This window comes from Castor canadensis, chromosome 5 (assembly GCF_047511655.1).
Source record: "Castor canadensis chromosome 5, mCasCan1.hap1v2, whole genome shotgun sequence".
Taxonomy (NCBI): Eukaryota; Metazoa; Chordata; class Mammalia; order Rodentia; family Castoridae; genus Castor; species Castor canadensis.
The window spans coordinates 61,378,978-61,667,335 of NC_133390.1; the positions used below are offsets into that span (position 1 = coordinate 61,378,978).

A 288,358-nucleotide genomic window follows, 5' to 3' on the forward strand; every position below is an offset into this window, starting at 1 on the left:
TCTGCCCAATGGACCAAACAATCACTCTTGCCCCAGGACAGTGCCCTGCTATTTGAAATGGTCCTCCATGGGCCATCTTGCCATTATATACAAGGATAGCCTCAGTCAAAGAGCACCCTGGACTCTTCCATGGTTCCCTGGGAGGAACCTCTCCAACTGAATGGAGTGAGCTTACATTCAAGCTGGGACAGTGATTTTCAAGTGGAAAGCTTTGTGACATATGTATAGTGGATCACTGATCATCTCTCTAGTATCTTTTTTAAATAGATTCCACATACTTTGTAGGTCTCTACCATCTCTCTTTTACATGGGGAAAGCTGACCCTGTCTCCAGTTCTGGGTAGGTTCTTTATGATCCAAGCCTGGTGATGTTGTCTCCATTGTCAGTGATTGGCCCAGCACACAGACCTAAGCCAATTAGCCCATGCTATCCTCTTTGTGATAGTTCAGGGCCAGGCTGGGGCATGTATCCTGCCTGGGGCATGGGCCCAGTTAGGTAGAAGGAAAGAACTTTTATTTCAAGGTTAGAAAAGATGCAATCATTTTCTCCTGCTGGACACGTAACACCATGATTCCTTATAGCAGTCATATTATATCACCAAGGAGAACCAAGCTTAGGTTGATTCAAAAGCTGTGATACAGAGGCTGAAATTATTTTCATGTTTGAGCCACAATATTAGCCATTTTGAATCCTACCCAAGCTTGTATATTCATTCCTTATTGTTTAAATCAACTTACTTGGAGTTGTCTTTCACTTGTAGCTGAAAACTGACTTAAAATCCTTCTTAGAGACACCCAGGAAGCTGTTAAGGAATCCTTCTTCTCTATTAAATTAAAGCCCCATACACTCAGGGATTAGCCAGAAACTATTTAGTGTAGGAGAAGTAGATACCTAGTTAAGTAACCCTGATTCCATTCCCACATATTTTATCCTTCTGCCTGGTATTCTCTGAAGTCACCCACCATAACCACCACCATAATTGAACCCAGAGGTATGTTAATTATTTTTCAAGGCCAGACATAGATGCAGTCAAGCTGTAACTTCCAAGAAGATTTTGTTATATGCCAAGGGAGAACAGGAGGAACATAAGCAAAGAATATGCCAACAAAAAAAAATTTGTCTGACTTTCAAAGTATTTAATTGTTCTATAGGCTGGATTTACAAACCTTGTCCTATTTCTTGTCCTTCTATCTGAGCTGTTTACCAAAGGTTGAGCTCCAGCTTCATGTGTGATTCTACTTAAGTTTCTAACTTCCTGCTACTTGGAGGGTACCACCTTAAAATTTGCATCTCTGGGGTTCCATCTTAGGCCTTTGATAAATTCAGTGAAAACTTTCCATTCAACATCTAGTCCAAAGAGCCCATTTCTGCTGTGTTCCTCAAAGTCTGACCAAGAACCTGTACATTAGAATCACTAGAGATTAACACTTAAAATGCAGATTCCTGGGCCCCACTCTAAGGGACTATGAGTAATTTGAAGTGGCAACCAGAAACATGTATTTTAACCTGGTTATTATGATCAAGATAAAATTAAAACAATGTTCTAAAAACTAGCTTCAACTTTTCCAAAACTAAGGTTTCTAATATATCATGATACAGTGAACAAATACACATGTACAATTCCTCACAAATACAATGTAGTGGATATTGTGGACTTTCAAATGGGGCTTGTAGCTTCAATTCTACAAGTCATTTTCCATGTCCTTTTCTTTTCCTTAACTATTCCAAATGTGCTTTTTTTTTTTCCTAGAAGAACAAGTACAAAATGATGGAAGTTTTGTTTCCCTTTTGCTTTCAAAGAACTCTAACGGAAATTCAAATGCATTTCTTTGTAAAATGGGACTTTCACAAGAATAATATGGAAAGAAATCTCTGAAGCTGAACATAGACTTTTGATGAAAATAGTCTCTTTAATAAATTATAAAATTACTAAACATATGTTGGAAGAAGGAAGCTAACATCATAGATTTCAATGATGAATAAAAATAAAAAGGAGTAATTCAAGAAATGACCACTCTGTATACAAAACTCACTCATACCTGGAACAGATAAGAATCTCCTGCCACAAAATATCTCCTCAGCCAACAAACCCTCAACCCTCTGCCTTCTGTCACATACTACATTTCTTTAATTTATTCTGTTTAGGGACCTATAACCTCAAATCACTGTATGAGAGGAGTAGCATACCAATTAACTGCAAATGCTTTACTTGAATGTATCCAACAATTACTTAGAGAGAATGACACTGGTTCAATGATACCCAATGAGTTCAATGACAACAAGTTTCAGTGGGTAGGAAATTGTCTTAAATTGGGTTCTCCCAGAAACAACTGCTGAGACAAAGATTTAAGTGATAAAAATGTACTTGAGATCAGTTCAAAGGAATCATAGATAAGGGAATGGGAAAGTGAAATAGAGAATAAAGAAAATCAAAGTAGATTGTGATAATAAGTAATTATTATCACAATTGGGATTAATAAATCCCAATTATAAGGAAGATATAGGACACTTATTCCGTGAAACAGAGTTCTCAACCAAGGTGTAAGGGACTTGAGTACTGTCCATCAATTCCCTTTCAGCATGGTTTGAAGGGATTTCCAAGGATGTCGTCTTCCCCAAGCAGGTCCTATGTTCCACTTGTGTGTGTTGAGCAGCCTGAGAGTCTCAGACGGGTGAAAGAGACAGCCCCACCACTGCTGGACGGAGAGTGCTGAGTGGAACCAACAGTTCTGCTGCAGCCACCCTTTTATACCACTAAGGTCTGCTTGGGTTGACCAGTTCTGTTGTTAATTATTAAAGAGGTGATGGGTCAGAATTTCAAGACAGAAAATTGAAAGAAAAAAAAAACCAGCAGAAATGTTAATGGGTTAAGATACAGTTTCCATAGCTGCAAATGGTTTCCAAGACATACTTACTTCATCATCTTCCTCCTCCACCACCTGGTTAGCAGTCCAGCTGGTCTAGATTGCTTTCGTGGTATGATAACCTAGGATTTCATGCCTAGGAGCCCGAGCCCCTGATAACCATGTTTTTGTTACATAAAATTGCTTGAATTGCCTGGCCATGACGATCACCATGCACGAAATAAGTACAATGACCTCAGTGAGTTTCCTGAGCTTCAGACATTTTCCCTGCCGACATTGTGCATTAACAATTCTTTCTCTTGTTTCTTTAGGTAACCAGGACCAATTTCTTCTTCTATAGGGGCCTTGCGCTTGCTAGACAGGCATTGTACCACTTGAGCCATGACCGTAGTCCTCCTATAGGGTTACTAACTCATTTCTTTTGCTGTTGCTCTATCACCATTAGAAGTCCAAAATGAGTAGGTGGAAGGGGATCTCAAAGAGAATTCTGGAGAGCCCCGGAGCTCCTAAGAGTACTTGATGATGCTCCTGAGGTAATTTTCAACAACATCTTCAGGAAATCAAAATGTCTTCATATTCCAAAACAACACATCACCATATCACCTTAGATCGGGGACTAAAGCAAATACAAGAATCTACCTGTCTTCTAATATACCTTACAGATTTTCAAAATGTAAAACAATGGCATTCTCTTAATTTTTGTTATTGAAATTATTTTTTCATTAAAAATATGTTATTTACATTAATACATGAGTTTAGTATTGTTTTTCAGCAAATTATCTTTTAAATTTCCCAGCTTTAATTACAAATATAGTAATTAGTGGCATAGAAAAACACACAAAAATAAAATTCGCTAGGATCTACAAAGATTGTAAAAGGGTTCTGATAAGATGAGACCTCTGCTTTAGGTTTAATGGGATGCCCACCATATTCTCTTGAGAGTTGTGACCTTTCCCTGTGAACTAGGGACCTCCAGCCAAGCAAAACCTAAAAATTCTGAGATGGGAAGCCCAAATGTCCTGACAGGGACATTGGGAGTGCTCTTCCCACACTTAATTTCTTTATTCAAGACACAGAACCATAGGTTGAAAGTTTAAAATTCATGCCACCCCAATTCTGCAGGGAACCATTCCCAAAGGGGCATGTTAGCTATAATAAATTATATTATGCAAATATTACAACATGTACAAAAGCAAATAGCATACTATAATGGATCCCTTTCTACCAATCATCCATATGTAATGTTGTCAAAGTTTGTAACATGCTTTATCCCTTTTCTTCTTTCATTTTTTCTTTTTGCTGTTGATATTTTTTAATTAAAAATTTTTTAATTTTATTGAGATACATTTGAAGTATATCTCACACATTAAAAGCATACAATTTAATACATTTTCACATATTGTGCACCTATAAAGACATCATGAAAATCAAGAAAATGAACATTTCTATCACTTCCAAAAGCTTTCTTTATGGTTGTTTGTAATCCCTCCTTCTGCCTCTGTCCCCAGGCAAACACAGATCTGTTTTGTCACTATGAATTACTTTCATTTTCCATAATTTAATATAAACATTTGAGAGAATTAATTGAGAGACCACTAGGCTGAGACAGCTACAGCATCCTGGGTTTCCACATAAGCAAACCAAAACCCAACTAAGTGTAAACAGCAGCATGAAACTTATGCTTAACCAATCAGAAACCAACAACTAACCTCTAATTAGCCTCTGTCAACTGGAATGATTTAAATAGAGATACTGCTTCACCTTAACCAATCAATTTGTATTTTGCATTTGCTTCTACCCTTTTCGGGGAGTACCCAAACCTCTTGCATTCTGGAGCTGCCTAATTCATGACTCATCATCTGCTCAAATAAATTCTGTAATGCAGTCATGTGCCTCAGTTTACCTTTTTACAAGTAAAATCATACCAGATGCACTCTCATTTTGGGGGGAGGGGTCCTTGCATTCTTTCACATAATTTCATAATTCAGCATAATTTCAGCATAATTATATGAGATTTATTCACATTGTTGTATATATCACTAGTTTATTCCTTTTATCACTGAATACTATGTCTTTAAATAGATATATCAGAATTTGTTCTTCTGTTCACTTGTTGATACACATGTGGGTTGTTTCCAAGTTTGGGCTATTAAAAATAAAGCAGCTGTGGTCATTTGTGTAAACATCTTTATAGGAGTATATGTCTTCTTTTTCCTAGGAATGAAATGGCTGGGTCACGTGGGTGTGGTTTTTAAACTTTTTTTATTAGCATGTCTTAGTTGTACAGGGGGGTTTCATGTGGCATTTATAGATGTGCTTAGAATGTATCTTGATTAGATTCATCCCTCTCCATCATTCTCCCTCACCTCCCTTTTCCCCTTCTTAGAACAATTTCAACAGGCTTCATTGTTCTATTTTCATACATGTATACAAAGTGCATGGACCACATTCGTGCTCCTTCTCCTCCGTTTACCTGCCCCTCCCTCTACTGGGACCTACCCCATTCAGGACGTGTTTTACCTTCTTTTCCTTCATTTTTAAAAGTGTGTATTGATTGTTCAAGGGGTTCGCCCTGGTATTTCACACATGTACATATCGTATTTTAATAAAATTAGTCCCCTATGTTAGTTACTCTTTGCTCTCGCCCTGTTCCCGTTATTCAACAGCTTATAGTGCATTGTGTTACATTCTCTTCATACACACATGAAGTGCATTTCAATGTTATTCACTCTCTATCACTCTCTTTCCCTCTTTTACCTCTCCATAGCCTCCCTCAAACAGACCCACTATTACAATTATAATCTTTCTCCCTCCCTCCCTTCATTCCCTGCCTCCCCCCTCCCTCCCTCCTTCTCCACCTCTGCCTCCCATATACGATCATACATTTAATTATGTGTACACTTATCTTTTAGCTCTACCTTCTACACAGAAGGAAAACATGTAACCTTTGTCCTTCTGAGTGCCTTACTTAGCTTAACGTGATGATCTTTTTAAGGAACTACCAAACTTTTTTTTAAAATGGTTGCACCATTTTACATTTTCATCAACCCTTCAGAAGAGTTCCAGTTGCTCCATATCCTCACTGAAACCTAAGATGCTCAGTTATTTTAATCTTAGCCATTCTAATAGAGGTGTGGTGATATTTCATTGTGGTTTTAGTTTGCATGTTCCTGGTGACTAATGACATTAAGAATATTTCCATGTTAATTTACCATTCGTATATCTTCTTATATGAAGTATCTGACTAGATCTTTATCCATTTTTAATTGAGTAGCTTGTCTTCTTATTTTTAAGAGTGTTAATATATTTCAGAACAAGTCCTTTGGCAGATACATGTTGCAAACATTTTATCCAAGATTGTGGTTTGCCTTTTTGCTTTGTATGAACAACAAATGTTTTTAATTTCTATGAAGTCCAATTTTGTCATTTGTTTTCTCTTACAATTTTTGCTCTTTGTAGGTTGTCTAAGAAATCTCTGCCTATGCTAAGGAAACAAAGATTTTCTCTGGTCTTTCTTCTTGATATTTTATAATGTTGGATTTTACATTAGGCTTTTATCCATAATTTTATGTATAAGATAAGGTAAGTTTTTTCCATATTGATATCTGGCATCAACATTTTTTCCTCATTAAATCATCTTGGCACCTTTGTACTAAATCATTGACTATATATGTGTGGGTCTCTTTCTGTTTCAGTGAGAGGTATATAATCTTTTTGCCAATGCCAAAATGCAATGATTCTATAAACTTTATAGTAGATCTTGAAATCAATCAAGGAGAATAAGTCCCCCAATTTGTTTTTCCTTTCTATATAATAGCTTTAGTTATTTTAGGTCTTCTGCACATCCACATATAATTTCAAATCAGCTCTCCAGTTTCTGCAAAAAATAAACTTGCTGGAATTTTATTGGCATCCTTATTGACAAATGTAAGGATATTTGAAATCTTAATGTTACAGAGTCCTCTGACCTCTAATCATGGTATGCTTTTTGACTTATTCAGTTATTCCCAAGTTTCTGTAAATAATATTTTTAAATTTTCAGTGTAAAAGACTTGGATTTTTTTGTTAGGAGCTATTTGTAAGTAGTTTATACTGTTTGCTTACTAATATAAATGGGATTATGTCTTTATTTAATTTTTCAATTACTTGCAAGAGAGCAGAAATCTTGTTCCTGATTTAAAGAATGACATTGATCTTTCACCATTAAGAGTGATGTTCATAGGTTTTTGAAATTGTTTTTATGAGTTGGAGAAAGTTTCCTGTTTCTGGCTTCTTATCATGAAAAAAGGTTGAATTTTTCAAATGCTTTACCTGCATATATTGAGCCATTATGATTCTTCTTTGTTAATATGGTGAATGACATTGATTGATTTTGAATGTCAAACCAAATGTATTCCTGTCATAAAAACTACTTGATCATTGTTTTCTCCTACTTACTTTGTGTTTACTTTGCTCTTGTCTTTCCACATTCTTCAACTGAAAGCTTGTGTCATTGTTTTTAGAGGTTGCATATTTTCCAATGTAAGCATTTATAGTTTTCCTTTGTATTCTTATTTTCGTTCAGGTCAATGCATTTTCTAATTTTCCTTGTGCTTTCATCTTTGATCCATGAAAAGAAATGAGCTATTGTCAAAGAATAAATTATGTATGATTTTGTAGCATGTGTACTTGAAAACAATGTGTATATTATATAATTGCATGAAGTACTTTATGTCACTTAGATCAAATTGGTTTATAGTATTGTTTTAATCTTCCATCTTTATTGATCTTTTTCTTCTTTTTTTTCTTTTTGTCTAGACTTCAGCAATTGCTGATGGATGAGAATTGAAATTTGCTAGTATATGTTGAATTGCCCATTTCTTCTTTTTATTCACTCAATATTATAAGTCTGTTATAGGTGCCTGCACATTTATAATTGTTATATTTACAATGGTACCATATATTATCTAGTATCATTTTGCAAATGAGAAACTTCGACAGAGAAACAAAGTTCCACAGTTGCTAAGGACAGAGCCAGGATTCCAATCCAACAAACAGGGGACATTTGCCTGGATTCCAACCCAGCATGCAAGATAAGTCTTGACTACTTCCGGGGCCTCAATGTATTTGTCATGTGTGCTATATGGTGTTGTACATCCTTCAGAAAATTAAATCTTCTAACAGATTCTTCATAAGCTGGATAGTCAATGAAGCATTGTTCCATTTACATAAATAACTTCCTGGCACCCAGACAGAGATAGGAACAGAGCCCTCTCGTGGACTTAGAATCATGTGCCTGTCTTGGGAGCTCCCATGTCTTCATAAAGCTGACCCATTAAGCTGACAGGGTGGTCTCTGACATAAGCTTTTATGATGAGGTAAAGGGAGTGTCTGAAACATTCTGATCACATCACACAATGGCTGCTTGAGGCAAATATAGCTGTGGAACAGCAATGATGGCTCAGATGGAACCTAGGAAGAAGGTTGAGCCTTCCATGTTAGAGCTCAGTGCTCCAGGTGGCCTCTCTTGGGACTGATATTCTTTCAGCACAAACCATTTTTTTAGCTTACAGTGCTCTTGGTTACGATTTATGTTGATTCAGCTGCAGGCACTCAGCTGGCACAGCTGTTTTGTCATCTGAAGGTGGTTAATTCCTCATATAAATGTAATGATATATAAGCTTTGGCCTGAATCTATTAGAAAGTGAGTGAGCAAGTGTCCTTCACTCCAAATTTACATAGAAGCCACAAAGTCACTGGTAGGAGACTACTGCTAAATCTAAACATTTTATGCTATTAATGCTCTCCTAGCCAGACTTTTAAATTGTGCCACTTGTTTTATTCATTTTCACATGTATCCCTTTCACAAGCTTGCTCTCCTCCATCCTGCCTCAATCATTTTTGAAGTTCTGTGGGATGCAGCTGGAGAGAACCTTTGTCATGTAATATGGACACTGAAGTCCAGAAAGAAGGAGTCACCCAAAATGAAACTGAACCAGAACTTGAAGCAGGAAGTCTCTGTTCAGTGAATTTTCAGGAGAGTGCAGCACCACTGTGGCACACACATTATGGAAATAGCACTGTCAGCTTCATAGGGATGTGCAAAAAAATAAATGCTTTCTCTGGATTTTCTATGAGAAATAGTCTCCTGGGGCTGCCATAGCAAATACCACAAACCTGGTGGTTTGAAGCAACAGAAATTAATTATCTCACTATCCTAAGGTTACAATTCTGAAATCAAAGTGTCAGCAGTATTGATTCTTTCTGGAGGCTCTGAGGGAGAACCAGTTCTGTGCTTCTCTTCTAGCTCCTGGGGTCTGCCAGCAGTCATTGGTATAGACACATTATTCCAAGCCTTTCCTCTGTCACCTCTGTGTGTATCTGTCCTGTATGTGTCTATTGAATTTGGGACCTATCTGGGTAATAGAGGATGATCTCATCTCAAAATCCTTAATTACATCTGCAAAGATCCTTTTTCCAAATAAAGTCACAATTATGAGTTCCAAGGATTAAGACTTGGACATACCTTTTGGGGAAGGGAGGGTCACCATTCATCATGCTGTAAATGCCCTGTGTACTACTCCTTTTGGATTTATATGCATTATCTTGGACTTGCTACATGTTAGAAGTAAGTAAAATACTATAGTTCATTACTAATTTCAGTTCAAAAATGTTAATTAAGTTCCTGTTATGAAACAGGAATTCAGCTAGGAGTCAATGACATTAAAACAGATGAGAGATGTCACTGTCCATCAAACTATGATCTAATAACTGGCTCACAAGCAACTGATGGAAGACACTGGCGAGGTACCAGTGCAGCAGCAGACATTGGGCCATCATCCTGTTGGAGACCTACTTAGTATGTGTGAGTACTTGTAACAAGAAAAATTTCTCCTAAAATCTCACACACAGTTAAAAGAAATATCATCATTTCTTTTGCTTTTAGTGTGAACCCAACATATGGGAGATGACAGTACAGGAAGCTGACAGGGTTAACACATGCCAACACAGACCCTTTGAAAAGATTCCATATGGTATGTAGAAGATCTTTGGCCAGTTTTCATCTCTCTTTGATTTCTGAGGTCAGACTTTGTCAAAGTGAACATAGAGCTGTATCAACTAATCAATATCCTAAACACTTTTCCAAAAGCAATGCAGAGTCAAAAGATGGAAAGATATTGACCTAGAGCAAATAATTACTGCTTCAAATCTTTTTTCCTATAAAGTTAGCTAAGGAGACCTAGAAATATGAACAAGTTTCCCTACCTTCTCTACTACTGAGAGACTAACTACTCCATCTCATCTAATGTTTTCTGTGAATTTGGATTCCATAGTTAATTCACTGAGATAAGTCCCTTAAATGACTTGGATTCACAAGAATCAAGGTCCATGAATGAATTGTGTCAAGCATAAGGGAATACCAAATGCTTTTAAACCCACTCCATGCTCCATTCCACTACCCCACGAGTAGCTTCTATATATTTTTCTTCTTGTTATTCTGAGCTATCAGATTAGTAAACATGTGCAATTTTATGAGCAGATGCTGTTAAGTGCACTTTTTTTGGTAGGGGAAGTGATACTAGGGTTTGCACTCAGGAGTTTGAACTTGCTAGGCAGATGCTCTATGACTTGAGCCACACTCTCTAGTCCTCAATTCATTCTTAGTGTAATGACCTCTAAAAGACAGTGCATGAACAGAAATGAAGAAAGAACAGTATTTTTGCAGCTTCATATTCCACAACTTTGCAAGACACATATAAAACACTTTAATCCCCTATAATTCTAGAACAGTAAAACTTAAAAGCAAGGTTTATACAAAGCACTGTGCCCCACTACCATGTTGCTGGCACAGATTACAGATGAGATCATGGTCCAGGACTTGACTTGGTCTTCCCAATAAGAAGGAGAGAAAAAGGAAAAGAAGGGAGAGAGAGAGAGAGAGAAAACCCTTTTGAATGAATGAATCATGTGAATCATATCTGGCCTGATTCAAGCCCCAACTTGTTACAACATCCAGAGCCAAATCAAGTGTTTCAGGGAATGGAATCAGGACAGAGGTACCCACAAGAAAAGCCTTGATGGAGATTCAGACTTAAAGTTGCATTACCAGATTGGAGAAGAATGCCCTTTTGGTTGATTCTCACTATTGTTGTCATGACCAGAATTCTTTTGGCCCACATCCCTGTTTAATTGGTTGGTTACATTTGATCTCAATGCCACAAGTTCCACTAGTTGATTATACACTTTCAAAATGGCTCCCCATGGGAACTACAGTCTGGCATTATACCAGGTGGAAAGCTATCCATTGTGGTACTGACTTCTACAACAATACATATTTCCCCAAAACAAGTTTCACTTATAATTCTTCTTTGGCATTCTCTCATATTGCAGAAGGCTTCCAAGTTACCACCTGGAGATTTCATTACTTGGGATTGTTTATCCCCAAGGTCATGAGAACATGAGCAACTTTTCCAGACCTGATTACTTTCTCCTTCTAGGGCACCCTCCAGACATCCCCATTATATCTTTGGCTACAGCAATATTTCTTGTGCATATGAGATGGCAGCTTTGATATTTGCTTCATAAAGTTTGGCAACACACATTCCCAAATGCTTAGTATTCCTAGGATACTTTCCAGATGATTTGTGTTCTCAGATTTTGTTATTCAGTCATAATAGGCCTGCTTCTTAGACCTGGCTAAGGATTTTGCATTCCGTTTCTTTCATCTGTGGGGAAATCAGTGAGTTGAGGCCTCAAAAGGTTCTCTTCTTTGCTATCTCCTCATGATACCAAGAATCAGCTCACAAAAGATGGGAATAAGGCTACCACTCCATCTTTCCCTATTACACCTTGAAGGCCAAACTACCATAGGCAGAATAAAACTTTTTTAAAGGCAAGATATAAAATACAACAAATTGAAGGTGTATGGAAGAGTAGGTGAGAGTTACATCTGACAAAATTATCATGCTTATGTATGCCAGTTTCTTAATCTACATTTGCTTTCTCCACTCCCCTCTGACTCCCAGTGTTTTCACTGGGAGTTTGTCTCATGACACAAGTTTTAGAGAATCCAGAGAAGTGTTCTCTTGAATAACCTTTGGATCCAACTAGCATGAGTTCATGATTGCTCAACTCACTTTAAAAGATGACAGTAATGAGAAAAATGGCCCAGAATTGAGGCCGGTTTTAAAAAAAAAAAAAAAAAGCAACATTGTGAAGAAGGTAATTTTTGAGGTCAATTTCCACTTCCCTATTTTTGTTGCTCCCTTTTTGAACTTACTTGGGTTCCTTTGTTATAATACCTTTTTATTACAGAGAAAGTTCCCCTTTGAACATAAGATTTTAAAGATCATTTACTGATCTATTGACCATTTTTTAACCTCAGTAATTAAGAATCCTTCACTCCAGTCATTTTTGTCCACTGGGGAATTTATGTCAATGCACAAACCCACAAAATAAACTAGAAAATTCAGCTGTTATGATGGTTAATTTTAGGTATGAACTTGAGTGGATTAGGAATACCTAGAAAACTGGTAAAGCATTACTTCTGGTGTATCTGTGAGGGTATTTCCAGAGGACACTGATTTGTGACTAAGTAGACTGAGTGGGAAGATCTTCCTTCAGTGTGGGTAGGCATTATTAATCAGCTGGGATCCCACTCAGAACAACAACAAAAAAGCAACTTTCTCTCTCTCTCTCTCTCTCTCTCTCTCCCTCTGCTGAAACTGGGGCACTCTTCTCATGTCCTTGGACCTCAGAACTCTTGGCTATCTGGTCTTTGGTCTCCAGGATTTACATCAGTGACCCTTCTGGGTTCTGAAACTTTTGGATTTGAACTGAGCCAAGCTACTGGAATCCCAGGGTCTCTAGATAACAGATTCTCTCTCTCTCTCTCTCTCTCTCTCTCTCTCTCTCTCTCTCTCTCTCTCACACAGACATCTATCTTTCTATCTACAGTCATTATACATTACTGTGTAACAATATTTCAGTCTATGCAGACTACATATGCAATTGTGGTCCCATAGATTATAATGGAGCTAAACACAATTCCCATTGCCTAATGACTTTGTAGATGTCATAACATTGTAACACAATGTGTAACTCATGAGTTTGTAGTAATACTTGCATGCTGATATAAGCATACCTATGTGCTGCCAGCTATACAGCATATACAAGTATGTATAATACATCATATTTCATAATTATAATAAATGACTATTCATAGTTTATGTATTTGCTATGCTATACTTTTTATTTTAGAGTGTTCACTTTCTGCTTATAAAGAAAGTTTACTCTAGAACACTATGCTGTGTTATGCTGCCAGCAGGCTCATACATCATGTATTCATCAGGTCTCGAAATCACATGAAGAGGTCACCTCAAGAGATTAACCTCTATCATCCAGATTTGTATAAGTACACTCTATGATGTTCACACAGTGATGAAACAGCCTAAGGATATTTTTCTCAAAACATATCTTTATCATTAAATAACACATGAGTATGTATCTGCCTATGTCTATATCCATCCAACTGGTTCTGGCTACATGGAAAATACTCACTAGTGCAGCTGTGTTTTGCCTAATGAGGAGAAGAAAGAAAATGGAATCCTTAAAATAAGAGTAGAGGGCAGGATGCAGTGCTTCGTGCCAGTAATCCCAGCTACATGAGAGGCATAGGTAGGAGGATTGTGGTCTTCGACGGTGTGAGACCCTATCTGAAAAATAACTACAGCAAAAAGAGCTGGTGAGGAACAAGTGGTATAGTGCTTGCTTAGCAAGCACAAGAAGTTGAGATCAATCCCCAGTCCCACCAAAAAGTAAAAAAAAAAAAAAAGAATTCAAGATCATTAGAAAAAAATTGAAAATTTAGAAGAGAGAAAGAAAAAAAAATTCAAAATCACCTGAGACATATTAGGAGGACCCAGGTATCCCTAAAGGGACATGTTTTTCCTCTGGGTGGGTGTTAAGTATTAGATGAAAGTTTACTGAGAAAAATGTTAATTTCATGTTAGATCTTTGTGGTGAGCATCCTTTTAATGTTTTTCCTTTTAAATACTGAAGCTCTTTGGCTTTGGGTGGTTCTACTACTCAATTTACAGCTTTCAGACTCTTTCTTTCCTGTGTCCTCTTGCAGTGACAACTTCTCAGGAGCAGAACTGGGCACCAGTTTAGGCACAGAGGGAAGTCAGACCAGAACTCTTAACTATTGTCTCTCAGGTTCCAAATCTGGTGGATTGTGAACAACATTGCTGCCATTCCTGGTCCATGGAGTGGTAGCAACTGTAACTTCATGCCCACCATTTTTACAGAGACCACGGGAGCAGTCAGTCAGCAGGCAGCCTTGAGCTGTCATCACAACAGCAGTGGCAGCTGCTTTAAACACCTCACCTTGATCAGGGAGTCTGATCCAGAGGTGAAACTTTATCTCAGCCACCAGAACCACTGTAGCTGTCGGGCCTCAGCCTTTGGTCGGGAAACTTTTTCAGTCATGGCCACTCAGCACACACCTGCAATGGCTTTGGGAGACTTCACTGCAGCTGGCTGTAGACATCCTGGAACCGCCCTCAATCTGGTAGGGGAGGAGTTTCTCCTGTGCCCATGATACCTGGCCATGACTAAGCAGAAAGTTCGTGGTTAGCAAAAGGAAGGCTGTGGGCATGTGTGACTGGCTCTAGTGCTCCTGTGCAGGAATCACCTGTAGAACCTGGTCCCAATAAAGACACATCTGAATGGCTTTATTACTTACTGTGGTCTTTTTTTTTCAATTCTATTTCTTTTTTTTAAATAAGTTTTATTAGAATATATTCATTATACAGGGGGGATTCATAGTGACAATTCTGATTAGACTTATATTGTACATTATTTACATTGTCACATCTGTCCCCCTCAACCTCTCCCCTGCCCTACTTAAAGCAATTGCAAGAGGTTTCTTTGTTCTATTTCATATAAATATATGAAGTTCATCTACCATTTACCATCATCTTAATCTACATTCACTTTACCCCCTCCACTAGGAGCCCCCCCCCACACACTGTACCTATTTTACAGTCCTGTTTTTCATTATTAATATTTAAGTTGATGTTCAAAGGGTGTCTCAATGTGTGCCCTCTGTGGGTGGGCTTCACTTTGGTCCACTCAACCTCTTCCATTACCCTCCCTTACCCCTTTACTACCCACCTCCCATTTTTCAACAGCTTTCAATACACATCCTTGTATCCTCTTCCTTCATATCTTATGTTATATGATATCACTGGTGCTCTGTCATTCTCTTTTCCTTTCTCTTTCCCTGAGTTCCATAGAGTAGCCCCTCTGTTACACACATGTTCTTTATCATGGATATTGCTGGATGAGCCAGTGACATGAAAAACAGGCAACTCCTGGGGCTTTCAGCTGCAGGCACCCAACAACAATTACAACTGAAGAGTTGCAGAGAACTGCTGGGATCAGACTGAGGAGAACTGAGACTACAAAGCACTGCCAAAGGCCTGAGAAGGCAAGAGATGGAGGAGAGCTGAGGCTGCAGGAGCAAAGGGCTGTAACAAGCCAAGACTTCAGAAAAGCTGCACATCCTCGCCACTGGAAGAGTTCCTGAAACCTACCACAAGTTACTAGCACTGGCTGCTGAGGAGTATTAATCCTAAGAGGTGAGGGGCCAGGTAACCTTAAGTTCAGAACTATAACACTAGCTGCTGGATGCTGGGTCACTGGCACTAAAAGCCCAAAGCAGCAACACTAAGAGCAGAGAGCCCCAAAGTCCTGAGCTCTGAGTTGCTGAGTCTAAGAGAGCTGCACTTTGCCTATTCACAATTTCCACCTGAATAGAGCAAAAGACCCTCATCCAATTGGTAATGCCCACCTATAATATTTCCAGTAGATTGAGAACCATTTTAAGAGTCAATGATGTTTTGTGATAAGAGCATGACCTTTAGAATAAAAGAAAGCTAGATTCAAATCCAGTTCAAAGTGTGTGACCTCTGGTAAATCCCTTTAATTTGAACAGATGCTTAACAAATGGGAAGATGAACAACAAAGCTAGTCATTTTTACATATCAGAGTCACTAGAGAGATATACTCACCTTTCCTTTTGAGATACCTTACTGGGCTGAGGGTAAATGTTTAACTGGTTTTAATGTTCTTTTTGAGCTTGTTATGAGCTGACCTCCACATTCCTCACTTTTTCATTTGGCACTCCCATTGCAGTCTTTTTGATTAAGACTCTCCTCATTATAGCTCTTGCTTTCCTCCTGAGGAAACCCTCCCTCCTGATCTCTGACCTCTGCCATTCCAGTGGTATCTATTCTTCATCTTGAAAGAGCAGGCAACCCATGAACCTGAGGCCCTAAGTCCTACCTCTTAGTTTTTGAAGTAAACAAAAATTAAAATAAAAAGGGTCACTATGAATCCCACCTATGCTAGGCTTCAATTTCCTACAACATCTTGTTCATGTGGTAAACTCAGAGTTCAAATGTTGAAAGAGCTACTGCCCCTCTCAGTGTGACTTCAACATGCTTCAGAGACACACCCACTGCTTCTACCAGCTTGCCCAGAGATCACTGAGTATGCTGTGAAGGTCTATGTAGAACCTCCTAGTTTATTCAGGCTGTGAGAGACCCTTCCAGAGCTCATAGATAAAATTCAAAATGCTCAAGCAGTGCTATAACCTACTGAAAAGCAAAGCAAAGCAAAACCAAAGTCTACCTTGATTATTAACACATTTCCAGGGATAAGACGAATTAGTGCTTCCAGAAAAGCCATGAGTTATGAAATTAGTTTGGTGAATGCCATTCAGTGTTCTTAAAATAAAAGAGAAAATGCTAAAGTAGAGAATATAATGGTTACTGAACCAGTCCCATTTTGCCTCACACACAGTATGCCAATCACAGAAAGCACAAGTTTAGCAAAAGCAGAAGTGTTTATTCATGAGGTACCAAAAGTGAGAAAGAATCTCAAATCTGTCTCTCATAGGTTATGGTTTAGAAGTAGTTTTAAGTCCAAAGCGTGGGGAAGGGTCACTGGGGCAGGGAAAAGTAAAGTAATCTGTGGTCTGTTCTTACAAAGTCAAACTTCGTGGCTCTTTATAGGACATCTGCTCAGAAAATAGCACCATTCGAGTACTCTGAGGGTGGTGTTTGGGCCATCCAACATCAACAGGCCACCCACTGAATATTTACGCAGGCCACGTGAAGGGCCAAGGGCTTCAACTGGCTTGAGCTACCTCCAAGTTCCTAAAAAGAAACTTAGGTCACCCTTACCATCATAACCCATATGTCAGAGGCATTACCTACAACAAAGCTCATGAAAATGTGTTGCTTTTCAAGAATTCAAGCCCAGCTGGGATAACATGGTGAGTTCAAGACAGAGAAACACAGTCTTTTAAAAAAATGACCTTTAAACTTGGTAGTAAAGCAAGTAACTAAAAGTAAGTAAGGGTTCATTCAGGTTTTTCCCTTGATTTCAGTACAGGTAGATACCGTTTCACAAACTTTTAAAAACTGTGTTTATGTGTATAACTTTGTAAAGCAAAATATTTCTTTCCATGGTCACAGTTAGAAATGTTTAGGAAATTTTGCTATAGTCTGAATGTTTGTGACCCAACAACTCATATGCTGAAACCTAATCCCCAATGTAGTGGTTACAAGGTGGGCCTTTGGGAGGTGATTAGGTCATGAAAACAGATCCCTCATAAATGGAATTTGTATCTTTATAAAAGAGGTCCAAGGGAGCTTGTGAGTCCCTTTTCCCATGTAAGAACACATAGAAAATGCCATCTATGGGAAACAAACCCTCACCAGACACTGAATCTATTGGCACCTTGATCTTGGACTTCCTGGCTTCCAGAACTATAGACAATAAATTTTTGTTATTTAAAAATTACCTAGTCTAATGTTTTATCTGCCAGAGCAGACTAAAATAACCTTTGTAATAGGAACTTGGGCCTAGGGTAAGAACAGAGTGACACTTGAGGTTTGAAGGAGGCAGGGAGGAAAGTGTAGGGTAGCAATGGGAAAGATGGATGCTTGGGTGGATACCAAAGACGTACTGATTTTCTTCACAATTCTGCTAACCATGCAAACACCACCACCACCACCACTATATCACACCTCACACATACATTTGCCTATCTCTAACAAAACTCTCCTAAATCCCAATTGGCATAGACTCTACTCTTGATCTGGAAGAATCTTCTTGGAAAGTAACAGTTCAGAGAGCATCAGATAGCCTCAAGAAGAAGATCGAGAACAATCAGAGACCTCAATTTCTTTGTTGGACTAAGATGTAAATAGTTAACAAAAGTGATCAATTCACCTGTTGATGACATAGCTCTCTATTTTAGAGTGTCTGCTTTGTAATAGTTAGATTAACATGGCTATCATACATACATAGAGCCTCTAGTTTTAAATGAGATGATAAGCAGTTTGGCTAAAATATGAGAAAATTGGGATTCTATGTTCTTAATCACCAACATCACATATATTGCAATAGTCTTCCCCAAATAAGACTCTAGTTAAACCACATCCACTTCACAGTTCTCTCTAAATTGAGCAGGGAACATTTATTTGGTTCCTTTGCACTATGTCTTTATCTCAAGTAGTACCTTAGGAGGCTGCAGCCAGAGAACTGAGCTAAAGCCACAAGAATCATCTAACTCTTTTCATTTGGGTACAGTTCACATTTTCTCATGTCTTGTTGCCAGAGAAATGCACAGAGAGAGTTTGAGAGTGAGGTTGAGGTGGGAAACAACTGAGAAGAAATTCACCCATAAGACAACTGTCAACCCAGACGTAGACTTTGTGAGAATTAACAGCACCCTTTGAGTATCTTCAGTTGCTGGGTCTTCTCAGCCCATCTCCTGGATTCCACCCCTCCTCCTATGGAACTAACAGTAGGCTCAGCCTGTTCTTTGAGCCTCTTTTCTGCTATCTTTTCCTCACCTCAACCTGATGATACTTTCCTACAACGCCTACCCACACTGGGAAGATGTCAAGGTTATTATCTGGAGAGCCTTCCTCAAGAAATCTTGTTTCTTCTATTAACTCCTGAAGATCTTATTCCTGCAACTACTTACTTTTGATCTGCCTTATAGCATATTTAATTGTCAGCATGAAGGGGGCTGCCAAGGTGCCAATATTGTTCTATTTCATGATGTAGGTAGTGATTCCATGGATGTGTTCTCTTTGTGAAAGTCCACTGAGCTGAATCCATAAGATTTGTGGACCTTTCTGTATATATGCTGTATTCCATAAGAAGATTTTAAATTCTTCTGTCTTCTCTACTAGTCTATTCTTTGATGGCTATTGTTTTTATTTGTTCCCCTCTATACACCCTCACAAATGGCATGAAAAAAAAAAAACTGGGCACTTAAAGAACTGTGGAGGGCATTGATTTCAATGTTAGCAAGTCTTGTTGAAGTAGCAAGGTCTGATAATAAAACACCAAAATACACATAGAGACTTGAATCCTGGTCATGGGCCTGTTGTCATAAATGGCTGAATTAATATTAACAAGTTCTTTGACTCATCTTATGCAACTATAAAAAGGACTCCTTTGCACTTTCTCTTTGAAACTCACAAGGATTCTTCCAGGAATCAGGTGAGGTTTCCTAAATGAAAGTGTTTAGAAAATTGTGAAGGCAAATATGAGATGGGTTTTACAAGAAGCCCCTTGCTTACATTCATGTCATTTAGTGTGGGTTGTATTGCAGAAGGCCATGGCTGGAACCTTTGTACCTCTTTGCACAGTGGGAATAGAAAAGCTTCTACATTATGCAGGATCATTTTAAAAGAATTTCCCCTCATTCTCCAGGCTGTCTCCTTACGTAGCTTCAGAAAGCTTTCCTCATATTTTCTCTGAGTCCACCAAGTTTGACTCAAGAGAACACCTCTTCCCCTCCCCAGGGCCATACACTAGACTTGATCACTGCTACCCTTCAGTGTATAGTCATAGCCAGCAGAAAGCAGCAGCAGTGGACCTTTCAGAAGGATGGCGAGCAAGACAGAAGGGAAATTGTTGTGTGTAGAGGCAATAAGGATCTCACAAAGAAGAGCCTGGTCAGAGCCTCCCATGGTTGGACATGTAAAGGAGGAGCTCCCCTTGGACTAAAGCTATTGAACTGCTTGCTCAAAAGTTGACTGGCCAATCAAACTCAATGACAATGGCATTTCTGTCCTAAATAGAAGATGTGGAGCTCCCTCCAGGACTAAAAAGTCAATCTAAGGGCTAGCAGAGGCTGTATCATGTGTGATTCAGGGCACTGACTTTGACTCCAGTTTGAATCTTGGTTCTGTAGTTTTATGGCTATGTGTTCTTGACCTCTTTAAACTTCATGTGTTTTCCAGAAAATGTGCTAGTAGATATCTGATGAGTTTTTCATGAGATTAATGAAAGAATGCATGGACGTACTTAGCATTGTGCCTGACATAAACACTCAATAAATATTAATAAGCCTTATTGCTATTGTTAAAAAAAATTTATGGGATGCTACTATGTTTTGAATTTCTGGACCAAAACTCATATTGAAATGCAATTGCCAGTATGAGGTATTAAGTATACAAGGAAAGGGTGTAGGAGGGTAAATATAATGGAAATATTATGTACTCTTGTATGGAATGGAAAATGAGGCCTGCTGAAACTATTCTAAGCATGGGGGGAAAGAGCATAAAGGAGAATGATGGGGGGGTGAATTTAACTAAGATATAGTGTAAGTACTTTCGTAAATGCCACAATGTACCCCTATTAAAATAATAATATGATAATTAAAAAACAGAAAAATAAAAACCTAAACCCAAGAAAAAAAATTCAATCATAGCTCTATTGAAAAAAAAAAAAAAGAGAGAGAGAGCGATGATACCAGGTAGGATCTTTAAGAGGTGGTTAGGGCTTTTCTCTCACTAATGGATTAAGCCATTCATGAATCAATGGGTTATCTTGAGACTGGGTCTGTTATTAAAGCCAGGTTGGCTCTGTCTCTTATAAATGTACTCCTCTCACCATGTGATGCCATGAGAGCCATCTCAGTATTCTGCAGAGAAACTCCTCACTAGGTATTTCCCCTCAATCTTGGACTTCCCAGCCTCCAGGACAAGGAGCTGACAAAAACTTTATTCTTTACAAACTATCCAATCTGCAGTTTTCAGTTATAGCAACAGAAAACTGAATAAGACAAAGACAAAGACCATGAATTTGTTCTAAGTTCCTGAACTAAGCCCTAACAAACTAACCCCATTGAGTCTCTTGTGCTAAGGTTCTGTATCACCACACCAAAACCTAAGCTGTTTTCCTGCAAAAACAGCTTGTGAGAAGCTGGGAGATGTTTGCCAAATCCCTAAACAGGCCAGTTTTAGCCAGCCTGATAAGGAAGCTCCTTCTGCTTTATAAGGAAAGTTACCCGAAGTAACCTAACATTAACCAGTCCAATACCTGACGAAACCCAATTGTCATGACAGCTAGGCAGAGAGCCTCTCTGTTTCATAGATGGGAGGCTGCTCAATTCATGAATCACTAATGAAACCCCATTAGATTATTAAACTAAATTTTTAAGTTAACTTTCTTTTTTGATGCAGGTAAGTATGAAGGAGGGCTATTAAGTGGATTAAAGTCTGGGCTGCTCATCACTCAAAAGCCAATTGATAGGAAAGTATCAGGTTTATTCAAGGGCTGGCATCTTGGAAGACTTAGAGGTGCTCTCATCATGAAAGCTCCATCTCTGGGTGCTCAACAGCACAAAGGGCAGGAACAGGGGAGGAAAGTTACATGCTGAGTGGGTTTTCATCATCCAGGGTTGTGTTTCCTTCTTCCTTCTCCTTTAGAACTTCACAATGGGGCTCAACCTACTTGGGCTACATTCCATAGCTCATTTTTAGACATAGCGATTACTTTTCTGCAAGTTAACCTCACAGTTTACGTGCTATGTGTTAGTTGATGCACAGGTCTAACAACCAAGGAGGAGCATTACAAAGACCACCAGATGTGAATTCTGTAAATTTAAAGAAAATATTCAGCAGTTAACCTTCTAAACATTTAGGTGGACTTCTCTTTAGAATTTACAAAACAAGGCAGAAGATTCTGGACATATGCTTGCAAAAGGATTAGAAAGAAGAAACAATCTTAGGAAGGGCAAAGGGAGGGAAAGTGAAACTTCCAAGGACATTCCCAAAAAAGCAGCGCTATTACAGTGTACCATGAATATTTGACGTAGAACACAAAGATAGCTCAAGAGTGGGGTGTATGGGTGCCAGAAACGGGATGGAAAATATTGAAACATCACAGAACAAGTCTTTGACTCTGGGTATTGAGTTTGAATGAGAGATTCATGAGGGGATATGACTCAAAGAACAGAATTTATGCTATTTAGAAGAGCATCATAAACATTGGATATGTGAAATAGTTATCAGAATTGTTGACATGAAAGTTCCAGTTAGATTTTTAAGTCTGCAACACTGTGGTATGGTTGATAAAATTTAGTGACATTAAATTGGCTATATCCAGTAGGCAAAGATTTCTTAAACAGGTTAGAAGAATAACTAACTCACAGAGGAAACACTGTGATATATTATGCTTCATTAAATTTAACAACTGCCCATAAAAGGACATGGTCAGGGGAGTGGAAAGGCAAGTCCTAGACTGGTAAAGTATATTCACATCCCCACCATCCAAAAAGGATTCAGATAAAAAGTATTTAAAGAAAAGAAGCATATAAGTAAGCAAAACACAGACCAAACAAATGAAACATTAAAAGAAGAGGTGGGTAGGAGCAAGGGTCAAAAGATTTGAATTTCATGAAAGAAAATATCTAAATTGCCAATAAATATATGAAGAGGTCCCTGTTGTTTATCAAGGAAATGTAAATTAAAACCAATTCTTTCCCTCATAATGAGGGGAGGTGTTGGCAAGTATGCAGGAGCTCTCATACATTATTGTCAGGAATAGTTTAAAGCCCTTAATTGGCTTGATTTATGATTCACACACTGGGCAATACTTTATTCTATAAAATAGAATGATTGCTTCTACAAGCCTAGCAGAGAAGTGTGGTTTTGCATATAGAAAAGCACTGGGGAAAGCAGCAATAGAAAGCAAAAGTAGATTGGTTGTTTCAGAGTTAACTTTCATTTTAGGGGTTAAGCAGCCTTGTCATGCCAGCTAAACTGATTTGTTTGGCAGTTTGGTTTTGGCTTCTCTGCTGATTTCTTGGAGGTCCAGCTAAATTGCTTAGATTTGGTTTAGTGACCTGGAACTGCAGCATGAGTGACTCCATTTTGATTAGGTCTGCTGGGCCTAGTGCAAGAGTTTAGTCCAAACCAACAGGTTCCTATGAATTTTATTTAACAGAAGTATCCACTATAGCTATACATGTGCACACCCTGAAATCCAAAATTTCACTCCATGGTACATGAGAATAGTCATAGAAGTATTGTTCACAAAATCCCCAACTGAAAATAGCCCAAATATTCATTGACAATGGAATGAATTATCCAGTTGTGATAAATTTATAAAAATGGAATGCTCTTCAGCAATGAAAATGAGCAAACTGCTACCAACATAGCAATGAGGATGGGTTTCATAAATATAATGCTGAGTGAAAGAAGCCTGGTACAAAGTCGTGGCGAAAGTAAACTATGGTGATCAAATTGAGATAGTGGTTATCTTCTGGGGAGGGAGAGGACTCTAAGTCATTCTTTTCACTGAGAGGGACACAAGGCAAGGCATCTAGAATGCTTTTCATTCTATTTTCTAATATTATGAAGGTTAGATCAATTTCACTTTTTAAAAACTCATTGATTGGCATGCTTATGAATTTTGTGATTTTCTACATGTCCTATGCATTAATAAAAAATGAAGTTATTTCTAAACTAAGTCAAATTTCCCCTCCCCTCACCCACCCAAAGAGAACTGCATCACTGTGACTTCTGGAATCTGGCATTTGTGTGAGCCTAACTTTGCCAGGTGACTGGGAATTCTGCAGCCTTTCTGGAGCGAGACCCCTCATCCTATCTACAATGTCTGATATGAGCAGAAAGATCAGAGAGACAATGAAGAAGTATAAAGATGCAACCTCATGGGAGACTCAGCAAACTAATGAAACAACTTACACACCATGAGCCCATCACCCACTGCCAAAGGAAGTCACTGCCAGACAGAGGGCTGAAGCAACAGGTGCAGGGGTAGACCTGAAAGAGCCAGCAGAGACTACATCTGGGTTAGCTCTTCCCCTGAGGCAGGTACTGTTGTTAGGAGAAAATTGGGGCATAAAGAGATTAGGAACCAAGTTGGGGTGCGGTGGTACATACCTGTTATCCCAGCTACTTGGAAAGCAGAGGCAGGAGGATCGTGAGTTTAAGGCTACCTTAGAGTTAGTTAGCAAAAACCTGTCTCAGATACAAAATACTGGTAAAAGGGCTGGGAGTATGGCTTAAGTGGTAGAACATTTGCCTAGCAAGCAAGAGTCCTTGGGTTCAATCCCTAGTACCACTGAGAAAGGAAGAGAGAGAGAGAGAGAGAGAGAGAGATCACTTTGGCAGCACATTTACTAAAATTGGAACGATACAGAGAAGATTAGCATGACCCCTGCACAAGGATAACACACAAATTTGTGAAGCATTCCATATTTTTCTCAGCCATAAACAATAATGACATGTGGTTTGAAGATAAATGGATGCAATTGGAGAACTTCATGTTAAGTGAAGTAAGCCAGGATCAGAAACACAAAAGCTGTATGTTTTCTCTCATACATGGAAGATCGATCCAAAGGTAAACATATACACAAAAACAAGCATGATCATATACAAACTCAGATGTAAAACTGTTTGTAACAGTGGAACTACTCTATGGAACTTAGAAAAAGAAGGAAAGGAAAGGAAAATGAAAGAGCATCAGTAATATCGCATAACATGATATTTGAAGGCAGAGGACATAAGGATGTGTATTGAAAGCTGTTGAAAAATGGGAGGGTGGGAAGTAAAGGGGTAAGGGAGAGTGATGGAAGGGCAACCCATGTGAAATGGACCAAAGTAAAGTGTGCCCACAGTGGGCACACATTGAGAAACCTCTTTGAAATCAACTTAAATATTAATAATGAAAAACAAGACTGTAAAATAGATACAGTGTGTGAGGGGAGGTGCTAGTGGGAAGAGGGAGGGTGAGTGAAGGAGATTAAAGTGAGGGTATATGGTTGCCAAACTTCATATACTTATATGAAACAGAACTAAGAAACCTTTTGCAATTGCTTTAAGTGGAGTGGGGAGGGGCTGAGGGGGAGAGATGATGGGGGCAATGCAAATAATGTACAATGTAAGTCTAGTTGGAATTGTCACTATGAATCCCCCCCATATAATGAATGTATTCTAATAAAATTTGTTATAAAAAAATCATATGAAAGAGAGAGAGCAAGAGAGAGAGAGATCAGGTGCCTATGTGTGGGTCACATGGTGTGAAGAGGCAAGATTTGAAGCCAGGATTTGAACTCTTGGCCACCTAGCTCCAGAGCTTGGGAACTTGGTGTGTACATAGGCAACCTCTTGAAGCATGAATGTGAAATGTAAGGCAGGACTGTCCAGTAGATGTAATGTGAGCCATTTACATTATTTTGAAATTTTTAGTAGTCACACACTTAAGAAAAAATAAGAATGTGGTAAAACTAGTTTTACTATTATCATATATTTTATTTAACCTGATATCCAAAATATTATCATTTTATGTGTAATTAACATAAAAATGAAATCATTGATGAGATAGTTCACTTTTTTTTAGTACTGAGTCTTCAAAATTTCATGGATATTTTCTACTTGACAGTCTCTATTTGGACCAGCCACATTTCCAGTGCACATGTGGACATCACAGGTCTAGAGAGTTGGAAAGGAGAAGAGGAAGACAATGCAGTGAGGAATGGCCTGTGCAAAAGCTCAGGACAGAAGTGCTCTGAGCATTAGGGGATTCTTTCATGAACTGCCTGAGTCAGTCTGCCCTACTAGCAGCTTCCATGAAAATGCCTCCCCCTCACTCCCACCACCCCACTTGCCTCTAGTGGCAGAAAGTCAGAGCTGAGAGTGCACATCCAAATGAGGCTCTCCCATTATCCCATGACCACAGAGGCTTTCAGACCCACCGTAAGTATGAGGAAGAACCTGCTTTTAAACACACCCCTGGAAGTCTTACAGCCCAAGACCTAGTCTGGCAAGAGGACCCTTCATCTCCACCCAGCCTCCCTTACCTCCAAACCCTGTCCCTCCTCTCCCTGCCAGGCACTGCCTTCTCAGGCTCATTCTTCACTGTCCTCCCTTCCCTAACCTACCTCTACCCTCTTCCTCATTCCTGATTTCATACCTTGGCTGCTACTCTGCTTTCTTACCATCTGGCTTTGCCTCTCCAGACCTCCTCCACTAAATTCTTTAGAACCCTGATACAGTTCTTTACATGATCCATGGAAGGCCTGGCTCTAAACTGCCAGCACCACTTAGGCCACACCATTCAACATTGTCCCATTAGTTTCACAGCCAACTTGTCCCCCAACCAGAGCTATATCTTTTACCAATACAGTGTCAGATGTATGTTAGGCAACTTAAAAGTAAGTGCTATAAGAGTAAAGCCTTGAAACAGAGTTCTTGTGACAACAGGACTCTTAATAGAGGACAACTGAGGTAACTACATTTTTTTTTCCTTTTTTTTTAATTTTTTTTTTCATTTTTCTTTTATTATTCATATGTGCATACAAGGCTTTGTTCATTTCTCCCCCCCTGCCCCCACCCCTCCCTTACCACCCACTCCGCCCCCTCCCTCTCCCCCCCCTCAATACCCAGCAGAAACTATTTTGCCCTTATTTCTAATTTTGTTGTAGAGAAAGTATAAGCAATAATAGGAAGGAACAAGGGTTTTTGCTGATAGCTATACAGGGCATTGACTCACATTGATTTCCTGTGCGTGGGTGTTACCTTCTAGGTTAATTCTTTTTGATCTAACCTTTTCTCTAGTACCTGTTCCCCTTTTCCTATTGGCCTCAGTTGCTTTAAGGTATCTGCTTTAGAGGTAACTACATTTTATAGTTACTGTGCTTTGGCCAAATAATGTCCTATTGAATCATTTCTTAAAGTCTGTCTAATCACAGCACTAACTACAAATTCTTCATTTGCACAAGAAACATTGATATGCAGTCATGTGAGCTATGTCCACATCTAAGTCATTTAGAAGTGCTGGCATTCATATTTCTAGATGTGCAGGCAGGAACAAACTGAGAGATGCTCATTTATAGATAAGCAGGTCATAAAAATGTGGGCAAGCTGTAAACAATATCAAGTGTTAGGGTCAGCGGCCACCAAAGATACAAGACATGTAAATAAATAATGTTCTCCAAAGTTTGCAGTAATACCCTATTCCCATATAACCCTCAGAAATCTTATCAGCCAATCTTCGTCAAACACTACTAGGGCAATGCCTCTGTTTCTGGGAAAAAGGTGGCTTCAGATGAAACAAGAAGTTGCTGGGACCATTACCGTGGTATGCTGTAAACCACAGGTCTGAATCTCTGATCTACTGATAATTTGCAGGTTGTTTCCTCTCTGAACTGCTTCTCTTCTCATCTGTGAAATGGGAGTAAATAAACTTACAACATAAGGCAGAGTTCAACGCCAGGTAGATTGCAAACATATTGTGGGGCTCTGTGCTCCCCAAATGGAGCCCCGGGGAAGAGAACGAGAATGAGTGTGCCTCAAAACGTGGGATGGAGTTTTGGATCTAATTTTATGAAGGGAATTATGTGGGGAGTATGAACTTCAGGAAAAGAGAGAATTAAGCACATCTTTAACTCATGGCACAAATCACCTTCTTATTTTATATATGTCTCTATCCTGGTTCCTATTTGCTACCTCCCCCGGGTCACTAATATGTACTTGGGTGTGTGCATATAGTAAGTAATACATTTAAATTTTTATGATGTTGTATTATAACCCTGTATATCTTAAATCCATATGAATATATTTAAAATGTATATATGTATATATACATGTGTATATCATATCACATATATATACATAATGGACTATGGAACTACATAAGGACTATGGAACTCATGACTTAATTCTCTTTTTCTTGCTTCTTTTTCCCACAGTCCTATGCTTTTAAGTCTTGTTCGTGTGCTTGATGTACCCTATGCCTGTGACAGTGACACAGGCAGACCATGAAGCATAATGGTTGGGAGTGCATCCTCAGGAACCAGCATAGCCCCTTTAAAAGCTGTGTGAACTTGGCCCATTTACTCAACTCCCTCAATCCTTAGTTTTATTTCTAAAACAGTGATAGTAAAATAGTCTACTTCATGAAATACTGAGAGCATGTAAAGTTCTTAACATAAATGAGAATCTAGCAAGTGTCATCCAACATTAGTATCGCCATTGTCACCATCACTGCTATTCCCACATCTACTGCCACAGCGAATATCCTCATACACATTCCTTTATGGACCTGTGCCTGGGTTTCTCTGGGTGTATACTCTAGAAAGGGATGGCTGGGTCATATGGTGTAGGCACACTGAAGTTCACCATGTATTGCCAACTTTCTCTCCAGAATGACTACCCTAATTGACACATTCCCACCATCAGTTCCTGAGGGTTCTGGGAAAAGTTGTCTCAGCCAATGAAGCACAGATTTTAGCAAGTCTTCCCTCCAGTTCCACTGACATCATCCATCTCAGTGATTCCTGTCCAATTTGGGTAGAGAAACAGCTCTATGACATGTGGCCAAGTTAGCAGCCTGTGCTGTTCTGGACCCCAGAGCCCTAAGCCTTGTGAGGGTCATCAAATAGAGGATCTGAATCATCCTGGGTTGGGAAAGGGGACACAAAGTCCTCCCCTGGGTTTCTGCCCAGCACACTGTAGGAGGCCATAAACCTTTTACATCCACCTCACCCCTAAGAATACCTTCTTCTGGCAGCCACTGTCCTTGATGAGTAATGTCAGCCCAGGACAAAAGACAGAGATCCACTGAAGCAAAGATGGGCCTGGAGCTCCTTTAGGTCAGGGCCTAAAGGAGCTGGAGGCTGCTAACATGACCTGATAAACTTCCCCTTGTCCAAAATTCTCCTGTTGTCAAAGATCACTCCATGGTCTAGAGCATACCAGAAATGCCATAATTTAATTCAGTCTTTGAGTTAAGCCTGCATTTTCTCTAGAAGACTGTGCAGTATCTACACACTAGGGGAGGACTCTAGGCTCAACACCTGTTAGTCCTAGAGGGTAGAAGTAGCTGAGCAGAGCCCCTGAGGGACTTGGGCACTTGACAAATGTTTGGTAGGTGAAGCATAATGAATGCTTTCTGGGATTGGAAGATATGTGTCTCAGGCTTTCTGGGGAGAATGAGTATAGCTCCAGGGGAGATTCTGGGGCTCACTCATGGGGGTCATTTACATCCAACCTGTCACCCTCATTACCATAAGATGTTAAATGTAATAGCTGCCCAGTAATCCCAGATCTATTCCTGGAACTTAATAACTTTCAAAATATTTGTTTTTATGAGATACGAGTAAAATTCCATTCCCTCTATATCTCCCTCACAAGAGTTCATTGAACTTTAAAAGAAGAACCCAAGTAAGTCTTCCATTGCTTCACCCGCTGGTGAGCTGATTCTTACATAGACTGCAGGCTCCTACTTGTGCTGAAGCTGTTAGAAAGTGAAATTGACCATTGGACGAATGAAAGTGTGTAGCCCCCAAGGATGTGAGGAGCACAGATAAAGCCCTCATTTGGTAATGAGCAGAACAATCATGTGACTTGATTTGGCTTGAGGCTTTCATACTCTGGTTTGAGCAATACCTATTATGCATTCAAAAATTGGGATCTAAGAAAAGGTATTGGAAAAATTGGCATGGTAATGGATCACTAATTTTTAAATATTGCTCTGGCTTCTTTTTACTTTTTTTCTATTTTTATTTTGAGACAGGGTCTTGCTCAGCTACTTAGGCTGGCCTTGAACTCATAACTATCCTCCATCCTCAGCATCCTAAGTAGCTAGAATTATAGGCATATGACACCACTTACTACTTCTTATTCTAAGTAATTTTTAGGTGGACCAAGCTGATGACATTTAGTAGGTTCCCAGTAAATAGTTGACAGGTAAGCAGACAGTGAAGAACAGATTTCTTACTCTGTTCCTAGATCTCACAGCAGTGGAGAACAACCTCATGTTACCACATAATCAATTTCTTGATGCTATAAGACATATATTAGTTAAAATAAGAGGCATGCTGAAATGTTACATAAAAATCCAAGCTGGAGGCTGGCGATGCCCCAGCTGAAGAACTAGTCTGAGGCATACACAATGGAATACAAGGAGCTTAAGGCCAGGTCAACAGCTGCTTCAAGGGAAAGAAGCAAAGTCCCTGGAGATCAGTGTTAGGAAGTGGGTCAGCCTGAGGAACAGTGATGCTTACAACAAACCCTTAGGGGCAAGGACTGATACTGCAAAGCCAAGGATGAATTGGGCAGGGAGCATCGGGCGGAAGAGCTGGATTGAAATGTAATACTGGGAGTTGGGTTTGGGGGGAGGATCAGATATGCAAGGACAGAAGAGACCATAATGAGTAAAATAACAAGGTATAAAAGAAGCTGAGGGTTGAGGCCTGAATCTAGAGGTCAGAGAGGGCTGTTCTATTACAATTTTTCTTTGTCCATGCTTTCTCCCTTTCTAGCCTATTACATCCAATCTTGCACATACAGAGAGCAGGGATCAAGCTCTACCCCATGGCAGGTAGGGGAGGGTGTCTTCTGAGTTTTCATCTTTCCACTTTGGTGCCAAATTTATATCAATGAGTGTTTCCATCTCTTTTTTCTGGAATCAGGCCTTGCTGAATCCCAGCCTCTGTGGACCTCCAAAGTAAGACCTATTTAACCCCCATGCAAAGATTTTCTCTGCTCCAAAAGAAACAGTCACAAGAACAGAAATTTAAGTAAATACTACCCAGGCATCTGGGACCTGGTCCTACCCACTGTAGCCTATCCCTGACTTTAGCCCTCAATTCTGAACCTCAATTCTAAAAACTTTTATGGAGCCCTTACAAAGATGCAGTTACGAACCAGACACATCTCCTAGCCTTTCAGCCTAGTGAGAGATAGAGTCCAGTTAGCATGAAGTCTCAGTAAAATATGATAAATACTGAGCTAGGGAAATGGAAGCAGCTAGGTGGATAGCTAACCCGAAATGGGGGAGGGAGGGTGTGACAGGAAAGACTTCTAGAGGAAGTGAGAGCTAAATCCTGATGCAAGGGACAAGTGGAAGTGAACCAGAGAAGAGGTCTGTGGGTGTGCGTGGGCAATGATGTTGGAGGAAGTTCAATGGCACAGAAATGAAAGAAAGTAGGACAAGCTTAAGGATCTGAGCATAACATGGCTGAAACCACAGAGGCTACCCCACTTACAGCTCCGTGAGCTTAAACAGGCTACCAGACTTCTTTAAGACACATTCTCTCATTTACAAAATGAAGGAAACATAGAGATATATGACAGAACACAATGATAGAACCTAGCTGGGTGTCTGACTTGTGGTAGATGCTCAGTATAGCTTTCTTAAATAAGCAGAACTTAGCAGCAGACATGAACATATAGTACAAAAGGGAACAATTTTAAAGAGTAACTGCATTTGTTAGGTTCAAAGGTACCTAGTAATTATTAGCATTCTTCAGACTCAACCATGATTATCTGACTCTGTTCCCCATAGTTGCAGGTGGTGACCTCATTTTTTAAATTTTTTTGTGGGTACAGACTGTGGCTGCTTCTATTAGGCAGGGCTACAGTAGGCTCATAGCTCATCTATCCTACTCAATTGCTTAGCAGAATTCATTTCCAAAGCCCATTAACCAAGGTTCACCCCGACACTGAAGAGCATAGTTCTAGCAGCCTGATCCCCCTCACATCTATTGACTGATACTCTGCTGCATTGACAGATACCCTTAGTTCTTTCTCTGACCCCTGTCCCTTTCCCTGTCCCATGCCTGGTTGTCCTGAGCCTACTGAGCACTGGCTGTACCCTTAGTGAATCCAGCTACTTAGGTGTAGAGTCCAGGGCACCACCTAAAGTTCCCTTTACCTCAGATCAGTGCCATAAGCACTGCACAGCATGGCTAATTATCACTGTCCTCATTAATTTAAAAGTACTATATCTGCTAAAAGGAATTTTCATCTCTGTGGAATTAGGTGCCACTCTAATGCACCTCACAATAGAAAGTAATCCATGCTATGATAACTTTACTTCCCTCCCCTGGACCCTGATAATCTCTAAATCTCCTTCAATAAGGTGCTGCTCATACTTTGGTACCAACCTTGTCCTTGGATAGCAAAGTGGTGGTGAGGAGTGTGACTTATTATAAACACTAACTAAATATCTAATCAATCATCTCAATGATTCTGTTTTTACCTTGGTATTCCAGGATTAAATTATTGAAGAAAAGTTAATAAAAAGAGAAGTGAACTGATAAGTGGGCCTAAACTTTGAACGGTGCCAAGAAATCACTTAAACGCCTCCATGGCATTCTGTACCCTCCGATGTTCCATCACTTGCTTGCCTGTCTCAGGGGCCGGGTCCACCATGCTGAATAAAGGAAACAGCTGTCACTCTTGGACATCTTCCTCACAAGAAGCCTGCACTATCTCTTGACACTGCTGCCTTAGTCTCTGTATTCACAGAATATCAGCAGGTCTTTCCCCTCCAGCAGACCTCTGACCTGATGCTAATCCAATCTCCTTAGGTTTCAGGAAACAGGTAAGCCCATCTCAGGAGAAGCTGTTTACTCTGGTTCTCAAGCCCTCCTCATTCTTTCAGTCATTTAAGATCGGTGTCTTTTATACCTCTTGTTTTTATACATGTGCATGCAGGGATATAGAACTTTAGATGCATATCATATACAATGCTTTTTTTTCTGAGACAGAATGTTGCTGAGTATCCCAGGCTGGACTCAAACTTGCAATCCTCCTGCCTCAACTTCCTAAGTGCTGGAATTGAAGATGTGGGTCACCATGCCCTATGTATACAATGCTTTTGATTGAACTTTTAAAATGTTCTTGCTCCCAGGGTCTGAACCACAAAAGTTAATAGGACTTTTATCTGTTCTCCAAAAATGTAATCCATGCTACTTCCCTTAGAAGTCTTCATTGTCTACCTAAGAACCATTTGTCACCTGACTCCATCCCTTGTATATGATGTCCTGCCACCTAGCCATCCAGCCTACCTAGAGCATTTACTACTTGTCTCATTGAGACTCACAGTGACCCTGGATCCTTGAGTGTATGAACTTAGTTGTAGACTAATTATCCTACTTCAGACTCAAGAATTTATCGGTGCTATCTTTCTAATGACTCCCCCTTGGCCTTGTCTTGGAATTCAAACACACAGCATTTGCTCCATCTTTGACCAACCTGATCCACTATTCTTCCCACTCCCATCAGCCTAAAGCCACAGTGATGATAACTAAGCCAGCTTCTCTTTTAAGTTGTGGGACATGGAACCTGGCACCCTGATTCAGTAGTAGTGATGATGATTCCACTGGCTCTTGAGTCTCAGAGGATGATGTCCCTATATAAGACCTTCTCCTAAATTCAGAGTCTCCAGCACAGATGCCTATAGAGAAGACCAGACTTTGATTCAGAAAGTCCTAGACTATCAGGTCCAACAGGTAGAAATTTATTTGTCTTATTCACTGATGTTTCCCAATACCTAGGCTAGGGCTCAAAACTCATACCAGAATGCATGAATTATAAGAATATATAAAAGAATTGCAAGTTTGGAAAATAAACACTAAAGGGATTCTTATGTTTTAAAAAGAGAAAATTTTAAGAGGAATTTAACGAAGTTTTAATTCTAAAAACTGAAGGACTTAGCTATAGAATATAAGAGATAGCATTAGATAGTGTTAATAGCACAGAACTTGATTCAGACTGCCCAGGTTCAAATCATAGCTTTAATGCTTACCACACAGTCAATGTAAGCAAGTTATACAGCCTCTCTTAGCTTGGTTTTCTCATTTGCAAAATGGGGCTAATAACACCACTTGCCTTACAGAGCGCTGTGGAAATTATATGGAAGGGGGGGAATACCATTCTGGTTAGAAAGTCAGTCACTATCACTGTTCGCCCTTGTCAGTAATAACATTATCTTGTCAGTGGTGGCATTATCTCACACTATCGTGACAGTTTCCTAGAAGCATGTGTGGAAATACATCCACTGATCATCTAAGCTTGGATGGAAAAAAAGAGTCATGTCTGCCCTAGACTAGACTCTAAATTTATCAAAAGTAAGAACTGTGTCTATTCACTCTGCACCTTGAAAAAAATCTGTCAATAAGCCTTTGTTCAAGTATTTGAGTAATGTCTCTACTCTGCCTATAATTCCACATAATGAATTGTTGCAATGATAGTGCTGTGATCCCATAGTAAATATTAGTCCTAGGTGGTGGTAGTATGTTAAGAATACAAAGCTCCAACAAAAACGTCCATACATTCCAAGAAAGATTAAAGCTATAGCAGAATTTCCCCCATAGTACCACACGTGGGCACTTTGCTGATTTATGTCCTCTTTTTTCCTTTCTCCAGAAGTCTTTTCTTTTTTTCTATCCCATCTGAGTTGTAAAAAAACCTCTTTGAGGATATTGCGGTCTTGTAGCAATAACTCATCTATATTTCACAATTAAATGCTATAAAAGGCAATACTCACAAGCTTGCCAATGAATTTCCCAGCTGCCTTCGCTATTATCTATGGAAATGGCAACATCTCTTTCTTTTGTTAGCATACAGCTGATGGAAGTCTCCAAGAACAGCTTGATTTAAAAAAAAAAGTTATCCAGTATCAAATTAAGTAAACAGAACTGAATTATCTAGATTTTTACCTCTAAACGTGAGTCCCAGATTACTTCAATGTGTTTCTGTGATTTACTAGGGTCACAGAAAGAATATTCCTCATAAGAAGTCCTAAGAAAGGGAGAGAGAATTTTAGAAATGAGGTGTTCTGTAACAGAGGACAAAGTAAATTGTAGTAATGTGTGGCTTTGGATTTTAGTTAGGATTTCTCTTAATCTCAGAAAAGAACTAATACCCACAAGCTTAGGCTACTCTGCTTAAAATTTCACAGATTATGCTGGTTACTTATTCAGGATAAAGCATGTAGGGTGGATCTGAGGACCTAGCTCTGGATGTGCGGTAGCTACTGAGCAGGACAATGTTAGGATGGAAGATGATGGCTGGTCCAGTTGAGTTGAAAGTTGAGATGGATAGATATTCAGACAAAAAGTCAGCAACACTTAGTCCTTGTGTTAGGACAATTGTCTTTACATAGCACCACCTTCTTGGGGAAAAAAACATAAAATACTAAGAAGACCAAATTTTTTAATTTAAAGACATGCTTAAGCATAAAGTTAGTGTGAAGACAGTGGTTGCAAATTCTTCAGTTATATATCTATTTCACACAAGTTATCTATGTTTAAAACTATTTCAGAAATGTTTAGTAAAGGATATGCTGATAGAAATTAACCAATCTTTAAAATTGCTGATATAAGCAGATTCTTAAAATTTTTTTCAAATGATTTAGCAGTTTAATATGCTCTCTTTGACAGTCTGGAACAAAGTAAGTACACAGATTCTGGCTTTAAAGAACAAAGAATTATTTTTCTTTGAATGACAGAGCAACTGAATCAAACAGAATCTTATGGCTTTGATCCAGAGGAAGTGAGATGGCCTCAAACTATGAAAAAGTCCACCCTGACTTTTTCTAGAAGAAATAGACCCATGTAGGTGAGTCAGATGAGGCATCAGTGTCAAAGGACCCTATCGTCTTTTCGGTAGACTCTAATCCCCTTCACTTTGCTCTGTTTGTTTTTTACATGGCGCTTACCTCCTTCTAACAGACAATATTTACTTTTTATTGTCTGTCTCTCTTTACTAGAATGTAAGCAAAAGGGAAGGGACTTTTTCCACTTTTGTTTGTGCATTTATATCAACTTGCTAGCACAGCTCTCGGTAATCGTAAATTGAATTAAATGAATATCCATTTCCAGACATATCTTGAAAATGAAATCAGTTTTTTCAGGTAAATGGTGGTATGAACAATTGATGTGGTCCTTCCCTCTTTCTTCTATATGGAACATTGGCATAAGTGCTGGAGCTGCTCTGGCCATCAGGTGTCTGAGGGAATGGCCAGGAGAATTTCAGGTTCTTTCAGCATTACATCAAACGTTGATATAGTTTGGATCTTCATTTCCTTCAGAGGCTTGATTCCCAGCGCATGAAACAGTGATAGAACCTTTAGGAGATGGAGCCTAGTGGAAGGAAGTTAGGCCACGTGGGGGCATGCCCTCAAAAGGAGATTGTGGGATACCAGTCTCTTCCTCTCTCTTTTTGCTTCCTAGCTGCCATGAGGTGAGCAGCTTCCTCGGCCATACTCTCCCTCCAGAATGTGCTGCCTCACCACAGGCCCCAAAGCTATGGCCAACTGACCGTGGACTGAACCTATAAAAAATGTAAGCCAAAATAAACGCTTCTTTTTTTAAGTTGATTATTTCAGGAATCTCTTATGAGAACAGTAAGCTAACAGAGACACTCAATCAATACCAACAAGTGTCTACTCCAGGATCTCTTATAAAACAGGAAAAAGAAATCCTCTTGTTTAATCTAATGCTCTAGTCATTTATCAGTCCATTCCCAGATTGGTGTTCCATTTGCTTACGAATGGTATTTCTAAACTCTGTGGCCAAGTGACTATAGTCATCAGAAGCACCAGTGGGACTTGGAGCATACAAGGAAAAGAGAAGCTGAAGAGTATCTCCCCTTTTTCCTCTCTTCCAGGCAGTAGCTCCAGTATTATCTTTGTCATCTCCGTGGTTGCTGATAATGGCTCAGGTCCTCTTTACTGGTCCCAGTTCTCATCCAGCAGCCTGTTTATAGATCTTACAGATGTAGGTGGCTCTGTCTCCTGAGCTCTGGTAAACACCATCTCCTTCCCTTGTCCCTTGAGTACTGTGGATGATAATGGCTTCCTGCTGTTACTAAGCTCTAAATTGCTAATCTATAAGAAGCCTTATGTGCCTTCTCAGCTCTACCAGCCCGTTGGTAGCTAGTGCCCTGTACTAAATTATTTCTATTGGAATACCTAGCATAAACTGGGTTTTGCTGACTGGATCCTAACTGATGTGGCATCTTAGTTGAGTTTTCCATAATTTGTACAAATTGCTTTCCAAATTTATTCAAACTTTAAAAAATAATTAAAGCTTCTTCATCTTGTTGATTGTTAGATTTGCTACCTTCTTTTTTAATACAATATAAAACTTTGCAAATTAGAGTCAAAATTACAGGACTAATCAAAGTCTGTCCATCTTCCTATACTGGGTAGGAGTAGTAGAACAATAATGATTCCGTCTTGGATTGCCGATTGTTTCTTTTTTTTTTTTTGGCATTTATAATAGTCTCTTAAGAGTTTATTATAAACCTGTTTCATAGGCCACAGAAAATAAAAGGACTATATATAGCCTTTTGATAAATGCTATTTGCTTCTTGAACATGATGTTGAGTCAGGCCAAATTCAAACCTATAACAAGTCATGAGAGTCCATCTTATGTCCAATAATACAGGTTGAACTGGAAAATACATTATTACTTCTTCCTTTATCGCCATGCCAACTACATGCATCTGATGCTCATAGGAGTAGGTGTAAGACAAAAATATCTAATTGCTCAGAATTAAAGGTATGTCCAATCAATTTTGAAGTGTTGATGAAAGGGCCTAACATCTTTTTGCTGGTACCCTTCTGAATATGTGCATGTCCATGTTATGTGAAATTTCTTTGTGGACTTTTCCAAGTCTCAAATCTAATCATGGTTAAGCCAACAAAGGGATTACAGTTTTACCAAGAGTTTATTTTGCAAGACTGCTACCTAGTTCTGCCAGATACAGTATCCTGTTTTCTTTCCACTATGCTGAGCCCAAAGATCCCATTAAATAAAGTTGAACTCTTCAGTTATGTAGAAACATAAACAATTTGCTCAGTGTATTTTGGAAAAAATAACATTGTCATATTAAATATTAAATAATGCCATATATTAATATATTTAATATATCAATTAATTAATATATTTAATATATCAATATAATTGATTAATATATTTAAACATATTAAATATATTAATCAATTATATTGATATATTAATATTAAAATATATTTAATATATATTAATATACTTAATATTAAATTATTAAGTAATTTAAAATTCTGAATACGATAGAAGAAATTCTAAAATTTCTTCATTGGAAGAAAAGGCACTATATGTTCAAACACACACACACACACACACACACACTAGCAGCCATGGAGTTTACTTGATAATCCATGATGCCTGAGGGGTTTTTCAGTGGATAACCTAATAGGAAATTCTCTTCCCCTTTGTAGCATGAAGGAAATCCAGCAGAAAGCTTTGCAGAATTAAATCTAAATAATTCTCCTGATACAGTGAGTTCAGCCTAAGCTAAATATGCCATTTTGTGGGTTTGTTAATAGGTGGCTGTAGAAAGATGTTATAGATAGGGTAGCACATACAATGTAGATTTCCATAGTCTAAAGAGTCGATATTGCTTCATCTTCAATAGGCCAAACTAGTGAAATAGAAAGTCCATACCCAGATACACTTACATCCAATCACCCACTTCAGTCAAAATGAAATTATCCCTATTTCAGTATAGAAAGAAATCTATGGTATACTTTCATACTTCTATGCATGATTTCTACTAGAAACTCAAGCTATATCTCTTAGCTGCAATTTTTGTGGTGCAGTGAGTAATACCTGGGTAGGAAATGGTGATAATGGAAGAGGGTTGTAGAATGGAGTCATCTGAAAGGACATTCATTAATAACCCCATGCCACACTGCATTTTTGTTTGCTCACATGATGGCTACTCAAGGAGCATGACTGAATCTTTCCACATTACTGAAGAGATTACATTTTCCAAAATGGATGCAGTAATATTTCGTAATCTTCTATGTGACCTTGTCCCTTCCCTATCAAGTACCGCATTTAATCCCCTTGGTTTAAATGTAGGTTGAGTATTTGACTGTCTCCACTAGCAGAATATGACAAAAGTGATGCTGAGTGACTTCTAAGACTGGGTAAGGAGGAGATCCAAGATGGTGACTAGGGTGCAGAAGCAGTCAGCATGAGCTGGGTGACTCCAAAACCTTGCTGAGATGCTAGAGACACAATTGGTGGAAATAAAGCACCAACAAGAATCAAAACTTCTGCACCTTGAACCCCTAGCCTGTGGAAAACCTCTCCACACCATGTTACACTGAGAAAACAGGTGGGCCACCCCCGCCACTGCTGCCACCACCACCACTGGGTCCAAACCTGCCTGTGAGACATTTGGCAGACCAAACAGGTGAGTGCCAAGCATCATGCAGAATTCCCCCAGCCACCCCCAGGATAAACCAGCACAGCCACTGAGCAGACTGACCACCACCCCCCAAAAAAAAACTGAACAATAAATAGTGAACTGTAATCTAGCACACAGTGGAAGGGGCAGGACTGCCAAAAGTGCTGGAGAAAGGGGGAGGGGCAAGGAACTAATTCAGCAGAACTATCAGTAAACAAATGCTGGAAAGGCAGGAAGGTCGACAGCAGGCCAGTGATAAGCCACTCCCTGAAGCAGGGCAGGTAGTGGGCCACAAAGTTCATCTCTTGAGCCAGTGAGCAACAGCCAAAGTCAAACTGCCCCTTAAAATTGAAAAACAAACAGCACACCATCATAACACACTGACAGTGGGGTGGGGTGGGGGGGTGGCTGACAGATCACTGACCCTGCCCCAGAGAAAGGGGGCAGGGCAAAGAAACAAGCCCCCAGTAAACAAACACTGCAAAAAGCCACCTCCAAAGCAGGACAGCTAGTGGACTAAAGAGCTGATCTCCTGAACCTGAGGACAGCATGCAAACTTAAACAGCCACAACTCACTGAGGGAGGAGCTGACCAAGCAGCTGCAGCTGAAAGACAGAAGAACAAAACACTACTCACAAGCCAATCACCTGGTGAGTCTACGACAGAGCTTCTGCTCAAATACCAACACCAGGACTGGATGCTGGAGGAGTAACTCCAGAACTTAAACTAAGACTGAAATTCTGTTGTTCCTGAACCCAGAGGTTTTTGTTTGGTTGGTTGGTTGGTTTTTGTTTGTTTGTTTGTTCATTTCTCCCCATTGATTTCTTTGGGGTTTTTGTTGTTGTTGTTAGTTTTGTTATTACAGGTTTTTATTTTTACTTTTACTCCTATTATCTTTTTTTTTCTCTTTCTACACTATCAACTTTGCCATCATCATCCTCTCATCCCTACTCTCACCCCCTTCACTCTCCCTCCTTCTCCTGTTCTAAAAGCCATTGCTCCCCTCTGCAACAACTCGTTCTGCCCCTTCTCACCCACTCTCTTCCCCCAGCCCTCACCTTTCAATCCCATTCTCCCCCAGTCTGTCACCAGGCTATCTTTCCCTCCTTCACACTCATCACCCACTGACCAACCTACTATACCAACTTTACACAACCCCAAACTCCTGCAATCCTTAACGCAAACAGCCTCTTATACAACAACAGAAATATACCCAAACAAACACAAGGACCACAAAAACAGCAGCCTCCACACTTCTTTCCCTACTCACCCACCTCACTTCCCATCTCCCCCTTTAGCACCACCCTATCCAACTCCCCAAATTTCTATAGCTAGCATTACAAACATTAACCCCCCCACCTCCCACTGCTTATAGATATTACCACAAAAGGATTTTATATATAACACATAAACTACTGGTAGGTTATTAAACCTTTGAATTAGTTAATACTAAATTATACCCAGACCACAGACAGAAATAGCACACCACCTTAGTTAAAAACCCAAGAGAGCCACAAAACAAAAATTAAATCAAGGGAAAGAAAACAGTGACTGAAACCACCAACTAGCCTATCAAGAACATAGTTGCACAATACCAAGTGTAGCAATGGGAAGAAGAAAAAGGGATGGAAACCATTCTCACCCCAAAAATAATTTAATACAGATTCAGAGGGAAATGAAAAAAAAACAGATACCTAGTTCCAGACTCCAACAAAACAAAAATAAGTGACACTAAAGAACCCAACAATGTCCACAAGAACATCCTCAGAGAAGAAATCCTGCATTAAATCCCTGAGAATTTCATGGAGATGATACTAGACATGGTTAACCAAAACATGTAAGAGGCACTCAGGAAATTTCAAGACACCAAAAATAGAGAATATGAGAAGACACAGAAACAAATAAATGAACTCATAAGAGCCCTAAATAAACACCAAAGTGAAACAGAGAACACTATAAATAGACAAATTAAAGATGAAAATAGATAATATTAAAGAGGAAGTGACCTATGATATGGAAAACCTCAGAAAAAAGAATGAAACAGAAACATAAAACACAGTGGAAGGCCACTCCAGCAAACTAGAACAAGTAGAAGACAGACTCTCAGAACTTGAAGACAAAATGGAAATTAAAGGAAAAACTGAAGAACTGTTAGTCAAACAACTCAAGATCTGTGAAAGGAATATGCAAGAACTCACCAACTCCATCAAAAGACCAAACCCAAGAATCATGGGCATTGAAGAAGGAGAAGAGGTCCAAGCAAAAGGGATTCATAATACATTCAATAAAATAATAACAGAAAAATTCCCAAATCTAGAGAATGTTATGCCCATTCAGGTATAGGAAACCTCCAGGACACCAAACAAACTTCACCAAAATAGAACTTCCTTACAACATATTATCATTAAAACAACAAGCACAGAGAATAGAGAAAGAATATTGAAGGCTGTAAGAGAGAAAAAATAAACATAAAGATAAACCCATCAAAGGAACTAGAGAAAAGGTGAGATCAAAAAGAATTAACCTAGAAGGTAACACACACGCACAGGAAATTAATGTGAGTCAATGCCCTGTATAGCTATCCTTATCTCAACCAGCAAAAACCCTTGTTCCTTCCTATTATTGCTTATACTCTCTCTACAACAAAATTGGAAATAAGGACAAAATAGTATCTGCTGGGTATTGAGGGGGTGGGGGGGAGAGGGAGGGGGCAGAGTGGGTGGTAAGGGAGGGGGTGGGGGCGCAGGGAGAAATGAACCAAGCCTTGTATTCACATATGAATAATAAGATAAAATTTTAAAAAACCCATCAAAATCATAGCAGATTTCTCAACAGAAACCTTAACACACTCAACCCTCCCATCAAAAGACACTGTTTGGCAAACTGGATTAAAATGGAAGATCCAACAATATGTTGTTTACAGGAGACCCATCTCATTGACAGAAACAAACACTGGCTTTGGCTGAAAGGCTGGGAGAAGATTTATCAAGCCAATGGCCCCTGAAAATAGGCAGGAGTAGCAACACTTATCTCAGACAAAATAGACTTCAAAATTACATTGATCAAATGAGATAAAGGAGGACATTCCATACTAACAAAAGGGGAAATACACTAAAAGGAAATAACAATTATCAACCTATATTCACTCAAAGTCAATGCACCCAATTTCATCAAACACACTCTGAAGGACTTAAAAGCATATATAGAATCCAACACAGTGGTAGTGGGAGACTTTAATACCCCCTATCACCAATAGATAGGTCATCCAAACAAAAAATCAATAAAGAAATCCTAGAACTAAATCACACCATACATCAAATGCATCTAGACAATCTCTACAGAATATTTCATCCAACATCTGCACAATATACATTCTTCTCAGCATCCCATGGAACTTTCTCCAAAATTGATCATATCTTAGGTCACAAAGCAAGCCTCAGCAAATATAAAAAAATAGAAATAATCCCATGCATTCTATCTGATCACAATGCATTAAAACTAGAACTAAACAACAAAAACAACAGCAGAAAATATGCAAACAATTGGAAGCTGAACAACACTTTCCTCAATGATCAGTGGGTCATCAATGAAATAAAAGAAATTAAAAGGTTCCTGGAAGTTATGAAAATGAAAACATGACCTACCAGAACCTATGAGACATAGCAAAGGCAGTCCTAAGAGGAAAGTTTATAGCCATGACTGCATATATTAAAAGGAAAAAGATCTCAAATAAATGACTTAATGCTACATCTCAAACTCCTAGAAAAACAAGAACAAGCAAAACCCAAAACAAGCAGAAGGAGAGAAATAATAAAAATAATGCCCAAAATTAATGAAATAGAGACAAAAAAGAAAAAGAAAAAAACCCATACAAAGAATCAATGAAACAAAAAGCTGGTTCTTTGAAAAAAATAAACAAGAATGACAGAACCCTGGCAAATATGACTAAAATGAGGACAGAAAAAAACCCAAATTAGTAAAATCAGAAATACAAAAGGGGAGATAACAATAAATACCATAGAAATCCAGGGAATCATCAGAGACTACTTTGACAACCTATATTCCAATAAATTTAAAAATCTTGAAGAAGTGGACAAATTTGTAGATACTTATGACCATTCAAAATTGGACCAAGAGGATATTAACCACCTAAATAGATCTATAACACAAAATGAAATTGAAGCAGCAATACAGAGTCTCCCAAAAAAGAAAAGTCCAGGACATGATGGATTCTCTGCTGACTTCTGTCAGACCTTTAAAGAAGAAATAATACCAACACTTTCTTAAACTTTTCCCAAAATAGAAAGGGAAGGAATGCTGCTTAACACATTTTATGAAGCCAGTATTACACTCATCCCCAAACCAGACAAATACATATCCAAAAAGGAGAACTATAGGCCAGTCTCTTTAATGAACATCAATGAAAAAAATCCTCAGTGAAATAATGGCAAACTAAATCCAACAACATATCAGACAGATCATTCACCACCACCAAGGCAGCTTCATCCGGGAATGCAGAGGTGGTTCAATATATGCAAATCTATACATGTAATACAGCACATTAATAGAAGCAAAGACAAACCACTTGACAAGGGCACTAAAAACATACGATGGAGAAAAGACAATCTTAACAAATGTTGCTGGGAAAAGTGGTTATCTGCCTGCAGAAAACTGAAACTAGGTCCATGTTTATCACCCTGTACTAGTATCAACTCAAAATGGATCAAGGACCTTAATATCAGACCCAAAACTCTGAAGCTAGTACAGAAAAGAGCAAGGAATACTCTGGAAGCAATAGATGTAGGCAAGGACTTCCTCAATAGAACCCCAGCAGCTCAGCAACCAAGAGAAAAGATGGACAAATGGAACTACATGAAATTAAAAGGCTTCTGCACAATAAAAGAAATGGTCTCTAAACTGAAGAGACCACCCACAGAGTGGGAGAAAATATTTGCTAGCTATACATAAGACAAAGGACTGATAACCAGAATATACAGGGAACTCAAAAAACTAAATTCCCCAAAAATCAATGAACCAATAAAGAAATAAGCAACTGAACTAATAGAACTTTTTCAAAAAAGAAATTCAAATGGCCAAAAAACACATGAAAAAATGTTCATCATCTCTAGCCATAAAGTAAAGCAAATCAAAACCACACTAAGATTCCACCTTACCCCTGTTAGAATAGCTATCATAAAAAACACCACCAACAACAAATGTTGGCAAGGATGTGGGGAGAAAGAACCCTCACACACTCCTGGTGGGAATGCAAGGTAGTACAACCACTCTGGAAAGCAATATGGGGGCTTCTTAAAAAACTAAACATAGATCTGCCATATGATCCAGCAATCCCACTCCTAGGGATATACCCAAAGGAATGCGGCACAGGTTACTCCAGAGGCAACTGCACATCCATGTTTATTGCAGCACTATTCACAATAGCCAAGTTATGGAAACAACCAAGATGCCCCACTACTGACGAATGAATTAAGAAAATGTGGTAGTTATACACAATGTAATTTTACTTAGCCATGAAGAAGAATGGAATCTTATCATTTGCAAGCAAATAGATGGAACTGGAGAACATCATCTTAAGTGAAGTTAGCCAGACTCAGAAAGCCAAAAAATCATATGTTCTGTCTCATATGTGGACTTTAGATCTAAAACAAATGCAGTAATACAATTGGACTTGGGTCACATGCTAAGGGGAGAACACATACAGGAGGAATAGGGAAAGGTAGGAAACCCAAAACTTGAAAGTGTTTGATGTGCCCAGTGCAGAGGAGCTAAGACAGTAACCTTAAAATGACAGAGGTCACTTTGGGAAGGTGACCGGGAAGCAGTGAAGAGGTCTGGTTCCTCTCTGTGAACCAATTTGGGTTGTAATACACATGTGCACAGAAGCAATGCTAGGTGGGAGAAATGGCCCAGACAATGTATGTACATGTGAATACATGAATAAAGAAAAAAATAAGATTGGGTCATAAAAGGCAATGTGATTTTTCCTTTTTCACTAGGAAATTTTGAACTCAGAGTTCCATGTAAGAAATCCAAACACTCTGAACTCACCATGCCAGGCTGTTAGGAAGCCAAACTACATGGAAAGGCCAGACAAAGATATCGTATGCAACAACACACTATCACTCCCAGAAAATAGTGAATACCAATCACCAGTCCTGGAAGAACATCTTTTTATTTATTTATTTATTTTTGTGGTGCTACAGGGGTCTTGTGCTTGCTATGCAAGGGCTCTACGACTTAAGCTATGCCCTAGTCCTTTTGCTTTTAGTTTATTTTTCAGATAGGGTCTTGCACTTTTGGTCAAGCAGGCCTCAGACTATCATTCTTCTACCTTCACCTTCCAAATATCTGGGACTATAGATGCACTCCCATGCCCATCTTGTTTTTGAGATAGAATCTTACTAACTTTTTGCCAGGCTGGCTTTGAACTGTGATGGTCCTATCTCCACATCCAGAGTAGCTAGGATTACAGGTATGGATCACCCTCAACTAGTCTGGTCTAGCCTTCAGACAACAGAAGCCCCTCGTGACATCTGACTTCAGAGAACTCAGGATTCTCAGATCGGGGCCATTTAGCTGAGCTCTTCCTAAATTCTTGACTCACAAATCATGAATGAAATAAAATGATTGGGTTTTTTTTGTTGTTGTTTTGGTTTTTGGTTTTTTGCTTTACTGGGGCCTACACCTTGAGCCACTCCACCAGCCCTTTTGTGAAGGGTTTTTTCAAGATAGAGTCTTGTGAACTATTTGCCCAGACTGGCTTCAAACTGTGATCCTCCTGATCTCTACCTCCTGAGTAGCTAGGATTCAGGCATGAGCCACCAGCACCCAGCATGGTTGTTTTAAGCCACTAAATTTTAGTGTTAATTTGTTATACAGAAATATTAGCCAGACTAATTATTTCAGAACTATCTTTACTTTTTATTGGTCACTGACAGACACATTTTGGGGCAAACTCCTATATTAATGCACATTCAAAATTTCCTTGTTTTTGCTAAAACTTTTTGGAGAAAACTGAATATGCCCAGAGACATTCCTGTCCACCATTTTAACTCTTAACCTTGTGCTCCATGACCTTGAACTGAGCATGTACCAAAATGTGTCTGCAATCTTTCCTTCTTGAAGTATGACCTTAAGCTGAGCATAGTCAGGATGTGCCTGCCCCTAAATTGCTTTCTTTTATAAATAGTACAGGCTTTTTACTTTTGTACATAGGAATATGTATATGATTTCCCAAAATGACACCCATGCTTCCTTTGTTCAGGGATGGCATTGCTTTGGAAATAACTCCCATGCTCTCCTTACTTCCTGCAGGTCATACGTCTTTCTCCATTCTTGTGTTTCTTGGCCATGCTTCTTTTTTCCTTTGACCCTGTTACATATGGTTATACTACTATTCAGGCTGTTTCAAAATCTAAGAAAATCAGAAATATCTATTCACCGAAGAGAAAGGCAATCTCTGAGATAGTTGACTCCTGAACGTTCTAGCATCCTGGAATTCCTGAATTTACTCACAGTCAATGTCCCTGACAAGCAGCCTCATTGCTATCTAACCAGGCAGAGAAAATTACATTGTCTAGCACTCTTCTAAGGGAGCTTGTTCGACATATTTTTGAAAATGCAGTTTAATCAACTCCATGGTGAGAACAAAATGAAAATAGGGTAGAATGAGGAAATTTAAGTCCATTTTCAAGTGGTAATAAATAGTTGCTAAACTTCCTTTTAAGGACAGTTCTATTCTCTGTGTAGATCTTTTTGCTTTTTGAGCACCTAAAGATTTCAAATTTAGAAGAAGCACTGAATTACTCTGCAAAATAGAGGAAACTGGACCATACTTGGAAAAGTAAAAAGAACACCTCATTCTGAGTAGCCAAAATGAGAACTTTGGGGAACAGAGATATTTAACAATGTTTTGAAAGAGTTTGCTATGGAGTACATAGATAGGAACAACATTATCCCCAAAACCCCACCAGAGTTTCAGTAAATAATATGTTGCTCAATAATTCTCTTTTTGCTAGTAGTTTAGGGAAATACAGAGATGTTGAGGTTAACAAGGGGAACAAAGAGATAGCATTCAGAGATTGTCAGAAATCTAGAATTCCACACACTGATAAAGATGCAGCAAAGTCATACTATTTTTTTTATTAAAAAGAAAGGAAACTGCAAAGAAGTAGCAATTTAGCTTAAGTTATCAATTAATCCTGGAAGGCCGATTTTAAAGAAGAGTTCTAATCACATTGTCCTCTGAAGGTTGAGAGAGAGGACAGGTGCACACAGTGGAATGCCTAAGCACTGGTTATTACTTTTCTCCAGATGCTAATGGTAGTGTAGCTTTGAAGAAGAAACTTGTGGAGAAAAATGGGCAGAATGTGACACAGCAGAGTCCCATGAATACGACCCAATGCTTCTAAACCAGCTCTACTAGTGAGCCTTCATCTCTTGCTCTCTCTTCCAAACCTTTCATATTTTTTTCTCATATCTGTCTCATTCCCAAAGAATAGGTTTTAATGTGATTCTATCAACAAAAAACATGTACTAGATTATTTATTAATAATAGCCAATTATTGTTGATAATAAGTGAATATATTTTTGTATCTTAGGAGCATTTGCATTTTTTAACCAATATGAACTTTGTCCCATGAACCTGGTTGTGAGAAAAGTATCCTATTTCTTTGCTTTCTTCAAATTAAATCTAAATTTAAGCCTGAAGAGAGCCATAGAGCACTGTGAAAGGTTTTTTTCTAAACTTTTCGTACCTTCCTGAAAGCAAAATCTTCCAAAGAAATCCAATGGTCATAAATTCCCTCCCTGTAAGTTTAATAACCAGGGCAGATTGTTTCCCATTGTCACCAGAGAAAGGAAATGAATAAAGAGGATCCCCATAAGAGAGAAGGGGAAAAAAGACTTGACTCAGTTTCCCAGTTTTTATTCAGATCACAGTATCTTGAAATCCACAAAGAAAAACATTTGGAGGAGTTTCAAAAAAAACTCTACTAGAAGTCTAGTAGAATTTATTTAGCAACACATCATAAAGTGGTGAGAGACAAGAAATGGAAAGGGAAAGACCTTCTTCCTGACATGCAGGATGCAGAAGCAAAGAGGTCCAAAATGGCAATCTTTTTTCTAGGTGTATTTATACCTTCTGAGCTGGAGATTCCACCTTGAACCCTTACCTAGACAGGTGGTCATATCACCTAACTTTTGCTAAATTCCCAAGCATGGAGATAATGGATGAAGATAGGTCTATTATTTCCGAAGACATGGGGACTAGGAGGAGCCTTTGGTGGGCTTGTTACCCAAAACATGGAGACAATGGGTGTAACATTTAGGGCACTCCTTTCTAGCCAAAGAATTACTTTCTATTCTTAGACTAAATTCTTTATCTAGGAAGATTGCAGTTCACTTAGTATCTAAAGAAAGGGAAGCTGATGGGAAGAATGGTTGATGCTCTTAGTCATTTTCAGCTTTATTTCCTAGTTGCTTTAATTCCTGAATATGGCTAAACTTTTTATGTACATCTATCCTTTTTAATTTCCCAGTCACCTTATCTATCTATCTTGCCTCACTATTGCCAGAGAGAAGTTGGCACCCAGAACATGAAAAAAAAATCTCCAAAACAGACATTGCCACAACTCACATTATCTCCCATCTGTTCTCGTAAGGGCCCACTTACCTTTCTCAGAAGTTGTTTGTTTCCGTAAGTGGCCAGTGTGCTCTCTCTCTCTCTCTCCTCCCTCCAATGTGAAATATGAGCTCCAAATTCTAATCCCTTCCCGAGTCATATTTTTCTGTGAATTCCTGCATTTAAATAAAAATGTGTCATGTCACTTGCAATTTTTTTCTTTTTTTTTTTTTCCCTCTCACCCATGTCTCCCCACTCACAATACAGGTCAGGCACAGGGCCTGGGCTGAGGTATATATGGGATAGGTTTACTTTACCTCCTCTTTCTATGCAGTCAGTATAAAAACACAGCCAGTGGTAAGCACCCTGAGGTAACTTGCAAATATTTTTGTCAGTTTAATTTGCAGACTCCAAGTACTAAACTTAATAGGGTAAAGGAAACGTTTCCTGCCCAATAAGTCTCTTCCCTCCTGAGGTTGTAGAACAATTCAATCTCAGCCATTACTGGCACTGATGCAAAACACAGCTCTTGCTCCAAAGGGAATAAGAAATCATTTCTCTGAGCCATATGTGAGTGATCGTGGCCCATGGACACAGATTCAGGTCACTCTGAATAACATGCTCAAGTGTAGAGGAGGTCACATAAAGCTTTAGAGTCACAAAATAAAAGAAAGTCATAAATCAGTGCTAACCAGTGCATTGGTGGGGACATCAGGTAGGTGAGCTATAGCAAAGTGAGAGAATCTTTTCTCCAAGTTTCAGAGGTTCTTACAGCATTCTTATCTTTAGGGTTGGTGGAGACTAGAAGATTGCTAAGCTTACCCATACATTCCAAGAGTTTTACCTAACGGTCATGAGAATGTTAGTTAGGTCAGATTCAGAAGTTGAAAGTAAATGGCCTTTAAAAGCCATAAGAGAGCCAAAGATAATTTTGGCTCTCAACCTGCAACATTCCATATCTCTGCAATCATGATGTTCTATTCAACCAACACCAAATTGTCTATAGAATCTCAAAGGTAGACATGGCTTCTTCAGAGACCTTCAGCTCCACACTGATAGGGAGGAGACTTCTCTTCCCTATCAGCCTGATGTGTTTCCTGCAAAAAAAGGAAAAGTCACTGGCGTGAGTCCACTCTGATGCTGAGACACTTACTGTCCAGGTAGCATTGCTACCCACGTTCCCACGGATTCCCCTGCTGTGGGGCAGAGAAGTGTTTGCTAAAGCAGGAGCCCTGTGTGTCTAGACTCCTGAGACACAGCTTTCTAAAGCCCAAGCCCCTCCAGGGTCTTTCCACAGTGTAGAAAGCACACCTTGCTGCACTTCATGCTGTTCTTCATTCTTTCCAGTCTTGAGGGCCACCCTTCTCAAAGGACACTTGTTTCTCTCCTATCTCCCCAATGTAATCCTCCCAAGGACGTCAGTCCTTGGAGACATAAAAGCCAGAAGAGTCATCAATTATATTAATTTTCGCTCCTGAGCCTACAACACAAGGCAAAGGAGGGGCTTAGGGGGCAAGCCACCTTCTTGGGATAGAGAGGAAGACACACTGCCCACAGAAAGCACATTATAACATCCCAACAAAACACCCAGCCTGATATTTAACAAGATTCTGCAGGTGTAGCAATGATTGCTAAAAGTAGTGACATCTTAAGCAAAGGAATTGTCCTATTAACCTGGCTCCTCTGGCCCCCTCAGGTAAAATGGCCCCTCTATAGAAAGCTTATGCCAGGTTTGAAGCACCATGCACCTGAGACAATTTGGGTTTGCACATGTTCTTCTTAAAGACACATTCCTCATCACATTCTTAATACTTGGGAGATTTTCATTTCCTTTCAGTAGAGAATTCAAAACTGGGATTCTCACCTTGAAGATAACTGCCCCCTTCCCCCTGCCTTCCACAAACACACACTGGAACCTTGGAATCTCTGAACGTAGTACTTTGCTTCTTCCTAAAGTTGGATTTGCCCATTTTCCCCCTTCACTGAGTTTGATTTTTCTGCCCAGGCCCCCTGTCCATTCAGTAAGAGAAGAGACTTTCCTGCCAAGACACAGTCTCAAATGGTCTCTGAGAAGTAAATATTTAGGGGAACATTTTCCTGCCCCACCCCACACCTTCCAGAAGAATGTCAGCAATAATTCTGGGTTGTAGCCAAGCCGAAAGTAAGCCCTGTCCCACCTGGCTCCTGCTGGAAGCAGCAGCTTTTGAAAATAGCAAAAATAGCTTTTGCTGTCAGGAAGAAGCAACAGGATTCTGGCACCAGGCAGTCTCACACTTCCCTCAAGTCACTTGTTTACCAATGTCTGTCCCAGAGAAGGGAACATGAGGTCAAGGAGGCATTGCTGCTTCCCTCTTGACTGGGCCCAGGTGGCCTGTGAGATGACCTTCTGAGCCAGGCACTTTCATCTGCTGGCTTGGTCCCTGTAAAACCTAAACTCTGACATGCATGGTATCAGAGTGATTCTTCTGAAACACCTCATTGCCTTGCCTGCTGATAATGGAAAATTTAGGAGTCTGAAAGGATAGAGGTTTCCATATCCCAAGTAAGAGAGATTCTAAAAAAGCACAACTCATATTTTTCATAGGGCACTTTTTGAATTTCTCTTTGGTCTAGTCAACAGCAGCTTAAGTCCTTACTCTCTAGTTCTCTCTAGTTACTTTTTTTTTTTCCATTTTTCTTTTATTATTCATATGTACATACAAGGCTTGGTTCATTTCTCCCCCCTGCTCTAGTTACTTATTTTTTTAAAAGCAGGTTCTATTTATAGACTAGGTAAACCGGGGTTTGGAAGGATTAAGTAACTATTTCAGGTCACACGAATGGTAAATTGTCCTAGACTATAGTCCAGGATTACAAGCTAAAATTTCTGGTTTCTTTTTTCATTTGTAGGCCTTTCAGATGTATATTTCACCAAACCAGCTTTAGGTTTATATGTTAGTTAAGATAGACATGTAAAGAACACTGAAACTTCCTACCAATAAAAAGGTTTGAGATTCTGTTAGGAAAAATAGACATGTATCTATACAATTCTAAGAAAACTGGTCTGGGAAATACTAATAGATCACAGTTGGCAAGGGAAATCTAAGCTAGTCTCTATTATTTTATGGAGTTGTTTTCTGTTTATGGTCTGTTAGCTCAATTTAAGCATTAGGTTTGGTGAGTGTGGAGGTGTGTGCAGAGGTGTCCATGGAGTAGACAAATAAGCTTTAATATAGAGCTGGGCAAAGCCAAAGAATAAGCACATTGTATACAACAGAACAACTAGCGTGTTCTGTAGCTTTGAAAAACACTGTGGCCAAACAAAATGTTCTGCCAGGGGCAACATGGGCTAGCTCTCTATCATCTCAGTAGGAACGGGTTACATTTTCAGATTCTATTGGCCCTCTAGGTGCAGCCTAATCCAGTATGCTCTTGTGTAACTGAGTTAGCCAAGAAGACCAACAATTCCATCTGGAAGCTAAGAAAAGAGGAACTAATTTTCAGCTCCTTTCACAGAACTGTATTTTTTTTTCCAGAGAAATCCTTAGTCCTCAAGAAGAGCCTCTAAAGAAAAAGAAAAAGGCATGTTTTCCTTGAGAAGTTATAGCATTTTTAAAATGTACCAAAATACCTTTCAGAAGAACTGAAAGGAAGAAGAATTTATTTTAGCTTAGGTTTCAGAGGGTTCAGTCCATGTTTGTTTGACCCCATATACTAGGGAAGAACATTATGATGGCAGGTGTGGTGGAGGAGATTCTTCATCTCACAACACACAAGAAGCAGAGAGAAAGAAAGAGAGAGAGAGAGAGAGAGAGAGAGAGAGAGAGAGAGAAACAGGAAGGGGCCAGGAACAAGATACTGTGAAGGACCCACCCCTGGTTACTCTCTTCCTCCAGCTAAGACCCACCTCCTAAAATTTCCAGAACCTTCTAAAATAGCATCATCAGCTGGAGAGGAAGCATTCAATATGTAAGACACAACACACAATGTGAGGGACAGTTCATATTCAGACCATAATAATGAAGATTTCATTGGGATCATGTAACTACAATTACCTGAATGCAAAGGTGCCATACAGATGTGATCTCATTTAAACTGCAAGGAAGGATTATCAAAAAGGCAGCATTTGTCACATTTTCAGATGCAAAAACGTGGGCTTAGAAATTTCAAATAATTTTTTTCTATAAGTACCTGTGGAAAGTGATGGAGCTTCTTGACCATATAGCCTTAACCCCTATGCTATACTGCCTAAGGGTATAGCATAAATTAGGATACATTATCTACATGGCATGGTGATTGTACTAGATGATCTAAACTGTGAGCAGTCATTCGTGCAAATTAGAGAACAACTTTATCTTGATGTTTTGAAAGAAACTCTACTTCATAAGCACAGTCAGGATTTTTCTAGTTTTCAGCTGAATAATAAAATGTAGCTCAGTGATAGGGTACTTGCCTAGCATGTGTGGCTTGGGTTCAGTCCCCAGCATGCACAAAGAAACAATAATAAATTTAATTCTCTTTCATATCTTGGAACAAGAAAAAAAATTCACATGAATTATATCCAAATCATTCACATGTGAAAAATCCTGAGTTGATCACATAAGAAATTATTTTGCCCTAAAGGAAAATTCCATGAAAGTTCAAATAGATCTAAAGTAGAGATCTCTATGGAAACTTTACTACAAGTACCAATGACAATGATAGTTTTAAATCATAGTCACAGTCTTCATAGAAAGTTCATTCTTGAAAAGTAAAATTTGTAGCACCAAAATTTATAAAATTGCAATTAGTTTTGTTTACCTGACTTTACCAATTCTAAGACCAAGAAACAAGACAAATCACACAGTTATTTGTAATGTATACACAGACAAAAAATTGTGCCCATACTACATAAAGGTATTTATGTAGAATAGATACTATAAATCAGCAGGAAAATAAACTGTGATCCAGTAGGAATATAGACATAAATATGAAGAGGCAATGACAGTATAAGAAAAACAAATGACTTAGGAACATACAAATAGCCACTCAGCCACCAATAATCAATGCTATACATTTTAAAATCATAAGCTACTTACTCACCCATGTTTATTGCAGCACTATTCACAATAGTCAAGTTATGGAAACAGACAAGATGCCCCACTACTGATGAATGGATTAAGAAAATGTGGTATTTATACACAATGGAATTCTACTCAGCCACGAAGAAGAATGAAATCTTATCATTTGCAAGTAAATGGATGGAACTGGAGAACATCATCCTGAGCGAGGTTAACCAGGTTCAGAAGACCAATAATCGTATGTTCTCTCTCATATGTGGACTTTAGATCATGGACTTTGGTCACATGATAAAGCGAGAGTACACAAGGGAGGTATGAAGATAGGTAAGAAACCCAAAAAACATGATAGTATTTGATGTCCTGAATGCAAAGGAACTAATGCAGAAACTTTAAAGCAACAGAGGCCAATAGGAGAAGGAGATCAGAAACTAGAGAAAAGGTTAGTTCGAGAAGAATCAACTTAGAATGGAACACATATGTACATGGAAGCAATGTGAGGAATCTCCCTGTATAGCTATCCTTATCTTAACTAGCAAAAACTCTTTGTCCTTTTTATTATTGTTTATACTCTCTCTTCAACAAAATTAGAGATAAGGGCAGAACAGATTCTGCCTGAAAGCGAGGGGTTGGGGGAGGAGAGGGAGCGGGTGGGGTGGGGAGAAAGGGAGAGGGCAGGGGGTAGGGAGGAGAAATGACCCAAACATTGTATGCACATATGAATAAATGAAAAATAAAATAAAATCATGAACTATTCCTTTAATCCTTCAGAGCAACAAAAGGTAAAAAGTCTAAGAATACCAAGTGCTAAAGGGGATATGGAAAAATAAAACTATCAATGTGTAAGTTGACGGAGCCAGAAAGGAGAACTAGGACTTAGGTGAATGTGGTCGTATTTACTAAAATTGAACTGTTTTCCTAACAAGTTGAGGATCATCCTCAAGAAAAACTTTGACATGTACATAATAAGACATATGGAAGATTAGTAGCACTATTCATCATGTAAAATGAGGCAAACATCCATCCATTGTAGAATGTCTAGACAAATTGTGGTCTATTCCAAAGATGGGGTGTCATTTAGCAGTGAAAATAGAGGAGCTACCACCACATACATTAACCTGGATGAATGTTGTGGAAGTTAATGGAAGGAGAAGCAAAACCCAGGAATTTAATACATAAATATTAGTCCATTTATATAAAACTTAAAACTATACAAAATTAAATAAAGATACAAACATATGTGAAGCTGTAGAGAATTTTCAAACAATGACAACTTTAGGTTCAGGACAAAGGTTATCTCTGGAAGAAAGAAAGGAAATGAAATCAGAGTGGGTCACACAGAGGGTTTAACTGGGTTTGCCAAATCCTGTTTCTCAACCTGCAATGTGGATGAGATATTTCTCTTCTACTTTGTACAACTTCTGGGTTTTTTTTATTTTCATAATTTTTTGCATGTACCCCCATAAGGCAATACCTACTCCCTTGAAATGGGCGAAGCAAAGGCTTACTTGACACCTTTGGAATGGATTGTATTCCTTTGACCATGGTCAGGGCTGAGCTCCTAAGAATTTACATCTCAGATAAAACAGTGGAGACACCTGTTAGAGGAAAGAGAAACTGTCCCAAATTTATAACCTCACTCAGAAGCCCACTGGTGTGGCTTCCACATTCTACCCTCAGCCTTGGAGCCAGTATGAAAAGCAGCACTAATTTTCAAAGATGGCAGTAGATTCAAGTTTGAATTTTATCTTGGTCACATTTTATCCTCAGTTTCTTCATTTATACAATGAAACTAATAGACAAGCCTTCCTCACTATTAGTTACTTCATTCATAGTACCTGCCATGTAGTCAGCACTCTTAAATAACATAGTCAGGATTTGTGCAAATCACCAGTCTAGGAAAGTCTGTTCTGACCCTCTTTTTTTGCCCTTTCTTCCTCCCAAATGTCTGCCATTTTCATATTTGCCCTGTAATTAAATATTTTTACTCAAATTATTTTCCTAAACTTATAATAATATACAACTTAATTCTATGCTTAATTTTCTAATTATTTCTGTATTTAGAAAAAAGAAAAGAAATAAAAGTGGTCTATTTAATCAAGCTTCTTTCTTCCTTAAAAGCACTAGTGGAGGTTATGAGACTATTACCTCAGAATGCTCAGACATTATTAAAACAAATTACTCTGGGTCAGTATAAGGGCCGCCCTCACACTCATTTCAACAGAGAATGCTGGGAGGCCCCCTGGGAAGGACTGAAAGAATGGATCTTTTGTTGGCTCACATATGACGTTGTTTAGAAATGACTTCTTTTGCTAATATGACCAGATGGCTCCAAACCATATATAAAAACACTCTGAGCTACACTGATTTCCTTGACAAGTGTCCTATAAAGGGTACTTAAGCAAGATTTCCAAGGTGTGTGTCTATCTGCAAATAAACTGTTTAAGGTTTGCTTTGTCTGCTTTTCCTTGGGATTGTGAAAATTCCAATGTTAGAAGGAAAAGCACTTGGCTGAACTGGAAGTTGTAGGTTCGAATTTTTATTCCATCACTTCCTGGTGAGGTGGATCAAGTAAACTGCTTCATTTTTTCATCTATAACTCAGGGATCATAATAACTCACAAAGTTCTGGTAAGACTTTTTAAAAATATTATGAAAGAGTCTGGAATGGAGCCATGTGCTTGGTAAGCATTCAACAGATGTTAGGTGAAATGTTAGCTGACTCAGTAGCTAACATTTTGAAGACATGTGTGTCTTCAATTTTCAGATCCTAGTTTCAAGATGGTAGGATCATAATAGAATGCAAAAAATGTTAGCTGTGCCGTCAAACAAAAAAACCTAACTTGTACTTGCTAGGAAATTTGGACAAATTTCTCAAATTTTCTGAATATTATTTTCTTAGAGTGCAAAATGGGGCATAATAATATCTTCCCTCTCTATTGTTAGAATTGCTGAGGGTACAAAAGTTGTCACTGCATGTCACCAACATTCACATTCTACATTCCTTCCATTTCTAAAAGTAACAACCATTTTTAAGCATTGCTTGTGTTTTCCCAAATTATTAACTTCTGATAGAAAGGGTAGACTTTTAAAAATCCAACAGAAGAATTAGAGCCAGGTTCTGGAATTCTACAACCTACTCTTTGCAAAGGCAAACAGCAACTCTAGCAGGACACTGGGAAGAGCAATGGTTAAGATAATGATCCATATCTGGAGAAACCCCACCGCCTTCTCTGACCTTATGCTTTTAAGATGGAATAACTCCATAATAATTTAAATCCCAGAGCTACCTTCACTCAGAGTCTGTGTAATACTTTTTGAATATTTGAGAAATCAAATTTCATAGCCAATTGGCTGCATTGTTGGGTAAATCAAAGAATAAGGATCACACAGCCTGAGTTTATTAAGGGTGCAGACACAGTAAATTGGGTGGTATTCTAGGATGTGGAGTACATTACATAACATTGCCTGAAAGAAAGTAACTCAAGTTAGATTTTAACTTTATTGAATAGAAAATTTTCAAGCCAATTTATCTTATCCTTCTTAACTAGAAAAAAAATATCATTCCTGTTCAAAACACTTTAAAGGCTACAGATAAAGTTTATGTCCTTTTCATCATCTCTACCCTTCTTGAAGGTGACTACTATTCTTAGTTTGTTGTGTATATTTGCAGAATGTTTTTCTCTGCATTTTCTTTAATACGTGTACATGTAGAAATACACAGCTTTGTTAGTTGTGTTTGTGCATAAATAATTCAGATGATTCTATAACTAGCTTTTACTGTACAGTGTTCATTAGAGATAGCTCCTTAACAGTTCACAGATATCCACCTCTTTCATTTTAATTGTTTCATGGTACTCCATAGTATGAATGTATTATCTTTTGTTAACTACTTCTGCATTAGTCAGTTTTCTATTGCTGAGACAAAATACCTAAGGAAATCAACTTAAAATGAGAAATAGTTTATTTTGGCTTATGTTTACAGAAGTTTCAATCCATGTCACTTGCCACCATTGCTTTGGGCCTGTGTTGCCATAATCCATCATAGTAGCAGGAACATGAAGTGGAAGAACTCAGTTCATGCAAGCTGGGAAGCAAAGAGGGAGAGAAGGAAAGACTGGAGTCCCAGCATCTCCTTCAAGAGCCCACCCCAATGACCTCACTTCCTTCCATTATGGCCCCACCTTCTAAATGTTCCATCACCTTCCAGTAGCACCACAAACCAGTGACCAAGCTTTTAGCAGGTAGGTTTTAGGAAAACTTTTGAGATCCAAACCATAACAACTTCCCTATTGACTTACAAGGGAGTTATTTAAAATTTTTTCTCTTACAAATATGGCTGCAATTAATATACGTGTCCATCTTTCTTAGGCATATAAAAAAACAATTTCTGATCATAGAATAAATACATTTAAGGCAACAACTCTGTCAAATTATCTTTTAAGATGCCTATTCCAGTGTGTACTCTCAACAGCAGTGTCTCGTGTTTCCCCTACACTTTCACTAGCACTCTCTTATCAAACATTTCAGTTTTTGCATTGAACAAAATCTCATTGCTCTTCTATTTCCTTTGCTTAGTAGTAATATTTAGTGCCTCTTGACTAGTGTATTGCTTATTTGTATTTTTCTTTAATAACAGACTTGTTAATATATACATAAGTCCTTTCTAGACTTCACTCTTTTAATGTTTGCATTTTTCTATACAGGTGCTATATTTATTTAAACTAGCTTTTTAATATGTTTTAATAGCTTGAGAGGGGGATTTTCTTCCATTTGCTTAGAGCTTTTTACTTACAAATTGTAATATTGTAAATATTTTGCAATTGATTGCAATACCGTAAGTTATTGTAAGGAAATATCTAATCTCACATCATTCTTGTGATCAAATGGCAGATACTACTCTCCATTTCTTAGAGATGAGGAAATAAAACCACAAAATGTACAAAGTCAGACCAAAAATTCATTATCTTTCATTCAGATTTTTCTTCTAAACCAATGTTCTATAATTATATCCATGCATGTTAGAAATCTATAAAAATTATCTGATTTAAACTCCTGATATTAAAAATGAGCAAACTAAGGTATGGAAAAGCTTAGTACCTAAAAACCTAGTTTTAGAACACAGGTCTTCAGGTTTAGTTAGCGTTTTTTCCCTTAAACTGTGTAGGTTTTTCATAAGTATCTTAAACAAATTCTAGTGGTTTTCTTCCATCAATCTCCTGAAAAAGGAAAAATGTAGAACCATTGTCAACCATTTTCAAAACTTCAATTTTTTTATTCATAAAATAAAGGGAAATAAATTGTAAAATTTGAGACTGGACACATGAAACTCTGGAGTCCTTTACATTTTATACTGATGCTATGAGAAAGATAAAGGGAATAAAAACATCCTGGGTTGCAATAATATATTCTGTTTATTTGCTGCCCTCCTTCTGGGCATCTCAAGTATACTATAGATGATATTATTGTTTAGATCTAAACACTTCTCTAAAGGCCCAGTACTGAATGCTTGGTCCCAAGTCTGGGGTGTTATTGAGAGGTGGGTCTTAAAGAAAGGAAGTTAGATCATTGGGACCATGCCCTTGAAAGAGATATGGGGTCCTCCTCCTACTACTACTGTTACTCCTACTCCTTCTCTCTCCATCTCTCCTCTCTCTCTCTCTCTCTCTCTCTCTGCTTACCATAGGTGTATAGTCTTCCTCCACATGCTTTGGCCACCATGATGTACTGTGGTTCCACAGGCCCAAAGCAACAAGGTCAAGAAACCATGGAAACTCTGAAACTATAAGCCAAAATAAACCATTGCTAAGCTTATCTTCTCAGGTATTTTGTCACAGCAAGAGAAAACTGACTAACACCAGTGGTGTGATGTCTATAAGCATGGATTGGTGAACACATTTGGAGTGAGCAGTCATAACTACCACGAAGCCTCCTTGGGAACAGAAGGCATCCTCCTTTGATTAAAGTCTTTCACATCCTGGCTTTCCACACTCAGAGCTAGGAAATGTGAACCCTGGATTTCACTAGGCATCATGTTTCACCTGCTAGTATTTTTCTCTGCCTGCCAAGAGTGGTTTACCAACACAAACTTCAGAAGAGTTATAGCTAGTCCTGGAAAGACAGAGTTAGAAGGTTTGTCTTACCTGCTGGATTTTCTGCCAAAAGTGGAAAAAAAAAAAAAAAAACCCAATACTGAAAATTCTAATAAAGTTTGAGCCGATGGTATGAGATCTTCTGCAGCATGAGTTACATACCAGGAAAAATCCACTGCAGGGTCATCAGCCACATAGCCTAACTGAATAATTCCTGATTATTCCTGGGTCCCCAGTTTGGCCACCTCACAGCCTACATGCATTCATTTGTAGTCCTTAGGAAAATTCTTTAAGTTTTTTGTTTTCATTTTCGATTTCAGTTTATTAAAAATAATAGGTCAGAAAACATATCTTGAATAGCCTGAGATCTAAAGCATGTGTGTGCAATAAGACCACAGAGGTAGAACTACAAAACCTACAGCCAATTTTATTTTTAGCAGACTTTAGATGTCTGTGCAACACATTTATTTGAAAAGTAGTTGTTGTTCATCCAATGTGCCATGTTGTCAAGAAACATACCAAAGAAGAAGGCCAAGCTCTTGCCCTTCGAAAGCATGTAATCGCCCCTTCTTCAGTCTAAGAGAGTGCCAGTTTGAAGAACCAGAGGTTCAAAAGAGGTAATGAGAGTAAAGTCAGGTTGAGGGGAGCACACTTACCCCTTCAGTCTGTCTCAGGCCCAATAAGTAATCCCCACCAATTTCCTTTGGGCTCTGTTTTAGAGTACTGTAGAATAGCTACATGAACCTCTCAAGTATATGTGGTGACCCTGGTCTAATTTCTGAAAACATTCCTTTGATTCCTATGAGACTTCAGTTCTCTTATGTACACACTTTCTTGGCCCTGTAAGAAACTTAGATATAAAAGCTGTCTCTCAGGCTAGTTTCTTCCACTCAAATATCCCTCCTTAAACTTCACATCTTTATTCACTGATTTTTCAGGCACTTCCCTGATCCTTCTGGAGATTTCTGGTCCCAGAACAATTTCACTTAATCTTCCACTTCCCAACTTTCTAGAGGAAGATTTAAGAAATAGTAGTATTGTGGGAAAACTCTGAGTTAGGATCCTAACTCTACCATTTAAAGATTGAAGCTTCAAAGTTCTTGATTACAAAATGGATTTAAAAAAAAGATGACCACCACTGCTACTTACTTCAGCAGACTGATGAACTGATTTAGGTTTATGAAACAGGTATCTGTATAAATATTGGCTCCTGTCTCTTTTTGCTAATTAAGCCTTAATTAAATTCCTCCTTTAAGTGGTAGACCATCCCATTCAGGCCTGTGGTCAACTTTTCTTACTTAAAAAAAAAAAAAGTTTCCTTGACTGTAAACTCTGAATGTCTCCCTACACCAGTTTTCTCTGTTCTATAAGAACTGCTATCATTTGCCCCAACCAGCTTTTTCTCTGGATGTAACTTACCATTATAAGGGTGATTGTAAAGTCTATACCTTAGTACCAGTTTTTCAAGGAGTCCCCAACATGCAATCTGTTGATTATCCACCTCTTTATCAAGGTGGGTGGACAGGGATCTCTGATGGCAGTGTGGTGTAATTATTGCCACCATGGCCTACTTCAGGCTACCAATGGTTTAATAGTCAGGTCACAACTTATCTGAATACTTAATAATACATCTCCCAAACTAGCAAGAGCAGGATACAGTTGCACTAAATGCTCCTTGTCTTTGTTCAAAGAGGTCTTCTTGTACTCTAGCTACAGTGAAATTTCACAGTACCTTCTACTGTGTTGTGCTTCCTGCATTAAGGACACCTATAATTTATAGCCTCTTTAGATTGTTGAAATGATTGGCATATCCTTGGCTGTATAAATTCCCTGGCCCTTGATAGATTAGAGAATAAGTCCACTCACTTGTTCCAATGAATCCATTCTCTCTGTTTCCCAAGAAGTTTATTATTGGAAAATATTATCTTTCTTCCCATCTTAATGCAATGTTACTCGTTTAAACCCAAGAGACATATACTATACACTGTTTGTGTCCTCCCAAGATTTATATGCTGAAGTCCTAACCCTAACATGATGGTGTTAGAAGGTTGGGCCTTTGTAGTTGATTAGGTCATGAAGGCAGAGCGTGTTATAAAAGAGAGTCCTGAGAGCTCCTTTACCCCCACAACTGTAAGAAATGAACTCCTGTTGTTTATACTATATAGTCTCTGGTATTCTGCTGCAGCAGTCCAAACAGACTAAAGCAGATATATATATATACAAATAATTTCACTTAAGGCCCACGAAGGAGAAATTTGTCCACATTCTCATTTCATAACTAATCTCATGAGAGCAAGAGAATTAAAAGTGAGTCAAACTCATGAGAATTAGACAAGAAATAGAGGCTACAACTTGTCTGAAAGCATGAAAAACAATTGTCTTTATCTTTTATTATCTGTGCCCCAAAACAGTAAGACTGCTTATAATTCTAGGCACAAAGAATCTAATATTTTTTTAAAAAATTAAAAACTACCCAGTCGGCCAAATAATGCTATAAGAAAAGCAAATCTCCTTACTTTTCTAATTTTTCATTTGATTATGAAAACTTTGGAAGAATAACAGGAAGTATCTTTCAATGAAGAAATTCTAAACTGGCTACAATTTAAAAAAATCTTGACTCTATTTGATACAATTTGAATTTGTGGATTTGTTTAGTCATTCTAACTTAATAGATTCAGCAAGGCTTTTGGCCTTCAAATCAAGTAATTATAATAACCTCATTGCAAATATGCGTCTATATGTCTCAGAGCATATGAGTAGTGTATCTATTTGACTTTTCACTCTGCTTATGAAATTGACTAGATAATTCCCAAGATTCCGTTTGGCTTATATCCTGGTGTTGATGCCCTAGTGTCATCCTTTCCTATACTAACTAGGAATAAACTGTATAACCAACAGAGTACTTGTGCAGAAGTGTCAAAAAAGACATTGCAGCTTCTGCTTTGCTTGCTCTTGGATCATTAACAGCTTCCACATCACAAGAACACAGATAGCCTGCAAAGAGGTCTACGTGGCAAGAAACAGAAGCTGCCTGCCAACACTAGGCATTGACTAAGCATGTGAGTAAGCTATCTTTGAAGAGGCACATACCAAGCATCAGCTGACTATCCCAACTGACATCTTGTCCTCATGACAGATATCAGAACCATGTAGCTAAACTCTCCCTGAATTCTTGACTCACTGAAATTTTGTGAAATCAAAAACGCTTATTTTTGTTTCAAACTGCTAAGTTAGGGAGTGATTCATTATGCTGTAATAGAAACATTAACGTTCTCAGGTAAGAGTTTAAAAACTAAGGCTTTGAAAGCCAGTGTTTATAAAGCTCTCAGGGTGAGGAAGTGCAAATTGGGTTTTTGAGGCTTCTTGGCCTTTGAATTCCACTCTTGTAAATGAACCAAGCCTTGTATGCTCATATGAATAATAAAAGAAAAAGGAAAAAAAAAATAAACTCTACCTCCTTGGTTCCAGTGAAAGGTAGAGAATTTTCTCCCTTTATAGAAAGAAAATGCAAGACACTTATTTGCCACTTTCTCTGGCCACTGGATTTGAACAACTGCTGAAGACAAAACTCATTAGATGATCTCACCTATATCTGGTCTTAGATCCACAGCAAATATGCAGAGAATGAGATGTGGGGAGGTCCAGTCGGTGCCCTCCCTCACTAGATTCCTTTGTTCTGCCCATTTCCCAGTACTGGTTTTCCAGACACAGAGATTCTATGACCCACCAATATTTCTTTCTCTTTATTTCTTTAGTGATACTGGGGATTGAACACAGGTCCTTGCTCTTGCTAAGCAAGTGCTCTACCACTTGAGCAGCACCCCAAATCATTTTGCTCTTAGTTTTTATTATTATTATTATTTTCTTTCATAAAAGATCTCATGCTTTTGTCCAGGCCAGTCTCAGACCATGATCCTTCTCCCTCTACCTCCCAAGTGGCGGGGACCCTTCTTAAATTGCAATGAGAAGGCACTGAGAAGCCCAGTCATGTTATGGAAAGATATAGGTTCAAGAACACAGTCTTTAAGATAACCCTCTATAGATATGCATCAGTGCACCAGAAGCTTGGAATTCTCAAATACTAGTGATTCATAAAGGAAATGTTCTTCAGTGCAAGTTCTTCTCCTTTGGTAGCTTCATACTTAATTGTCTATTAATTTAATAACAATAATTTAAAACCTTTCATGAAGCAATGCGAGGAATCTCCCTGTATAGCTATCCTCACCTTAACTAGCAAAAACCCCTGGTCCTCCTTATTAATGTTTATACTCTCTCTTCAACAAAATTAGAGATAAGGGCAAAACAGTTTCTGCCTGGAAGCAAGGTGGGGGGAGAAGGAGGGGACTGGAGGAAGGGGGGAGAAATGACCCAAACATTGTATGCACATATGAATAAAGATATATATTTTTAAAAATAAATAAAAATCTTTCATGAACTTCAAGAAACAGAAGACATCAAGAGAAGAATAAATAAAACTAATTTTAAAGCTATCCTAGTTAAGGTTAAAACACTAAGAACATGAAATCTAATTTCCACATAGTATAACATGCTAGGAATTGAAACCAGCTATAAAAATATGAGATAGTCATAAATATCAGGTTTTTATACTGTTTTCCCAAATAATTAAGAAGACATATCCATGATAGAATTGGGCTTAATGTTTCATCTTTCTCTTCATATGTCTTTAATTAATTCTTGGGTTATAAACCCTCATAAACTCTGGCATTTTTAGGCTGCTAAACAAATCTGTAGGCAGGCCAGAAAAATGACCTAGATGAAGGAAAAACAACAAAAGTTCAGAACTGCCGCTTCCTGTAGATCACATTTGGATCTGACCTTAGTAGCCTATCTGCTCCAAACACAGCCCCTCTCAATGGCTTTAACAAATCCTATAACTCTTGCCTACTTTCTGCCAAAAAAAGTACATTAGGTTGTTTTATTTTTTTATTTTGGAGGAGAGTGTATTTTTAAATACCTGAAATGCAGGAATACATTCTTGGTTCAAAATTCAAGTATTATAGACCCAAACTCTCTTCATCACCACCCACTGTCATGCTTACAGCCTTCCAAATGTTTTTTACGTGTCCATATTGAATCATACAGGTGCAGGTGGAAAGCTCAGTTCCTACTCTGGTTTGCCAGAAAAATTATTAATATTTAGAGTACTTGTTCTAGCACCACAAAAAAATTATTTGCAGTCCATCAGCCCATTCCCTCCTCTTTTCCACTATGTATATCTCAGTTTGCTGGTAGTTAGGAACGTATCTGGAGGGTTCTCTGTGTTGTCTGTGCTATGGGCATTTAAGGAACTTTTGACCAACCCTTCAGAACTAGAGCTACCTTTGATAGACAGTTGGAAGAGTAGGAATCAGTCTTTCTTCTGTAGTGCCTATGAAAGCCAGAGAATTCTCCTGGTTCCAGCCAAATTCTTTTCTGTCAAAACTTCCTCTGGGGCCTTTTGCTTTCTGGGCTCTGCCTAGGAGAGGAAGGTTGTGCTGCAATCTGTACTCTCCCACTTACCCCATATGCCCTACTCCTCTCAGTTAAGACAGTTTAGTTTTGTTGTTTAAAGAGAGGTAATAAGATAGAGGACAAGACTCAGAAGTCTCTTTGTTCTCCCAAGAACGGCTAAGCTTTTAAAGACTAGACCAGAGTTAAGAAAAGAAATATAGGTGACATTTCTACCTCCTGTCCACTTATATCTTTCCACTGAGATAATGGCCAAGCTAGAAATAGAAGGGATTGAGAAGACAGTGGAATTAGGAGAATGATATTGCAAAAAAAAAAAAATCCTTTTGTGTTTTATATGAATTTTTTCATCCTGTACGTATTACTCTCTTTCTTTTTCTTATTGCCTTGAAGCACTTTCCATGTTGTTATATACAGTTTCATGTTATTCATCCAGTAATTTGTTTAGCCTCTGTTGTGTGCCAGGTAATATGTACCAGGGCCTGTACAAATGTCTGTATAAATGACACTAGAAAAAACAGCCTAAGTCTCTTTTCTCATCAGTTTTACATTTTAGAGATGGTGAGAGATAATTGCCAAGTAAGCTATGCATAACCAACATTATGACTCAAAGGGATAGTTGCTATGAAGAAAAAGAAAGTAGGATAAAGGATCACAGGCAGGGATAGTAGTGATACAGTTAGAAAGGATCTTCCTGCTAAGGCAACCTCATTCCTTTATCTGCTGCATAACATTTCATCCCAAGAAAGGATAGTGAGGTTCGTTTCCCATTTTTTGCTATCACAAATCATGTTGCAATAATTACCTCTTCATCATACACATGAACTGTTGTACTTTGAGTAAATAGTGAAAAGCAGAATTGATCTGTGAAATGGCCATCCTTGGCTACTGTCAAAATTATTAATTTTACCAACTTAATGAGTGAAAAAATAGCATCTTGGCTTTTTTGAAAATTGACACTTCCTTGATTACTACTTAGACTGAATGTGATTATTGGCTATTTACATTTTCTATCTTGTAAAATGCCTTTGCCTATGTTTGTGATTTTTTTTTTTTTACTTTAGGAGCTAGTGTATTCAAGGTAATAATACTTAATCTTACATATGTTTCAAATAGTTTCTCCCACCTGTCTTTGATGTATAGAACTTCATTTATTCATGAAGTCATATTTATGCACATATCCCTTTAATGATCATATATTCCTCAGTTATTTTACATTTATTGAGTACTTACTATATATTATGACATTGTGCTAGATGGGAAGAAATAAAGATAAATGACATGTGACATCTGTCATAGCTCTCACAATTAGTATTGGGGACACAGATACAGAAATTTCTGTAAAGTTAAGGGCCTTATAATCCACAAAATACTACTTTTAAAAGTTCTCTGGCCTTACTGAAAATGAGGCACTGAAAGAGGTTTCACAGGTAGAGTAGCAGTTAAGAGAAGACAGGGGTGGAAATGAAGGCCTTGGTCTCCAAACAGCATCAGCCAAGACAGAAAACAGAAAAATAAAGGCATAGAGAGAAATTTCTGGGAAAGTTAAGACGGTGGGTGTGTGGACAGGAGCATAGCAGGTCACCAGATTGAAAAGGTAGAGTGCATCTATCTTAATCTTTTTCTTTTACCCACAAATAAAAACACTTCTTAGTTTTTTGCCAAGCAGTCACTAATGAAAAGCCATGAGAATTTTAAATTTGGAGTGATCAAGTAAATATAAGACAGCCTAGCCCTGACATTTGATAGCTGAAGATGGTCACACAGCTCATTCACTGTGTATGTGTGCGTCACTGGAGCATCTGCTGGTTCCTGCCTAGCACTAGCTCTTCCCCAAGAACAGCTGCAATTTGTTAAGTTTTTTTTAAATTTCCTTTATTCATGTGTGTATACAATAATTGGGTCATTACTCCCCTCTCCCCTCGGCACTCTCCCTTTCTCCCCACCGCCTCCCTCTCGCCCCCACCCCCTTGCTTCCAAGCAGATACTGTTTTGCCCTTATCTCTAATTTTGTTGAAGAGAGAGTATAAACATTAACAAGGAGGACCAGGGGGTTTTGCTAGTTGAGGTAAGGATAGCTATATAGGGAGATTCCTAGTTTTGCTTCCATGTACATATGTGTTACTTTTTAAATTGATTCTTCTCAAACTAACCTTTTCTCTAGTTCCTAGTCGCCTTCTCCTATTAGCCTCTGTTGCTTTAAAGTTTCTACATTAGTTCCTTTGCATTGAAGACATCAAATGCTATCTTTTTTGGGGGGGGAGTTACCTACCTATCCTCATACCTCTCTTGTGTGCACTCGCCTTATCATGTAATCAAAGTCCTATCCCCTTGTTGTGTTTGCCCTTGATCTGAAGTCTGCATATGAGGGAGAACATACGATTTTTGGTCTTCTGGGCCTGGTTAAACTTGCTCAGGATGATGTTCTCCAATTCCATCCATTTGCTTGTGAATGATATGATTTCATTCTTCTTCATGGCTGTGTAAAATTCCATTGTGTATCGATACCACATTTTCTTAATCCATTTGTCAGTAGTGGGCATCTTGGCTGTTTCCATAACTTGGCTATTGTGAATAGTGCTGCAATAAACATGGGTATACAGGTGCCTCTGGAGTAATCTGTGTCCTATTCCTTTGGGTATATCCCCAAGAGTGGTATTGCTGGATCAAATGGCAGGTCTATGTTTAGATTTCTAAGCAGCCTCCAAATTTTTTTCCAGAGTGGTTGTACTAGTTTACATTCCCACCAGCAGTGTAAGAGGGTTCCTTTTTCTCTACATCCTTGCCGACACCTGTTGTTGGTTGTGTTTCTAATGATGGCTATTCTAACAGGGGTGAGATGGAATCTTAGTGTAGTTTTGATTTGCATTTCCTTTATGGCTAGAGATGGTGAGCATTTTTTCATGTGTTTTTTGGCCATTTGAATTTCTTCCTTTGAGAAAGTTCTGTTAGGTTCACTTGCCCATTTCTTTATTGGTTTGTTAATTTGGGGAGAGTTTAGTTTTTTGAGTTCCCTGTATATTTTGGTTATCAGCCCTTTGTCTGATGTGTAGCTGGCAAATATTTTCTCCCACTCAGTGGGTGGTCTCTTCAGTTTAGAGACCATTTCTTTTGTTGAGCAGAAGCTTTTTAGTTTTATAAGGTCCCATTTGTCTATGCTTTCTCTTAGTTGCTGAGCTGCTGGGGTTGCATTGAGGAAGTCCTTGCCTGTACCTTTTACTTCCAAAGTATTTCCTACTCTTTCTTGTATCAACTTTAGAGTTTAGGGTCTGATATTGGGTCTTTGATCCATTTTGAGTTAATACTAGTACAGGGTGATAAACATAGATCTAATTTCAGTTCTTTGCAGGCTGCTAACCAGTTTTCCCAACAGTTTTTGTTGAAAAGTCTGTTTTTTCTCCACTGTATATTTTTAGTGTATATTTTAAGTTGGGTATAGTTGTGTGGATTCATATCTGGGTCCTCTATTCTGTTCCACTGGTCTTCATGTCTGTTTCTGTGCCAGTACCATGCTGTTTTTATTGCTATTGCTTTGTAATAGAGTTTGAAGTTGGGTATTGTGATACCTCCAGCATTGTTATTTTTGCCTTGGCTATTCACGGTCTCTTGTGTTTCCAAATGAATGTAATGGTAGATTTTTCAATCTCTTTGATGAATGTCATTGGGATTTTGACGGGAATTGCATTAAACATGTAGATTGCTTTTGGTAGTATAGCATTTTTACTATGTTGATTCTACCAATCCATGATCATGGGAGATCTCTCCACCTTCTATAGTCTTCCTCAGTCTTTTTCTTCAGGGGTTTATGGTTTTCCTAGTAGAGATCATTCACATCTTTTGTTAAGTTTATTCCTATTTGATTTTTTTTGAAGCTATTGTAAATGGAATTGTTTCCATATATTCTTTCTCATTTTGTTCATTATTAGTGCATAGAAAAGCTAATGATTTTTGTAAGTTGATTTTGTATCCTGCCATCTTACTATAGCTGTTGATGGTGTCTAGGAGTTTCAGGGTAGAGTTTTTTGGGTCCTTAAGGTATAGGATCATATCATCTGCAAATAGGGATATTTTAAGTTTCTTTACCTATTTGTATCCTTTTTATTTCTTCTGCTTGCCTTATTGCTCTGGCTAGGAATTCCAGGATTATGTTGAATAGGAGTGGGGATAGTGGGCATCCTTGTCTCATTCCTGATTTTAGAGGAAATGGTTTCAGTTTTTCCCCATTGAGTGTAATGTTGGCTGTGGGTTTGTCATATAATGTTGAGGTACATTCCTTCTATTCCTAGTTTTTTTAGAGCATTTATCATGAAATGGTATTGGATCTTATCAAAGTCTTTTTCTGCATCTGTTGAGATGATCAAGTGGTTTTTGTCTTTGCTTTTGTTAATGTGCTGTATTACATTTATTGATTTGCGTATATTGAACCACCCCTGCATTCCTGGGATGAAGCCAACTTGGTCATGGTGAATGATCTTTTTGATGTTTTGTTGGATTTGGCTTGCCATTATTTTATTGAGTATTTTTGCATCAATGTACATTAAGGAGATTGGCCTATAGTGCTCCTTTTTGGAGGTGTCTTTGCCTGGTTTTGGGATGAGTGTAATACTGGCTTCATAAAATGTATTAGGCAGTTTTCCTTCCCTTTCTATTTCATGGAACAGTTTAAGGAGCATTGGTAATAGTTCTTCTTTAAATGTCTGATAGAATTCAGCAGAGAATCTATCAGGTCCTGGTCTTTTCTTTTTTGGTAGACTCTTTATTGCTTCTTCAATTTCATTTTGTGTTATAGATCTATTCAGGTGATTAATGTTCTCTTAGTTCAGTTTTGGATGATCATAAGTTAGAAATCTATCCATTTCTTCAAGATTTTCATATTTATTAGAATATAGGTTCTCAAAGTAGTCTCTGATGATTTCCTGGACTTCCATGGTGTTTGTTGTTGTCTCCCTTTTTTCATTCCTGATTTTACTGGTTTGAGTTTTTTCTGTCCTCATTTTAGTCAGGTTTGCCAGGGGCCTGTCAATCTTGTTTATTTTTTCAAAGAACCAACTTTTTGTTTCATTAATTCTTTGTATTTTTTTTTGTTTCTACTTCATTGATTTCAGCTCTTATTTTTATTATTTCTCTCCTTCTGTTTGTGTTGGGATTTGCTTGTTCTTGTTTTTCAAGGAGTTTGAGATGTAGCATTAGATCATTGATTTGAGGTCTTTCTGTCTTTTTAATGTATGCATTCATGGCTATAAACTTTCCTCTCAGGACTGCCTTTGCTCTGTCCCATAGGTTCTGGTAGGTTGTGTTTTCATTTTCATTAATTTCCAGGAACATTTTAATTTCTTCTTTTATTTCATTGCTGACCCATTGGACATTGAGCAATATGTTGTTCAGTTTCTAGCTGCTTGCATGTTTTTTGTTATTATTTTTGTTGTTGAGTTCTAGTTTTAATGCATTATGATTGGATAGAATGCATGGTATTATTTCTATTTTCTTATATTTGCTGAGGCTTGCTTTTTGCCCTAGAATATGATCAATTTTGGAGAAGATTGCATGAGCTGCTGAGAAAAATGTATATTGTGTAGAAGTTGGATGAAATGTTCTGAAGACATCAACTAGGTCAATTTGCCCTATGATATGTTTTAGGTCTAGGATTTCTTTATTGATTTTTTGTTTTGATGACCTATCTATTGGTGATAGGGGGGGTGTTAAAGTCTCCCACAACCACTGTGTTGGTGTTTATACGTTTTTAGGTCCTTCAGGGTATGTTTGATGAAATTGGGTGTGTTGACGTTGGGTGCATATAGGTTGATAATTGTTATTTCCTTTTGATGTATTTCCCCTTTTATTAGTATGGAATGTCCTTCTTTGTCTCATATTATCAGTGTAGGTTTGAAGTCTACTTTGTCCGAGATAAGTATTGCTACTCCTGCCTGTTTTCGGGGACCATTGGCTTGGTAAATCTTCTTCCAGCCTTTCACCCTAAACCTATGCTTACTTTTATTGATGAGATGGGTCTCCTGTAAGCAGCAAATTGTTGGTTCTTCCCTTCTAATCCAGTTTATCAAACGGTGTCTTTTGATGGGGGAATTAAGTCTGTTAACATTGAATGTTAGTATTGATAGGTATGTGGTGATTCCTGTCATTTAGTCTTCCCAGTTGTTTAAGTGTTTGATTGTGTGTAGCTAAATTGATGTTACTCTCTACTCTCTTGCCTTTTCTTCTCCTGTGGTTTGGTACTGCCTGTCCTTTCATGGTTATCTTGGCTTTCACTTTCTGTGTGTGGAATCCCTTGAAGAATCTTTTGTAGAAGTGGTTTTGTGGTCATATATTGTTTTAGTTTCTGCTTATCATGGAAGATTTTTATTGCTCCATCTATTTTGAATGATAGTTTTGCTGGGTAGAGTATCCTAGGGTTGAAGTTACTTTCATTCAATGCTTGGAAGACCTCACCCCATGCTCTTCTTGCTTTTAATGTGTCTGTTGAGAAGTCTGCTGTGATTTTGATGGGTTTACCTTTGTATGTTACTTGTTTTTTTCTCTCTTACAGCCTTCAATATTCTTTCTCTATACTCTGTGCTTGTTGTTTTGATGATAATATGTCATGGTGTAGTTCTATTTTGGTCAAGTCTATTTGGTGTCCTGTAGGCTTCCTATACCTGAATGGGCATAGTTTTCTCTAGATTTGGGAAGTTTTCTGTTAATATTTTGTTAAATATATTACAAATTCTCTTTGTTTGCACCTCTTCTCCTTCTTCAATGACTATGATTCTCAGGCTTTGTCTTTTGATGGAGTTGTTGAATTCTTGCATGTCCCTTTCACAGGTCTTGAGTTGTCTAACTAGTAGTTCTTCAGTTTTCCTTTAATTACCATTTCATCTTCAAGTTCTGAGATTCTGTCTTCTGCTTGTTCTAGTCTGCTGGATTGGCCTTCCATTTTGTTTTGCATTTCTGTTTTGTTCTTTTTTTCTGAGGTTTTCCATATCCTGGATCACTTCCTCTTTAATATTGTCTATTTTTGTCCTGAGATCATTTATCTCACTATTTATGGTGTTCTTTCTTTCACTTTGGTGTTTATATAGTGCTTCTATAGTTTCTTTTATTCGTTCTTGTGCTTTCTCAATTTCTCTATTTTTGTTGTCTTGGTATTTCTTGAGTGTCTCCTGTACATTTTGGTTGACCATATCCTGTATCATCTCTATAAAATTCTCATTGACTTGCAGGATTTCTTCTTTCAGGGTGTTCTTGTGGGCTTCATTGGGTTCTTTGTCATAGTTTATCTTTGTTTCATTGGAGTCTGGATCTGGGCTTCTGTTTTCTTCATTTCCCTCTGGTTCCTGTACTAATTTATTATTGGGGGGGAAATGGTTTCCATCTTTTTTCCAACTTCCTACCATTCCACTTGCTGGTGTTACTGTTATTGTACTGTGTGCAATTTAGTATTGTCTAGCTAGTAATAGTAAAAATGATGATATCTAGAGTGGAAAGGTAAGAAGAGAAAGAAAGCAAAAAAGGTAAAGAAAAAAGAAAGGAGAAGGAAAAACAGATAGCCAAAGAAATGAACAGGGAAAGATAGTGTACTAATCAGCAGTGAGCTGTGGGTCTGCCAAGCAGGTTAGGAGCCAGTGCTTGGTGGCGTGGGAGCCCTCCTGGTTTCTTTGTATACCATGATGTGGGGGAGCTATGTGCAGGCTGGGGGTGTGGAGGTGTCGAAGTTTTGCTTCTTCTTGGTGGTTTTTCTTGTCTGGTGTTTCTCCAGCATCTCAGGAAAATTTTTACTTTAAGGAACACATGCTATCTGCTTCCTCCTTCTAGTTATCATCTTGGAAACTCCCAATTTGTAAGTCTTAAGTCTATTTTGCCATTCTGCAGAGGTAAGAGTTGAATAATTTATACTTCATGACTTCACCATCCTCTTGGAAGGCTGCCAAAGAAAGCATGTTTTGGGTAGAAATGCAGGGGTGAGAGCAAAAATTAAATAAAAAACTTAAAACCCAAGCTCACTATGGCATAAAGTAAGGTTTCATATCCTGATTATTCCCAGGTTCTACCATTCAGTCATCTTCCAGGATGGAAGGGATGTCATGGGTTACTGTGGATAGTGATAGGCCACTTTAGGCTGCATTAGCAAACTCCTTCCTTTGATAGGCAGTTCGTATGCAATGGGATTTGGGTTTTAGTTATAAAAGAATGATAGAAAATGCTACAAAGATCTGACCTCCTTTGCCCTTGCTGACATGGCGGCCTTTCTCTGCACATTTTATGTTGCTGTGGGGAGAATGACAAAAGACAGATGCTTCTTGCTGGAATGCTAGTGTAATCATTCTTTCTAGTCCCAAGACATTTACTACAGCTTTTTGGAGCTGATATCCTGGGCTGCTCCTTGGTTTTTGATGTCTTGTAAAAGATGTTGCAATTTTCCATTACATGGAAAATGGGAATGTCTGAGGTTTTTTTTTTTAAAGGTGCACCTGAGATAGTATCTTTAGGCCAAAAGCTTTAAAATTGGCAGTGCAAAAATTTTTTGGAAAACAAACTGCAAGTTCTGACAATGAGACATGAAATGCTTCACCTGGTCTGGCTCCTAGCCCCCACACAGCCTCATACAGGTCTACAGAAGTGCTCATCTCCACTAAAAGGTTCAACAGTGACACACCAGACTAGCTTCCCCAATAGCATGGCAGTGCCCACAAGGGAGGAAACTCTCTTCCTCTCTATGTTCTGTGGTCCCCATGGACCCCTGGGACTATGCACAGCAGGCAAAATGACCTTGAGAATTATAGAAATCTCACCTCAGACACAGACCACCCTCCTCAGAAGGTCTATTGTGCTCTATGTTCGGAAAAGAAACTGAAAAGCTGTGACACAATCAAGCATTTTAATCACATTAAAGAACAACAGTAAACTAGTCTTTCAAATACAACCTTGTTCCCAAGAGGTTCCATTCTCACAGGCAAATTATAAGAGTGATTTGAAAAGTGATTCATTTTCTCTTTCCCTAAAAGTCATAACATTTAGTTGAACTTCATTATTTCTCTTGCTTTTGTGCATCATGTTACATTTGTTTTACTGAATATGTGCCCCTCTTTCTCTGGTTTAAGTTGCAGATTCTCTTGATTCACCCCATGGCCTCCCTCTGCTGTGCAGAAGGTCATTTCTTCCCTCTCTGGTGATACTGTGGCTCTGAAGAGCTCTCTCAGTGTGCAGGCACTGTAGAGTGGACAGCACCCACTGGAAATGGGAGTCTATATGTAAGACTCAGTACACAGGTGCCTGTGACTGAGTCTTACATATGAGGGAAGTGCTGGGGAAGAACACACTAGAGTTATTTCCCATACACTCATGTGTGTATGAAGGGCATTTGGAAGCAGGTAGCTGAATAACAGGATTTTGTGTTTCTGTAGCATCTTTCACAAGCACATTTATAAACCTATAAAAATTATCTTTGAAGCCTCTCTTTAGCTGGACCAAGAACAAAACCTGTTTTCCTATTTTATAAGCTAAAACCAGAATAAGAAGCATTTCTGCTCTGCTAGCTTTACCCGGCTCAGAAAGTGAGTCCCACCCTTCCAAGATCAGCACCATCCTCTCCCAGCCTTTCTTTGGTTCTCCACTGTGTATAAACCATGTTCTTGGCTCCTCATTTGATCTTAAAATCAGAGTTGGGAGAATCAGTCCAAAGATTTGGACATTTTGTTCAGAGAGTGTTATAAATTCATCAAGATTTACTGGGTCTGCAAAACTTTCTTGGCATTCTTAACAGAATAACTGTCTTCTGTCCCTAGATGACTTCATGAGATGCAAGATTTGTGTGACTAGATGATACAGTTTCCTCATCACCCTGAAAGAGACCCACCCTGACACACTTCTCTGCCTTCATCCACGCTGTCCTTTCTTTTTGGCATGCTTTTCCTCCCTGCCCTATCCACCCCCAGGGTTCTTAGACCTCTTACAGAGCTCCAGTTAACTATCATCAGCTCCAGTTCTGCCTTCTTCGCAGTGTTCAGGAGTCTACTCACTCCTCCCGGAACATGTGTCTGGTGAAAATTGTTGATCTTACCCTCAGCTCTACAAAAGTCCTATCAACATAGGCATCATCTCTACTTCTTTGCCGGAGATAAGATAAAGAACTGTCATGTGGCCTTGGCAATCAGACCAGAGAGCAAGCACAGGAAGGCTTTTGGTTCTCAATAGTAAAATAGGGTCCAAGGAAGATATGGTCAGACTTTTTCCTCTGGAAGTACCATTATTTGGCTGTGTCCTTAGGGCAGCTGCCTTACTCTCAGCAGCAAAGCACACTAGCTGGCTTCTTATAAACACCCATGGCCACTTAATTCTGAGAGTCTGTTCCTCTTTTGTAAAATGAGGAAGTTGACCTAATCTATCTGCAGCTTCCTTCCAGTATTAGAATACCCTATATGCCTCTAAAAGATGATGGAGGAGAGCCTAGGAAGTAGAAAAGGCCAGCTAGTTTTATTTGTACTCTAACCATCTGAAGCCATTTACACTAACAAGCAACTTGCTTTTTAATGATTGGGTGATTTCAACTCTTCAGCTTAAGAAATTAGTGCTAATCTTATCTTAACCATGAAGTCATCCTTACACTCCCCTTTCCCTAAAGTGAAGATATTAATATCCACTCCCACCTCATTTGGTAAACAAAATTTTTCTACTAAAATTAAGTGAAACCAAAGTAGTACAAGTTTAGGAACTGAAAAAGATTTTTTCCTACTTTTACGTTTAACCATTTACCCCCTTCTTTATTTAATTATTGCCAAACCACCCCAAGAAGAGTAAAAGAATGAGTAAATGGTACAATGGGTTATATGGAAAAAAATTTTTTCAAAATACAGGATTACTTTCCCTGACATTAAGTCAATTTTAGCTTGCTTCAATAATTTTAAAAGAATTAAACTGAAGCACCATCTAGTGGCTTTCAATTGTGTTTTGCTAAAAGTTGTTCCAAATTTCCCTGTATTTCAGACCACAACTAAGTTATTGTTTGTGTATATGTGTATACATAGGTGTTAGAAAAGAAACATAATATGGGCTTTTCCATCTTTATGTAGAGACAGGAAAATGGGTATTGGGGAGCAGTAGCTGTAACTTTTTGCTCTTCCAATCTAATATCACCCACAGAAACATGGCAGTGAGAATGGGATGGAGAAATAACACGAATCCACATAAATCTCTCCCACAAATGACGGAGTCCTTTCAGTGAGAAGAGAGTTAATATAATGAAGTCCAATAGGTCTGAGTTCCTGTTTCTCCTACTCATATCCTCCCTAAGATCCCATGACAGTGCCTTCTTTATCTCAATCCTGCAATGCAGACTTGTCCTCATAGATCTTGGGAATGGCTGGCTGACTACTGTCCCTCAGACTCCCAAGGCCTTTCCCACCACAGCCCACAGCATCCCTTCAGCTTGCATATCCCACAGTTCTTCCATAACTGTCATAGAGATCACCCTCATACCTATGGTTCCTACCTTTTGAAGTGTGTCTGTTTCATTACCATTAGGGAAAGAACAAAAAATAGGCCACAACATGCACAAGAGTAAAACACAACCTATTTTTGCAAGATTGACAGTGTTTTTTAGATTGACCAACTGGATATCTACATCAATTGAGATTGGGTTCATCTGTGTGTAAAGTGAAACCAAAAATAGCAGTAGCATGAACAAAATAGTTTATTCTCTTTCACATAAGGTCAATAGGTAAATGATCTAGGACCAAAGGGCAAATCCATGCTTATCAGGTCTAGGATCCTTCCAATCCTTTTCTCCAACTCTGTGAGTGGGTTCCCTCCTCTGTCCTCATGGCTCAAGTTGGCTCTGGACCTTCAGTCATCACACCAGTGTTGCAGTCCAGGAGATAAAAAGGAAAAGCAAAATAGAATCCTTCCTTTCTCTTTAAAGAGCTGTCTCAAAAATAGCACATGAGATTTGTGCTTAATCTCATTTTCCAAAACTAATGGTCATACTCAACTGCAAAAGAAATGCTATGTATATCCCCACAAAAAATAGAACTGGAGTTATGTTATTAAACAATGTATGAATTACCTAATGCCAGACAAAAGCTGTGTGATAGACAGTCACAGAATCTCTGTGGCAGCAATTGCTCATATGTCCAGGATCAGCAGAGAAGGGAGAAAGGCTGATTATCTTGATACTGATTCATCACATATCTAGAGGAAGGCCGACTATTGAATCATGTGGGCTCAACAGAGAGGTGAGGGGCTAGATGAGGTGATTCAGCTGTGCTCTCTGAGGTTCTTATTCTCCATCTTCAGGTATTAGGAAGTAGAAACACACAAGACCTCATGAGACCCACACTCCCATCTGGTACACTGCCATTTCTGCTGCATTTTACTGGGCAAAGATGGCTGAGCAATCTTCTTAGGCTATGAAGCAAAGTTGTTTTGATATGAACTCACTAAGGGAAAGGGCAGAGAAGATAAGTCATCCTTGGCATTCAAAGTGGCAAGCTCCAAGCCTTTGCATGTGTGTACACACTGTGTGCTAAGAGATTGAAGCAGACCTTCCCAACTAGCACATGGATTCTCATAAACTCTATGGTTTGAGAGTGACAGGAGCAGGTAAACTAGACTTCGAACATGAAGGCTGATTGCAAATGGCTGCTTTCGTATCTTCTCTCATCAAGTCTAAATTGGCTTCCAGATTTTCTGATTTGCATTTTCTAGGAAAAAGAAACATAAAATCTATCATTAAGCAGCAATGAACAGAAACCCTCAGAAGCTGAGAAGCCTAGAAGTAAACTATTGAGAAACCAAGCAACTTATTTCTTCCACCAAATCCTCAAGGAAAGCCCTAGGTGTGGTCCTTCATAGGTCAAAACCACAGCCAGTAAGAAGCCCCCGTGTTGTGGGAGCCTTTTCCTGGACTCTGAGTTGTTCACAAAGCCTAATGTTAAAAAAGAGACTAAGGGAGCACATGCAATGGGCCAAAAAACACATCAAGCTTTTCAGAACACATCATGAACTGCAAGTCTTACAATGATGCTTTCTTCCTAATGAATATTAACATTTTAGTCTTCAGTTCCTACCTGCACTTCTTTGTCCTTTTGAAGAAAGCAAATCCCAAAATGATCAGAATGACCACAAAAAGAACGAGTTTCACATACCAAATGAACAGTAAAAATGAAGACCTTAAGGTTCTTGTACCTTTAAATACAAACAAAGGTAAAAAAGTCAGCTTAAAGATTCTTCCATTTAACAAATTACAGTCAGTAGTTTAAAAGAGCACCTTAAACTATTCCTAAAAGCTCACAGATTGTCAAAATAAAAAATCCTTCTAAATTATATTTCATATATTACTAATAAGTCATTATTTCCAGAAAGAGTGTAAGAAACATGTCTGTGTTTTGTAGTTTGTAGGTTTTAATAAATGTTTTCTGGTTGAATGAAAGCTTACTATGCATTGTTAGTACTTCTCAATTTTATAAGAAAAAAGAAAATTTCCCCAGCAAATTTTAGTCTTCTGAAATGCATTATTCTTAATATTTGGGGCATGTTCTGATAATGCTTTTCACACACAGTGATGTGATTTTTGCCACAAATTTGTTTGAAAGTTAAAATCAGATTAATGAGGATCATCATTCTGAAATCTTTTCTTCCATGAAAATGGTAGCCTAAACACAGAGTAAACTCCACCTATGATTTTTGACTCTATTAAATAACATGTTTCATTAAATAATGTTCCGACTAAAATGGAAGAATAACAGACAATCTTCTAGGCAGTATAAGGGAATAAGATGACATGATCACAGTCCTCAGAAAGCTCAAAATCCAACTGGAGAAGTCAGATCCATACAAATGAAAAGACAACTTACAGGAGTGCTAAGTGAGCATTAGAGGAAATAGCACATCTAAGGGATAAGCATGCTTACTCAACTGAAATTGGGGGCCAGGGAGAAGGCGGATTTGAAGTGAGCCTCAGTGGTCCATCGGATTACATAAATTAGGAGAAGAAGGAAAGATTTTTCAAAAGAAAGAAAAACTTAACAGAGGTTTGAAAATTAGTTAACCTAAGTCATGTTAGGAACATAGAGTGGGAAATAGACAGATGAAGTCTGTGATGATCAGATCTTAATTCTGCAGGTGTCTGTGTCAGACCTCAGGGATATCCAATTTAAAAAGTGAGTCCTACTCTCAACAAACTTACACTATACTGGGAGTCAGCAGTATAGGAGTTGAGATACAATTTAAAAAAAAGTAGATTTGGTCTTTTTTCCCTAGTTTCTGGCACACTACTCCTAAAACCTTGGAAATGCCACAGTGGTAAAAGTATCTTTTTGTATGTTAATCAAATGACTGGTGTCTGGGAACTCTAGAGCTTCAGCGTGAGGTTTGTCATCAGAAAGATCAAGTCATGATTAAAGATTGGGTACATTACCTCCACTGACCTCTAGGAGGAAAGAGGGATTGAAGACTAAGCTAATAATCATCAGTGACCAATGATGGAAACAGTCATGACTACATAACTAAATCTCCATTAAAACCCTAAACAGCGAGATTTGAAGAGCTTCTGCATTGGAAGACACATCAAGGAGCTGGGAGACTGGCACTCCCTTGGAGCTTGGACGTTCCATGCCTCTCCCTCCATACCTTGCCATATGCAGTTCTTCCATTTGGCTTAACCTATGTTATATCCTTGATAATAAAACAATACTAGTAAATGAAGTCCCTTCCTGAGTTTTGTGAGCCATTCCAGCAAATTATTAAATCTGATAGGGAATAGAGGAAACCTCATGCATTTATAGCTAGTTGATTACAGTACAGGTGGCAACCAAGGATTTGTTACTAGTGTCTGAAGTAAAGGCAGCCTTGTGAGATTGAGTAGTTAATCTGTGAGGTATATGCTAACCCCAGGTAGTTAGTGTCAGACTTGAGTCAATTGTAGGACATCCAGCTACTCTCAGGAGAGCTTAAGAACTGGTTGTTGTTGGGGGGAAGGAACACACACATTTGACATCAGAAGTGTTGTGAGTGAAAGCAGTGCAGTCATCAATTAAAAGGCTATAGCAGTTCCCTGTCAAAGGCATGCATAAAGCATTATGTGAGCACAGAGGGAAAACAAAACAAATTTCAAGATAAGGAAAAAGTCATCCCAGAGGATCAATGTTGAGCTAAGTCATAAAGCTTCAACAGGAATTGATCAAATCCCATGGAAGAAGTGAGCATGAGGAAGGAAATGCATTGTGGGGATTTGGAAACCGCATGTAAATCTGCAACAGAAAAATAAAAGAGCATAAGACTACTGGAGAGTCCACACAGGCCACACGCATACGATGCAGGCTGGCAAACAGAGAGACAGGATGCTAAGGAGAGCCACAGGTAGAAGTTGCATGAGGCATAAGAGCCATTGGGGCTTTGTAAGTAGAAGAAGGGCAAGTTTTTCATTTTTGAAAGCTCCTTACGTGGGCTGGACATGGTAACTCATGCCTGTAAGCCCAGTTACTCAGAAAGCAGAGATCAGGAGGACCACAGTTTAGGACCAGCCTTGGCAGGTGTGGTGGTACATGCTGTAATACCAGCTATACAGGAGGCACAGGCAGAAGAATTTTTGTCCCTCCTGGACAAAGAGTGCAGCCCTACCTAAAATATAATCTAAACAAAAGTGGGGCTAGAAGCCTGGCTCAAGTGGGAGAGAAGGAAAAAGAAAGGCCCAGGCTTAAAGACTTTTAAGGTCTAATTAATAAAACAGTGACTTATTTTGAATATGAGAAAAAAGAAAGGAGAATATTGTAGGATATTTTAAGTTCTAGCTTAGGAAAAATAAGAAGTTGTAAATTGTAGTACAGAGTTCATGAAAGTATAAAAAAGAGGCGCTCCATTTCAGGAATATGGAGGCTGAGCTGTCCCTGATGCATCTAGGTGAAGCTGTCCAGTTGGAAGGTGATTTCAATCACCAACCAAAGGAAAGCAAAGGAGAGAAATCAAGCAAAACCACAGATATGTAAGAATCAAAAATCAGGCAATAGTTGAAGCCAGGGGTATGGGTCCATGCTTACTCAAGCAACAGAGGTAAAGTGAAAAGAGTGTCAAGGATGTAACCCACAGAAATGCTTTTATTCACAGTATGAATAAGTAAAAGGAAATAAAGGTTACTGAAAGTATGGAAGGAAAACACGAAAATGGGGGCACAGTGGCTCAAACCTGTAATCCTTGCTACTTGGGAGGTAGAGATCAGGAGGATCTTGGTTGGAGGCAAAACTTTATCTTAACCAATAACTGGACTTGGCCTGACTATGGCCCAAAGCATAAATAGGAGGATCACAGCCCAGGCCAGCCCAGGCAAAAATGTGAGACTCTATACCAAAAACAACTAAAAGTAAAAAGGGCTGAGGTCATGGCTCAAGTAGCAGAGCACCTGCCTAGAAGCCCTGAGTTCAAACCCCAGTACTACCAAAAAAAAAAAAGAAAGAAAGAAAGAAAAGAAGAAAGGAGGAGAAACCAATTAACATATTACAAAGAAGCTAATTCATTATTTAAGTTAATAAATAATAAGGTTATTAATTATGGAATACCAATAAATGATGGATATTTAACATGACATTTGTTTTTTAAAAAAATGACAAAGAAGCTACATATGCAAATAAAGAAAGAAAACTCTGTATTTTATTTGGTATCTGGGAGATATTTGGTGTTTTTTTTCCAGCCACTATCTGGGCAGACAGGCACAAAGAGTTCAGGGATAGAAATGAGGTCATATAGGCGGCAATGAGTATGGACTCCTCTTTTCAAAAATCTTGGATACAGGTAGAAGGAAAGCACTAGAGTGAGGAAGTTTCAACGTCAAGTTTTAACATAAGCATGTTTGTATGATCAGGGACATGATTGGGGAATCAAAAATACTTAAATAAAGAGAGGGCATAATTAATGAAGCAAAGCATCTAAAGCGATAGAAGGGAAAAGATTTAAAATATAGGTTGAAAATAGGAGAGAAACACATTGATTGAGAGATTTTAAAATGTAAAGTAGCAGACTTGATGGAAGATTGATTATGGAATGAATATAAAGGATTTGTGTGAAGGCTCCGACTCATACTACACCATGAAGGAATATCAAAAACGTTACGTTAAGTGAAAGAAACCTATTACAAAAAAAGCCATGTATTGCAAAATTCTATTTATTTGAAATATCTAAATATTTCAAATAAATATCTAAATATTCAAATCTATAGAGACAGAAAGTAAATTCCTGGCTGCCTAAAGCTGGAAAAGTTGGGGAGATGATTACTAAAGGGTACAGGCTTCCTTCTGGAGTGATGAATATGTTCTAAAATTGATCACAAGTGAGGCTGCACACCACTGAATGGTACATTTTGACTGAATTGTAAGACATGTAAATTAAACCTTAATAAGACTATTGCAGAAAAAAGAATAAACAAACACGTTATGAGGAATAATATGACACTGTTTTTAATAGTAGTTACGTAGTTATAGTAGCTAATATGTATTAATGTAAGTTATATTAATATAAATTAACAGCTAAGATTTGTTACTGTGAAGAAATATAGTAGCTAACATTTATTGAGTACCAATTACATAGTAGGCAAGTACAATTACATACACATGTGTTGCTACATATACATATATACATAATTTAACTTAATTAACACAATGGCCTATGCATTAGGAACCATTGTCCACATTAATAGATGAAGAAAAACCGAGACAGAGAAATTAAATACTGTTCAAGTTCACACAACAGGTGAGTGAGAAGCCATCTTTATGGTAATGCCAAACCCTTTGCACTAGACTATATCTCACGCTCATCAAAACACTGTGAAGATGTGGACCTTGTATTTCTATCCTTGAGTCATAGTGACAAACATAAAATAAATTTGATGAACATAGCTGAATGAATTGAGGGATTGATTTCAGATGACAAGATGAAGTGGGAAGAAAAACTTGTTTCGTACTCAGGGTAACAAATAAAGTAGTGACCACTACAACAAACAGAAACTCAGGAAGAGTAGATGTCATCTTTGGCTCTGTGCTCAATAAATATCACTAAAACCTTGCAAAAAGTACTGATTTTTATAGCAAAGTCTCAAAGCAACAGTCTTTACATCACTAAGTTATAAAAACATTTTATGTCTGTTTTAAAAAGCATGTAGAAAAGTGCTAGGAAGATATTATTAAATACTGTCAATCCTTTCTATTTGCTGAAGAAGCACAAGTAGCTCTCTAGCACACAATGCGTGTCCTGGATTTAGAGAAATTCTGAAATAAGAACACAACGTTTCTTTCCTGTGTTTAGTTATTTATCTTGTGTGAAATAACAAGTTCAATGCCAATTCACTCTTCTAAAAGAAACAAAATGTTTACCTAGATCAAGATTTACAGGCAGTGTCTTGTTGCCAGTCAAAAGGGAGAATAAGCAGGCCACTGCAGCCCCTATACCCAGTGGCAGTACTCCTGATTGTCACCGTGATGCTGTGTACAACTCATACTCAGTGACACAAGTCCACTCTAGAGACAAAAGGAGCTGTGCAGCTGACTTGTTTGTAATGGCTTTGCACAAAACAGTTCTAATTTATAAGTGACTTTATCTTTCTAATAAAATCGTAAGTGTCTGTTTAAAATTAAACTTTGTCCTTCAACTAAAGCAATGAGGGTTCTCTTCAAATACACTACTAAAATCAATTTACTTCTAATATATGCATCAGCATTAAAAGTAGAATAAGTTGCATTCTAAATTATAGCTATTTCAAAACAAAGTTCTGTAATATTCTTCTAGATATATCTCTGTATTTGGGGAAGAGGAGGAAGATAAAATGGAGGCTGAAGAGAGCATCCTTAAATGAAATTTCCATGTACACTCTTTCCTTTCTTATATAACTTCTCTAAAAGTTCTTACAGAAAGATATGACTTTAAACTATGTGTGTTATGTTGATTAAATAACTTAAATTTTTTTAAATAACAAAAAGTAGCAAAAGAGCAGAGTGAAAAATGTAAATCACAGATGTTATTAAAGACACTTAAGAAATTCCACCAGAACACTGAGTACTAGTGGCTTGCACCTCTAATCCTACCTACTTGTGAGGCTGAAATCAGAGGATTATGGTTTGAGCCAGCCCAGGAAAATAGTTTGTGAGAACTCCATCTCCAAAATAACCAGAGCAAAATGTACTAGAGGTGTGGTTCAAACAGTAGAGCACCTACTTTGCAAGTGAAAAGCCCTGAATTCAAACCCCAGACCTGCAAAAAGAAGGAAAGAAAGAAAGACAAAGACAGAGAAAGGAAGGAAGGAAGAGAAAAAAATTCCACCAAGAAGAGCCTAGAGGAGATATGGAGGTAATTTATTAGTGACTTTATCTTTTTAACAAAATTGTAAGTATCTGTTTACACTATACTTCATCCTAAAATTAAAATTGTGAGTGTTCTTTTTAAAATACATGACTTGAGTTAATTTACTACCAGTATAGGAATGGGCATTAGAAGTAGAATAAACTGTATTTTAAAATATGACTCTTTACAAAAATTTCTATAGTATTTCTCTAGATATAGCTCTGTATTTGGGGGGAAGAAGATAAAATGGAGGTGAATAGAGCATTCTTGAATGAAATTTCTCTGCACACCCTTTTTCCTTTTAACATAACTTCTCCAAAAGAATGGAAAACTCAAACAAAAAAAGCTGGATGTGTTACAAACCAGAAGACAGCTGTAAGGATAGACTCCTGTTGCCAGTCAAATGGGAGACCAAGCAGGTCACAGCAGACGCATTACTATCTGGGCAGTGCCATGTACTCCTGACCGTCACCGTGTCATTGTCTGACCATTCTTTCTCAGTGGTACAATGCCCCTGTGGGGTCCAGGAGATCCGTGCAGCTGGCTTGCCTGCAACTGCCTCACACACCACAGTTCTGTTCTTGCCTCGGGTCAGGGTCACTTCAGGGGGCACTGCAGGGACGAAGGGGAAAATGCTTTAGTCTTCTCATAGAGAGGAGGGACATAGACAGACATTTGCCTCAATCACAGATCTGGTGATATGAACTACTATGGCATAGGACAGTCTTTACCTAACACTTGGAGGTTATATCCAAGACGATAATTCCCATCAGCCGTTACTATGTCACAACTGTAAAGTCCATCATGAGTGACAGCCACAGCATCAATCTGAAGGTGAGGATTCCGGTCAGGTCTGGAGGCCCAGGTTATCCTCCCATTAGTACAGCTGGGTGTGGCGGTCTCCTTTGTGTCTGGCTTGTAGGACAATCTGCAGAGAAGCTTGCCTCTGAGGATTACTTCCCACGCTATCATCACCAGCTTGCTTGTTGGTGGGAGAACAGGGCAACAGAGAATGGCCTTTTCACCAATCTGTACTGACAGCGACTTGTTAACTGGCCACACACAAAAGGAAACAGTAAAAGAAAAATTTAACAAAGAACATGTGTATTAGGTTTACCCATAACAGATTTCATGGAATTGTACTCAAAAATTGCCTTGTTTGTCATTGTATTCAGGAAATACTAAATTTACATAAGAAATTAACATTCACAAAATGTAGATAATGTATTAAACAAATTCCAAATACTAATCAATTTTCTCCTACAGTATTTATTATTAGGGAAACAGCATTTATTATAAAATATGTTAAAATTAAGCCAGAAGTACTGATATCTAGAAACAGACAGATAAGTGCTGGCTGCAGTGGCTCAAATCTATAATCCCATCTATGCAGGAGGCAGAGATGGGAGGATCAGGGTTCAAGTCTGGTTCACAACAGAAAAGGAGAGACCAGATATGAAAAATAAACTAAAGCAAAATGGGCTGAGGCACAATTCAAGTGACCCTGAGCTCAAAACCCAATCAAAAAAAAAAAAAAAAAAGACAAGAAAACAGAATTCTAAATTAACTGGCACAGTTGACGTTCGTAGTATAACCTTTTTATGCATAGTGTTTTATCATACAATTCATTATCCTTAGAAAAAATGTACCCATCTGTATTGGCAGCAAAGTGTTAACTAGACACACATGCACACAAAAGAATGAGAAAAGTTCTTCATAAATGACTTGGTGATTTCAAAATAACCACAGCAGATTATGTGAAGTTATGCTAGAACATTGCTTTGCTGGTGATCATATTCTAGAAATATTAGAATTACATAATAAATTAATATTTAGAAAATATATAATGTATTAAATCAAATGCACATATTAACCAATTTCCTCTTATAGATTACTAATGAATCAACATATATTAGAAAGTATATTGAAATTAAGATAAGAATTTTGGTATCTAGAAACAGACAAGAAAACAGAATTCTAAATCAATTAGAAAGGCAATGTTTAAATCTAATTTTTGGTTGTGGACAATATTAAAATTATTATACATTTCATGCTTCTTAGGAAAGAAAAGAGAATAACTTGTTATATAATGTCCCTCCTTAAGATTTGGTGAAAAAAAAATCAGTAACATCAAAACAAATTGCCTGTCCCTAAGAGTGAAGTTTTAGACAAACATTAATGTGGAAAGTATATGGAACTTTCACTAAAAGTACCTAATATGGTATTAGGTTTAACTAGCTGGAAACTTTAATATTTATTTTTAAATCACAAAGTCAGGGAAATAAGTAAATCTTAAAATAATGCATATTGTTCCCATCCATCAAAATGAAAATAACTCCTAGTAATAAGATATCTTTATGAATATTTATTTCTGATGTGAAATAGTTTGGTGTATTTTTTAAACAATTAAAAACCTCAGTTTTTATTGCCAATATATGATATTATCAAATACCATGTTTAGAAAAGTTTCCCTTCCTTCCTATTTAATCACACATATTAACTCACAGACAGTTCAGATGTGACTTTTGTTCACAGAATTAATTTCTATATTTCCAAATTATCAGGATTAAATATAAAAATTGACTTGTACCCTTGTATTCATCTCCTAAAATAAAAAAATTAAACCCTGTGACCTACAAACATCTTCCATAATAGAATAAAGGTGTCCGTAACTGCTAGGGATTTGCTGGGAGGTAGTTACTCAAGGAAAGCATCTGTTTTAACACACCTGTGACAAAGGTGTCAGTGATGACATCATTTTAACACAAGCAGAGCAAGCTATGGTCGGGCAAACTTTTTATGTGAATGAACTTGTTAAACTCTGCATTTACTATCTCTCCTTTCCTATTTCAGTCTCTTGACTCTTATAAGTACTCAAGCTTTCACATTTCATGTTTAAATAATGATCACAACTAGATGAAGAAAGAGGTGGGGCTTTAACATGACATGAGAGGTAGTTAAACCCATGCTCTTTTCACCACTCCAAGATGACAAAGGTTTAGAGGCAAGCAAGAAGGTAACTTGTCTGGGGAACAACTGGAGGTTGGGTCATTCAGAGTCCCTGATGCCACAGCACTCAGGTCACCAGACTCTTCAACTAGTCGTAAGGCTGCCTGAGCCAGGTCATCAGCTACTGTTCCTAACCAAGGTCAGCTCTCCACCCCTCAGGGCTGGCTACTAGATAAGGAATCATATTACCTTCTGCGAGAGGTGATGAATTGTCCTGTGCCATCTGCCTTTCATCCGCACATGAACTATTTGAATCTAGGAAATATTTAGAAAAGAGAAAATGAAGTCAATTTTGTATACACAGAGTAGAAGCCATTGTTACTCTACAGAGTCTCATATAACATGATAGAAAACAAGTACACTTTAACTGAAACTACCCAAAAATCACTGCATTAAGGTTATGACACAGGCAGGGGAAAAAGTAGCTGTTTTGAAAATTACATTCATAATGTATGAATAATTGCAGATTCATGAGCACCTTCTGTTGTCACCTATTTCATTCATGGTGTCTCTGCTTCCTTTCTCAATCAAGGGAGATTGGTCAGGTGTGGGAATCTTACATGAAATGGTCTAATTAAACTCTTTTTCCAGGTGTTACTCCCTAATTAAAGTTATTTGATCAGATGATTGCACTTTACACATATGTACAAAGCAAAACCTTTTCTCATAAATTTTAGGATTGGGATTGAAAACAATGCTTTCATTTCCCTTCTTCATTTTTTCTTCCTTAGAGAAGAGGGGTAAAAGGGAAAATGACACAGAAATAGAGGGGGAACAGTACACCTCAATTTCAACCTTCTAATTTAAAAGTTCCTGTGACTCTCATATATTCTTTCCCTTATGTTCTGTAAGATATTTTTTTTGTAATCAAAACACTACTGATTAACTTCAAATTTGGCTTTTGAAAAATTTCTGAGGTATAGTTTCTTAAAAACTCAAGGATACAAAGGAAAGGAGGAAGGAATTAGGATTATTTTGTTATAAGGTACTCACGTAGTTCATAAAACAGTACATTGTTTTTTAAAAGATTAATTGTAATCATATGTTGCAAACTACGGCAACCACTAAAAAATGAGTTTGTCTGATATGATAAGAAACCAGGCAAAATGGAAAGAAAAATGTTCAACTAAAACCATGAAATTTAGAAAAGAGTACATGATAAATATAGAAACCAATAACAAGAGCAGCAAATAGAAAATAGTAACAGCTTTGGTATATATTAATCTAAGGACATCAGTAACCAATTTCAATATTGATGGTCTAAACATATGAATAAAAAGATGTGTCTCAGAGGATCAAAAATCAAGATGCAACTGAATGTTTCTATAAGAAACCCATGTTAAATACAAAAACACAATAGTGTAAATGTAAAGGGATGCTAACACTAATTGAAAGAAAATGGAAGTGGCAATATTAATTTTGGACAGAAAAAAGTTCAGAGCAAGGAATGTTATAGGGAAAAAGAAAAAAATCACATAATTATAAATGGGTCACTTCTCCAAGGAGACATAAAAGAAGAACAAATAAAAGAGATACAGATTAAGAAAGTAGAAATAAAACTGCTTTTCTTCACAGATGACATGATCATCTTTGTGTAAAATCTGAAAGAACTGAGCAAACAAAACCCTTCTTGAACTAATAAGCAATTGTAGCAAGTTTGCAGATACATAGTTAATGCACAAAAATCAATTGCTTTTGTATATACCATCAATGAATAATGGAATTTCAAATTTAAAACACAAAACCATTTATACTAGCACCCCTGAAAATGAAATACTTAGGTATAAAATTAATTTAATATGTACAAGATCTATATGAGAAAAACTAAAACTCTGATGAGAGAAAAAAATTAAATAAGTAAAGAAATATTCCACAGAGAGAAAAATTCAATATTGTCAAGATGTCAACATTTCCTGACTTGATCAGGGGTTTTTATCTAATGCTATTTACTCTGCATCCTAAATACTTCAAATAATGGCTTGCACAACTCTCTCACATGTGGCTGGCTCAAATGGGAATAAAAATAACGGTCAACACTATGCTATAGCCTACTAGACTAAAGTTATGAAGACATGGGGCACGCCCTTATGCTGTCGGTGAGAATGTAGAACTATTACAACTTTGACAGGAAGAAATTTAGTGATACAGAGCCAAATCACTGATGCATATTACTTTTGAGTCAAAAATCCTACTTCTAGGAACCTCTCCCAAGGATACACAGGGAATAGAGTGAAAAGAATACATGCACAAGGCTGTTCATTACAACATTATTTATGATTGTAAGATTTGGAAATAACTCAAATACCTATCCATAGGAAATTGATTGACTAAACTATGGTTTATACACAAATTGAACTACAATGAAAGTCTGTAATAAAGAATGAGGAATAGCTCTATAAACTATTATGGAGTGGCTAGGATACATTGCTAACTAAAAGAACCAAGTTAGATAAAAGTGTGCAATAGCATACTATCATTAATCTAAAATATTCTTTTCTTGATTATAATTGCAAAACTGGGAGGATAAAATGGGACAGGACTAGAAATGAGATGTTTCTGAATATTCTTCATTTTGTAGATTTGACTGTGGAACCATGTAACAATTTTGTATAATTATAAGGCATATTTAAGTGAATTTTAAATTATTTATAAGCTCTAAAACTACAAAGCAAAATGAAACAAACCTAATTGTGTGAAAATTGTTTGCATAAATTGTTTGGATGAGCTATTCCAAGAAACTTTAAAAACATAGTTATTTGACTGGATGTCTATAGAAGAATATAATAACTTAATGACAAAATAACTGAAAAAAATTCTTAAACTGTTGTCAATAATCACATTGGTGAGAGTGATTGGTATTGTTATCACAAACTATTCTATATATGCTATGGGATAGATCAAAGGAATTATTCATAGAAATTGAGAGTATAATACTAGTTACCAGACCCTGGGGAGATTAGAGAAGAGGGAGGATCAGAGTTGGTCACTGAGTACAAAGTTATGGTTAGATAAAGTCTGATGCTCTACAGAATCACAGGAGGAGCATAGTTAACAGTAATGCAGTGTACATCTCGAAATATTTGGAAAAAGTATTCTGAATGTGCTCACCATAAAGAAATAATAAAAGTTTACGGTAACATAAGGATATGCTAATTAAGCAAAACATCATATTGTACCTTGTAAATATGTATAAATGTTACATGTCAATCAAAAAATAAAATTGATGAATTAAGAAGAAAACAATTAAAGGATTTATTATTATTATTGATGTCATGCAATTTTTCAATGAGGAAGAAAAAAGTTGAAAAAATAAGCAAGTTCAAGTAAAAACAAAGTGTTAAATTTACATCAAAAGTATCAAATCAGCTCACACTATTTTTTATCTTTCAAAATAATCTGTATGTATTTCCTTTCTGCTGCTAAGTTTTAGGATCATTCATTACAAAGTAATAAATAACCAATATAGTTACCAACCACATTGACCTAATTGATATTTTTGGAACACTAGCCCAGCGTATGTAAAACACATTTTTTAAGTGTATATGATACATTCACTAAGCTTGATCACATTCTGAGCCACAAAGCAAATCTTGAAAAAATTTTAAAAACTGAAATCACACAAGAGATGCTCTCCAACCAAAACAGAATTAAATTGGAAATCAATTATAATGAGAAACCAAATACTTGGAAGTTAAACACATTTCTAAGGAACTCTTTCATCAAAGAAGAAATCTACAAAGAAATTAGAGTGTATTTTGACAGGATGATAATAAAAATACAACATTCCAAATTATAATTTTTAAAAAAAGAAACATCTGAAAGTTACCTTAAACAGTTCAAACAAAAAAGAAAGAATTAAATAATAAATATAAGAATTAAATCAATAAAATACAAAATAAGTAATGTAAAAAATTAGGTAAATTGAATGGTGGGCCTTGGCTGAGGTATAGCTCAGTGGTTCAGCACTAGCCTAGCATGCACAAGGCTGAAGGTTTCATCCCCAGTAACATGGCCCCCTGCCCCCTCACACACAAAAAGCTGGTTCTTTGAAAATATCATAGTGATATAAACCTTAATGAGAATGGTCAAGAAAAAAATAAAACACAAATCTCTAATACTGGGAATTAAAGAAGGACTACTTATATAAGCCTGCATTTCTGCATGGCACCATGCAGCCTTTCTCTTCTCTACAAATAAAACCTTTCCGACTTCTGTAGCTCAAGTCCTCCTCTGTTTTCATTCTCAGAGCAGACCTGAGGACCCTCAACTGCTAAAAATTCCTCCGTGTCATCTATGCATCATCTGGTGACCACGAAAGGACACTTCTTCACCTGAGGTTGGTACAGGTTGTGCCAACCTGGAGGGGACTGCCTAGGAAGTGCCTGTGACTGTTCATCACTCCAATGGAGTCCATCTTCCAGGAGAGCCCCCCACAACAGCTTAGCTAGGGTGGATCTCTTAAGCCGACTTTCCCTGTCTCTGTCTCTCTGTCTCTCTCTCTCTCTCTCTCTCTTCCTAGGAAAGCTTTCTCCCTTGGGAACCTGGAGGAAAAGCTCCAAGCCCTCCACAGCTGTTAAGGCAGGTAACCTGAGAAATCAGGGGCTGGCCAGGGGCTTATACTGGACTGCCGATGCTATGGGGGCAGTGCTAAAACTTCAGTGCACGGAGGCTTTTTTCCTCTCAACTCTCGGTTCCCTTCCTCCTTAAACTCTCTCCCTTGCAGATCTGACCTGCTTATGAGGAGGTACAAAAACAACTGGTGGAAAGGAAAGTTTCTCTTCAAGCTGTAAGGGTGCTCTGGCTGAGGCAACTCCCAAGCGACACCCAATGAAGATGCAATTTCATGACCCACTCTAAGGCCCCAAAGGTGGCTGAGTATTGGACCCCTCCAGCCATGTCTGCACAAACACAATCAGATCTCTACACTTTCTTCCCAGTTCCTGTGGCCCAAGAGTGGAGGTCATCCCTTGCTTCCAGTGCTCCAGTGCTGCCTCTGGCAGGATAGACCTGGACAGCAGTGATGACTAATAATCCCTCATGTGTTGAGCCTGGGAACTCTCTTTGCCCCCAATCCTCAGCTTCTCCTTCCTCTTTCCCAAGTAGATCAGGATGAGTGACCTCCATCTTTGTTCTAAACACCAGTGGGCTTCCTTCTATAGCTGAGTCTGTGAGAGATCCCTACATTCTCCAGACAGACATCAAAAAAGTGCTACTAATTTGGGCTTAACTATTTTTTTCAGGCATCTGGTTGATCTGGTTAAGCAGGTTCCTGTTGTCTGCCCTCAGGGGAGAAAGAGTTTTTATCCCTTACCACATCAGAAAAAAAAAATGTCTTCAGATTCTCCCTCTCTTCTTGTAGAAAATATCTATGTTCTATACATAGGGGGGACAAAAGTCTACCTCACCAGGAGTCCCATGCCTCTGCAGGGGTCTTCCTGCTGGCCACTCAAGCCCTCTTGGTTACTTTAATAGAGTTGTTTTTAAATTTCAAGCCTTCAGCTGAAAGAGGAAACCAGGTACCTCGGTTGCAAGGTAAATAGGCAAAAAATTGATCAGGGTCACTCTGGAAGGGTGGCCTAATGTCTTCCCCTTGACCTTAGCCACAGATGGCAGTGGTGGGAGAACACAGGAGAGAGGGATACCCTCTCCCTCATAGAGGATCTCCTCACCTGAGCATGCCTAAGTAAAAGGAGAAAACCTCTGTTATGGTGATCAATTTTCCCTTGCTTCCTTTTCAGATGGGGAATCAAGCTTCCAGGATCCCAGAAGGATCCCCCTTTGCCTGCTAACTAAAACATTGGAAAGATCTTGATCCAGAAAGTCTTCAACAAAAGCAACTCAAGTTTTATTGCACCCAGGCCTGGCCACAATATCCTCTGGGAGATGGGAAAAATGGCCCAGAAGGAGGGAGCATTAATTATAATACCATTCTTGAATTAGATATGTTCTGTAAAAAGGAAGGAAAGTGGACTGACATCCCACATAGTCAAATTTTCTTTTTCCTAAAAGACCACCCAAAATGGCTGAACAAACACAGGCTAGATACCCAGACCATGGTGACCCTTTACAAAAATCCTCAAGCCCCTTGAGGAACCAGAACCAAAAAACCATCTAAAGCCAAAGGGCCCCCAACAATGTTAAAGGGGGCCTTTCCTGTGACAGAAATCAAATCTCCAGGGGATCCACAGGGGTATATCCCACCCTGAGAAGACTGGGCTCACATTCCTTTTAAAGTAAGTGAACTTAAAGAAATTTTAAAAAGATTTAGGAAATTACACAGAAGACCCAGATCAGTACATCCTGGCACTCAGAGAAGTCAGCCAAAACTTTGAATTGAGCTGGAAGGATGTAATGCTATTGTTATCCCAGATTCCCACTTCCCTGGAGAAACAGCAAGTACTAGATCAGGCAGCTGCAGCTGGGGACAATTATCACTTAGATAAATGTGGCCCTATAGGCCTATCTTAGACTGGGCCCTTAGAGGAGGAGGAAGGGGAGGAGGAAGAAAGACAGAGGCACTGGATACCTAAAAGGGAATCCCAATTCCCAATTCCCACAGAAGATCAGACAGTGCCTAGATATGATCCTAAGTGGGACCCTAAAAATGACAAGGATGAATGGACTCATAACCACTTCATCCACTGCATTCTTGAGGGTCTAAGGAGAGCCAAGATAAAACCCCTTAATTACTCCCAAATCACTGCTGTACAGCAAGGACCCTTAGAAACCCCAGTAGCTTTCCTTCAGAGACTTAAGGATTCTTTACAAAAGCATACCAACATTGTATCAGAGTCACGGGAGTAGGAGATTGTCCTAAAAGATAAATTTCTAACACAGTCAGCCCGATATTTGTAGAAAGCTTCAGAAATTGGTGGCTGAAGGAATCAGAGATCTAGACCAATTGGTCCATGTAGCCACATCCATATACTATAATAGGGACTTAGAAAAAGAAAAAAAGGACCTGGAGAGGAAAAAGAGAAAGGACAAAGGGCAGAAGGCTCTGATCCCAGCACTCAGAAAGGTTCCCCTGGGGCAGAGTCCAAGCTGAGGGTATGTTTTCAATGTGGACAGGCAGGCCATTTTAGGAGGGAGTGCCCCATTTGCCAGGGAAATCACTGGAAGGTGCACTATCCTCAGTTCCCCTGGGAGCTGAGGCCAGAGCCTCTCACTTAATGATGGTCCTGGGGCTTCTGATCCAGGCTCCTGTGACCACCATAAAAGCAGAGGAGCCCTGGCAATACTTACTATTGAAAAGCACAAAGTCAGCCTCTTTATCAGTACTGGAGCCAGCATTCCAGCTATTTCTTTCTCTCCTGGACCCAGGTCCTCCAAGAAAATTACTGTTCAGGGTCTACCAAGCCAGCCCTTAGAGTGTTATTTCACTCAGCCTCTAGCCTGCTCCTGGGGAGATTTCCACCTCTATTGCTCCTTTTTAATTGTCCCAGAAACCCCTACTCCTCTGCTAGGGCAAGACCTTCTATCTAAATTGGGGATACAGCTCCTTTTATCCCCAGGTAAGTACTTTTGATTGCCCCTGATAGAGGAACAAGTAGACCCCATGGTTGAAAAGTTGGACATAATGTAGGACAGGCACGAGCAGCGGTCCCAGTCCTAATTCATCTCAAGGACTCCTCTTGGTTTCCCCATCAAAAATAATGTCCTTTAAGACTGGAAGTTAAGGAGGGGCTATTCCCACAGTCAAAGACTTAAAGAGATAGGGACTGCTAATAGAATGCTCCAGACCACATAATACACTTATTCTCAGTGTCAGGAAGGGACCTAACAAATGGAGGCAAGTCCAAGATCTCCACCTGATCAATGAAGCAGTACTGCCTCTCCACCCTGTAGTTCCAAATCCCTATATGTTTTAGCCAAATACCTCCAAGTACTGCTTACTACTCGTCCTGGACTTAAAGGATGCCTTCTTTTGCATTCCCTTACACCCTGAAACTCAACCTATCTTTGGCTTTGAGGACCCCACACGAAAGTCTGGACAAGTCACCTGGACTGTCCACCCCCAAGGATTCAGAGACAGCCCCCATCTCTTTGGGTTGGCTCTATTCCAAGACTTGGCAGAGTGGCAATATCCACAAGCTACTCTGCTACACTATGTAGATGACCTCCTCCTCTGTGGACTGACTAAGCCTGTCATTTCACAAGCCACTGAATCCTTACTAAACTTCCTAGCAGATAGAAGTTATAAAATCTCAAAAAAAAAAAAGCCCAATTGTGTCAGTCTAGGGTTACATATTTAGGTCTTGTCCTGGAGAAAGAAATGAGGCTCTGGGAGAAGATAGAATCCATTCAAGCCTGATATTTCTTCTACCTAAGATTCTAAAACAATTGAGGGCCTTTCTTGGGTGGCAGGATACTGTAGAATTTGGATCCTGCAGACCTACCCAGACCCTTATATCAGATTCTTAAGGAAGCACAGAAGGATCTCCAGCCCTTTATTGAATAGGATGACAAGTCAGAAAATGCATTCCACCAGTTAAAAAAAAGGCCCTTATGACAGCTCCAGCCCTAGATCTCCCAGTACAAGACAAGCTTCAATTATATGTCTATGAAAAGGGAGGATTGGCCCTGGGAATGGTGACTTAGCTCCAGGGCATCACTCCCCAGCCAGTGGGCTACTTAAGTAAAGAATTAGATCAGGTAGCCACAGGATGGCCAGGATGTCTTCAAGCAGTCGCTACAGTTGGCTAACTCTAGTGCCTAAAACTTAAAAACTTGTCCTAAACTGGTCCCTGATAGCTTATACCCCCCATGACATAGGGGAAATTTTAAACTCAAAAGGGAGGTTACTCTAATAGTTTTAGGGATAACAGCATTGATTGCAGCCTTAGCTGGAATAAGCTATGGGGTGATTGCCAATTATGTAATGGCAAAAGATCTAGCCAAAATAGTAGAGGGCACCTCAGACCAGGTAGGCCTTGCCATTAAGGTCATGCAAAGGTCTTTGTCATCCCTTGCCTGTATGGCCATGGACCACCGCCTAGCCCTAGATTTTCTTTTGGCTAAACAAGGAGGGGTATATACCATCACCAATACTCCCTGTTGCACATATATGAACACTTCAGGCATTGTAGAGAAATGTGCAGACTACATTCTCTAACAGGCTAAAGGGCTCCAGTCCCCGAAACTTAAGCTTCTACACAGGTATGGAACCAAATAAAATCCTGGCTCCCCTCCAGGACATGGTTCCTACCTTTTCTGGAGCCTATAGTTGCCATTATTCTCTTACTTGGACCTTGCATTTTAACCTTACTTGTCAAGTTTGTTTCCTCTTGCCTAGAATCCATCAAACTCCAGAGACCCCTGATGGAGATGAAAAAGACTATTGAAGTCCCCTGGATAACCCATCTGGCCATCCCTGATACTGCAGTTCCCTTTATCTCCCCCTGGCAGCAGGAATCAGTTCCTGAATAGACTTTTCTGTCCCTATCCTTAACAACAGTTAGGGAAATTACTGAGAGGGCAGACTTGAAAGACAGACTGCAAGAGGTCCCAAAAGGTGATAATTGGCCAAGGAGATTCTTCTCCCTGCCAGGAGATGTCTGTTTGCACCTGAGAGACATCTCCACCATTGGGCAATACAAAAAAACCTATAAAAACCAAATTTCCAACCTGACCCACAGAACACCGGTTTCTGTGTACCCCTGCATGCACCCATGCAGACTTTCTCTTCTCTTCTCTACAAATAAAATCTTTCCAACCTCTGCTGCTCAAGTCTACCTCTTCTTTCCTTCTCAGAGTGGACCCAAAGACAGTCAACAGCTGAAAATTTCTGCATGTCATCTGTATCAATGACAAAACAGAATTATTAAAAATTGAATTTGTTAATAAAAATCTTCCCATCAAATTGTCTACAATGACAAATATTTTGTTTTCTTGTGGTGCTAAGGACCAAACCCAGGGCCTTGCATATTTATTCAAGTGCTCCACTACTAAGCTACATTCCTAGCCCTTTACACTACCAAATTTAAGCAAACATTTAAGGAAGAAATAATACTGATTTTATACGCAAACATTTCAGAAACTTAGACAATGAGGTAACATTTCCCAAATAATTTTATAAGTGTAAAATTAGCATCAAACCAGGCAAACACATTACAGATTAAAAAAAAAAAGCACTACTAGCCCTTACAAATATAACACATAAAATTTTCACAAAATTTAGCAAATCAAAACTAGCACCACATAAAAAGAATAATGCAACGTGACTAGATCAAATTTTTCCCAGGAATTCAGATTGATTGAACACCCAGGGATCAATGAAATTTACTATATTAACAGAATATGGGGGAAAACATAATTATTTTAGTAGATTACAAGAGGCATTTGACAAAATTCAATACTCATTCATGAGTTTTAAAAATATCTCCTGGAATAGAAAGAAATGTCCTCAAACTGCCTAGGGGCAGTTATTAAAATTCTATGGGTAATAAATATCATCCTAAATGAAATGTTTCCCTTCCTAAACCAGAGGTAAAGCAAAAATATCTGTTCTTGAAACTTTTTTTTCAATTTTGTAGTTCTGTAATAAAACAAGGAGAAAAAAGGAAAGCTATACATCAGAAACAAAGACACAAAACTCTCCCTACATAAGGATAACAGGATTGACAAGGATCTGCAAAACAACTCCTACAACTAATTGAATTCAGCAAAGTCATAATAAAAAACCACAATACTTTAAAGCAATTGTATTTTCTATAATAGCACAAACAATTATAAATTGAAATTTTACAAAGTGAAAAGACAAATCATAGAAAAGGAGAAAATATTTTAAAATATGTATCTCAAACAAAAGGCCACTGGGTAGAATATGTAAAGAACTGTTACATTCCTATAAAAACCAGTTGAAAAAACTGAACAAATAATTTGACAAATACCTCACCAAAAAAAAAAAGAAAGATTCAGGGTTGGAGATGTGGCTCAAGCAGTAGAGCATAAGCTCAAACCCCTGAGTTCAACCACCAGTACCACCAAAAAAACAACCTAAAAAAAAGGGAACAGATAAATAGAAAGAGGTAAACATGTTCAATTGTAGCAACCATGAAGAAAATGCAGATAAAAGCAGTGAGGTAATTCATATATATGAGTATGGTTAATATTAAGGCGGCTGATAGTAAGTGCTGGCAGGAGAGAGAAGCAATTGGAATACACACATTGCTAGTGGGAATGCAAAACAATGTAACTACACTAGAAAACTTCTGCTAATTGTTTTGCAAAGCTAACTATGTGCCCACCATAGAGCTTGGCAATTCCAATGGTAAGAATTTACCTAAGAGAAAAGAAAACAAAAATCCACATACAACTTGTGCGTGACTGTTCACAGAGAGCTATTTATAAGTATTTATTCACAACACCCCAAAACTGTTAAAAACCCAAGTGTCATTAACATGTACATGGATAAAATGTCCACATGATGGAATATTAATCAGCAGCAAGCAGGAAAACATAACAACATCAGCAAACTTCAAAATCATTCTGGTAAATGAAAAAGCACACGAAAGAATACACTCTAAATACTACACAAAATACTACTTCTAACAAAATGGTATGCAGTCTGGTGACAGAGAATAGGTGGGTGGTTGCCTCTGACGGGGACTGCAGAGACACATGACACAGTCTGGAAATGTTTCCACCTTGTTCGTGGAGATGATTCACAGGAGTACACAATGTCGAAACCCATCAAAGAGTACATTTCACATTGCATGGAGTTAACTATTTATAAGTTATTACTCAACAAAATTGAAAGCGAGTAACTAGAACTAGTGTCAGCAATTTCAGGTTTTAATACACATAACATTAGACCCTGCAAAATAAAGGATAAACATAAACCCTTCGCACTGAAGATAATGTTAAAAAAAAAATTCCATCTAAGTCACAGTCATCAGTAGGAGTGAGTTTTGTGATTTTACTAGCACTGAAACCTCTTAGTAACTTTGAGCACCAGAAGTTTCCTTTCCCAAGTCATCGTTGTCATATGCCTGAGCAAGCAAATACCACCCACGGGATGCACATTGCATCGGTGTGACTGCACAAACCAGACTCCAGAGAGACTCCCTTCAGAGAGAAAAAGGTATCTCAGAAACAGCACATGACTTTTCTGTGATGTTAAACAGTTTTTATCTACTAAAAAATGAGGCACTGTGTGCTCTTCACTCTAAAAAACCTACATGTTATGTGCATTTCTGAAATTTCAGCAACAACCTCTGATTCAGTAACTGCCATTAACCAAGAAGAGCATATATTATGCCATACTTAAATGGTTGTTTGACAGTGTTGTTAATATTTATTTATTATTTCTAGTGTATAGGGATAAGAAACAAAAAAGTTAAGATTTCCTGCCCTTTGATTCACTGGAAACATGGTTAGGAGAGGCCTGGAAAATGAATTTCAAACTTCAAAACTGTTTTCTTTCAAACTTCAATAACTCTTCAAATTTATTTTAACAACTTTATAGCTTAACCTTTATGGATTAAGACTATTCTGTATCTGTGGGAGTAAGGAGGGTGAATGAGGGAGATCAAGGTGAGGGTATATGGCTGATGAACTGCATATACTTATAGAACAAAGAAACCTCTTGCAATTGCTTTAAGTGGAGAGTGAGGATGGCATTGAGAAGGAGAAATGGTGGGGGTGATTTAACCAATGTACAATATAAGCCAATTTGAAACTGTCACAATGAATCCCCCCTGTGCAATGAATAGATCCTAATAAAAAAGACATTTCTAATGAATTCATATTCCACTGTTTTCCACTGACTTCATATACTTATAAGAGGTGATGAATGGCTCTGTGTCATCTGCCTTCCACCCATACATGAACTACTCAAATCTGGGACATATTTAAAGGAGAGAAAATGAAATCAATCTTATATCCTCAATAGTGCAGAAGCCACTGTTTCTCCACAGAGTCCTACACAACATGATAGAAAATCAGTAGATTTTAACTGAAATTACACAGAAATCACTGTCCATGGGGATAGGTCCAGTGTGGATACCTTACATGAGATTAAACTCCTTTCTCATACAGCACTCCCTAATTTTATTTGGTCCATTGATGGGCACTTCAATGTATAGGCTTTTCTAAAGAATCTTAGAATTGGAACTGAGAAGAATTCATTAATCTCCTTTCCTTCCTTAATTTCCTGCCACAAGGGGGAAAACAAGGAAAACAATGAAGTAGAAGCAGAGAGAGAAAATAGAGATGAGCCCTTATCAACTTCAACTTTCTAGTCACATAGTTCCTGAGCTCGCATGCATCACTTCTCTTGGATTCCATAGAATTTCTTATAACCAAAATAGTCCTAATAAACTTCCAATTTTATTTTTTAAAAATTGCTGTATTGTAGTTTTTTCTTAAGGCAATGATATAGAGAGAAGGGGTGAATGTTTTGTCATTATAAGGTACTTGTATTACCCATGAGGCAATATAGCATTACGTGAAAGTGAACGTAGGTTAGTTGTTAATGAATACTGCAAACTCTAGGACAACTGCCAAAAGCGTAAAAGCAGAGGTATAACTGATATTTTAAGAGAAGACAAAATGAAATCACTAAAAAGGCTCAATTAGAACCATGAAAATAGGAATAATGGCAATGAAAATAGTAAATGGTATAGTAGATTTTAACCCAAGTATATCAGTAATGCCTTTGAATATCAGTAGTCTAAATGTACCAATTAAAAGAGAAATTTGTTGTAGTGGATCAAAAAAGCAATACTAGCTGAAGATGTGGCTCAAGTGGTAGAGCACATGACTAACAAACACAAGGTCCTAAATTCAAACTCCAGTACCACAAAAAAGCAAGACTAAACTGTATTGTCTACAAAAAAACTCAATTTAAATATAGTTTCAAACTCAGAGGGGACGGTGAAAGATGTGCTCTGCCAAAAATAATCAAAGGAAGTGTGAATAGCTATATTAATTTTGGACAAAGAAGATTTCAAAGCAAAGAAAGACATCAGAGTTAAAGACGGACATTTTATGAAGATAAATAGTAAATTCTCCAAGAAGGACAGCAAAATCCTTAATAATATGCAGGCACCTAACAACAGAGTGTCAAGACGCATAAAGCAAAACTCTTATAACTATCGGGAGAAATAGATGAATACACTGAGAGTTGGAGACTTCTATATCCCTCTATCTGAAGTGGACAGAACCAACAGGTACAAATTCAGAGAGCATATAGCTAAACATGAGTATCCCATCAACTGGGCATAATTGACATCTCTAGACTAACTCCCATGATAGCAGAATGCATACTCTTTTCAAGGTCATGAAAGTAGACTTCATTCTGAACCACAAAGCACATCTTAACAAATTTGAAGACTGAAAGCCATAGGGTGTCTGCTCCTTTACTACAGTGGAACTAAAATGGAAATCTGTAGTAGACAGGTAGATTGAAAATCCTTAAGGATTTAAGATTCTATCACATATTTCTAAATAACAAATTGATGAACGAAGAACTCTCAAGAGAAATTTTTAAATGTTTTTAACTAAGTAAAAATGAAAACAACTTGTCAAAATTTGTACAATGAAACAAAAGCAGTGTTTAAGAGGGAAATTTTTAGTATTGAATGCTTATATTAGGAAAGAAAAACTATTTAAAAATTGGTCATCAAACTCAACTTTAGGAAATTAGAAAATTATACCCAAAGTAAGAAGAAGATGAGAAACAATAACTAGAGCAGAAATCAATGCAATTGAAAACAGGTAAACAATAACATAAACCCACAAAATGAAAAGCTGGTTCTTTGAAAAGATCAATACATTTGATAGACAATTTGTCAAACTAGTTAAGAAAAAGAAAGGATGCACATTGCTAATATCAAATGAAAGACAGAGGATTAATACGCATTAAAAGAATGATAAGGGAACACTATGAACAACTTGATGCCAACAAATTTGATAAATTAGATGAAATAGACCAAGTCCTTGAAAGACACACAAATTTACACAAGAAGTATATACATTATGAAGAAACTGAATTTTATATTTATTTCCAAAACAAAAAATACAGGCCCAGAAACATTCAGTGATGAATTCTACCAAATATTTACCAATTTTCTATAATCAGTAATTCTAATCTAGCAAATAAAGAATAAACCTGTTGGGCTGGTGGTATAGCTCAGTGCCAAAGTTTGTACTTAGCATAGGCTAGGCCCTTGGTCAAGTCCCAGCATTAAATAAATAAACAAACCTCCTTGCACCTAAATAAGGACAGCCTCCCAGCATATTCTTCCTAGGCTTGCTTCAGTGAGCCTTAACCAATTCCAGCCTTACAGGGGTTGACAGGCTCTTGCCAACAAGAATGGGAGGGACAGTACCCCCAGGCCCTCTTTACTGGTTTGCTCCCAAGATAAATTTCTGCAATCTCTCATTAGAGAAAGGCTTTCTGTGCCTGAAAGGAAAAGGTACTCCTTGTGCCTTCTCTCCTGGCTTGTTTCAATAATAAATCAAGACCAGAAATTTCCCCCTTCTAGGAGGGTGTGAAACTTCTTACTCAAACAGGAGAGCATGTACTTCCTACACCTTCTTCTCTGGATTACTCCAGCAATAATTCCAGATCTGCAGACTCCCTCTGAAAGTAGTTTCTGCACATATTGAGCACCCCAACTTTTGTAGCCTTTGCCTAAGCAACTGGTTCCTAAATCACCTATCTTTGGGAGTTAGTGGAGCTCTACACTCCTGAGTCTTCTCAACCACAGAGAACAAACAGATGATTTTTAAATGTTCAGCAGCTCTCTCCTCAAGTTCAAAGTAAGCAGTCTGATTAACAGTACAGGCTGATCAGATCCTTTCTTTGGTATAGGACAGAATGAGAAGCTCTCAGCTTATCTGTAAGGAATGGAAGAAATGGAACACACATCTACCAGCCCAACATCTCTAGTTACATCTCAAGGTACAAGTTTTATCTTTCCTATCTTAATGCAATAGCATAACTTGAAACTCTCGAATTTGGGAGAGGGGCTCTAAGAACAGATACTGGCAGCTAGATAAATGCAAGGAGATTAGACACACCTGGAATCTTTGGTTGTGCTGATTGGGAAGGAACATCTTCTACACAAGACCAGTCTAACAACACTGGGAGAAGTGGTTTCTTTATATTATGCACAAAACCAACAGAGAGACTCAAGGAAAATGAAGAAAGGAGATATGTTTCAAATAAAAGAACAAGAAAAACATCAAAAAGCTGATCCTGATGAAATATAGATATATTATTTACTTGACAGGAAATTTTGAAAGACAGTCATAAAGATGTTCTCCAAGGTAAGGATAGCAGTACATGAACAAAAAAACTTCAGCAAGGACACAAAAAATATTTTTAAAGTACCAAACAGAGATCACTGAGATGAAGAATATAACTGAACTTAAAAACTCATAAGGGATCTAACATTAAACTACATCTAGCAGAAGAAAAGACTGGCAATCTTGAAGACAAGTTGTTGGATCACCCAATCCAAGGAACAAAAAGGAAAAAGAAAGAGAAAACCTAAGGAACTTATGGAACACCATAAAGCAGAATAATGCACACATTATTTGTGTAACAAAAGAAGAGAGAGAAAATGACAGAGATTATATTGAAAAAAATACTACAAAACTAAACAAAAAAGTCTGGGAATGAAATAGAGATGTCAATGGGCACCTCATAGGAAGAATACAGAGATCCATATCAAGTCCACATTTTAACCAATCATCAAAAGTTAAAAACAAAGAGAAAATATTGAAAGCTTTACGGTAAATGTGAGTTGTTACATACAGGGGACAGTATGAGACTAACAGCAGATTTTTCAATAGAAACCTTGCAGGCTAGAAGACATTGAGATGATTGTATTCAAAATGTTGAAAGAAAAAAATGTGCAACCAAACAATCCTATTCTCCAAAAACGAAGGGAACATTATAATTTTATCAGAAAAAGTCTGAGAGAATTTGTTGCACTAGCTTTGCCTTTCAAGAAATCCTAAAAGGAATCTTATAAGCTGAAGGTAAAGACCACTAAATATGTAAAAATACAAGACTTGCTAGTGAATTTAAAGACACAGTCAGACTCAGAACGCTCACATGGTAATGGTGATATGAAAATCAATTATATTTCTAGCATCAAAGTCAAAAAAGTGAAACCATTCAAAACAACTGTAGACACAGTAATTTTTAAGGGACATAACTATAGAAGATACAAAATGTGTCAACATAACTTGATACTATACTCAGAAATACTGAAGGCTCTACCAGAAAACTATTAAACAGATAAAATCAGTTAAGTTGCAGGCAATCTCAGACAATTAAAAAAATGATTATAAGAATGATCACCAAAATTAAGAGGACATGAATGAATTCCAAGAAATACAAACAAACAGATGAACCAAATAAGGAAGGCAGTACAAGACATGAAAGAGAAATCCAATTTTCCAATAGCCTGGATCAAGTTGAAGACAGAACTACAGGGTATGAAGACAAGGCAGACAAATTAGAACATTGAGATGAAGGTAAAAAATAAGATGGAACATGAAAGATTCATAAACACCATTAAAAGATCAAACCTTTGAATCATGAGCATATAAGAAGGAGAAGAGGTGTAAGCTAAAGGCATCAAAAATATATTCAATGAAATAATAGCAGAATATTTTCCAAATCTTAAGAAAGAATGGTCATTCAGGTACAGGAGGCTTTTAGGACATCAAATGGACAAGACCAGAAAAGAACTTCCCCAAAAGCATATTATAGTTAAATCACTAAGTATGCAGAACAAAGAAAATATTGAAAGAAAGAAAACAGAGAGAAAGAAAGAGAGAAAGAGAGAGAGAGAGAGAGAGAGAGATTAAATCACAAATAAAAGCAAAATCATAAGGATAACAGCATATTTCCCAACAAAATTTCTAAAAATCAGGAAGGCATGGAGTGATGTATTCCAAGGCCTGAATGAAAATAATTGACAACCTAGATTACTATACCTAGTGAAGCTGGGTGAAGGAGAAAATAAAACCTTCCATGATTAAGAAAATTAACTATGCTGGCATTGCATAGTATCCTATACACAGAAGAGGAAGAAAAATGTAACCATGAAAATATGGAAAAAATAAATTTCACCAGACAAGGAGATAAGCAAATGAGGATGAGGAAAACATCAAAGAGTACCCCAAAAATGACAGTAATTGCAACATACCTTTCAATAATAACTCTAACATTAGTGGTCTCAGTGGATTAGATTAAAAAATAAGACCTGACCATTTGTTGCCTACTAGAAATGAACCTCACTGGCAAAGACAAAGACAGGCTTAAAGCGAAAGGACATAAATAAATATACCAAGCAAATTGAGCCAGAAAACAAGCAGGAGTAGCTATATTCATACTGACAAAGCAGATTTCAAACAAAAATTAGAAAAGACAAAAAAAGTCACTTCATAGTGATACAGGGAACAATACATCAAAAAGATTATAACAACTGTAAACATGTATACACTGAATATCAGCACATCCAATTTCATAAAACAAAGATTATTGGTCATAAAAGCACAGAAAGACACAAATACAAATATAGTAGATGATTTTAATATACCACTTCCACCAATAGATAGGACACACACACAAATCAACAATGCAACTTCTGAATTAAACAACACTGTAGATCAAGTGGACTTAACAGATATCTGCAGAATATTCCACCCAACATCTGCAAAATACATACTCCTCTTAGCAGCCTACAGAACTCTCTCCAAAAATAGATCATATTTTAGAACACAATGTAAGTCTTAACAAATATATGAAATTTTAATAATTTCCTGAATTTTATAAGACCATGATAGACTAAAACTAGAAATCAACAGCAAGACAAAGTATACAGAGAGAATGAACAATATGCTTTTCAATTACACAACTTACCTGAAGCTTTGTGAATGGCAAAGGGAGTGCTGAGGAAAGCTTATACCTATGAGTGCCTACATTAAAAAAACCAAGACCTCAAATAAATAACCTGATGATGTGCCTCATGCTCTTAGAAAATCATGAAAAAGCCAAACTCAAAATCAGAAGATGGAAAAAAAATTGTAAAGATTGGGACAGAAATTAATGAAATGGAGAGTAAAAGAACAACACAAAAAATCAATGAAACAGAGTTTGTTTGTGAAACGATAAGCAAGATTGGCAAATCTTTAGCCAAACTTACCAAGAGAAAGAGGGACAAGACCCATTTAATAATTTAGAGATGAAAAAAGGGATATCACAACAAATACCAATAAAATTCAGAGAATGAATAGAGAATATTTTAAAACTTATGTTTTGATAAACTAGAAAATCTAGAAGAAATGGATACATTTCTGGATGCATATGACCTGACTAATTTGAATAATCTTAAGCAGATCTATTATGAGCAAAGACACTAAAGCAGGAATAAAGAGTCTCCCAACAAAGAAAAGCTCAGAACCAGATGGATTTACTGGTGAATTCTATCAGACTTTTAAAGAACACAAATGCTTCTTAAACCATTCCAAAAACAGAAAGGGAAGGAAGGCTACCAAATCCATACTCTGAAGCCAATATTACTCAGATATTAAAACTGGATAAGGACAAAACAAAAAAAGGAAATTTATGGACCAATTTCTTGATGAACATAAATGCAAAATTTCTCAATAAAACACTTGCAAACAAAATTCAACAACATATTTTTTAAAAATAGTATCAAGTTGGTTCCACTCCAGTGAAGCATGGATGCTTCAACTACACAAATCAATAAATCTAATTTGGTATATAAACAAAATAAGAACAAAAAATCACATGATCATCTCAATGATGCAGAATAAAAGCCTTTGAAAAATATTCAACACCCCTTCATGACAAAAACTCTGAAGAAACTAGGAATAGAAGTAACATACCTCAATACAATAAAGTCAATATATGAAATCAATAGTTAGCATTCTACTAAAACTGAAATTATTTCTTCTAAACTCAGGAATGAGACAAGAGCCACCTATTCTCCCCACTCTCATTCAGTATAATGCTTGAATTCTTAGCCAGAGCCATAAGGCAAGAGAAAGAAAAAGGGATTCAAATAAGAAAGGCAGAAGTCAAATATCCCCATTTAATAATGATATGATCCTTTACTTAAAAGACCCTAAAGACTCTGCCAGAAAACTCTTAGACCTTATAAATCCTTTAGCAAATTAGTAGTATATAAAATCAACATACAAAATCAGTAGCTTTTATATACCATGAAACAGACTGAGGAAGAAATCAGGAAAATAATCCCATTCACAATAGCCCTAAAAACAAAAACAAAAACAAAAAGGCATAAACTTAAGAATTAAAAACCTGTACAATGAAAACTATAAAACATTGAAAAAAGAAGTAAAAGAAGTCACTAGAAAATGGAAAGACCTCCTGTATCCATAGATCAGAGAATTAATCTTGTGAAAATGATTATGTTACTGAAAGCAAACTACAGATTCAATGCAATCCCCATCAAAATCTCAATGTTTCTTCAAAGAAATAGAAGAATCAGTTCTAGAATTCATATGGAATCTCAAAAGATCTCAAAGAGCCTAAGCAATTGCAAGATAACAGAGCAACGTTAAAGATACCACAATAACTGACTTAAAATTGTACAACAGAGCCATGGTAACAAAGACAGCTGGTTCTGACACAAAGCAGACACACAGACTGATGGAGTAGACAGAATACTCAGAAATAAACCCACAGAGCTGCAGCCATCTGATTTTTGACAAAGATGCCAAAAACATACCTTGAAAGTTTGAAGACAGCCTCTTCAGCAAATGGTGTTGTGTAAACTAGATATCCACATGTAGAAGACTAAAGCTAAATCCTTATCTCTGACCTTATTAAAAAAATCAATTCAAGGACTGGGGCATTGCTCAAGTGGTAGAATGCCTGTTTAGCAAGCATGAAGCCCTGAGTTCAAACTCCGATACCACCAAAAATCAATTCAAAGTGGATCAAGGATCTTAATGTAACACCTAAAACTTTGAAACTGCTCCAGAAAAACAGGAAAAATACTTGAAGAAGTAGGCATAGAGACTTTCTGAATAGGACTCCAATTGCTGAGGAAATAAGAACAACAAGAATTGACCAATGGGATTCCATCTAATTAAAACACTATACACATGAAAGGAAACAATTACCAGAATGAAGGGCCAACGTAGAGACAGGATAAAATGTTTGCCAACTATTAATGGGAAAAGGAATTAATATCCAGAATATATAACGAGCTCCAAAAACTAAACACTGACAGAGCAAATAATCCAGTTAAGAAATAAGTAAATGAAATGAACACACAGTTCTCAAAAGAAGTACAAATGCCAATGACATACATGAAGAGCTGTTTGATATCCCCAGCCACAAAGGAAATGCAAATCAAAATGACATTGAGAGTCCATCTCACCTCAGTCATAAAAACAATCATCAAGAAAACAAACAACAAATGCTGGCAAGCATTCAGGGAAAAAGAAACCATTGTACGTGGTTGGTGGGAATGTAAAATTAATGCAACCACTTTGGAAATTAGTATGCAGGTTCCTCAAAAAACTAAAAATAGAACTGCCACACGATCCTACCATATCACTCGTGGGCATGTGTCTGAAGGACTGTAAGTCAGCACACAGTAGAGATACCTGCAGGCTTGTGCTTATTGCATCACTGTTCACAATTCTCGAGGTCTCGAATCAGCCTAGGTGCTCATCAACTGATGAATGGATAGACAATGGGCTTTATAAACACAAGGGAGTATTATTCAGCCATAAAGAAGAATGGAACTATCTTTTACAGGAAAATGGATGGAACTTTAGGTCATCACATCAAACAAAATAAGTCCCTCAGAAAACAAATATCACATGTATTCATTTATATGTGGGAAAAAGTCAAAAACATTAATGAAAGGGGGACTATTTGGAAGGGAACTGATATGAAGGAGAAGGGTGAAAAGTGAGGGTGATGGGGTTGAAAATGATTGAAGTATTTTATTTGCATGTATGAAAATAAAACAATGAAACCTATTAAACTTTATTTAAAAAGAAAGAAATAGAAAGAGGGTAGAGAGCATAGGAGGAGTAATAGAGGAGGTGAATTTGATAAAAACACTTTATATTCATGTATGGACATATTGTAAGAAACTGTTTTGTACAGATAATATATGCCTAAAATGAAAAGAAAATGAGAGCTGGGCATAGTGGCTGGTACCTGTAATCCCAGCTACTTGGGAGGTGGAGAGTGAAAAGCTTGTGGTTTAAGGCCAGTCTAGGCAAAAAGTTAGTGAGTCCTCATCTCAACAGACATAACTATAGTAGCACATGTCTCATGTCTGTAATCCCAGCTACAAAGGAGGCTTAGGTAGGAGGATTGTGGTCTAGTCTGGCCTTCTCAAAAACATGAGACCATATCTGAAAAATAACTAAAGCAAAAAAGGCTGAAGGCATGGCTCAAGTGCCAGAGCACTTGCCTAGCAATCATGAGGTCCTAAGTTCAAACCCCAGTACTACAAATGAAAGAAAGAGAAAGAGAAGAAGGTGGGGGAAGAGAGAGAGTGAGAGAGAGAGAGAAGGAAGGAACAAAGGGAGGGAGGGAGAGAGGAAGACAAAAAGGAATGCCTGTACACTATTAATAGAATTGAAATTAGTATGGCTATTTTTTAAATTAGTGTTTATTTCAAAAAACTAAAACTGGAATTACAACATCCAGCAATCTGTTTCTAGGTACATATGCAAAAAAAATTAAAACAGGTTTGTCAAAGAGACATCTGCACTCCTATGTTCATCTCAATGTTATTCCCAATAGCCAAGATATGGAAGCATGAAGAGTCTATCAACAGGTGTGTGGGAAAGAAAATGTGCTCTGTACATACAGAATCCACATAGTCTTTAAAAGGAACAGCATTCTGTCACCCATGAAAACATGGATGGCACTGTAGGACATTATGCTGACTGAAATAAGTTGAGCACAAGACAATACTGCATGACCTCCTGTATGTGGAATATGAAAATGTAGAGCCCAAAGAAACAGAGTAAACATGTTACTAACAGAGTCAGTGGTGGGGTGGGGAATGGAGGGGTGTTGATCAAAGGCTGTAAAGAATTGTTAGACTGGAAGACTCTGTTTTAGTGATCTATCACATTTCACAGGAACCATAGTTAATATTAATGGGTCATATATTTTTAAGCTGCCAAAAGGATAGATTTTTAATGTTCTCAACACAAGAAGTTGGTGAGGTGGTGATATATAATTAGCTTATTTCAAACATACTGTTGTATAAACAAAGGTCAAAACATCACATTGCACCCCATAAATACAGTCATTATTTGTCAATTAAAAATAGATATTACAAAAAGAAAGATTTTGTGCTGAGTGGTCAAAGTAGACAAAGTTTTTTTCAGAAAGGAATTCCTCCATCTGATAAAGATTATCTATAAAAAAACCCACACCTCAAAAAAATTGAATACAGGGCTGGGTATGGTGGTACATTCCATAATCCCAGCTACTCAGGAGGCAGTGAGACCCTACCTGAAAAGTAAACTAACACAAAATGGACTGGATGTAAGTCCAAAGCCCTTAGTTCAAACCCCAGTACCACCAAAAAAAAATTGAAAACATGTACCATGCAAAGGTTTGTACACAAATGTTAAAATGTTCATCTATTAAAAGTTATTCATAATAGTCAAAGTGGAAACAACCCAAATGTCTACTAAAGGATATTTGGACTGATAAACAAATAAATAAAGTATGGTCCATTCACACAATGGAGTACTACTTGGCAATAACAAGGAGTGACATGCTGATTGATACACACTACAGCATGAATGAATCTTGAAAATAGTATGCTAAGAAGCCAATCAAAAAAGATGATAAATTATGTCATTCTCTCTATGTAATTTCCACAAGAGGTAAATCTATGAAACAGTAAGTAGTGGTTTCTTAAGAGATGGACTTGGGGGAGATGAAAGGGGAATTAATCCTTAGCACAAACACTGAAAAAACAACTACTTTAATTAAAGTAGTTGTTTAATTAAAATTGTGCCCTTAAAAATATTAGTTAACTTGAAAGAAGGCAGGAAGAAAGAAATAAAGGAACAACAAACAGAGGAGGCAATCCAATAAACAGTAAAAGGATGGGTATAATTCAATCATATCAAGAACTATTACGAGCTGCTAGGAGCAAACTCCTACGTTAGCACACAAAGTGGCCTTTTGTTTGGATTCAGCTAAAACCTTTTTGGGAAAAAGAAGATGAACTTGCTTAGAAGTATTCCTGTCCACCAGGAATACGACAGAAGTGCAGAATGCCCAGAAGTGTTCCTGTTCACCACTGTAACCTTTGAACATGTGCTCCATGACCTTGAGCTAAACATGCCCAGGAATATATCCATCTTTCTTTCTTTGACTATGACTTTAAACTACTGAGTGTGCTCAGTTGTGTACGTTTTTATTATTATTACTTTGAGACAAGGTCTTGCTATGTAGCCAGGGTAGCCTTGAACTTTCAATCTTCCTGTCTTAACCACCCGAATACAGGGATTTCTGGCATGTGCCACCACAGCTGGGCAGTAACGTATATCATAAGCTGACCGTGCTCAGGAATGTGCCAGCCCCCCAAAGTGCTTTCCTGTATGATTGTGTACAGGCTTGCTGCATAAAATCCCACATTCTTCTGTTCTAAGAGGACGCTGCTTTTGGAATAACTCCAGTGCTGTCCTTACCTGCTCCAAGTAATAAATCTCTCTCCATTCTTTTATCTTCTGGTTGTGCTTATTGGCACTATACTAACCAAGGAGAGAACCCCACTGATAAAGCACTTACCTAGCACAAATGAGGCCCTGGGTTCAATCCCCAGCACTGGAAAAAAATAAAGTGACTATAAGTCTACATTAATAGCACAGACTCTTCAAGAACACTACTAGAGAAAAAGGAGGAAAGTTTTCAATGTTAGGTAGATCAATTCATCAGAAAGACATAATTGTCTTTTATGTATATACTTCATAACGTACCATCAAAAACCTGAAGCAAAAATAAACTAAATTAAAGGAAGACATAGATTATTTCACAATCATAAATGGAGGTTATGACATCTCTTTCTCAGAAATGAATAGAACAATTATACCATAAAATTAGGAAAGGCATAGAATATTTGAACAATGTAATTATCTTGACCTAAGAGATATTTATAAAACAATACACACAACATACAGAATACATATTCTTTTCAAATGCTTTTGGTACATTTACCAAGGTTGACTATGTGCGGGACCATAACACAAATCTCAGTACACTTGAAAACACTGAAAAACCTATTTGAATATAAAAGACTCTCACATTTTTCATTTCTTTATTGAAGGAAATGGATTTTTAAAGGTGTGAATGATCTTGGCCACTTGTTCTTGAGTTTATACATTCTGAAGTAGAGAGAAATATATACTAGTATATATAGTATATATTTTCTAGTTTGAAGAAAAATCCATTTCTTCCTTATTTGTCACACTATTTCAGAATGGTGATTCTCAATGAAACACAAGGTCTGTCATCTTACCACTTTGGGCAGTATCCTTGCTCTTCCAATCTTTGTAATGATGATTTTATTGCCTTTGTTCCTTATCTTCCCCTCCCTACCTTGACTTTACTTCAAATACTTAAGAACTTTCTCATCTTCCCACCACCAATCTCTAAGATGACCTGCAGCTAAATCATCTTCCCTTTATTAAAATGGAAGGTGGTCCCGCTTCCTACCAAAATCCAGTTCCGCCTCTTGTTCTCTGGATCCTACGCCTTCTCTTCTCAGAGATTTTCTCATTTAATTAATAAATACTAATCTTTAAGAAGGAAAAGGCAAGAAACCCAGAAAGACACTTCTTCAGAGAAACATTAATCCTTTTTGTGGAATATTTATTAAGTACCTACATTTTCTGAAAAACATCAGCTCAAAAGCAAGTTATACAAGTAAATTGATCCTATTTTTCTATTAGATTTTATTACACAATTAAAGTGCATATGATAGAAGAAAAGTCACAAAGAATGGAACTAAATCAATATGCAATTGTTTAAAAACCTTATCATAAATGAATGTTTAATTTTATGAAATACCTGAGGCAATCATGTGGTTTTTCCTCCTGCGAACAGATGATGAGGTCAATAACATTGGTAAATTTTTATTAACCTCTCCTCAATTATATCTTTGTGTTGCTAAATGTTTCCTGCCAGAACCTTACCATATCTAAATATCCTTTCGCCCCTTTTCATGAGTCAAGACTTGCTTCTTTGACTTATCCCAGATGTCCCCCCTTCTGCCCTAATTTCCATCAGCTTTTCCTCTCCTTGGATTCCTCTCTTTCTCTCTCCCTTGAACCAATTTTTTTCTCCTTTAACGGGGCCTAATATGGAAATATGGAAGCCAGTGTGTCTCAAAATGGTGTAGAACTTCTGGAATCATTGCAAGGAAGGGAAAGAAGGCTTCAAAGGGTTGTTTGGCTACCCAAACCTGCTTGGGTAAAACTGCTCACTCATGTTCTATCTGCTTATGATTTTGGATAAAATTCCATCATTAATGGAATTGGCTTAGGTCAATAATTTATCATTTATATATTATTTTCCCTAATCAACATTTAAAAAATTGTACCATGCATTTCTTGCCTCTATTTTAAATTTTTAAAAATGACCAAATAATAGAGTTTCTTTCTTATCCTCAGGGCTAGAAATATTAGCATTAGAGAAATATCAAATTTCAAGAGAAGAAAAATAATTTTACATCAATAAACATTATGGTCCAAAAAACATAAATTCAAATGAAGCAATAAAAATACAATCCAAAAAAACTGGGAGAAACACTACATTTTGCTTAATGACAGAACTTTAGTTTTACTCCACTCCCTACACCCAATATTCCTCTGCAGTGAGCAAGTCAGCTGAGCAGTGTGTCACTGGGATAAGATAAATCAGAAGGAATTTTGCTAGATATCACTGTTACTAGGATCAATCCAAAGAAACATGAGTCAAGAGTATTCTTATCATCACTATTTAAAGATAGCTTTATTTTCTTCTAAAAATATCAGTGATCAAAATATCAGTGTTCGACTTACCAGGCACCATTATAATGATGGAGACCAGGAACCTCACAGTCGAAGTTGAAGAATGCATTTGGAGTCGTTTCTACTTAAACACAAACCCACTGTAAATCAATCAGTGGGTTCAGTGAATCTGTCTCTTAGGCTAACTTTGTTTACTCTCAGTTCAACAGAATTAAATGTCAATTTTCTTGATCATTTTCTTAGCTTTATCTTCATCTCCATTCTGTGTGTTTTTGGCTGATTGGCAGGAAATGTCAGTGACCAAAAAGCCAAAGCTTAACTCACTGGTTCTCCCTGGCCCTAAACAATAAGATAAATAATAATGTAATTCGTATTTAAAGTAACATTTTAAAAGTATAAATTATGCATGGTAAAATGCACAAATCTTAAGTGTATACCTTGATGAAGTATCTACATATGTGCACTTCTTTAAGCACTTTCAAAACCAAGGTAGTGATCATTTTCATTATTCTATTTCCTAGAAATACTCTGACTTCCAGCATCATTGATTCATTTTGTCTCTTTCTGAACTTCACATAAGTAAAGTTTTTTACAGAGTTCATTTTTTTAATGCTGTGTGGGTGTTTTTTTAATGAATATGCCATAATTTATTCTTCAATTCTTTGTAAATTTAGATTGTTCCAGTTTGAGGCTAAAATAAATTAAGCTTCTATGAGTATTTTTGCTTTGTACGTATCTATCAGTCTGTATATGCATTCATTTTTCGAGACAGACCTAAGATTGAAGTTATGGGTCATAGGATAGTAATATGTGTGACTTTAATAAATATTTCCTGTCATGGGTCAATTGCCAGCCCCCATTCTTATTTTGAAATTCTAGCTCCAATAACTCATAAAGTGATCAGTGACCTTATTTGGAAATAGGGTTGTTGCAGTTTTAATTAGTTAAGGTGAGGCTGTGTTGCATGGAATAGGTTGGACCTTAGTCCAATGTAACTGGTATCCTAATAAAAAGAAAAATTGACCATAGCCATGCATATAGGGAAAATGCTATGTAAACATGAAGGCAGATTTAGGTGAGGTTTCTTCTTCTTAGATAGAAGTCTGCTGGAAGTCCATCAGATGCTGAAATAGAGGCAAAGAATGGATTCTTTCCATCTAGGGGCCAGCCTAGAGAACAATCCTCCTATTTACACCTCCTGTATACTTGGAATTACAGGCGTGAGCCCCACACCCAGCTTAAAGATTCTTTTGATAACAGGCCACAACACTTAGATAGATGAAATACAGACCTTTTTGTTACTTACAGTTCTAAATGAGAGAAGGTTGTCATGTAGTGTCACACAGGAGCTGCACCTAAGTACAGGGAAACAGCTAGCTGAAGCTGTAAGACATGGCTGTGTGGTGAGGGGGGTGGATCCAGATCTCCAGGGTCTGGATAATTTGAATAACCTTAAGTTCTGGGGCCTGGCTATCTGATGGGCTGTTCCTAGTTGTCTAATCCTTTGCCCCAGAACACTCAGGGTGGCAAGCACAATGGTCTGGAGTGGGAAGGCCTACATAAGGGAAGTGGTTAGGGTGTAGACTTGAATCAGATGCTTAAGAAGGGGAAATGACCAGCTTCTAGTCAAGGGTTCCAACTTGATCTCAACAGCACACCTAAAAAATGAAATAAAATTTATCTATTAACCTTCACATCCATTTTAAGCTTGATTGTTTGGGGTAGTTGAATGACCCAAATTGCAGAGGAGACTTTTTGCATGGAAAAAAGTGCTAAGCAGCATGGAAAATATTTTATTATGAAAGTAAAGAGGAGAAAAACAAATAGGCATATAGGAGAATAATCCACGAGAAATAGGTGTGTTAGCTTTTTCTTACTATGACAAAACACCTGAGATAATCAACTTATAAGAAGGAAAGGAAAGATATATTTTGATTCATGATTTCAGAGGTTTCAGTCTATAGTCATTTAACCCCATCACTTTGTATCTATGATGGGGAGCACATGGCTGAGCAAAACTGTTCATCTCATAGCAGCCAGGAGAGAGAGGAAGGAAGGGGCTGGCCAGAGCCCTACTGGTCCTGTGAAGGGAATGTCCTCAATTACTGACCTCCTCCAACTAGGCACCACCTCCTAAAATTTCCCCCATCTCCTTATAACACCATCATCTGGGGACCAAGCCTTCAACACATAAGCATTTGGGGGACATTTAAGATTCAAACTATCACAGTAAAACAACCCATAGGCAAGTTTCACATTAGATGACACCAGCCAAGAAAACAAATCTGGAATTTTCAGGATCTCTAATAATACCTTGGGTGAGTTATAGTATGTTTAAAAAATGAGTTAAACATATGATAATAGTATCATAATTTATCCCAGGGTTCAATGTGAAAGATCCAGAAATTGTATGGTTGGAGACTATGAATGGATAGTTAAGTAAAGTTTATACAAAGGTTAGTGGTATTTGATAGTAGCCTTATATCCAAGGGGAAGGGGTGGTTATTGTAGCCATGGTCAGAGATGCATGGCAGAAAGTTGTGGTGGCAAACTGAAGAGGGGAGCAGGAAAAGGTGCTGAAGAGAGAGAGAGAACTCTCCCCAGGGACTTCAGAGGGAACAAATATGAGGCTTTTTCAGGAAAGCAATAATCTCCACTAATTTGTAGAAATGGCACAGGGCATAGGGGATACAGAAATATATGTTTTGGAAAAAAGCAAGGTATACACCAGGATCAGGGCGAAGCAAATGGCAAATGCAGGAAAGGTAAGAGAATTCCCCTATCGAAGGAAGGAAAACAATAAATATTCTGTATTATGGCTTAAATATGCCATCCAAAAACCATGTATTAGAAACTTAATCCCCAGTGCAATAGTGTTGGGAGTTGGAGTGTAATGGAAGGTGTTTCAGTCACAAGGGCCCCATCCTCATGAATGAATTAATCTCAATTATAAAACATTCGAAGATGTGTATTCATTTTTTTTGCCCTCTCACTCTCACCCCCTCTTTGTCTTTCCTCCATGGGATAATGCAGCAAGAAGGCCCTCGCCAGATGCCACCACTCAATGTTGGACTTTCCAGCATCCAGAACTGTTACCAGAGGAGGAAAAGGAACGAGGTGGGTCCATCAGCTTCACAGTATCCACAGGATACAATATCACAGGAACTTGAGATCCACAATGAGAGGCATTTCAAACAGTCTCAAAAAAGGAGTCATACAAGCTAACCCCTCCCCCACACATGTGAGCGTATAAGAAGAAGAAGAAAGCTTTCTGCAAGCCAGGAGCCCTCATCAGACCTTCCAGTGACTTGATCTTCAATTTCTCATCCTCCTGTAATGAATATGAGAAATAAACATTTGTAATTTAAGCCACCCAGTCTATGGCATTTTTGTTATTGCAGCCCAACATGACTAAGACAGCCCCTGGAACACACTGGCACTGAGTACCTTTGGCAGGTGTTGGAGTAGAGCTTGAGGAAGAGGAAAGGTATAAAGATAAGCTATTTGTTCCCTTGCCCCAGAGGGCTCTCTTAGATTAAATACTGGGCTACTGTTTTCCAAGGGTGTGACCCACAAGGTATGGGAGCATGAAGTTTACTGACAGTAGCTGCCTGCCCCCCTCCTAGCACTTCTAATGAGACCCAAGTGCCCTTTATCTACTGGAGGAGTACCCAGCCCACACTTTCCCCAATAGGGGTTGCCCCTAAACATAGGGAAAACCCAGAGTTCTGCCTCAAATAAACACTAATGCTAAAGGAGTGAGGGTCCCTGGAGTGGGTCTCTGCAAATCACAGGCTGACATAGAATGCCTGGCCCAGGAAAGTGATCAAGAGGCCTGTTTTTCCTGTTGCCCTAGGTGTCCCCGCCTGGCTAGTCTCTAGCCCATGGAGGTTAGCCGGTTAAACTATTTGTTTTTAATATCCCAATACCAAGGAGATATGAGTAAGGAGAGATGTGGAAATCACTAGTACAGTCAAAAACAGTGAAGCTGAAGTGCAAACTTCAACAGGCAACAGTTCCTTCCGAAGCTGCTCTCCCTGTGACTTGGAAGGAACTAGGAAATCTACCAGCAGACCTCCAAAAGGCTAAGCCAGAGTCAGTTCATGGTCATGATCTCCTGCTCACCAATCATCCCAGGAGTGTTTTGTTGGTGGGACACAATACCAACCTTGGATAAATGAAAGACAAAACTCTTGTTACTGACAGCTTCAAACTAGGCAAGGCTGCCATGCAGGGTCACACCGGGGTTGCACTCAGGGACAGGGTAGCAGTAAGGTGGAGCTGGGGTGGGGTGGCATATGTATGACATATATATGTAGTATATGTATAAAAAACCAGTTGGGGTTAGCTAGATTTTTGGGGTTCCCAGTACTTTGGCCAATTTGAATAAGTTCATGGGCTCCAGAGCATAAGGGCCATTCCTGTTTATCTGGTTTAGGGTCCTATGGCAATTAGGGCAGGCACACAATGGCCAGAAGTGGGAAAGCCCAGATAAAGGAAAAGCTTAGACTTTAATCATGTGCTCAGGAAGGGAGACTTTCTGGCCTCTAGCCAGTGCCTTAAAACTGAGCTAAGACAACATTAAAAATAAATACTTTCTCACACAGACCTTTGAAAGAATCAGCCCTTCTGACACCTTGATTTCAGACTCCTAGCCTCCACAACAGTGGGACACTAAATATTTACTGTTTAAGCATTTAGTTTGTGATGTTTTATTAAGGCAGTCCTAGAAAATTAATATACCCCAAAACTAGAAGTGCATGTTCTCAGAATGAAAGGACAGCTATACCACATCTCCCCACCATTTCTCTACATTTCACATCTCAATTCAGAGCAGCCCTGTTTCAAGTGGTCAACAGCCCTTGCCGCTGCTGGCTAACATAGCACTCACCACTACTCTAGAGAACAATTTGTTTTTATCATCATTATGATGCACTGAACTATTTTTTCACAGAAAAAAAATGTGTTTAATCCTTTCTTAGAACTTGGGAATATTACCAAAACATTGTTCTAAACTATTTTTCAAATAATTTTGGATGACAGAGATGCAACTTATAATACAGTCATCTTTCTTTCAGTTTAACCACACAAATTTTACAACAGAACTTCAATGAGCTGCTGCATGTCATTAGTAACAACACAGACAACAGTAAAAAAGATGGAAATTTCATTCTCTGTTATTTGTCAGTTTTCTTAAAGATCTCCCCCTTCTCTCTTGTTATATGTAAAGTACATTTATCAGTATCAGAAAAACCATCTGACAAAATTCAGTATAAATTAACTTAGTCTGCTTAGACTGCCATAAAAAGATAGCACAGTCTGTGCACCTTAAACAACAGAATTTATTTTCTAACAGTTTGAGATCAAGATGGCTGTAGGGTTGGTTGAGGCCTCTCTTCCTGGCTTGCAGATGGCCACCTTCTTGTTGTGTCCCCATGGGGCCTTTCCTCTGTCTAGAAAGTGCAGAAGGACAGAGCTCCCCAGCATCTTCCTTTTCTTGTAATGACTGGAGTCCTGTGGGATTAGAGGCCCTGCATCACATCATGACCTCATTTAACCTGGATCCCCTCCGTCATCACTTTGGGGTTGGACTTCAACATATTAATTTTCAGGAGACACAATTCAGTCCCTCATGTCAATTCATGAGGAAAATTCTCAGAAAAATAAGAATACAGGGAAAATTCTTCAATGATGGAGAGTGTCTGTATCCTACAGTGGATTTCATAGGTAATGCTAAAACACAAGAGCTTTCACCCTGAGACAGTGAGCAAGGCAAGGATGTCAATGCTCACAGCTCTTACTCAACAGTGTTGAAAGTTCTAATCAGTGCAATAAAGCAAGACAGGGAGATAAAAGGCACACAAATGAGAAAAAATAAAACCTCCCTATTTGCATATGGCATGATGGAAATGTTCTGTATTTTGGTTGTATCAATACCTAATTATGTTACTGTACTATAGCTTTACAAATGTTAGCGCTGAAAGGAATTAATTAAAATGAATATAAAATCTCTATGGCATTCTTACAAGTGTCTGTTACTCTATAGTGATTTTGAAATTTTTATTATTTAAAGTTTACTTGAAATTTAAAAACAAATTCCATTCTCTTTCACTTGCATGTGTCCCTAAAGATTCTTTTTGCCCTCCAGATATTATAAGTAACTAAGATACAATTTTTATTGTGGTAAATATACATAACATAAACCTCAAATTTTGACCCCTTTTCTTCTTTTTTTTTAGACAAGGTCTCACTCGGCTACTCAGGTTGACCTCAAACCTCTGGTCTCAGACAAACCTCATACCTCATCTTCTCAAGTAGCAGGAACTACAAAGAGGTCCCACCTTCCTGCCACTTTACAATTTTAAAATACGCAATTTACTGGTATATCGTACATGCACAATGTGGTAGTTATCACCATGGCCAAGTTCCAGAAGATTCTCATTATCATGAAAAGAAAGCCTTATCTACCCATTTCCCTTATCCCAATCCCTGGTGATTACCTGCTTTCTGTCTGTGTGTATTTGCCTAGCCTGCGTTTTTGACATAAATGGAGCCACACAATACCACATGTGGCTTTTTCTGTCTGGTGTCTTTCATGCAGCATATCTATGCTGTCACATACATAAATATATCATTCCTTTTCATGACTTAAAATTCAATTCTACGAATATGCCACATTTCGTTTATACATTCATTAGCCAATGGGTTTGGGGGTTATTTTCAACTTTAGCTTTTGTGACTAGCACTGCTATGAACATTAGCATACAAGTTTTTGCTCAAACACCAGTTTTCAATTCTTTTGGCAAAAATAAAAAACCTGAGGAATTGCTCAGCCAGGGTGTAACTCTGTTTCACTTATGCAGGACTTGCCAAACTTTTTTTTTTTCCACAATGATTGTGTCATTGTACATTCCCACCAGCAAGATAGGAGGTTTCCAATTTCTCTACAACATTGTCAACACTTATTTTCCATTTTTAGAATTATTATTATTATGGCATCGTAAGGATTATGAAGTATGGTTTTGATTTGCATTTCCTTGGTAACTAATGCATTGAAAATCATACCATGCTTATTGGTCATTCATATTTCCTTTGGAGAAATGTATTTTTAAGTTTTTTACCTACCTTTAGTAGGATTGTATGTTTTGGGTAGTACAACTTCTTTATAAAGTCTCATATATTTATGAGATATATGATATGCAAATATTTTCTCAAATTATGTCATCCTTCACTCTCTTGATAGTGAACTTTTGTCAAGTGATGAGTGATAGTGATGCACTAAAGTTGTGATTTTGATGGTCATTTCTTTATGTTTTCTTTGGTGCTTACACTTTTGAGTCATATCTAAGAAATCACTGCTAAATCTAAGGTAGTTAAGGTGCTTTCCTTAGCAGTCTTTAGTTTTATTCCTCATTCTTAGGTCACTGATATATTTGGGGTTTTAATGTGAGGGAAGGGTCCACAGTCAGGGATTCACATGAGGTGGACCACTTGAAGAAACTATTCTTCCTCCATTTATTGATATTGGCACATCTGCAGAAAATCAGAGGGCCAAAAAGTACGGATTATACTCTCAATTCTATTCCACAGAACCGTGTGCCCAAATACTTTTATTTCTCTAGCTTTGTAGGAAGATTTGAAATCATGGATACAAGTCCTTCAATATTGTTTTAACTATTTGGAGTCCTTTGGGATTGCATACAAATTTGAGGGTTTTCCTTTTCTGCAAAGAAAAAAGTAGAAAGAAAGAAAAGAAACATAAAAAAAGAAGGGAAAAGAAAAGAAAGGAAAAGTAAAAAAATCACCCTTGGACCTTGATAGGACTTGCAATGAATATGTAGATCTCTGTGAGAACAGCTGTCTTTTTAACAATATTGTCTCCAACCCATGAACACAATAGCTTTCCGTTTACTTAAATCTTCTTAATTTTCTTTAGCAATGTTATACAATTTTCAGTGTATAAGTATTAGAACTCCTTGCTTAAATTTATTCTTAAATGTTTTATTGTTTTTGATGCTAATATAAATGGAATTATTTTCCAGGTTTCTTTTTCAGATTGTTCATTGCTTGTATTTGAAATGAAACTCATTCTGAATGTGTTTTTGTATCCTATAATTAAGCTGAATTTGCTTCTTAGCCCTAGTGTATTTGGGGTTTCTTTGTGGTATGTTTAGGATTCATGTCAAACTTGAATAGATAATTTTACTTCTTCTCCAACTTAGAAATCTTTATTCTCCTTGCCTAATTTCCCTGTCTAGAATTTCCAGTATAATGTTGAAGAGATTAGTTAAGAGGGCATCCTTGCCTTATTCTTATTCTTAGAGGAAAAGCTCCCAATCTTTCACCACCAAGTATGACATTAGTTATCAGCTTTTAATAAATTTTCTCTATCATGGTGCGGAAGTTCTCTTATAGTCCTAATTTATTAAGTATTTATACCATGAAAGATTGTTGCATTCTGTCAAATGCTTTGCCTGCACCCATTGAAATTACTATGTAAGGAGTTATATTTTGAACTAACCTTTTATTCTTGGGATAAATCCCACTTGGTATGGTATATAATCTTTTTAATATGCTACTGCATTCAGCTTGTCAGTATTTCATTTAGAATTATCATATCTATATTCATCAATTATATTGGTCTATAGTTTTCTGTTCTTGTAATCTTTCTCACATTGGTATCAGGTAAATGTTGATCTTGTAGAATGATTTAAAAAGCATTCTGTCTAATTCTATCTTGTAGAAGAATTTGAGAAGACTTGACACTAATCCCTCTGTAAATGTTTAGTAGTATTCATCAGTGAAGTAATCTAGTTCTGTGCCCTTCTTTGTGGGAATATTGTTTAATATTGTCTTAATCTCTTTACATTTTAAAGGTCTAGTCACATATTCTAATTCTGACTGAATCAGTTTTGGTACATCCAGGTATTTCATACAGGTTAAGAATAGCAGGAGTAGCTATACTCGTATCTGGCAGACTTTAAGTCAAAATTAGTCAGAAGAGATAAATAAGGTCACTATATACTAATAAATGGAACAATCCATCAAAAAGATACAACAACTGTAAATAGATATGCTCCAAATATCAGTGCACATAATTCCCTAAAACAAACATTATTGGACATAAAAGGACAGATAGGTCAGGATACAATAATAGTGGGAGATTTCAACCTATCTTTATCTGTAGATAGATCAAAAATTAACAAATAAACTTCAGATTTAAACTGCACAATAGATCATATGAACTTAACAGATATTTATAGAATACTCAATCCAAAAGCCACAGAATATATATTCTTGTCAACTGCCAGTGGAACTTTCTCCAAAATAGATGACATTTCAAGCCATAAAATTATTCTTAACAAATACAAAAATGAAATAAATTCTTTCATATAATTAGATCACAATGAAATAAAAGTAGAAATCAACGGCAAAAGAAACTGCAGAATATGCACAAACACATGGAGATGGAACAATGTGCCTTTGAACAATCAGTGGATAGATAATTGAAGAAATCAGGAGGGAAATTTAAAATTTTCTAGAATCAAATGAAAATGAAAACTCCACTTAGCAGAATTTGTAGGATGCAGCAAAGGTATTTCTAAGAGGGAATTTTATATTTGTGAGTGTGTACATTAAAAAGTCTGAAAGATCTCAAATAAATAACTTAATAATACACCTAAAAGTCTTAGAAGCAAGAACAAGCTAAACCCAAAATTAGTAGAAGGAAATAAATAATAAAGACAAAAAAAATTAGCAAAATGGAAACCAAAAGAACAATACAAAAAATGAAACAAAGAGATCTTTGAAAAGATAACTAAGAAAGGCATTTAGTCTAACTAAAAAAGAGAGAAGACCAAAATTAATAAAACTAGAGCTGAAAAGTGGATATTACAACAGAAAGCACTGAAATCCATAGGATCACTAGGAAATATTTTGAAAAAGTTATGCTTTAATAAATGAGAAAATATAGAAGAACTGAATAAATTTCTAAACACACATGACCTGCCAAAATTGAACGAAGAGAATATAAAAAACCGAGATAGATTTATAACAAACAATGAGACCTATAGCCAACATTATTCTAAGTGGAGAAAAACTGAAGGCACTTACTCTAAAATCAGGAATGAAACAAGGGTGTCCACTATTATCACTCTTAATAGTTCTTGAACTCATATCTTGATCAATGAGGCAAGAGAAAGAAATTAAAGGGAAAGAATGACTCAAATAGCCATTTGCAAATAGTAGATCATATACTTAAAAGATCCAAAAGACTCAACCAGAAAACTCTTATCTGATTAACACTTTCAGCGAGTAGCAGGATACAAAATCAATATAGAAAAATCAGTAGCTATTCTATACTGAAAAAGAAATGAGGAAAACAATCCAATCACAATAGCCTCCAATAAAAATAAAGTATCTAGGCATAAATTTAATTAAAGATATTAAAGACCTCTACAGGATGGGTGCAGGGTTCATGTCTGTAATTCCAGTAGGCAGGAGGATTGCATTCCAAGGCCAGCCTTGCAAAAATCATGAGATGCTGTCTGTTAACTTTTATTTTTTGGCAGAACTGGGGTTTGAACTCAGGGCCTCATACTTTCTAAGCAGGCACTCTACTGCTTGAGCCTCTCACCAGCCTGGTCATTCTACCAGCACCATATCTAAAAAATAACTAAACCAAAAAGGATTGGAGGCCTGTTCAATTCTTAGAGTACATGTCTGGCTGGTACAGGCCCTGAGTTCAAAACCAAATATTACACACACACACACAAACACACACCTGTACAATGAAGACTATAAAGTACTGAAAAAAGAAATTGTAAAAGACACTAAAAGATGAAAAGATCTCCTATGTCCATGGGACCCCACAATTAATATTTTTTAAATGGCCATATTACTGAAAGCAATCTACAGATCCACTGCAATCCCCCAATGACATTCTTCACAAAACTAGAGAATACAATTCTAAAATTCTTATGCAAGCACAAAAAACCCTGAATAGCCAAAGCAATGCTAAACAAAAGAGCAATGGTAGAGGTATCATAATACCTGACTTCAAACTATACTCCAGAGCCACAGTAACAAAAACAGCATTGGCACTGGCACAAAAATAGACATGAAGATGAACAGAATGGAATAGAACACCCAGAAATAATCTCTTACACCTATAGTCATATGTTTCTCAACAAAAATGCCCAAAACATACACTGGAAAAAAAGAACCTTTATGACATGTGGTAATGGGAACACTGGCTATCCACAAGTAGAAGACTAAAACTAGATCTCTATCTCTCACTCTCTACAAAAGTAAACTCAAAATTGATCAAAAGCCTTAATGTAATACCTAAAACTTTGAAACTGAAAAAGAGAAACACTTCAAGATACAGACAAAGAAACCACAGGACTCCAATAGCTCAGGAAATCATGTAAGAATTGACAAATGGATTGCATCAAATTAAGAAGTTTCTGCACAGAAAGGAAACAATAAACAGAATGAAGACATAGCCTAAAAATGGGATAAAATATTTTCCAGTTATTCATCTGACAAGAGATTAATATCCAGAATAAAGAACTCTAAAAAGTAAGCACCAAGAGAGCAAATTATCCAACCAATAAATGAGCAAATAATCTAAATAGACATTTTTCAAATGAAGAACTACAAATGGTTGATAAAGACATAAAAATATGTTCAAAATCTTTAGCCATCAGGGAAATGCAAATCAAAACCACATTGAGAGTCTATCTTACCCCGTCCAAATGGTTATCATCAAGAAAACAAAAAGACAACAAATGTTGGTTAGGCAGCAATGTAAATTAGTTCAACCACTATGGAAATGAGTGTTGAGGTTCCTCAAAAGATTAAAAATAGAACTACCATATGATCCAGCTATACCACTTCTGAGTATGCACCTGAAAGAATCGGTCAGTTACATATAGATACCTGCACAATTATGTTTATCACTGCACCATTCACCATAACAAGTTATAGAATCAGCCCCAGTGCCCATCAACAGCTGAGTGATAAATATACACAATGATTTTAATTTAGCCATAAAAATGAACAAAATTATGTCACCTATAGGAAACGAACAGAGCTGGAGATCATCATGTTAAGCAAGATAAGTCAGTTTCAAAAAGACAAATATCACACATTTTCTCTCATATGTAGAATTTAAAGGGGAAAAGGGACATGAAAGCAAAAGGGATACTACTTTGGATTTTGAAGGAAAGAGTGGAGAAATGGTAAGACAGGCATGAATATGATCTAAGTACTTCCATGCATGTCTGGAAATGTCATAACAAAATGCATTACTTTACATAATCAATATATACTAATAAAAAGATATACTCTTGTAGACAGCATATAATTGTATCATGTTTGTTTTTCCACCATTCTGTTATCCTTTAATTGGAGAATTTAATTCATTGCATTTGACATAATTACAGACAAAGAAGGACTAACTTCTGCTGTTTTTCCATTTGTTTTCTCTATGTCTTACACAGTTCTTGCTTCTCCATTTCTCATTAGTGTTTTCTTATCTATTTGATTTCTTCTAGTTTCATATTTTAGTTTCTCTTTCATTTCCTTTTTTGCTTATTTTTAGTTTTTTGTGGTTATGTTAGAAATTAAAATGAAATTTTACATTTATAACCATCTAGTTTGAATTAATACCAATGTAGTTTCAATAATAAAAGTAGAAGGGGAAAAACCTTAGCTTCTACACAGCTTCATGTTTCTTCTCTCTATGTTGCTACTGTAACAGATTACAGCTTTTATTCATAGACTGTGTGTGCTCATTTAGCATAGGTTTATATTTGTCACTTTGTGCATATCTTTTAAATTATAGAGGAAAGCTGATGTGATGGCCTATATCTGTAATTCCAGCTACATGGGAGGTAGATATCTGGAGGATCACTATTTGAAGCCAACCTAGGCAAAAGAATAAAAAGTTAGTGGGACCCCTATCTCAACAAGTCAGCTGGGCATTGTGGCACATGCCTGTCATCCAGGATATGGGAGGCATAGGATTGTGGTCTGAGGCAAGCCTCACACAAAAACATGAGACCCTGTCTAAAAAAATAACCTAAAGCAAAAAGGGCTCAAGGTGTGGCTCAAACAGAATGTTGTGAATGAGTTCAAACCCCAGTGCCACCAAATAGCTAAAAATAAAAAGCTATTAAATTAATTAATTAATTAGTTATATAGAGAAAAATTTTTTAAAAAATAAAACAATACTACTGTTATATTCACACATGTAGCTATCTTTGCCAGAATTTATTATTTCTTTATAAGGCTATAAAAACTCATCTGAACTCTGTCAACATTTTCTGGATATGGCTTGATTTCTCCTTCATTTTGAGAGATAGCTTTGCTGTCATTGAACAATTAGTTCACATTTTTCAATACTCTAAATATGTCATCCCATTGCCTTCTGGCCTTCATGGCTTCTGGTGGGTAGTTGGCTGTTAATCTTACTAAAGATCTTTGTACATGATGAAGCACTTCTTTTACTACTTTCTAGATTCTCTGTCTTTTGACAGTTTGATTATAACATGTACTGATGTGGAACCCTTTGAGTTTATTCTACTTGGAGTCTTTTTTTTTTTTTTTTTGCAGTACTGGGGCTTGAACTTGGGGCCTTGATCTTGAGCCACTCTGCCAGCCCTATTTTTGTAAAGGGTTTTTCGAGATAGGATCTCGCAAACTGTTTGCCTGGGCTGGCTTCAAACCACGATCCTCCTGATCTCTGCCTCCTGAGAACTAGTATTACAGGCATGAGCCACCTGTATTCTTTCTGTGTATTCTTTCAAGTATTCTTTCTGTTCCTTTCCCTCTCCCTATCCCAGGACTCTTGTTGCACATAATAATAGTACATTTGGTGAAGTTCCACGGGTCTCTTTGGTTCTGTTCAATTTTCTTCACTTTTTTCTTTCTGTTCCTCAAACTAGATAATCCCAATTGAGATTACCAATTTCTGCTTCAAGTTATTTGTTCATGTTTTTATTTCTTCAAGCTCTCTGTTTCTTTCTTCTGCCTGTTCAAATCTGCTATTGAACCTTCCATAGTGAATTTTTCACTCCATTTTTGTACTTTATGGCTCCAGAATTTACATTTGATTTCTTTTATATTTTTATCTTTTATTTGGTGACATTTGGGCTTTTCTGATTTTTCTCTGTTTCTTCATACATGGTTGACTTTAGCTCTTTCTGCATATTTAAGGTACTTAATTTGAAGCCTTTGACTACTAACTACCTGTTTACTTAGAGACTGTTTCTATTTTCTTTTTTTTTTTTCTGTGCATGGTCCATAATTTCCTGTTTCTTTGACTTATCCATAATTTTTAACTGTTGAAAAGTAGATATTTTGAAGCAACTCTGAAAATCAGATTTTCCCTCTCCCCAGGGTTTGTTGTTGATGCTTGTCATAGTTCTTTTTGTTTGTTTAGTACATTTTCTGAACTAATTTTAAAAGTTTATAATCTTTGTTGTGTGTCCCTACTGTCATCTCTGTTTTATTTACTTATCAATTGCCTACTGAATTGACAGTGATTTCCTTAAACACCTACAGCCAAAAGAAGATATCTCCTAGTCTTTGCAGATAAGCTCTATATATGTTAGGGAACACCTTCTACACTCACCAGGCAGTACAAATCTGCCTTAGACTTTACTTCCTGCTTGTCTGAATGTCAGCCAGAGGCAAGAACTTAAGTATCTTCTCAGATCTTTTCTGAGATTGTGTCCAGCCCTGGGCATGTGGATAGACTTTCAAATTCCCCAGTGTTATGTATAAAGCCTTACAAAGTTCATAGCCTCCCACATGTCTTCTTTCTCACCCTCTTCCTTCCTATACTCTTCTGTCTGTATGCTGCTTGTCCCATTTTTTTACTCCCCCACTCAAGACCATGGCAACTACAACATCTGCCTGTAAAGGGCTTTTAGTAAATGCCATTCAGGATGTTGTTCCACCCTGAGATAGATCCAAAGTAAAAGAAATAAAGGCAAGCCTCTGCGCCAGTCCTTCAGAGAGCCATTAGGTACATCAAAACACACAGCCACAAGTCTTTAAGAACAAAATCTGTATTAACATTTCTATTTCCATAGTCACTGTCCAGCTGGGGTGTGTGGGTGCTAGTACATAGGTAAGTTAAAATGCCATATTACTCTCTTGCTGAAGTTTAGCAGTTTCTCACTTCATTAAGTATTTCCTTAGTTGTGGTAAGTTTTTAAAATTAAATTGCAGAGTTCCAAAGGACTTCATTCTGAGAGTTTTTGTCAGCTTAATTATTATTTCAGTGGAGGAACAGAGTTTCAGAGTTTCCTACTCTGAATTTTGTTGATGTCACTCCACAGATTTGCTTTTAAATGGTTTCTGATCCCATCTATGGTATAGTCCCTAACCACTCTTGACATTTTCCAAACCCCTGGAGCCTTGCTTTCCTCAAAAGCTGAACTCTTCTATATACATTGGAGGTGACCTATTTCCTATCTGGAAAGTACGTTCACGATCAAAAAAGCCACTTTTGGAGATTTTTTGCAGCCTTTCACCAAATATAGCTTTACCTTCTGCCTGAACATGTCAGGGACTCTATGGACTCTATCACCCTCCACAGCCAGCCTTTGTCACCATCCCCCACTGCTCTAGGCAGCCCTTTTCACCCTTCTCCTCTACCTGCCTCTCTAAAGTGCATATTTAACACTGCAATAGTTACTCACATCAATTTCCTGTTGAGGTTGATGTTATCGCATATATTTCCACCACTAATACAATCATTTCATATAATAGCATTAATTGCACAAAGGCAAATATCACATATACGCTCAGAGCATTTATGTTCTCACAGTGTGGTCACTTGTGTTTTCTATAAGCGTCTTAGCTTAGAATACACCATCGTCTATTTACTTCTTATCAGAACCACAGGCAATGTGGTTCAAATGCTACTGCTTACGTATCTGCTCTAACATTTGAGAAAATTTTTGATGTCAGAATTTGCTTTTTTCCTGAGAATTGGGGTGGTACTCTTTCTTCCTTCCTTCCTTCCTTTCTCTCTTTCTTTCTGCCTTTCTACCTTTCTTTCTTTTCTTCTCACTCAGAATGAAAACTAGCTCTGCTGATTACTCCATGATTATATTGTCAGGAAAGAGATCCTACCACACATTCAACAAATAGCAACACAGAAAGAAAGAGACATTGTGGAATAAAGTGACTAATGATGAGTTTTATTTTTTCTTACTTGTAGATCTGTTTAAAAGTAAATAAAAGCTCTCTTCTTTTAACCCCTCTCTTATTCCTTCATATATCTCTCTGAAACAAACAACAAAGTATTAGATAGTAATGTCCCTCAATCAAGAAACAGATCAAAATAAGAAATTATGATTGATGATGAACAATAAATTCATTTAATACAGTTAAGACTAAACATTTGAAGGAATTATGACTAAAGAACTGAATACAAATGCTTCACATCTTCAAAATGTAGAAATAGTAACTAACAAATCAGAAAGTGGAAAGAAAGTATGTCTGGAGAAATGTAAAATTATTAAGAATTTTATCTTTCATAGAATAGGATTAATGACACTGTGAATGTGAAAATATGGTCTTAAAAATAGAAAGTTCACAATTCTTTTCTTGTTCACTTAGAGAACTTCTTTAGAAATTAATATCCCATCTTGTAAAGACATCTTTATTTCCAAATGTAGAGGACAAATCATTCCAAATTCATTGAAAAAAATATATATATTGAAATATTATATATGTATATTTAGCATTATTTAGTTTTCTGAATGTCTTGCAGATCATTATTATAGTATACTAGAATTTGCTGTGAAAGGAAGCTCTTATTTTTATATACATATACAGACTTATTTTTAGTGTCAGGTTCACAGCAAAATTGAGTGGAAAGTACAAAGCATTTTCAAATACCTCTTCCCTTTACATAAACACACCTCCCCCACCATCAACATTCCCCACCAGAGTGGTTCATTTGTTAGCACTGATGAATCTGCCCTGACACAGGATTAGAACAAAGTCTGCAGTTCACATCAGTATTCACTCTCAGCATTGTAGGTGGTAAAGATATTTTTATCTCAAATTCAGAAATTGCTTCAATTTCTCACTCTAGTTTAAAATATAGTCACACTAAATGTGATATTTTTACTTTAAAAGCATTTTATATAAAAGCATTTTTGAAAACTTTCACACATATATTCATAGAAAAGTTATCAATTAATGCTGTTTTTTCTGAGCTGAATTTCGAGCACTTCTGTTTCTCTGTATTGCCTTAATTTCATATAAGTATGTTTCATTTTCCAAAAAAAAGAGAAAATATCTTTTTTAATTAAGAAAAATAAATGTTTAAAGGACAACTGACAAATATTCCTGTGGTAAATGTTATAGTAAACTTTCTGATTTGGGAAGACAAGATTAGTAAGTAGATAAGTAGAAATGCTTATTAAGGTTAGAATTGGGGAAATATTTGTGTTAAACTTGACTCCTGTTTAAGAAAAATTAAACCAAATCCCACAATGTACCAGTCATAAAAAGCACCATAGTCAGGATGGCTTAGCCCATCACGTTTATCTGGAAGCAGGTGTTAAAGTTGGAGGACATGTAAATTAATACTCAGCAAAAACCAAAGTCCTGCTTATCTTAATTTGAAAAAAAAATGGCCAGAAATCACTTTATTTGTAAAACAAGACAAAAGTAGAGAAAGAAAGAAGAGGTTCTATAGTGAAGGACAAGTCTGGAATCGCATGTCTTCATAACTAAAAAAAGTCCCACGGGCCAATTCCTAGCACAATGTATGAATTTTCTTTAATTTTTACACATTTGACCATATTTTATAACTTTATATAATATTCAAAGCAACATTTCCCAAACTAATACAAACTTAAGTGGTCATAATATACGTTTCTTATCAACTAAAACTGATAAAATTCTCTGACTTCTTTGGTTCCCAGAGCATTAACACTTCTCAATTGTATTGAGGACTCCAAAGAATGCCCCTTAGAAAAATCTAGAAAACTCAAAAGTATCTAAGTACTATTTCCATAAGCCATCAAAGCAATAGAGTGAACCCATGCCAGGTGGCATCTGAAGAACTCCGTGTGCCTTCACAGGAAAATGTAAGTGCAAAAAGCAAAATCATAGTATTACTGTAAAAACAGAACCAGCACAGATCTTTAAGGAGACCACATTTTAACTAGAGTTGAGCTAAAAACAATTTCGAAAGACCAAAGATTATTATTTTCTGATCATCCTGAGTGTTAAAAATATTAAAGAAATACAGAGAAAAAAATACCTTATTTGGTACTAGTTATTCTCTGCAAAGCAATTGTGAATAAGAAACTATTTCCACTTATAAAAGAAAACATGTTTCTTTTTATGTATGTTTCCCCTCAGAAATATCACTGGTAATTGTAAACAATATATTATTTCCATTCTTAAAGGAAATTTTGTTTCTCTTTATTGGTTTTCCTCCACAAGATCACTGCCTCACCCTCATAAAATGCAAAAGCTTCCACATAAATGGTCAGTTACCCTCAATCTCTAGTTCCATTCTTGTTAATAAAAGAACCAGTGAGCTTGGTGATTCTAAAACAAATTGGTTAAGTAGAATACGTATACCTTAGGAGTGCAGTTGCACCTTGCGATTCTCATGCTTCTGCCATTATGTTCAATAGACATTATTCATGGCCTGATACAGTAAGCCACCCAGGGATAAATTAAGGCAACCAACAGACACAAGTCTCTGCTATTCCAAATGTATGAAGAAATCCAAGGTCAATGCCAAATCAAGCAGGGCAGATTAGGGTTTGTTAAATCCACCATTTCCTTCATAATCCCACAAATAGCTAAGGTCAGCAAAGGGTCTGCAAAACAGCTGAGACTGGCATCTTCGAGTCTCACTCTACTTAATGCACCAATGACGCTTATTCTCCATTTTAGTAAACAGACATCTGTGTATTCCTAACACAGACAAATCAAAGTCAGAAGCACAAAGATAAGGATAAAATACCGTAACAGAAACTAGGCTACTCATCAATTTTCCACTCCTCTCCATATGAATGTGCACGCTTACAGTCTCGTAGACATTATCAGGGATGCTTATAAAATTTGTTCACATAAGCTTTGGGGAAAAACTGGTAGCTCAGACAAGCTTAGCCCCACTTGAAAGAGAAAACCAAACTAATGGACCTTAATAAGTTTTATGTGGTAATTCAAGAGACTGCATATTACATGTTTGTGATCCAAATACAGAGCCTGTGAGAAGATAGCAGATCATACCACAAGACTGCACACCTAGAAATAGATAGATCATCTATCTGCTCGTATTACACATTCACGGGACCCAGTGCAAAAGCATGAAACATGAGAGTATAACCACATAACTCTAATGCAAATCATTCAAAACATTTTCTTTCTTTTTTTTTAACATTTTGACATCTGTTTAAAGCTAAATCAGAATAGCAAAAAATTCATAAACTATTCCTTATGATATAAACCTAAAGATGGTAACCAACATTACAGACTATAGGATGTACATTTCTAGTTCTGTGTGTAATAATTTTTAAACAAGTTATTCAACAATGGAATGGATGGCTTTGAAACATAATGTATTCAAGAATAAGAAAACGTTACTGCTGTGAGAATTATATTTTTAAAAATAAGGACTAGTAAAGAGAATGTAGAGATGGAGGTTTAGTGTGGGAATTAGTAAGAAGCAATTTAAAATTTGGTGGTCAAAGAGCCTGGGCAATGGTTCAAGTGGTAGAGCACCTGCCTGGCAAGTGCAAGGCCCTGAGTTCAAACCCCAGCACTGCCAAAAAAAAAAAAATGGTGGTCAGGTTAGACTTCATTCAAAAAGGACATATTTGAGGAAAAAACAAAAAACATGAGGAAATTAGCCATGTGGCTATTCGGAAGGGAAAATGTCAATCCAAAACCTAAAGAAAGAATCAAGTTGACAAGTTTGAGGGAGAGAAGAAAAGAAAAATCCAGACTGGATAGTGATGCTCATCCATGAGTCCCTGTCTATTTGAAGGACTCTTTCAAATCCTATCCTTCTAATCCCTTTAAAGAACTGGACTACATTCTGCCTTCAGATTAGTTTCTCTTTGGCCAAGCCCTTAACAATGCTATGTTCTTCAGATTCCACCTTTTATCTCAATCCCCCTCCCAGGAAAATTTCATCTACCCCTGTGGTTCATTCATCACTTGTAAGAAATAACACTTCTTTGAAATGCATTCATAATTTCCTATGCTTCTACCCTATATTTCTTACAGTATTTTGGGTCAAAAATACTGATCCAAACAAATCACTTCTACTTCCTTCTTTGTGTTCCTTACTATAATCAATGACAACATCATCAACATTAAGTAAAAGTATCCAGTCATCAGTAATTTCTGTTGAACACCCATATTTAACTGGTCAGACTCTGTTTCTAGACAAATGTGAACAGAGCAGGTCATGTAAAATACATGACTATCTACCCAGAGGCATGAGCTCTCTACAGTCACATCCTGTTCATCTGGGGTTCATGCTTAGTGATGCAATTTCCTTCTGGGACCCAGAAGATCTGGCTTTCCTAAAACTGTTCTTATACACTGCACTGCTTTTCTTCCCTGAAAGAAGAGTCACTTCTGGAGACACTGCAGATGAGGACAGATAGTTGCTTTAAGTTTAATTTTTAAAAAGCAACAGAGTTTATAAATAGTTACTGAGGACTGTTAGTGCATGTTAGTTAAAGGCGTGGACTTTAGAGTGAGGTTATCTTGGCTCAAATGCTGCCTCTACTGTTTCCTAACTGTATAACCTTGAACAAGTCACCAACTAAACAAATTTTATTAATTTTAACATACCAATTATGTATAAGAAGGAATTGAAAAGGTCTTGCCAATTACTCATGACATGTTATTTCTTGTAAGACACATCCTGTACTGGAATACCTTCCATTTGTCCCTCCAGATCCATTCCCTAAACTTTTCCATCCTTCTCTGAGCCTTAGGAGACTGATCTATGGGAGTCATTCTCAGGAAGCAGGAAATAAATGTGGGTTAGAAGGTAGGAGGAAAAATAAGATTGTAACCTCATTCCTGTGGGGATATCATGAGTTGTTATATTTCACTACTATACCCATAGTGTTAGAGCCAGAACTCTCAAAAAACAAAAACAAAACAAAACAACAACAAAAGAAGGTTTCTTCTCTGGGTCTCTTCATCTTGAAACTTTAGGCCAAGAAGTGAAGTGTCTTCCAGAAGCCCAAGCCTCAAGGATCTTATCTCCTCCTATTGTTTGCCCCAAACACTGAGCATGTCTCTACAAAGCACATGCCCTTAAACTACTCTCTTCTCAAATTACTTCTTGAATAGGGATGCAATTTGTTTCCTGCTGTGGATCTCACTGATGCTCATTCCACTTGGAGATGATAAAATATGGAAGAAATCTGCATCTTAGACATAATGAAATATTACTTATCCCCCATGTACCTTAGTTTCCTTTCTGTAAAATGGAGCTAATCATCCTCTCTATAATATAAAGATCAAAAGAATTAATGCATTTAGGGTACCTGGAGAAACATCTAGCATAATAAGAGTAATAAATAATAGTAATAAGTGCTAGAAACAAGCAAGTATCAATATCAGTGTACTTAAATCATCGTGATAGGTAATGCAGATTATACAAAAGACAAAGCATGCTCCCAAGACTCTTGAGCAAATTTTATCTTTCAATCCTGGATGTGTACAGGTGTATCATTCTGCTAATGCTTTACTTAACACAGGGTTTGAGCCATGTTAGAAATTTCCATCAAGCATTTCACGAGTATTCATGCAAAATCTGTCATAAGCAAGAGTCACTGGGTCAGTCTGTAGGGCAGGATTCCAGTCAGTGCGGAGGCCCCAGGCCATCCTATTGTCATGCAGTTTATTTCCATTATCTTGTCTGTACATCTACCATGGACAAGGTTTGTCTCTGAAGACTGTTTTCCATTTTATTACATCACAGTTATATCACAATTGGGATAAAGGGCAAAAGAGCCTTTAATCTAGTATAGACAGAGAAGTATTAACTAGACATAGGAAAAAAGTATTGTTCAAAAAAACCTCCATGGAAAATGTAAATCAAAGCTATGCTGAGAAGCCATCTCACCCCTGTCAGATTGGCAATAATCAAGAAAACAAACAGCAAATGCTGATGAAGATGTAGGAATAAAGGAACTCACATACACTGTTGGGAGGAATGCATAACCACTATGGAAATCAGTATGGAGGTTCATCAAAAGACCTACTTTGTGACCCTACCATACCATTCTTGGTCATATATCTGAATAAGTGTAAATCAACACACAAAAGAGATACACATGTATTGAAACACTATCATAATAGCCAACTGGTGAAACCAGCCTAGGTGCCTAGGTGCCCAAGAAATGATGAATGGATAAAAATGTTGTATATATATATATATATATATATATTACTATAATTATTATTATTAAGCCATAAAGAAGAATGAAGTTATGTCATTTGCAGAAAAATGGATGGAACTTGAGATCATCATGTTGAGCAAGAAAAGGCAATACCCATCCATGATGAGAGAGAGAGACAAGAGACAAGAGAGAGACTTGACAAATTAGGTATAGAAGGATGTACCTCAACATAATAAAGACCATATATGAAAAACTCACTTCTGGATGCAGGCATTCTCTCTCTGCTTCCTGACCACCACAATGAGAGCTGCTCTGTATCACCATGTTTTCCCTGACAAGATGGGGAAAAACATCTGAAACTGTGAACTAAAATAAATATTACTCCTTTAATATGGTATCTCAAGTATTTGGTCACAACAACTGACTAACACAGAAAAATGATACCAGAGAAGTGATACCATGTGGTGACTATTCCTGACAATGTGATTCCAAAGCCTTTGGAACTGGTTTGCAGAAGTTTGGAAAAGCAAACTAAAGAAGCCCTAGAATGCTATAAACAGAACTTACTGGGAAATTATGGTGGGAGTTCCAGAAGACCAGAATGCTGGTCACTGTACACATGAAGTTCCAGATGGAAACAAGGACCCTATCGGAAATTGTAGTAGAGACCACTCAGGTCAAATTTTGGCAAAGAACTTGTCTACATTTTGTCCATGTCATCACTTTGTGGGAGGCTGAGTTTAATGGCAACTAGTTAATGTGGAAGAGGAAATTTCAGGGCAGTCTAGCTTTCAGGCTGTAGCATGGATATTGCCAGTTGCTTTTATCCAGGTTCATAGTGAGAATGGGGAGCAAAGATCAGAGCAAAAAGACTTGAAAAACTTGCAGTTTGGCCAAAAAGACATTAGTTTATACTAAGGAAGGCATGGTTTCTAAAAAAATAGTGCCATTAAAAAGAAACCAAATACTTTGCATTGGGACAATAAGAAAGTAACATTGAAGGCATCTTAGGAATTGGCAACACCTCAACATTTCAGACTCAGGGTATGAAAAAGAAAACTCAGTTGAAGGACTTTCCCTTGAGAAGAGAGCTCTGGGGCACCCTGTTCACACGGGGCTACCTAGGGAAGTGCTTACTCATGTTTACTACTGACATGATCCAAGTGAGTCTGTTACTGCTTGAGCTGGCAACAAACCTTGATGTTATCCACATGATGTTAGTTGTGCAAACATGCAGAATCCAAGAGTTTCAGGGTCATATAGACTTCCATCTAGATTTCAAAGGACAGCCTGGGAGGCCAGACAGTGTGTAACTGCATCAGCATTCCTGAACAAAGCCCCTGAGAAGGTGATGTGTTAAACTGTGAGGGTAAAGCCAAAGCTATAATGGGGACCCCAGGAAGTTAGAGATGCCAGGAATATGGAACATCTGTCAAGAAAAGCTATAGGCAATGAGCAGAGACAGCCCAAGAGAGAGGCCATGTAGTCTGCAAAGCAAAAGACCACAGGGATGGGACTGCCCAAGATCTCTAGGACCCACATCCTACCACCAGGTGCCCTGGATGCTAGACATGAAGCTACAGGATTTGATGTTTGCCTTGCTAGATTTTGGGTTTGCTTTGGTCTTATTCCTCTTTGTGTTTTTCTATTCCTCTACTCTGGAATGGGAATGTTTAACCTGTGCCAATATGTTGGGAGTATGTAACTTGTTTTAATAGCTAAGAATTTGCCTTAAGTCTAAGAGAAGGCTTTGAATTTAGACTTTTGAACAATATAGGAACTGTTAAGATTATGGGGACTTTTGGAGATGGACTGAATGCATTTCACATTATGAGATGGAAATGAGCTTTTTGGGGCCCACAGGTGGATTGTTATGGTGTAAGGAGATATATGTGGGTGTCAACTTGACCAGAGGTAGACTTGTGATGATTAACCTTGGTTATCAGCTTCATTGGATTGATAAGTGTCTGTAAGATTAGTAAAGCACAAATTTTGGTGTGTCAGTGAGATCATTTCTAGAGAAGATTAACTAAGGGGAGGAAACCCACTCTGAATGCCTGAATACTGGAGGCCTAGATGGAATAGAAGGAAGAAAAGGAGAAAAAGGAGAAAGCCACCTAGTCCAGCTACTATAGCACCAGCTCTCTCTCTCTCTCTCTCTCTCTTTCTTCTTCTTCTTCTTCTTCTTCTTGTTCTTCTTTTCTTTTTCTTCTTCCTCTTGCTCTTCCTCTTCCTCCTCTTCCTCCTCCTCCTTCTTCTTTTTCTTCTTTCTCTCTCTCTCTCTCTCTCTCTCTCTCTCTCTCTCTCTCTCTCTCTCTCTCTCTCTCTCTCTCTCTCTCTCTTTCCTGGCTGCCATGATTTGAGCTTCTCCAAATCATCATGTCTTCCTTCAGAATCCTCTGAAACTGCAAGTCAAAATAAGCCCTTCCTCCTTTAATTATTATTTCAAGTGTTTGGTCACAGCAAAAAAAAAAAAAGAAAAAAATGGTTACCACATGACCCTTACATAAAATTTGTCTCAAAGGAGAGTATCCCCTCTTTTCACTTCCTAGTAACCTACTTCAAACAACAATCTTAAAAACTATTTTGGGTGAACTATTGAAGTTTTGTGATCTACTGACAATTTTTGTGTGAAGGGCCATGTCCTATCGGTACCATCTTCTTCCTGGTGGCAAGACCTACAAGACCTTTCAGATCATTACCACAAGAAAAATAATGGAAAAGATTTGGGGGCCTTTTTAAGGCCACAAACAGATTCCAATATAGGTTCATGGCCTCATGGGGCCTGAAACGCCTGGAAAAAGATTCATGTGTGAGATAATATGTGTTTCTTATGCTTAGAAAGATGGTATTCACTTGTTCTATCTTCACTTTTATTTATTAATGTACTTTCTTTTGTGATTATTAAAATTTTACTCATGAATAGAAAAAAATCCCATAGTTAACATCATGATGAAAAACTGAAAGCTTTTTCATTAAGATCAAGATCAAAGATCTTTTTATAAGAAGCCCTAACCAGAGAAATTAGGCAAGAAAAAGAAATAAAAGGAATCCAAATCAGAAAGGAAGAAGTAAAATTATCCCTGTTTGCAGATGACATGATCTTATATACAGAAAACCCTAGAGATTCTACACTCAGAAAAAGGCTGTTGGAAATAAAAAAATGAAGTCAGTAAGTTGCAGGATATGGTATCAACATAGCCTTTCCATCTTCTGATACTGTGACTATTAGTCATATTTGTACCTAACTGGAATTCATGGAGATTATGTTCTTAAGTAAAACAAGGGATCTGGAATGGAAAATTTGTAGCTGGGAGAAAAGCCCAGTTAGTACAATGAATGAGAAGAAATGAAAAGGCAATTTCATCTGTTAGGCATTGAGTTGTGGTTCCCAATATGCATATTTTAAAGTCCTAACCACCAGTACCTCAGAATGTGATCTTATTTGGAGGTGTATTTATTATAAAAATAATCAAGTCAAGGGTTATTGGCATGGGCCCTCCTCCAATATGACTGGTGTCCTTAAAAAATGGAACATTTGGAAACATGCATGAATAAAGAGAGAATGCTGTATAAACATAAAGGTGACTTTCCATTAGACAAAGGGAGAAACATGGAATGGATCTTTTTCTCCAAGCCCTAAGAAGGAACCAACCATGTTAACACCTTGATTTTGGATTTCTAGCCTCCAGAACTGTGAGACAATAAATTTCTGTTAGTTGAGCCACCCAATTTGTGGTACTTTATGTCATCTCTGGCAAATATTTCATCTCATGTAAGAACCCCACTAAACATTCATGTATTTTGGATAACTGTAGCACCCTGATGAAAACTGGTGGGTTGTCTCTGCCACTGCCCCTTTGAGGAAGTCTGCTCATTGGCTTGCCTTCACCCACACTTGTGAAAAGCCCTGTGGTCAGTGTATCACCCAGGAAGCATTTATACTAAGTGTGCAAATAGAACCCATATTTTACATTTTAACTCAAGCAATCCTCAAATCTGCCATGTGAATACTATTGAACACCTATTAACATCTCCATAACAAATAGCTAAATGGCAGTCTCCCTCTCTCTCTGTCTCTCTCTCTCTCTCTCTCTCTCTCTCTCTCTCTGCCCCCTTTTATCTCTTCTCTTTTCCCCTCTCCACCTCCAGGTGCTTAAGGAAACCAATATCATTTCCCCAAGTATGGGGGGGAAACACACTAAGAAGTAGAGCAATTGATCCCTGAGAGTGTTAATGCAGGAAATAGACAAAAAAAAAATCTATTTAGGACTCCTATTTCTGGAAATACTGTTAATTATATATTCTGAAAAATATTTATGAAAAACACCAAAAATGAGCGATTAAATACCAAAAGAATGATTTTGAAGTTTAACTGAGTTCTCAAGAAATTACAGAGAACTTCTGAATCCAAATGGAAAGCAAGCAAGAATATGAATTGGAAAAATGAAAGCAAACCAAAGAATGTCCTGAAATTGATATAAGGAACCTAGAGACATAGGTTTTAAAAGCCATTTAGGAAAAGGAGATGAGCCTTGTACCTTTACAAGATAGGGAATTTAAATGTCACTCCCCTCAAAAAAAGAGTAAACTTTAAAATAAATTCAAGTATTAGAAAAGGAAAAAGATGAAGATATTTGTCATACTCTAAGACCTGGGTAGAGAAAAGATCACTGAAAAGGTCTCCACTATGAATTTATCACAACATTGTCCTCACATAGGTTTAGGGCTTAAATCTATATTACCTATGTTATTTGAGAAATGCTGAGCTGAGACATTCAATTACAGTGACCCTAACTTGGTAGCACTTCCAGAAGAAGCAAATGCTTTTGGAAGGAAACTTTCTTCATCCTAGAGACCACATGATTCTCACAGATATAACAGTCAAAAACAGGCTCACAGTCCAAAAAAAAAATTTCTTTTTAAAAAGAACAATTAAAATTCTTTCAAAGGGGAAAAGGACAAGACATAGTAGTAGAGGGGTGAATTTGATCAAAGTACATTATATGCATGTATGAAAATATCACAATGAAACTCTTTTATACAATTCACATTCAATAATCAAATATTCTCCAGCTAAAAAAGGACAAATATCTATAGATGACATAAAAAGCAAAATAAATAAACCTATTAAAAGATTTAGGTATTACCACGAATGGTAGTACAAGACTGTAATCCCAGTGATTCCAGAGGCAGCAGAGACAGGAGGATCACTGTCTCAGGCTGGTCCAGGTAAAGTTAGCAAGATCCTATTTCAAAAACAAAGGGGTTGTGACTGTGACTCAGTGGTAGAGTGTTTGCCTAGTAAGCACAAAGCTCTGTGTTTAATTCTCAGTACACCAAAAAATAAGATTTAAGCATTATAACTTTCAAATAACTTTGTAGAATATATATCTAATGTTTATAGAATTATATTTACATTTACAGAAATTCAAAATTCCATTCAAAATGCAAAAATATTTTAAAATAGTCCAATATAATATTTGCTCATTAAAACACAATGAGCAAATCAAACTGTAGATGAGACACAGATGAACAAATGTTGGTGGTCTCTAAGGGAGATCACAAAAAGTGCTACTCAGAGAGACAAGATACAGAAAATATTTTAAAATACCCTGACTATTGTTTATAGTGTGTGAAGAACATGGGTGTGTGGGCATCTCTCTTGTATGTTGATTTACATTCTTTCAGATATATGCCAAGAGTGATATAGCCAGGTCATAAGGTAGGTCTATTTTTAACTTTTTGATAAAAATCCTTACTGATTTCCATGGAGGTTGTACTGTTTATATTCCCACCAACACTGTACAAGGGTTTCTTTTTCTTTTTCCCAGTATCCTTGCCAGCATTTATTGTTGTATGTTTTCTTGATGATTGCCATTCTGGCTGGAGTGAGATAGAATGTTAATGAAGTTTTGATTTGCATTTCTATGGCTGAGGATGTTGATGGAATCAGCCTAGATGCCCAACAATTGACCAATGGATAAAGAAAATTTGGTGCACATACATAATAGAGTACTGAAGAAGAATGAAATCATGTAGTTTGCAGGAAAATGGATAGAACAGGAGATTACTATTTTGAGCAAAATAAGCCAAGTTCAAAAAGCCAAATATTGTATGTTTTTTCCCACATGTGGAATCTAGGTCTTAAATGATAAGAATAGTAATGAGAAAGGAACATGAGTGTAGAGGGGGGACTAGGGGAGTGGCATCAGTACGAGGGGGATAAGAGGTACTGGGAGGTGAAGAGCTTTATGTGAACATAGCGTAGTTAAACACCAAATACTGTTTGAAAGGGGGAGAGGAGTGAGGAGGCTAAGGGAATGTAAGGGAAGGGTGAACTCATTCATAGTAAATTGTATGCCTCTTTGAAATAAAAACTCTTTTAAATTAAAAAATAAAAGAAAAAACACAGTCAGAGAAGATCAAATGAGAAAACTTAAATGGATTTCCAAAGGAAGAAAACAGATAAAAATGATGAAACTTAGTATTAGAAGAGACAAATGGATAATAAGAATTTTTCAGTACTAATTTTTTTTAAAAATTAAAATTCTTGGATTTGGGATGCTTGACAAATCCCAAACAAGAAAAGTAGAAAGGGAGGTTAGGGCTAGGGATGTAATTCAGTGGTAGAGCACTTGCCTAACATGCACAAGGTCCTGGGTACAAAAAAGAAGAAAGAGAAAAGGGAAGGGAAGGGAAGGGGAAGAGAGGGAGGGAAGGAGGGAGGCTATATGTAGATGAGCTGGAATAGAACTACAAAACACTAAAGAGTCAGGGTAAAAGACATACCCCACCTGTACTAACAATACTTGTTTGTTGTTTTTTTCTTTTCTTTCTGTCTTTCGTTTATTTGTTTGTTTGCAATGCTGGGGATGGAATCCAGGCCAAGCACATGCTAGGCAAGTGCTGTACCACTGAACTATACTCTCAGCCCCTAACAGTAGAATTCTTAAGAGAAAAGATGGAGGCTAAATTAAATGAAATAAAATCTTCAAGGTGCTTGAGGAAAATAAGTGTCAACTTATATTTGTTTATCTAGAAAAAAATATTTTTAGAAATGAGGAGAAAATAAAAACTGAGAGTTTTTTACTGACTACATGAGCATTTGGACAATATACTTAAAAAGAGGGAAGGAAAAAAAAAAAAGGAAAATGATCCCAAAAGGAAAGTCGAAGATTCAGGAAGAAATGGGGAATAAAAAAAAAAAAAATGGAAAACATGTGGGTAAAACTTTTTAAACTACTAACGTTAATATCTCTTTTGGTTAGATGACATTTAGTTAGATAATATCTAGTTTGGTTAGAGAGTGGTTTCAAAAAGATAACAAAATTTCAATATTATGTGGCAGTAACTATGAGATAGAAAGAAATAATTAGAGTTAAAGTACTCTAAATTCATTCAATTGTGTGAATGGAATAGAAGAGATTAAATTTAGATGTTTAAGCAGGAATATTAAATTTTGAATGATAATATCCAAAGAAGAAAAATTGCATGTGTAATTTTTAGTACAGCAAAGAATTTTAGAAGTTCTGTAAGTCCAAAAGGAAGCAAGAAATGAAAAAAGAGATGCATAGAAAATTCTGACTAAAATATGTTTATTAATATTTAAATATATTAATATATAAAATATATAAACATAATATTACAGTTGTCATACTTAATTTTTTAACCCATTTATATGATATTTAATAAAAGACTCATCTAAATCTTAGGGCCATAAAAAGATAGAGATCAAAGGATTTTTAAAAAGACACATAGTAGATAAATAGCAACCAAGATAAAGTTCGTCTTAAAAATAGTGCCACTCCAGTAATAATCAGCACATCTAGAATCCAAACTGTGGATTTTTATGCCTTTCCCACCAAAGGAAACCAGGGCTCTCTGATAAATGTTTTACTCCAGATCTGAGGCACTGAAGGTACATGAGACGCCTGGGTAATTGTGGTGTTCAGAAAAAGTATCAAAAAACAACCCAATTTAAAAATGGCCAAAAGACTTTAATAAATATTCTTCCAAAGAAGACATAAACACATGAAAAGATAATCAAATCACTAATCATTAAGGAAATCCAAATAAAAAATATAAGATACCACTTCACCCCAAGTGTTGGTAAGGATTTGGAGAAATTGGAACGCTGGTGTACTTCCAGTGGGAATGTAAAATATACAACCCCTACAGAAAGCGATTTCTCAAAAAAGTTAAAAATAGAACAAAATGTAATCCAGCAATTCTACCTGTGGGCAGATTTGTGAACAGATATTTGTGTGCATAGTTCATATCTGCACTAATTAAAGTCATAAAAGGAAAGAAGTTCTGACACATACTACCTCATAAATGCGTGCTGAATACAGTATTCTAAGTGAAATGAGCCAGTCATAAAAGGACAAATACTGTATGATTCCATTATATGAGGTACACACAGCAGTAAATTCATACAGTCCAAAAACAGAATGTTGGTTGTCAGGACCGGGGCAGTGGAGACAACGGGAGTTACCTTTTAATGAGTACAGAGTTTCAGTTTAGGAAGATGATAAAATATTTGAGATGGATGGTGGTAATGGTTACACGACAATGAGAATGTACTTAGTACCATTATACTGTATATTTAAAATGGTTAAATAATTTTATGTTTGTATACTTATGACAATAAAAGTTTTAATTATCAGACATTCAAAGAAACTAAAAACTATAATCCATACTAAAGCAAAAGTCCAATCCTCAAAACCAACCCAGAAATGAGGCAGACATAATAATCAACAAACAATGGCATTGAAGAGTCATCATGACTGCAGTCTATATGTTCCAAAAGTTAACTCAGGACATAGAAGACATAAAATAAGATCCAAATCTAATTTCTAAAGATGAAAACTACAGCTGAGGTAAAAAAAACAAAAAACCCATTCTGAATAGAATTCAAAAAAGATTTCACATTGCAGAACAAAAGAATTATCGAACATAATAACTGTAGGAACTTTTCCCAAAAAAAAACCACACATAGAAAAAAAGAGATCAGTGCATTAAATGGTCAACACATTAAGCAATTTAAAAAGAAAACAATTTTGTATTTTAATCAATACAGAAAGGGATTTGACAAAAATCTAGCATCCATTCCTGTTTTAAAAATCTGTTAGAAAACTAGGAATAGAAAGAAAACTCATCAACCCAATAAAATATCAAGGAAAAATGAGAAAGAAGTTTAAAAACAATAGTATTTATAGTGGCACCAAAGGGTGTGAAATGCAGTATTTTGGTATGAATCTAACAAATGACATGCAAGATCAATACACAGAAAGGTATAAAAATTGGGGAAGAAATTAAGAGCCTACATAAATGGGGCTGTGGACAGGACTCAATATTGCTAAGATTACTGATTCTCCTCTAATTGGCACATTACGCTTAAACTAATACAATAGTTAGAGAAACCAGATCAGTGGTTGCCTGGGGAGTGGGAGATGGAGGGAAGAAGAGTTTGAAGATAAGGCTACAAAGCATAAGAAGACTTTTGGGAGTAATATACAAATTCATTACACCAATTGTGCTGATGGTTTTACAGGTGTAATGCTACATCTAAACTTCGAAAAGTATCGCTTTATACCTCAATAAAGCTTTTTAGATGTCAATAAAAACATAACACTAATGGATGTATGTTATAGTAGATAACCTTGAAACTATGAGGGAGGGGAGGGAGAAAAGGAGGGACAGGGTGGTGGGAAAGAGAGGGAGAGAGAGAGAGAGAGAGAGAGAGAGAGAAAGAGAGAGAGAGATTTTCCAACCTAGCACACATAAAAGAAAATACAGGAGGGGGATGGAGAGATGGGAAGAAAGCACAGTAAATGAAACATGAAATAATGTAAAAACATGACAAAATTTGTAAGTAATCACAGCAAAAGTGTATAGTTTAAACTCCCTTGATAAAAATAAAATTCTCAAAACAGTAAATAAAAATTGATTTTAAATTCTTTATTTTAAAAAGTGATAGTTTCTTTTTTAAAGGTATGCCTAAAGTAATATTCAAAGAAGAATTGAAAATAGAGACAATGACATACCATAGCCATGTAGGCACACTGTTCAGATTTCCCACTAATAAAAAACTTACCATTCTATCACAAGGAGTCCTGTTAGCAGATGGCCTCCAATTGTTAATACCTTCAGAATCCATTTCAGCTTTTGAGTAAGGACCATGTTCTTCCTGGGCAGAATCCAGCTAATAACTAATATGGAAGGGGTGTCAGTGTTTACTAATTTCCTTATGTGAAGGCCTACATATTTACCCTGGGGCTTGTACCTTGGCCAAGATTTAGGAAATTCTAGTATAGTTATCTGAGGTTCTTCCTCAATCCTGCTTCCTCCCTCCTCCTTTCACAGGCTTCATTCAAGTTAGCATGGTGGTCTAAACGTTTGCCCTCCTGTTTTCTCACCCTATAATCTTTCATACTTATAGTAACACCAAGATGAATGTCACGAATCAATTCTAAAAGAATGAAGGTGGGCTCAAGAATAATACTGCAGGATTCAATTTCCATACAATTCAAAAATAAGCAAAGAAAGCAGGACAGTAGCTACCTGTACAATGGAAAAAGAGAGCTGGGGCCTAAGGCCATGCCGTGCCTACCTCTTGGCTGCTGTGAGCATTTCTTAAGCATGTTCCATCTATGGTCATAATTAAAGCCTTAAGTTATTCAAAAAAAATCTTTCATAGGTGTAAAACCTCCTCTCTCACATAACCTTCATCACTTCTAATCCCATCAACCTCTACTTCCTGGAGGACCTAACTGACACACTTGGTCCAATCTCTAGCTTTTCTGAGTCAGCAGATGGAGTGGATTTGAGGACTCAGTTCTCTCACATGATTCCAATGTTCAACCATGGTTCACCTCCACACTGAGCAATTTTCATACAATTATTTTCTGTACAATACAATTAAAATTTACAAGCTTACTTGAAATTTCTACTATGGTATTACTTGCTATGCCTGTTTTGACATTTATTTTTTAGTAATATAATATAGGTAGTCTTGGACCCATTATGGGCCTCAACCCAGCCACAGGTGGATAAAGAACCAACAAAATGTCAAGAATAGGGTTACGATTTCTAATGCATACACTGCTCAGTAACCTTTATACGTAGAAAGTTAACGGATTGGGGTTATTTTGGGCCAAGTCAAAATAGTTTGGTCAAAACACCATGTGCTAATTATCATAGTAGTTTTACATCCAAAATAGACTAATAATCCTTTTAAGGATAAAGACTAAAATAACTAAAATATCTGGAGGGTAGAGTGTATTGACAAGACAAAATAATTATCTTAAATGTCTCAGATGGCACACTGAAGAATGAATGTATTTTGTATTAAAATTTCCACTATCATGAAAAATCCTGCTAGGCATAATGGTACATGCCTATAATCCCAGCACTTGGGAGGCTGAGGCAAGAAGATGGTAATTTTGAGACCAGACTGATCTACGTAGTAAGTTGGAGGCCAGTCTGAGCTACATAGCAAGACTTGCACAAAACAAATAAACAACAAGAAAGAAAACCTTTTAATATTGTTCCTGCTATGGAGCAAATGGGCTTATTTTTCATAACTAAAATATTTTCATATAAAAAGATATCAATGTACATATTCCTAATATTTTTCTCCACAGAGAAGTGGAAGAAGGGTCAATGTCATCCACGTCCATTCTCTTAGCCTGCAGATACCCAAGTCCTCCACAATGTATATGCAGCTGCAAAAATAATCCATAGACACCTGCTATTTGATAAATACATCAGAAGAAGTGTGCACCATGAAAATACACAATTCCAGCCAGGTGCCAGTGGCTCACACCTGTAATCCCAGCTACTCAGGAAGCAGAGATTCAGGAGGATCACAGTTCCAAGTCAGTCTGGACAAACAGTTCGAGGGATCCTATGTCAAAAAACCCATCACACACGCACACACAAAACAAAGGCTGGTGGAGTGACTCAAGGTGCAGGCTCTGAGTTTAAGCCCCAGTACCGAAAAAAAATAAAAATAAAAATAAAATTCTACCTTATGACATTTGCAAAACTGTTAGGCATCTTTACATATGCATTTTCTCTTGCAAACATCTCAAAAAACTAAATTCGGTTTTATTAAATTATTCTTTACTTTTTATTAAATAAATAATATAATCTCACATGGAATTAGCCAACTGATTAATTAGAAAAAGGAAAGTGGGAACTGAGGAAATGAGAATCTTGCAGATACAAAAATAAGAATCCAGGAAAAGGCACATTCAAGCACTGTTGGTTACACTTAAACACTGTTGATACATTTTGACATATTTATCAATAATAAAAATGCATATTCACTGACCTGGAAATTCCACTCAAGAAAATTATCCTACAGTTACATTCAAACAATACAAAGAGCTGTATTCACAAAAAACATTCTATATGGTATTGTTTATACCAGAAATCAAACTTAAAACAATCTATATGTCTAAAGCTTAAAACAATATAGGGCTTTGGTTAATTAAATTATGACTTAATCATACAATGAAATTTTATGCAGCCATTTAAAAGAATGAGGTAGCTTTGCTTGTGCTGACACAAAGATTTTCAAGACTCACATTATTAACTTTTTATAAGTACAGAACAGCATTACAGTATGGTCCCATTTGTGTCTTGATAGGGAGATGTAAACACATGTAAACAGACATAAATGCATACACATACTATAAGCATATAGACACATCCTATGTACATGGAATTGTTCTGGAAGAATACATAAGAAACTCCTAATGATTGTTCCTTCTGCAAAGTTATTTCTTGGGGAAACTCATTTTCATTATATACTGTATTGCACAATTTGAATATTTTACCATACCATAAACACATGCTTTCATTGTAATGATAACATCAGTTCTTCAAAGAACAAGCTGGTAGCAGCTAAAATTCTAAAATTCCAATTGTAGAAGGATATAAATGCAAATCTATTAGAGTGTCTTTGTCTTCTAAGAACCTCTAACAAACTAATTTCATAATAGGCCTTCCATTCTAGCACTGTAAGAAAATCAAAACAGTAATTGTAATGTATCTTGATTCATTTTTCCTGGTGCTAGATTCCAATAACTGATAAAGTATGCAGACCTGTGCCATCAGCTTCACTTGGTGACACCTAAGGCGTCTTTGCCTTGCTGGCAGTGTCATAGAGTGGATTACTCTTCTCTGTGTAGCTAGCATAAGGCTGCATTTCGTCCTAAGAAAGAACCCAACATCAAAATCAGTTTTTAAAGGCCTGTTCTTTAACAGGTGCCCACAGCCTAGTATCTAACCAAAAGTGCTTATATTTGTGTCTCTGGGCTTATATGATCATAGGCACAGGGCTTTGTTCTAATATGTCATCAAAAAATATTTGTTGATTATTTACATCTATGTGTCAGATGATAGTCGTATAAAAGGAGAAACAGGGAAGGAGTCAAAGACTTAGTAAACTACAGGTTTACTAAGAGATTAAGGAACAGGCTAGACTTCATGCTTAGGCATGAGATAAATGATAATGGTACTAAAAAGGGAAAATCAAGAATTAGACATGGTTTCATGAAGGTGGAAATGCTTAATTCGGTTATTCTGAAGAGTTAGTACAAATGAAACAATGATTATGAGAGTAGAATGATGTTTGTGGGATAAAAAAGTGGATTGAAGGTGGTGTGTAAATAGTACTTGATAGATATTAGCAACATAAGCATACCTGACTATTAACATTGTAAAATCAGAATTTGGGTGTTTTTTTTAAACTAAAACACAATACATAATTGTGTTTTAGTTTAAATCTAGCCATATAAGGCTAGATTTCAGATCCTGTAGCTTTAAAGTTTGCCAATATTGTTTTTTAACTTACCTCTTCAATAACAGGAACAGCATCTGATTTTCTCAATTTACATTTCCTAAAAAAAAAAAATGATCTGGAGTGAGTACAGGAAACATCATTATTTAGATTTGAAAATGGAAAAACATAGTATACTATTGAAAATTGTGGTTCATTTTGACAGAAGTCATAATAAATCAGAAAAGAACTACTGAGTAAAGAATACTACTTGCGGTTAATATACCCAAATAAGAAAATTCTGGATTTTGGAAAAGGAAGCAAAATTATGGAACAGGAGTTTGATACAATAGGACATATTTGACCTCTCTCTTTAGCACATGAAAGAAATTATTGCAATTATTTTCCCAAACAAAAAAAATTAGCATGCATTTGTGTGTTCCAAGATCCTGCCCCTAGCTGGCCTAATCCACCATACTTACATGGCTGAGTAGCCTTGTAAAAGCACTCATCATTCAAAGTTGTCTAAATCTAATGTCTTTCTAGATATGCTTTGATTATGAGAGAATTGATGTTAACATCCCCATTCACCCAGTCCCTCAATTCCATATTTCTGATTTTTTTCTGTACAATAAAGCAGAAGAAAAAATGTCATCCATTAGTAAGTACCTGAAGCCATTGATTTTCAAAAGCCAAATGCATCCCACGATGATCAAAATAATAGGGGGGATGATGAACCTAGTATATTGCTTACTTTCTTTGCTATCTGTAATGATAGATACAAAAATACATAGTTCAAATGTGGTAAATCCAGACAAAACAATATTATCCATTGCTAAAAAGAAATGAGCCATGAAAAGACATGGAGGAAACTTAAATGAATATTGTTATATGAAACAAGCCCATCTAAAAGAGCTACAGACTGTATGGTTCTATTATATGACATTCTGGAAAAGGCAAAACTAGGGAAACAGTAAAAAGATCAGTGGTTCCAAGGGGTAGAAGGGAGGGAGAGTTAAAAGCATCAAGCACAGGGATGTTTGTACAGCAGTGAAACTATTCAGTATGGTACCATAATGGTGGATCCATGGCATTATACATCTGTTCAAACATATAGAATGTACATAGAGTGAGCCCTAATGTAAAGTATGGACTTTGGGTGATAATGGTGTGTCCACATAGGTTCATCAATTGTGATAAATGCACACTGTGGCCAGGATGTTCATGGTGGGAGAGGTTGTGCCTGGGTGGGATCAGTGTTATATGAGAATTTTCTGTACTTTGCACTTAGTTTTGCTGTGAGCCTAAAACTACTCCAAAAAAATAAAATCTATCCAAAAATAAAATATATTTGAGGTTCAAGGATTTGTCTCAGTATATGGGAAATTCATTTCTGCAATTTGATTTTAAATTCTTTGGCACAAAGAATTGTTACAGTGGAATTACTTTATCATTTCCCCTTTAGAGTTTCCAGCAAGATATCAACTTAGTCAGGAGTCTGCTTCTTTGAGGACTCATGAATGTGAATTTCTATAGGAGAGACATGAAATTTAGTTCTGTTACAGTAAGAGCAGAGTGTTCCTCTGCTATGTGTAGTAGTAACTTTAACCTCATCTATTAGCTCTTGGCTGCTGTCTAAAGTTCAGTTTAAGTACACAAGTCAACAAGGAATTGCCAGCTCAAGAAGCAGTTGTTTTAGAACTGTGCTCCTGGTGTTCCATGAATGTGTCTGCAGGGCAGCAGCAGGAGGCGAAGTGGAGGTTGAGGAGTGTGGCATAAGTCTTTCCATGTTCCTTCATCAATGATCTTTTTAAATGTTAGAGTTCCAGTATTTCACTTGAAAAAGAAAAGTGTGTTTTTAGTGTTGAAAACAACAACAACAACGCTGGTTTGCAGGGAGGGGGTTGGTTTTTTTGTTGTTGTACTAGGGTTTGAACTCAGGGCCTCAAACTTCCACCACCTGAATAATGTTTTGAAACCCTCAAACTAATGAGCCCTTTTCTCAATGGATGTGTGAAGAAGACCCCTGCAGTATGTGATAGTCCCTTCAATTCTGATGTTCCATAAATACATCACATGGTGAGATTTCACAGATCACCAATACTCTTAGTAAATACTGCTAAACTCTCTGAAAATCAGAAATAAATATGAAAAATGGTAGTTTAAATGCATGGTTTTTCTCTTCCCCTTTCTTAAAACTTACCAAAATATCAGGAAGAAATTTTTTTAAGTGTAAACTTGTAAAGACAGAAAGAACACAGATGAAGACAAGAACAGATAAGAGATTTCTACCTGTTTTTAGGTGAAAAATACTAGAAGAATGATGAATGACTTAAAAAGAATAATAAGTGAAAAAGTTAGTGCCCACAAAACTCCAAAAAAGAGTAGAAAGTCATCAAGTATTTCAAAATAGCTAAAAGGGAGGATTTTAAATGTCCTTACCATAAAGAAATGATAAATGCTTGAGGTGATAAATAAGCTGATTACTCTGAATGATCATTCCACATGTATACATATATCAAAATAGCATTTTGTACCCCATAAATATATAAAAATTATTGTCAATTAAAAATAAAGTAAAGCTTAAAAAGAGATAAAACTGAAAAGAGTTTGTGTGAGGGGATGAAGTATAGAGCTAAAGTTGAGAGCTTCTATGAAAGTCTATGTTAGAACAGATGGGGAACCAAGTCCCCTATTCAGCACCCTTCCCCACCAATAAAAGGGAGAGAAAGAGAACAAAGTGTGGGGGTGGGGTGAGAGAGAAAGAGAGAGGGAGTCTGGTCTGAAGAAGATGAACTAGAGAGTCTCCAGAGTCTCCAGACATCAAAGACACAGAGATCAAGTACAAGACTAAGGAGCTGTATTAAATTTAAGTCAGACCTCTGAACAGTGTAATGTACACACACATACCACACACACACACAGAGGAACATTTCACTCTCTCTTCCTAGAACACTGATAGCCAGGCTTATCCCTCCAAGGCAGGAGACTAGAAATGGGCCTGAAAAGTCCCAGATAAGAGACCTTCAGATATGTGAAGAATTCCCAATTTTTTGAAGGAAAAATATCACTTCCTGTTTTCCCCTGTGTTGAAGCTGACAAATTGGCTAGCCCCACCCTCAGACAGAGCTTCTAATCTGCTCTGCAGTGCTCACTTTGAAATGAATTGATAGCCAAGGATTACCAGAGCTAAGAAAAGCCTTATAGATGAAGAAAGAGATTAAAACAAACAAATGTCTGGAAGGCAGAAGGAATATAGATTAAGTAGACCCAGAATCAAGTGGAGAATAGAGGCAAAGAGAATGTACAGTTCAATAGCTGTGCAGCAGGTCAAGTGATCAGCCAGGTCTAATTAGTTCATGCAAGAAGGGATGTCTTCAAGAAAAAAAAACAGAACTAAAGAAAAGCAAGCTATCTACTAAGGTAATCAGATGCTTTAAAAAGTCTGATCATGTGAATAAGATTATTAGAGGTTCTCTAGTGTTGTCAGTGAACTTGGTGATGACTCACAGTAGGTATATATATCATTAAGGAATCAAAAAAGGTAAAGCAATTTGTGAAGCTCAAGAAAAACAAAGTTATTCAAAAGAGAAAGCATGAGTTGATTGAGTCAGTATTTAATAATATTTGCAAAGCCAAATTAATGTAAATACTGGCTGTTTAATTTAATGAAAAAATGCAGAACTGATATGAAGGATAAATAAAAGGAATAAGGTAATATTAAACCTTCACATAGCATAAGAGGAGGTGAGTATGTAATGTCTAAATTTCATACAGTAAGAAGTAGCACCATAAGCATGTGGTTTAGAAAAATGGAGTTACTTACTACAAGGAATACTTGAAGATTTGAAAGTATTTGCCTCTGGAGAATGGAATGAAGACAGAGAGGTAGGGTTAGAAAGGCAAGGGTAGAGCTGGCATTTTCCAACTAGAGTCTTATAGAATGATTTGACTTTAAACTGTGTACATTATGTTGACTAAAATAATAGTTAAAAATTTAAATAACAAGAAAAGAGTAGAAAAAGAGCAGAGTGAAAAATGTAAATCACAGATGTTATTATAAGACACTTAAGAAATTCTACGAGAACACTGGTCACCAGTGGCTCAAACCTGTATCCCACTTAATTGGGAGGCTGCAATCGGGAGGACTGTAGTTTGAGGCCAGCCCAAACTACAAATAGGGTCTCACAAACTACAGCAAATAGTTTGTGAGACCTACAGCTCTAAAATAACCAGAGAAAAATGGACTGGAAGTGTGGTTCAAACATTAGAACACCTGCTTTTCAAGTACAAAACCCTGAGTTCAAACTCCAAACACAAAGAAGGAAAGAGGGAGACAGAGAGACAGAGAGAGAGAAAGAAAGGAAGGGAGGAGGGAAGGAGGAAGGGATGCTGAACACTCTTCACCAAGAAGAGCCTAGAAGAAAAAATTCTGCCAACTAAAATTCACAAAGGTAATTTATTAGTGACTTTATCTTTCTAACAAAATTGTAAGTATCTGTTTATACTATACTTCATCCTACAATTAAAACCATGAGTGTTCTTTTAAAAATACATTACTTGAATCAATTTACTACCAGTATAGGAGTGGGCATTAAGCGTAGAATAAACTGTATTTTAAAATACGACTTTTTACAAAAAATTTCTGTAATATTCTTCTAGACATATCTCTGTATCTGGGGAAGAGGAAGAAGATAAAATGGAGGCATTTCATTCAAGAATGGAGAGCATTCTTGAATGAAATTTCTCTGCACACCCTTTTTTCCTTTTAACATAACTTCTCCAAAAGAATGGAAAACTCAAACAAAAAAAGCTGGATGTGTTACGAACCAGAAGACAGCTGTAAGGATAGACTCCTGTTGCCAGTCAAATGGGAGACCAAGCAGGTCACAGCAGACGCATTACTATCTGGGCAGTGCCAGGTACTCCTGACCGTCACCGTGTCATTGTCTGACCATTCTTTCTCAGTGGTACAATGCCCCTGTGGGGTCCAGGAGATCCGTGCAGCTGGCTTGCCTGCAACTGCCTCACACACCACAGTTCTGTTCTTGCCTCGGGTCAGGGTCACTTCAGGGGGCACTGCAGGGACGAAGGGGAAAATGCTTTAGTCTTCTCATAGAGAGGAGGGACATAGACAGACATTTGCCTCAATCACAAATCTGGTGATATGAACTACTATGGCATAGGACAGTCTTTACCTAACACTTGGAGGTTATATCCAAGACGATAATTCCCATCAGCCGTTACTATGTCACAACTGTAAAGTCCATCATGAGTGACAGCCACAGCATCAATCTGAAGGTGAGGATTCCGGTCAGGTCTGGAGGCCCAGGTTATCCTCCCATTAGTACAGCTGGGTGTGGCGGTCTCCTTTGTGTCTGGCTTGTAGGACAATCTGCAGAGAAGCTTGCCTCTGAGGATTACTTCCCACGTTATCATCACCAGCTTGCTTGTTGGTGGGAGAACAGGGCAACAGAGAACGGCCTTTTCACCAATCTGTACTGACAGCGACTTGTTAACTGGCCACACACAAAAGGAAACAGTAAAAGAAAAATTTAACAAGGAATGTTGTGTATTAGGTTTACCCATAACAGATTTCATGGAATTGTACTCAAAAATTGCCTTGTATTCAGGAAATATTAAATTTACATAAGAAATTAACATTCACAAAATATAGATAATGTATTAAACAAATTCTAAATACTAATCAATTTTCTCCTGCAGTATTTATTATTAAGGAAACAGCATTTATTATAAAATATGTTAAAATTAATCCAGGAGTACTGATATCTAAACAGACAGATAAGTGCTGGGTGCAGTGACTCAAATCTATAATCCCATCTATGCAGGAGGCAGAGATGGGAGGATCAGGGTCCAAGGCTGGTTCATTACAGAAAAGGGTAGACCAGATATGAAAAATAAACTAAAGCAAAATGGGTTGAGGCACAGCTCAAGTGACCCTGAGCTCATAATACAATCCAAAAAGAAAAGAAAACAAAATTCTAAATTAAGTGACACAGGCAATGTTCTAAAATATAACATTTTTTATGGATAAAATTTAACACACAATTCATGATCCTCAGGAAAAAATGATATAATTAGTGATGTGGTTTTCTCCTCCTAAACTTTGATGAGTACAAAAAAATCAGCAACATTAAAACTAAATTCCTATCATGAAGGGTGATACTTCAGACAAACATAAAGGTGGAAAGTACATAGCACAAGGTACAAGCATTAAAAGTAGTTAATATTAAGGTCGAATGAGCTGAAAATTTTTAAGTTTAATTTTTAGAGAATAACAAAGTCAATGAAATCACCAGATCTTAATCTATAATCTCACCACACTAGTGATCCTAGGAAAATGAAAAATGATGATCTCTAGAAATATTTATTTCTTGTGAAAAATTAGTGTGGTATATAAATTTAAAAGACAAAGTAAAAGATTTGTTTCCCTTTGGAAGTTTTACAGAAAAAGAATTTTATTACTAATGTGTAATATTATTAAACATAACCTTTAAATATATTTTGTTTACTCACACACCTTTTCACAGACAGTTTAGATGTGACTTGTGAACACATATTTCTTTTATGTACATTCCATCCAATTATCAGGATTAAATATAAAAGTTGACCCTGTGTCCATCTCCTAAGGTAAAAATTAAGCCCTGTGATTTATAAGCATCTTCCAACATAGAACCTCACTCCTCCCATAAACTAATATAAGGTGTCCATGACTGATAGGGATTTGCAGAGGTGATAAGATTAGTCAAGCAAAACACCTGTTTCAACTCAATCTGTAACAAAAGTAAGTGTCAGTGATGACATCATTTTAACACAAGCAGAACAAGCTATGGTGGGGCAAAGTTTTTTATGTGAATGAATCTTGTTCTTGCTAAACTCTGCATTTATTATCTTTCCTATTTCAGTCTCTTGACTCTTAGAACTGGTACTCAAGCTCTCACATTTTCTTCCTTTTTTTGTGAATAAAGCAGGAAAGTTTATTGGGATAGAAAAGTAGCAAGGAGTAGAGCTCCCCAAGGTGGGAGGGGCTTCAAGAGATGGTGCGCCAAGCCCTCACATTCCATGTTGAAATAAAGATCATAACTAGATGAAGAAAGAGGTGGGGCTTTAACACGACATGAGAGGTAGTTAAACCCATGCTCTTTTCACCACTCCAAGATGACAAAGGTTTAGAGGCAAGCAAGAAGGCAACTTGTCTGGGGAACAACTGGAGGTTGGGTCATTCAGAGTCCCTCATGCCACAGCACTCAGGTCACCAGACTCTTCAACTAGTCGTAAGGCTGCCTGAGCCAGGTCATCAGCTACTGTTCCTAACCAAGGTCAGCTCTCCACCCCTCAGGGCTGGCTACTAGATAAGGAATCATATTACCTTCTGCGAGAGGTGATGAATTGTCCTGTGCCATCTGCCTTTCATCTGCACATGAACTATTTGAATCTAGGAAATATTTAGAAAAGAGAAAATGAAGTCAATTTTGTATACACAGAGTAGAAGCCATTGTTACTCTACAGAGTCTCATATAACATGATAGAAAACAAGTACACTTTAACTGAAACTACCCAAAAAAATAAGGTTATCAGAGAAAAAAAGTATATATTTTGAAAATTATATTCATGATGTATTAATAATTGCAGATTCATGAGTGCCTTCGTTTGTCAACTACTTTGTCCATGGTGTCTCTGCTTCCTTTCTCCAGCCTGGGAGATTGGTCAGGTGTGGGAATCTCACATGGAATGGTCCAATTAAACTCCTTTTTCCAGGTGCTACTCCCTAATTGAAGTTATTTGATTAGATGTTGAACTTTACTCATATGTACAAAGCAAAACCTCTGTCCATAAGTTTTAGGATTGGAATTGAAAAGAATGCTCCCATTTCCCTTCCTCCATCACTTTTATTACCTTGTAAGAGGAAAAAAAGAGAAAATAACACAGAAATAGGGAGGGGAACAATGTTCCTCAATTTCAGCCTTCTAGTTCAAAAGTTCCTGTGACTGTCATATATTCTTTCCATTGTATTCTCTAGGATTTTTTTTATTATCAAAACACTCCTGATCAACTTCAAATTTGGCTTTTGAAAAATTTCTGAGATATAGCTTCTTTTAAAAATCAAGGATACAAGGGAGAGGAGGAAGGAATTAGGATTATTTTGTTATATGGTATTCACACAGTTCATGAAACAGGACATTGTTTAAAAGCGAACTCAGATTAATTGTAAGCATATATTTCAAACTCTAGGGCAACCACTAAAAAAGGGAAGTTCATCTGATATGATAAGAAACCAGACAAAATGGAAACAAAAATGTTCAATTAAAATCATAAAATTTAGAAAACAGTGCATGATAAATATAGAAACCAGTAACAAGAGCAACAAATAGAAAATAGTAACAGCTTTGGTATATATTAATCTAAGGACATCAGTAACCAATTCCAACATTGATGGTCTAAATGTACCAATAATACTAGATTTATCATAGATGATCAAAAATCAAGATGCAAATGAATATTTTCTGTAAAAAACCCATTTTAAACACAAAAACACATACAGTGTAAATGTAAAGGGACGCTAACACTAATTGAAAGAAAATGGCAGTAGCAATATTAATTTTGGACAAAGAAAAGTTCAGAGCAATGAATGTTATAGGAAAACAATCACATAATGATAAATGGGTCAATTCTCCAAGGAGACATAAAAGAAGAAAAAAAAAGAGATACGTATTAAGAAGGTAGAAATAAAACTGCTTTTCTTCACAGATGACATGATTGTCTTTGTGTAAAATCTGAAAGAACTGGGCAAACAAAACTCTTCTAGAATTAATAAGCAATTGTAGCAAGTTTGCAGATATATAGTTAATGCACAAAAATCAATTGCTTTTGTATATACCATCAATGAATAATGGAATTTTAAATTTAAAACACAAAAACATTTTTACTAGCACCCTTGAAAATGAAATATTTAGGTATAAAACTAATTTAATATGTACAAGAGCTATATGAGAAAAACTGTAAAACTCTGATGAGAGAAAAAAATAATATTCCACAGAGAGAAAAATTCAATATTGTCAAGATGTCAACTTTTCCTGACTTGATCTATAGATTCAGTGCAATCTCAATCAAAATCTCAGCAAGTTATTCTGTAGATATCAACAAACTAATTTTAAGGTTTGTAGAAAGGCAAAGGACCCAAAATAGCCAACACATTGTTGAAGAACAAAACTCAATGACAGCATAGGGGAGAGGGAAGGAAGAAGTGGAGAAAAAGCTTTTAGGCTAAACTACTCTGTACTATAGTAATATGGTGGATACATATCATTATGCATTTGTCTAAACCCATAAATATACATGACCAAGAGTTAACGCTAATGCAAACTATGGACTTCGTGTGAAGATATGTCAAGTGTGTACAGTCGTCAGTTGAAACTCCAGCGGCAGATGTTGGTAATGGAGGAGGCTTTGCACATGTGGAGGCAGAGGGTAGATAGAAAAATCTCTACACCTTCCATTCAATTTTTGCCTTGAATCTAAAGTGGCTCTAAAAAATAAAGTCTATTTATTTCAAAGTTAACAATAATGGCAAGCAAAATGTTGATGATGGAAGGGGGATATAGAAAAAGTCATTAATGTCTGGTTATTTACATGTGCTCTGCAATATAGCTTATCTTTCAAATTTTTAATGAAAAATTTTATGGATGGGTTGTGGGGTTGTTCAGCGATTGTAGTTTGGAAAAAGTTACTAAATAAGGAAAAAATATTTCATAATAAAAACTTTAACAACACCTTTAAAAATAAACACTAACACTTAGGCAATAGTCTATAAATACATATGAAGCAACTCAAGATCCTAGAATGCAAAAATCATGAGCATCAATCACTCTTCTATTAAAATTATCATTAAACTGTGAGCATGACACGAAATGTGATTGTTCTTGTTCATGTGCTGTGTTAATGAGGTACTTGGTAAAAAAGGACCTTCTACTTCTGAAATTATGTATTCTGAAAAGAGATGACATACAAAGAGGAATATGTCTTAATATAGCTAAATTTTACTTAAAATCCACCCTTTTTCCCCATATTCATCAGGCCATTTTTGAATGGCAATTGCCCATATGTAAATTATGATAGCCTAGTGAAAGTCTCAGCAAAATTTGGCCCAGTATGAACTTTTGACTTACTTTTCCCTCTTGGGCATTCTCTTGCTTTAAGTGTACACTGCCCCCCCCCACTTTGTATTTAAATCAAAGTATTTTTTCTTTTTAGTGTGTCACTAAATGTGGAAAAGAAGGTCTTAATATCTGATATAGACTTTTCAAGCACCAGTGAGTACGTTAAAAAAGTATATAATAGTGGTATGTTGATTGGATGCTCATACAGAACAAAAAAAAAGGATTTTCCTATGCATCATGGAAATCATATAGACAACTATCAAGTTAACATTTTTAAGGCAATCTCATAATGGAATTGAGTGGCAAGTATTGACCAAGTACTCTGCAAGGCATAGATACATCAGGATAAACAATAATCTCTTCTCCCTATGAGTTTAAGGTCCCAGAGATGAAGCAGCTATGTAAACAATTATAAAGTTTTCAGTGCAATGGTAAAAGTATACATGATGTTTGGAAAATTAAAAGAAGAGATATTTCATTCCAAAAGAACAGTGTAAAAGATTAGGGAACCTGTAATAGATGAGATTTGTTTGTTTTGTTGTTGTCTGGAGATAGAATCGTTTTTTTGTCTGGGGATAGGATCCAGACCCTTGGTACATGAAAGGAAAATGCTTTACCACTGAGCTACATAATTAGGCCTTGAACTGAACCAACTGAATCCTGATATTTCCAGGAAGAATGAAATTTTAAAAAGGGGAATTTTAAACAAAAAATATTGATTTCTAAGGAGGCATACAGATAATTGGGAACTTCAAAGAGCTACAAATAGTTTAGCATTGTCATTAAGGAAGAAAACCTGGATGTGTGATTGGTGTTGAAGCTAGATACCAATAGGTTTTAGGTGTGCAAGTCGCAAAACTCCTACAAAATGTTCACAAGGAAAAGGCTCACTGACTGTGCATCTATGGCAGAATATCTGACAGCAAAGAGAAGCATCTTAGAGTAAAAATATTGAGTCCGATGCCCCTCCTAGTTGCCATTTTCTTTAGCAAACTGTTCTTTTAAGATAATTTATTGAATACTAAGAAGAAGAACAGATTTGGGTAATGTGCTTATGACATTTATTTCAATCTTCCATAATTGGTAGGCATTATTATTCTCATTTTCAGACACAGCAGAATTTTTGACCAGGGCCCTCAGCTAGTAAGGTGCTTCAGTTGCTCAATTGTGATTCTTGGTTCAGGTAAGACTTACTTGAGTAGAAAACAAAGGTTGACACCTACAAAATATGCTAAGATAAGTGACTTTCCTAAATTAAGAGTTGGTGAATTGAGTCTCAGCCATGTTATTAGAGTAGTTGAGAAACAAAGGTCTGAAAGAGAAGCTCAATCCATGGAATCAGGATTATAATGGCAAATGCAAACAACATTATGCATTCTAGATAGGAATGGGAATGGTTAAGAAGAGGAACTGAGATTATTGTAAAAATTCATGGGCCAACCCATTACTCTCTCACCACTTCATAAATTCTGTGGCAGTAGGGGTTTTTATCTAATGCTATTTATTCTGCATCCTAAATACTTCAAATAATGGCTTTCACAACTCTCTCAAGTGTGGCTTGCTCAGTTGGGGATAAAAGTAAAAGTCAACACAATTCTATAGCCTACTGAACTAAAGTTATAAACAGATAGTTTATAGAGAAAAAATTACAAATGTCTCTTTGTCCTATGAAATGATAACATAATTTATAGTAAGTGAAACACACATCAAAACTACGGAAATACCATGTCTCATCCACAAAACTGGCAAAACCCAAAAGTTTGACAACATACTCTGTTGGTAATATTGTGAAGACATGGGGCACGCCCTTATGCTGTCGGTGAGAATGTAAAAATATTACAACTTTGACAGGAAGAAATTTGGTGATACGTAACCAAATTATTGGTGCATACTGCTTTTGATTCAGCAATCCCACTTCTAGGAACCTCTCCCAAGAATACACAGGGAATAGAGTGAAAAGAATACATGCACAAGGCTGTTCATTACATTATTTATGATTGTAAGATTTGGAAATAACTCAAATACCTATCCATAGGAAACTGATTGACTAAACTATGGTATATATACAAATTGAAGTACAATGAAACATTTTTTTAAAAGAATCAGGAATAGCTCTATAAACTATTATGGAGTGGCCAGGAAACATTGTTAAGTGAAAGGATCAAGTTAGATAATGATAGCATGCTACCGTTAACCTAAAACAAGATGGGAGGAATAACAATGTGCATGTGCTTTCTTTCTTTTCTTGATTATAATTGCAAAACTGGAAGAATAAAATGGGACAGGACTAGAAATGAGATGTTTCTGAATATTCTTCATTTTGTAGATTTGACTGTGGAACCATGTAACAATTTTGTATAATTATAAGACATATTTAAGTGAATTTTAAATTATTTATAAGCCCTAAAATTACAAAGCAAAATGAAACTAGCTAATTGTGTGAAAAACTATTTGCATAAGCATGTATAGATGAGCTATTCCAAGAAACTCTGAAATCCTAGTAATTTGACTGGATGTCTATAGAAGAATATAATAACTTAATGACAAAAATAACTGAAAAAAATTCTTAAACTGTTGCCAATGATCACATTGGTAATAGTGATTTGGTATAGTTATTCACAAACTATTCTATATATGCTATGGGATAGATCAAAGGAATTATTCATAGAAATTGAGAGTATAATACTAGTTACCAGACCCTGGGGAGATTAGAGAGGAGGGAGGATCAGAGTTGGTCACTGAGTACAAAGTTATGGTTAGATAAAGTCTGATGCTCTACAGAATCACAGGAGGAGCATAGTTAACAGTAATGCAGTGTACATCTCGAAATATTTGGAAAAAAGAATTCTGAATGTACTCACCATAAAGAAATTATAAAAGTTTAAGGTAACATAAGGATGTGCTAATTAAGCAAAACATCACATTGTACCTCATAAGTATTTACAAATATTTGTCAATCAAAAAATAAAATGATGAATTAAGAAGAAAAAGGATTTATTATGTTGGTGTCATGCAATTTTTAAATGAGGAAGAAAGGAGAAATGGATTAAAAATAAGCAAGTTCAAGTAAAAACAATGTGCTAAATTTAAATCAAAAGTATCAAGTCAACTCATGGTGCTTTTTATCTTTTGAAATAATCTGTACATATTTCCTATCTGCTGCTAAGTCTTGGGATCATTCATTACATAGTAATAAATAACCAATATGGTTACCAACCACATTGACCTAATTGATATTTTTAGAACACTAGCCCAGCATATGTAAAACACATTTTTTAAGTGTACATGATACATTCACTAAGCTTGATCACATTCTGAGCCAACCAAAATAGAATTAAACTGGAAATCAATTATAATGAGAAATTTAAGACTATACCAACTCTTGGATCAAAGAAGAAATCTATATAGACATTAGAGTATATTTTGACTGGATGATAATAAAAATACAACATACCAAATACGTGATGAGCTACTAACACAGTGCTTACAAGAAAATTAACACTTTAAATTAAATTTTTTTAAAGAAACATCTGAAAGTTACCTTAAAGAACTCAAAGAAAAATAATTAATAAATATAAGAATTAAATCAATAAAATACAAAACAAGTAATGTAAAAAATTAAGTAAATCAAATCAAATGTTAGCTCTTGGCTGGGGTATAGCTCAGTGTTCAGCACTAGCCTAGCATGCACAAGGCTGAATGTTCCATCCTCAGTAACATGGCTCCCTCCTAGTCACGCACAAAAAAGCCTGACTCTTAGAAAAGATCATCGATGCTTCTAAACCATAATGAGAATGGTCAAGAAAAAAACAGAACACAAATCTCTAATACTGAGAATTAAAGACAGGCCACTAATATCTAATATAAGGCTGCATTCATGAAAGGAATAATGAGACAACAGAATTTTAAAAAATCTAATTTGTAAATAAAAACCTTCCCATCAAATTTTCTCCAATGACAAATACTTTGTTTTATTGTGGTGTTCAGGACCAAACCCAGGTCCTTGCATGTGTTATTCAAGTGCTCCACCACTGAGCTACATTCCTAGCCCTCTACACTACCAAATTTAAGCACACATTTAAGGAAGAAATAATACTGATTTTATATGCAAACATTTCAGAAAATTAGACAACAAGATAACATTTACCAACTAATTTTACAAGTATAAAATTAACATCAAACCAGGCAAACATGTTACAAATAAAAAAATAGACTAGAAGACTTGCAAATTTAACACACAAAAATTGTCACAAAATATTAGCAAATCAAAACTAGCACCACATAAAAAGAATAATGCAACGTGACTAGATCAGATTTTTCCCAGGAATTCAGATTGATTGAACACCCAGGGATCAATGAAATTTACAATATTAACAGAATATGGGGGAAAACATAATTATTTTAGTAGATTACAAGAGGCATTTGACAAAATTCAATACTCATTCATGAGTTTTAAAAATATCTCCTGGAATAGAAAGAAATGTCCTCAAACTGCCTAGGGGCAGTTATTAAAATTCTATGGGTAATAAATATCATCCTAAATGAAATGTTTCCCTTCCTAAACCAGAGGTAAAGCAAAAATATCTGTTCTTGAAACTTTTTTTTCAATTTTGTAGTTCTGTAATAAGGAGAAAAAAGGAAAGCTATACATCAGAAACAAAGACACAAAACTCTCCCTACATAAGGATAACAGGATTGACAAGGATCTGCAAAACAACTCCTACAACTAATTGAATTCAGCAAAGTCATAATAAAAAAACCACAATACTTTAAAGCAATTATATTTTCTATAACAGCACAAACAATTATAAATTGAAATTTTACAAAGTGAAAAGACAAATCATAGAAAAGGAGAAAATATTTTAAAATATGTATCTCAAACAAAAGGCCACTGGATAGAATATGTAAAGAACTGTTACATTCCTATAAAAACCAGTTGAAAAAAACTGAACAAATAATTTGACAAACACCTCACCAAAAAAAAAAAAAGAAAGATTCAGGGTTGGAGATGTGGCTCAAGCAGTAGAGCATAAGCTCAAACCCCTGAGTTCAACCACCAGTACCACCAAAAAAACAACCTAAAAAAAAGGGAACAGATAAATAGAAAGAGGTAAACATGTTCAATTGTAGCAACCATGAAGAAAATGCAGATAAAAGCAGTGAGGTAATTCATATCTATGAGTATGGTTAATATTAAGGCGGCTGATAGTAAGTGCTGGCAGGAGAGAGAAGCAATTGGAATACACACATTGCTAGTGGGAATGCAAAACAATGTAACTACACTAGAAAACTTCTGCTAATTGTTTTGCAAAGCTAACTATGTGCCCACCATAGAGCTTGGCAATTCCAATGGTAAGAATTTACCTAAGAGAAAAGAAAACAAAAATCCACATACAACTTGTGCGTGACTGTTCACAGAGAGCTATTTACAAGTATTTATTCACAACACCCCAAAACTGTTAAAAACCCAAGTGTCATTAACATGTACATGGATAAAATGTCCACATGATGGAATATTAATCAGCAGCAAGCAGGAAAACATAACAAGCAAACTTCAAAATCATTCTGGTAAATGAAAAAGCACACGAAAGAATACACTCTAAATACTACACAAAATACTACTTCTAATACAAAATGGTACGCAGTCTGGTGACAGAGAATAGGTGGGTGGTTGCCTCTGACGGGGACTGCAGAGACACATGACACAGTCTGGAAATGTTTCCACCTTGTTCGTGGAGATGATTCACAGGAGTACACAACGTCGAAACTCATCAAAGAGTACATTTCACATTGCATGGAGTTAACTATTTATAAGTTATTACTCAACAAAATTGAAAACGAGTAACTAGAACTAGTGTCAGCAATTTCAGGTTTTAATACACATAACATTAGACCCTGCAAAATAAAGGATAAACATAAACCCTTCGCACTGAAGATAATGTTAAAAAAAAAATTTCCATCTAAGTCACAGTCATCAGTAGGAGTGAGTTTTGTGATTTTACTAGCACTGAAACCTCTTAGTAACTTTGAGCACCAGAAGTTTCCTTTCCCAAGTCATCGTTGTCATATGCCTGAGCAAGCAAATACCACCCACGGGGTGCATATTGCATCGGTGTGACTGCACAAACCAGACTCCAGAGAGACTCCCTTCAGAGAGAAAAAGGGATCTCAGAAACAGCACATGACTTTCCTGTGATGTTAAACAGTTTTTATCTACTAAAAAATGAGGCACTGTGTGCTCTTCACTCTAAAAAACCTACATGTTATGTGCATTTCTGAAATTTCAGCAACAACCTCTGATTCAGTAACTGCCATTAACCAAGAAGAGCAAATATTATGCCATACTTAAATGGTTGATTGACAGTGTTGTTAATATTTATTTATTATTTCTAGTGTATAGGGATAAGAAACAAAAAAGTTAAGATTTCCTGCCCTTTGATTCACTTGCAAATCTTTTTGGAAGAATACAAACAACATGGTTAGGAAGGGCCTGGAAAATTAATTTCAAACTTCAAAATTGCTTTCTTTCAAACCTCAATAACTCTTCAAAGTTATTTTAACCTTTATGGACTAAGCATTAAGACATTTCTGTACTTGTGGGAGGGTGGAGAGTGAATGAAGGAGATTAAAGTGTATATAGTTGATGAACTTCATATACTTATAGAACAAAGAAACCTCTTGCAACGGCTTTAAGTGGTATAGATGGGGTTGAGGAGCAGAGATGTTGGGAGTGATCTAACCAATGTACAATATAAGCCAATTTGGAATTGTCACAAGAATCCCCTTGTATAATTAATAGATCCTAATTAAAAAGACATTTCTAATGAATTCATATTCTACTGTTTTCCACTTTACAAAACATGAACCATTATTTTATCTACTTAACAAGTAAGGAATAAATATAATATCAAAGTGCATTGCAAATTAAATTGATTATAATCAACAAGCACATTTCTCCTAAAGATTCAAAGTTTCATTTAAGATGAATGCAACTTATGACTGAGATCTTAATCACACAAAGACCCAGGAATTCAAATGACACTAGCAGAGACATTTATTTAGCTATACTAAGACCTTTATTTAGCTATAAGCATATGACTTTTTCTGATCTCCAGTGTAGTAAAGTCAATACAGTACAGAAACTTTTTAGTATGAGTCTCCTGACTCAAAAAAAAGGCTTAAAATATCAAAATCAGTAGTTAATGAATGCTTTTTTACATTTTATAATCTACATATTGTAATTGTAGGTTGGAAAGAAAAGTATAATTGCACAAAATATTTTGGAGTTTTGAATGGATTCAAGTAGAACTAAATTGCCCTTTTTAAAGGTCCAAAAAATATGATTTCCACCATCCAAATGGGTTAATAATATTCTGCCTCTAATGCAGTGGTTTTCACTGTATCATATGGGAGCTAGTGGATGTCCATGATAGTCAGAAAGTACAGGAAATTTGTAACTTTTCGGGGAGAACACCTTAATTACAAATTTACTTCTGGTATATAATTAAAAAGTAGAATCATCCTTCATATATAATTGAAAGCAAGACCAATTTTTCCCCAAATGCTGCTGTGTGTTCTTTTTCTCCACTAAAGTTACCTGAAGACTAATTTTTTATTTTATGATAAATTTTAGAAATAAAGGATATTACTAAGATAAACTACTAAGGAAAGCACACTATTAAGCTAAATTACTAAGACATTACTCTGATGATTATTAGTTTCTTGCTAGCATTTTGCATTGAAATAATACCTAAGTGACCACCTATCAGGTACGTTAAAGCTTTTGGACTGATGGAGACAGCATGGAAGCTTTGTTAATATTCATCTACTCAATTATAATAGCTAGACATTCAATATCTATTTATCAACAGGCTTTTAATATAATGGGGCAATAGACGTAACTAATCAAACAATTACACCATTACATGACATTGCAATAGCAAAGAAGGAAAACATTTAGAATGTGCATTGAGCTACTCATCTTTCTAACTTGATACAAAACAGAAGCCATGAACAAGTGTTGAGCTCTGTGCCAGGCAGCCTCTCCAAAGGCTCCCCATGTTTCCCATCTGATATTCATGCCTTTATAAAATCCTCTCCTCTTGAGTATGAGCTCACTTCTCATAAACACAACAGAAGCAATGGGATGTTGCTGCTGAGATCAGGTCATACACAAAGCCTATGACTCCTGTCCTCATGGTCTCTCTCACACTCATCTTGAATCATTATAAGATAGTAAATACTTGTTTGGGGGAAAACTTGTTATGTAGTAATAGTTAACTAATACAAGATTCAACGGATTCAAAGCAAAGAAGGAGAAATGAGCATTCCAAAGAAAAGTAATGTTATATGCCAACAAGTGGTTAAAGGAACTATAGGAAATACCAGTGTCTGAAGAATGGGGCAGTTTTTGCTATTATATGAATATCTACAATTTCAGGATTTTTTTTCCCAAGCACAAATGTATTTTCTTATGGAAAGATAACAGAAAAAAAAATGTTTACAATTTTGGTAATAAGGAAATACAGCATGGTTTTCAAATGAAAATTTTCTCTTTCATATGTTTCACAGCTTAATGTTTCAGTTGTCATGAATCCCTGCTTCACAAAAGGAAAGAAATTTAAATACTAAATATGAGATTTCTGATTTTAAATCATATTTTATTATTTCTGTATCAGATCTTTTTCGGGAAAAAACTATTTAGCAAATATTTAAAATTTTAGGGTAAAAATTATTTTTATTAATGAACTTCAAGTATGTTTGTAGATAAATCTCAAACATAATATTGAACAAATTTAAGAAGTTATGAAAAATAATGTACACAATATGATTCCATTTCTGCACAACATCCAAAGAAAGCAAATGAAAGGTTACTGTTCAAAGCTACATACATACATGATAAAATATAAAAAGCAGAGAATGACTATTCCCCAAAATGACTGATTATCCCAAAAGATAATGGCTAACTTTCGAGCAGAAATGGAGGGATATATATGATTAAGCAGGAAGCAGTCTATTTCTTAACTCACATAGGAATCTATAGTATAATTATTCTTTAACATTTATATAGCCTATATATGTAGGATATATACATCCTACATATATAGGATATATATATCCTAAGGTATATATGTGGTAATATAAAATAAGTATAAAGAAATACAAATAAGTACCTCCTTCATTTTTAACATTTTAATATAATTTGAACAATGGATCATGGCACATGTTTCATATTCTTAAACTTCATGAAACTTATTTTCATTTTTAAAGACATCAATTTAGTAGTAGACAACACCTAGTTAGGTATTAAGTAAACAAACTTTTGGGTGGAAACCCAAAGTTTTAGCAGAGAAAAATAAAGAAAAAAAAAGTCAAAATTAGAGTTCAGAAAATTGACTACCATGTTGGTTCTTCTATTTATTTATACACCCCTGTAATCACGTACAGGTCTCCCTGCACCTCCTTTGCTTTATCTGCAATGTGAGAATTCAGTATTTGATATCAATGGCCACTTATATTACTAAAGAGAACGATGATTATTTCTGTTGTTAATAAATGATATTAAGAGAACTAGCTAGCCATGTGGAAAAAATAAAGTTGGATTCCTTTCTCACTATCTTTTCAGAATAAAATTAATCAAAGATTTAAATATGAAAGACAAAATAAAAATAGTAAAAGAAAACATGGGTTCTTTTTTTATTTTAAACATAACATGAGATAAATAGCATCTTGCTTTAGTAGGGGTTCCTGTGACCATAGCATTCAGTGTTAAAACCAGGAGAAAAGTCCCAGACGAACTGGAACATTTGCTCACTGTAGGAAGAAAGCTGTCTAAGCTCGATGCGAAACAGAAGCCATGAACAAAAGATTGAGATATTTGACTCTAAAATATAAAGCTTCTATATAACCGAAAAGAAAACAAAATAATGTTGTCAATAAAAAACTTGGAGAATGTTCATAAAATTTACGAAGGCTAATTTTTCTGCAAAAATTTACAGAAAACATAAAACCAATAAAAAAGAGAAATAGACAACCCAAATGAAAGAAAATTAGCAAAAACTGTGACTAGATTAAAAACAGATCAAGTAATACACGGAAGGTCATGTAGATAGTAAATAATTCTGCTCTTTGGAGATAACATAGAGATGAAAATAAAACACCTGATGGTTTATGAAAAGAAAATTAGAGAGGTGTTTAAGAAAAGTAACAAGTTCTAAAACACAAGAATTCAATAATAAGTTCAATGGATGGATAAAATTTAGAATGCAAAAAAAGAATTACGGTTAAGAACGGCCTTTATCCTATTTCTCAGCAATATAATGATAATGCGTACATCAGATGGTTTAGGGCACAGTGCTAATAACAGCCATCTTCCTATCCTTTTTATTTGAGGCACTTATTGTCCATAGTCCAAAACTAGGTAATGGAGACAGGCTTGCTCCCTGACGGAATGCAGATGCTGTACAAATGTATAACAGTGATCACAAGAGAGCACGTGTTCAGCAGATATGTAGATATTAAATAAACATGCATATTTACATATGCAAAGATAAATACTAAAATCTTAACTCCAGCATTGTTTTATTTCCAAAAAAGAAAAACCTGAAAATAATCAAAAAGTCAATCTGAATGGGCTAATTAAATTTTAAAAATAGTATATATGAAAAAGCTTTGAAGACCACAAAATAATAATTAAGTTACCATTTTAAAAAAATGTTTCCAAATCCAAACACAGTGACGATTACTTCATAAGCATCATTTGACCTAATCCTCACAGCAACCCCAGACACTAAGGTCAGGGATTTTAAGTAAAAGCTCCCAGTTCTATCATTAGTTGGTGCTAATTCAAATTTTTAAAAATATTATATGAGCCAACTAAAAGGGTCTGCAAGACAGATCTAGTTCACAGGCTGCCAGATTGCTATCTCTGGTGTGCATATTAGAGAAAAGGTCAAACCCAGAGTCTTGAAAATATTTATAACTAGGTATCTGTTGGAGGCATGGCAATTAGCAAAAACAATGAAGAAAAAGTAGAAAGAAAATGCATTGTCATAAAGCCAGGGAAAGACAAGATTTCCCAATAGGAAAAATCAAGATCAAATTATTGGGAGAAAATCTTAAAGTGAGAACTAAGCAGCTTTATGATCACTTACAAGAATGTCACCATGACCTTTAAGATCTGTAAGAGAGAAGTTTTAGTACAGAGGGAGGAGCGGAAACCATACTGAAAGGAGCCTAGTGAGCAGAGGCAATAAAGTCAACAAAAGCAGACTTAAGTCTTTCAAGGATTCTTCCTTCCAAAGATTAGAAGAAATGAGACTATGGTGTCTTTCCTGGCTTATGTCAAACTGAGAGAGAGAAATGGAGCAATATCTGGAGATAAGAGGACTGAGATGTATTTAAGACCATGGAAGGACGTAATATGTTTGTAGATAGGAAGAGAGACAGGTAGAAGTTAAAAGAATGAAGGAGGCTAACTGAGAAAGCAGAATCCAAGAGGTACTGGAAAGACAGAGATAAGAAGCAAAGTGGAGATTTGCTTTTAAAAGCAAAGATTGGCATTTCATTTCTGAGAGAGGAACAGACAGTAAAGATGATTACAGACAGATGAGACAGTGAGGAAATTCAGTTGGCAAACATTATTTAAGTAGCTTAGGGTCAAGAAGCTATGCAGAGTTCTGTGTGTGATGGAGTGAATGAGGCAAGGTCCTGGCTCTCAGCACCCTTACCATCTGATTAATAAAGAAGTTTCCACATTGGATGATGGATAATCAGGAGATGAGGCACCATCTACTGAGTCTGAGGGACACTGGGATAGTTTGGGTGACAAAGAAACTAAGAAAGATCTAGGACAGTGCTTTTATCCCCAACTCCCATCAGAATTGCCTGCAAAGATTCATGAAAGTCCTGATAGCTACACCTAAAAAAGCCTGAGCAAGTAGGCATAAGACGGCACCCAGTATCCTTAATATTTTTGGCTCCAGAGGAGATTCTGTCTGGCAACCATCTTAAAATTACTGGTTTACAACAATCCCTGCTAAACATTTAGGAGAGCACTAATTAAGGCTAGATCAATTTTGTTGTTATTGTTAGAGAATGAAAATAACTAGACTTCATTATTTGAAACTTTACCAATTATTTCATTATTTGTAATTCACTAATGCTTACCATTTGGACATTTTTGTCAAAAAATGATCAGTATATTAAAAGGGGTCATGTAACCAATATTCTCATAGCATGTAATGCATAAACCTCTAGGGAAAAGTAACATGGCATGGTAAACTAAGAGAACATCAAGAGAAAAAGAAAATGACTAAACACCTTACAACTACATGAACCCACACAGATTGGATATATATACTTTCACTGAATTACTGAATTTTCTCAAATGATGTTTTTAATCACAGTCAGGTTTCCCCTATGATGACAGAAAAGAAAAATTTGTAATGCAGATTTCCCCTTCTAGCTAAGATCCTTTCCTCTTTTTTGTTACCTAACTTCTCAAATGAGTGGTTGGTGGCATGGCCTCAATTTCTTTCCCACGCACTCCCCCACAACATCAGCAGTCTGTCTGCTCCCATGCCTGCTCAAACTGTAGTTTCAAAGGCCACCAGTGTCTTTATAGTCGAACTTCTGAGCTGGGGAGCTCCATGTTGCCTGGCAGATTTTGATACTGCGAAAGATGTTAGAACTAAAACAGAGTTGTTTATGTTAAGGCCTAATTTTTAAAAAGTAAAATAAAAAAAATTAAAGCCAGGAAATTATGAAAGAGGAGAATCTCATGTTTATCTTTGATAACAAGAACTATTATGACTCTGTCAGAACATAACCTTGCATAAAGGTCACTATAACCTTATGCAGAAAATACATCTGCCTAACCCAACAATTATCAGTTTCATCTTGGGTAGACCCCCACCCTTGTTAATGTTCCTTGTAGCCAAAGATTATTGTTTGAAAATATTTTATGCAATCCTCATTTTGTCTTTGAAAACTTTTTCTTGCCTTAATTTTTTTGAATAAAAACATAGTTCTCTATAACATGCATATGTCATTTCAGTGCTACTCCCCAACACCTTTATGATTCTTTGGAGAATCTGTTTGTCATCCAAGTTAACAATGCAATCACTTTCCCCTTCTGAAAGCCCTTTCTTAACCTCTACAACATCTATGCATTTCTCACTGTCTTCTTCCCTGTCTTCACTGCCTACACGAGTATCTTCTCTGCAAATTATCTTTGTCCTCATGTTACAAAAGGGCTCAGACAGAGACTGAGAGGGCACCAAAGCTTTCAGGAAGCAAGTTTATTAAGCAAAGTGGAAGCAATTCAGCAGACTCTAGTCCAAAGGCTGAGCCCGAAAACAAAGGGGGCTTTCCTTATATACCATTTAGAGCAGGTTTACAGAAAGGGGGGGGGCAGCTTGTCCCATACATAATCACATGTCATTTTATTTTTATTTTTTGTTTGTTTATTTATTTACATGTGCAAACATTGTTTGGGTCATTTCTCCATCCTGCCCCCCTCCCCCACCCTTCTCCTCTTCCCCTCCTCAGTTTCAGGCAGGTCCTGTTCAGTCCTTATCACTGACTTTGTTGAAAAAAGGACACATGCATAATAAGAAAGACAAAGCATTTTTGCTAGTTGAGTTAAGGACAGCTATACAGAAAGATTCCTACTATTGCTTTCATGTATCCATGTGTTACAACCCATGTTGATTTAACTCTAACTTATCTTTACCTTGGTTCTTGATCCCCTGCTCATGATAACCTGTCGTTTTAAGGTTTCTGTAATAGTTCCTCTGGAGTGGGGACATCAAACGCTTTCATGTTATGGGTTTTCTACCTATTCCTATATCTCCCGTATGTGCTCTCCCCTTGTCACGTGATCCAAGACCAACAGCATTGTTGCATTTGCCCTAGATCTAAAGTCCACATATGAGGGAGAACATACGATTTTTGGTCTTCTGAGTTTGGCTGACCTCTCTCAGAATGATGTTCTCCAGTTTCATCCATTTACCTGCAAATGATAAGACTTCATTTTTCTTCATGGCTGAGTAAAATTCCATTGTGTACAAGTACCACATTTTCTTGATCCATTCATCAGTGGTGGGGCATCTTGATTGTTTCCAAAACTTGGCTATTGTGAATAGTGCTGCAATAAACATGGGTGTGCAGGTGCCTCTGGAGTAACCTGTGTTGCATTCCTTTGGGTATATTTCCAGGAGTGGGATTGCTGGATCATATGGCAGGACTATGTTTAGTTTTTAAGAAGTCTCCAAATTTTTTTCCAGAGTGGTTGCACCAGCTTGCATTCCTACCAGCAGTGGATTAGATGATGGCTATTCTAACAGGGGTGAGGTGCAATCTTAGTGTGGTTTTGATTTGTATTTTCTTTATGGCCAGAGATGGTGAGCATTTTTTCATGTGTTTTTTGGCCATTTGAATTTCTTCTTTTGAAAAAGTTCTGTTTAGTTCAGTTGCCCATTTCTTAATTGGTTCATTGATTTTAGGAGAGTTTAGTTTCTTAAGTTCCCTGGCTGTTTTAACCTCTAGGTCGAGGTAACATTCCCCAGCTCTGATTTTCCTTTGTTTTACTGCAGCACTCTCTTCCCCCTCCCTGCCTTCCTGCCACACTCAGGCACCTTAGTGTGGTTATTTCTACAGTCTCACCGTTCTTTTTTTTCTGGTGACAGGATCTTGCTCTGTAACCCATGCAAGCCTCAAATTCTCCATTCTTTTGCTTCAGCCTCCTTAGTATGTACCAGCACGCCCAGCCTCAATTCCTCTTCTTTCCCTTGCATCTTCTCTCATCATTTTCTTCAACCTCCAGAATTTCTACTAGACCTCCACACAGCTGATCTTCATGTTTTCACTGCACCAGTCATAGCCCAGCTCTCTCTGCACTTCATGCAGTCTGTCTGACCTGTCTGGAATGTTCATCCCACAACTCTTCATGCCTATCTCTTTCTGTTTGTCTTTATATTAAATATTCCTTCCTCAGGAAAACCTTTCCAACACTGAGACCAGAAAAGTCACCCATTACACATTTCTATGTCACCCTATGTTTTTCCTTATATGCTTTAAACTGTTTAACTATTAGCAATAATTTATTTACTATTTATCTTCCCTACCAAATTCTAAGCTCCATATGAACAGGATCTATGTCTGTCTTGATCAAGTATCCCCAGCATGAGGCACAGTGACTGACAACATGTCAGACACTCCCTTACTTATTGGTTGACTAAATAACCCACTCACATTTTAGCTGTGACTTATTTTTCCTAAACAAGAATCTCAAAATTTTAGCTACTACTGTTTTACTCTTGAATATTTGCTGTCATTTCTAGAGCATCATTTCTAAAAACCATAGATTTGCTGGGTGCCAGTCATTCATACCTGGAATTTTAGCTATTCGGGAAACAAAGTGGGAAGATGGTGGTTCGAGGTCAACCTGGGCAAATAGTTCAAGAGGCCCCCATCTCCAAAAAAATCAGAGGAAAATGGGCTGGAGGTATGGCTCAAGCTATAGATGCCTGCTGTGCAAGTATCTGCTTTGTAAGCACAAAGCCCTGAGTTCAAACCACAGTACCACAAAATAACTTAACTAAATAAATGCATACACACATCAGTTTTCCATACACATTTGCCATATCTCTTTCTCCTCTATTTCCCATACTATGGAGGTCTTTCACACTCAGCTCAGCTACTAAAAAGTTGAGTGATGTGGTTAGCAATTCCTTGAAGATAAAATTCCACATAAAATGGAAGAATGTAACTGGAAACTTTCTCAAGTCCTTTCTGTCTGAAAACTCTATTTATGTCTGACTCTTAATAGCATCATGCATCTCCTTCATTTCACAAGTGAGGAAATGACTGTGTAACGAGGTTAAGCAATTCCCTACTGATGAAAATAACCACATTTAGCATATTAAAGTGTTGAAAACTAACAATAAAGAGAAAATGTTGCAAGCAGCCAGAGAAAATTACAGGTTATCATCAAAGAATCAATGACGTAAGTGGTCAATTGACTTCTCATTAGAGATGGTGAAACAAGAACTCCTTCCTGGAGAACTTATACTACTAGGAATGATAAAAGAAATCACCCAGCTAAGGGAAATAATACCAGGCAGAAATTCAGAAATTAAAGAAAGGATGAAGCATATTGGACACAGTAATTGTGATGGATACAGTATGTGCCACCCAGATTCCCCTTCAAGGAATACTCTTTGCTCTTCTTATCAAGAGCATTGTTAGAAAATAGCCTTTGGCTTTCAGCATCATCTGAGGTTGATTCAGTTACTTTGCCCAAAGCCAGACCTTCCCAGAGCTACCCACATCCAGTGAGTGATTAAGGACCAGTCACTCTGATCAATGAAAGGCCTTTCAAAGGCTGCTGTAGCTCCAGAGGTCCCCGTGGGTTAGTGGGGTTAACGGCTGAGATTACAAATAGATTTCTCCACCTTCCAATATGTCAGTGGTATCAAGAGAGAAAAGGCAAATATTGTCAGCTATTACATTTTAATCACTGTTTAGATTAATATTTCAGACACAACAGAAAACCAAACGACCACTGAATGACTGTTATGTGCCATTAACTGAAATACTTACAACTTTATTAGTAAACAATTTTTCTACAGCTGACGCTTTCATTTTTTTTCCCATGTCCTATTGCCATCCTCAACCTACTAGCCTCCCTGTGTCCAACTTCTCAATTAATTCCTCGATTTCATAACAGTTTCATTCCAGCTATTTAAGGTTAATCATCCAATTTATAGTTCATATCTTCTCTTTTCCCATCTCTTCTTAGATCTCACATTCTTTTAAAGAGGGAAAAGAGATAATTATGGCTCCTAGAGCCCAAATCCCAACATTTCTAGTGCTTATTCTGTTTTTTCTACATCTATGTGTATTCTTTTGGGGGGCTTATCCACTCCATAAAAGGTTCACAAAACATGGATGTTGCTATATTTCCCTTCTTAGTGTCCTCCCTCCCTGAACTGAATTTACCATCTTCCTCCACCAACTCCCTTTTCAACAAGTAATGTGGCATCATGGAACTTTCTAAAGAAGAACCCCAAAATAGAAACTCTTGGCCTGTTACACATCTCTCGTCCTAGTTTCCTTCTCTGCCTTTCCCCATCTGTCCAAACCTATCAGTTGTGGCCCAATTCAAAACCCATCTCCTCCATAAAACCTCAACTCACCATAATTTTTTCTTCAGATTTGTATGAGGTTCCTAGATAATTTCAAGATTTATTGATTTTAAATGTTTCCCAATGACTTTATCTTAGCTCTGTCTGCCTAATTTAGATTGCTAATAATATTTAGTACTAGTCTCCACACAAACATTCTCTATGCACACTCATTTTAGTAAGAACTTTTGATTTATTTATTAATTGCTTAAAAATGGATATTTAGAGGAAAATTATAAATTACGATAATATTTAAATATACAACTATCGTGAGCTAGAAAACAATAGCAATGCCTATGTTAACGGAGATGAATCCTTTCTTTTCCACTATCACATTTAATCTCCGTCTTGGACAACCTCCCCCCCCAACCTACCAAAACAGCCCTGTTTTGATTTTTATCTCTTCTGCTTGTCACTATCTGCCCCCTAGCGGAAGGTAAAGATAAATAAGTAAAAATTAGCCTCAAAAAGAAAGAAAGTGCTTTTTAGCAACTGATACTGGCAAAATCCGCAACTTTTATAAAGGTGGAATAGTTTTAATTGGAATAAAAAATGTAATTTGAACACAAGAAAAAAACGTAGGAAACAATTGAGCTAAAAGAAGGAGAAAGAAAGAATAAGCATAGGGTATAAAGAGTAGAAGAGAAGGGGTCCAGGTACAAGATTGACAACTTGCCTCTCAGATGGACAGTTTAGATTATTTTTAATGTTCCCCTCAGATATTCTCTTGTTAAATATTATCTACCAAACACCACATTTCTTGAAGTTATAAGCAAATAAACAAAAAAAGTAAATAGTGAAAACACTGATGGTTTACATTTAATTCAGTGCTCTTGCTCCTTTATGAATGTATCTTATATATAGTGAGTTATTTCTGTTGGGCAGTACTGATAACACTGCAGTAATGGAAATGTAGACATAAAGTCATTGCTCTAAGTGGTTTTCTTCTCATTATTCTAAGTTATTTCTCAGTGAATTTATCAGGCCAAATCACTGCAATAAAATAACCGACTTTTTTACATTTTACAATAAAAGCTTTAATAATTTTATGATACATGCATACACCAGGGATTTAATGAATGCAATATCTCCTACTTAATGTCCAGAAACCATTTTAAATTTTAAATCTTAACACCTTTAAAAGTCAAATTATCTATTATGTTTTCAACTTTTTATTTTCCTTTTCCCAAAAGTAATAGTTCAAGTTGATATAAACAGCTCCTTGCCTAGCTGACTTCTCTTGTCAAGTTAGGTACTACACAGGTTTCTAGGAGACCTTTCTACAATAAGATCCGAACTATCAAAAGATTCAAATCACTTGATTTTTTAAAGTAATATCTGTTAAGTTCAGTTATTAAACCTAACTTTTGCTAGCTAACTAAATAGTTTAGCCTTTTTCCAGTAGTGTAATGAATAGTGGTGTTCTTTTGTGCAAAGAATAAGGGTTAAACATTGAGGAAAAGTGCCCATTCAAATGTTTCACAGTGCTTACTGGCACATATTGTAATTGAGCGTGATTCTATATATACTAGTTGTCTCTAACTTCAGACAAATCATTTCACCTCTCTAAGCCTTGGTTTCTATCTTTGTAAAATGGAGAGATGTCTTTCATGCCTATTTCACTGGCTTGCTATGCAGATCAAAGGAGAAAAAGTAGGTGAAATTTCTTAACAGAAACGTACAGTAGTAGATGTTCCCACCAGTAAAATTAATGTGTAATCTTTTTTGCCAGAAGATAGACAAAAATGACTTTAAAGTCATTCAGATGAGGGAAAAGTAAACTTTCTTTTTAAATTATCAAATTATAAAATTTAAAAACCAGCTACACAGTTCCCTTGCATCTTCTCCATCTACTAAAGTGAAACCTGAAAACTCCCTCCCACACCAACTCCTACCAACCCTCTGTAGTGAAACCAGGACACCCCCACAATAGCCCCAAGTTCTCTTCAAATCCTACAAGAACCCAGACATTGAGGAGGGTGTCCTCTAATTCAGAAAGTGTCTCCAATAGCCCACACATCTTCAAGATAAATACAGACATACATTACAGACATGCCAAAATAATAGTTTGAATATTACATTTTAAAAGCACTCCCTCATAGAAAATGATAGAAAGAAATATACCTTCCTAATTTATACTACTAATAACGTGAACCTACATGGGATAGGATAATTTTTTTAATTTTTTCTAAAGGAGGGGGAGATAAAAAGAACCCAGGTGACTCCGATTGCTACTAGTGTGTGTTTAATTTTTCCTAGCTTGTCCAAAAAGGGGGCAGAGGAATAAGGAAGTAGCAATGAGGCAAATCTTAGAAATGTATATATTGTAGTTCCTACTACACAGTAAAATGGATAAGACAAAGCAGAAAGCAAGGGTGATAAAGCAACAAATCTGGACATAAGCCCCTCTACCTATGATTGCAACTGGCTTACTCTGTCCCATAAGAAAGGCAATGTTCAAGAAGAACTCTGGGCAAGTCCTGACCAATGATTCTCCCAAAGACGATTCAGACTCACCAGCCTCTATGAAGACGGTCAACATCAGGAGTATCACTAGGTCCCAGGTTTTCCAAGGACAGACCATTTCTGTTTTCTGGTTTTCTGCCCTTCACACAGTACTGTCCCTCCTGGCAGATAGAGGAGGAGCTGTGAACATGGCTAGACTCCGTCTAGTCTTCTTATCGGTGCTGGATTCTCTTAGCCCATCAGCAGCAGGGCACTCCTTTCCTCTCGTCCTTTCTTTCAACTTGAGATATGTTTTAGCCTGATTAGTAACTGGGAAAAGAAGAAACTCTTCTCTGGCACTTGACACAGCACTAGATTTCCTGTACGAAGCGCTGAAGCAAAGACGGAGGAAGCAGATTGATTGAGTTATCTTTCAGCTCATTGGTTCCCCTCTCACTTCTGCTGCTCACAGATAAAGTGTACAGTAAGACACTGAACATGCCCAAGATAAACAGATTTGTCTAAACTTACAATAAAAAGTAAAACAGAATGTTTACCTATTTTTAGCCCATGCCTGTAGTTTTCTCAATCACAATAACTTTTAAAAGCTCCCTCCAGGTTGAAGAGGTATACAGCCTTAGTATTCAAGTCTGTGATAAAATATTTCTTGTTGAAAATTCTTTGGTGAAATTGCTGTCTAGAATGGGAGTCCACACACAATTCTGGAAGCAGCATAAGTGTATCAGTTGTCCATTACTACTGTGTTGTGTTTGTGTTGTACTAAATACAACACAAACTTAGTATCTGACTCTTCTGGAAGTCAGAAGTCTGAAATGGATTTTATGAGGCTAAAATCAAGGTGTAGACAGGGCTGCACTTTCTCTGGAGACGCATAAAGGTAATCTCTTTCTTGCCTTTTTGAGCTACTACAGGATATCTGCATTCTTTGGCTGGTGGCCACATCATTCCAACTGTTGTTCCAATGTCACATCTCTTTCTCTGGCTGTGACCCTCACCTTCCTCTCATAAGGACCCTATGTGATTATTTCGGGCCCACTCACACAATCCCGGAAAATCTCTCCACCTAAAGACCCTTAATTTAATCATAGCAGCAAAGTCCATTTTGCCATGTCCATGAACATATTAACAGGTTTCAGGAATTCCAACACAGACATCTATTTTGGGGACTTTTTCTCTACTATGATTCAGTACTTATTGCCATGCACTTTTACCTTTGATGAGGTACAAAATCAGAAAGCCCATCTTTTTAGTTGTTATTCACCTGGAATTCTGACTTTCCAGAAAAATTCTGTCCAGTGTTGCCAGTTGATAAGCATTTAGATTACATTTGAGAGGGAAAAAACAAAGAACAAAAATTTCTTTGTGGTAACAATTTCCTACCCAGAGCAAAACTCTCCAGGAAGGGGAAGAAAACTTTGCAAACAGGAAAAAAGATTAAATGACATGCACTTTTTTTTTCGTAAGTTAGCAGTTCCATCTTCCCTCTTTCCAAACATTAAACTATATATATCTCCCCCTTCCCCTTCTCCAGCTTTCTTACCAGTGAATCAACTTGATTCAGACAGTGAAGTCAGACCCTTAAGTGAATCATGGATGACTTGAAGACATGAGCTAGGACAATGAGTGGGTTATAGCAACCTTCTCTTCTATACAATGTTAACCAGGTGTCAGAGAAATCATGCAGAAATGTCACTTAAAATATAGCATTCTGGTTTTCTACCACACAGAGTCATTATGACCATTGAGTTTAATAACAGACAAATCAAGGATTAATTCCTATTCTACAAATTACCAGCCCAATGATAGTGGCGAATTTTCTTAAGTCAGTAGCCTCTTTTCCACTTAATATATTGACATCAACTTTTCTCAAGTCATCAAAAATTGTTGGTGACCATGTATTTTAATGCCTCCCCGCTCGATGACACAGCAAAAACTAAAACATGAAAGTGATAAGTGGCCTGCCTAAAGTCTCAAAGTGACTGGCTGGCAGAGCTGAGAGTAAAACATTTCATGTCTGCAAGCTCTGTGACCTTCCAACTCAACTCCTCTGGTTTGAAAATGAAGGCAACAACTTTCATATACACACTCCCCTGTGCTCATCTGGGATTGGAATACAACGTGCAGTCAGTAGCTTAAGAGTCAAATGAGTGGTATCAAAAACCATAAAATTGACAAGGTAGTTTCTGCAAGATGAGAGTGTTTCTCTCTCCACAACTTTTGTCTTCCACCCTTATACTCCACACCGCCAATCTCCCAGTTCCCACCTTTATTTCTTATGGAGAGCAAGTGTTTAAAATAATAAAGGAACCAAGAATTTGTTAGCATAATCATTCACTAAAGATATGCCATGAAAATCAGTATAGTAAGAGAAAGATGCGTGTGTCTAGTAAATTCATCTCTGAGAATTTTGAAGGTCCTAAAGTATTCTTATGTGTGTTCTAGAAACAGCACAGAAAAATGAGAAAGGATCAAGAGAAAGGTATTGCTAAAGCAGAAATCCACCAGTCTTCCAACTCTCTTTTAGTAATAACATTACCCTAAACAGTGAATATAATTCATATCCCCATTTTATATTTTACCTTTGTTGGCCATAAAGGTTAAGTAAATTTTCCAAAGACACACATGTGGTAAGTGATGGAGACAGGAATCAAACCTAAGAAATCTGACTCTAGAGTCTAGCTCTTAGCAACTTGGCTATTTAGAATCTTCTTTCCTACCTACTTTTCATCCTCTATCTTGTTTCCAGTACATTTTCCATGAATAAGTCTATTTGTCTATTCAGTCACTTTTCCTTTCAATTGGACACCCTTACTATTTCATAGTTGGTCTGTGTTATTTAAATAAACACACCTTGTGCTTGGTCTCTAATCTATTTACATTAACACTACTTTCTGCTGCCCCCTGCAGATGATTTGGTGAAAACAGTGCTAATGTTTTCATAAATTTAACAAATTCAGTAAGAGCTACAGCTTGAGATTTGGATCACAAATTATGCTAACATGCTACAACATTGTGCATTTAATCTACATCTTTTGAAAGTTAACTAAATGTAATAAATAACTACTTAATGGATAGTATAGATGTTATTTCAAAAAATTATTGAAAAGAACAATGACTCTTCTGAATTGCCAGATTGGTTTAAACAGTAATATAAAGAAATGGATGGATGGATGGATGGATGATTCCAGGAAAATTTAAAGATTGTCATTATTGGGTACCCTGGGAAGCAAGGATGGAGTTTTGTGTAAAGGATGATTATTAAGGAGAAACTTTAGATCATCACTTGTGGAAATGAATGGACACAAACTAGTGTGGGCAGGGGGAGAACTCAAATTGGTAAGTAGGTACACCCAGACTCAGCTAATCCCATGCAAAGCTCTGGACTTAAACTGCCCTTTAAATTGTCCTCTATTAGCCCAAAATGACCAGGCCTTTATAGTTGTGCACTTACTGGTCACTAGAGATAGCTACAGAAAGGACCAGGACTTGGGTGAGGCAATCCATGAAGGGGATGAACTGTGCACAACACTATCAACACTCAAGCAACTGAGTCCTCCATTTAAGGAGATCAGATGGCACCTTGCAGTGTCTGCCATGTAGATAAATGTTGGAAAATAATCAACTCTAATTCCGGTCTAAGTACAGTGGTATTCCACTCAACCACTTTGTGTTCTTTCCCAAGAAATCAAATTAATGTTGAATCTTGTTGAAAATACAAACTTTAAGCAGTTCTGCATTAATGTATTTCCTATTTGAGGCATTTATGTTATTCATGAATGGCAGCTGGAAAGTCCAGAAAAATACAGAAATAAACTGAAAAAAAAGAGAATCCCAGGCATATTTCTTGGCTAAAAACTAACATCAAGGCAAAGCACTCTGAAGAGGGACAAGTATCACCTGATCTCCAAAACACTCTAATTACTAAGGTCAAGAATAGCTGAAAATTTTAAAAAGGAATATTCCAGATGGACTAACTGACATTACCTTAAGTGTTTCAGATGATATTAAATTGACAAATAAATAAGTTATATGTAAACTTCTAGTAAAATAATATGAAAAGTGAAAATCATGTCATAGAAACTAATATTTGCCAGCGATTTCATTGAGCTGAGATTTCTCAGGAGAATGACAAATGTTTTGTTGAGCTATTATGGTTTTATTATATTGATGGCTTAAAATTTTTTCCCCAAATTACATATGGTCACACTGTCTATCTTTTATAAGATGATGTAATGTTTTCAGTGAATAACTGAAAGGTACTTTAAAATGGTTGACCTCTAATATACTAAATTTAGAGGTTAAGAAAGTCACAATTTTTTCCTAAATTTGAAAGTAGCTGTTGAGATTATGCCCCTAAAGTTTAGCTTCCTTAGTTCAAACTTCAGTTCTGCCATTTAGTTTCATTTTTTCCTGTTCTAGAATATCTATTTGATTCTTTTTAAAAATCTTACGTAATTTTATAATTTCCAGTTTTCCACCAAAATGTTTTTGTCTTTAATTTACTGGAGCATAAAAAAGAATACTTCAAAGTTTCTCCATTGAAGAAAATCTGGTCTTCTCATGTGTCAGGTATTCATTTTATTTTTAAATTGTAGAAAAAATTAGAAATAATTTGAGCCCTATGATTTTGTCTTCCTCTGGAAAGGATTTTCATGTACTTCTGCCAGGATCCTTGAACACTGGAAATCTGGGATCACCTTAATCCAGTTTCAAGGACTAGGATTCTGGTGGCCATCAGGTGACTCAAAGCCATAGTGAAATCTGTGTGAGGAGAGATTTTTATTGTCCACTCTATCCAACCTCGTCCCACTCTCCCCCAACCCAATGGGCTGTTGAAAGCACTGCTAACCTTTCATCTACCTCTTATAAATCAATCAGCAAACATCCCAAGGGTAAAAATAGTTTGAGTGCCAAGATCTTCCACTTTTATTTCTTTTTCTGGATCTTAGCCAGGTAATTCATCATTAACTTGCTAGCTCTCTAGTATCTCCCAGCAGATTTTGTTACTATGTCTGACTTATCCACTTACCTTCAGCAGGATGGCTGGTCTAAATGTCTTGGTCTGCCATCACCTGATGTGGAAGTCCCTTTCCTTAATTCTTTACCTTTCTTCATTTCTCACAATACATCATCAAGTCTTCTCTATTTGTTTTTAGCATATTTCCTGAACTTGATTATTTCACTTAATCTCCATTGTATTAAATTAGAATAAGATGGGGTGACAAAGTTAGAAATGCAATAGCATTGTTTTTTTTTAATTAATTCACCATGCCATTTAATTTGTGGACAATAGCAAAAAGATAAACAAGCCAAAGGCTTAAGAATCCTTGTGTTTCATGGCCACACCATTTGATCACATTTTCTTCAGTCTGTTCTATTAAAATTTTGTTAATTTTGGTCCTTGTAGTATAGATTGCATTAATGAAATGTAAGAAGTTGAAGACCTACATTAAGATATTTTTCTCTAACATAGTTTATGCTACATTAATACCTAAGTTATATTTCCATGACTATTTTCCTACTAATCATCTTCCTTTTTTTGTATGCTTTATTTTTTTATTTAATACATGACAGTGCCCATAATTTTGAAGTGTCTTAATGTGATTTGAAAGTGTATGAAGGGGAATTTTATTGAGAATACTGTTACTATTACCTCAGCTTGGGGAAAGAACAAGTAAGTATTATGAGACTGTTGAAATATTTAGATGCTGAATGATCTGTATCAAGAAAAGGAAGTAGATAAGATCTTTTTTGACACAGTGTTTCTATATTTTGCTTGGCTGAGCATAATAAAGCAAGTAAGCCTGTAAGAAGTGGTGTGCTGCTTCTAACGAATTTGTCCTAAAAGTATACACACCAATTATAACTGTCCTCCTGAAATTAGGTAGTAACTTTGGTGAAAATGAACCAAGGAGGACCCAGCACCACCAACTGATCTACAAACATTTATTCTTCAAAACAAGAACCCAAGAAGAAATGGCAGAGGGACCATAAGAAGCCATGCCTCAATCTTCAGAAGCAAATCATTTTCACAATACTATCTATCTTCAGACACATCCATCCATAAAGAAGACACCCTGAACATCAGAATATCTGGGGAGACACTTTTGGAAGAAGGGAGGTGGATTTAGCTCACAGTTCAATCAGCCTTTAGTATGGCACCAGCATCAGCTTCTGGTGAAGACCTTAGAACCAATAGGATCATATGGTGGATGCATGTCCAAGAGAAAGAGGTCACATGTCAAGAGAGGGAAGACAGAGAGCGAGTTGAAAAAACTGAACTTGCTTTCTAACAATTCACTCTTGCGGTAACTAATCCAGTCCTCCAAGACCTAACTTACCTCTGTGAAATAGGTATTAATCTCTTCCAAGGATCATTCTTATTACTTCTCACTAGACCTCACCTCTCAAAGGTTCCACCACGGTTAAACATTGCCACACTGGGGACTGAGCTTGCAGCACATGAAATTTTGTTGGACAAACCATGTTCAAGCCACAGAAACATGGATTAAGAAAATATCTTTCAATAATGTGTTTTATGATGGCTTAAATTTCATTTGCCCACGTGACAAGATCCGGAAAAGAGGAAAATAAACTACTGCTACTGCTGAAAGAGATAAGCTTTCTAGAAACATTCCATCAAGTATTTAACTTAGTATTTATCATGGATGTATCTGGAAGCAAAATAACAACTCCTTGACACTGGGATACCATTATTCATTAGTAGACTCAATATACAGATAGAACTGGCTTTAAGAAGTCACATGATGACATACTTCCTGAGCACCTTTTTTGTTTTCTTTGCCTTATTTACAGTTTTTTTCCCTACTCTTATTCCATTCAAATACAATGTTACTTGTACACATTATTCTATGTATGCTAATTTTTACCTCTACTAAATGAAATTACTTCAACATAATGACTCTAAGAAGAATTGAAAAAATGCTTCTACTAGACAAAGAGATGGGTAATGTAAAATTTGCTTTCTATAAAAATAAATAATGGCTGAGGAATCAAAATATCTTTTAAATGGTTATTGTTTTAAAAGTAATATATGCTTGTCAAAAAACAACTTAAATTTAGAGCAGAAAAATTTTAAAGTAAAAATATTCTTCTAAGTATGCTATTCTCCACCTGCTTTCCCATTTCTGACCCCCACTTGTGGCAGACAGAGAATGCCTGGGCCCCCAAAGATGGCCTTCCAATCTCTAGTATCTATAAATATATTACCTTATATGGCAAAAAGGATTCTGCAGCTATGATTAGGTTAAGGAGCTTGAATTGAAAGATTATTTTGGATTGTTATAGTGGGTTTAAGGCAATCACAGGGGTCCTTATAAGGGGCAGAAGGAGGCAGGAGAGACAGAGGATGAGAAAGATGGAAAATACTGTACTTCTGGCTTTGAAGACAGAAGGGGCCATGAGCCAAGGAATGCAGGCTGCCTCTTGACATGGAAAGACAAGGAAGCAGATTTCACTTGGATCATCCAGAAGGAACACAGACCTGTTGACACCTTGGTTTTAGCCTAGTAAAAAACCACTTGGAACATCTGACCTTCAGAACTTTAAAGCAAAATATTGTTATAGCACTGTTTGTAGTATTTGCTAAAGCAGTAATAAGATAGTAACATACCACTTAGCCATTCCTGAATTTGTAGTCTTCCACAATATATACAAACGCTTGGTATGACTCTTTTTAATTATTCTTCCTTCTTTACTTAGATCTACCCCTCATATTGCGGGGCCCAAGAAAGAGCAAAGATACCACGTATCAGCCCATCTAGATGTTTTAAAGATATAAATCAAGGCAATAAATTATTAGATAAAATGTGTTCTGTATTACGTTATCATATATAACTTCCAAACAGTTTTTAAACCATATATAACCTATGGTTTGTATAAGACCAAATGTTGGAAAATATCAAAGATGGCCAAATTCAGTTAGTATTACATATGTCTGGGTGTTCTCTTGATGGGTTATCTATATTTGGAAGAGTCATAAAGCAAATTCACAAACCTTTACATAAATGTGCCATCAATTTTCTTGGTTCTACGTAATTCAGTTTTTCCCACTAAAATATTGACTCTTTTTGTGCTTTTCCTGACCTTCTTTCTGTTTATTTAGGTTATATGATAATTGTTGTTATAGTTAATTTGACTGGGCCAAGAGATGGCTGGAAAAATATTATTTCTGGGTATGTTTGTGAGGTTATTTCTGGAAGGAGATAGCATTAGAATTGTTAAACTGAATAAAAAAGAACATACTCACCAATATGATATGATTGGATATCATCCAATCCATAGAAGGCATAAATAGAGCAAAAAGGTTGAAGAAGGATGAATTTTCTGTTTGTCTGTTTGCTTGAGTGGGGATATCCATTGTCTCCTGCTCATGGACATTGGTGCTCCTGGTTCTCAGGTCTTCTCAGGACTGGAATTAGGTTTCCAGGACAAACAGCTCACAGTGGGCAGATCATGGACCTTCTCAACTTCCACAATCATATAAACCAACCTCTCATAATAAATCTTTTTCTGTGTATCTATATAAATACTATTATTTCCATTTCTCTGGAGAATCCTGACTAACACAGACTAACTACATTTTTGGGTGATATTCTTCAGTTCCTCATATTCAAGATATTAATTACCTCAGCTTGCCCTTGGCTTAGACCCACACCATATGTCTGCTTCCAATAAATATTTGGGGAAATTATTTTAAACAGTATCTAACAAATACAATAGAATTGATAGAATGGAACCTTGCAATTCTATTGTCTTGTTTATTTTAATCATCTTATCACTTGACTGGTTAAACTATTTACCTTTTTCATGTTGTTATTATAGTTATGTCTTCTTTTTTCTAGTTGTCTATGGACCATACTTTCTGTTTTACTTATCCATTTCTACTACTGTCTGATAAATTCAATTTTCATGTTCTATTTTAAAAGACCTATACACTATTTTATCCTTATGGCAGAAAGTCCAACTTAAAACATTCATCTTTATACTTATTTTTTCTTATAGAGTTTTAAAGTTTACCAATATCTAAAACTTCTCTCCACTACAAAATGAAGACATAACCTGTAGCACTTGTATGTCCTGACAGATTTATACTTCTCCACTCCATACCCATCCCCATGGTACTATCATTTAGATCAGTGCTACTCAAAATGTGCTGCATAAACTGGCACTGGTCCACAAACTGCTTGACATCAGTTCATAACCCAAAGAAACAAAGGAGCTCTGAGCAGGGTATATATCAGCTGTGTCAGTAATACATAGCTTGTTCCAGCTGGCTTTTTTTTTTCCCCCTAGCAAGACTTTCTCAGTAAAAGAAGCACCATGTTGATTTACACTGCTATACAGTCTCCTTTTCTCATCCAAATGGGCAAAAACCTATTCATATACTAGTACTCTGAGTAGCATCAGTCTAGGCTAGAGTTTTAGTTCTGGATTGTTGGATTATTGCTTATTATGTCAACAATGAATTTTGCTAGTTATTTATTCATCTTTTCTTCATGGATCTCATTGCTCGAGTACTTCCTTCATAAATGCTATTAAAATTCTTTGTGTGGCAAATGGTGTTATATGCTTGTGACTTTTAATCATCCCTTGATGTTTAAATGATGGCTTAAATCTAAAATTTTAAATTTGGAATTAATTTTATTCAAACTTTTAAAATACTTTTTTACTCTTTTCCTGCATGCAGTGCAATTACACAAAAAAATTAATCTATCTCTTATTGCTTTGTATGTGACTTGCATTCATCCTCTAGATTTCAGCATTTGCTTTTTGACTTTGATCCTCTTAAAATTTCATTTGATATGTGTAAGTGGTGAGTTTCTATTATCTAGTCTTCTGTATGAGTCCTTTCAAACCAGTCTTATATCTTTTAGTATAGAATTTTTTCAGTAATTAATTTTCAAACATTTTCATCCCTCTGCTTATTTTAACTGACTCATCTACTATTGATATGAAAATTTCTTTTCTCCTCATTTCTCTTAATTTTATTTTTCATCTTTTTTAATATTATAATTCTTTCTTGGACTATTCTCCAACCTAATTATCCACATCACTATTTTGTTCTTTGGCTAAATTCACTCTGTATTCAACTATTAAACCCATCCACTAATGTCTTTACTTCAATAATAATATACTTAATATGCAGTAAGTCCAATTGGTATTTCTTAGATGCTTCCTGACATATCCCCTTAGCTCTCCTTCTAAAGGTATTTACTGTTTTATTTAAAATTCTTTGTCCACGATGTCTTCTGATTACTTTCACAATGCTGGTGCTATTGCTGCTGTTGATGATGGTTATCATGTTGTTGTCTTCTTTTATAGCATTGTGGGTCTATAAAGTGAGTCTGTGAGATCTTGTTGTCATGGCAAAATCACTTACCTTCACAAATAACAGATATCTGAAGAGAAAGGTAAAAATTTAGGCCCTGGTGTACAATATAAGCAGTAGATGGGTACTGCATAGCACAAAGACCATCCAAACTCAAAAATTTACAAACCCTCCACTCATGACATCCTGCCCATCAAGTAACTCCCTGGTACCTCTACCTCAGGCATTACGCCTTTCTAGAGAATAAGATCTTTCTCTCTCTCTCTCTGAAAGGGTTGGCAGTCTGGAGGAGATGTTCAGTGACCAAGCAGCACTCAACTCCAGCTAAGTACACCATGGTTCATCCAGTTAGCTGAGGATCTGCTGTTCATACCAGTTGAATCACTAATATTCATGGCACTGCTCTGTAGAGACTCCATACTTCATTATAGGTAGCTTAGGCAACATTTCTTATTAGAATTTCCTCAAAGTAAAGAATTCTAGTTCTACTAAAATGGTGACAGCAGGTCTGTCTGACCATTTTTCTCAAAAATCTCCAGAGAAATAATTCGTTTCTAAAACAGAACCAGGAGTATACCTTTTCTATAAGTATACAATCTCACAATATGTGCAAATGAAAAACTTTTGGGTTTTATTTTTATTTTTTACACCTTTGTCCATGTGCAGAAAAGAGTTAACATGGAGGCCTGTGACTAGTATTCATAAAAAAAAAAACTTCAAGACTGGCCCTGGGCTTATATCTGAGCGCTTGACTGGCAGAAAGTTCCCTAGAATGATCAAATTAACTGTCCATAAATTATAAGAGTAGCTCACTGATCTTTGACTGTTTGTACAAACAATTTAGTTTATACTTGTATTAGTCAGCTTTCAGTAACTATAAAAAATACCTGAAATAATAAGCTTATAAAGAGAAAAGGTTTTGGCTGACAATTTTAGAGGTTTCAGTCCATGATCAGTTAGCCAGTGGTGAGGTAGATCATAATGTTGGAAACACTTGGCAGATCAAAAATTATTTGCTTCATGGCTTGAATGTAAAAGAGAAAGAGACTGAAGTCCCACCATCCCTTTTGAGGACCCTCTGTCCAGTGACCTAAAGACCTCCCACAAGGCCATCCCTGTAAAATTTCTATGACCTCCAAATAACACCTTCCTGGATACTGATGAAACCTTTAACACATAGCCTTTGGGGGTCATTTAAGTTTCAAACTATAGCAATACTGAATACCTGCCTTCTTTCTGAGCATCTGGAATTTCAGTAACTATAGTAAGTCACACAGTCACTAAGTACTGACATGACCAGCCCTTGATTAAAAAAAACAAAACAACCCTGAGCTCCTAGGTCCAGTGAGCTTTCCTGGTGGACATTTCACACATGTTGCTGACAAAATTCAGTGTGAATTCAGTGTATTCTGTGCAACTTCACTGACAGGACTCTTGGGAGTTTTGTGCCTGTTTCTTCCAGACTTCACCTTGAATGCCTATTCCCTTTGCCAGTTTTGCTTTCTATCATTTAGCCGTAATAAATTATAGCCATGAGTACAACCATATGCTGAGTCTTGTGAATCTTCCTAATATACTGGCAAATTTGGGACCTACTCTTGGCGATACCTGACATATTACCTGTGAATGAGTTACAAAAATTGGAATAATACATGAACATATGTGCCTGTGGAATGTTACCCCATTTTCTCAGGGTATCAGAGAGCATATAATTCACATTCACTAAGGCAATGAGATGCAAATTAGAGGTATACCACAGAGTAGTCCCCACCAATACAATCTTGCCTAATGAGTCATAAAAATTTAAATGCTAATGAATTAATCAGTCAGAACAGCAAAACCCGTGTTTTACAACACTAAAACCCTCTTTGTTACTAAGATAAAAACACATATTAAATACTAAAAAGTGTTCCAAAATATTTTAATAGCACAAGTATGATAGAGGATCAACTAAACAACTACCAGTGAGAAAGATTAAGGTTATTTAAGGCAATTGGTTTTCTCTCTACTTACAAAAACAACCTTGAATAAGTGAATTTTTATTCCTCCTTCAGAACCCAAATCATTCTAAGAACTCACCTCCTACACATGAGTATTGTCTGATATTTAATCTCCAGATGTCTTTAGAGAAATCTGTCAGAGCAGCAGACACAACCTTAAAAGAAACCTCAAAAAAGCTTTTTTAAAGGAATAAAAACCTCTTAAACATTAGTGACATCTCTAAAGGTACATTAATGAGATATAAATGAAATTCAATGATCTGATAACCTGAAGATGATCATGGGGAGATGTTTCTGTTGTTTTTTCAATGATAGTAATGTAATAAATCTAAAGTATAAAACTTATACGCCAACTATAAAATGAGGTGGAAAAGTCATGTATCAGGTTGAATGTATATGCCACAAACTTGTGTCAATGTGCTATGTGATATCTAATATAAAATTTTTAAATGAAATGTTGCACATACAACTTGAGAAAACTATAAGGCACTTGAAATTTAAATCATTCATTCAGACAGTAGATATTACAATTCAAGTTATTACAAGATATTATAATTAAGTTACATATGGAGGTTCTTTCATGTCACTCGTCTTCATACAATGCCTCTTTCTTCTTCTCTCCCCACCAATATTTGTTCCTAATACAAGAGTTTGAGGTTCCAATTTGAATGTGATCAGGTCTTTCCTGTAGTTAATCTCTGGTTACCAGATCAACACACAAGCAAGCACTCAATAAATGTTAAATACAATTGCTAAAACAAGAACAAAAGTAATTATAGGAAAATGTCTTGTGTAAAGCTCTTCAGACCTAATCTATTACCTCTCTCTACATCTACAAATAAGTTTTCCTAGTGTCTCTTCCTTTGTGGTATTCAAAGCATTTTAGACTAGATTGAGTTCATCTGTGTAAATACTATGCTTGCTGACTTTCTGATGTCCATGGTTCTGTCTATCTATCTAGGCCTACAGTATTTACCTCTTCCTGTCTTAGATGGGTTCCCTAAACTTGATTCCTATAGGGCTTGAACACAAATTGGGATCATTCTGGACCCAATGGCCATTCACTGTAGAGTCAGATGTTATGGAAGAAACGACTGAGATGATCCTGTCCAAGAGGTAAAATTTCATCACTGTTATACTTATCTTCTTATTCTTAATAGCTGAACCTGACAGGGTATAACTATGGTATATAGACCAGATTAAGTTTAGGGATAAAACTTGACTCTAAAGCAGGTGTGATGGCACACATCTGTAATCTAGCACCTAGGAAGCTGAGGAAGGAAGATTATGAGTTTGAGGCCAGCCTGGGCCACAAAATGAGACCCTGTCTCAAAAAAGCAAACAACAACAACAAAAAATGACTCTAAGGACAGAGTCTAAAGTATGTAATGCCTATTCAATTTGAATTAAATTTTTTAAATATGTTAACTTTGTGGTGAATTACCTCTTCAGTTCTCAAAACAGAAGATATGTTTTAGAAGGAGAACCATAAATACACACTGAATGATAAAGAAATAAACCACATGTTTTTCTTGGGGAAGCATTCCTGGCAGAAGTATAAAGAATTAGAAATAGGAGTGGATATGGCTTATTTGAAAAATAGCAAGAAGCCAATGTGGCTGAAATGGCATAGACAAGAGGAAGAATACAGGTGAAGTCAAACAAGTAATAGCTGGGGGAAGAGAAGGAAGATCATGTAGGGTCTTAATTTGAGTGAGATAGGAAGAAGTTGGAGGGTTTAGATTATATTTTACTAGGATCATGGTTGTTGCTGTGTGGAGAATATACTGAAGGGGGCAAAAATCAAAAGTGATTAACCAGTTTGAAAGCTATTGCAATAATCTAGTTGTGAGATAATGGGAATTTAGGTAAGGATGGTAACAGTGGATGTGCTAAAAGGTATCAACGTTTTGAAAACATGTTTGGAAAAGGATATGCTTTGAAGGTTAAGCCAAGAAAATTGCAGCCAGATTGAATGTGGAGTATAAGAGAAAGAAATCTAGTTTTCCCCAAGAATTTTGTCTGGATTAATTAGAAGAATGGAGTTACCATTTATTGTGATGGAATGATCACAAAAAGAACAGATCAGCAGAGCATAAAAGAATATCAGGAAGTCTGTTTTGGCTAGTGTAGAGATACGCATTAGACAGCATGGTTTCTAATCTGTATTACTCTTCCCCACGAGGATTAAATCCTATTCTGAATCTTAGCCTTGACCAACCTCTGATCTAGAAAGCTAGATCATAACTCCTGATCTATAGCTATCAACTAACCTTCCACTTCATACAGACTGCCAGGAACCAAGATGCTGCCAACAATCAGATTCATGGTATTGCCAGAACCCAAAGTTCTATTGCCAACATCTCAGCTACCAGATTTCATGCCCTTTTGATATGGATTTTGGCTTGATTTTCCTGGAATTTGATAATTCCTTATAGTCACTATGATTTCCATTACAGCTCTGCAACAGTTATTTCTCTTAAGCTAATTCCTCCCAATTCCAGTTTTCCTCCCCTCTCACTAGTTGGTCTTATTGCTATGCATGTTTCATGATTGACCTTGCCTGCGCTGAAAATTAAGGAAGAGTTTAATCCCATGTGTCAGGAAAAAACAGATCATCTATTGACTCTAAACCATCTTTCTGAAATGTTATACACCTGACTTACATAGATGTTTTAAAAGAATGGAATGAAATAGACAAAAAAGATGATTAAATAGTAAAGTGTTTTTTCCTACTTATATGTATTTTCAGTGGATTATCTGTTTGACTTCCCAATCTTTGCATGATAAGACAATTTAGGTTGCAGAGACTGTCCTGTCAAACGAAATCCAAAATGATTTAGGATTTAGTCCCATGAAGGATTTCAAAACAAGTACCATTATGTCTATAATCACCTACCAAACTCCTCTAAGAATTGCTCAAAGTCCTTTTTGCTCTGGTTGATTTCCAAACTTGAGGCTCCAGTGTTTGGAAATAAAATGACACATGTAAAAACACTTTCCAAGTCTTTTAAATACACAGTAATTTATGTGTCTTGGGTTTCTGGTTGTATACAATACAGTATTTGATTAGGGGGGAGTAAGGCTAGGAAATAGAGGGGAGCCTCAAAGCCTAATGCAAACATTAATTAAAAAAAAAAAAAAAGCCAGCCAGCAGCAGGTTCCCTTGCTGTGTTGGCTAACTCCTCAATTCACTGGTTCTGCTTAGTAATATTTGAATCGTGTTTATTCAAGAATTGCCCTGTTTAGTTACTGGACAAACTGGGAAACAGCTTAAGCTGAAAATTACCACTTTTGTGCTGTTTTCTGCTGGCGTTTTACAAGATCGTTGTTTACACAAGACTATTTTTCAGTTATCCATTTCATCAAAGGACACCTGTCATTCTACCAATGATAAGTTTGAATTAATTTGAGAATTTTTTGAAATAAGATGTTTGGAACTTTCATGAATCAATTCTGTAATACCTGTGCCAAATTGTTTGGGTTGGATTTTGTTTGTTTGGTTTTGGGTTTTTTGTTTTTTGTTTTTTTTTCCCCTGTTATTTCCGGCACCTCTAGAAAAGAGGTGAGATACGAAGTCCCTTCCCTGAAAAAGAGGTGCTATTCCAACCACATTTCTCACCAACTCTTCTTAGTCATGTGAGCGTATGACAAACGTCAACCCTCCCTTAAGACAACCAGAAACTGTGAAAACAAACGGGCTTCATAGTACCAGAGCTTCACACCATTACTCCTTCCCTTGAGACCGAAAGACCACACGGCCAGGTATGTCTTTCACATCCAAAAACGGTTAAAGACCTTCCCACAGTAAAGCTGTAGTCCAAGGCACAGAGATTAAGGCCCCGGTGTTGAAAGAAGCCAGGAGGCCTTTCCCCTGCCTGGCCCCGCCAGCCTCCCGCGCGCTGTGGAGGCGAAGAGCTTACGCAGGAGCGAGCACTGAAAGGCTCTGGAAGACTACAAGTCCCAACAGACACCGCGGCAGCCCACTTCACGCACGCGCAGCCCAGACCCCGGCAACCAGGCCCGCCGCGGGGCTTCTGGGAGAGAAAAATGGCGGCACTTGGACTGCAGTTTCGGATAAAAAGGCTCTTAGCGACATCTACGGTGCTCGGGCGCCTGAGCAGAGCTTCCAGCACGTCCCAGACCTTTGCTGAGGTGCTACGACTGCCACAGAGACAACTGACGAAATTAGTCTACCCGCTGCAGGAACTCCAGCAGCACCTCGTCCCAGACACGATGCCCGACCTTCACCTGAAGACCTTCGACCCGAGCCTGGAGGACATTACGAGGGCCGACAGCGTCTTCGCTGCCAGTCCCCGGAACCGCATCGACTACCTCAGCTCCGCCGAGCGTCTCGACCACGCCCCGGCCCTTTCCCTGCCTGAGGTGAGAGCCGCCCCTGCCCGCCTCCTTCGTCCCCGCGGCGTAGGGGCGCGAAACGCCCCGCCCCCAGCAGGCGGCGAGACGTGCGGGGGCTTCGCTGTCACGCTTCTCTTGTCACCCAGGAGAGCGAGCTTTGTGCGGACGCTTGCATTATCTTAAATAAGCATATGGATGGTTTAAATTACTGTGATAATGAATCTGGAAGACTTTAAAAGGTTTTCAAACATAAAGCGTTCAAAAAGTTAATTCTGCCCTCTTTTTCCTGTTTAAGTAAAATAGGGAAACCATGTAGAGACAAATTCGAATTTAGACAAAGAATAGGAAACGTTTCATAAATGAGATAGTCCTTATCAGTATGTAACTTTCATCCTATTTAAATTTCCTATCATGTGCAGTAATAGTTTTATTTCTAAAATTCTATTCTAGAAATAGAATTATCTGTAGGTGTCGGTAATTGGAAGATTTTTTTTAACGTTTTTTAGTGAAATTCTGTGAGTGTGCACTTTATATGCATGTTCTACAATTCAGTTACACAGTATTTTGTTTAAGTCTGCCAAAAGGCAGCTCAGCTCTCCAGCTGTGCCCTTCTAACTGTACCATTGTTACATGCCGGTGTGAGCTGTTCTGGGCCAGCGTTCAGGGTCTTTGCCTTCACAGGCCAGAGAACTGGCTCTGGAGGCAGCTGATTGACTTGTGAGCCAAAGCCGGTATAGGAAGTAGGATTTATTAGAGAAAAAAGAAAGGCTACAGCTAGAACAGTGCAGCAGAGCCGGGAAACCAGTGGCTCCCTGCTCAGGTGAAGGCTGGGGTTTTTATGGACGTTTAACTCTGGGTTAGGTGAGTTCTTTTCATTGGCCGTGGATTCCTGGGCTTTCTTAGATGAACTGGTCTGTTTGCCCCTTATGGGGTAGGAGGGGGTGGGTACTCAATCTTGAGAGCATTTTGCTCAACAGCCCAGTGGCAGATCTATCAGACTTGGTGTCTCTTCAGAATGCAGGAATGCAGGTTTACAACTCTTTCTCAGGATGTAGGAATGACCGTGCTCTCCTTGGGGAGGGGGGAGGAAGGGATACTCACTCATCTGCTTTAGGGTTCCAGACCCAACAGTTGCCTCAAATTTTTTCTTGTAAATTATGTAGAGCTGCTACAATTAGTGGACTTTTTGTGTGCTGTAATTCATTCTCTGAAATTCAGCTTTATCTTTATATAAGCGTTGGGTTTAATCTAGCAAGAGTTACTTGAAATTTATGTAGGACTCACTTAGATCATTCAATTTAAAGGACTAACCTAAGTTTCACAGAATGTATAGCATCACTGGCCCCTGCCCAATCAGTGCTCCTCATTTGTATTGATAATCATAAATGCCTTTACATATTTCCAAAATGTCCAGAAAAGGGAGGTTCTGACTTCATTTAAAACAACTGGTTGGAGTTGTTTCCCCTTCTATACCAATTAAAAAGCAGAGTCATGTATATTAATGGTTACTCAAGAATGATTTGTTGATTTCCACACTGCAGAGGGCAAAAGCTTAACTAACTATAGAGTTCAAGGAAAACAAAACAAAACAAAATCTCTTAAATTGCAGTAGTGTTACACTCTACTCTGGGAGTTCTTGAGAAAATGTTCTTCCAAATATGTAGTTGTACTTTGAGCCACTTTTGTTTAAATACTTTTTTTTTAACTTCAGAAAGCTTTGTAAATATGTTATGCCTAATAAAACTTGAAGACTTTTTTTTTCCTTTATTGTTGTGCTGGGTCGGGGTACATTATGGCATTTATAAACGTTCTTACAATGAAGTAAATGTAAAAATGATAAGATAAAAAAAGGAGGAAAAAAAGTTCTTACAATGTATTGTACTTGAATTCACTCCCTCCACCTGTCTCCTGCAGACTTTCTAGCATACTGTAATTAAAGGCACAGGTTCTGAATATATGCATTCTGAGCTCAAATCCCAGTTCCTCAATCTAGCTATATAATTTTAGGTCTCTTGTGTCGTCTCATAAGTAAAATGAGAATAATAATATTACCTACCTCATAGAGAAATTGTAAAAGAGCAAATAAGAAAATGAGTGCTTAGAACTGTACCTGCACTTTGAAGTCATTGAATAAATACTGTGTTTTAGAATTTCAGGTTTGACTAAACATAAGCCTTTTTTTTTAACATGGCTTAGCAAGACTGAATAGTTGACAGAGTTTTGTGTACTCAGTTCTTCAAGTACTCAATTCTCTTTTTTTTTTTTATGTAAGGTATGTTTTATAGGCAGAAGCAATGTTGGAAAATCCTCCCTACTAAAGGCTTTATTTTCACTGGCCCCTGATGTTGAAGTCAGAGTCTCCAAAAAACCGGTATGTTGAAATTTTTAAATATGTCTGCACTATCTCTTGACTTGACTAAAATGAGTAATAAATATTGGATGGTATAAGAAATCTTAATTGCTAAGTTCCTAGAGAAGAGATTTCTTTCAAACAAATAATAAAGTAAGATATTAATGCCTGTGTATTTCTCTGGAAAAAAATATATACTGCATTTATTTTAGTAGTTGAGGAAAGCTTCCTTTGTCTAAATCTTCCAAAGAGTTGCCAAATAGTGTTTCATTGTGAGTTGATATTTCCTTCTACAAGAGTGATCGTCTAGTTCTCGTTTTACACTGATTTTAGGTTAAGCAACTCTAAAGTTTGCTCTTTTTTTTTTTTTGCTTTTATACCATTCTAGCTCACACACATGCTCACACACACACACCAGTATACCAGTCATATTATTTTACCTAGCACCAGATGATATGTTTATTTTCCCAGATACTCTGCTCTAGTAGCTTTCTATCATTTTACTTCCTCTTAATTATGCAGTCTCAACCAGTGTCTAAGATAACCTTTTCTCAAAACTCACCCCCAGTTCCCCTTATCTTAGTATTTAGTCATGGCAAAACTTCCACCAGTTGTTATGCTCACTACCCCCTGCCCATTTCATGGTACTTGAAATCCTTCAATGAGACTTAGCTTGTCTTTTGCTCCCCACTTTATGTAGTAGGTTCTCTTTCTTTGTCACTAATGATTCTCTCCATTCCTTAATCTTTCTGTCTTCCCTCCTACCCTCCTTCACAAAATAAACCAACCAAACTGTCATCTTCTAAGTAGGATGAATCACCTTCCTTATAAGAGGACAATGGATGAGATTTATTCTTCATATTCCCAATTTGTAATTCTAAAATCATTTTTTAATAGATGGACAAAAAAGCTGACTGGGAACTTAGTCACCGTGTATAAAAATCTTTCCTTTGACAATATTTTTTCTAATACTCAAGCAATTGACTTTTAAAATGGTGTATCTTTGCTTTTCTGATTAATAAATGCCCCATGGACACAAAAGCATGAATAAACTATATTTTATCATCTTAGTTCAATTCTAACTGCACAGATACCTTATAATTCTAGTGTTGTATATGCTTTCAAAAATTGTTTAATCAGAGCACTGAAACCCACATAATAAAAAACCTGAAAAGATCTTGATTTTTAGGGAAGCAACAGTCAAGAAGGAGAAATTTACAGGCTTTGGATCTTGATGTTATGATAATTTATCTTGATAGGAGAAGCACTGCAACCTATCTGTGCCATCATTCCTCTTTAGAAATACATTATTCATCTGAGAATATCGACTAATGGTAGTTAAATAATTTACAGTAGGGTGACTTTTTATGGATAGTAAAATGAGAAAGATCACAAAATATTTTGCCTACATATTTCTAGTATGAAATCTAAAGTTCTTAACTAATACAGATTCTATTTTAAGAAAAATTAATTAAAAAATAATATGATCTAAACTATTTCTAGCCATTTCCCTTCTTTCTTTTTTACCAACTCATCATCAAAATAGGTAGGATTATATACTTAGGCTTTTAACAAATATTTGTTGGTTGAATTGAAAACATTTCAAGTTGTGAAGTATATAAAAGGACAAATTTTAAGTCAGCTTTTATTTTTCCATTTTATCAGGGGCACACAAAGAAAATGAATTTTTTCAAAGTTGGAAAATATTTTACATTGGTGGACATGCCAGGTTATGGCTATAGAGCACCTGAAGATTTTGTTGACATGGTAGAGACCTATCTAAAAGAACGAAGGAAGTAAGGAAAATTTTTCTTGAAACAGTTACACATTTAACCACAAAGCACATTTTCATCAAAAGTATTCTACACATGATGAACACTTCAGTTTTATCAAATGACTTATTTTATTAGATCCATTTCATTGTCATAATAGTCTACAATACGATATTTAGGACCAAAGTATATGTAGAAAAATAATGTTAAATTTTTGAAGTGCAGTGTTTAAGACAAGTGATGTAGCTCAGTAATAGAGTGCTTGCATGATATGCTAGAAGCTTTGGGTTCAATACTCAGCAATGCAAATGAAAAAAAATAGTGTTTTGCTTTTGTAGCTTTACATAGAAACTGAAATGAATTATCTATATAAGAAAATGCAAATACAATGTTTCTGCTACCTGTTAATCTTAAAGTAATAATTTAAAAGTTAACCATTTCTATGATAACTTGGATATGATAATGAGTTGGATTTGTGTCCCTTTTTCCCACTACAGTTTAAAGTCTTAGAGGAAGGAACTCACTCATCTTTGTGTTAGAATACTTATCGAAATAAATTAATATTTAGGAAATTTAGTTATTGAAAGTAAACAGCATTGAGACCTATTGGATTATAGGATGAACTCAGTGAATTATTAATTCCTTTTTGGTAAAAAAATTTTTTAATTTTTGATTGTCAGTTATTAAAAAAAATTTTCTTAGTATGGTAAGAGTGGGTAAGAGGACAGATGAATGAGCATATCTTTTATTGCCACTTACTTCTTTTCTACATTCTTATAGTTTGAAGAGAACATTTTTACTAGTGGATAGTGTTGTTGGAATTACAAAAACAGACAATATTGCCATAGAAATGTGTGAAGAATTTGGATTACCTTATGTGGTAAGTGTTTGTTTTGACTCATGGTTGGAGTTAGAAATAGCAGTTGTGTGTATGAGTGTGTGCCCCACACTATTTAATAAATAAACAGGTCTTGCCTCTTCAAAAGCTAAAGGAAAGGTACTTTAAGTTCTGGGACACTTTTATTCTCTTTCCCTTTTCTCAGTTTTAAGTTTTTAAAGTTACAGTCAAAGTAGAAGATTCTAAAGCTGCTCCTTTAATGTTCCACGTGCTTCTCTTTTCCATGTTTCTTAATGGAAATATAAACATTTGTTCAAAACTTGTTAATAGTTCTTAACAGCAGCTTGGCAAATAGTACTTATAAAAAGTAAATAAAATTCCAGCTGAAACATTTGCTAACCTAATTTAGAATTTAAAAATCATTCAAGAACATAACAGGCTTTTTGTATTCTTAAAAAACAGAGTTGCTTCTAGAAATATCTTCTTAGTGTTCTGTCATTTGACCTAGAATCAAATACAGACTAGTAGGGTAATATCCACATTTAGTTTGTTTTGTAATACTTCCAGATAAAATAAAACTCTTAAAGTTCCTTTTCAAAGAAAAGCGAAGAACTCAGGGACTATAATTTAGTTTCCAAATATTATCAGAAAACCACTAAACTGTAACAGTAGAGTTTAATGTAAATCAAACAGTGTTACAAGTCAGCCACTTTTGTTGTGGGTTATTACATTTTGGGGTTTATAAAAGTCGTGTGAAGCATTAGGGATAATTTAGTTATAAAGTATCAAGGAATTGGTGGTAAAATTGCCTAAATATTGTCAAGCTGGCTTTATTAAATAATAGTATTTAGGATTTAGTGTGAAAGGTACCCATTTGGGAAATCATGTAGTTTCCTCCGTTTTAACTGTTGGGAAATAATTATTTTCTTCTTTGGAAAAGGAACTGATACATCAATACACTTTGGGTCCAATTCCTGGCTCTGTAAAGAAAAAATATCACATAAAATTTGGGGCCTGGGTTGTAACTCAGCTAGAGTGCTTATCTAGCATGTATGAGTCCCTGGGTTCAAACTCCATAACCATATAACTAAATAAATATACACCTACCCGTTGGCCTTGATGAGAAAACACCCTCATCTGAGGTAATCGATGGGTTGTTAGAAACCATACACTTTCTGCTTCTCCCTCCTGCTGTTAGCATTTTCTGTGACTAAAAAGCATATAAATGATTCATCAGGAACCTTAATTTTATGAAAATTCCCAAGGAAAGACTGATGGATTGAGATTTTACTTTTTAATTGATTTTATAATCAGTTACCCGGCTTTGAATTTGCTCCAGTATGTAGTTGTATTCATACAAGTAAAATTCTAGATGTAGCTAGAATATAACTATAGTAGGTATAACCTACAAATAGCCCAACTTCTAAGTTTTTTCTTTAGAGTGTTACTTAAAAGGCTGATGTACTTTATAGATCAAAAATTATTACAAGCTGGCAGTTTTATGTGGACCAGCCTAATAATATTCATTTATATATCTTAGACCACAAGATATATTGAAACAACTGGTGGCAATTAGAAATTTGGCTCTGATCGATCAATCTTAAGTCCAAGATATTATTGCCCCATGTAGTTAAAGCATAGCAAACACATAATATATATATATATTTCTTATATGTTGTATACATTAACTCATTTAATCTTCAGAGCAATTTTATGGGTTATTGTTTTTATTTTACAGATGAGGGAATGGGGACAGATTAAGAAATTTCCATGGTTACCTAGTTGTAACTGAAAAATAGTAATTACATGTATAAAACTGAATATTAAAAATGTTTTATTTCTAATGCTTAAATTTTTGTATCTTGTAGATGGTATTAACAAAAATTGATAAATCTTCCAAGGGACATCTTTTAAAACAAGTGCTTCAGATCCAGAAATTTGTTAATACACAAACTCAAGGATGTTTTCCTCAGTTGTTTCCTGTAAGGTAAGATTGAATTGCTTTAGTGATTTTATGTACTAAAAATCTTTAAGTCAGTGTTTATTATATTGAGGTATCACATAAAATTTGGAAGGCTATGTAGTTAGCCATGATTTGTTGGTACAATCCATTAGTACTCGATTTTTCTCTTCCCTCTATTCTTTCTTCCTTCTCTTGTTACTTGCTGGATCTTCCCTGAATGCACTTTCTCTTTCTGCTTCAGTGGTCTAGCTCAACCTAAACCACTGCAGAAATGAAAACTTTACTTTTCAAACAGCCATAAAAAGATGCTATCATCTTTTTCCTTAATTTCAAAGAAAACAACTTTATGGTTAAAAAACTCATATTATGGCCGATAGGGATAAAAATTTTCCTGAAAATTTTATTTAAAAGGACCGTCTAAGAACCAAAAATGATTTGTGTAAGTTCAAATTAAACAGTGGTAGCTGACAGCATGGGGATTTCCTGAGCTGGTAATTTTTGAGAAATTAAGCTGTGATTTCATGACAAAGCATGGGTTTGTACTGATTGTGTAATGTAGGGTACAGTATGTAATGTGTAGTATGGTAGAAATAGAGCACCACTCCTCTCTGATTTCCATACTCTTTTTTGTGAGAGGCACTATGCTAGTTGCTCTGAGAAAGTAATGAAACCAGGTAACATTTTGTTGTATGTGAAACTGTCCCCTCAGGAGTCATTTTAGGCCCGCCCGTCTAGATTAGATTTGAAGTGTCATGAATATGCCCATTGGAACTCTTCTTCCTCCATTCCTATAAAACGTTCTTCTCCTTTGACTTACACTCAGGTGTCAAGCCTGTTCACTTGTCTTTGTCCCAGGTATACAGTGGAAATTCCTAGAGGTGGGAGCAAAATCCTACTTTTTCTTTGAGCCCTGAGCATTATCATATAAACACAGCTATTTCTTTTAGTTGTTTAATAAGAAGGAAATGAGATGTCAACTAAAAGAACAACATAAATATAAAACTAGCAAATCATGGCTAAACAGCAGCATTTGTTCAAAAATGCTCTTAAGTTTTAGTTGACTGAATTAATAACATAATTGTGGCTAGGGGAAAACTGAGTATTTTTTGGACTGCATCAGTGAAATTGTGATGTTCAAAACAACAGAATGATCAAAGAATAGTCACACAGCACTGTGGACTACATGTCACTGGACCATTCCAGGCAGATTGTGACCTGACATTGAGAACTAGAGCTCACTGAAAACAGATGGTTTTGGGGAGGTTATAGCACTAGATTATTCAAGACACATAATTGATCCTCACAGTAAACATGCTTATTTCACAGATAAAGCTATAAATCTAAGAAATTGAGTTGCAGAGAGGTATTTGCTAAAATGGAAAGAGCTTGGGCCTTAAGGTCAGACACCAGGGTTTTGCATAATGTAAATACGTTTTTCTATACTTGGCTTCTGATTTTAAGGAACTCATTTCATTTTCTGAGTCTGTTTTCTCGCTGGTAAAAATATAAAAACCAGGATTAAATTTATTGTATCTCCTACACATTAGGCACATAATAATGTTAAGTTTCCTTCTTGTCAATGGTTATTCAATAAGTGGTAATCAGGCCTACGACCCAGATTATCAGATTCCTAGTGCTTCATAAGGGCATTTCCTTCTTTAGATATGCCAGCTGTCTCTGTCTCTGCTGCATGACCCTGGAATGAGTCACTGCTGCCATCATACAAACCAGAGGTGACCAAGGCACTGCCAAAGGCTACCTGGCACTCAAAATCTAAAAATTAAGACATGTGAGCCTACTGTCCTTCAAGAACTTTCACTGTAACACAATAACAATTTGTAGGAATGTACTCAGAACCCTCAAAACCTCATTCAGAAGTAGAGTTGCTTTTACTTGCATGACCAACCCCAGGGCATCCCTCCAGGAGATTTACAAGTTCCTATTGTAAAATAAGTCAGGTTTTATTTCCTTCTCTGTATGGTAGGAGAAAGATGAAGTGTTGGTTTAGAATGGGGGGGGGGTTGACTTTCAAGTTTGAAGGCAAAAATTAAGTGCTAATCTTCATGTCTGAACTCTGACCCAGTGTGGAGTAGAAAAGTATAAATGGTGAAAGGTCCCTAAGGATTGATCTAGGTCCTAAGTCTATTTTATAAATGGTATGGAAGAAATTATAAATAGGCATGGCATAATTGTTTCTGTGGGTTTTTTAATGTAAAATTACAAGTAGATAATAACTGACCCTGAGAACAAAGAATTATAAAGGTTGACAAAAGCATTACACATGAATTCTAGTTGCGATAGTGTGTGAATCCAACTTCTAGCTCTTTAAATTGTGTATGTATCACTTCAGTTATATGAATCATTATGGGCTGTTTTTAAGGAAGTAGCTTTGGTCAGAAAGTCTAAAATGCTATACTTAATTAAGAAGGGAATTAGCAATATAGCAGGAAATAGTTTACATATTTATAAAACCATAGTATATTCACAGCCTGAGAAGCCATATGGTCAAGCTCCTATGGATAGATTGATGGATGGAAGAATGGATGGATGTAGAAAGACAGATAAATAAAAGTCACAAAGGTGATGGTGAATTTAAAAAACTGAAAAAAGTTGTAAATTATCAAGGTGAATGAATTTTTGTTACCATAAGAATAAACTAAAGACATCAAGACTTATTCTGGGAAGCAAAAAGTAAAATAGATTTATGGTAAAAAAAAAATTTAGAATCATGACGGAATTGGGTCAGATAAACTGGCTCATCAGATTTTAGAATACTACAAGAAGCTGGGAGAAGAAAGTCGAGACAGATTAAAAGATATTTCACCTCATACATGGATTCACAAGAATTTATTAAAAAAAAACAAGTTAAATTAATTCAGATCTGTTACTACCACTGAGATACAGGAGAAAATTATTTTTCTTTTCTTTTCACAGTGTTGTCACCTACTCTGGAATCCATCTTTTGAAATGCTTTATAGCAAATATAACAGGAAGTCTTAAATGATGGCTCCCAATATAGATGAAGTTTCAAAATTCCTTCTGTCAAATGGAGTTAAAACACTTAGAAGAATCTCAGTATTGTTTTAAGTGTTGCTTATCTGTAACTTGCAGAAGAATCACTTAAGCTTTAAAACCTGTATCTTCCCAAAGAAAGAATGAAATTGTGCCTGGGGGAAAAAGATTGATAAATAATTAAGTTATGCTGTTCACTGGGACAGATACTCGCTGGTTTTCCTGTTTCAACAAATGAATAGGCGAAGAGCATTAGAAATCTATAAAACAAAACCCTGTTACTATTATGTAGAGAAAGGTTGACCAATGTTATTTATGCTGCTTTTACCTTTTAAAAGAGAATGTCTATCATGTATATATATATTTTTAAGACTAAAATAGACTTAAGTTAAAGGAACTGCTTTTCTGTTAAGCATTGATAGGTAAATTAAAGGGTAAATGCTTACATGTATGCCTGTAATCTTTTTTTCAAGTCATTATTTTAATATTAATTATACTTGATAAAATTTATCAAGACCGTCTTGGAAAGAAATAACAATCATTTCAGGCTGGAATCATTAATTTTTAGGTGAACACAGGATTCACAATGAGAAAACCAGAATTCAAGCTCCACTTCTAACATCTGTTATAAGTTGATCTTAAACAATTTTCTTGCTTTCTCTTAAACTCATATGTAACTGTCACCACACAAGCAAGAGGTAATACATATGAAGACAGCTGCGTATTTATAAATCCAAACCAACAAAAGAATACAGCAAAATTCATAGGTATTTACCATAGAAACCATTCTGTCATGGAGGAAGTAACAAAACCACATTTAAGTGAGAAAATTAGTTTGAAAGGGCAAGAGAAAAAAAGTTTGTGGGACAGTTTAGGATTGCTACAGTAAAGATCAGGATGAAAAGATAAAGCCTTACTTTGAACTAAAAGCGATTTTTATAAACATGACACCATCCTATTCATGTGTCTCACTTTTTTCAAAGTGAGACTAACTTTTAAAAGATTACAACTATGGTACTAGATTTAAAATTATATAACTTTGTAGTTTCAGATAATTCGTTTTGAAATGTATTTGCAGTTGTTTTATGGTTAATGGAATTGGTCTGTTTTATTCTTACCAGAAGTGTTTTAAGCCAAGAAAGATTTAATGCAGGCATTCACAAAGTAAAATATGTCATGAAAGAATTGTCTTAGAAGTTATCTGCCTGCCAGTGTTACTTTACTCCTTATCTGAGCCTGGGTTCTCCTAAAAGCAGAGCCTAATACAAAGCTCGATAGGTTTTTTAAAACTTGTTTTTATTATTGTTGTGCTGGATGGGGGTACATTATAGCACTTGCAAAGGTTCTTACAGTGTATCAAGTATTTGGAAAGTGATCCCAGGGAGTAGTGAAATGCAACAGAAGGAAAGAAAATCTGCCAAATACTTTTGGTTGAAAATATGCAATACTTTTGGTTGGCATGATGTTTGATCTTGAGGGATCTTCTGAGGAGACTCATGAAATGTGCCTGAGTCACCTTTGAGTAATTACCTTTGACTAAATTCTCTCTTCTCAGTTGTACATGTCCATGTGCCAAGCAGTTCCTATAGCTTATCACAAGCCCAGAGTCAGAAAGTAAGCGGTCACCAGAGGAGAGGGCAAGGTCCAGCTCTACTCAAAACTGATTGTCACATAAGGGGCTGACTCAAGATGGTCAACAGGATTTGAAGGGACACACAGTATTTCCTCATACACTGCTCTTATAAATTACCTGAATGCCTAGTACTCCTTTTATCCCTTATCCAAGATGCTTGGGACCAGGAGTGTTTCCAATTTTGGAATTTGGCAGATTTTGGAATATTTACATGACTACTGGTTGAGCAGTCCAAATCCAAGACTTCAAAATCCATACTTTTTTGAGTATCCTGTCTGCTCACATTTCAGATTTTGGATTAAGGACCCATCAACCTGTATTCACTATCATGACCTTGACATTACTTTAGTCTTCTTTACTAGGTATAGTATGGGTTATTATATTGTACCAATCATTTTTTTAAATTTAAGACATATATTTAAATCTTTTTAAAAAAATACTGATACAAATACTATATTCCTTATAAATATATAAATTACCATTTTGTGGGCACATATATGAAGCTTTTTACTATTTTCCCAGAACTACAGAAGACAGATTAAGGGCAAGGGGGCTTGGTTCAAGTGGTAGAGCTCCTGTCTAGCAAGCAGAAGGCCCTGAGTTCAGACCCTACCATCACAAAATAAAAAAGTGGAAGGCAGATTTTAAAAAGAAGAGACCTGATTAAAAAGATCATTAATGAAATAAAAAAAAATTAGGGTTCTTGAGCAAAAATGCCACTTCAGATGCTGTAACCTCTATGTAGGAAAACTGAGTAGCTCAGTTGAGTCCTGTGCAAATAAACAGAAGCAGAAGCAGAGCTGAACCTTGTATCTTTTTTTTAAACTTTTATCTTCTAAACCAGAAATTGGGACATGAAGTCTTAGAAGAAAGGCCATTTGGAGGACTATAACAACTCCCAGGAAATAAACCAGACCCAATGAGTGACAAAAATATACCACACCAGTACTAATTTACCTTCATTTCTCAGTATGTAAAAAGAATACATTGAACACAAAGCCACTTAGAAGTTACTGGCCATTTGTAGACTTGTCATAAATAAATCTGTGGTTGGAGGGGGTGGGAATAGCTGTTAGCATTTTTCATTAAAATTATAAAGAAAAGAGATTTCTTTTGGCTCATGGTCCTGAAGGTACAAGGTCAAGGGATCTCATCTGGTCTTCTTGCTAGCAGTCCCTAGGCATCACTTAGCAAGAGAATGAATGTACAAGTGTGTGTCACTGACCAAGTAACTCTGCCACTTGGAAGCCAGAAGGAATGTAATCAGTGGAAAGTGACTAGTTGAGAATTATGAATTACAACAGCATGTTTAATAAGGCTTCAGAAAGCTAAGCACATACCTGTAATCCCAGCACTTGGAAGGCTGAAGTAGGAGGATTATGAATTCATGGCCAGCTTGGACTACATCGTGAGACCATGTCTCAAAAACTAAGGCTTCAGAACAGAAGCTAAACCATAGTTTGTATTAACTCTGGGCTGCTTCGATCAAGATCACCGGGGCTCCTTGTAAAAAATAAACATGCAGACTTCTGGCCCCATCCTCTGGGTCCATGTTTTACCAATCTTTGGGAAGTAGCTAGGAATCTGTTCTTAAACAACCCGTTAGGTGACTCAAAGTTTGAGAACCACTGGTATAGACTGAGTGAGAATATGCAGAAAGCAGGAAGGACAGGACTGGATAAAAATGGAAAGTAAACAGAGAAAATGATAGGACAGCCAAGAAAAAGGATACAGCACATACTGGAATATCATTTTTATTATGTCTATAAATGACATAAAACTTAAGACTACCATAAAAGTTTATAAACCTAGTCAAATTGGAACATCTGAACGATACCTCTCATATCATTATTTAGAAATGTTAAGATTTGCCCTCTTAGAGCAATTGTAGAAGCATGTACAAATACCAGACAATAGTCTTAACACCAAATTTTAAAATTTATGATTAGCAGCCAGGTACCAGTGTAATTCTAGCTACTCAGGAAGAGATCAGGAGGACTGCAAATCAAAGCCAGGGCAGGCAAATAGTTCATGAGACCCTATCTCAAAATTACCCAACACAAAACACAACTGGTAGAGTGGCTGAAGTAGTAGTGAGATCCTGAGTTCAAACCCCAGTACTGCCAAACAACAACAAAAAAAACCATATATTTTACTTTCTCAACCTGTGTATTTCACATGAGTAAAAAACAAACCTTTTGGAAAACTCAAAGTATTTTCACATGCTCTCCTATAAAAAGGTGAACAAAGGAAAAGAAATAATGGTTGTGACCAGTCTGGTAATATAGTTGGTGACAAAACTTTTGAGTCCCTTTGGTGATCCATTCTAATATATAAACAATATAGTACCTGCTAGAAGCTACAAACATTGGTACTCAGAGGTAGGCCTATCTAGAGTAGAGCCATTGAAGCCAAAGTGACCTTTTTAGGTGATTCCTAGCCATTCCCCAACCTTGCTTTCCATTTACCTTAAGACACAGAGAATTTTTGGAAACTTGCTTATTTGGGTCTTTATTTCCTAGTATATCATAAAATTACTCTATTTTTAAAGGAGCTTCCAACCTTGGTCAAGAAATTCATCTGTAACAGACTTTTCATCATGTTTAACACCTGGCACACAGTCGAAGCCAAATAAATACTTGCTGATTGACACAAAACTACTGTAAATGTTTATTGAACTGAATTACACAGAAGTAGCTCCTCACTGGGTTCCAAGTGGCACTTCCAGATCTCAGCAGTTCCTCTTACAGCAGAACACTGAACCAGCTTGTAAGTGCTTAAAAGTGTCCCATAAAAACATCTAAACTCCCATTAAGGCAAAAATGTCATCAATGTCATCTGTTTCTTTAATGGTTCCTGACATACTGTGTTTGTTTATTTGCATCTTTGTCCACAAATCAGTTTCATTTTCATTGCTTCCTATAAGATTCTGATGAACCTGCTTTTCCTTAGTTTGTATGACAGGATTTGAAAGTCTGCTACTCAAGAGCTGTTTACTGTTAGGACAGAGATCAATTCCCTGAACAGTAGGGCCTGAGTGTCTGCACTCAGCACTGGTGTCCACATCACTCTTCAGAGTCCCTTGAGGGAACTGCTGAATGTCCCTTAAAAGAGTTGACTGCAACTTTTTCTGTGGTTTCCTTTGCCTTAGTGAAAAATTCTTCTGTGATCTTCTTTGTCTCAGATGATGCTTTGAAGCATTGATAACTGAGCCACGAAGAAGGCAGTTGCAAACAGATGTTTTTATGCACTCTAGTTTTTTTGGCAAACTAAAGGACAGAGTAAGAAAAATATGAGCTCATTAGGATGCAAAAAAGTTCTCAAGCACTTTTAACCTGTCTTCTTTCACCCAACTTCCAATCCAATACAGAAAAATACACAATTTATTTACAAGTTCCTGTGTCTGTACAATCTCAGAATATAGGGAGTTTTAACCCAAATCTGGCTTTTCAGAGCCTAACTTCCCTCTGATTCATTGTAAGCAGATGGATCTCCATTTTGCTGTAAAAGTAATGCCTAAAACTGCCTACACTAAGTAGCTGAATGATGAGACACCTCCACACTTTAGTATTGCAGCTTTTCCTTCACACCTATCATCTGTTCAAAATGTAACAGGAGTAGAAATGGGGAAATACCACAAATGAAAAACTCCTGCCGGTATATTATAATCCATGTCTGGTTAAGCAACTTCACATTGTTTCAGGAAATGAACAAGGAGAGAAATAAAAGGGGGAGTTATAAAAGAATGAAAAGGCACAGAGGAACTGACAGCCTTGAGTGTGATTCATATGTCATCTTCAAATCTACAGAATTCAAAACTCAAATAGCTGATCTTTGTAGGTGTTTTGCTTCTGAATACTGTGTACTACCACATAGTTCATCGCTGTGATCATTAAATTTTATAAGATTAGCCATAGGTCTGTACTCTACCCCACATCCCTCCTTTCTTCTTTTAAAACAAATATAAAAATTTAAGGAAGTCCACCATATTGAAGTAATTAATGATCTGTTTCCAAACCATTTTCATGGTCTTCCTATCAACAGTGACTTTTAAGTGGGGAGAAAGTGGATGCTCCTCTGACTTGAAATGGAAAGGAAAGGAATAAAAACAGGAATCAGAGGACTGACTGAGTTCTGGATCTCCAGTTCTGATACCCTCCTCATCTGTAAAATGGGAATAATACTGCAGACCTTACAGACTTATTGTGGACATTAAACATATAATGTGTACTACAAAAAACGTATTAGTGAAACGGCAATATGAGCACTGCATTTGGGAGATACAGACTAACACAGCTAACTAACAAACATGAGTTGGTTGCCCTTCTCATTAACTTTTAACCATTGTCATCTCTGCCTCATCTACCCCTGAGCTTAAACCCAATCTTGAACAGAATGCCTCTCTCCATCTCAGACTAAGTTAACAACCTTAGAATAGATCCCTCTTTAACTCTTAGTCAAAAGTTATTGTGAAACCCCAATTATATATCAAATATTTTTCTAAAACAAGTATCTTTTCCATAATTTTTAAATAAAACTACTTTTGGCAGTACTAGAACTTGAACTCAGAGCCTTGTGATTGCTAGCAGGCACTCTATCACTTGAGCCACACCCCTTTTGTGCTTAGGTTTTGTTAGGGTCTCATGCTCTGCTTAGGGCTGACCTCCTACTGCATACCAGGATTACAGGTGTGCACCACTACACTCTACAGTTGTTGAGGTAGAGCTTGGCTAACTTTTTGCCCAGACTGGCCTCTTAACCACAATCTCCTGATCCCTGCCTCCTGAGTAACTGGAATTCCAGCTGTAAGCCACCGCATGTGGCCAGAGTAAAACTGGTACAGTGGTGTATACACAGGAACCATTATAAAGTACCGAACAGAATAGATTTTATTTCTATAGCTATAGATGAGAAAGTACGGTGCACATACAGAAAAAATTTCTTGAAGTACACATAAAGATTGGTCAAAGTGATTGCCTCTATGAAGTGTTATTCCCTCTTCACATCTTTCTACCTATCTGTATCTGAAATTGTTACCATAAGCATCTATTCTTTTTCTCAATGAAAATACAAAGCTCTGAAGTATCTAACGTCACGTAACACAGGCATTACTGGCTCACAATCCTAAACAGTTCTGAGTGTAAAAAGTCACAGGAAAAGAGGAAGTCAGTAATATGTGAGTGCCTAGCTCCTGTGAACTTCAAACCTGATCCTGATCCTGGCAGCCTGACATGGGCCTCCCAGGCAGCAGCACCAGCTCTGTCACACCCTCTTCCAGCTGCACTGACACTGTCTGCAGAAGGACCATGGTTAATCATACACCACGAACTCCCTGAGGACTACAAGCTTTGCACACCACGCATATTCTTAATGTTTTCTGAATGACTGGATGGGAATGACAAAGGGTATAAAATGTAGTTAATGTAAGTTTACTATCTTCCAATAATACAACTTTGCCCATTTAACAAAAGCAGCAAATAAAATTACGATTTGAGTAGATCTCACTTTTAGCACCTAGAGGGATTCCAGACATCCCGTATTTTAAAGAAGGAAACTAATGTATGTGCTTTTGCCCTAAACAACAGAAAAGTGAAGAAATTTTTGGAATGTACTCACCTGCAGCCTTGAGCTTCCACATGTTTAAGTCGATTACTTTTAAGAAGTTTGCTGCCCAGATAGGCAGCCTGAGTCTTGAGTTTTTTGCTCCTGCACCATACAGTTGCTGTTTGGATTTCTTCAGAAAGTTGTACAAAAGTTTCAGCTTCTCGGAATCTCTGCACAAATCTTCTGACCTGGGGAGTTCCTATCACTGTCTTCACTTTCGATTGAGAACATTTAAGCACAAAGCTGGTCTCCTGAAAACAGTGAGAAAAACACATTGAGTATGTTACTGACTGGTAAATACATACAGAAAACTGACTCAATGGAAATTTTAAGTCTTTTTAAAAGAAGGAAATTTTTCACTTAGTGAGACTTCTTTTTGTATTAAAAAACTTAAGTTTTAAATCTATTGCTCCTAATACAACAATGTTTTTTGCCACTTCTGTACTGAAAGATCCCATCTGCATTTTAATTAAATGTACACAGAAAACTCTATGTAAGCATTCTAACACACATATCTAACATACATCCAAGAATAAAACTTTCCATGATTAAATACTAGTCAGAGCCTATTGGCAGGAAAAAAAACCTCTCTGGTGTGCCCTTCACCCCTACATAATTGGATTATCATGCTTATTTTTCACTCATTTGTATCCCAGGTAACCCTCCTAATGAGGGATCATAAATGTTACTGAAAACCCTTGAAGACAGGGATTCTGCAAAGTGCCTAGTAGAGTAGGCCTATCCATCGATGAATCTATGCTGAACATGTAAAAACTGCTAAACTGAGCAACATTTCCAACTCCACTGGAACCACTTCTAACAAGGCACCTTTATTTCTTCAATCCATTCTTGCTATATCAAGTTTGGATTTTACTTATTTTTACTACTTCTCTATGAAAATATGCTGCCTACCAAGTCTGATTCTATCCTCCATTCAAAGCTTAACTTCTTGTCAAATTTCTCATGGTAAATATGAATTTTAAAAGTAGAAAATATAAAAGTAGAGGCTCATCAATATTTTGATTGGTGATCAATAAAAGAAGGTGCCCTAAAAGCAAACTAAGCATATTAATGACAATTGCTAAAAACATGTAGTGAATACTCTTGAATAAAAGGGTTGCTGACCAACCAGCATCAAGACTAGATCACCTATAAGCAGGTAGACAGGCTGTGGAAATTTCAAAGGTCGTAGAACAACAGAATTTTCCTTAAGACAGAACTGAGAAAACTCCCTTGGGGACTGATGTGATGGTAAAGAACAAAGACTGACACAAACTACTTGCATTCAAATCCCAGCTCTATGACTTAATTCACCATGTGACCTGGTCAAATTTCTTAGCCTTTCTATGGCTCAGTTTCCTCATCTGAGGAAAAACATGAAAAACAGAACATCAACCTCACAGAGCTCTTCTGAGGATTTCATAAGTTAATACATATAAAGCGTTTAAAACAACTATCAAGCACAGAAGGTATTAGCTATTAATATTATTCCTCCCTGTGAACTAGTGAGTTGGGAAAAATATAAATGCAAGCTAAAGTCCTTGCAAAAAGATCAAGAAAAACTTGTGGGTTATTAGAAATAATTAAGAGTTCCTAAACCAAAAAGAAAGAATCTCAAAGGAAACTAGAAGACATTTTTTGAGGACAAAGGATAATAAAAGTAGTTAGTGGGTGAAGAAGGGTGACATTGACGTACTTACCTGTTGTTAAGTCCAGAACAACCAGAACTTACAGGCACTCACTAAAGATGAATCATGTTAAAGACTGAACCTCAATAAGAAGAAAATAATAGAAGCCTCATGACAAATGAGGAGGGTAACAAAAATAAGGACAGCTACCAATAACATCTAACACTTGTTAAATGTTTACATTAGATTCAGCCCAACCCTATAAAGTTCATAGTATTATGAAATAAGAGGTGTGAAGAGGTCAGGAAATTTACAGATCACAGAGCTAGTACAAGCCAAAGCCAAATATTCAAGCCATCTTCTGACAGCAAAGCCCATACTGCAGTACAGTCCATATTTATGATGGAGCATACATCACTTTAAAATTCTACAAACTCCTACAAAAATACTTCTGAAGGTATTCTATTAACTAAATTAACTTGACACATTAAAAAAAATCCCTTTCTCCTATTCAAAGGCACACAGAGCGAACCAAGAAGGCTTAGAGGAGCAAGATTCAATTCCTGTCTTTGATAAGTAGCATCCTCTACAAATTAACTGAAATCAAAAGCTATATTAAATCAAGCCAGACAAACCTGAGCAGCTTTGTTTTTCAGCTGTTTGCAGAAACCCCTCACATCAAATTCTGATGACTCTTCTGTGGAGGTGGAAAAATCAGAGATACAAAAACTTAGGCATACTACTTTCAAATCTTTGACAAATTCTTAAATGCATGACATTGCTTGCCAACTTACTACAAAAGAAATAAGGGGAATAAAGCAAGCAAAGAACTATGAAGCAATAACAAAAACAAAGAACTTTAAAGTGCTCCAGCTTGGAAAACACAAGTATATCCATACCTCTCTAAAGATAGTCAATGCAGATTAACAATAAGAAGTGAAATATGGCTGGGTGCCGGTGGCTCCCACCTGTAATCCTGGCTACTTAGGATGCTGAAATGGGGAATTTTGCAGTTCGAGACCAGCTGGGGGAAAAAGTTCGTGAGACCCCACCTCAACCAGTAAAATAGCTGGGCATAGTGGTACACACGTGTCATCCTAAGCTAGTTGAGAGGCTGAGATAGGGAGGATCATGATTCCAAGTTAACCCAGATAAAAGTTTGTAAGAACCCCATCTCAACAGAAAAAGCTGGGTATCATGGCACGAGCCTGTTATCCCAGCTATAGCTGGAAGCATAAAATAGGAGGGTCACAGTCCAGGCAAAAAGCAAGATGCCATCTCCAAAATAATCAGAGCAAAAAGGGCTGGAGTAGTGGCTCAAGTGGTAGAGCACCTGCCTAGCAAGACCTCAGTACAAACCCCAGTACCGCCCATCCCCCACAAAAAAGTGGAAACTGAATTTCTTTCTACACAATGCATGATCATGTCATGCTTTCAAAAGTTTTATTTAATTAGAATATGAGCTACATCAGAGAAAATTACCTTTGATGACTCTCTTGTTCTTTTTCACTGGCTGTCCAAGATCCACGTTATTCTGTATACTGGTCTTCATTTGTTTAGCAGTTTTGGAAATTCTAAATAAAGTGTCTTCACTGGACCTTGGTAATTGCTCTTTTCTTAAAAACAGTTTATTTAGCAACTTAGTTACTCCTTTAGCAGCAAAAGCTGCAGGCATTTTTTTCTTAGAGACATCGAGATAGGGCTGTCCTAGAAATTCAGCAATATCAGAAGGAAAGGTAAAATCTTTGAAGTAAGGCATGGGTTGAATCCTACAGACCTCCTGAAGCAATCCAAACAACGGCTCATATAAAGAAATCAGTCTTTTTAAAACACCTCTATAAAGAACCCTAGAAAGAAAGAGAAGCTCATGAATTATCTGGCAATTACAATTTCCATATTATATAGTGAACTACAAGATTCAAAACTGAAAACAAAATGGCTATCAAGCTCTTCTACTCTAGATTTAAAAAAATGCCATAGCACATATTTTCAAACAGTCAGATTAATCCAGCTCAACAGAAAATCCACGTACAAAATGTTTCTCAAAAACAAAGTACTACCCGGAGATATGTACAAGTATGCACATAAAGATTTTACTGGTGGTTTTATGTACCTGGGAAGATTTTAGGCACATTTCAGGTTCTTCACATTTTTTATAAGATTTGAATTTCTTAAGCATGTTGTAATCAGCAGCAATTAAATCTCATCATTACAGAAGAGAATATAAAATGTTAAACATTTAAAAAATAATATTAATAAATCTAGCATAGTAGTGCAAGTCTGTTAATTCTAGCACCCAGGAGGCTGAAGCAGGAAGATCGTGGATTCAAGACCAGTCCAGGCTACTGAGCATGACCCTATCTCAATAGTAAAATAATATCATTAGTAATTCAAATGTTATCTGATTAAAAATAAATGGAATAAAGACCAAGATGATTAGAGCTATCCAGGTTAAAATATCAAAGCAAGGTTTTCAATCTCTGAAGGCAGAAAGAATTTTCTACTATTTTTTTCAGTTTCCTTACATTCAAATTAGAGCTAATTCCAAGCCTAATTTTCCATCAAATCATTTTCACTATACCTATACTGTAAGAACAAGAGGATGTCTCATTAGTTTGCAAGTATTATTTATGTTCTTTACATGAACTAAATTTGCCTCAAACGATAGCAGCATTTCAAGTGGAAGAAAAGACCAGAGCACATTTGAAGGTCAAATTTTATTTCTTATTGCCACTAAAAATTGAACAATGTGGCAGAGAGAATCAAGAGATAGCAGCCCAGGATATTATCACCATTTTAAATATTCCATTGCAATGTAATTTATTATTCCAGTTACTAGATTCTCGGAATTCATTTGCTGAGTTGTCCAGTGTTAGGTTGATTTCATGGCTTCAGATGCAAAGGCTACTCCTTTGACATAACCATTGGTACTTAGCGTCCCAGTCTGCCACAAGCAAACGCATCAGGGGAAGAAAGGGAATTCCCTCACCACCTTCCCCATCCATAAGAAAACAATATGAAATGAAACTATATAAAAACTAGTAAGAAACCAAGGTTGGGATAGAGAAATGAAAAAGAAATCAAGGCTGTCAAAATGTATGCATACCATAATCTGCTCACCAGACCAACCATCACAAGGTTTAAAATAACGAACTCCTCCAATCCTAGATGTTTTACAGTCAAGCTGAAGAAATCAGTTTAAGGTGAGAAAACAAACCAAAGGAATTTGGGTTTTTCAAAGTTACTATTATGCAGGAAGAAACAGACTAGAAGAAAAAAGAATCTTCTTAAGGTATTAAAGCCTTACAATATGTTCCCCTTAAGTCACATTGAACTTAAAAATATAATTATACACTCTGCTAAAGCTCCCATTATTAAATTTAGCTTTTATGATTAAGATTTTTTTATCTTTCAAAGGTCTTAGAATAATATATACTAGATAGTCTCTGGCAATGCTATATCTGGCAATTACTGGGAAAAGGCCAAGAAGCAAAGTTTTAAGAATTCCCACAGGTTATAACCCTGTAGAGCCCCAGCTTTCAAACAGAAATGCTGTTAAATTTATCCTAGCAATTCCCATTGAAAACAAGGTATTTGAGTAGATTCCAGGATACAGAAATGCCTTGCAGCAGCAGTCCAACAGGCGGAGTAACAACTTGCAGGCTCCCAGAACCTTCATCAACACCAATTCCACCACTGGTTGGCTAGGGATGACACACGCTCTGGTAGTTACAGGCTGATTTTCACTTGACAAAAATAGAAAAGCACATTACTTTCATTTTTAAACAAAGCACCTGTGGGGTTTTTTTTGTTTTGTTTTTCATTTTTGGCAGTAACTAAGGGGCTGAACTCAGAGCCTTGGACTTGTACTTCTATAGCAGTGATGACTTACTTTAACCTCAATCTGAGGCAGTTATATTCAGTAACAACCCGCTTATGTTTCAACGTAGCCTACTGTGACCCAAATTTCAAGGTCACACTGGTCCCTCCCACAGACCAACAAAGGGAGATTTATTACCACCAACAGGTGTGAGGTATATCCCAACACCAAGCAGAGAAAGTCCAAAGGAAGATCACTTTAGGACATCAAGTTTCCAACCCACATCACAAAGCAATGGCCCACCTACTTTGAAGAGAACAACTCAGCCAAGTCTTCAATTGTGCCCTCCAAATTCATGTTTTTCAAACGTTTTAAACATTGTTCAACCTGAAGGAGGAAAAGCAGTTCAATTTAGTGAATCCATAATGCAGATAAGGTCACTGATATGACCAGAAAAGCAAAGAAACTAGATGTTCAAAGTATGTAAACATACTAAATACCATCAGTGACTACTTTTAAGGGTAAAGAAATCTGAGGCCCAAAACAATTGCTTCCTAGAATTTATCCAGTCCAACATATTTTTCAAATCAAGTAATGATTAAGAAATTACTATATACCAGAATGTGCTTAATGCTATAAAGGGGACCAAAATGAGTGTGAGATAATTCTCAAGATATAATTATGCTGAAGTAACATGATTTATCAGTTACCTCATTATGATAGTTGACTTATAATACTGAATCTATTAAAACAAGAGGGTAAATTAGTAACTATAAATTTCAATAGTTTATAAGTACCAGAGAGAAGGAAAATGACTTACTCACTGAACAAATGTATACTGAACATTTTCTACATGCAAGGAATGCTGAGAGGTAAAGTGGTATATGAGGCACTTCCAAATCGCTAGTAGTAAAACTAAGATGACAAATAGTATATGAGGTACTTCCAAATTGCTAGTAGTAAAACTAAGATGACAAATAAAATACTTAAACTAAATACTAAAACAGATATGCATTATTTAAAATTTTTAAACCTCTACTTCTCTATTTTTCTTCATGGCACTTATTACCACCTGACATACCACTGATTGACCAAAATATACTGAAAGGTCCACAGGGACATGTTCCTCACCACTAGAGCCCAGTTCTTAAAACAGTATAGTAGACACTCAATACCATTTCTTATTTAAGATATATATACCAAAGCCAAGCATTATACAAAACACTCCAGAATTCTGTAGTTGTCAGGAAATATACAAGGGCATACATACGTCTGCAACTACACTTTGTGGTATGTTGTATCTGTGTGTGTCCCCAAATTTCCTCTTCTTATACAAAGATGAGTCATACTGGACTTAAGGCCACCCTAATCCACTATGACCTCATCTTAGCTTTCCAAATAAGGTCGCCTTGGTTAAGACTTCAATATACATACTTTGGTTTTTTAAACATTTTTATTAGCATGTATTAGTTATACAGGAGGTTTCACTGCAACATTGCCATATATGCTTACAATGTACCTCGGTTAGGTTCATCTCCACCATCATTCTCTTTAATCCGCCCCCTCCCCCCGCCACTCACACACTTAAAACGATTAGGACAGGTTTCAATGTTCTATCTTCATACACATGTATAAGTACGTTGACCATATTCCTCCTTCTTTATCCTCTCATTCACCCTTCCCCTCCCACAAATACCCGCCACCTAATAGGACCACGTTTACATTCTTGTCCTTCATTGCTTAAGTGTAGATTCACTGTCCAAAGAGGTTTTGTGATGGTATTTCATCTGTGAATATACTGTATTACAGTCAGTCTACATCTGCACTTTGAAGGACATAAAGATCTGGCAACTGCAATACCTTGTCAGAGCTCCCTATATACTACCAAAAAATAAATCAAAGTTACAGATTCTTACAGCATAGTTTGCAGAATAATGGAAGCAACAATTCTTAAATTCCCTGGGGCCAGCTTCTGTCTTTTTCAGTTTTTATGTCTGGACACCATCCCTTGAAAGAAGTATTGACATATTATGATGGTAAAGCACTTTGAAAATATAGTAAATGAACTATAGTTCAATTATAGTGTTCAAAAGAAAAGAACTTGAGAACTTCAGGAAGGAAGAGAGAACAATCTTCATATACCCAAAGAGTTGTCACTCAGAAGAAGAATCAAGGATATGTTCTGTTCCATTTAGGGGAATGTTGGAGATACTAGTGTAAGAAAGTTTTCTGTGAACTGTGACGTGTTAAGCAGATATAAAACAGTAGCAATAGTGACAAGAGCAGCTGCAGCAGCAGTATCATGAGACATGTTCCCTAGTGAGGGTTAACAGGGAACATAAAGCATGTACACAAGCAACAGTAGCTCAACCCAACTGTATTAAATGTTATAAATACAGAGAAGAGCCCCAGATAGCCAAGAACCTTTCAAAAAAGGAGTTCAAATTCACTAATAATAATCAGAAGAAAGCTACTTAAAATAAGGTTTCCACAACATACACTCATGTTATATCTTGGAGAGAAGTCTGCACCACCAGGAAGGTTCAAAATGGGGCCTAGAGGATGCAAAAGCCTCTAAAGGCAGACACGGAGAGGCTGGGCTTTCTAAACACACAAGCCAGGGAGCAAAGACTCAGAAGAGGTAATAAACATGGTAGGTATGCAGTCTCCTTAAGAGTTCGGGTTGGGTGGAATACAAGATTTACCTGAAGGTGAGAGAGAAGTCTGAGCTTTGGAAGACTGAAGAGGCCAAATCATAGTGGGTATCGTAAGCCAGGCTAAGGTCTTTATTCAGGACACCAATGGAGAACTATTAAACATCAAAGTTGTTTTAGGGTAATTAATCTGGTTTTGGTCTATAGTATATGCCAGAATGTAGGAAGGACTAACTAGTATAGGAAACACCAGTTAGGATAATAAGACCATTACAAGTTGACAGAGTTTAAAACAAGAAAATGGCAGCCAGAATTGAAGGAAAAAACCAGATGCAGAGAAAGTTTTGACTTATCAACTGACTACATGGGAAAGCTACATAAAAGGAAGAAACAAATTTTATAACTTAAGTGATTATCCACAACCTGAAAGACAGGAGAAACACATTCAATCTAAGAGTTAAAAAGTTTGCTTCTAGATTAGAAGACTCAGGTAAAAGCTAACCTATGGAAGAAAACAGAAAAAGACCATGATCACAGATCTTTCTTAGATAAAGGAATCTTCATCCTTTTTGCCTTTAGTAATGTCAGTAGAAAACAAACCAGAAATGATGTCTTTTTTACTCCCGTGCACCCAGCATCAAGCACAGTGTATGGCACAGGGAAAATTGTAGAAAACTACTCCCAAGGTAGCTATCACATAATGGATACCAATTTGGATTTCTAAAAACTACTTACAGAATTAATAAAGTGATTAATAAACAAGCACGTAAGAAACCCAGTTTAAGAAGCTCTCCACTACAGTGTAGTCCCTGAGTTTAAGGGACCAATTTTGTCTTAAGTTCTAAAAATCACATGAAACTAATTTATACCACAACTTGCTGTATGACCACTTATTCCAACATACTATTGAATAGCTTATGACTCCACAATAAATAAACCACAATTTTGTTCTTTTTATGTTTTGGGGATTTAAATTATGCTCAGAAAATTGTTTCTTAATGGCCAACACTATGTCTCAGTCAAATCATTTTGTCTTTGAATTGGGCAAAGGCACTGTTAAACAGATTACACATAATGAAAATTTTTAATTCCCCACTGGAACTGACTGGGAAAGAATCTAAACATATTTCCTTTTGAACAAAAATTATTTTTTGAAATGGTTTCAGGAAAAAAAGAAAGACCACATGTAACTATGGACAATAGACTTGAAAAAAAAATCACAAGTAATTTACTGAAATTTCCATTAATGACAAAATAGTAAGTGGTAGTGTGGTCTATATCTTCATCAAGTAACAAGAAGGCACTGAAGAGAGAAATCGGAAAAGACATCAGAAGTTGAAAAGATCGTCTATGCTTGTGGATTGGTAGAATCAACATTGTGAAAATGGCCATACTACCAAAAGCAATCTACATGTTCAATGCAATCCCTATAAAAATCCCAATGACATTCTTCACAGAGATAAAAAAAAACAATCATAAAATACATATGAAAACACAAAAGACCTTGGATGGCCAAAGCAATTCTGAGCAAAAAGTCCAATGCTGGAGCTATCACAATACCTAAGAACAGAAATGAAGACTAATGGATTAGAAAAGAAGACCCAGACATAAACCCGTGCAGCTACAGCCAACCGATCTCCAATAAAGGAGCCCAAAACACATGATGGAGAAAAGACAGCCTCTTCAACAAATGTTGTTGGGAAAACTGGATATGCACATGTACAAGATTGAAACTGGATCCCTGTCTCTCGCCCTGTACCAAAATTAACTCAAAGTGAATCAAAGACCTTAATATAAGGCCTGAAGCTAAAACAACTACAGAAAGTAGTAGGAAATACACTGGAACATATAGTAGAACTCAAAAAGCTCCATATCGAAGAGAAAGAATGAACAAATAGGATTCCATTAAACTAAAAAGCTTCTGCACAGCAAAAGAAAGTCATCAGACTTAAGAGACCGCCCACAGAATGGGAGAAAATCTTTGTTAGCTATTCATCTGATAAGGGACTAAAATCCAGAATCTATAGGGAACTCAAAAAACTCAACTCCCAAAGAATCAACATCCCAATGAAGAAACGGGCACATGAATTACACAGGGAATTCTCAAAGAAAGAGGTACAAATGGCCAGTAAATACATGAAGAAGTGTTCAACTTCTCTTTTATAAAAGAGATGCAAATCAAAATTACACTAAGATTTCATCTCACCCCAGTTAGAATGGCCATATTTAAGAGCAATAACAACAAATGCTGGCAAGGATACAGCGAAACAGGAACCCTTATACACTCTTGGTGGGAATGCAAATTAGCACAACCAGTATAGAGATTCCTCAAAAAGCTTAAGATAGCTTACCACTTCCGTATGATCCAGTGATAGTGCTCCTGGGCATCTACCCAAAAAAACCTAAGTCAGGATACAGCAGAGCACCTGTACACCTATCTTCATCTCAGCACTATTCACAATAGCCAAGCTATGGAAATAACCCAGATGCCCTACAACTGATGAATGGATCAAGAAAATGTGGTGTATATACACCATGGAGTTTTACTCAGCCATATGGAATATGACATGTGATTTGAAGGTAAATGGATGCAACTGGAGGACATCATAAGTGAAGTAAGTTAGGTTGAAAGACAAAGGCTGCATGTTTTCTCTCATACATGGAAGATAGATCCAAAAGATAAACATATACAAACTCATACGTAGAACATATTTATAATAATGGAACTACTCTATGTAACTTGGGGAAGGAGGGAAAGGAAAAGAGAATGATAAGAGCATCAGCAATACTGTAAAACATAGCAACTGTGAAGGTAGAGGATATACGGATATGTAATGAAAGCTGTTGAAAAATGGGGGATGGGAGGTAAAAGGGTAAGGGAGAGCAATGGAAGAGGTTAAATGGACCTAAGAAAAGTATACTCATAAGCAGGGATGCACTGAGAAACCCCTTTAAGCATTGACTTAATAACGAAAGACAGGACTGTAAAATAGGTACAGTGAGTGGAGAGAGGGGTTTGGGGGGGGGCGGTGAATGAAGGAGATTAAGGTGAGGGTATATGGTTAATGGACTTCATACACTTACATGAAATAGAACAAAGAAACCTACTACAATTGCTTTAAGTGGGGCGGAGAGGGGGTTAAGGGGGAAAGACAGCGGGAGTAACCTAATCAATGTACAATATAAGTCTATTTGGAATTGTCACAATGAATCCCCCAGAACAAATATATTCTAATAGAAAAATTACTAAGAAAAAACAGGTTAGGTATCAAACACAGGACTTCCCCCTCACCTGTTTGAGGGCCAAATGGGGTTTGTGGCGGCCCATTCTGTTGTGATTGCTGTACAGGACTGCACATAACACATCCACTTCGGCATGTAAGGTCTGGCTCCTCAGTGACTGTGTGATGAGATGGCATTCTTTAATTACAGATGCAATGCAAATGTCTAAAGCAAAGACATTTAATAAGATTCAGTATGCGTTTTTACATCAAGTATATTATATGAAAGACGCTATAAAAGAAGCATCTTTTCTTATTTGCTTTAAAGGAACCAAAACACAAATTAATGTAATCAGCCTCAAGTATTCAAATATAATGAAGGATCCTAAGTACGCAGAAGTTGGAAAATGGTGACAGATGATATAGAGTCTGGGAAATTAAAGAGAATATCTGTTAAACAAGAATATACATATTTTTACATCGTATTTTAACTGTAAGTAATTCATATGAGTACTTTGCAGTCAGTAATTTGGTGTACACTTAACACCTTAAGTGCCTCAAAGCTGGGGACGTGTACTTCTCTAAATCCTTCATTTTGCTATGCACTTAAGCAAAACAGAATGGATACATTTACAGCTTTCAAAGTCAGAGGAACTGTATTTGAATAACACTTTTAAATGAGAATATGCACTCAGTCTTCTGTATCCCTGGGTTCCATATTTATGAATTCAACCAACCTAGATGTAAAAATATTTTTTAAAAGTCCACCTGTACTACGTATGTACAGATTCCTTTCCTAGTCCTTATTCCTTAAACAATACTTACATAGCATTTACATTGTATTGGATACCATAAGTAATCTGAAATGATTTTAAGGACACAAAAGAATATGTGTAGGTCATATGCAAAAACATATTATTAAGGGACCTGAGCATATGAAAACCCCTTGGTTTCCAAGGGGTTGTTCTCCAGGGACACTGAGGGTCAACTACATTTAGAAAAGAAAAACCACCATGGCCACTGGAAGTTATATAAATACCTGACTCAACACCGATGCCCATATGTTTCCTAATCTGAAACACTGTTAAACGAAAGATGCAGTTACTGTCCTAACTCTAAGGGGAGCACCAGCAGTCTAGGTGGACGAATTTTCTGTCCCAACTGTCTAAACATGGTATCAGCTACCTTGGGGATGATGAGTGAGTTACTTAATTTTCCATACCTAACAGGCATCCTGTTTAATAAAAGAAAAAAATTTAATAGTAAGAAGATTGTGTAGGATGGATAGATGAAGGGGGATGTGTTGATTTGACAGGCTGTATGTAATATTAGTACCTATTATCAAATTTAAGTATTTAATATTAACAACTATCATTTGAGTGTTTGTCGTACCAGGCAGTGTTCCAAATCCTTTATTTATTATATCAACTCTTTCATTCCTCCAAAACAGCCCTAAAAGTCTAGAACTACTTTTATTCGCATGTGAAAGTGAGCTAACTGAGCATATAAGGGTTAAGTAACCTCCCTAAGGCACCTGGCTAAAAACAGCCATCAGTCGTTGATAGAACACTTGAGCTCACAGAAGACGGTCCTTAATTAAATTACATCAAGAGATCACCACCCCGGCGCGGGTAGGGAAAACGAGCTCCATTTCACAGACAGGGAGCCGAGGGCGCCCCAGCTCCGGGACAGGCGTGGGACGCGGACGCCAGGACAAGTTCCGGCAGCCCCGCATCAGCACTAACCGAGGTGGACCAGCGGAGGACCACGGAGCACAGGCCCACGCGTGCCCAGGCGCTGCCCGCCGCTCCGCGCCGCGCCGTGCCCCTTCCCGGCGTCCTCCAGGCTCAGGAAGCCCCGCCCCGCCCCACAAGCGCCGGCCCGGCCCAAAGGCTCCTCGGGAGAAGTCGCCGTCCCCGCCCCGCGCCCCACTCACCCAGAGTGGCGCCGGGATCCCGCACTGCCACCGTGCTGCGGCTCCCAGCCCTGGGGATCCTCACGCGGTTCCATGGCTCCGGGCCGGACTGCATGGCAGCAGCCATCTTGCGCGGCGGGGGAGGGCTTGGGGTGGGCGGGGCAGGGCTTGGGGTGGGCGGGGCTGGGAGAGACCAAGTGGAGGGTAGAGGCGGGGGGACGCAGTCCTCAGGACTGGGCGGGGTGGGACGAGACCAAGTGGAGCGGCCAGCGGGGGGAGGAGCCAGTGTGGGCGCAGAGGTCCAGCCCCGAGTTACCCAAAGCTGGCCTCCTGCCAAAGAATACCTGAAGAGGGTTTCTTGGGGTTAGAGGGTACCCTAGTTTTTCACAGAGTCCTGGGGACGGAGTGGGAAAGCTGTGTTTTGTTTAAGCACACCTCCTCCAAGGTATTCTGAGCCAAGTTTGGAACTACTTGGAAGCATTTTACAGATACGGAAACTGAGGACCAACCCTCAACTCCGCCTCAGACATTAGAAAAAAAGAAAAAAGATTTTAAACAAAAAGGATTATACAAGGTGTGGTGTTTGTAAAATACTAGCGATTCAGTTTGAGTTGTCAATGAAAGCTCCTTCATACCTTAGGTAACAATAAAACCAAGGTCCCATCAAAGAAACCTACAGGTCATTTGACCGTCACCGCCATCCTCAACCAGCGTCCTACACAAAATGCTATTGTAGGCTCCATTGATCTTTACCACATTAATGTCCTGCGAGTTCATTTATCCTCAGTCACACTGATGCCCCCTTGCTTATGTACTTAAGGCTCCGCCACAATGGGGCAGTTAGTGGGTTTTAGAGCCTGTCGAATTTTTTTTTTAATTCTATCTCTGCCACTTGCAAACTTGCTAATCTTAGGAAGGCTGTTTACCTGCTCAGACCTCAGTATCCAAATGGGTAAAATGGAGATAACAAACAGTGTGTACTGCCTAGGGTTGTAGAGTGCATCAGTGCTTGGTATGCAAACAAATATTCGCTCTGACTGAGTACTATTTAGTGCAAGCAGTCTTGCCTTATTGAAACACTTTCCATGCTCTGTGTGCCTTTGCAGATTCTACTTCAATCTACCTGGACCAGCTCTCTGAAGCAATCTCCCTTCTTCAGCTCTTTGGGCGTTCATCTTTGAAAGTTCTGCATGAACATTCTATCCTCACTCCTGACTTTATACAAAGACCCTTTAATGTATTGCCACTGTGACTTGAGTTGACCTGTATGTTAATTTCCCATTGCACCTCTAAGAAATTACCACAAACTTATCCTGGCACAGATGGCTCGCATGTTGGGAGACTGAAAACCAGAGGATTGCGGTTCTAGGCCTGCCTAGACAAAACAGTTCAAGAGACCCCATCTCAGAAAAAAGCTGGGCATGGTGGAGCTTGCCTATCATCCCAGATACTGCAGGAAGCCTAAAATAGGTCTGGCAGTCTTGAGCAAAAAGTAAGACCCTCTCTAAAAAATAACTAGAACATAAAGGTCTGAAGCATTGCTGGGCTGAGCCTGGGGTCATCATCCAGTGTAGGCTGGTTATCTCTCCATCCATTGTATGGTTTTAGAGTTCTTCCTGGAACTCAACACAATCTAGGTTATCACATTCTTGAATACAACCCATATCCATGCCCCCATGTCAGTAGCTTATCTGATTTAGGTTGTTTTCACATGACCAAAGGCAACGTTTTGAGTGATCATACGGTTTTTTTGAGAGTGCTGTTCAAGAGGTGCATAGCCATCATCTGAAAACGTGAAAAAATTTAAGGTTAATAAAGCCATGTGTAATTGAGAACATGGGGATTCCATATCTATTCCCCCTTTTTGTTTTAACAATTGTCTTTTAAGTACACCATTCATACCTTCCACAATGGCCTGACCTTGAGGATTATAAGGAATCCCTGTAATGTGTTGAATATCCCAAATAGCACAAAACTGATGAAAACTTTTTCCTGTGTAAGTAGGACATTGTCTTTTTTAATAGTATGTGGTATCCCCAAAATAGAAAAGCATTCTAAACAACTCTGCTTTACAGCTTGCTTCGCCTGTGTGACAAGTAGCCCACATTGCATGAGAAAATGTATGTACTGTAACATGAACAAATCCCAACCAGCCAAAAGTTTTTATATGTGTAACTTCCATTTGCCAGATTTGGTCAGCATGTAATCCTCATGGATTTACACTCCCATAGGAGCAGAAGTAGGTAGCAATTGACAAGAAGGGCAAGATTGGATAATAAATCTTGCTTTTTGTCTAGTAAGGTTTGGAAATTCTTTTATGAGAGACTTTGAGGATTGATGCGGCTACTTACAGCTATTTTAACACAAAGGGAGGAAGTATGGAGGGGTAGTTCTATAGGTCCGAGTTGGGTGTGCAAGGGCTTTTGTTCTCCCTGCTCCTTCTCCTACAGGTGGTTTCTCTGCTGCTCTTTAGCATAGTAAGTTTCTGCATTCCTGGGTGATCTAAGTTTGATTTATGTCATAGAAACTGCTACAAATCCCCCCTGTGGGTTGGAGACCCTAACTGCCGTTAGGGAGATGGAGAATCCAGATTTAGTCTTTAGCTACTTCCTGCTGGGAGGGGGTGAAGAAGGGCCCTAACAGGAGTTAGGGATCCAAACCCAAAGGGTGTGTTATGGTCCATGGTTGTATTGGTGAGACTTGCAAGACTATCTGTAGTTTGAGTGACTCCAGATGAGAGGAGACAAAATGGGTTAGGCTGTCCTAAGGATGCATGGACTGAAGCATAGGGCCAAGCCCACGAGGATGAGGGGACCCAGGAATGGAAGTATCCATAATCAGGTGGAGATGTTTGAGTTTGGTTAAATTTGCATTTTTTTTTGTATGTGTCCTCTTTTTCCACACTTAAAACAAGTACCATTACTAGGTTAAAGCCTGCTTTAACGCAGCAACAAACACTCCTTGTTGATGTTCTTGTGTCCCCACAAATTGACATACCCAAATAAATTCTGACAAAGGCCCTTTCTCTTTATTGGCTCTAATGCCTTTTTACAGTCTGCATTAGCATTCTCATATGCCAATGAGTACACCAGCGGCTTGGGCACGAACAACCTGTCCGCGTATGGCTTTAGTCAAAGCAATCTAAAAAATCAGCAAAAGCCTCAGTAGGTCCTTGAAAGCATTTTAGAAAAGATTTATTAGGCTCCCCAGGTTCTGGTAAAGGTTGCCATGTGCGACAGGCACATAGGGAGAGCTGTGCATAAGCCTGAGGGCTATAAGTCAATTGTGCCTGTAAGGTTGAGAACGCACCAGTCCCCGTTAACATTTCAAAGGTGATAGCCATGTCGTTTTGAGCACTAAGCCTGGCAGCTTCTTGAGCAAAATCTCCAGAAGCTGTTTTCCATTGCAAATAGAGACCTCCTGATAAAGCCGCTTTGGCTATCTGATGCCAATCCCAAGGAGGTGACCGCAGATTACTTAAAGCCTCCAAAACAGTTAATGTAAACGGAGCCTGAACCCCGTTCTCCCTCACACTATCTCTGAGGGCACAAAGAGTTTTAAATCAAACATCTGATGAACTCTTTGAATTCCTCCCTGTCAGCTTGTTCTGTAATTGGAAATAGGATTAAATCATCTGGAAATCATCTGAAATTTATATTTATTCCAAGCCTTTTGGACAGCAGTCAACTCTTCTGTTTTAGGTTCTTTCACTAAATATACATCCAGTTCCTTTTTAAAGGGGTTAGTTTCTTTCCATTCCTGTGGAGGGGGTGGTGGCAGAGCGCTAGGCACAGGACACTTAAACTGAGCCACAGTTTGTTTTTTACTTTCATTTTCCTAAAATGGCTCAAGCACTGTTTTTACCGGTGACCGCATAGAAAATATCTGTACTGGTATATGAGTGCCCTATCTGTGCCCCTTTTGTAGTGTTTTACCAATACAGTCCCAAACTTCAACATCCAATATCCTCTCCTCTGGGAACCAGGGACAATATTTGAGAACCCAATCAATAAGCTCTTTGATTTGATCAGAGCTTACAAAGGCTCCAGATTGCCTTAAAAGGCACTTTGTGAGGGAAACACGATTAATACTAGATGAAGTCTGCCCCAGGTTACCCAGCCTTTAACATCCACACCACATCACCCTCACACCTATAGTCGCGACTCTGTTAGGTGGAGCACACACACATTACCTACGATTACCACAAATCTCCTTAGGTCCCTGTCTTCACGCCCCATACTGTGATCACCCCACATTGGGCGCCACTTGCCACGGACCTAGAAAGAAGAGGGATGGAGTGCGCTTTAAAAAGGAAGACTTGGTGTCAAGTTGAAATTTGGAAGCAAGGGGAAGGCTGGGGTTCTGAGAAAGGACTCAGACCCAGAGTTCCCAACTCCCTCAGTATTTATTGAGTTGCTGTGCATAGCTATTGATCATGAAGCATATGTGGTTTAATAGTTAACTTCTGGGCAAAACAGGATGTATTTTTAAACTTCTGTGCTCTGAAAAACAGCACGTAGTTCTGTTGAATGTAGGAGCGATCATGTGTGAGAGGCATTCATGGTTCTCAGATCAATGCTGGGAGGGTACTGTCTTCAGTACCACATCCCATAACCAGATATTCAGTCTTCCAAGTAATCTGGCTGTAAGCTCATGAACTTATGATAGTCATTACACTGCATGGTCTCCAACACAAAGAGAGACTGCCAGAGGACCAGCCGCAGTGACTCACACCTGTAATCCCAGCTACTCAGGTGGCAGAAAACAGGATAGAAGTTCAAGGCAAGCTTGGGGGAAAAGTTAGACCACCATCTCAACCTATAAGCCAGCTGTGGTGGTTCATGCCTGTGGTCCCAGCTACTCAGGAGGCCATGAGTAGAAGAATCACAGTTTGAGGCTGGCCAGGTCAAAAGCAAGAGAGCTTACCTGAAAAATAACTAAAGCAAAAAAGAGGCTGAGGGTATGGCTCAAGGAGTAGAGTGCTTGCTTAGCAAGTGCCAAGCTCTGAGTTCAAACCCTAGTACTGCTAAAAAAGAAAAAGAAAGGAAGGAAGGAAGTTAGGAAGGAAGGCAGGGAAACAGTCATAGACACAAATAACCATTAGATATATAAAACCATGTCTACCTCATTACTAACCCAGGAAATACAAATTAAAATAATTTTGAGGCACTATCAAATAGATAAAAAGCATGATGTCTGTGTTACTAGGATTTTGCACAAAAGCTTAGATACAAAGTTATCCTTTACTATTGCAGTCATGAAAATGGAAAACGATACTGGATCCTCACAGTGAATCTGTTGTTTCCTAATATTTTGGTAGTGCAATTCTTTGTTACCCACAAAATCACTTCTGTAATATAGCCATTTTCACAAGGACATGCCCCCACAGGGACACCCCAGTGACCTGTTTCCTCCAACTAGGCCCATCTCCAAGATTCCATCACATCTTAATAACACTATCAAATTATGAATCCATCAGTGGATGAATCCATTGTCTTTGTAAATGCCACAATGCACCCCACCCAGCACAACAATTTAAAAAAAAGAAGACATAGAGATAAGTGTGCTATTATAATGAGAAAGTTTTTTTCCTTTTCTTTCCTTTTCCCTTTTTTTATTACTGCATATTAATTGTACAATGTAAGGGATATTATTGTGTTATTTCTATACTAGCCATTTGTACTTCTTCTTTGAAAACTGTTCAGTGCATCTTCTCATTCATCGAATTATTTGTTCTTTTGGTGTTTGATTATTTTAGATCTTTATATATTCTGTAAATGCCTTATCAGATGAATAGCTGTGAAAAGATTTTTTCCCATTCTGTAGGCTGTCTCTTTAATAAGTGTTTCCTTTGCTGTGCAGAAGCTCTTTATTCTGGTTAGATCCCATTTGTCAATTCTTGCTATTACTTCCTGAGCTATTGGAGGCCTAATCAGAAAGTCCTTGCCTTTACCTATGTCTTGAAGTGTCTCCTATGTTTTCCTATGGTAGTTTCAAAGTTTCAGGTCTTACATTAAGGTCTTTGATCCATTTTTAGTTGATTTTTGTACAGAGAAGTAGAATCTAGTTTCAGTCTTCTACGTGTAGATACCCAGTTTTCCCAACACCATTTGTTGAAGAGGCTGTCTTTTCTCCAATGTATATTTTTGGAACCTTTATGTAGAATCAGATAGATGTAGCTATGTGAACTTATTTCTGGGTCATCTATTCTATTCCATCAGTCTATGTGACTATTTCTGTGCAGGTACCATGCTATTTTTGTTACTATGGCTCTGTAGTATAATTTGAAATCAAGTATTGTTATATCCAGCATTGCTCATTTCACTCAGGATTGCTTTGGCTATTCTGGATCTTTTGTGCTTCCATATGAATTTTAGGATTGATTTTCCGAGTCCTGTGAAAAATGTCATTGGGATTTAGATGGGAATCGTATTGAATCTGTAGGTCACTTTCTTTAATATAGCCATTTTCACAAGGACATACCTCCACAGGGACACACCCCCAGTGACCTATTTCCTCCAACTAGGCCCATCTCCAAGATTCCATCACATCTTAATAGCACTATCAAATTATGAATCCATCAGTGGATGAATCCATCATTTAGGTCAGAGCCCTCTTGATGCAGTCACCTCTCAGTGGTTGGATACATCAGCTGGGCACCAAGCCTTCAACACACAGCCTTTTAGGGGGACATTTCATAATCAAATCATAACAATCTGTTCATGTGCCTGTATGAGCATGCACATAGATATTCAGAAACACATAATTTTTCACTGTGGACTTTCAACTCCCCTGCTTCTAACTTTCCTCTGTGGTACTAGGACTGAGACTCTGCAAACCAGTGTTTACCAGGAGGTTGTCATACCAGTATAGGCCACAAGAGGGAGGTTAAAAGCAGAAGAAGAGGAAAAGGTACTCTGCTCACTTACAGTGTTGCCTAGCAACAGCTGCCTAGCCCAGGCATTGGCAGTTGGTTCCAGTCCCTGACTTGTTTTAACATACTCCTAGAATTATCCTCAAAGGTACAAGCAGCACCTGATGGTGCTCTCAGAGATCTGAGTCCCAATTCTGCTTGTCCTTTCATGTATACATCTAAATTCTCAAAGCCCCAAAATCTTTGCCTTGTTTCTCCAGCTCCAGGGATTATAACTGCCACAATTATCTCTGTGTTACCTCAATGTTGTAGCATTGAATTTCAGTTCTTAAACATCCATTTAACCAATTCCCCACAGTCCTAAATTCAGATAAATATGAATTTCTCTGGTGAAACATCTTAGGGAAACTAAAATATTGGAGTAGATATATGATCTGTTTTTCATCCCCACCCCCACTGTGTCCTCTGACAGAGCTCAGAAGTCACTCCTTCCTACTGAGACATTGAGAAATACATTAATGAGGAGCTTCTACCATTATTTTTACAGTAACTTTGTGATGGCTGTCTTTTGTAGGTTAGAGTGGTTATAGAAGATTCTGCTATTGATATGGGTTCTCTGATTTCAGTGTGATAATGAGAGCCCACAACAATGGAGGCCAACTGGGAATGATCGGCTATAAGAAACAAAGCTGGTGCATTTACTATATTGGGCAATAGGAACAAAATGGTAACCAGGTTGTTTGAACTAACAGAATCTTTGACTACCAGGATGGCCAATTAATCAAGGTGTCTGTAGGAAGTAGTTAGAACACAACCTATTAAAATATTACTTCATCTATATTACAGGGACCAGAAAACTGATTTGAACACCAAAATAGACTTCTTACTCAATTTTCAGACTGAAGCAAGTTAAACAACATAGAGACTTTGATAGACAAGGGAAATCCAGGCAAGATGCCTATCATTATAATTTACAGTAACAAAAATTTGAAACTGTATAACTGATATTGCAATCCAGTATATTCTACCCCCAAATATGGCACATTGGAAATTGAGAAAACTGCAGAAGCAAGGCCAGTGTGTCTAGAACCTATTTCTCCACACAGACTCTTTCTCCAGTAGGATTACCTGGACACTTCCACAGTAGCTGGGATCCACCCTGAGCAAAAGCATATGCTAAGAGAGCTGAGCTCAGATCCTCTCTACCCCAAGTCCTCTATCACACCAGTTACTTCATTGTTCTCATGTACAAAACATCCACATTTACTTGACTTTAGTCATTCACTCTTGGGTCATAGCCCAAATCTTCTTGTCAACCAGAATTGCTTCATCACTGAAATCATGAGTTCAGACATTCCCCCTTTTGACAGTAGCTTCTTATTTTTTCAACTTGGCTTCTCAAGTTGCTCCTTATAAATCTGATCCATGTTTTCTTTATTCTTGGGTGCACAGCTGGGCTACTTCTCCCAGCCAGGCTACTCCACCCAGCCTCTATTGCATTATGTGGCCAAACCATTGCATTCTAGCCAATGGATGCCTTTTCCAGACCAGTGCTTCTATACTCTCTTTCCCCTTCAGCAGTGAGGATGAAGCCCTAGAACAGGACAGAATCACAAGGTAGCAATGGGGCCTGGAGGAAAGGCACTGGAGACCAGGAACATCTACCTGTTCATACCCTTAGGTGATCTAAAAATTCATTTCTATTAAAAACCGAGGGCAAGCAGGTTGAGCAATTAGTTCAAGGTCACGTGGTAAATGTTTAGTGAAGTCCAGATTTGAATCCTAACTGCCTTCCACTAGAAGTTGAGATGTACTGCTTTCCTTATTATACATTAAGAGTCATTGGTGGAATGACTCAAGTGATAGAGCGCCTGCCTAGCAAGTGCAAGCTCCTGAGTTCAAACCCTAGTACCACCGAAAAAAAAAAAGAAAGAGTTTTTATTCTATTCCTTAATCACCATCTCCAGCTAGTAAAAGCTTTTTAAGGAAAACACTATGTGTGCTTGCTAATCGTTGCGCTCTAGTACCTAGCAGAGTGTCTTGGCATATAACAAGTGCACAATAAACATTTACCAAAAGCTGCAGCTTGAATATGTGTCTCCTAAAATTCATATGAGGAAATCCTAACCCCCAAGGTGATTTTAGGAGGTAGAATCTTCTGGGGGTGATTAGATCCTGAAAGTAGGAGCTTTCATGAATAGGAATAGTGTTCTGACAAAATAGGTCCAAGGGAGCTCAAAATAGATCCCTTTCACTTTGTGAGGCCAAGAAATGGCACAAGACACACACACCAAATCTGCTATCGCTTGAATATTGGACTTCCCAGCCTCCAGAACCGTGAGAAGTATACCATTCAGTTTATGATATTTGCATTATAGCAATCTCATTAGAGTATGACATCAAATAAACAGCATTGGTGGCATAAGAAAAAGATAGAGACAAAGAGAGAAAATAAAATGGTCACTTATCCTCTCTTATTTTATTGCTTTGGGGTGAGGGAGAGAAAAGTATTTTGAAAAAGAGGGTGAAAATCTTTTTGTACGTAAAGGGTAGAGGTCAATGAAGAATTATCCTTAATTCTCACATTTCAAAAGACACCTGAATAGGAGAAAGTTATTTATGTGGCACTTCATCCTTCTCTATGTTTTATTTTCCTAAGAAAAATTATTCCTTAGGAAATTAAAAGTTTCTGCATTATAGAGTGAGTTGTGTCCCGATCCCTTGTTTCACCTACTCCAAAAGTTCACTCCACCTGTCCCATGATACTGTTGGGTCTGCCTTGTTGAGACTTTCATGCTCAGTTCTTAAGCAGTTTAATGCAGGTGAAGAACAGGTCCCATTGCAGCAGTGCATGAGTACTCAGGAAATACTTGTTGAATCAATGCTGATTGAATAATTAACTCAGGAATAAAAACGCCTTCCAATATGAACCAAGTACTAGCCTGACATTAACAATTTCATAATCAAACCCCACAAGGGCTCTAGAAGTCCCTGGCACACATTTGAAGGGTCCACCATACACTGATGCATATTGTGTTGCTATCCCACACACTAGTCTCCAAAATTTTTCCTTGATTCTAAACAGTATCTTTCCTGCAGATTTTAACCTAAGGATGCTCACTTCTACTTGGATGTACTTTTTGAAAATTTTGTCGTTTTTAGGACTTTTAAAATGTACTTTCTTTAAGAAGACAGCCTCTCATTTGCATGGAGGGAATCTTAGAAGGTGTAAGTTTGACATGTTTCATTTGAATTCCTAAAGTGAATTTTAGGTTGGAATTTGATCTGAAGGGATAGACATAAATCCTAGTTTAAGATCTGCTGTATATAAAAATACACTCATTTCCCGGGCCAAATGTTAATTTTCACTTTTCAGAAATGTTGAAAGATAATCTTATAAGAATCTTATAATTATTCCAAGATACATGAAATGGTGGCTGAAGAAAGGGAAGCATTTAGAGAAATAAGAAATGAGTTCCCAACAATGTTGAGAAATTGGACTGCCATAGCACAACCAATCAAACGCCATCCATTTAGTGTATCTGTCTTTTATAAACTTAGATTCACATTGTAGTGTAACTGTGTGCTTCAAGAGTGTTTCCCTTGGACCTTTCTTTGCCTAACACCTTGACTTTTGCTTAGGAAATATTATGGCTTGTTCAATACCCATCTGTTCCTCCAGGGGGCAGCAAGAGGCTATGACCTGGTTACCCTCTAACGTGGCCAGTGGCTTCAGGTAGAAGCCCGGAAGAGAAATTTAATAATCCTAGCTCCACAACCTCAGACAGAATGGCGACAAAACGATTTATCCCTGGCAGAGGAAATGCAGATAATCAAAGAAACGTCTCACAAGCAAAGTAGAAGCACATGATTTCAAAGTTTGGCCTCTGAAGAGGAAGAAGGTCATGTGACTCAAAGTCCTAGTTTTGGATGCGAGTGGTATAACTGAAATTTATTGTCAAGGAGCAGAATCACCAGACCTCGAAAATGGCTAGACTGAAGCAAAACAAAACAAAAAAAGAAGCTGAAAGGTTGCCAGTACACCAGTACTCAGAAGCCTGAGCCAAAGGACCACAAGTTGAAGTGTCCAGTCTGGAGTTCAAGGCCAGCCTGGACTACTATCTCACAAAAAGAAAAAGAAAGTTAATAATCAGATAACTGGATGTATTTTTGTCAACATTAAAGACCAAAATGCCCAGGAACTGGACTTGGAGAAAATGGAATGATTATTTCTAGTCTTTCACAGCCGTGAGGCAAATTTTCCAAGTCAAATTTATAAGGTGTATAGGATTCGGTTGCTTGTTTTGCTTTCTTCTCCCTTGCCAGTTACCTCCTGAGAACTGGGCACAGATCAGTAAGATCCCTCCATTGCAGCTGCCAGCAAGTCTGTGCCTGATTTGGCGAGTTTCTGAAAAGATACCAGAGCTGCTTCCCACCAGGGCCTCTAGTGGAACCTAACACCCTAGAACTAAGCCAAGGACAGAGCCAAGCCACATTTCAGTGTCTGCTGCTGAACCAAGGGGCCGTATTTTCTACCTAAGAAGTTGTGACTGGAATCTTTAAAGTGCTTGCTTTGATCAAGAAAGACAGTCTCTGTACACCCAAAATATCCAAAAGACCCATGGTCTGTACACTCACAGAAACACACGTATGCACACGTACACCTGTCAGGAAACAAAATTCTCAGGAGAGTCGTGTTCCTAAAAAGCTTTCTCTCTTACGCTAGTGTTTAGTACTGCCTATTCTCATCCAATCTATCATGGCGGATGCTGATTCAGCAAGAATTTGCCTCAGGTGTATATGAGATGTGATTAGGGGAGTAGGAAGATGTATTCAAATAATGACAATGTGTAATGATGCCAGTACATGGAGTCACATCTAGCTCAGGATAACTTGGAGATAAAAAATAATTAAGGATATTAAAACTAGCATTGAAAATATCTCCCTGTGAGCATGTAGACACCACGAAAACAAGAATGCCTAGAACATCTCATATGCCCAATTAATATTAGTCAAATAAAGAAAATAGTTAAATGTGCCACATTAGAGACCAACATACGGTCTCTTACTACATCCATTTTCAGTGGTTTTTTTTTCTCCCCCCAGCATTAAAACAGACTATGGGTTCTTTAGCTTAGCAGTGCTCAAGTGAATTGCTTGGGTTTAGAGGCTGTGTCATAAGCATTTTAACAGCAATCATAGTGAGAGCATTCCTAGAGAAGCAAGTGGGCACCTACACCGACTGAACAAGTGGAAAATTCCCATTTCACATTCTTTCTGGAATAGAATTGCTGGATTTGACAAATACAAATGCAAAGTGTTCAGTTAAATTTGAATTTCAGATAAAATGGGACAAAAGTATACTATAAAAATATTCATTATGTATCTGAAATTCAAAACTCACTGTGCATTCTGTATTTTAACTGGCAACTCTGCTCTGGAGTGTCCACTTTCTGAGCAAAGGAGTGTGAGGATTATCTGACTTAAAATTGTGATCTCTTTCTCTCTGGTCACAGAGAGAAATGTCTGAATGCCACTGTAATATGATGTAATATGATGATGACAGCAAATTCCTTTGAATCCCTTTAAGTGAGCCATCAAATCTGTTCCTTACACTCAAAGTTCTTGTTTGGTTTACTTGTTGTTTCCAGGAGTGTGCAGTGCAAACAACTGCTATGCTTGCTTTAAAAACTCAGCTGAGGGCTGGTGGAATGGCTCAAGTGGTAGAGTATCTACCTAGTAAGTGTGAGGCCTTGAGTTCAAACCCCAGTACTGCCAAAAAAAAAAAAAAAAAAAAAAACTCAGCTGATACAAGGCCACGTCCAGATGCTTCAGCCCCTCCAGAGCAGGCTTCTGGATGAGGGACAGCCTCTGTGTGGAATGTCCTGCCTCCTGTCACCTGAAGCATGGAGCATGTTGGTGATGCTCAGGGTGGTTTCTCTTTCTGTACTTGTGGGCACTCAGGCTTCCACAGCCAGCTTTGGCTGAGAAACTCACAAGGGGGATAGCTAACCCAGGGAGTCTGGGTGGGAGACAGTTTCTTAGAGTGAGATGGAGCTGGGCTTCCCAAATCCTGGGGTTTGCCAACCTACCTGCCATGTTTTGTTTTGTTTATTGCCAGGACCATGCTCTGGCTGACCAGAGGCAGAAGAGACAACAGCGCAACTGATGTGGATGAGTCCTGAGAGGATGCAATGAAATGTCAGTAGTGCCCAAGTGTGGAGGTTCTCGGCCTTCCAGCAGCCTCCGTGGGGCATGGGGTCAAAGGTTCTGGGGAGAGAGTTAGAGAGAAGGAACTGGTAGCTTCCTCAAAGGCACGTGGGCTCTTAAATCTTTTCTTGGGGTTATGGAGACCTATTCTGGCCTACTTCTGGGTTAGGACCATGCTTTGAGTTTGCACTTTTGAAACCACGAACAGCCTTCAGTAATCATTCTTCTTTGATTTAAACAAAGGGTGTGCAGTGTAACCTTCTTTCTCTCCTATATGTAAGGAAATCATTTCTGGATAGATACCTTCATTCAGAAGGGTTAAAATAGGCTTAGAAGGCCTTTCTTAAGTAACTCCTGGCAATTACCAACTCCTTCCTCACACAGTGCCTCACACCTGGTGCTGGGGGCCGGCAGGGCTTCATAAGGGGGAAAGGGCTGGAGTAAATGATGATAGGGATTCTGTTTTTCTAGCGTAACTATGGCTCAGAGAACATGATCCTCAGACTTCTCTTCACAAATATCCAGAGCCAGTCTTTCTGAGGGTCCACACCTAACTGTGACTCTACACAAGTGTTCAGCTCCTTGTTACAGTCTCAAAGAGACAGGTCCACCCTACTATGAGCTCAAATCTGTTCTTTTTGGGATAGTTTAGCCAGAAGCCTCCATTGACAGATAACCTTATCCCTGGGAGGAGATGGGGGTGGAGGAATCTAGACATAGATGACTTTGCATTAGAAAGCTTCTGTTCAAATGACCTCAGCACTTAAATTATAAGAATCTTGTAAAGAAAAGGTTCTTTTGTTTCTTATAAGCATTATCATTTTATTAAATTATGCTATGAATGAGTACTGTTGAATCAAATGAGACCTTTAAAGTGATTAAAATAAAATGTCTGCCTTTCTAGACTGCTCCATTATAGTATATGGCTCTTAAGATGTTTTGCAAATTAACACCAATCTATCTTTCCAACCTCATCTACTGCTTCTTTCTTTCTAGAATTATCATTCTCTTGGCCTGGCTTCTGAGCCCTGCCACTATTGACATTTCAAATGGGATAATTCTTTGTTCTGGGGGGCTGTCCTGGCCATTGTAGGACATTTAGCATCATCTCTGGTCAATCGTAGCACACCCTCCCCTCCAAGGTTGTGACAATTTCAAAATATCTGGAGACATTGCCTAATGTCCCCTGAGGAGCAAAATTACCTCCATAAAGAGCCACCAGAGGGCAAAACCACCCCCATGAGAGCACTGCTCTGACTTGTAAGGTAACTTGCTCTCCTAAAACACATTATCCCATGCCCTCTCCCACTAACACACACACACACACACACACACACCCCTTTCTTACACTTCCCTTTACCCAAAACACTGCTTTTTCCTCTTCTATGGACAAATTCGTGCTTAGTCTTTAAAGCCTAAATCAAATGCTACCCTATACTGCTTCCCTTGCAATTTATGCCAACTTAATTTCCTTTCCCTCCTCAGGCTGCTATAGACAAATGTCCACATCTTTACTTGTGGTAATAGTGTTTGCCATATGAAATTGAAATTGCTTATTCACCCTTCCTCCTCCTGAGATCCTACGAGTTCCTCCAAGAGCAAGGTCTGTGTATCTACACTGCCCAGCATGGTCTCCTGTACGTGTGTGTGTCTCAACAAATATATACAGTGCTCAGCTGAGGTAAATGCTTTTGTTGAAGCATAAGCCAAAGTCTTAAGCTATGCTACTTACTATATTTTCTAAATTTATGTGGATTTTAGAACCCATTAAGTAGATTAATTTTAGTTAGTCTAGACCAGCAAATCTAGAGTACTCGATATTTTTCCAAAGTTACCTGGTATTTGAAGAAATTGTTTTCTTCATCTAGACAGTTCTGCTCTCATTTCTCCATATTCATATCATCCTCAAACACCACCTCTGCTTTTCACAACTCTAGACACACACACCACACACCACACACACACACACACACACACACACACACACACAGAGTTATCTCTTCCCTTTGAAAGCATCGTTGCTTTCTTCTGTCCTTTTCTATCTCTCTTTATTCTCCAGTGCTCTCTTAATGTTGGATTCTGCTCCTTGATGGCAAAGACTTTATCTTCCTCTTTTTACTTCTGCAACTCCTCATAGAGTGACTCACACATACTAGGTACTGAATGAGAAGGTGTTGAATTGAATAGAAAATCAGAAGTTATCTTTAAAACATTCAGTTAATATCTAGAGGCAAGGGTTGAAAGGCAGTGAGTTGTGACCATCAGATTGAAACTTTAGGAAGCTTTGTGAATTCGTGTGGATTGGGAAGACAAGAAGATGCACTATCGGGCATCCATGATAGCCTTCAGGTAGGTAAAAATATTGCTTTTATAATAACAAAGATGCCGTAATCATCCAGAGTCTCATGATACAGGATTTGGTACCTAATTAGACATGGGGCAAGGGAGAGAGAGGAGGAGGCAGTAAACAATATTGGATCCTGAGTCTGGGTGCTGAGTGATGCTGTATCACTTGTTAAGATACAGAGGTCTGGGAGAGAAGATGATTTCAGCATCTGAGATGCCCATGAGCCACCTTGGTGAAAGATTACAGAAATGACTAGAAATTGGAGTGAGAGGCTCAGAGAAGCATGAGAACCCAGAATCAGGCTTTCAGAGTCAGTAGCTGAGACCAAGGGACAATATAGGATGACTTGAGGAGTAGAATCTATCAGAAGAGAAGAGAGGCTGGTGAGAAAGAAGCTGAGGAATGCAATGCTGTGGAAGCCAAAAAGGAATAATTGTTCAAGGATTTTAACATGGGCTTGAGTGTGGCTCAAGTGGTATAATACCTGCCTAGCAAGCACAAGGCCCTGAGTTCAAACTCCAGCTCTGCACACATATACCCCAAAATAATTTTAACATTTTGAAGATTTAAATGATGTAAAAGTTGGTATGAAAGAGGTCTGGAGATGGGCCAGTGGATTCATTGATCTGGAGGTCTATTGACTTTTGGAAGATGAGACTCATGTAGAGAAGGGTCTGGAAGCCAAAGTATTATAAGGTAAGGAACAAAGGAGCAAAAGAATGTAATGGCTGAGATAGAAGAAACCCATTTCCTCAACAAGTGCATGAATAATCGAAAGGCAGACTGGGTACCTTGGTAGCTTGAGGGAATAGCAGGACTCAAAAAGATTATTTGTTTTGAAGTTATGCAAGACTGGAACTTGTTTGTTGACAGAGAGAAGGAGCTGGAAAGTAAAACACTGTGAAACTCTGAGATAGAACGCTTCATAAGCAAAGCTTGTAAGGAGGCAGGATGGAATGGGGTTCCCTGTGGAAGGGCTGCCTTTGGAAGGAGTGGGGATATCTCCTGTGAGAGAAGGAAAGAAAGGACTGGGAGTGACAGATTACCTAACTAAAACTAAGAGGAAAGTGAAGGGACCTTGCCTCTAAATATTCTCATTCTGCTTAAACAAAAGGGAGGGATTGTGTACTGAGGCCCACAGAGTTTCTGAAGCTGGAGTTCCATGTAGATGGTACTGAAACAATTGGCAGGGATGATTTAAAGGCTTACAAAGCAGTAATGAAGTCCCAGAGTTCCTTTCCAACGGATGTACTTTTTCTAAAAAACTTCAAGTCATCCTTCAACACTCAGCTCAAATGGTGCCTTCTGAATCATCCAGGTAGAACATGGAAGTCATTCTCTCTTCCCTGCTTCTACTATCTTTCTAGAAATATTTTCTTGTTCTGTTTGAAATGTTCTATTCACTCATTGTCTCCCCCATTGGTTCTCAAGCTTCTCAAAGATCACAAATCATCTCTGAATTCAAGGTGTCAAGCACCACGACTAGCACACACTAGGTGCTTAAATAGTGAAGAGTGAGTGAATGAAGGAATCAACACACGCGTGAATGCTATTTTCCCACTGGTGTACTTCTGCTCACGGTGCCTTTAACTAGAGCAGAGAGGCCCACGGAGAGGTGAGGCCTCTTCCCTGGCTGCACAAGACCCGACAAAAGTGGCACATGTGGAACCACGTGAAGTAAAAACAAATGAGAACAAGCATAGCCATGAGATGAATGTGAAATGCAAATGCTTTTCTCAAGACCCATATGCAGTCCTGAATAGCTGCCGAAAGAGTGGGAGGATGGGACTTGAGTGGGAAAAGTAACAGGCCCAGGAAATAATTTTCAGTTGGAACTGAACCTACTTTCTAAATTGTAGAGTCTGTGGTCCAGAAAGCAGAGCACGGAAGATACACTTATGGTTTAAAAAAAACAAAACCTTGTTTTGGAGAAAATAAAGTCTGTTTTGAATCTGACTATCTCTCTAGCATAGCTTGCCTTAAAAAGCCACAACTCTTAAAATTCTGCTTCAGATGGAATTCAGTGAATTTAATATGAACATGTAGTACCCAGCAACATGGGGAATGCTGTTTTCTGAACCCCTACTCTGTGCTCTCTGTGTCTGTCTTCACTTCTTCCTGCTAGGTGAATGTAATTATTCCTGTTTTACACATGAGGAAACTGAGTTAAGGAGCAGATTGTGCCCTTTCCTATAGGGCCAAGATTAAAGACTACATCTTTCTAACTGCCACCCACTCTGTCCTGCAGATGCTCCACCCGGTGTGATCAAAGAAGGGCAGTAATGGGGACACATAGGATCAATGCCAGCTACATACGCATGCTATCCTTCCCTCAGGCAAATGGGGCCCCATGTTTAGAAGGACCTGGTGCTTGGTTTAATATTCTGTTGTTACAGTCTTAAAATTTTTAATAATCATTTAACAAAGTGTCCTGCATTTTTGTTTCCTACATGGAATCACAGTATGGAGGACCTAGAGGGCTTTAAGAGGCCATCCATTCCACCCAACCCATTTTAGGGATGAGAAAACTGAGGCATAGGAAGGGAAATTGGCCACCTTTGGTCACACAGCAAAGCATCAGTACAATCCAGGGCCCCAGTATTCGCCCTTCCTTCCCACCTCATCTCCACAAGAGCCTTGACCATGACAGGGAATTTTCTCTTTCACTGCAGGAGCTTTATCTCTGGCCAGAGCATCATGTGTGGCTGAACTAGGTCAACCTCTTCCACTCCTGGGAAACGGTCCTGGATTTTTTTATGAAACTAAATGCACACCAACCTGAATGTGATTCTAGAAAACCACAATGTCTACTCTGTGGTAAAAGAAACCTTGAGCTGAGTGTCTCACCAAACACCTCTCTCTCCTCCCCAGCAAGCCTTTCTTATGCTGGATGAGGCCAGCATAGCCAGGTTCAGGCAGGGGCCATTGCCAGGGCAGCCAGGGGGAGGTCAGGCTCCAGGCCAGGGCTGGGTTCCTACCAAAGCTGTCCCAGTCAGGAGAGGGCACTGGGCTCGAGGCATAGATATTCCACATCTACTAAACCAATTTCCCACCAATCCCCTCCTATGGCCTCTTATAGCCACCCCAGGCTGTTAAGACAGATAACGAAGCATTTGTAAGAATTTGTGCCCACTTTGTCCATGGCCACATATTTGGAAGTTACATATTTGGAAGTTACAATAATGAAGGTGAAGTACTCTAGTTTCCAGCCTGAAAAGCACCCATTTGCCACAGACACACCTGAGAAAGTGGTTCTAGTAAGTGGAGAGGCAGGGCTGAGACATATGTGCTGCCATAGCCCAAAGGAGGGAGGATCGGCAGGCACAGATGACCAGGGAAACCTGGTTGTACTTTAAAAGATCTCCTCCAGGTTTTCCAGGATTGTAGAAAGATTTGGCCTGTAGGTACAGTATGATCAGCTTCTGTTTTCAGCTTAGCAAGATGGGACAAACATGTACGGTACTACCTGACATAAAAGCACCACAAGGGCAGGGAACTTGACCTTTGCTGTTCACTGATGTGAGCCCAGTACCTGAGCAGAGCCTGGCGTATGGCGAATGCTCAATAGATGCTTCTGGGTGAGTGAATGCTGCTTGTGAATTGAAGTAATAGTACTTATTTGGGGGGAGGGGTAGGTGATACTGGGGATTTAACTCAGGGGCCTTGTGCTCGCTAAGCAAGTTCTCTACCAGTTAAGCCATGCCCCAAAGCTTTTACTTTTAAATTGTTTTTCAGACGGAGTCTCAAGCTTTTGCTCAAGCCAGCCTAGGACTTCAACCCTCTCACCTCTGCCTTCCAAGTAGCTGGGGTTACAGGCATGCACTACTATGCCTGGAAGTATTATTCAATTTGAGAGTACCTTTCAAATAGTTTTAAAACATCAAAAAAACTGCAAGAAATGTAGTCCCTTAAACCAGATTCATCAATTATCAATTATTAACTTTTAGTGAAAGATGGGATATATATATATACATATATATATATGCATACATATGCATTTATGTATGTATATTTATAAAGCACAAATATAAATATATTCATAAAGTGTACATATTTTGTATTTGTTCATACGTATGTATGTGAATATACTTATGTATAATAAGAGTGTATACATACTAGGAAAGCAAGAGCATACCATGATGAGTGAGACTAGCAGTGAAGTGAGAGTCCATTGCCTAAATAGGGACCACACACCTCAAGGGGTGAAGTCAATGTTGGATAAGGGTCAAAACATGCCTGGATAGTTTGTTTGTTTTTTTTCTGACATCATGATCTCTTACTCCTAAAGATTTCAGTCCCGGTGCACATCCACCTTTCCTCACCAAACTGCTCAGTACACATGCCCTGCACACACCTGTCATAGCTACCATTCGGCCTGGAAGGAGCCCTGATAAACAGCAAAAGCTCTGAAGGAAGTAGGAATCTTAGAAAAATTAGTGTAATGGCCACACCAGCATGTTATCACCTGTGATGGCAAAGCCTCACCAGAAAAGCTGAGAGCACTTTTAAATCAATAGTTTTCTTATAACCTGGGAGAAAAGTTTGAAGAAACTACAACTGATGGCAGAAAAACTCATACTGTCTGCAACTTAACAGACAGCACATTGGTTCCATAATAGGAGAGGGATGGGAAGGAACTCACATTAGCAGGAAAATTTAAAGATGAGAAATTAGTACTAGACTTCATCATGAACCATGTCACCTGTATTTGGGTCTATAAAAAGTAGAGTAAAAATTCCATCATCATTTTGGACAGGAATTAGCTGTGAGAATGAACAAGATTAGACCAATAAGCAAAAATCCTCACTGCTTCTTTTTTTTTTTCATCGATGTGTTCAACTATCTTTATCACAAAACTTTACATGCAACCATTTCAAAGTGTTACTTTAACTAGCATCGACACTTTGATTAGTAAACAAATGGACTTGTGTTAATAAAAAAAAAAGTATTTCAATGCAGACATGTATCACTTAACTACATCTGCATTTGACTACCATTTTGTGGGGAGCTAATTCAATATCACACCTATAAACAGTTCCTCTTGGAGAAGAGGGTAGAAGAGGCTCTTCCTGGAAGTGAAGGGTGTTGGGGGGAGAGGGAGGGAATAGGAGAGGGGGAAAAATGGCCCAAGTAATGTATGCACATATGAGTAAATGAATAAATAAACCAAAAAAAAAAAATTCCTCATCAAACCTCTACCCACCAGCATGATATCCATTGATGCCTCCTGCCTTTATCAATCACCGCTATGTTGACTGACAATTGGAAATTATCTATTGCCATTTTTTAATAGTTGGCATTTTATTATAAGAAAGGACTTTCATTTGTTTATTTATACATTCATTTATTTATATCAGCGTGGATTCATGGATCCTTGTTTTATTCCCTGAAATTTGATCCAGTGCTTTCATTATTTTAATTTGGCCAGTGGGAGCTCCTTTGAACTGACTTCTCTCTCTTTTTGACACGGCCTGTAATTCATGAGTATTTCTTTGTTTCCAATCACAATATAGTTCAGACTCGGCTTGTTCATTCTTTGACCAAGCCTTATAATCAGCTAGGGAACTTTGGCACCTTTTAATGGAGAATATACTTAAAAGCCAAGATCTGGATATTGGGTGTGGTTTTTGCTACATGTGTCTATAGCTATTTCTCTATCTATATATGTTTTAAACTTCTTAAATTCATACCAATGCTTCCAATTTTAATCCAACACCTGAGGATCTTTCTAGCTTTTACTGTTTCTATCTTTGTAAATCTTATCTCAGGTGATGAGAAACATGGATCTATCTGCCTGTCCTCAATATTTCTACCTGCTTGCTCAATTGATTAACTTATTGGCTGAATATAACCAGTCCCCAACCTCCCAGCTGCATCTTCCCCACTTTTTTTCCTCAGCCATCTGGCTGCTTCCCACACATCATCACCACAGCATCACCTCCTCCTCACTATCCTGCTTCCTAGGATGAAGACAAGAAGGGAAGTGAAGGGATCTGCATTTTAGGGGAAGGGTTTATTCAGTGCAGGTTTCCACATGACTGGAGTGAAGGTGCAAAGGAAGACAATATTTGCTTCTAAACCCGAGGCCCAAACTGGCAAGCTCAACTCACCATATGACATTCTCCTGGGAACATCCTATCTTTTTTTTCTTTTTCCTTTTTTTTTTGCAAGGATTTAGTGTGCTCCTGATGGAGTTGAATGGCCCTTTGAAATAGTGGAGAATCATACAACTTCAGAAACAAAATAAGATGATCTGAGTCTCCTCAGATTGTTGTAACAAATTACCATATAACTGGGAGACTTAAATAATACATAATTACTTCTTGAAATTCTAAAGACTTGGAAGCCCAAGATTAAGGTAGGATCTACTCCAATGACTGGTGAGGACCTACTTCCCTGTTTGCAGATGTGGTCAACTTCTTATTGCTTCTTCAAATGATGGAGATGAGAGAGAGGGCAAGAGAGAAACAGACCCAGAGAGAGAACAGAGAAGAGACAGAGAAAATCAAAGAATCAAAGATAGAGACACAGACAGAGACAGAAAGAGAAAGGTCTAGTCTCTTCTTATGAAGGCACTGATCTTATTTAAAGGGTCCCACCCTCAAAACCTAATTACACCCCAAAGACCTCACCACCCCCTAAAACCATCATATAACTATACTGTAATAGATGGTAGAATAGCCAAAGTGGAGGATACTAGGATAAATTGCATAATTTTGCTTCTTGCTGGCTCTGACTATGCCTTATCAAAATTCTCAAGTCCCTTTGGAGGAGACATGTGAGTGACTTCTTTGTGGTCAAAACTGCCGTCAACCTCCTTTGATTCCTAAAGTCTAAGACGAACATTTCTACTTTGCTACTTTATTGAAGTTTGCATCCATTTCTAGAGGTCTTCTTGTGCTTTTCCACTTTGGAAAAAGGACCGAGTATCGCCAGTGGTGCACAATTTTGTCTTGAGATCATCTCAGCCAGTGCTTCAGACTTGACCTATGAGGGCTGCTCTGAGGTGTCCTAATCTTGGACCCCTACCCAGCAACCTCACTGCCATCTTTATTTAGTCTTTATCCATAGGACCTGATAGGGATCATAAATGTAACACTAAATTCTACAGGCCAGAATAGCCAAGGTGCAGCAGTATTCATCTACCTGAGCCAAAGTTACTGCATTTCATCCAGCTCTACACAAATGAAGAAATTTGTCAAATATTTATTCTGGAAGAGAAATTAAAGTCAAGTTAATAGGAAAGGCGGTGAATGATTGAATTCTGTTATTGCCTCTCCTGACTCCCTATGTTTTTGGAGAAAACCATAAAACCTTATTTGTGCTATTCATTTTCATGCTTACATTATAGCCAAGAGAAAAGTCAGTGCTGGCTCCAGTTGAAACATCTCTGCCTTGGAAAAGGAACATGTTGTTCCAGAGCCATACCTGGCACATCTCTGCAGAGCAAACTTGCACAATAAAGTTAGGGTGAAAGTTAAATAAGAAAAGAACTGAAAGGAGAAACAGCCCAACAGAAGTAGGCCTTTCAACTTATTAAAGCTTTGAAAAAGGTCCCCAAAAGATGTAACCAGTATCTGGTTTGCTAATAACAGCAGGTTGGTCTCTGAGATCTCCCCCTGACCTGTTGCTTCCCAGAGATCACCACGCACAGCATTATGGGAAGGTGTCTTTGTGTGAGATGAAGGTCACACTGCTTAGAGTTTAGCTTTTGTTTTTGTTAGTTATTTTGTTTTTGTATTATTACACATTAATAGTACTAGGGAATTTCATTGTTATAATTCAATACATAGTACAGTGTATCTTGAACAAGTTCACCTCCTCCATTATATTTATATTCCCTCTCTCTCCCTTTCCCCTTTTTTCAAACAGAGTTTGGTAGGTTTCATTATGCTGTCTTCATACATATGTATGTGGCCTATTTCCATCCTGTTTACCCCTCAGTATCCTTTCCTTTCCCTTCCCCTCCCACTGATACCCCAGTCGTCCCCCATATATACTCATGTCCCATTATTATCATTATCATTATCACTTTAGCTCTAGGTTCCACAAATGAGTGAGACATTTAATATTTGGCCTTTTGAGCTTGGCTTATCTTGCTCAGCATGATGATCTCGAGTTCCATCCATTTTTCTCCAAATGACATAATTAAATTTTTCTTTATGACAAGCAATATTCCATTACACATTTTTTTTCCATTCATTGTTTGTTGGGTATTTCAGCTGATGCCACAGTTTGGCTATTGTGAAGAGAGCTGCAATAAATGTGGTTATACAGGTATCTTTTTTATATATTGATTTAGACTCATTTGGATGTATGGTGGGGTATTTTTAGTTTTTGAGGATCATCCATACTGATTTCCATAGTGGTTGCACTAGCTTACATCCCCACCAGCATGTGCCCCACCCCACCCCAAGCACACACATCTACCTGCATCCTTGTCAGCATTTGTTGCTGGTGGTTTTTGTTTTTTCTGATGATGGCCAATTTGACTGGGATGAGGTGTGATCTGTATTTGCATTTTCTTTATGGCTAAGGATGTTGAAATTGTATTTATTAGTCTTTTCTATTTCTTCTGAGAACTGTCTATTCAATTCATTTGTATATTTATTAACTAGATTATTTGTTCTTCTGTTTAGTTTGTGGGCTCTTTGTATTTGTTGAATAGCTGCAAAGGTTTTCTCCCCGCCTGTGGGTTGTCACTTGATTCTGGTAAATGTTTCTTTTGATGTGCAGAAACTTTTTAATTTGATGCAGAACCATTTGTCAATACTTGCTCTTATTTTCTGGGCAATTGGAGTCCTAGTCAGAAAATAATGACCTATGCCCAGATCTTTCAGCGTTTTTTCCTATGTTTTCCTGTAGTACTTTCAATATTGTAGGTCTCACATAAAGATCTTTGATCCATTTAAAGTTGATTTTTGTACAAGGTGAGAGATAGAGTCTAGTTTCAGTCTTCTATATGTAGATAGCTAGTTTTCCCAGCATAGACTTTAGCTTCAAAAGCACCCTCTCTTTTCTAAGACAAAAGCAGGGAAGCATGTATTTTATTTTGTTTTCATACACATATGTTTGTGCAGTGAAAATCAAAACAATAGAGGAAAGGAACAGAAATAAAACAAACCAGACTAATTGGTGACCTGAAAAGAATGCCACAATAAATAGAATAAATTGGGGTATGGAGATAAGAGTGGGCTGAAAAGTATTACAATTGCTTTCCAGAAGAAAGATTATAGATAGGCATGTGAAACACACTTGTGATCTCATCCTCATGGGAGGCAAAGAAAGGAGGCTCTGAGTTTAAGGCCAGCCTGGGAAAAATTAGAGACCCTATCTTTAAAACGAAATACAAACAAGAGAGCTGGAATTGTTGCTCAAGTGGTAGAGCATGCATGAGCCCTGTTCAATCTCTGCTACACCCCAGAGAAAAAGAAAGAAAATAAGGAAGAAAGAAAGGAAGATTATGGAGGTAAGGAAGATTGTACTAGTCCAGGCATGAAGAAGCTCAATCAAGGGTTTCACTTGTGTTCCCACTGTGCACATACTGTGTTGTGTTGGCACCATGGTCTGGTGAAAGAAGACCGTGTGGTTCTTACTTACAATTGATGCCAAGCCAGCGCTGTGCTGGAATTGATTCAGATTGGCTTGTGAGAGCAGATTTTAAATATTCAAAAAATTCTCGAGCAGATTGTTAAACTATTGTCAGCTTGAAATTGACCATAAAAAGAATGTTTAAAGTATGAAAATGGGTAGACACTACAAAGCATGACTTTTTCTTCAGCAGGCAGTTTACCAGCACCCCACTGGCAGTCAATATACAGAGAAACACCCCAATGTTGGAGATGACAGGCTTAGAGTTAAGAACATAAGGAACGACACAAGGAAGGTCAAAGGGATTGCTGTGGAGCTAGCGTTCAGCAGAGGTAAATCTCTTTGGTGTCATGGAGAAGTTCCTGTTGAGACCAGGATTTGAAGGAAGGGAAGGAAGGAAGCATCTGTGCTTCATCCTAATTAACCTTAATTTCCATCTCACTCCTCCACAAACAGGGTCATCCCATCACCGTGTTCACTTTCTACGGAGAAACAGAGAGAAACATAAAGAAAAGAAGGGAAGGTAGAAAAGTTGCTGATGCATGGAATTCATTGACTCTTAGGGATGGAGGGCCTTGAAGATTATTCAACATAACTCAGTATTTCCAAAGAAGCAAAATGTCACCAAAGTCATATAACTACTTAAGGGACCCAGCCAGGGCCAGACACCTGTTCTCAACCCTTATCTCTTCTGTCTTCTAGGAGCTGTGTTGGTTCCTAATCTTGCCCCTTCCTACCACTGGCTCTAGTAGGACTTAGAAGTAGTGAGAGGTGATGGAATTAAACGAAGAAATCAAGCTGATTACCCCTCCCTCCCAGCCAGCACATTGAATATGTATTGTTTCAGAAAGGAATACGTTTATTAACTCCAATTGTGACAGACCTGCCAACTGAGAAAGGGATGTGTGGTTGACGAGCTGCTAATGAAGATGCCGTGTACATGCTACCAGCTGCTGTAATTGGAAAAAAGTGTTATTTGTCCTAAATTGGGTTCCAAGTCATAATTTTAAATACAGCCTTTACTCCCTAGGAGACTACCAAAAACTGCGCCAGTGATTTCAATTCCTTCCAGATGGAAAAATGTTGATGTCATCCTGAGCTTTGCCTCCGTGAGACTCATTTTATTCTCCCTCAAATAATGGAGCAGCCAAGGTAGAGGTGACAGAATTGGAATGAATCCCTGAGACCAAACAGGCCCTTCTAGAGCTGTTTTCTTACCTGCCAGCGTTGTACCTCGCACACTGAGGACAGAAGTTTGTGCTGTGGTTGCCTCAGCTGTGCCCTCACAAGAAATGGAAGAATCAGTTCTATACATCCAATGCCTGTCATCAGCATCAAACTCACATTATATTTTAAGAAGAGAGCTTCTCGTTAGGCCAGGATAAATAAAGTCTTTGTGAGAGAACAACTCCATGCTGGTCCTCAGAGAGATGATGGAATGTATGGCTTGATTGTCCCACTGCCTGCCTGATTGCAGTGATTTCTCCAACAGAAGCCACGGTGGGGTGTGGGGGGGGGGCGGGAATCGAGCCCACCTTGGGCAACAGGATCCTTCCTTGTTGTCCTTCAGATGGTAGAGGTTTTCCTTAAAGGGACATTTTAGAGGACTAGTCTGGAAGAAGTACTACCTCAGATCAATTTTCAAAATCGTGCTCTGTTTGTGTTGGTGTTAACTTTGTGGCTTTTAATGGATTTTCAACTTTTGAATGCTCTTTTTTAAATTTAGTTTTTATTAGATAAATTGATTGTACAAAGGGGTTTCATTGTAATATTTACAACATATATAATGTAATTTGATCAAATTGACCCCATCTGTATTACTCTCTCTAAACCCCCTTTCTTCTCCTTCCTTTTTAACAGTTTTTGGTGGCTTTTGTTATGCTATTTTCAACTAGTTTTATAATTGAAATGATTCCATGGCCCAGCTCATCTTCCATAGACATGTATACCAAACAGAAGGCAATGCCCTTATAGCTGGAAAGACCTAGAGCTGGTCCAAACTAAAGCACAGTTATCCTCTGAGCACTCACCCACTCTGCCCCAGGACAGCAGCTCCCTCTGGATGAGATGGACTCTTGCAAGTTTCATAACTACTCTGTTGAGTTGGAGGGTGACTAACTGTGTCAGTTTTCCCAGGACCGAGAGGGCTCCTGGGATGTAAAATTTCAAAGTCAAGATAGCCCTGGGTGAACCGGGCAGAGTTGGTAGTGACATTAAACCTGAGCTCCACTTCCCTTCCAATTCACAGACTAGGAAATTGAAACTCCAAGAAATTAAGAAACTTGTTCAAGGTCACCTAACATTTGATGGCAGAACCTGAACTTGTATCCTGTTCCATAATAGAAGAATATGATATATTGCAAAGCAAAGAAAGTCCACTCTTTTCTGACTGGGGAGTTGCGAGAAGAGACAAATAAGAGAGAGGGAAACAAAGGTAGATAAAGGAAGGGCACAGGCAATGAAATACTGGAGTCAGATTGTACTGGTTAGCAAGGTCTCTTGTTAAATATTCTGAAATTTTCTGAGCATGTTGTTAAATCATTAGTGCCTTGAAACCAACCATAGTGATCGATTACATGGGAATATTTGGGAATATGGTGGGAATATTTATACCACAGAAATAGGCAAACACCAAATCAGGGTCTTCTGATTCTCAAATCTAGGTATGCTGCTGGTTACAGAGCGCTCATTCGCGTTCTCTCTCTCCTTTCTCTCATACACAGATCATGAGCTATAAGGACAGGAACACTTTAGAAGCACCTAATAAAGTCAAGTGAATTACAAGGACAGAGATCTTTCTTTCGGCTTCTCAGCTGAGACTGGAAAATACTCTCTCCTACACTGTTCTTAGATCAGTGTAGAGTGTGTCATTCCAGTGCAAACCTACCAGAGAAGTGTAATTAAGCAGAGAAAAGCACATAAATTTAGCTTTCCTAAGTCACTTTTAGACGACTGTGACATGTAGAACTCAAATTTAACTAAGAATCAATCTGGAGAATTTTCCAATTGGGCCCTGGGATGACTCAGCAGAAAGAATCACTGGTCAAGGTCAAATATATAATAATACATATATTATTTATATTATATATTACATACACATTATATATTATATGTAATAATATATAGCTAAATTACAGTGGGTCAAGAGATGAAGCAAGAATGTCAGAGTTGGTAACTGTCCTCAATGGAGACCAAAGAAACGGGCATCAAGTACTATGGCAGCCACTGACTTTAATTATGGATTCCAGCAAGGTCAGTGGTGACCAGGTAGGAAAAGATATTATCATGGGGCTCGGAAGAGCAAAGAGACCATAATAGTAAGTAGTTAACAAATGTTTGCTTTTCCCAGCTTATTTTTCTTTCCTGACTATTGGCCCTGATGACTTTGGGCTAACATCAGCTGCAGAATCAGTTGCTTTAAATAGACTGCTTAATGAGCCACCATGACTGTTAAAGGCCTAACCCCTATTAAAAATCCACACTGTGTCACCCACCATTCTGTTTCTCTGATCAAATCCTAACTAATAAAGAAAATGGTACTGAGAGTGGCTTCAGGGAAGCCTTAAGGATGAGTTGTTTGAATTAACTTCAGGTGTGTCCTATCATTGTCATTCTGATCTGATTAGATTGAATTTCCAGTGGTAAAAGGGATGACGTAGTCTATGGCAAACTGATATAAAATATATGGACTGTCTACCACTTACAAACACATAATCAATTGGCAGTAGAAGTCTAGGATTCTTCATACAAAGCAGCTGTTGCCATAGAACATTTTAGTAAAAATAAGGAGTGCAATGGAGCTGGTTAGATGCTTCTTAATGTGCTAGAGAACAGCACACTATGCTTACGTTTTAAATTTTCAGCTTATATTTTAATGCAAGCATATGTACAAAATTGGGAACCTTAACCCCCTAAATTCTGCTGCATATTCTTTGCTAGATGGAGTACCCCTTCCTCTTCTATCCAGGAGATGAGCCTCCCCTTACCTGAAGAACTTGCTATGGCCAATCTTGAGTTATGTGCCTTGCAGGAGACAGCTGATATTTTTCAAGATCTGCCTTTGTCATTTTCTTGCTTTTAGACCCATGACCATACTCAAATCCTGGCAGGCTTGGAGGATAACTTGCAGAGTTGATGGCCCATGAGAAAGTATAACATATACGAAAGAATCACATAGTTTTGCCCATTTTTACTGACAGAAATCTGAGAAGTGTATGGAATGGATCATAAGAGTGATGGATCAGGATGAACAAAATATAATGCTGACATGACCTAATGTAATGGTATGGGCACACTATACAGAGACTGGTTCACAGCACTAGCTTGAGAACAGCTGAGAGAGGCTAGGAATGGCTCTGACAGTGCTTGATTCACTGAAACCTGTATGCCAAGGTGGCCCACCTAAATAAAATCCCAGAATTTCCTTGATTCATGATAAAGCAGCAGTTCTTAAGATGTAGTACATTGACCACGGGAGTCTCAACACCATTTTACATGGTAGATAAGATTGAAACTATTTTCATAAAAGTCCTAAACTATGCACCAGGTGTCGTGTTGCACACCGGTAGACCCAGCTACACCGGAGGCATAGGTAGAAGGATCATGGCCAGAGGCTGGGAAAACACACAAGACCCTATTTGAAAAATCACTCAGGCAAAAAGGGCTGAAGGCACAGCTCAAGTAGTAGAGTGCTTGCCTAGAAAGTGCTGGGCCCTGAGTTCAAAACCTCAATACCACCAAAAAAAAAAGAGTGCAAGTTTCATTTTCACTTAAGACAATCCAGATTAAGTACTAAAAATACTTATACTAACTTTTAACCATTGAAGGGTGAAATGGAAAGTGCTTATTATACACTTGTGCCATGTACTGAAGGATGATGGCTGTCTTGAAAATAAGCACATTTCTTTAGTTGTAAGCTTAACTACCTAGTTGTTTTTCTTTTTTTTCATGGAATTGTATATTTTGCTCAAAAGAGTGATTAATAAACTATAGACTTTTGAAAATGAGTGACATGAGCCTTGCTTTAATTGTAAAAACTGGCAAAATTTGTTAATGATAAAAATTTGAACTTTCTTTTACTACATATATATTTAATATATAAAATATGTTTTGACATGTGAGGTCACAATTACAATAGTGAACATCTCTATCATTCTCTCATATTTTCTTTTTAAAAAAATCTTTATTATCACATTATCATTTTATTGGGGGGAATATTGTGACAATTACAAAAGTACTTACAATATATCTTAGTCAAATTCACTCTCTCCATCATTCTCCTTTATCCCCCTCTCCTCTTAGAACAGTTTCAACAGGTCTCATTTTTCCATTTTCATACATGAATACATAATATTTCCACCATATTTACTCTCTTTCACCCCTTCCCTATATCTTCCCCCCTCAAAAATTTTGAACTTTCAAATAAGAATGAGTTATGGAAAACTTCTGTCTGCCACGAAAAGCTTAGGCAACTTTACCATTTTTGATATTAACAAAGATGACATACTTCATATTGTAGTAAACATTTAAGAAAATATTACTTAACAAGTTTTGATACTGTATCAAAAAAAATTTATTAATATTCTCCACTTTAATTTTTAATATGATAAACAACACTAGATATAACCCAAATAAACAACAACTCTTTAGAGTTCTCAGTAATTTTTTAGAATTCAGAGGGGTCTGAGACTAAAAAGTTTGAGAGAAAGGTATGCAAGGCTTAATGAGATCTAACTGTAAGAATAGAATTGACATTAAAGACCAGCCACCTCCAAATATATCCCCCCAAAATGCTCAGACAGCACTCCTTTACCAAGTCTGTAAGAAACATGTTTATGAAGGGAGCTACAGAGTCCTGGCTCCTTCTTAGTCCTTGGTCTCTTCTTTGTTGCCATCTAGCTGGTTCCCCTGAATTCAATGTAAATAAATGGATTTTGGGGTGGCAGAAGGCAAGTGGCAAAATTAATCATCAGAACAAGATGGATGTGGTTACTGCCATGGACAACAGAGCCAAAGCAATAAACAGAATGGTTTAAACTTTAGAATTCACTGGTGTCAGGTATTTAATTTTGGTGACCCTAGAATTTAGTAGTTGGACAGCCCACTGAAGTCTTAATCTGTAAATGCAGAAGAGCTCTCAGTTTGCTTAACACCAGTCTGCATTATATCACCTCAAAAGAGACTCATGGTCCCTTGAACCAGTTTATAGATCCAGAATCCCTTTAATAAAAAGATGCTGAGTCATCTTGAGGAAGTCCTCTTTATATAGCCAAAAAAAGTATATTATAAATCATCTCCTTAACCTTCCTTCCTAACAAAAGCCTTGTAGTAAATGAAAATTAATGTATATACACATAAATAACATATATTTAAGAGCATATAAGTTTATATATGTATACATTTATTTATTTATATATTTATATATTATATAAATTTATATGTGTATATATATATATATATATCCATCTGTTTCCTTAACCAAAGCAAGTTACACATAATTCTTTATTGTTTTGATTATGAATACCAAATATGGTTTAGTGTAGCAATCCAGTTCCTATGACAACTGGAAATTAAACAACAGTGAGGGTCTGTCTCACAGAATAATTCCAAATCCAGGCACTGAAGACACTGAGATGAACTAAATGTAAATTCTTTAGGTTGAGGGGAATAGAAACAGAAATAGATCTATTATATGTCTACTTTTTATCAAGCACTGAGCCAGGATTCAAAGGAAGAATAAGACCTAGAGAGAGTTCTTAGTTCTCATGAGAGTTCTTTGAAGAAACAGGACAAGAAGGAGCTCTGAGAGTCTTGCCCTCCCAATCAATTTGTCCTCCATCTTATCAAATTGAATTGTGACCAAGGACCTCTTCCAAGTTTCTTTTTGACTGCTCTGTTTTCCTTGGAGAAAAAGTTTTTGTCTTAGCTGCAGCAGTAGCAATTCTTTCTAATGTGATGTGTTGAGTACTTATGCTAATCAGTGATCTGGCACCCGTTTACTGATTCTTTGGTCTGATTATTTATTATTTATACAGTGTGGTAAGTGCAGATGGCATTTTGCAAAGCATGGAACTCTGAGAATGAAACCCCAGCCTCAAGGCGCTGACTGTATGATTTAGACATAAACAAAACACTGTATAAACAGTGAGACATCTAGTTGAGTTGGTGTGGCTGGACAGGAGGAAAAAACTGGAAGACCAAGAGAAAGAAATGAGTTTTACAGAGGGAGTTGAAGGGGAAAAAAGGAAAATGAAAATGAAAAATGTGAGGTATTCTAAGCAACATACAGGAAAGGTTACCAAACCAAGACGCTGAAAGTGAAACAAAAGAATAACTAAGGAGAAATTTCCAGGAAAGTGGGGGGAAGAACTCAATAAGATTTTCTGTGTATGCTTTTTGGTTGAAAAGATGAAGGTTGGGATGTCAGAGTGAAGAAAATTTTAACGATCATGGATAAAGATGACAAGGTCATAGACTAGTGTTCAGTTTCTGGAAAGGAAAAGAAAAAGATGGCAATGTGAAGTGTGAGGAGAAAGTCTGAATAGGAAGAGAGGGGAAAAATGGAAAGATCAGATGATGAGATTTTAACATGGGACAAGGGGCTGGCCACTTCTGTCACCTGAACCTGAACCTGATCTTGACTTTTATATTCAGAGATTTCTTCCTATTGATTCACCCAGAAATGATCATTACTCAAAGTAATACTTAGTAAAGCATTGTTACATAAGCAGGAATTTAATTATTTTGATTCAGAGTGGGTGTTAAAGGTTGAAAGTAACCAAGTAGATAAAAAAAAAAGCTACACAAGTACCAAGCATAGATGGTAAACCAGCTATATTAATATATAAAATAGACTTCCAAACACGGAGTAGTTCCAGAGACAGAGAGACATTTAGTAGTGAAAAAGGAGTCTCCTCATAAAGAAGACAAAGTAATGAGTATGTATCTAATAAAAGAATTTCAAAAATACATAAAACAAAATGGACACAATTAAAGGGAGAAACAGCAAAGTCCCTAGTCATAGTTGAAGATTTTAATACCCTTTTCTCAGCAACTGATGGAACTAGAAAAAAATTAACAAAAATGTTTGATTTGAAGAGCATATTAATCACCTTGGCCAATATAGTTGAACTTTTATCCAACATCTACAGGACATACAATCTTTTCTAAAATGGATGATACTTCTGACCCTAAATCATGTATAGTTTGCCTGAATAAATTATTGCCACAAAGTGGCATGCCATTCAGTGTCTTTTCCAATCTGGGGTCCTCACATTAAAATACATTGTAATTTACCTTACATTTGTTGCAGTCTTTCTGATACATTTTTTTTAATGGGAGGTTCTGGCTATATAGCCAGGCTGGCATTGAACTCACAATCCTCCTGCCTTGACCTCTCTAGTGTTGAATCTTTCTGACTTTTAAGTAGTGATTCTAGTGGTTTCTTGGCAAGGCTTTGGAAATATTCCACTCTATCAAATCTACATATTTTCCTTGTGAGTGGATTATTTCGAGACATGATATTGTCAATGTTGGCTTCAGTGTTTTAAATTCATTTTCTAAGGACTCTCTCTGCACTAGCACAAAACATTCTGTACCTGAGGCCCGGAGACCTGGGTTTTCAGCTCCCTTCCCATCCCCACCACTTCCTACCTTTGTCACATTGGACACACAACCTCATTGAGCCTGAACCAGGTTCATAACTCTGAGGGCTTAGTGAAATTCAACTGAAAGTCTTCTGAAATTATTATTATTATTATTATTATTATTTGGCAGAACTGACGATCAAACTCAGGCACACTAGGCAAGTGCTCTACCCCATAATCCTGAGAAAAGGGGTTGAGGCAGTTATCCTGTTTCTGCCTCTGAAGACAAGTGCGTCAAACCTAGCGTGAATAGAAATTATATGACAGGAAAATAAAGGTTGAAGGGTTTAGTCTGATGTTATACTTGTAAGAATCTTAGATTTCATATTGCAGGACAGATTATAAAAGACATAATCTTTTAAAGTTTACATTAGAAAGAGACAAAGAGAGAGTTTGGAAATAAACAATAAATGTTCTATCAGAACATTGGATGACATTGATCTTACAGAAAGCTGTGGCCACCAGCCTAAGCAGGATGGATTCTGGCCCTCAAGCTAACATAACAAGTAAACTTGCACTAGAGTTTTAGCTTCCCTAAACCTGTTTCTCCATCTGAAAACTGAGGGTAATAATACCACCAGCCATTGTGCTGAGGCTGAATTAATGTTTGTAAATGCTCTGAGAAATTTGGAAGGAAAAGGATTTTGTGAATGCAACATATGGCTTAGAAAAGTGAAAGGACCATGAGAGAAGCCTTTGAGCATCTCTCTCTAGGAAGCCTTTTATGAGATTCCTCTTTTCGTCTTATAAGGGAAAAATCCATGCCAGGAGATGAGTATCCCACAGCTAATCTCTTCCCTTAGCATCTTCTCCCCACTCAGGATTTTGTCTCTTGGCTTTCCCCAGCAGTGTGCGTTCATTGCTGGAAACATGACCATGAGAGATGAAGGCTGTGGTTTTGCAAGGAGCTGGCCTCGGGCCCAGCAGGCAGATGTTCTTGATCCCTTGCTCTACCTTGGGCTTTATGCAAATCACCGAGGTGCTCGCCTTCCTCCTCTGCATTGCTGGGATAGAAATGCCACTTTCTGGGAGGTCACGTGGAAATTAATTAGCCGTGTTTTCTTTAAGTTCTTCTCTGTTGATATTCCAGTACTCACTGCGGGAATGTGTCATTAGCTAGACACTTCTAAACATTCCTTCTATCCCAAGAGCTCAAAATTCTCAATGGAAATGAATAGGAAAGGATCTTGGAAGTTTACAAATCACTAAACTTTGACAATTCTGGTGACACTCCTTAGGCTTTGAATTGCAAAAAGACACAAACTGACCCCTTTCAATGATGTGTTTCATTAAGAACACCAAAAAATACATGGTTTCTTTCTCTTCAGTGCTATGGCTCTCTGAATCTTTCTGGCTTTCATTCCTTCTCTGTTCCTCTCTCCTTTCCCTAAGGTTTAGTGGCCTTGTGAAAATGAAACTTAGCAGAGACTATAATAAATTCCACCACCTTGCAGCCTGGCAGGAAGTAAAATTCCTTTAAACACAACTGTCTTCACACTTACCAGCACCCTCCTCCCATTGGGTCACTAACAAGTTACAATGTTTTTCTCTTGCCTCTCATTCCCCCTTGTTTGGGGGTTTTGTTCTCTTCTTCCTCATTGCTGCCTTCCTTGCTCCCTCTCAGAAACATGGGCTGCCCCTGCCACCACCACTCTCATCACCCCCCTCATCACACACGCCTCCGCCCCCCGCAGCAGACCGAGAGGCTGAAATGTCAAAGGATGCATCGGTTGCCTCCAACAATAGCGCAGATCAGCTCTGAAAGGGAATAAATATGATAGGGGGCACATTAATAACAGTGCGTACTTGTTAACTAGGAAAATCCAGCAGGAGCTGGGGGCAAGGAGGGAGGGAAAGGCAGAGAATAGAAACTGCCCAGGCAGGAGCCCCTGGGGGGAACAGCGGAGGGGGGTCCTCCAGCAGCCACCATCAATTATATGGCTGGTTTTGTTTTGTTTTGTGAGGTCTGAACTGAGGCTCAGCTGATGGGGCAGGGGGTGAATAAGGGATTTTACCCAAACCAGTGACTCTGAATGGAGGTCTTGGGCTCCACGGAGGGGGCCTCAGCAGTGAGAGCTTGCAAAGAGGGTCTTTGGGTTGTGAGAGGAAAGGGGGAGGCAGAGGCTGGGTGGGGGCTGGGGAGCATTTTGAGGTGAGGGATAGGGGAAGAAGGAGAATGGCACAATAATGGGAAAAAGGAGGCTAGCTTCTGGGCTCTCATTGCTCACAATGCCTCCCATGTGGTTCCCTTTATCTCAGCCTTTCAGGAGTCAATAGGAGCTTTTTTATTTTCAACTCTTAAGTATACAGCTACCCAGCTCTCCAACACACACACACACACACACACACACACACACACACCCCAAGAGGGTGGGACAGTGACCTAGACATTAAGATTTCTGAAAAGTTGTTTCCTGGGGTTCACATCTGCCTGTGGCCTTATACAATTCACTTCATGCTACTCCCCACGGCCCCTCTCTGCCTCTCTCTCCCAGCCTGTAATCCCTCCACAACATACCCCTTCCTTGCTCCTTCTTTGGATACCCCAGAAACTCAAGAGAGGCTTAAGGGTAAGGTGGTTTGGGGGTTTTGTTTTGTTTTTTGTTTTTCTGAAACAGGGTCTTGCTATTTAATCTAGGCTGGCCTCTAACTCTTGATCTTCCTGGTTCAGCCTCCAAGTACTAGGATTACAGGACTGCACCACCTATGACTATGAGGACATTCTTGACTCTTTAGAAAGTGAAGAGCCATGATGGAATGTTGGTGATTTGTAACCAATAAAAGCAAAAATAAAAGATGAACACAAGCCTAAGCTTGAACTTTAGATTGCATTAGTTTATAGGAAAGAAAAAAACAAAAAGAATTCTGATAGTAGACTTCTCTGAAATGTTAAGCCCCCAAATAGACAAATCCCTTTCAATTTGTTCCTAAATCTATAAGTGAAGCAGCCACAGCCTCTGAATGTATTCAGCTTGACAGAAAACAATTCATCTGTTTTTTCAACAATATTCTTATGTGTTCTCAGAAGTTTGCATGAGTCGGAATGGGTACAAGTTTCTTAACCAAAGACGGATGCTTTTTAAAACAGTCCTGCCTCACCTCCCCAACATTCTCATTCAGTAGCTCTAAATGTGGCTCAGTGTGTGTGTGTGTTTATGTGTGTGTGTGTGTGTGAGAGAGAGAGAGAGAGAGAGAGAGAGAATGACAGAGATGGAGAGACAGAGACAGAGACAGACTGGTGTGTGTATGTGTGTATAAGAGAAAGAGAGAGACAAACAGAGAGACAGAGGTCAACCTTGATGCACACAGTCATTTGAAAACCTCAAGAGTGAGTGAGGTGTTCCCCTTCCTCTGGATTGGAGTGACATTAGTGAAAAGGTCACTAGTCCAGTGATGAGCAAATGACTCATTACTTCAGACAGATCCACTTCTGTTACCAAGCATTTTCAAGGAATGAAGAGGGAGGTAAGAGAACTTGAAACTAACATCGGCAATTGCATAGCACCAGCACTTTTCCTACAGGATCTTAATGCCATTGGTGAGGAAATAAGATGTAGTTGTCTGAAGCAACTTGCCTAATGTCACACACCTGGTAATTGGCAGAGCCAGAATTTCTCCAGGGCCTGAATGATCTTACTTGGAGGGAGACCCCAGGTATAGGGGGATAGAAGTGAGAGAGAAGTCCAGGAACAGCCATGCTTCTCAGACTTGCTCTTACACTGTAGATCTGAGAGCTAGGGGCTCCCAGGTATTGCTTTCTCATCAAGGACACTGAACTTCTCACCTCTTACAAATCACCTTGTTTCCTCCTCCTAACCCAGCTTGCTCTCTTGAGCAAAATGCCCCACAATAGGAAGAAGGAAGGTGAGAATTGCTTTCCTGTCTGATGCTCAACCGTGTAGAAAGCAGGCCTCTCTCATATATGAGAAAATCACCGTTAACTTTCCCTCAGCTCTGTGTCCAGTCTCTTGAAGGTACAACTCGTGTGACTTGGCTGTGCGGACTGGGGAGGATGTAAAGAAGGGAGCTGAGGGATGACTGTTACTCTGCTACCCTGGCAGCTTCTCAACAGGCTTTACTGTGGCCAACTAGTCACAGTACTGAAAGTCCTGGCTGCTGCATGAAGTAGATGCTCTCACAGGACCCAGAGGGGCTCACCTCGGCTCCCTAGCTGCACTGAAGCTTCTCAAAGGGGGGAACCCCTGCCTCCTACATCTCCAACCCCCTTATGCCCAGGCCCAATGCTGATGTGGTGCTCTGTGAGGAACTGTCCTTTAGTAGGTTCACAAGTGTCATTGAAGTTGGGACACTTGGGGTTGACATACTCTCAATTCTTAGTCACCTTTCTTAATCACCATCGCCTCGTGAGGTGCTACTATTTCTGGATTCTCCCCGCTCAGGTATGTGAACCCTAGGTGGACTCACTGGACTGCCAGTCTGGGCCACCTCCATTAGAAACTGGCATTCTGCTGCCTGCTTTACTTCCCAGCCTGTTGTGCTGGTTCCCATACCTGGGTCATGCCACTGTCTACCACCTTTAGGTCTATGTTTGTGCTGACTTGGAAAAATCCATGCTCATCCCACCCATTGTTTAGCAATACATTCTGTTCACCTTTTGTCCATTTCCTGGGACTGTGGGCTGTCCAAGTGTTCTCCATTCTCTCACTTTGCTTCTAGAGTCCATCCTATTTTTCCTTTTTCCTAAAGGGAAGTCCACAAAGTTCCAACTTTGTTATGACTTGCTTGTGCCTTAATCTCTTGTCATGTGGCTTCCATCCCTCCATTCTGTGTCGCCCACACTGCAAGAGGCCTTGTGCCCTGGAAAAGCCTGTTCTGGATCCCAGTTTTTGTGGTTTCTCTGCAGCCTTTGGTGTTGTGGGCACTGCCTGGTCCTTCTTCCTTTCGCTTCTTTATTATTACGGGTGGCTGTTTCTACTCCTACCACTGTTTCTCCATCTAGGCATTTCCCAAAATTCAGTCTCTGCATGACTTTTCTTAGAGACAACTTTCACTTTCCTGGCTTCAGTGTGGGTCTCTCATCAGGGTCATGCTTACGACAGTCAGAAAAGTCTATGATTCCTTTAGATCCACTCGCTTTTCCACATGGACTGTTAAAAATCGGTCTGTTGGCCGGGCGCTAGTGGCTCATGTCTGTAATCCTAGCTACTCGGAAGGCAGAAATCAGGAGGCTCCTGGTTCAAGGTCAGCCCAAGCAAATAGCTCAAGAGACTCAAAAATACCAACATGAAAAAAAGCTCCTAGAGTGGCTCAGGTGGTAGAGCACCAGCCTAGCAAGCATGAGGCCCTGAGTTCAAGCCCCAATATTGCAAAAAAAAAAAATCCATTAAAATGCTTTTGATGAAATATACTCTTCTATTCAAACTCAATAGTTCCCCATTATTTATAGAAAAAGTCCAGCTTTCTTAGCTTAATATTCAAGACTTTCCTTAATTTAATCCTAGCTTTATTGTTCCTACCATTTTTTTCTCTCAAATTTTCCCTAAATAATCACTCTAATGAAAGTGTCTGCTCATTAGCTCCCAAACACTTTATGTTCTCTTATAGCCACACAATTGTTCATGTTCTTCCACCCACATGACACACCAATCCCTCTTCTTTCTATCCCATCTCTCCTGGCCTAACTTTATTTCAAATTCTAATTCAAATCCTACCTTTCAGAAAAATCTTCCTGGACCTTCTCAATCTAAATTAATCTGTTCATCCCATAAACTCCCTTTAACTCCCACAAACTCCTAGAACTTTCTGAAGTTATGTTGTGACTTATATGCTAAATGGTTGCTTAATTTTGTTATGTTATCTTCCTGTCTAGATTGTTTGCTCCTCTTAGACCTGGACCCCAATTGGCACCTTGCTAATACTTAGTAAATTCCATCAGTCCTCTTCTGAGTCTCCATGAATCTATAACTATAAGTTGCCTCTGTAAATTGAGTATCAAACCTGAATGTTTATGAGTGCAAACTCATAAGCAGAATTAAATATGTGCAGGTATAGATATTTTATTGTACTTCCTTCCAAACAAAATCTTATTTATTGGCTATCTATGTGACTTAGTCTGACTGTGCCTGAGATTGAATGGCTTGTTTTTTGCTGCGTTTTGTTTTTTTGGTTGGTAGGTCTGGGGTTTAAACTCAGGGCTTCATGCTTGCAAAGCAGGTACTCTACTGCTTGAGTCATGCCTCCAGTCTATTTTGTTCTGATTTTTTGGAGGTGGATCTTGTGACCTATTTGCCTTCCCAATCTCAGCCCCCCAGTAGCAAGGATTATAGGCATGAGCCATTGACATCTGACTTAGATTGGGTGACTTCTATTGAACAGAAATTTATTGGCGCACAGTTTTGGAGACTTCCCAGTCCAATATGAAGGCACCAGCCTCTGGTGAGAGCCTTCTTGTTGTGTCATAACATGGCGAGGAAATCACATGACAAAAGGCAAAGAGAGCAAAGGGAGCCAAACTCACACTTTCATTACAGCATTAATCCCATCCAACTATGCTCATTTGTTACACAATGCAATGTTTTTCTTCATGCCAAGTAACTCCACTATGAGAGAGAGGGAGGAGGAAGGAAGGAAGGAAGGAAGGAAGGAAGGAAGGAAGGAAGGAAGGAAAGAAAGAAGGGAGGAAGGAAGAATTTTTAATAGTTTCTGATTCAAGTCTGTAGAAAGAATAAAAATTTATACTAGACAAACAGTTTTAGTATATGTAGGTTCCAGCAACTCCTAAACTCACTTAACAAAAAAGAAAAATATAAGAATCATAGACATAAATACGTCTTTTTTTTCTTATCTGTAGAACCAAAACATATATTAATGAAGTATTTGCTTCTTTAATTTTGGTTAGAGTTGTTTCACCTTTACAAAACTCTCTCCACGCTGGCCAGGAGGCGAAGTGATGTCCAACTATTCAGTGTGTCAGTGAACCAGCAACAGCAGTGTCACCTGGGAGCACATTAGAAACACGAATGCCAAGACCCTCCTGAGACTCAGCATTTTACAAGATGGCTGGGTCACCTGTGTGCACATTCTAGTTTGAAAGGCACTGAAATAAGGACAGCATTGTAAATTCGTCTCAGGTGACATTAATATGAAGTTTGATGATTCTGTAGGGATGCTAAGGCAGTATGTGGGTGGTGATAGGTTGGCATTATAAAATAGCTGCAGTTTGTAGACTAGGGTTCTGTTTGGGGTAGGGTATTTTCAATTATTCCCCAGACTGCAAAGGCCAGGAAACAATGCCTACAGCTTTACCTTTGAATTCCAAGACTCACATCCCACCCCAGAGCCCTCACTTGTCTTCACTTCGTTGCCGTCTTCCTGGGCCTCCCCAGTCTGCCATACTGTAAGATAGCTAGATGAGACAGGACGGGGATGTCTCCCTGTGATGGCCCTCAGTATGCCAGTCTCCAGGACAGGAAGGAACTGGGACTCTAAATAACTCCTGCATAAATTGCCTAAGACTGTTTTTCTCTAGTGTGTCATTTTCTATTTTTACCAGGTCATTTTTCTCAAACTCACCTGGAGAATATGAGCACTTTAACCACAGCATTTACTGTTTTCTATTAGCGTCTGTTATTTTCCTACCGGGCTTTTCCTAAGAGAACCTTTGTTTTGAATCATGAGAAAAGCCCGGTACTCACGTGAGAAAGCAAATACAGCAGATCATTTTGGTGCAATACTGGGTTTTCCTTAACACTGAAAACAACCAATGGCAGAACATTTTCTAATTCATTCATTTTTCACACACAGTATGGAGCTCCAACTTGTGACACCTGGTATTCTATGGAGTGCAGTCCTTTGTCTCAGGAAGACTCGATCTAATGGAGAGATGGTTAGCAGGTACGTATAGATGGAGAACACGATTTCAGGTAGTGAGTCAGGCTATGTAGAGAATAAAACAGAGTGATGGCAAACAGCAACTGGATGTGAGTTGTGGCTCTTTAGCTTGGGAAATCAGGACAGGACTCTCCATGTTGGTGGCAGCTATTCAAATATCTAAGATGTCCAGGCAATGGAGACAGCAAGTGCAAAGGATACGAGGAAGCTTCTATTATGATAAATATTGGGATAGATTAGGAAGGGAAGAGAGAGATGATATAGAAATAGTCAAAATCTCTGGCCTCAAGCTTTCATGTAAGTGGAATGATCTAAGCATGGAAATGAGGAGGCAGAAACCTTGGATGATAGAGGAGATAAAGACACGTGGTAGAGAAGTCAGAAGGACACGGGTGTGGTAGGGATGACCAGCAGCAATCTACCGCCCAAGCCATTCACTGCACAGTGCTTTGGACTCCCTACCAGAAACTGTTTCCCCTTTGGAGTGTGGAGAGCTGCTGAAGGAAAATGCACTAATAAGCCAGAGGCTGAGGAAGCTCTTAATGATAAGACACCTTCTGAAGAGGAGAGGTAACTAGGAATCAGACCATAGCAGACATTTAAGTGGCACTTTAAGGATCAGTAATTTTCAGAAGTTATGAGGACATTTGAGTGCCTCCTGTTCTGAGAGTTCTCACAGTCCTGTGAGTTATTCACGCAAAACACATTGATGTATGAATATATGAGCGTATGTGTACATGGTGTTTGTTGGGATCGTGGGGGGCATCTGGGCAGGGGAAAGAAAGAAGGGAAGGCCATTAAAAGCCTTGCTGAGAAAGGTATTTCTTGTGGACAAAAAAGAATCAGGCCCCTCGCTCCCTACTGAGCCCATTTCTCCTGCCTTTGCCCTAGCTGTCAGGCATGAATCTCTGTAGCATTCCGTAACTAATTGACAGTAATGGGGGCCATTGGGAGCCTAAGAATACATGGCATTACCCGGCATGCACCGCAAAGAAGGGGGGCTGCCTGGGGGCAGCTGTGGGGAAAATAAAGCCTGTCTTTTAAACTCTTTTCTCAATTGAAGGTAGGAGGTGGACGAAGGGAGGAGCAGATTTAGGCAAAATTCTACTTGAGCCTAAAAATTTTAAAAATTGTAAATCTCATATCTTATCCTGAGCAAATGCCCTAGGATACTATGTCTGCCACACAGAAGAAACAGATGGAATTTCAATTAACCCCAGGGCCCCCTGTGAAATCTATATTGTACCCTCTGGATTTACAACATATTGTAATATATGACTGCAGGCCCTGGAGAGTCCATCGCAAATCAACCCTTTTTATTCCAGGGGTTCAGAAAACTATGACAAAAGCCCACTTCAGAATCAAAAGTGGCCAACCTCCTACAACTTCATCCTCAGAGTTGAAGTCCAATTTTAATTTTACGACAGATCTCACTTATTCAGCAATCTCATGTATTTATAAAGGGGTACGTTTACTCTTTTTCCTTTTACTAATGATGATGTTTGTGGACTAAAGCTGTTTATGCCAGAGGAAGTTGGAAAAACATATTCTATTATCACACTTTAAAGAATGACTCACCACATACCCATAGTAAATTATCTTCCAAAGGATTTTCAATTTTAAAAATTCATACCTTTAGAGAATGTAGTCTTTAAGACTAAAAATACAATAAAAATAAAAGCTGTTTCTCTGCCATGAATCTCACACGAAGTTGTAAATATTGAAAGAATTTTGAGAATTTCAAGTTGTTTGTCAAAACCAGAATTATTTCTAAGACGCTCAAAAGCTTATAGCTTTCATTTTTATTTCTATTATTTTAACATTGCACCCACCCATCTGCATTTGTTCTCTTCATTTCAGCAATAATATTTGAACTAATATTCAACTTCTAACATACAAAAGTAGCTTGGAAATTAATTTTAGCTTTTCAGCATTACTGACATATTTTCTATACATTTTTCTTAACAGGCTAACTTTTCCCTAAAATGTCATCTCGCCTCAAATTTTCCATCCTCTGCAGTGGTACAGAGTAGTCTCCGGGTGCTGCTGTGTTATCCGGCATCTGACGGAAGATTTTTCTAAGGATTTTCTTAGAAATACATACACTTCCTGTAGTAGAGAAAAAAGAACTTTGAAGAATGGAAATGTTTCTTTTTTAAAGATTAGCAATTGAAATATGATGCGAAGGCTCTCCCTCCTTCTAAGGTAACCACGAGGAACTGAGAACACAGAGCGGTCCCAGAGCCGCCACCTATTAGACTCAGAGATGTGGCAAGGCGGGAGGAATGTGAAGAGCCATCATTGAAGCATGGAAGACACTGTTTGTCCCCACTCTGCAGACTCATGGTAAGGCAGTGGTTGGGATGTTCCTCCCAAATTATCAGAACAAAGGAGTTCTCCAGCCAGCTCTTCTTTTGTTCCAGCAAATGCACAGCAACATCAGGAACCTTTCTTTCTCCCTGTGTCTGGCATTGTGCAGCTGGACCAGGAAGCCCATTACAAGGTACGGACCTCCCTCCTTGAATCAAGCACAAGGACTAGGAGCCACCAGAGAAATTCAAAGAACTGGTCAATTCACTCTTCTGGGCAGGTTTGGAGCATTGATTCAAAGATTGGAAGAGAATTTTTAGTGGAACAAGCTCCTCTTATTTCCAATGAGATAAGTGCATCCCCTTAAACTAGTCTTCAATCAGAAAAAAATATGTTTATAAATAGATTGAACATTCTCCTGTTTTGGATATCTTAATAGTAGACCATCAAAGTTCATTTTGATGTAATTTTTAAGGTTTATTTCCTCATCTGAACAAAAATATGGATTTGTCATTAAGCCCAGACTAACATTCATTTAACCTGTCTTGTTCCCTTTTTCCATATCATTTACTTTGGAAAGAGAAAATTTGTGGTTACTTAAAAATAATATACCAACCAAATGTTAAGAGCATCTAGATTTTCTCTTTCTGTCTATCTTTTTGTGTGTTTATTATATATGATAATAAAAGTCAATTCTGCTATAGTACTTCTGTATCAGGCACTGTTCTAAATACTTTGCATGCATTAATTATCTAATCATGACAATGCTCTAGGAGGCCTTATCTTTCTTTTCCAAAATGAGAATATTAGTAACATGAACGGTGCTCTGAGTGTGTTTTTCCCTTAGCCTTTAGAGGTGATTTTAGAGGCCTTTAGAGACTTTAGGTTTTCTGATGACCTGCTCATCCATGAACCATTCAAAACATAGTCAATATGGTTCTTCCTTCTTCCTCCCCACCAGCCTCTCCTCCCAGTCTGCCCTGAGCTCTGCACTACTTGCAACTTCTTATTTGAGGCTCCCTTAGTTATATTTGACAACTTCCAGTCTTCTTGCTTTTAGTTTTACCCTATTGATTTCATATCCCAACAGCACCAGAAGTTAAGACAAGATAAGAGAAGGAAAGAGTAACACAGGAGGTTTTCTGAAATCACCTGGAAAACTTCACCATTGATTAAAGTAAAGAAAGTATACTGAATAAAAAATTATACTCAATTAAAAACAATATTTTACTCCATCTTTTCCCCTAGACTAAAACCATGATTGTTTTTAATAGCGTTTGTCATCCAAGGAAAGTGCATACATAAGACGCAGAAGTTTTCTATTAAATCTTTCTCAGGAATCCATTTACACTTTAGTTTCTCCCAAGCCTTCTCTACCAGCCTTTCCCACAGGTATCTTTTCCTTTCTTTGAATTCTCTTGGCACTTACATCTATGGACAGGGCTTCACTGCCAAGCCCTAGTTTATTATCTTGGATTGGAATTGTTCTCTAGTCATTTAACTTATGCATATCTTAGCTTCAAGATCAGATTCACAAGAAAAGGAGTATTGTTTTTCTTTGAAGATCCTACAGCTTTGTTTTATAGGTTAAATTTATTTACTGAGTTAAATTAGAGAGAATGTTACATATGAATGACAGGGCAGTGGGTGTAGCTTAATGGTAGAGAGCTTGCCTGGTAATGTGTGAAGCCTGGGTTCAATCACTAGCACTAAAAAAATTAATTTAAAAAATGACACGTTTCCATAAAGTATGGTTGCTAAGAGCACTGAATTGATTGGGAAACCGGGCCAAGTAAACAAAATATCATGGCAGGGCTAGGAGAAAAGTTGGTCTGGCCTTTAGAAGACAATTCTCAATGGGGGCAGAGGTCCAGACAGAAGCAGAGATGACAGCTGAAGTCAAGGTGGCCCCTCTGTGACCTAATTAATCACTTCCTATAGATCCTTCCTTCTCACCTCATCACACTTGAGGTTAGGACTTCAGCCTAAATTGGAGAGGGGGGAGCAGTCAGTCCTTAACAACTAGCTAGCTAGAAACTGTACTTAGAGCCCACCCTTAATATCTTTCCATGTGTATTTTTAAGCCCTACTTAGCCTTGGGGAAATAGTCTCTGAGTTCTTTGTTTCACTTTAAATTAGAGGGTCTTAGTAATTAGAGCTAGCTACTTTAGCTTTCTTCCATGTTTCCTTCTATAAGTACTCCCATTGGAGAGGAAAGACAGTCTCAGCCAACCTAGAGGAGCAGCTCTTGACCTCTACACATACTTATTACACTTAAAATGCCTTTTGGGTTTTTCTTTTATATGAGTGTGGGGTTTTCCTCCTCAAACTCCACTCTTAGCAACATCCTACTCACCTTATCATGCTTCTGGGCTTATCACAGTGCTCAGTTCCTCAGCACCTCATTTCCCAGTAGCTCAGTACCCACTACCTCAGTACTCAGTATCTCAACATCCAATACCTCAGTACTTAGTACCTCAGAATCCAGATCATCTCACAACCTGCTCATGTTTTCTAATCACCTCAAAGATCCCAAGCAGCAAAGCTTAACCATTTTCCTTCCTTTATTGCATTTCAAGATGAATCCCCTACTAGGAGGGTAGACTGTGCAACTTCAAGATGCTTAACTTTACCTCAAGGAGACAGTAGTTTAGTTCTGCTGAAATGAAGAGAAGGAAGATTCCAAATCACTTAAAAACCTCCTCTCCAGGTGAGTCATCTACTCAGAGCTGCCTCAACATCTACTGGAAAGTTTCTCATAACCTATTTACCTCTTAAACATTCCCTGGACTGGGACCAGTTTTCAGAGTTCTCATGGGACTCCCATTTCACACACCCACTGAAGGATCTGTTTTCAGAAGTGCTCCTTGTTGGAAAAAGGAATTTTATGCCAGATGCCAACAAAGACAGCTTCTAGCCAGGCCCAAGCAATCACTCCCTGCTTTGTTGAACTTTCTGTGAAAGGTGGTTAACAACACTTAATATGGGATTTCCTACTAAACTGCTCATTAAAAGCTTAGAGGAATGGAGTCACCACTGTATTTGTCAAAAGCAGCAGGAGTATAGAAGGAAGCTGACTTTTTAAGACAACAACTGAGGCAGGGACATAAGTAGCCAGTACTAGGCATAACGCCTTGGCAATCCTGAGGTAGAAGGGAAAAAAGATGAGGCAGCTATGTGGTGAACTGAATTAGATGGTTTTATTATGGGATGTTTCTCTGCACCACAATCTCTGAGGATACTGAGGTAAAGAAGACTGTTCTCAAGATCTAGTTTACAATGACAAACAGCTCTCCATGTGCCACTCAAATAACAAAACTGGGTTTCAGTTGGGAGACAGCTCTCAATCAATCAACCTATTACCAGAACACTCCTGAGTCAGAGCTGCCTTGTTTCAGAGCAAGGAAGGGTGGCTGCTGAGCCACCCTTGTAGGGGATTTCTATACATTACCTCTTGTTTAGCAGTAATGTCTATCTTAAAGAGTCACAGGAAGCAAGGAAAGATAAGTGACCTGCACAGGGACACGAGACTAGTAATTTTCAGGTCCTCAGTCTAATTGGTTCCAATGCCTCATTTCTCATGTTTGAATTCAGAGCCCCTTCTCCCCTACTTAAGAGCCTCCTTCTACTAACAGAGCCTTCTCTTGGGGAGAAGGAATTTGAGATTTTGTAATTAGAGATTTATTCCTTTAGCCAAACATTTTATTTTCTCTGGAAAATTTCTGCTGAGAGGGGATACCATTAAAAAGTTTATCATCAATGTAATCCTTGCCAAAAATATATTTATGAGAGAATTTGCTGTGAGGAATTTTTGACTGTGTGTAGGTAGAGTGGGAGGTCCGTCAAAAAGTAAAAGGAAAGGGTTAGAAAAGAAACAAAATGAAAGCCCAACACAGAAGTGAAAGGCAGAGATTGCAGACACGTTTGCTTTCTCTCCAAATGTTTGTGGGATCAATGCTACCTGGGAGATACCCAGCCCATCCATCCTCTCTTGTCACTCTGTCAAGGTTTGGTGAGTTGGAGGAAGCTGGAGAGAATTCTGGCCATGGTGGAGATGAGGGGCGGGGGCCAGTGCAGGGCAGGGGGGGAGACAAGGGGAGAAGTAACTTTTTAAATAAAAAATGATAAGTGATGAATAGAATGGCTAATCCTGGGGAGTCCTGAGAATGCTGGCCCCCCCAGCAAGGGCCTCTCTTTTTTTACTTTTCTTTTCTTTCCTTTTTAATTTTCTTTTATTTAATTTCGCTGCAGCACGTATAATCAATTATAGACTGAATCGGGATAAAGGGAGGGGAAGCACTTTAATTCATAAATCAATTTTATACGGTCATCAGTCAGGTTGTGAATGCAAATACCTCTGTCGGTTTAGGTTATTCAGAATTAATTGACTCCCACCGGGCTGGGCTGCAGATGGAGAGGGGCTTTCTCACAGTCTCCTTGGGCCCAGCATGGGGGCTCAGGGCTTCCTCCCTCCCCACTCTGGCCCTCTGGCCAACCCCCTCTTCTCCTTTACCCTGAGGGCCCCAAATATGGACATGATGGGGGTGGGCATCCAGCAAGACCCTGTGGAGTTAAGAGCCCAGGAAGACTGTTTTAAGAAGGAAGGGGAGACACAGAGAGACACAAAGCTCCCAACAAACCCCTCTTCAGCCCAGGCCCTGCAGAGACACCTTTATGTGATTAAAAATGCTTAACTTTCAAGGGTCTGCTTTTAAGTTCTCTTGAGCTTCTTAAATAAGAAAGAAAAAAGAAAACAAACAGAAAAGCCAGAGCCCCTGGGCTGAAACTGAAGGGATATCATTCAGAACCACCGGTTTGCAGGGGTTTGTGAGGCTGCCAGATTTTAACAGCCAGAGAGCCGCCTGGGACAGAGGACTGACTGCCCTGCCTGGCAAGGCTCAGCAGAAGTGAGCGCGAGGCTCCAGCCCAAGGTAACTTAGGCCCATGGCCAAAGAGATGGTCCCTCTGTGGCTCTGCACCACATAATTGAGAGAAAATGGATCCTGGCCCAAAAGGCTGAGCCAGGCTGTCCTAGCCAGCAGCACCTGTTCACTAAGTTAGGGTCCTCTACCCACAGGAGTTCACTGTAATTTGGAAAAGGCACACACACCCATCCTCCCAGACAGTCATCATATCCTGGCCTCTACTTTTTCACTTTTTCCCCCTCCACTAAATATACTCCTAATCAGATTTGTGTTAGCGTTTCCACACAGCCCTCTTATGTGAGAATCAACCAGGGAGTTGGTTTTGTTTTGTTTTTCAGTTTGTTTTTTCTTGACGTCTCCAGGTCCAGTCCTAAGTGGTCTTGAGTAGAGCCCAGGGAATTGGTGTTTTGAATCTAGTACAAGTGGGAGTTGGAACACTCCAGTGTCTGAGGACTGTGGTGGGAAATTGTAAAATCTCAACCTCACCTCGGCAGGCTCCATTCCCTCTCCACACCTGGCAGTGTTTCTCAAAGTGTGCCATTTTAGAATTATATTAGAAACAAACCAAAAAACACGTTGATACGGGAAGAAAAAAGTAAAATTTGAGAATAAGATGTTGCAGGTTCACTGGCCCCTATCAGATAACCTATAGAAAATTTCCGGAAAAAACTCTGTAACTTACACAAATTCCCAATGAGTAGAAGACCCCCTTGCTGAGGCAAAGACCAAGATGTTTGCACTGTCTTTATTGAAAATCCAGGCCTGCCTGGTATGCATCACATTTTGCCTTGACATCGCAGTTACATGTTTGTGGTTTTTGCCAGAAAGCTCTCCTGAGAGACCAAAGCCTGAATCTAGAAGCAAAAGGAAATCAGTCCATTTGATGGGATGATTCCAAAACCTGCATATTCCAAACATAGGGTCCATACCAAACTGCTAAAAATCAACTATAAAATTCTTATACATTTTCAACCAGCACTCAAATAATCAGCTCCTAATATTAAATACAGTTGCTTGTATGCAAATGAACCATATTTATTTATTTGAAAAGGCTAAGAGGAATTCTTGCAAATGCTCCTTTAGTTATCCATTTGTATAACCATATGTTATTGGAAGCAATAAAACTGCCTTTCTTTAACATTTTCAATCTTTTGTGTTTTTTTCCCAAGTCAGACTAGACTTCCTCTCCAAAAAGTCTGAAGGCCTTAATGGAGATTAAATGTGTGTTTCCTCTTGCTGCACTTAGCCAGCAGCAAAGAGAAATTTGGGGAGAGGGTGGTCCAGAATGAAAGGGCACCTTGTTCACTAGACCTGGGGTTTCTATAGCAGATAACCTGAGACGTCCAAAAGAAAAAAAAATTCTTAGCTCATTAAGGCAGTGGGTTAGGGTGATTAAATACACAAGCTATGGAGCCAGAACTGACCAGCTTCATCACTCATCTTAGACAAGATGCATAACCTCTGTGTCTCAGTTCTTCCTCTTTAAAATGAGAATATTGACAGTAGTGACCTCATGGGTTTGCTCTAAGGATTAGAAGTGATGAGGCATCTAAAAAGCTAAACAGAAAGCAAACCCACAAGTGGCAGCACGCACTTTGATTGAGAGAGGCTGTGAATGAGGGTGATTGGTGGGCCTGTTGATCTGATTTGGTCCCCTCAGTAGCAGCAACATCACCTGGGAACCTGTTAGAAATGCAGAGTCTTGGGCCTCACCCAAGAACTACTGAACAACAGCTGGGGTGGGGCCCAGCAACCTGTGTCTTAGCAAGCCCTCTAGGTGATTCTGGACCACACTGAAGTTGTAGAGCTACAGGGTAGGTTAAAAGTTGGAGTCCAGAACCTTGGAAGGTAAGAATAATCTTGGGCAGTTTGTGATAATGAAAGAGACTGGACTTAACTCTCTACAGGAAACTAAGACAAAGATGTCTCACATGTGTTTGGGATTGGGGAAGAAAGGAAATTTGGATAGATTGCAGCCTAGAGTGTCCAGCCAAAGGATGGACATCTTATACCCATTACACCTTGTACAAAGCCCCGTCACGGATAGTATCTTATCAACCTCACAACCTCAGGACAACTCTCATACCTGTAGTCCTCAATCCCAGACTCCAGGTGAGGGACCCTATTCACCCTGGGACTTCAGCAAACTGCACTACTCACTCTGTCACCAGAGAACAAAGAAGTCTGAGGTTCTTATCTGAACTTTGTGCAAAGAGGGAGGCCTTGTCAGGGAAAGGGTTGGAGAAGAATGGTTGCAGTCATATTGCTTTGAGTTGCCTTGAGTATCTGGTTTGGTAGTTCCCTTCTCCCACAACAAGGATTCCTGAAAGACAGAAGAGGAGGAAGGCATTCTGGAAGGGCAGGTACAAAAGACTTTGGAAGTAGTCCGCTAAAAATAATTTAGGGGTGTAATTCAGTGGGAGAGTGTTTGTCTGGCATTTGCAAGGCCCTGGATTCAATCCCTAGTGATGCCCCCACACCAAAAAAAGTAATCAAAAAAATTTTTTTTCTTTTTTTTTGTGGTAGTGGCCTTGAACTCAGGGCTTACACCTTGAGCCACTCCACCAGCCCTTTTTTGTGTTGGGTATTTTCAAGATAGGGTCTCGTGAACTATCTGCCCCAGTTGTCTTCGAACCCCGATCCTCCTGATCTCTGCCTCCTGAGTATCTAGGATTATAGATATAAGCCACCAGCATCCAGCTAAAAATTTTGTTGAAAAGGAAGAAAGAAGTTTGGGAGCTTCAGAGAGAAACAACATGTTTATATCTTTGAGAGATTAAAGAGAAAAAAGGAGGCTCTAGCAGAAGTGGAAGGGGTATCTAAGGCGCCAGGTAAAAATTTCTACTTCCCCTTATAGGAAAGAAAAGGATGTCTTTTCCTTGCCCATGGCAAGGCTCATGGCTGACACCCTGGAACAAAAGGCAGACTAACACGAGAAGAATCCAAAGCAATCAAGTTTTATGTGACAGGGGACTCTCAGAAATGAAGACCCAAAGACTTAGGGAAAACTGCATGGCTATGCTGAAGTTTGATAGAGTGGACCCTCATGCAGAAGAATGGACAAAAGGGTCAGGATCTAATGGTGATAAGCTGTGGGACCTTAGCAAAGCCTGCTTGCTCAGATTCTTCTTGATGTCCTTGTGTTTCCATTCCTTTCCGACAGGTCCAGGGCAGGACACCTGCCACATGAGGGTCCTTTGACCACTTTCAGGAGAGGTTGGTCAGAGAATCCATTTACAGTTTCCTCTCCTGCAGCAAGGCAGGAGAAGGTCAGCGAGACCTTCTTCTACAGTCTTCTCCATTTAAGCTCCATACCCCTCTGTGGGGTAGTGTGTCCTGTACTTTCTTACTTTTAACAAACAACTACTGAGTGCCTATTAGGTGCCAGGCACTATGCTGGACTCTGAAAGGACCAAAATGCATAAGATATAATTTCTACACTCAGGAGTCACTTAACAAAGAGAGAGAGAGAGAGAGAGAGTAAGAGACAGAGAGAGAGTAAGAGAGAGAGACTGAGAGATAGAAATTGGCACATCCTCTAACTCAAAAATGACATCTAAAGAAAGGAAGAGAACATAATTTCCAGTGTATCTTTAAACATTTGATTCAAATGTGAAATTTGGGGCTCAGCAAATTGTTGGAATGCAAATTATCCACTCCTCCTTCACACACACACACACACACACACACACACACACACACTTCAGCAGCACACATGTTCTTCTCCTTGTCCAGCTGACCAATGAAGGGTAGGCCTAGTTGCTGATGGCTCTATTGGTCCTTCAGTTTTGACCAGAGAGGCATTAGAAATTCAAGAAACAAATTCCCCAGTTTGGGGTACATACGCCAACTCCTCCCTACTTCCTGTCAATGAGGCAAGGGTAAAGGAATCTGACATACACAGATTTAATTTCCTGTGAAATGCACAGGGGTATAGAAACTAAGAGGGATGCAAGATTGGACAAAGATATTTGGGGTTTTATCTCACAGGACACATAAAAACCTTTTTGTTCTGTTTATCAAAGCCCAGGCCCACCTGGTCTCAGCAGTGCCCCTCCATTCTCCATCTGAGCCTCTACCCCCTAGGTTCCCCCACTTAGTGTCTTCTTGGAGAGAGAAGTCATTGCAGCTTTGGCTTTAGGTCACATGGGTCCCTCAGTACCTGTCCTGGTAGTTTACTTCTCCAGGTCCCCATTCCACTTTCAGATTTTGTCTTAATCTTAGTGAGTTAATTATTGCTAGGGCCTATTTCTTAATTTCCATGCGTTGCCCCTCCCATGTCCTGAGGTCTGCTCACTTGCTCCCTGGTATAAGCTTTCCTTCCTTCTCAAACCTCTGTTGCTATTTATTTCCCAGCTCAATTCCAGACAGCCAAATGAATTTTACAGAAAGATCACATCTGGCTTGTCAGGACCCAGGTAACAACATGAAAATAACTGAAAGAGAAAACCTCCCAGAACCCCATGGGTGTTGTTTTTACAAACTTTTCTTCTGGGCATCCTTCCATGTTCAGGGTTATTCTCTGGTTCCCTCCTGTTGTCCTTTTTGGCCATTTCCCTCTGCTTCATCTTTCTTCGTATTTTTCCCAAAAACTTAAACTATGTGCCTGTGATGCTGAACAAAGTTGATTCCAAAAGTTCTTTCTATCTTTTTTCTAAGGACACTTCTTAGACAAAACACAAGCCTGGGTGCAGCTGGAGGCTGCTGGGATTCTTGTGCACTGTTTTAATGCACGCTCCCTTTCATGAAAGGGAGGGGGCAGTTAAGTGAGGTGGGGGTGGAGGAAAAAGAGGGGGAGGCGTGAACCTTTACACCCAAAGTGGGCTTCAGAAGAATTTACAGCTTTCTTCTCTGGAGACCGTTAAGATTTTATTGCCCAAGTACCAGCAGTTACAATGCTCCATAGAACTCCAGACTGAGCTACACCAAGGGTCCTCCAGCTTGCTAAAGCTGGAAGGAAGCCAACTGGACTGCAGCCTTCCCCCGGGAAGAGAGAGGGAGCTAGCTGAAGAGGGAGGTGGGCTGGTGGATGGAGCCCCAGAAAGTGAGTAAAGCATTATAAAGTCATCCCTTAGGTACTGCAGTCAAACAGAGCTGGCTTTGGTTGACTTTCCACCATTTAGTAACTTACAGCATTCACCGAGTGATTTAGTCACTGTGTGGTTCAGCTTTGCCATCTGTAAACTGGAGATCATAACAACACCTGCCTTATTGGATCGTTGTGAGGATTAAATAAGCTAAAGCCTAAAAAGAGTTTAGCATAGTGTTTTGCTCACAGTAAAAACGTAATAGATATTATTTTATACTAAAATAATGAAAATAATGGACTGCAGCAAGGAAGACCACACTCTGTCTACATGTGTGCATGCGTGGACAGGAGACACACTTTTTTCTTACTCCCACACTCACTTCTATGGCCTCTCTCTCACCCAGCCTACGGGGTACTTTGGCTGTGAGGGTGAAGAAAGTAAAAGGGAAGGAAAATGAAAGGAAAAAAGAAAAGGCATAAAAGCAGAAAAGATTCAAGTGGAAAAAATAATTAGAAAAGATGTGCAAAAGAAAACCATGTGAACAAAATGAACATGGAACTTGTAAAAGATGGAATGAAAAGATGCAGCTGGACCTAGACTGAGCAGGAAATGTGGAGGAGAGGCGTAGGAGTCTAAACACGTACAGGGTTTAGTTTGCTGGCAAACACCTCCTTGGGGGAGGTGACAACTCCTGAAAGCTGTGAACTTTTAAAAAGGAATCTAGGCACCAGAGCAAATCAAAGAACATACAGCCTCACTGTATGCTGTCTGTCAACCCCAGTTCCTCCCTTGCAATGCTCACTGAGTCACTGATAGATGACCCTCCCCCCCATACTTGTAGCCCCCTCTGACCCTTCAGGTAAGCCTCACACTATGTGCAGCACATGCCTCTGTGAAAGGGCAGGGCTAAATGACCCCAAGCCTGGACCTTGGAAAGTAAGCAATAAAAGTTTGTTGAATAAATGGATGAATCATGGGCTATGTACAAGCCAGTGAGACTGCTAATTGGTACAGGGCTCCTTTCTGAGGGTATCGAGGGGGTGAACTGCTCTGGAATTAATAGTGATGGTGTTTGTATAAATTTGTGAAAGTACCAAAACCTACTGAATTGTACACTTTAAAATGGTGCTTTTTATGGTATGTGAATTACATCTCAGCAAAATAAATTTAAAAGATCAGCTTTAGCTATGGAGAAGCACTCATGATTACCACCTCTCCTCTTATTGTACTTTTTTTTTTTTTTTGGTAGGAAGGGGGTTGAAATAGCATCTCACTATGTAGTTCAGGCTGACCTTGAACTCGAGATCCTCCTGCCTGAGTCTTCTGAGTGCTGGAATTACAAGCATGCACTGCCACACCTAGCCTCCCATTGTACTCTTGACACTGGGTCCTCTTTTGCTCCTTCCAGGCACATAGTAATTAGAGGGTGCTACCAGGAGGGGAAGAGTAAAAGAAGGAAGTAAAGAAGGTGACTATGATTGATGTACTTTCTATGTAAGTGTGAATATAGAATTTTTAAACTTGTTGAAATCACCATAAGAAGAAGACTAAGGTAGAAAGGAGAAAAATGGAGGGAATGAATGATTCAGGATATAATACACATATAGAAATGTCATAATGAAACCCCTGTGTAGCTATCTTAAACAGAAATGTCTTTTTTCAAAAACAAAGGACAGGAAGGTAAAACAGTTCCTGCCTGGGGGTTGGTACCAGTGGGAGGGGAAGGATATAGGGAAGGCGTGAAGGAGGATGAATATGGTGGAGATGCTATGTACTCATGTATGAAAATGGAAAAAAAAATGAGACCTATTGACACTATTTTCGGAAGTGGAGATGGGGATAAAGTACAATGATGGAGGGGGTGAACTTGCCTAAGATATATTGTAAGCATTTTTGTAAATGTCACAATGTATTCCTAGTACAACAATAACATGATAATAAAAGGTTTTTTTTTAAGCCTTTTCAAGTTTTTCTTAGATTTCTAAATGCTCTGGAAATCTTAGTGAGACCAAGGACAGTTAGACGTCATAGAAAAGAGGAGGCTAAATAAGAGGAACTACATTTCTTCTTGAACATTTCTGTAGGAGCTGTGTAAACTTTCTAGTTTGAACAGTCTTCAAGGTAAATCTCTTTCATGTGGCCCAAGCCACCTGAGATAGCATTAAGGAAATCGATTACCTGATTGTGATATCTGTTAGCCTTGCAGTATCTTTATGAAACATCTTCCCTTCCCTGCCAGTCCTGGGCGTTTAAGTGATCAGAATGGTTTTCCAGATGCGTGAAGATAAAAAACAAAATCTAGGTTCCATTAACCTCCCTGTTCAGTCAGAACCTGCTTCCCACCCTACCTCTAAGCACATAGACAATGACCTAATATTGAAAATGATTGTTTTCTATGGACACTTCAGTTTTGAGATTGTGTGGTTAACTTGTACACAGAGCAATTCCTGCAGAAGTTCATGGAGCTTACTTCAGTTGCTTGTTTAGTGCTGGTGAATGCAACTACCAAATTGTCAGCACCATTTAAGACATCAGTAACAAGCTGGGCATGTGGTGCGTACCTGTAATCCCAGTGTTTGAGAGGCAAAGGCAGGAGGATCCCGAGTTCTAGGGTCTCAGATTTTGGGACTGATGTCTGTTCTATTCCTATATAACAAAGAGGAAATGGGTTTATGATCATGTCTGCATTACATCCTAAGGTTTGGGCTAATTACTGTCCCTAAGAAAAGTTAGGAAAAGCAGTCTATCTTGTATTTTTATATTCCTTCTCAGCATCCTATCCTGAGCAGAATAAAACTGCAAAAAAGTGAAATGCTACTTAGTCCAGCCCAATCTTGAGTCTTAAAAAAAAAAAAGATTAAATCTTCAAATCTTCACTCATTCAAAGGCTTTATTTAAACTAGGAGGCAGAAAGTTTATTGTCTGTTCCCACAAAGCCCATCTAATCATTCTGCATAACTTGTCAGATCCCACTGAGAATCTCATCTGCCAAACCTACAAACGCTGCTGTAATCTAGATCTTGCGTTCCCAGCTTTCCATTCTAAGCCCTCAGCCCAGTGTGTTTGCAATGATGTCACCATCAGCCAACCAGCGCCTCAGATTCTCATGAGCTGGCAGTGCTATCAGCTGACCTATTGGCACCATCATCATCATCATCATTTAGGGAGTTTGTTTAAAATTAAACGTATGATTCTTTTTTTAGGCTTTTCAAGTTTTTAGATTTTTTTGTTTGTTTGTTTTTGCCTTTGAGGATCCCCTACAACTGAACAGGTAATCTGTGAGGCCCTTACCAGATTCAAGAATTCCTAAGTCTGGAAAAGTTAGGGTAAATGATGCCTGGGTGCCACTCCTGTCAGCACACCCTGACACTGCTCCAGAAAAGCAGAGACACCCACTGGCTGGACTGCCCACTTGGACTAGGCACTGTTCTCCTAGTTAGAGGGAACAATGAAAAGCATCCATAATTGAAGAAATAACCATAATTTAGATTTAAGGCAGCTGCTTAATTTCCCCCTAAATGTCACTGGTCTAGAATTTTAAGGAAAACGGCTTTCTTTGCTCATTTCCATGATGCTTTGTAAATACAAGAGAGGGACAGAAAGATTTTTTTTCCATCATGTCCTGGATATTACATTATAAAGCTCTTGAACTCAGAGAAAACCTACAAGTTCCTCATGCAGTGGGAAATAGCCATTTTGTTGAAAATTAAGAGAAAAGCAATAAGAGAAAAGAAAGAAGAAACATCTAGAAACTGAGGAAGTCTACAGCCTCTTAAAGACCCTCAATCCCTGCGACCATGCCCTGGGGCAGAGGCCTAGACTCCACACACATTCATCTCCTTTCTTAATATTCTCTACAGTATCTACAGTGTTTCTAGACACTATGAGTAGTAACCCTTTATTATAAAACTTCTATTTGGAGCAGAAAATTCCAGGAAGTGCTTTTTGGTAAGAAGCAATGGCACTGGTGTCATCAGCTCTTGCCACAGTGCCAGCATGATCTCAGTGCTGTCTCTGGAGCTGAAACCTTGCAGTGCGGCTCATCTTACTATTTTTATTAAAATGTTCACTTTGCCATTGTCTATTGGGGTTGAACTCAGGGCCTAGCTCTTACTAGGCAGGTGCTAGACAACTTGAACCATGCCTCCAGTCTCATTGTCTCACTTTAATGGATCAGATCAATTTTTTTAAGTGGAAGAGTTTAATTGGCAGAGTTTTTTTCTTAATGGCACATAAAATAATAGTGTGGAATACAATATATGGTATTAGATTTGATGGAATATGGTATACATTACATCTTATTTCTTAATTGTCCCCCCCTAGAGTACCAGTTAAGATCATGAATGCTGCTAATATTCATCTAATCTCTTACTTCTAATCACTGCTCCAGTGTGGGCCTCCACCAAACTATCCACTCCCAAGTCTGCCAGCAGGACCTCCACTCCGTAACACCACAGTGCTGGAATTGCTATTCTTATACAGGACATTGTAAACATTTCACTGTTATAGCATGTCTAGGAGAAAAACTGATGAGTTGTAATGTAATTAAAAAGAGCTGGATCGTTCTCCAGAATAGCCACACTACCTATGTTCCTACCACAGCAAAGGTTTTATGTACTCCCATCCCAGCCAACATTAAGCATTACCCAGCTTTTCCACTTCACATATGAAAAATACTCTTCTGATGGGATGCAGGTGACTCCATGGACTTCAAGATGGTGAAAATGAAAAGCTGTTCTTTGTGCCTTTTCATCTAAGTGACAAGAGAACCCAATGAATAACCAAGTATCCATATTCAGTGCTATCCTCTTTCCTGTGAGCCTCCTCTCTCAATCTTCCCAACCCTCAACAGAGACAACTCCCAGAAATGAAAGACAAAGCACACAGTTACTTTTGCAAAGACCAAGAGTTTGCTAGATTAAGCTCTGCTCCAGTTTGAAAAGTTATTTCTCCTATTCTGGGGAGAGATGGATCACACCATTTCACTAAGGCAAAGTCCAGATGGAAAAGACACCTCTCAAGGAAGAAGCCAAAGACTTATACTCAGTTATTTCTTGAATAAGGACAGGGAACTAAGATTCAAAGTGTGGAGAGGTCATGGGGGAAGGCTTTGAAAGATTACTGCTAAATGCTCACTCTTTACTTGTCTTTCTCTGCATTGGACGAGGTGCCTCCATCTTGTGGCTTACAGCCAGCAGTCTGACAGGACCAGCAATGCATGCTCACGTAGAGCAGCTTCACAGGGATTCACTTCTGACAGTTCCCTTCTCAGGCCTCACTACACAAACACATCAGCCCCTTCCTGTGTCACCTCTTGTCAGGTTTCAGAATCTCAGAGACCTGGAGAGGTTGTATTTTGGCTGAGTTTCAATTCTCTTTCATCAGGAAAACAAGATAAAGTATACCACTCCTGATGGACAGAGATTCCATAGTGAGGTGTCTTAGATCCCAGGTTCGAGTCTATGGGCCTGACATTTCTTATGACTCTGTCTCCTGAGCTCATGTAGTTTCATTTTAAGTATCCAGTACACTTCTGTCTCAAACTCTTAAGGGCCAGGGTAGGCATCATCACTGAGGAGTACTCACTAGACACTGTTGTAACCCAAACATCTCAGCAATCTAAACAAAGGACACTTTGCTGGCTGTTGTGTCCTTGCCTTGTGCATGAGCTGTCAGCTGCTTGTCAGCAGCAGGATTCACTCTTCTCCCTTCAATACCCAAGTTGGGAGATTTGTTTTACTCCACTACAGCCCAAGGTGCTTACTGGGAATTGCTGCATAGCCAGTGTGCGTCAGCCCTGCTGGGACCTGGATGGAAAATCCAGTATCAGCCCACATGAAATATTGTTCAGCTGAGTTGTAGGATGGTGGTTCAGAGTTCCAACATGCTTGCTTACATGGTCTGCAGGGTCACTGCCAGGACACACTGGGCCTTGCACCACCCAACTGGGAAGGGAGAACTCTGGTCTTGGGCTCACTGTTTGCCTTTCAGACTTTAAGTATTAGCATGTTATTATAGAAAAAGCAAAGTACTAGGAAGTCATAACTTCATTGATTACACTTATAAAATAAATGGACATTTAGCCTTTTACAGTTCAGACCAAGTTTTTTTATCAAAAAGATTTTTAGAGGAAAAAAAAGATGGTGATTTTTAGAGCTCTTTTTTAGGTTTGGAAATTGCAAATAGGAGATTATGGAACTAATTCATAGAAAAAACATACTAAGTCTTTGGCGCAAGAAAAGAGATAGATCCAAATCCCATCAGTCTGATTTCGGGGAAGTTGCTTAACTTCTCTGAGGCCAAATATGAAGGTTATTGTGATGACCTCAGAACATTAATTGGAAATCTACATGAGGCGTTGCATGTGCAACACATGACATGAGTTAAGTAAAGAGGAAATAAAGGGATTATTTTTTTTTAGGATAATGTAGAAGGATGCAAGGATGAACCAGTTGAAATGAAATGAGAGAAAGAAGAAACTTACATTTTGCAATGGTGAACTATAATGGAAAGCCTTAACTTGGGGGTGGCAGGAACAAGAGCAGAGTCAGAAGGATGAAACTTGATAGTGAGCTAACTGGGTTCTAAGGAAGGTCAGAGCCT

General features: G+C 37.8%; 4 protein-coding genes and 2 non-coding genes across 19 annotated transcripts; 2 read left to right on the forward strand and 4 right to left on the reverse strand.

Annotated features, from left to right (window-relative positions):
• Positions 1 to 24,342: 24,342 nt before the first annotated feature.
• On the forward strand, positions 24,343 to 24,449 carry LOC141423561 (U6 spliceosomal RNA). Its single transcript, XR_012448406.1, has one exon. It is a non-coding gene; the product is annotated as a U6 spliceosomal RNA (small nuclear RNA).
• Positions 24,450 to 49,105: 24,656 nt separating this feature from the next.
• Positions 49,106 to 49,237, reverse strand: LOC141423737 (small nucleolar RNA SNORA51). Its single transcript, XR_012448556.1, has one exon. It is a non-coding gene; the product is annotated as a small nucleolar RNA SNORA51 (small nucleolar RNA).
• Positions 49,238 to 77,121: 27,884 nt separating this feature from the next.
• On the reverse strand, positions 77,122 to 114,876 carry LOC109683335 (cell surface glycoprotein CD200 receptor 5-like). Of its 5 annotated transcripts, XM_074073136.1 has the most exons (7): positions 114,852 to 114,876; positions 112,582 to 112,617; positions 87,966 to 88,031; positions 85,499 to 85,819; positions 85,131 to 85,379; positions 78,515 to 78,632; positions 77,122 to 78,148 (listed from the first exon to the last, which is right to left on the reverse strand). In XM_074073136.1, exons 1-7 carry the CDS (start codon positions 114,859 to 114,861, stop codon positions 78,022 to 78,024), a joined length of 927 nt encoding a protein of 308 aa, XP_073929237.1. In that variant the 5' UTR covers positions 114,862 to 114,876; the 3' UTR covers positions 77,122 to 78,021. The 5 variants fall into 5 exon arrangements, with proteins under 5 accessions (XP_073929237.1, XP_073929241.1, XP_073929240.1 ...); XM_074073140.1 differs by lacking the exons at positions 112,582 to 112,617; positions 114,852 to 114,876 and adding an exon at positions 108,521 to 108,618; XM_074073139.1 differs by lacking the exons at positions 112,582 to 112,617; positions 114,852 to 114,876 and adding an exon at positions 106,666 to 106,893.
• Positions 88,015 to 197,586, reverse strand: LOC109683333 (cell surface glycoprotein CD200 receptor 1-like). 5 transcript variants are annotated; one of them, XM_074073132.1, is made up of 8 exons: positions 180,904 to 191,273; positions 158,410 to 158,475; positions 156,218 to 156,538; positions 155,850 to 156,098; positions 151,689 to 151,785; positions 151,095 to 151,140; positions 150,344 to 150,452; positions 88,015 to 88,031 (listed from the first exon to the last, which is right to left on the reverse strand). In XM_074073132.1, exons 1-7 carry the CDS (start codon positions 180,968 to 180,970, stop codon positions 150,372 to 150,374), a joined length of 927 nt encoding a protein of 308 aa, XP_073929233.1. In that variant the 5' UTR covers positions 180,971 to 191,273; the 3' UTR covers positions 88,015 to 88,031; positions 150,344 to 150,371. The 5 variants fall into 5 exon arrangements, with proteins under 5 accessions (XP_073929233.1, XP_073929236.1, XP_073929231.1 ...); XM_074073130.1 differs by lacking the exons at positions 88,015 to 88,031; positions 150,344 to 150,452 and adding an exon at positions 119,968 to 120,314 and having other exon boundaries at positions 180,904 to 181,223; positions 189,122 to 191,273; XM_074073135.1 differs by lacking the exons at positions 88,015 to 88,031; positions 150,344 to 150,452 and adding an exon at positions 116,114 to 116,155.
• Gtpbp8 (GTP binding protein 8) lies at positions 197,207 to 215,287 on the forward strand. Of its 2 annotated transcripts, none has more exons than XM_074073141.1 (6): positions 197,207 to 197,589; positions 199,835 to 199,933; positions 201,578 to 201,708; positions 202,465 to 202,564; positions 204,391 to 204,509; positions 206,148 to 207,403. In XM_074073141.1, exons 1-6 carry the CDS (start codon positions 197,254 to 197,256, stop codon positions 206,188 to 206,190), a joined length of 828 nt encoding a protein of 275 aa, XP_073929242.1. In that variant the 5' UTR covers positions 197,207 to 197,253; the 3' UTR covers positions 206,191 to 207,403. The 2 variants fall into 2 exon arrangements, with proteins under 2 accessions (XP_073929242.1, XP_020020673.2); XM_020165084.2 differs by lacking the exon at positions 206,148 to 207,403 and adding an exon at positions 207,420 to 215,287 and having other exon boundaries at positions 197,209 to 197,589.
• Positions 211,777 to 228,119, reverse strand: Rmp64 (ribonuclease MRP subunit p64). Of its 5 annotated transcripts, none has more exons than XM_020165085.2 (9): positions 227,994 to 228,119; positions 226,129 to 226,283; positions 220,490 to 220,569; positions 219,977 to 220,108; positions 219,469 to 219,546; positions 217,845 to 218,209; positions 216,998 to 217,059; positions 214,747 to 214,985; positions 211,777 to 212,399 (listed from the first exon to the last, which is right to left on the reverse strand). In XM_020165085.2, the coding sequence occupies exons 1-9, from the start codon at positions 228,097 to 228,099 to the stop codon at positions 211,931 to 211,933; spliced, it is 1,686 nt and encodes a 561-aa protein (XP_020020674.2). In that variant the 5' UTR covers positions 228,100 to 228,119; the 3' UTR covers positions 211,777 to 211,930. The 5 variants fall into 5 exon arrangements, with proteins under 5 accessions (XP_020020674.2, XP_073929228.1, XP_073929227.1 ...); XM_074073127.1 differs by having other exon boundaries at positions 226,129 to 226,236; positions 227,994 to 228,107; XM_074073126.1 differs by lacking the exon at positions 227,994 to 228,119 and adding an exon at positions 227,803 to 227,866.
• Between the last annotated feature and the right edge of the window lie 60,239 nt (positions 228,120 to 288,358).

Bases quoted from the DNA above. Each gene is read 5' to 3' on its own strand.
- LOC109683335 (XM_074073137.1), bottom strand. From the start codon at position 97,569: ATGCAGAAATTTTCAGCTGTTGACTGTCTTTGGGTCCACTCTGAGAAG. The intron at 85,820-87,965 runs GTAATATGATTC...GTGTGTGGCCAG, and splicing joins TTCATCACCTCTCGCAGAAG to TTAACAAGTCGCTGTCAGTA. The intron at 78,633-85,130 runs GTTTGTAACACA...TTGTATTTAAAG, and splicing joins ATCCTTACAGCTGTCTTCTG to GTACAAGAACCTTAAGGTCT.
- Rmp64 (XM_020165085.2), bottom strand. From the start codon at position 228,099: ATGGCTGCTGCCATGCAGTCCGGCCCGGAGCCATGGAACCGCGTGAGG. The intron at 220,109-220,489 runs GTAGGTGGGCCA...ATTTTTGTCAAG, and splicing joins GCTGAGTTGTTCTCTTCAAA to TGAAAATCAGCCTGTAACTA. The intron at 219,547-219,976 runs GTATCCTGGAAT...TGATTTCTTCAG, and splicing joins TGCTGCTGCAAGGCATTTCT to CTTGACTGTAAAACATCTAG.
- Gtpbp8 (XM_020165084.2), top strand. From the start codon at position 197,254: ATGGCGGCACTTGGACTGCAGTTTCGGATAAAAAGGCTCTTAGCGACA. The intron at 197,590-199,834 runs GTGAGAGCCGCC...TTTTTATGTAAG, and splicing joins CGGCCCTTTCCCTGCCTGAG to GTATGTTTTATAGGCAGAAG. The intron at 199,934-201,577 runs GTATGTTGAAAT...CCATTTTATCAG, and splicing joins TCAGAGTCTCCAAAAAACCG to GGGCACACAAAGAAAATGAA.
- LOC109683333 (XM_074073130.1), bottom strand. From the start codon at position 180,970: ATGGTCTGTCCTTGGAAAACCTGGGACCTAGTGATACTCCTGATGTTG. The intron at 151,786-155,849 runs GTTCGTAACACA...CTATCATTACAG, and splicing joins ATCCTTACAGCTGTCTTCTG to ATAGCAAAGAAAGTAAGCAA. The intron at 120,315-151,094 runs GTAAGTTAAAAA...CTAATCCCACAG, and splicing joins CTGTTCCTGTTATTGAAGAG to GACTCCAGTCATTACAAGAA.